Source organism: Lissotriton vulgaris, chromosome 6 (assembly GCF_964263255.1).
Source record: "Lissotriton vulgaris chromosome 6, aLisVul1.2, whole genome shotgun sequence".
Taxonomy (NCBI): domain Eukaryota; kingdom Metazoa; phylum Chordata; class Amphibia; order Caudata; family Salamandridae; genus Lissotriton; species Lissotriton vulgaris.
Genome location: NC_141694.1, coordinates 1,378,494,608 through 1,378,782,965, shown reverse-complemented (window position 1 = coordinate 1,378,782,965; position 288,358 = coordinate 1,378,494,608).

Sequence of the window (288,358 nt, the reverse complement as noted above, 5' to 3'; positions counted from 1 at the left end):
TAGAGAAGATGAAGAAGGTGAGGAACAGTCCAGTCCATAAGCCATTCAAGAGTGCCTTGCGTGAGAATTATTTTATATACCACATGGACAGATGATAGTATCTGCACAAATAGCTATGTGCAAAAAACATGGAAGGGACTTTTCAAGAGCTACTTCAAAAAAGTACTTTTTTGGACCTTCAGGTATGTAAAAACACCTGCACAATTGCCACAGCACCCAGCTTGTTGCAGTCAATTAAGAGTGAGATGAACAAGATGGAGATTCAACCTCTACAGCTCGTCATCGAACAGTCCAGGTTGTGGACCCAGGATCTTCATAGTCTACCGCTGCTTCGAGGTAAGAGAGTAATTCTCTCTATCAGCCCATTGCTCTACACTGTGTACATTGTAAATCGTTTGTTTACAGCAGAGAGCAGAGCACACAAGAAAGGGACAGATTGTTAGCTGCCAATGAGAAAGTTTGGAAAATAATATTCTTTTTTACATCTTAGTTTTGATGCTTTAATTTCTCCCTTTTTCTTTATTTCATAAAACAATTTTGGAAAAAAATGTAAAGTAAAATTTGTTTAAAAAAAGGTTCCTATTGAAACTACCTTTCCAGGTTTAAAAATATAAAAACAATATGTTGTTTGATATGTCTGACTATTAATGTTAGTATATTCGTATAGTCTGGTGTATCAGGTGAAAGATAACAATAAAAGACTAGTCTACTGTTGTAGACTGATGCTAAAGTCAAAGACATATAACGATAGATTGTTGCTTTAATAATTAAAATAGCATTCTACAGCAAAATATAAATAAAAGAACATTCTGATATAACAGTATGTACTTATATATCCTTATAGTGGCATACACGGGTCAAAAAAGGCCCACTCTAGAGCAATTTCCCCAAATGAAAAAAGAGGGCTTTGAACAAATGAGCCGACCTTTAATATCTGTTATGTGCTAATATAATAGCATATAAAACTATTAGAACATTCCACTCTATAACTGCAAAATGTTCTAATAGACAACAAAGCATACTCCAGAAACAAACAGGAGCTTTAGAGACCCTTGCACCTCTGAAGTCTGAGTAGCTCTCTAAGGTTTTGGTGTGTGTGGTAGTTTCTAGCCCACATACTGAAAGAGCTGTTAAAATGTCCAGTAGTCAAGATTGTAGGTAGTGGGTGCATTGCCTCCTAAAGGGACTTGAGTGTCTGGAGGGAGTGATTCTCCATAAGGAATTATGAACAAGGCAGACTCTGTGTGCAGATATTCTTACCCCCACATCTGTTGTGAGTTACCAACAAGATGGCAGCTACCTGCAAAACAGGTCACTACAGGGTGAAGGCTGAGTGTAGTAGGGACTTCGCCACCTAAAGGATCTATGATGTCTAGAAAAAGTGTAATCTCTCTTACGAGTTGTGCACAGTAGCTAAAACCTTTAGAAGCAGCAATGTGTCCACCCGTGTTGGGTTGGTTGCCCACAAGAGGTCAGCTAACCACAAATGTTTAAACAAACGACAATAATTGAACATAGCAGGTACTTGCACAGCAGTTTGCATTTGGTTCCCTATGAGAGGTTGGAAATTTACGAAGGGTTCAATGCAGGGTGAGGGCTGTGCATAGTAAGCGCTTAAATTGATGGCCTTGTCAGCAGTTACAGATCAGCCCATATAAGGTCTGGAGCCCACAAGCAATAAACTATCCATGTATGGTTCTCCTGTACAGGGTAAAGGCTGTGCATACTAGGAACTTCACCACCTAATTAGGCGTGCGTGTCTGGAGGAAGTGGACTCTCCGTGAAGGGTAGCACACAGGGTGAAGGCTGTGTGCAGAAGGTACTAGCCCACCCATGTGAGGTTGATTGCCCTCAAAAGGTTGTCTATCTGCAAAGGGGTTCGGGCAGAATGAAGACTGTGCACAGTAGGGGTTTGGCCTCCTATTTGGGCTTTAGTGTCTAGCGGGAGTGGGCTCTCCATGAAGAGTTGTTCACATAGCGAAGACCATGCACAGCAGGTACTAGCTCACCCGTGTGTGTGGTCGGAACCCCACAATAGGTTGCCTATCCGTGAATGATTCAGTACAGGTTGAAGGCTGTGTGTAGTAGGGGATTGGCCACCTAATGGGTATTAGGTGTCTTTCGGGTTAGGGCGCTCACTGAAGAGTTGTTTAAGGGTGAAGTCTGTGCGCAGTAGAGGCTTGGCCAAATATCGGGACTTAGGTGTCTAGAGAAAGTGTGCTCTCTGTGACAGGTGGTGCACAAGGCAAAGACAGCACCCAGCAGTTATTATGAACCACACACAGGCGGTAATGCCCATGACAGAAACACTATCTATCTAGGGTTCGATACAAGGCAAAGGCTGTGCAGAATAGCGGCTTCACCACCTATGGGGCTTGTGGCTCTGGAGGAAGTGGGCTTTCTCTGAAGGCTTGTGCACAGGGCGAATGTGGTTGATTGCCCACAAGAAGTTGGCTATCCACACAGGGCATGGTATAGGGCGAAGACATATTATTAGGGGCTTTGCAACATAAGGGAACTTGGGTGTTTAGGAGGAGTGTGCTCTCCATGATTTGTGCCCACAGGAGGTTGTTTTTTATTTACTTTTTCCAAGGTCTTGCGGTACTCCTTCGGGACCAGGTGATCTTGCTGGAGTCCCACAGGATCACATGGTAGTCTACGCTGGGTCCCGTGGTGGTACCCCAGGACCCATGAGGCAGAAAAAAGGTTTACGTTTTATAGGGGATCTAGGGGTTCCCTCTAGGACCCCCTGTAACTATTAGAGGGGCTGGGTTTGAGTGCCCTACCCCCTGAAATCATATAATTTATTTACTTCCTGGAAACAGGGACTGGGGCATCATGTCCTGTAATGGCAGCCGCAACATCTCTGGTTCTGTAGCGGACAGCAAACAAGATTTCATGGGCCCATTGAGCGTCAACAACATATATTCAGTTTACCATTGTGGCAGAGGTCAACAACATAGATTTGGTGTACCATTGTGGCTGAAATTCCTCATGGTACATTTCAAGATGCTTGTTAATTTGTAGGTAATATTTTCAGGTGAATAAATACACTGGCTTCCAATATATTATGATTATTTCATGAGCCAGCATTAGGATTTTAATGGTTGTGCATCTGATACACATTGATATATGCAGAAAAAGCTGAACTAGAAAATAAGGCATTTTTTCCCATCAAAGGAAGGGAAGAGATGACATGAGGATGGATATTTGTACTACTCTTAACGTTAATGTGAATATTATATTTAGTGCATTGTTCAGCCAATTCTCAGGAACTTTGCAACCAACACACTGTCTCTGCACTGGAATAGCCACTTTGTTCGTCCTACTTCCTTTCGTTTCGCTGGAGGAGGAAGTGGAGGACAGTGCGCGCGCTGCAGAACTAGAAAGATCCTTGCTTCAGGCTCCCAGTGACCCTCTGACTACACGACAGCCCGCGTGCCAGACTGGATACTTAATATAATATGCAGAGTTGAGGTGCAGGATATATTTCTACATTTAAGATCACAGTGGCATCCTCCTAAGGCCCAAAATTAGCATTTCCAGTTCAAAGTAAAATGTTGATGGATGGCCACTAAGTTGCAGTTCGTGTGGATAATGGGTCTTATGTAAAGAAACTTGTGTTATTAAAATATCCTTTCAGAGTTCCAACGTGTTCCTTTTTCATGAAATAATTTATCTCGCCCTAAGGACACTCTGCTTTTAGAGAGGTTTAGATGTGGTCTCAGGGGTGTTGTTATAACAGGGCTCTGCTGTCTACCAATATGGGACAGTACAAGGCAATTACATGCATCCAATTACAGTATCACAAAAAAATATGTACAAGCCTTACATGATCAATGGTTTAAGCTTTCTAGGGGAGACTTTCAGATTCCGGTTTTCATTTTTGTTGGGGAATAAGATAGTATCCAATTATTCAGTTTATTTTTTACTGACAAACAGGCTGACTGTTTTGGTTTGCATAAAATAAGGTAAAAGGTCTGATATCAAAGGTTAGTTTCAGTAGAATTTTGCTCAATTTAGCTGCAGTTTGATCTGAATGTGCACCGCGGCACGGCTTCAACTTTAACAAGTTTGACAATTTAATTTCACATTTTTTTTTGCTTTCATAAAGGCACCGCCAAGCCAGAGGAGTCGATTCCGCGAGCGTCTGGTTGTGAACTGTTATGACTAATTTATATCCCTCTGTTTTCTTTCTCACTTCCTGTGCGGGGATCTGTTTCTCGTCAGCGCAGGGAAAGCGATGGGCCTGCAGCAGAGCACCGAATTCAATTCATGCAGCGAGCGCGTTCTGGATCACCAAGGCCAAAAAACATCTATTTGACTAAAGAGCTATCAGGCAGCCATAAAAATTATGGATCGCAGAAATAAGCAATTAGTGTTATCTTCAATTGCTTTATTGGCAGTAGTCACTCGTTAGAAAGGAGGCAGCAGTAAAACAGATTGCAACATATAACAGCATATGGGATTCGACATTATGCTGTTATTCCCTGCCAAGAAGTTATATTTTCATTTCAGCGCGTGGAACAACCTATCGCAGAGCTTTCAGCATTAGCGGTGGGTGACCTCTTCTGTTTTTTTTTTTGGCTGGCTGAAAATTTGCGAGGTTGCAACTGAATCAAAATAAGTGTTATAAAATTGCAGTCATTAGCGAGGCATGACTTTGGGAATGGACTTGAGCTACAGCATCCTTGACTGACACTGTCTGTGTATGTAACAGAGTGGAAATAAGGCTAACAGACTGTAACACAGGGATGACATGGGGGACAAATTGTGCTTTTGACAGCTTGCCCACCTGCGTAGCCTTCGTGCTGGAGCACTTGATAGGTCCAATTACTACACGAAAGCATATGACAAGATGTAAAGACTCATAGGCCGATCAAATGCCAGCCCAACTTAGCTCTATTAGGCCCAGTCCCACATCTCTCTTATTAAGTACCACATGCTCTTTTATTATCAGGAAATTTAGCAATAAATAAAGACCAATAACAAGCATTACAAACTATTAATAGGTCCAGATTTAACATTATGCACACCAAGTGCCAGTGTTGTATTCGATGTTGGAATCTTTATGTTGTAGGAAATTGATTTCATTTTAAATCCAAGCAATTATGTTTAGGATATAAAGTAAAGCATTTATGCAATGCTATTTAACTTTGAGGTTAAAACAATGGTAATCTCAATTACCCTGCGTCTTAGTCTTCCTCGTCACAGTCGGGGAGAAAGGTTGATATGGTAAAAATAACCAGATTGGAAATCTCTCTTCACTTAAAATTCTAGAAAACTGTACACCTTACCCATACCACCACAACATCCTTCTTCTAGAGCTCCTATAAACACCAATATGCTTAACCTGGTTCTACAGGATGCCAAATGAGGACGGGAAGGGAATGAGTGAGAGACGAGGATGGTGACAAAGAAGCCTGGGGCTCAGGGTTAATAATTATTACTGGTAAGTACATGCAACATTTCCCCTTCAACCGTCTTCCTCTGTCCAGTCCTTTCTAGGTGAGGATATACAAAGGTTTATCAACTAAAGACACAAGACCAAATCACAGGGCCCAGGGAAAATGCAAAACCACAGAACTTTAATAAAGCAAATGTGAAGCAGCACACAATACACTAACACCAAAAGCAATCTTGTCCTTGCTCCCCAAATCTAGATGATAAAGATACAAACAATACATGAAAATTAGCCAAAGTGGCAGCCTTACAAAGATTGCATAGGAGAATCCTGCTTGCTTCTGCCTATGAAGTTGCCAGTTCTCTTGAGGAGCAACCTTGAATTTTATCTACATCATTCTTCACATATGAAATGTAGGCTTGCAATACACCCAGAAGAATTCTGTGACTTAAAGTAGCTACAAGGTGATTTTTTTCTCCCCCTTATTTGAAGATCCAAAGGAAAGAAAGACTCATCACAACAATATGTAACTTTTTTAACAAATATATTAGGAAGGCCCTTCAAACGTCAAAGGACTAGGGAATAGAATCCTTAAAATTAGAGTTAAAAACTGCGAGTAAAATCTCGTGAAAATATGAAACTGGGAAGGAATCTTAGAATCCAACCTAGACCCAAGAAAAAGAATCAATTGATCTGTAATAAATAGAGGTAGAGATATGAAATTAATAAGGAGCCCAATTAAATTTACCTCCAAGCAGAAGTTATTACCACTAAAAAGCAACCCTAGCAGGCAACTATGTTAAAGAGTGTTGTCATGAAATGAGTTTATAGTAAGTAGTAATAACATATATGTATTCCATGACACGAGCTGCACAAGCTGCTGACTTCATCCTTTCTGCTTGCGTCCTTGTATTCTATGTTCGACATGCCCTAATAGAATGTTTAAGTTTAGAGTGTCTGGCAGTTAGATACTGGTCATTGCTATGTCTGGTCACTTACCTCAGCTGCTGGGAACAGTTGTACAAATAAAGCTTCTTTCAATCGACATTAGTGTTCCTATCACTGCAGAGCAACCTCCTCATCTTTGTTCTATGGCTACCACCATCATAAAGTGCACCAGTTCTCTGCCTCAATCTTTGTTCAGGTTCTGATTTCACTCACACAATGTGTGACCAGCAGTGAACTTCTAAGCCACATATCGATTTTTGGGGGCTTCGAGGGCGATTTTCAGAGCCAGCGGGTGCTTCCAGGGTGTATGACAGTACCTGTAATTGGCGCTGCTTCCCTACACAGCTACTCCGTGTGGCAGCTTCGCATTGCAAGTCCCTGCAGCTATTCATCCTGTGCTCATGTTGGCATTCACATAGTTTATGTCCTGCCATTTTCTCAGTAAGTAGCGCTGTGCAGCAACTCTCTACTGCCAGCCAAGCAGTGCTCACGTCGCCTAGGTGCCACCATTTTGATTGTATTTCAGCTTCTGCCTTACCTACGGTACAGATTTCAGTAATAATCTTGCTGCTTTAGTGTACTTTCCGCTTTAGGGTAAAGCATCCATTTCTGACAGACACATCTGTGCCTCCTATTTTGTTCTTGCACCGCCTGTTTCTGGACAAATTATTTTAAACTCAGGTATTTATTTTCAATTTTTTTTCATCAGTATGCAGCAGTGCTGTAACCCACCACTACCGTTGCTCCAAAATCCTAGAGATTTACCCATGAAATGGGGTAAAAGGATTGGCTTATTTAATAATTTTATGATTGCCATAGATGCCAATTCATTCCCTGCCACAAGAAAGAAGTGGTTTGTTGTTAAACTCTATTGGTACAGAGGGGCAAGAACTATTTGATCACTTACCTCAACATCAGGGACCTTTTGGGGTTAGGTGTATGATGAATTTAGTGAAGCTTTGAACAAGCTAAAGTCACAATTTACAAGTGAGCCAAATGTTGTGATGAATCACTTTAACTTTTACTCATGACATCAACCAAGTGCAGAACTTGTTGTAAGCTATGTTGTCGCTCTTCGCATTTTAGCAGCAATGTGTGAATTTGGTATTATTGATGATCAACACATTTAAGATCAAGTGATCATGCATTCCTATACTAAGACAATTCAGGAGCAATTATTAATACTTAAGAACCCTACATTGACTGAAGTATTACAAGGAAAAAACGTTATTGAGAGATCACTACGATCATGCTGTAAAACAGTAGGGGCCGATTTCGACCAAGAACCCTTCAGTATTTGCCCGGCGTTAGCCGCCTCTCATACCGTACGATATTACCAAACAAAGAGGCAGGCGCTGGAGACTGGAAGGCAGGAAACAGGAGTTCATTCCGACAGAGCAGAACACGTCAAATCAGACAACAGGGTATCTCCTCGAGGTGCTCTGCACGCATCCTTTCGGCCTGGCCTCTTATACACAGGTTTATAGCTTTATTACATAAAACACATTCTTGTCAATTCTTTGATGTACGGAAAAGACATTCTCAGAACCCCCGCTTCAAACCTGTTCCCACACACATTTACAATAGAAGTCCCCACCCCAGTCGCAGCGGGTGATGACCATCCCATAGCGGGACATTCTGCCGATTCCCGGAATGGGTGTATCTGATCAGATGTCACGGGGTGGGGGGGGGCCTTGATCAATCGGATCCTTTGATGGGGAAACTTCCTACTGTATGAGGGCAATAGACAGCATCCACAGGGCCAGGTGGTGGCCTGGGTACAAGCAGGACAATCGGGCACAGAGGAAAAGGAGGGGGGTTCTTATCAAAGGACGCAGGATGATGAAAGGAATGGAGGGAGGTGTTGATCTGGGAACAGGATGGGGTTCCGAGGCAGGGTTGCGCTGGAGAGGGGTTTTTATGATCCAAGCATGTGAGGGCGGGGGCTGTCAGCACGCAGGGGACGCTTGCGAGGTTGGGAGAGGGAGAGAGATGCGTTGGCTACCGGCAGTGGGCAGGGAGACCATGGCTTTCAAAATGGCTGCCGTTTACGCGCACGAATGGGCCTAAAAAGGGACAAGATGGCGCCGATAATGTTGACGCTGCAAACTAGATTTCAACAGTCCTCCCTTTTCAACATATCTAGCCAACTTGTCTAATCGACGTCTATCTTCATCAAATTCCCAACCTCAACATCGTACAATGCTCTCATACGCTCCTTTTCGAAGTCCACAGTCTTAGGGCAGATACAATTCGCACATAGTGAACACAGAGGCGGCAGGCATTGGATTCCTAAGCAGAACCCACATATTACAACAATGGGAATCAGGATAATCGTAAACAATCTCCATCCCCAGTTCTTAACAGTACTCCAGAACCATACACCAAGGGACCATTCTTCTTGCTCCTGGTGAACTTCTGAGGAAAGTCTGTGGAGATGTTTGATGGCTTTGTACACTGAGTGAGAATTGTCCGGTATATATGTGCAGCAGCTGGACCCTATGATGTGGCATGCTCCTCCGCGATCCGCTAGAACCACATCTAGAACAAGGCGGTTCTGGAGAGCCACCAGGCGGACCGCTTGAAGCTCGGCTGTATTGTTCGCAAGGATGCCCGCTGTAATGTTCATCGTTGTTTCGACTGCCTGGGTCAAGTGTCGGATGACACGGCTGTTCGCCATCGGGCCCCAGAGTGGAACAAGTCCCTTCATTGCATCGAGGAACTGTGCTCCGGTGGAGTCGGCTATTTCAATGTCCTTGGCTCATTTTTGTCTGTTGTGATTCGCTGGAGCCACATAGGTCGGAGGAAGGATAAAGGAGATAAAACAGGAGCCCCCCCAGCCTTTGGGGAGCCAGGTATAGGCCTTTGTACCACAAACAAAGTACATGTTCGGAGAGGAGACAAAAGAGGGTGGATCGGTGGAGTCCAAAGTTCTGGTGATGTGGCAAGTGCTGCGGCCTACCAGCTGTGTCCCAAGCCCTTCGATGCACATAAGGCCTGTGACGTTGATGACGGATAGGGCCACAGTCAGGGTGGCAGCTGTTCATTTCCGGAGTTAGGAGAAGGTGGGTCTGGTTGGATTCTTAAACACCTGCATTTCAATTCGTTCTTTGACAGGGATGTCCATGTGGATAGAGTCGTTGGAGGTCTGTGGGCAGAAGTGTGCAGCAGTTTTCCTCGTTTTGTTCTGCCAGACCTCATGAAAGAAATGTGTCATAGTTTTGCTGGAGGTGGCATTATCCCTATAGCTTTCTTGCAAGAGGATCAGCCAAGCAAGGCAGGAGCCGTGAATTGAGAAGGGTGAAGGGATGAAGGGTATGGAATGTCCAGTGGCGTGGGGTAGCAAACGACAGATCCAGCAGTGGGTGGCATTGGTAGCAAGATTGTGTTGGTGCAGCAGTTGCACGAAGGAGTTGTTCCAAAACTCCTTACGTCTTTCTCGGAGTTGGGGTGAAAGAGAAATCAGATAATGTTCCTTCATGGTGGTAGGCTGTGCAGTGGTCAGGAATGTCTCAACGGCTGGCGCGTTCTCTTCCACAATCCAGAGGGGGGTCATTAGGAGGAGGCAAAAGAGGAGGGCGATAAAAAGTGCAATAGTCTTAAAACTGTGGATTTTGTCAGTCTTTTGGTTCCTGTAGCGGATCTTCCGATGTCCGGTTGCTTCCATCACCTTCTTGTCGGGCGCTTCCATCATCTTCAAGGGGCTCGGTAGCGGGCAGAACCACAAACTTCGTCTGACTTCTCTCCTGGCGACCCTAGTAGTGTTAGGCCACCGCTCTGAGAATTTCGACTTAGTCAATGGTCTGCTTAGACGAAGCTCCCTCCTTTCGTTGCAGGTTATACCCTTCTCTGGATGGCACAGTGGGATCGGGAGTTTTTGCTAATTCAAGTGTCTCTGTGTCCGGATAGCAGTTCAGTGACGGTCGGTCTTTGTTCAGGAGCTCTTCTTGGGTGGCCACGTCTTCGGTCGTCATCAGAGTCGAAGGGATTCTTTTGCAGTGGTGTGCATGCACCCAGTTGCGCTTTCCTTCCACTCGAAGTGCCGTTCGGGTGGTGATTAGAACTTGCCAGGGGCCCGTCCACCGAGGTTCCAGACTCCTTGCACGCTGGAAGTTCCGGATCAGTACAAAATCTCCAGGTTGGATGGTGTGTCCGGGACCCCTGGAAGCGTCAGGAATGGCATGCAGCATCTGTTGCTGAATAACAGACAGTGTTTTAGTCAACTGGTACAAGTAATCAGACATCAGGACGTCTGGGACGTCATGAATGGGCGTCGGTTTTGGTGCAGACCAGACATTCATGGGCCGGCCGAATACAACCTCGTAAGGTGTCAAGTGGTGCTTGGTGGGGGTGGAACGCATCGATAGCAATGCCAGTGGGAGAGCATCTGGCCATTTCAGTCCTGTGGTAGCCACTATCTTAGCCAGTTTTAGTTTCAGAGTGGCATTGTGTCGTTCAACGAGTCCCGCAGATTGGGGGTGGAAGATTGTGTGGAACTTCTGTTTTACACCCAACCCTTTTAAGATGAGTTGGATAACTTCGGCTACGAAGTGAGGGCCATTGTCGCTCCATAAAATTCAACAGAGGCCGTAACGAGGGAAGAATTCCTTTAGTATTACCCTTGCAGTGGCCATAGCGGTGTTGTCGTGGGTTGGATAGGCTTCCACCCACTTGCTAAATGCGCACACCACAACAAGTACGTACTTCAGGCCTTGGCATCTGTCTAGCTGGATGTAGTCCATCTGCAGGACGTCAAACGGGTGATTGGGAACCCCAAACCCTCCCCGGGTACTACAGTTCCTTTCCCAGGGTTATGTTGCAAACAAATCAAGCATTGTTGGACCAGACGTTTGGCGGAGTCTGTGATTTTGTCGTTGTGCCAAACTCTGGAGACAAGCTCGATCATAGGGGCTGATCCTATGTGTGCAGGGGAGTGTGCCATAGTCAGTATGGGGATCAGGTATGAGTCAGTTAGCAACCATTTGTTTGTGTCTTTTGTTCGCCAGCAGCCTTCATCGTCTTTCAGTCGCACCCATGCCCATTCAGTCAATTCGTGTTGTGTGCTGGCCATTTGGATGTCCCTAATAGTTTCCCTAGCATCTGTCCATTTCTCGGCTTGTGACCTGGTCACGTACATGCGTGTTGTCGCCCTATTCTCAGCTGTGGTTCGGGCAGTCATGTCGGCTAGTGCATTCCCTTGACCAATGATGTCTGTCACCCTTTTGTGTGCTTGGCATTTTATTACCGCAAGTTGCTTGGGAAGAAGGACTGCTTCGGTTAGGGCGGAGACTAGATCTCTGTGTAAGATGGGGGTGCCATGCGAGGTCAAGAATCCCCTCTCCTTCCAAAGGTGCCCAAAGTGGTGAACCACCCCGAAGGCATACTGGCTGACGGTGTAAATGTTTGCTGTGGTTCCTGCTGCCAGGATGCATGCTCGCGTGAGGGCAATCAGTTCTGCTGCTTGGGCAGATCGTTGTGTGATGCGGGCTGTCTCTACTACGGTTCGGGCTTTGGTAACTGCATAAGCAGCTGAGGTAGTGCCATCGGGGAGTTTGATGCAAGAACCGTCCACCCACAGCTCTCCGTCAGGGTCAGGAAAAGCCGTGTCTCTGAGGTCAACCCTACTCCTGGTCTGTTCGTCCGTGAGGGTCACACAGTCATGTACGGGGGACACATTGGGATTGTTCTCTGGTAGGGGCAACAAAGTTGCCGGGTTCAGTGTGGTGCATCTTTTCAGGGTGATGTGGGGTGCGAGCAGAGTCAATTCGTATCCAGTCAGTCGTGCGCTCGTCAGGTGTTGCGTCTTAGTTTGGTTCAGGAGGGTGTCAACCGCATGGGGTACTAACACTGTGAGGGAATTCGAGAGTACGATTCCCTCACTTTGTCGGATAGAGATAGCAGCGGCAGCTACAGCTCAAAGGCAGGCAGGCAAAGCTCTGGCTACAGGGTCAAGAGTGGCAGAGAAGTAAGTGCACGGTCGTTGCTTTGGGCCAATGGACTGGGTCAAGACAGACAAAGCACATCCCTCCCTTTCGTGAGTGTAGAGGGAGAAGGGCTTTGCGTAATCAGGGGTTCCTAGAACAGGGGCTGAAGTGAGGCCTAGTAGGGAGCGGACTTGTTTCTGAGTCTTAGGGGCTGGGGTCTCTAGAATGGTTTGGATTCGGTCAGGAGTACGTTTCCTTCCGTCTTTGGACAGGAGGTGGCCTAGGTAAGTGACCTGGGGTTGGCAGAATTGCAGCTTCTTTTTGGAGACCTTGTGGCCATTTTCCGCAAGGAAGTGCAGGAGTTGGATGGTGGCTGTGACTGCAAGTGGAGTGGTATCGGCCGCCAAAAGGATGTCATCGACGTATTGTATCAACACCACTCCATCGGGTAACTGAACTTCGTCCAGTTGTCTCTTGAGGGCCTGACTGTAGATGCTGGGGCTTTCTGTGTAGCCTTGGGGTGCTCGACAGAATCTATATGAGCGGGCTTTCAAGGTGAAGCCAAAGAGGTAGCGGCTGTCTGGATGGATGGGGATAGAGAAGAAAGCATTTTTGATGTCAATGACAGTGAAGGTGGTGGCAGTAGAAGGAATCAAAGTCAGAATAGTGGTGATGTCGGAGACCACAGGGTACTGAGGTACAACTACTTTGTTGACCTCTCGAAGGTCGATGATGAAGCGGTACGCTTTCTCATCCCCCTCTCCTTGTTTCTTTATGATGGGTAAGATAGGACTGTTGCAAACATTGCTAACCACTTCCTCTACCACTCCTGCGTCTATCAGAACTGAATAATCCTCACCAATGCCTTCTCGCCCTCAGGCGATATCCGATATTGTGGAAGTTTTGGGAGTATTGCGTCCTGTCGAACAGTTATGTGCACTGGGTCAATCATCATGCGTCCTACGTCCGAATCAGACTTGGCCCACAGATACGGAGGCAGAGTGTCAAGTAGGGACAAGTCAGTGTCAGTGATGGAAAACATGCGTCGGGAAGGGCAATGTCTGAGCAGAGCTGGGTTGTCGTACAGAAAGACTCAAACTCCATCTTGTGAACATTTAATTGTAGCTCGGAAATGTTTCAACAAGTCAAGTCCCATAATGGCGTCAGGGGTATTGAAGGAAAGCAAAAATGTTGTGTCAGTGGTGTTATTTTCCAAGTCAAAGGAGATCGGTGTGGACAAAGGGTTAGTGGAGGGCGTTCCATCGAAACCTATCGATGTTACAAGTGAGCCAGACAAGGGTGCCCTTGGAATCAGTCGTTTAGATAACGCACTACGTGTTGCGCCAGTGTCTACCAGGAACGGAGACATTGTACCCAGGACCTTAGCGGTGACGTAAGGACCTTGCTGGTCAACATAGAGCTTGACGGGATCCCTCCCTTGCCCTAGGCAGTCCTATGCGAAGTCGTGAGTGTCGTTGCAGTCAGACTGTTAGTACTGGTTCTGTCGGGGACGGTCAAACGTATTCGGTCTGCCTGATCTGTCGTTATTCGTATCATTCGTGGACCCTCGCCCCTGACCTCTATTTCTCGAACCACCCGCTACGTCTCGGGGGTCCCTATTCTTATTCATCTCCAACAAAACCAGACACTGGGACTTCCAGTGGCCGAATCCCTTGCAAAATGCGCATTGGTCTTCGCTAATGTCTTTACGTCCAACCTGGGGTGCAGGAGTACGGTCTTTAGGGGGTGGGTTCCTAGGGGCATTCGTTTGGTAATTTCCCTTGTACTGCTCTCGTCCTATAGTCACCCCTTGCAAACTGCGCAATCATCACCCTTTCCTTCAAGTCCTTTTTCTTTCTCTCCGTCGCTCTGTCATTTTCGTTTTTCTGATGCTCGTAATATTGAGCCATCTGGAGGATTGCCGCGGGTTTAGAGGCTGCCAAACTACTCTCGCTGGCTTTCAGTTTCTGAGAGACTTCCTGCGACAGAACTTTGACGTAGTTTTGGACAAATAGGTGGTGTCCGGTCGCAGAGGTCATGTCCTGGCCACTGTAATCGGAAAACACAGTCTCAAATCGGGAGAAATATTCCGACACGTCCTCCTGGGGTTTCTGGCGGTCTCCCTTATAGGCATCGTAGGCATCATGGCGCCAGGTTGTTCTATTCGTGGTTCGGTCGCTACAGAAGTAGTAGGTTTAGCTTCCAACCCTTGTTCAGTGAGGTGGCGGAGAACTTCAAGCGTATGCGCAAGGAGGTCCGTCACGTCACACTCACCCTCGTTCCCGATACCCACCTTTCTATATAGAGTCGTTAGGCTCTCGGGACCTTTGTCTTGATATCGGTCCTCATAAGCATTTAGGGCATGATAACACAATCGTACGACAAAGTGTCGTCTGTGGCTTCCCGCATATGATTTGAACATATCCATGATGTGCTCCTCACTCTCCTTTCATTCTACTTGTGTCCTGACTACCTTGTCAATCCCTGCTCGCTCATCTTTGCTCAACCTGTTCGTTCTCGTGGAATCTGTCTGTCGGGTCTCAGGGTCATCTTACATTGTTGCTTGTGCTGTAGCTAGTACAAGGGGTTCGGCCGGCGCGGAGGCCATGGGGCCGAGGCCCTGGTGCTACTCTCGTCTGTACTTGGGGGCGGTGGGTGCTGTGCTAATGGTTGGGAAGGGGCATATGGAGGAGGCATGTAGATGATCGGAGGACCTAATAAGAGATCATCGTTGGCTCGCTGTTTCGAGGGTAATTCAGGGTAGAGCGTAGAGGGCGTTCTAACAGGGCACTGACGCGATGTGTCGGACTCTCGTTTCCGCTTGGCTTCCTCTCTCTCCTTAATCTCTTCTTCCAATTTCCTAGCAGCCATATGAGCTGCTTTCCGTAGTTCTTTCTCTAATCTAATCTTGTTTCTTTTCTTACGTTGTTCTGTTTCTTTACGCCACATGCCGAAGCTGTCAAGCATAGTGGGCGTTGTCTTGCTGTTACGAAGAGCTGTTTCTAGCGCACTTATTTTATCTTCATCGAAGGATCCTATCAGTGGCCACTGACTTTTCTGATCCTTCTTCGTATATTTATGCCACAGCTTGCTATAGGCTATGGCGATCAATCCATGTTTCATGAGCATGTCCTTATTAGGGGTGCCTTCCAGTGGAGCTGGATGGTTCATTTCTAATAAGCGGTCCGGGCTGAACCAACTACCAATCAGTGGGGAGAAGATAGGCATGACGGATTACAACGGGGACAAAAGTCTGCACTACCTATCTCATCACTGCGTGTAAAGACTAGACAGAATATTTCTATTCTTCGTTATTTGCAGGCAGAGAATACCTCAAAAGAACCAATATCGAACAGTCAATGTTCGGTCAATCAAACAATCAATGGGGAGAATAAATAGGCACGACGGGTTACAACGGGGACAAAAGTCTGCGTTACCTACTCTTTCACTGCCTGCAAAGAGAGAGCCTGTTCTTCTCCGTTTGCAGACAGAGAATCTCCAGAAAGAACCAATCCTCGAACAACAATGTTCGGGCAAACAATCAATCAGTGGGGGAGAAAGATAGGCACGACGGGTTACAACGGGGACAAAAGTCTGCGTTACCTACCCTTCACTACCTGCAAAGGAAGAGAGAATCTGTTCTTCTCCGTTTGTAGACAGCGAATCTCCAAAGAGAACCAACAATTCGACGAGTAATACTAGTATTTTCCAAACAATCAAACAATCATTTCGCAATTTTGTCGTGTTACACGACCTTACCCGGACCGCATGGACAGTTTCTTTTCTTTCGAATCCAGCGCCTGATCGTCCTCTATCTTCTGTCGCGGCACTCCTGGTGGTTCCTAGTCAGGACTGTAGATCACTCGAGAGAGAGGTCTGTTCGGAACCAGTGAAGTTCGGATGATCGGCTGTCAGACGAGGGTCTATCGGACAGGAGCTCTCCCGATCGTTGCAGTTGTTCACTTTGTCGTCAGGACCTCTCCCACTGGATCCACGTGTCGCTGATGGGCCCTGCGTTTGGGACGCCAATTGTAAAACAGTAGGGGCCGATTTCGACCAAGAACCCTTCAGTATTTGCCCGGCATTAGCCGCCTCTCATACCGTACGATATTACCAAACAAAGAGGCAGGCGCTGGAGACTGGAAGGCAGGAAACAGGAGTTTATTCCGACGGAGCAGAACACGTCAAATCAGACAACAGTGTATCTCCTCGAGGTGCTCTGCACGCATCCTTTCGGCCTGGCCTCTTATACACGGGTTTATAGCTTTATTACATAAAACACATTCTTGTCAATACTTTGATGTACGGAAAAGACATCCTCAGAACCCCCACTTCAAACCTGTTCCCACACACATTTACAATAGAAGTCCCCACCCCAGTCGCAGCGGGTGATGACCATCCCACAGCGGGACATTCTGCCGATTCCCGGAATGGGTGTATCTGATCGGATCTCACGGGGTGGGGGGGCCTTGATCAATCGGATCCTTTGATGGGGAAACTTCCTACTGTATGAGGGCAATAGACAGCATCCACAGGGCCAGGTGGTGGCCTGGGAACAAGCAGGACAATCGGGCACAGAGGAAAAGGAGGGGGGTTCTTATCAAAGGACGCAGGATGATGAAAGGAATGGAGGGAGGTGTTGAGCTGGGAACAGGATGGGGTTCCGAGGCAGGGTTGCGCTGGAGAGGGGTTTTTATGATCCAAGCATGTGAGGGCGGGGGCCGTCAGCACGCAGGGGACGCTTGCGAGATTGGGAGAGGGAGAGAGATGCGTTGGCTACCGGCAGTGGGCAGGGAGGCCACGGCTTTCAAAATGGCTGCCGTTTACCCGCACGAATGGGCCTAAAAAGGGACAAGATGGCGCTGATAATGTTGACGCTGCAAACTAGATTTCAACAATGCAAGATGCTTAATAATGAAAAAGAGACCTATCTCAAAGTTTCCTTGGTGCGAATTGCTAACAAAAATAAATTCAACAAAGGAATTTATCAAAATAACAGCAATCAGGCCAAATGTGCTAGTTGTAGATCTTGCATGCACGCAACTAAGTCATCATGTCCTGCTAGGGCTAAAGAATGTTTCAACTGTGGGAGATTCGACATTTCTCTTCTGTTTGCAGGTCATGATGCGATGCTAATGCCATAGCAGAGAGTAAGACTGAGGAAGGTCAAGTCACACAAGAAAAAGAACATCTAATTTTAACAATAGGCTACGAGGAAAACAAAAAAACAACGAAAAAGTATACCCTTATGGTAAAGGAAAAAGCAAGCATGTGAAAAACCAACTGGGTTTTTTAGAAAGCCCTCACTCACCAAACTGGTTGGTGACATGCTCCATCATCGGGCCCCACCAGGAGAGGTCGAATGCCACCCTGGTGTGCTTCAACGCCAGATTTACTGCGGAGATGTTATCACATGAGTAGTGCTAAGTGAAATTGAATTTTAAAAATGTCTAGTTTGTGTCAAAAATTATTTTATTAATTTGCCAATCAGACATGGGTAAAAAAGAAGTATGGGATAAAACACAAATACATTGTTCAGTTGTATCCCTTATGGTGTGGTCAACATGTTTCTGCCTATGTGCGAATATTAATCAGGTTTTCATCAGGACCAAAGTGTGGTGTACCCCGGCGGTATGGGCACACTAAGGCCCACCCTTACCAGAGGGTATTAGTGTGAAAAAAATGTTAAAAAGGCACAGTATGCCAGAAGATCCTTGTGTTTGAGAGAAACTGAGTTAATTCTGTGGATTTGGACAAACAAAGAAAAACAAATAGAAAACATTAAAAACATGATTTTCTCTGGTTTGTCATGACGGAAAATACATGCAACAGTACTCTTCGAGGTGCACTATAAACGGTAACACTGACCATATGTGCTACTAGTGATAATCAAGTGCAATTATACAACCTACAGTCGATTTTGACGTGGAGAACAGCCATGATAAGATTCTGACCACAGCTATTGACAATGATTCCTGTAAGCTATTGAACTGTGAGATTTATATTGATGGAGTACAGACCATCGTGTTGGCGGATTTAGGATCACCCCTTTCTTTAATTTTTGATGCATTTTTCAAAACACATTAGAAAAATAGAAGCAAGAAAATAATAATGCGAAGGTTTATGTTTATGGACAAGTCATCATTAGAATCCTAGAATATGTTGTAGCTTCCATTTCCTATATGTCCTGTACTATTGTAGGAAAAGTGTACCTTGCTAAAAATGGTCAACATGTTCTAGAATGGAGGCGTCACGGGACTCATTCTGGATCCTGCTTCTGATATTCTCGTGATTTTCTTGGACATTCATCAAGGTATTGATGGTGTTATTTCCCAGTATAACGATGTATTCTGAAATGAGTTGGCAAGGCTGAAGGACTTTCTCATGAGATTAAACTTAAAGCAGGGTTCTCTTCAGTTAGACACAAACTCAGGGATGTACCCCTTAGGGTAAAAAAGGATCTTGTACCTTATTACAATAGTTGTTGGATGAAAGGGTAATTGAGCCTTTCAAGTCAACTGAATGGGTGTCTCCCATAGTGTTGGTAAAGAAAAAGTATGGTTCTGGAAGGCTGTGTGTAATTTGAGGTCTCTATACAGACAGAGCATTGCTGACTGCCTTCTTCTCCCAAAAATACAAGATTTATTTGGCACAATTGGAGAGGGAAAAATTCTTTACATCTTTGGACCCCAAATCTGCATATCAACAGATTTTACTGGAGGAGGGATGCAGACACCTTACCACATGTATCTTGGCAAGAACGGAGGGCATGGAGTTTCACTCCACTGAATTCTGTGGCGTTACCAAAAAACTCGGCGAGATTCTGCAGAGTTCCACAGGTGCAGTTCCCACCTTGGCATGTAAGTGTGCATTTTGAATGCATGCTTCAAGTATGGTATATGGGCCCCATTTAGATGCTTCTTAAAAGTGGTTGGCTGAGATATCTCAGATATGGGTGAAGTGGCTTTAAGTCATGCAATTGTTAAACATAATAAAACCTAACACGTGTAACTTAACCACAACTGGTCACCTCCCTTTCCTTACTGGTCGACTTACCTCTGTGCCTGCTTCAATTGCTTGCCACTCCCCCTCGATACCCTCTGTGGGCTGGTCTGCACCATTGTAGACCACTCAAATGGTCCTCCATGCCAGCTCAGCTGACCCAGATCTCCTCTCATCTGGAGAGACTATGGAGCTTCATTTGCTGAAATAAAGCCTCATGTGCACTTCGCCTCCTGAGCTTTACTTGGGTTTGCCATTGAGGGTGATCTGCAAAGGAAGTTGGGCAGCCAGTCACAATAACTTAAGAAGGCCGCTGTGTGACCCGAAAATCAGAATACAACCGTGAGCATCAGCTACGCCAGCTACAACACTCGAGCACCGGTAATTAAACATTGTTGAAAACAGAACACTATACGTAAAATCGACTGTGAATTACCAAGCCCAGTCAGAGCAGAACTTCTGAAGCACAGCACCATGTAAGCCTATGCAAGCACTTCCAGACAAAGCCATTGGAACACTTCTCACGTGCACCAAGTAGCACTACTCTGTATTACGCATAGTAGTGGTGGGCATCGGTAAACTCTGCAACAAACTCTGCACTGCAAGTGGAACGTAGAGAGGGAAAACTCAGTAAACTCAACGGGGGAGTGGAGTTTACCACGCATCTCTTCATTTATCACACCTGATGGAGCTTTTTGGTATGTGTATATATGCCTTATGGCCTTTCGTCTGCTGCATCAGTTTTTGGAAACTTATTTTTACACTCTTCAAAGGTATGGGTGGAGCTATGTCGTTCCAAGACAATATTCTTGTTTTGATGACACCGTAGAATAACACAATACAGTTATCTAAAGTATTACAAGTCTTAAAAATAAAAAGGCATGACGTTACAAATAGAGAAATCAAATTTCTCCCTCAGGAAGTTGATTGTTTGGGTCACACCATATCTGCCAAAGGAATATCACGAAAGTCGTGTTTGGTTCAAGCTATTGTAATTGTATGCATACCCACTGACAAAGATCAAATACGATCGTATCTTGGGTTGCGTGTGTTTTACTACAGATTTGTGTGTAAGTTTTCTCACAGAGCATTAACCTTGCGAAACTTACTCAAGAAGGCAGTGAAAATTCAGTTGGTCAAAGGAACATCAGGAAGCATTTAGTGAACTAAAAAAATCTATTGTCAATGCTCTACTTCTAAGCTCTTATAATCAAAAACTATGTTTTTATTTGTATGTAGATGGTAATTCTGAAGGTCTGAGAGACATTCTTAATCAGAGATGCCAAGGTTTGGAAAACACTGTGGCTTTTGCTTCGAGACCTCTATTTTATTCTGATGCCAGATTCTCCAGTATTGAGAGGTAAGTGTTAGCCTGCATGTGGGCAGTTGAACAGTTTGAAACTTTATTTATGGGGAAGAAAATTCATCATCAAAACAGACCATAAACCTCTTTTGGCGTTAGTAAACAGTAATGGCACTGGTAGAGTGTCTGCCCACTTGGTTAGATTTCTTTCCAAAACTTATGAATACAATTTTCATGCAGATTTCATACAAGGGTCTTGCAACAGTGTTGCAGATTGTCTCTCAAGATTACCGAATGATTCACCAGAGACTTATGCTGAGATCATCGAAGAATGTGTGGATGCGGTTGAGGACGATGTTTTGTCTGCATGTGGTGGTGAGTGAGTTATCAAGAGAAGCTAGGATAGAGAGTTGTCAGGAACATGAAGAGTTAAATTATGAAATTCACCAACAAAGTGTGGACTCATAAAAAAATTTAAGCACGTCTATGCAGATTGCGTGGAAGGTTACAGAATCTATCTCAGTTTCTGAGAACATGGTTTTAAAAGAGGATTGTGTTGTTCTTCCTATGGGTATTCACACAATATTATCAAGTTAGCACACAAGGGACATTTGGGAGAGACTGTGATAAAGAAACGGGTCAGAGAATTATTTTGGTGGCCCTACATGGACTCACAAATCTCTGGATTTGTCAGGTAATGTCTTGTATGTATCAACTCTGACAAGACACTTTGTACTAACAAAGCATTGCTGCCCCGCTCCAAAACCACGAAAGTCATAATTAGGCCCATAGTAGTTCTAATTTTAGAATTTATAATGTAAGCATTTTTCTTTTATTGCAAATTCCCTACAGCGTCCTGTATTATGTAAGAATGTGGTTTACTTGTAATTGATTCCACTGTGGACCATTTATTCTAAGGTGCACTGACCCAGAACAGCATTTATTCCAACCACAGGAACTGTTCATTTTAAATGCACAACCTCTAATACAAGGTCATTGAAGACAATTTAAAAAAAATTCCTCCTCAGAAAGGGGGCAATTCTCGTATATCTACTTAAAAGTAAGACATCTGCTCATTGTACTTTTTCCCATGAGCCAAGTAGATTCCCAACTTTTAGGGCTTTTTAATTTAGCAAGAAATAGGCATAGACACCCATGCTAGTCATAAATCTCCATACATACTCCTGCTGCCGTACACTTTCTATTGCAGACTGCCATTCAAGAGGAAATCTGCACAAGTACATTTAGTGGAAATATGAATGAGTACATTTTCTATTACTCTTTTGTGCTCCACCCAAAAAGTATTTTAATATTGTGTACCTGATATCCCATTAAATATAGCGACAGTTAGAGAACTATTCCACCTCCTAAGCTAATTTATTTGAGAATATAGTTATGTGTATGAATAGCAGCAATACATTTAAACACTATTTAAATACTCCTAATGTATGGCTTTGTGAATTTCACAACCTTTCCAGTGGCCATCCACCCTATTCTTATGAGAATGTCATGTCCCCATTCTTATCCCTATGCTTACTCCAGCAGCAAATCGGCCTTACTTGATGATTTTTAATGAAAATTAGTTTTGTCTTTGGGTGTCTCTATTTGCAGAACTTGTCACTTTTACTAATAAACGTCCTTAATCTTCCCAAGGATGATAAGTAGAGCTTTATTTACTTTCATCAGTGCATCCTTTAATTTTTATCGCAAAACAATGGTGCCATCAATATTAAGACTGATATCTAAAATCGCTTAGCTTCAGGCGCTCTACCTCATAGGATGTCTATTCTTGTAGAATGAATCCTATGAACGATAGAGTAATTTTCATTTTGTTTACTTTTTATGCTCTGCGGAGCTGAATGTCCCAATTTCTCCTTCAAATTCCTATTGCAATGGATGCGAAACTATGGCAAAATATAGACAAAATAGTTAAAACAGGCTCATTTTCACTACAAAAGAAAGAAACGTATGTTATATCCTCCTCGACAGTTAACTAAAAGGCAATAGTACATGCTAAACACCTGCTCTCTTTGACAAGCCACAAATCTTCAAGCATTTTGGGTGTACCTCATATCACTATTATTTCTGAAATATAGTTGTGCTCCCTACTAGTGTGTGAATTATGTTTAATCCCTGCGCAGTTTGAAAGCAACCATTTCCTCCAACCAATGGAGTTCAAATGTGAGAGGCGTGTTCACTGAATCAACCAGAGTTGGGCGAGAAATATGTCCCTAACCGAAAAGTTACTTGGTGGACTTAGCAATCAATAGGTTGCCTAATTATCAGCAGTCACAGGGAACAGACTTGTGTATTTAATTTTCCTCGCTGATTAATGACATGGAATGCTCCAAAAAACTAAAAACTAGAAAGGTACACACATTTACACAAATAACTCATACACCAAAATGAATAAGATGACTAGAGTGTACAGTTTGTTTGATAAAACATGTATTTTTGCCAAGAGGGAAGCTTTTCATTTCATTCTAGGGTTCTTAACATGTCTACTAAGCTACCACATGGGCAAGAGATGATACATATTACTAAAATGTATATAAAATCTCCTGACAATCAGGAAGATGGCCGCACCGTGTGAGACTCATGCCTCCTATCCCAATCACTTTACAGTTCATAGATATACAGGGATATTGCTCATTTTTGTAAAAAGTTACTTCAAATTCTGTCTCCTTCACAGAAGTGGACTATAACTGAACATCAATCTGGTTTTATACCATAGGTATATCAAGGATCCAGTTCTTTCATACTTAATTACCAACACTAATAGCTGGTGCTCCAAGTTTAGGTAGTAAATCCAATGCAGATTGAAATTATGATCAATCTCAATATTCTACCTTTATAGCATGCTGCATCCTCTCACACTTTACATACACGCTGTATAATCAGTTATTAAAGCTATATAGGAACTTGTCCAGAAAACTGTGATTACTCAAAGTCCAAATGTGAATTAAAAATTTGATTGCAATATGTTATTATTCAAAAATGGATCATGATTAAACCTCTAGGATTCTTAGATTGAACCACAACTGCCCCCAGTACTGATTTTTAGTGCATACATAGAAATGCCTTTGTAAATGTAGGGATACAAATAACCTTAAGTTGTAAGTAACACTACAAAGTGGGAAAATTATAATTTTAATTTCTATTAGCATGAATTGTGCTTTTCATGGATCACTGGGCCCTTAATCGCTCACCAGCACGAATAACAATATACAATCGCACCCATAAATAAATTCTGTGTAAATAAGAGAAACAGGGTTAAGGATTTTGAGTCTGTTCAGCCCGATTCACAAAGTAGTAAATCTGCTCTCACAGCTTTTTGTAAATCACAAACATTTCTGCTCGTACACCTGAAAAGTTGTCCTAATCACTGCTTTACATGTGTACTACTGGGAAAGGCATGACATTTCTAGGCGTTCTGGGGCACATGCATCAACATATTTAGGAAGTGCAAACGGTGCGAATCGGTAAATTCGTCCGTTTGCGCTTCCTAAATACGTTTTTGGGATGCATAAAACATTTTTTCAAAATTCGTTTTTTTTTGCATTTCGTAAAAATGCGAATGCATTTAAGGAATCGCATTTGTGCGATTCCTTAAATGCAATGCATCATTTTTTTAAAAAATACAAATTTTGAAATAGGAAGTGCAAATTAACACAAGGTTGACCTTCGTGTTAATTTGCGAAATTGTTTCAAAAAGCACAAAAATGCATTTTGAAAAGTGTCATGTTACAGACACACATGTCCTTAGGACATGTGTGTGTAAAACATGACACTTTAAAATACATTTCAGGGGTGCAGGGGGGGTCCTTTGGACCCCCCTCTGCACCCTTGCAATGCATCAACAAATTGTGATTTCCTAAAAAAAGAAATGCAAAACGGCATTGATTCCTATGGGCCTCTAGGCCCATAGGAATCAATGTAATGCCATTCCTTAATTGCGATTCGCAATTAAGGAATCGAAAATTCCGAAATTTAGGAAATCCTAAAAAAAATTAGGATTTCTTGATGCATAGGATTTAGCAATTCCTAAATAGCGATTCCTTAATTTTCGCTATTTAGGAAATGCAAAATCCTACAATGATGCATGTGCCCCTTAGATTCCTACAATGCAAAATTGTAAGCACAGTACAGGTACGCAAAGGAGAAAGCCAAAGAATATATGCTATTAATTTCTTCCATGTCTTCACTGGTAAAACATGGAAAACAATTTTGCCCATGGAGAAACCGCCTTCCATACTGCCCCAAGAGGTATGGGTCTGTTCTGTTCCCCTTCCTGGAAGGAGATTTACTCTAGATCTTTGCTGAAGAAAATCTCTGACAATGTTCAGGTTTAAAAATGGTCAGTGAAGAGTTTGTGGATGCTCATTTACTCAAAATTAGTGGGAATTAGTGAACTCACATGAAAGATGATTCCTTGGTCCTCTAACTCCCCACCCTTTGCACAGGGTTTACTCCAGCATAATTGTTTGCAATCAAGAGTGAGGACTGTTATGTCTACTAGGTACCGTTCTATGGTAATAATAGAGGCATACATCTAGCCATTTGCAGCTGTAAACATGTTTACGGCCAAAATGACTTTATGAATTGAGTACCAAAATTATGAAATCGAGGACCATGTATTTGTGTCTCATACCTAAAAACTTGGCACTCTACCTTTATGGATTTGTCTTTTTGCATGGGATTGGTATGTTTGTCTAAATTATAATGCAAAGTTCCTAGTAACGTTCTACAGGAGTGGTTTTTAAACTGGGGTCCACAGACCCAAGTGGGTCCACGATGCCTACTTATGTGGCCTGTCACAGTTAAGACAATTAAAAATATTAGCAGATTAATAAAGTATATGTTAATAAAGAAGCTAAATTGAAAACTGCAAGTTTTAAAACACTTTGTAAATGTGAAACTGGAGTTTGAAAACTAAGTCGATATCTTTAATTTGATTCATGGGAACAACACGGGTACTGCAAACAGTGCTTAGCATTGACAATTTGTGGTCTTAATTGAAGCATTAGCATACAGTGACACGAGAACATGCATTATGTGCCAAAAAGACAAACTAATATTCTAGATTCAAGCAAATTGCTTCATCTTTTAGAATCTAAACAACATTTTGAGAATCTTCCACATTCCAACTAAAATAAAAAGTTAGATTTTTGCATACTTTTACAGTACATGGTTTGTAAATTAGAAATGCATTCGGTAAAAGTCAGTGTGCAAATTGCAGAAAATTTTACCAACTCCATTTTAGTACATTCTAAATAAGAAATTGCAAATAGTGAATCATTATTAGTCGCAATTTGCGATTTCCTTTTAGATTTTTTTTTTAACATGAGGCTATTATGCAGACAAAATAAATAGCTGGCCTTTAAAGCTAGTATGTGGAAATAAGTAAAATAAAAATTTACACAATGAATCAGCTCTGCCAGTGAAAAGACTACTTTTAAGCAATGTGAACAATTGTGCACATGTTTTCTGCACTCACTCAAAGTGAAGGAAGCAGTTGGTAAAATGAGCTGACCCACTGTCCCACACTGTATGTTGTAGTTGATGGTAGTAAAATGTGAATTTCAGTTTAAAAGACCAATGCAATAAACACGATAATCAAAAGTCTCACCCTGTATGTATATAATGTATGATTTTTGGGAAAAACAAGTCTGGTGATACAGCTAGAGCTGTCTCAAAGGCCAGGAATTAGAAATTGGGTCTCTTGTTGGCAGAGGTTTGCACTCTGTAAAAGTAGGGCCCCCAATTCTATCAGGGTAAGTCAGTTACACAACCTAAATGAACCTGTGCTCACACTCTGGCAGCTTAGGACAAAGCAGTCAGGCTTAACTTAAGAGGTGTTGTGTAAAGTATGTGTGAAACACTTAAAGTAACACTGTAAAAACACCTAAAAAAGACTCCACACCAGTTTAGAAAAATAGAGAAGATGTATCTTAGTAAAACAAGAAGAAAATGACATATCCAATAAGTAGAAGTCGAGATATGGATTTTTAAAGATTAAATTAAACAACAGTGCATAGCTCTAAAAGGTTACTTGAGGTCGTGCTAGACTGGGGTAAATCCAAAGTTCAGGCTGACTGTGATGGAGGGCAGGCCGGCTGGAGGACCCATGTACGACTTGCTGAAAAAGTACTTTGGTATGGAACTAGCATTTATGTCGAAGACTTAGGGCTAGATGTAGGTCGGTCGGTAACGGCCGAAAATCGGTATTTTCGGCCGTTACCGACCGGTATACATGAATTGGCATGTAGGGGCAGTATTTTACAGATTCGGTAACTTTACCGAATCGCTAAAGTTACCGAATCTGTAAAGTACCGAGTCGGTATTTTTACCGATTCGGTAAATTTCACATGTAGGTGGGACTCTTCTGAGTCCCAAAGGACCTACAAAATCGGTATTTTACCACACAATCCTATTGTGTGGTAAAATACCGATTTCAGGTGTGCATGCACATGTGTGCATGCACACCTAGCCATGTGACAGGCAGACCTGCCCTTAGGGCATGTATGCCTGCCACATGGCACCCAAGCCTGTTTTGGGGGTGCCAGGGGGTGTCAAAGTGACACCCCCTGCACCCTTGTGAAATAGGTATTTACCGATTCGGTAAATACCGAATCTGTAATGCCCATTCATTCCTATGGGCTTCAAAGCCCATAGGAATGAATGGGCATTACCGATTCGGTATTTACCGATTCGGTAAATACCGAATTCATCCGATTCGGTATTCCAGCACATCTGGAATACCTACATATCGGACCCATAGATTTACCGAATTTAAATTACTGAATCGGTAAAATTCGGTAATTTAAATTCGGTAAATCTTTTCTACCTACATCTAGGCCTTAATGAGTTAGTTCCAATTCACACAGTCGGATCAAGGCGTCAGAGTCGAGCCTTCCAGCTGTGTCTTCAGATCAGTACTGCGTTGTCATCGAACCTTGTAGTCGGGTCCCACATCGTCATTGAACCGGCACTGTGTCAGCATCGGCGGGAACTGCGTAGGTTCTGATCGGCGGAAAGGGGTAACTGCATCAATTTTTTCAGAAAACAGCTGGAGAACCCACTTCTGAGGTCCAGGACAGGAGGGGGGCTCAGGCAAGGGTAAGACTCACAGATGGCAGAGTCCAGCAGCACCAGCAGAGTTGAAGAAGTCTTTTGTGGGCCTGACACTTCAAAGAACAGGTGGCAAGCCAGCAAGTCCTTGGAGAAACTTAGGTTCAAGGATGTAGAGAACAGGTCCAGTCCTTCTCACTACCAGGCAAGAAGCAGAAGGCAGCATGCCAACACAGCAGAGCAGATAGCAAAGTGGCAGTCCCTCCTATTGCAGAGCAATCAGCAGGCAGCAGGCCAACATGGCAATGCAATTAGCAAAGTTGCAGTCCCTCCTACAGCAGGTCTTCCTCCAGGTGGGATATCCTTGGTTCCATCACAGTTCTGATTTGGTGGTGTCAGGGGTCCAGTACTTATACCCAAATGTGCCTTAGAAGTGGGGGAGTCTTCAAAGAGGCCCATGAAGATCACAGGGTCCCTGCCATTTCTGCCCTGGCCCCAGACTCACTACAGATGGTATGTAGCTCTTTGTGTGAGAATAAGCACAACCCTTGTTGCAGACTGAGGACTGAGTCATCATATCACATCAGTACCTATGGGCCCAAATCCTGACTAGCTCATATTAATCAATCAATCAATCACAACATTTGTAAAGCGCACTACGCACCCGTGAGGGCCTCATGGTGCTTGGGGGAAAGGGGAGGGGTGCTTTTACTGCTCGAATAGCCAGGTCTGAGTAGCCTCCTGAATGTAGGTAGGTCCTGGGTCTGGAGTAGGAGGATAGGGATGATGTTCCAGGTCTCGGCGGCGAGGCGGGAGAGTGATCTGCCGCCGGTGGTTGCTCTTCAGATGAGGGGGAGCTGGCGGTTTGGGGTGTAGAAGGTGACTCATCTGTTGAGGTATGCTGGTCTGGTGTTGTGGAGTTCCTTGTGTGCTTGGGTGAGGAGCTTGAAGGTGATCCTCTTGTTGATGGGAAGCCAGTGCAGGTCTCTCAGGTGGGGTGTGATGTGGCTGCAGCGAGGGATGTCGAGGATCAAGCATGAAGAGGCGTTCTGTATGCATTGTAGTCATTTCAGGAGTTTGGCCGAGACTCGTGTGTACAAGCCGTTTCCGTAGCCTAACCTGCTGCTGACGAGGGCCTGGGTGACCTTTCTTCTTGTTTCTGTGAGAATCCACCTGTAGATCCTGCAGAGCATGCAGAGGGTGTTGACGCAGGAGGACGAAACGGTGTTGACCTGCTTAGTCATGGAGAGTGTGGAGTCGAGGATGAACCCTAGGTTGCGTGCCTGGTCGGTGGATGTTGGTGCTGCTCCCAGTGCGGTCAGCCACCAGGAGTCATCCCAGGCTGAGGAGGTGGTGCCGAGGATGAGGACTTTCGTCTTGTCCGAGTTCAACTTCAGATAGCTGTTCTTTATCCACTCGGTGACGGCTTTCATTCGTTCGTGGAGGTTGGTTTTGGCGGTGAGGGGGTCCTTGGTGAGGGATAGGATCAGCTGGGGGTCGTCAGCGTAGGATATGATGTTGATGTAGTGCAGTCGGGCGACGTGAGTGAGCGGTGCCATGTAGATGTTGAACAATGTTGGGCTGAGGGATGAACCTTGGGGTATGCCGAAGATGATCTCAGTGGCTTCGGATCGGAAAGGGGGAGGCGGACGCTCTGGTTTCTGCAGGAGAGGAAGGAGGTGGTCCAAACTAGTGCCTTGTCTCAGATCCCTGTGTTGCGGAGGCATGCGTGTAGGGTGCGGTGACAGACATTGTCGAAGGTGACTGACAGGTCCAGGAGGATGAGGGCCTCAGTTTTACCTTTGTACAGCAAGGCCCTGATGTCATCGGCGGCGGTTTTGAGGGTAGTTTCGGTGCTGTGGTTGCTGCGACACCCGGGCTGGGACGGGTCCAGGATGCTGTTCTCCTCGAGGTAGCGGGTTAGTTGTCTGTTGACGGTCTTCTCAATGACCTTTGCCGGGAACAGGAGCAGGGAGATGGGTCAGAAGTTCTTGAGGCCCTTTGGATCAGCCTTGGGTTTTTTGAGTAAGGCGTTGATCTCTGCGTGCTTCCAGCTTTCCAGGAAGGTCACGGTCTTGAAGTAGATGTTGATGGCCTTGCGGAGATGGGGTGTGATGGTGGCGCTGGCTTTGTTGAAGATGTGGTGTGGGCATGGGTCTGACGAGAGCAGAAGTGGATTGTGTTCATGATTGTGATGCTGTAGTCGTCGTTTATGTTGGTCCAGGTGAGCAGGGGATTGGTGTGGATGGTGGCCATGAGGTCGGAGGTCTCGGTGGCTGTTGTGGCGGTCAGGGTATTGAAGCTGTCATGAATGTCTGCGATCTTGTGATGGAAGAGGGTGGCAAGGGAGTCGCAGAGGTATTGCGAAGGTTGGATGTTGTTGGTGTTGGAGCTGGGGTTGGAGAGTTCCTTCATGATTTTGAAGAGCTCTTTGCTGTTGTGTGCGTTGTTGTCTAGGCGGTATTTGAAGGAAGCCCATTTGGCGGAGCTGATGAGGTGATGGTGTCTGCAGATGGTGTTTTTGTGGGCTGCGTAGCCGTCCGATGTCTGTTCTCTGTGCCATTCCTTCCCTAGTTTTCAGCAGGTTTGCTTGGAGGCCTGGAGGTCCACGGTGAACCAGCTGGCTTTCTTGTTGTTGCGACTGTTGGAGGGTGTCTTGATTGGGATGAGAGTGTAGGCGCAATCATCGATCCACTGTCTGAGGTTTCAGGCAGTGGTGTCGGGGTCGGTGGGGTCGACGGGTGGGCTTCAGGTAAAGCTAGTGTTTAGCTGGTCTCGGGTGACTTTGCTCCAGTAGCGGTGGGGATCTGTTGAGTGCAGTGGTGTGTGGTGGGATTCCGGAAGGTGAAGTGGATGCAGCGATGGTCGTCCCGTGGAGTTCCATGGTGTGGCTGAAGGAGACGTGGGAGCTTGCAGAGAAGATGGGGTCACGCGTGTGGCCGGCAGAGTGGGTGGGTGTTGTGACGAACTGTCTGAGTCCTAGGTTGGCGAGGTTGTCAATCAAGGTGGTGGAGTTGGAGGTGTTGTTGTTCTCAAGGTGGAAGTTCAGGTCCCCGAAGAGGATGTAGTCTGTGGAGGCAAGGGCGTGCGTACTGACGAAGTCGGTGATGGAGTCGCTGAACGATGGCTCATAGTGCCTTACCTGCCCTCCTAACCTTCCCAGAGTAGCAGATAAGTTGGCACCCCAGAACCCAAGACTCTAGTCCCTTCAGGGAACTGCAATAAAAGGTCAACACCTTTCCTTCTCTCACTCATACATGTCAATAATAAACAACTGAAAGGCATGAAGAAATGTTACAATATTTATTGAAACTTTTTTGCTCTATCATGTAGCAACTGCGCTGCAATTTGAAACATATTCAGCTTAGTAATGTGATTAACATTTATCAGTAGACTATACACAATAAAAAGCCCTTTCATGCTAAATAATAAATTTGGGTAAGCGTAACCTCACTACGTGAGTGCAATGATACATTACAGATCTCTGGGATTATGGCCGGGCCCCATACCTGGCACTTGCCATTTGGCTGGTCTGAATCTTAGATTGCGAAAGGCTGGCACGTTCTTTCCCGGGTCGTTCCACTGCAAGCAATTCTCCTCTCTGTTTGCAAAATGGCAAGTCTCAGGTTATATGATAAGAAAAGCCATCCTAAAAAGCAACCACTGGGTCTTTCTATTATGTCTGTGTTAGATGTGTTAATGACCGACCACAGAGAAAAACAGGGCATAGTGTTGTTCTACCTTGTACGAAATGTTGAGACTGAATCCTGCCAATGCGCTCCCACAAACAAGTAAGTTCCCTGGCGATACACTCATTCCTTTTTCTAAATGCGGCCACGGCCACATTGACTCATCCAAACCCTCCTTTAAAATTCCAGATTTACTACGCTAGCGTGGAGAAGTAATAGCTCCGCTTCCGGCACCCCCGCCGAAGGACGGCTCCATCTAAAGGTACCGTTTCACTCACCTGTAGTTCACCGCCATTCAACAAAATTCCCTTCACTGCATGACTCTCACACGGTGTGCTCTGTTGCAGCCCAAACTACACGTGGCATAGACGATCCTTCAAGTCCACCAGAACCCATGGCACCTGAATGATAAGGTAACCCGCATGTCCACCCGTGCTTTTGAATGTTTTAAATGGCTAGAGGCAACAAACCCACTAAAAACGGTCTTTCCTTTCCCCACAAATAGTTCCCCATGGACCACAATCACAGCGCCCTGATGAAAATCCTGCAAACAATCCCCAGGATTTGAAACGCGTCGGCATTTTCACTATCATTAAGAGATTTCATGACTTTTGCACAAATCAAGCTTTTTCTCGTGAATAGTCCATATTGATTATGCTTGAGATGAGTAGAGAGTAGTACTTGTGAAAAAAACTGCCTACTCTCGCTTGCTTTCCAATTGTGATCGGTTCTTGTGAACTGTTTTTTCTTCAGTTTGTGTTTATGACAATCTTTGTCCATGTTATGTTTCTGAATATTCTCCCTTAATTGTGTTTGATTGTGTTTATTAACTTTATTTTTGCACTGTACATATGCATAAACCACTGTATGTATTTTATATGGCTGGATATGAGGTTGATGGTGATCTCTGTCTGTCGTTTAAGAAACAATGAAAAGAATTGTTGCTAACTAAAGTATAAGTCAAAGACATAAATCAATGTCAAGGGTAAACTAATAAACTATTGTTTATCCACAACAAAGTGTTGTTTAACTCAGAGACTGGAGGCATAGGTGAATATTTTGTTGTATTTCAGTGAGGCCCTACCTACCCTCCCTCCCATTGGGCCCAACCACCCTTTTGTGCTTATGAGACTGAATCCCAGCAGAAAAGCTAAATAACAGGAAAACACATGCAGCCTATTTCTAAAATAATAATGTGGCAAAAAACAAACATAACTTTTTTACATTTGCAAGGCAAAGGCAGCCTACAACTGACAGTTAGGCTAACATAGGGAAGAACTAAAGTGGGCCCAATCGGGGGCTGTGCCTTTATGTGAGTAAAAGTACAGCCCTATTCAGGTGCAAGTGTCAGCTCCTCCCTCCCAATCGATCTCCGGAAGGCGCATCAGCCTGGTGAATGACCATCAGAATGCAAATGTCACACCTCAGCTCCCTTTATATGACTGTCTAGAAGGAATGAACAAAGCCCAGCTGTCACCCAACCCAAACGTGTATTCAGAAACAGACAGAGGGGGGACGTGGCTTCAACGGCAATGGTAAAACACACCTAAGATCGGAGCTCTGTCAGACCCTGGGAGAGAAATAAGAAAAATGCCAATAATACCTAACTGAATCGGAAAATTCCTACTAACGAGGACGTCTGAGATAAGCTGCTGTAAGAGAGGCAGAATCGAGGAGCCGAAAGGTCGGGACAAGAGAGTAATTTACGGAAGAAGTGCCAGAGCGAGAAGGAAAGAAGACCCCAAGATGGTGTACATCGGGAAAAGAGCCAGCCTTGGGAGACTCCCGAGCCTAGAAAAGGAAAGCAACTAACCGACAAGGTAGAAATCGCAGTGGTCATTTCCTGTCCCGTGGCCTTCTGCTTAACAATCGCAAAGATTAGAAGTCTGTGGAATCAATAGCAGATGCAGACACAGACCGGAGGACAGTGGAAAGAGGGCAGACAACGAAATTGCAACTACGTAAGGGGGCCGCCATCTTGAGGGGGATATGCAAGACGCGAGAACGGAACACTGGAGCACCGGAGGTTCCTAGAGTCCTGACTACTGCTGGGCAAGGACGTAGAGAGTTCCTGGGGAGGTACGGCCGACGATGGCACGGTGGCTGCACAAGTAAAAAAAAAGAAAATAAACAAACTGCAAATCTCGGTGTGGGCCGCCATCTTGGGACAGGCGCCGCGATACGAGCGGGACGACTTGGGAAAGGTGCCACTATAAGGACGAGACACCAACGCTGTGGGCCCAGCGGAAACAAAGGTTTCCGCTGGGGAGGCAAGAGGGCGTTGAATGCTCTGAGGCCACCGGCAAGAAGCTTCACCCTAATGCTAGATGATAACAACAAAGAACGGAGTGAAACGAAACTGCAAGTGGGAAAGGAGGCCGCCATTATGCACCCAAAAAAAAGGGTGGAAACCAAGACAACGAGGTACCGCTAACACTTCCCCGCTCCGTCGATTTCTACCAGAGGGGCCAGCACAGCCATATTGGGTGGAGCCTAACCGGGGAAGGAAAAGCCTTCCAATAATACGTACAAAAAAAGAGAGCATCAGGCCCAGAGAGAGGTGGGGGCTGAAAGGTATAAGCGCGGAACACGGAGCGAGACAACACCTGACACCGGAGAAGTGGGTCCAATTCGGGTGGAGAGTCTAGACAATCACCCTAGAGGACGAGGTACAGAGAAACCGACCAGTCCGGAACAAAAAGATCAATGCTCGAAGCCTAGAGAGTCCCTGCGGTCAAATGGTCAACCCGGGCAGGCCTGGCCCTATAATTTGCAAGCCGTTACACTCAATGCACAGGGAAGCTATATTCGGGCTGCAAGAAAGACACAGAATATGCAATGGAATAATACTCCCTCAGGACTACTCGAAGACAACGGTAGACACCAGAAGAGACTTTTTAGCGCTGAGGGAAAAACTGAGGAGGGAGAACATAAACTTTTCCTTCGTCAGACTGGCGAAATTCAAAATCACAGACAGAGGAAAGACGATCTTCTTTGATGAACCAGGTGAACTGAATAGATACTTGAAGGGGCCAACACAGCAGGAGATGGATACAGCGCTACCAGGAACAAGCAAAAGAAGAGCGTCACCAGAATTAAGAGTGGAATAAAACACAGGGATGAAACATCCGTTGAGAAGCCACCCAATAACCACAACTACCTCAGGAAAACATCAGGAGACTACCTGGGACTGAATAGAAGAAACAACACATCTACCTCAGACTGATCGAGAAATAAGAAAAAAGGGAAAAAAAACAAAAACAACTACCTCAATTTGACCACCAGAGCACAAGGAAGCCGCTGCATCGAAAAAACCAAAACCATAAAGGAGCAAACTGCGGCTCAGTCCTGAGGCGCTTATGGTCAAGACCTCTACTGAACAATGTATCCTTTACCCTCTATAGTCATGAAATCATAAGCGATAAGGGGAAACATAATGGAGGGAAGGGGGGAGAAGGGCAGAAGAGCGAGGGGAGCAGAGTTAAAGTAATATGCCCACCCGCAGATACTAATATAGACTAGCTGTGTCGTATATGTAAACTTTTCACTAATAACTCGGATGCCTAGAAAAAACCAACTGTAAAAAAGAAACAACGCACACTATTAATGGGCTGGTCCCCAAGGTAGCGCTGAAGGGGGGAAATCAACATAACCAAAGAGTTTAATCTCTCGGGGGGTCGGACCGGGATATTGCCCTTGCACGTCTCATGTACGAAGTTTTGCTAGGGGAGAGGAGGGAGAGAGGGGAGGGGGTGAGATGAGACGGGTCAGGGGGTCAGGGAAGTTTGTCCTGTCTGTTTTGTCTATATCCACATGTGTTATCCTTTGTCCTCTACTCTATTACTCTGCTATCCACTTTTCCTACAACTACAAAAAGGAGCATAGAACCGGAACCTGGGGGAGGGCGGAATGTCCCGGGTACAAGGAAGCAAAGGCCTCACGCACCTACACTAAATGCCAAACACGACCTACTCAGACTCAGACACCACAGGGGAAAGGCGAACTACCGCAACTACTGACACAACTTAACAATAGCTCAATCGTGATGAACTTAAAAATAGTGTCCCTGAATGTTAAAGGCCTCAACTATCCATTAAAAAGGAAAAAGACCCTAGACTATCTGGCAAAGACCAAAGGTGATGTTCTCCTACTGCAGGAAACCAGACTGGTGCTAGAGAACTCACAAAGATTAAGGGCGAGGTGGATTGGTCAGACGGACTGCTCCCCGGCATCTGGAAAGAAACATGGGGTGATCATGCTAGTATCTAGGAGCTCCAACATTAAGATAGTGGACCAACAAAACAACGAGTCAGGGAGGGTACTAATCATGCAGTTGAAAAGGAGGGAAGACACCATACATCTTGTTAACTTATACGGGCTGAACAAAGATGACCCATATTTTTGGGAGGGGGTCTCGAGGAGACTGGAGGCAATTCCCCAAAATGAACTACTTGTAGTGGCAGGCGATTTCAACATAGCACTAGACCATACACTAGACAGACAATCACACTGCCACTCGATACCGCCCAAGGCTCAGGGCACCTTAAGGAATATCTGCAGCAAATACAATCTCATGGACCCCCGGCGACTACAACACCCAGTCACCCATCAGAGACTACACATTCTATTCCATCCCACACAACTCTTACAGCAGGATAGATTACATTTTAATCTCAGGCTTGCACACAGACTTAGATGACCACTCAGATATCGTGGCTATGACTCTCTCGGACCACTCGTGTATCAGCCTAGTCCTGAACGGACCGCATAACGAGGACCTACCACGTAGATGAAGGTTCAACAGCGGTGTCCTGGCAGAGCAGAATAACAAGAGTAAAATAGAAGAAGACATTAGAGAATACATAAGACTTAATGACACCCAGGACATGGACCCTAGGTTCATATGGGACACTCTTAAAGCAACAATAAGGGGTACAATAATAGAGATTAAAGGAAAAATTAATAAGAGAGCAAAGGCACAACTAGAGCATCTGGAAAAATAAATAAAAGGACTAGAAATAACCCATATAGCTGACCCAAAGAGCAGGGCTACGCTAGCAACCCGAACAAAGAAGAAATATGAATACAATAAAATCCTGAGTGAAAGGGCAGGACTGTGGATAAACAAATATAAGGCAATCAACCTCTGCGAAGCTAACAAGGCAGGGAAAACCCTAGTCTCCTACCTAAAGCACAAGCAAAAGCAACACACCATATTCTCAATTACAGACTCAAAGAATAACACACATACGAGGCATAAAGAAATAATAAGAACATTCAGCGATTTTTATCAGGACTTATACAAGAAAGACCAGTCTTTGGATGAGGAGCGATGTACAGGGTACCTAGAGAGACTAAACCTACCGATGATAACAGACGACGAGGCACGCACACTAGGGAAGGAGATAAGTGAAGCAGAAATTGAAGAGGCAGTGATGTCTCTTAAAGACAACAAGGCCCTGGATCCAGATGGTATACGGCCACATTTTACAAAACTTTCCTAGGCCTCTTGACACCCACCATGTAGAAAGTTTTCAACCACCAAGATAAGCAAGGAGCGGTGACCCAGTCCATGTCGGAATCAAATATTGCAGTCATCCCGAAGGAAGGCAAAAACACACAATTACCCCAAAACTACAGACCCATATCACTAATCAATGTGGACTGTAAAATCTACCCGAAAATACTGGCCTCAATGCTTAACGCGGTCCTGCAAAAGTTAATTAGCAATGCACAGGTAGGATTCCTAAAGACGCGCATGTCGCATGACAACACTAGACTCTTGTGTCACATTTTAGAGCGGGCTGAGGCGACTGATGAACCAGCGGTGGCGATAACACTAGACACCGAGAAGGAGTTTGATAGGGTATCATGGCATTTCCTCGAGCAATGTATCAGAACATTCAACCTGGGGGAAGCATTCACAAACAAGGTAATGGCCCTATACAAAATCCCTAGTGTGAGAATAGTAATAAGCGGAGCGGTCTCAGAAACCTTCAACCTGCAGCGAGGGACTAGACATGGCTGTCTGTTGTCACCCTCACTGTTCCTGCTGGCCTTGGAGCCACTGATCAGAGATATTGGTGCCAATAACGAGATGAGGAGTGTTACCACTAATGAGGTGACGGTAAAACTAGATGCATACGCAGACAACATCCTCATAGTCACAGAGAGCCCTCAATCATCTATCAATGCCCTAATGGAGACCATAGGAAAATACTCCAACCACTCTGGTTACAAATTAAATAAGGACAAATCAGAGTGTAAGCCCCTTAACATCTATACCACCAAGGCAATACTGTGGGAGTCGGGCCTTTCCTGGCAATCGGGTTTCATTAAATACCTGGGGATACAATTTGGCAGAGACCTCAAGAGCACACTAGAGCAGAATGAAAACCAATTAGTTACCAAAATAAAGGGGCTCCTGGAAGCATGTCACCCAGATACATAACTTGGTGGGGGAGGGTTGAGACAATAAAGATGATGATCACACCAATGGTCAACTACTTAGCCAACATGCTTCCACTAACACTAACAGATGACTTACACCAAAAGATAGACAAACTGATCAACACATTTTTGTTGAAGGGATATGAGAGCGAGGATAAGCCTGAAAAAGCTAAGGCTACATAAGAAGCTAGAAGGACTTAATCTGGCAGATTTTAAAACGTTTCAAACTGCCTTCCTGGCAAAACAAGGGGCATACTGGGTTCTCCCCGAACAAGACTACACACCAGTATGGCTCAAGGTAGAGAGGAGCTTACTAGACAACCTGGAGCCAATAACCCTCCTCACAGCCAACAAGCGTGCACAACCCAAGAACCCAATGCTCAAAAACACACGTAACGCCCTTCTGAAGGTAGACCAGAAAATGGACATTAGCATAAAAAACACAAAATGGGAATCATTATAGGGGAACAGGAAGATAAAGTATAGGGGTAAACCGTTATCTATAGAGTCATGGCAAAGAATGGGCATCTCCTACCCAAGCCAGCTAGATGTGGAAGGGAACTTGTCCACCTTTAACATGTTAAGAGCAAAACTTAACCTACCTGAACTATAATTTTACAACTTCCTTAAGATTTGATCCGCCTTATCGAAAGCAAAACTTATCAAGCACAAACTCTCCATCATCCAGTACATGGCTAACATTAACAGAACAGGACACCAAGTGTCGCACCTATACCATACTCTACGATCAGGCTCCACAAAATTAAACAACCAAGCAAACACATACTGGGAGAAAGAAATGGGGAACACACTTAGCGAGAGAGACCTACAACTTTTATGGTCTTCCCCAAAACAGAACAAAATCTCCCCAGTACTAGCCCAAACAAAATTCTGGCTACTACACAAGACCTATTTGATGCCAGCTCGTCTGGCGACCTTAGGGCTCAGAGAAAACGACCTTTGCCGGAATTGCGACAAGGGGAGGGGGGATCTCGCACATATAATTTACAAATGCTCCAAGGTCAGAAAATTCTGGGATAAGATCTTCACGGTTATAAACAAAACACTAGGATGTACACTCAAACCAGAATTTGCCTCCCTCACAACTGCATTCCTAACTACAGAGCTAGTCTCACAACAAGACAGCAACTATTGGACCTGCTATTGACAGCGGCTGTAAAAATAGTCCTCACCAAATGGAATGACACCTCTAAGGCAACCTTCAAGGGCTGGCTCAACTGGGCGACTTATCTGAGGGGAGCTGACACAATCACCCTTCAGCAATCACTGTGGAAACAACCAAACAGGGCATGTGGGAGGCTCTAGACAAATATCCGGATGCATATGACCCGCCCTGGGCAATACCAGCCTGAGCACGACATAACCCCAACCAGAGGCCGAGCCAGCAGCAAGAATAGCAATCTCCTTGTAGTTTTTTTTCTCCTTTCTTTTCTTTACTTCTTTCTTCTCTCCTGATTACATCCCCCACCTACTCTCTAAGGGGGCAATTGGATAAGGGGGTCCGTCTAGCGCTGAAAATCGACAGAGTGGCGCCACAAAAAACGGCGAACCTGGGCTGAAACCCTATAACCAGATCTCCACGATGAATGTATGTGTGTGTGTAAAAAAAAAGAAAAACCTTATTGAAATAAAAAAAAAGAAACATGCAGATGCACGGAATGGTTAAAATAAGAAAATGACCACTTTCTAAAAGTGGGGTTTTCAAACTGACAATTTAAAATCCAACTTCGCCATAAGTTGTGATTTTAAATTGTGACTCCAGAGAAACCCAACTTCAAATCTCTTTTCTCAATTGAAAATTACACTTAAAAGATGTTTTAAGGAAATCCCAATGTTACCCTATGGGAGAGCTAGGCCTTGCAGTATGGAAAAATGAATTTAGCAGTTGTTCACTACCAGGCAATGGTGGCTGGGGACATTTGAAAGTTGGGGGTGTAAACTTTCTGTCAAAGTGCACTCTGGCGAGCGTGCATAGCGAGCAAGCCTGAACATCTTATGAGGGGTTCTGGAGGGTTCTACCCCCCGAGAATTTTTTTTTGAAAAGAGTGGGTAATGGTGCATTTCCAAGCAAATTTGAGAAGCAAGAAGGTTAATAAAGCAATTGTGAAAGTGCAGTTATTACATTAATAAAGGGTTGTCATATAACAATATGTAGATAGAAATTTTTCTGAAGCTAGGCCCTGCCAGTGCCACGCACCTCTGAGCAATATACGTGCTGTGTGTCAGCAGGGCTTAGCGTCCGAAACATTTCTATTGTTATGTTTTTGAAGCTAGGCCCAGTGCTGTAACCCAGTGTGTATGTTTCTCAGAGTGCATCAAGCGTGGCAGCCTAGCTTGCGACCAGTGGCTAATTTGTAAAAAAAAATAAGTGCCCTGGATCTCGTCAGGAGGCAGCTTGTACCAGCCCATTTCTCCTGTTAGTGTCACCTAACACAGAACCAACTACTAACCATGAAAGTGGGGAGAGGATGTGGCTCCTGACCAGAGCTGCTGATTTTGGAGCTGGGGAACCAGGTTCGAATCTCAGTGCCAGTCAGCTCAAGATTCTGTGATTCTGGCCAAATCATTTAATTTCCACGTTACTCCCATAAATGAATTTGTCCTTGACTGGTGCTTGTGAAAAGTGCAGGTGCTGATTTTTAAGTGCCGGTGCTGAGCACTGGAAACTACCGGCTCAAATGAAGCACTGCTTGCCGCTAGACATACAATTATCAAGGGTTTACTATGGACTCAAATTGAAGCAAACTTTACTATTTTTAGGCGGCAAGTTACCAATAGATAATAAGTGCATCGTGCATTAAATGCAGTAACCATTTAATGCCTGCCAAAACTAGTAAAGTTTGATTTAAACGAGTGTTACTCAGTTCCCTAGTAGGTGTCATTCAAGCACGCTCAGTCGGCGCATTGCCAGGCACCACACACAGACCGAGGCTGAGTGTTTTCCTCAGAGCCATTCTGCGCTCGCAGTGACCCTGAGTTGTTTTCCTCACCTGCCCAGCGTGGAACAGAAAATGTGTCAAGGGGGCGCCATAATTCTATCTGGTGTGCTGGACCTCAAACATGGGCAGTGCCTAGCACAATTTCACAGGTGCTTCACTGGGAATGTTAGTGAATTAAAACATAAAATCACAAATTTAAGCTTAGATGGAGGTTAAAACTTCTGCCGCTGCTTTGATTTTTTTTTTCATGAAAGGGGCCATTTTGCTTTAACTCGGAAACGCATCCTAAAAAACAGAACACTGGAACTTGAGTTATGTACCTGTGTAACCCAACTCGTCACTTTATGCAGAAACCAAGAAATATACTTTGTTTATCAATCAGTAGAAATCACCCGTAAATGCCTTTGTTACACGTGGTCGGCAGTAAAGACCAATATGGAAGCAGCTTGTACGGTTGTTGACCCTATCACATCTTCCCTCGCCATCTCACTCTAAGGATCAATGCTAGAGATAATATTAAATCCTTAAAACAATGATTTTGGGGCCCATTGGAAAATGAGTACAGCAGAAACACTGTTATTCCGCCAAGAGATTTCACTTGCTTCAAACAGGAGAAGGCCTTCATTATAAAATGCCCGATATTGGATGCAATAAATACTGTACGCAATCAAATCTGGGGTGTTAAGAATATATCACGAATTATTTTTATTATTTAATGAAAACAAATATATAAATTAAAGCTTACCGTCCCCCGCCATCTTCTGAATGGGTCAGACTTCCGTTCTTCTCGTCATCACGAAGGCAGCCTGAGCCTCCCTCCCTCGCCTCTGCCGATCACAACCGGTGAGGCATATCTGAGAGTGCCCCAGCCAGGCCCTTTTCTCTATGGCCGACCGAGCAGTCTGTATGCACAACAGTAGGCAAGCCACTCCCCCCTGCCCTCGAGCAGGACCGCCCACCACCAGCCAGGCACTTCTGCTTTCTCGCCGTGCGAGAAGGCAGAAACATAAATGGTAGTTATTATCATTTATGTTTCTGCCTTCTCGCACTGCGAGAAAGCAGGGGGGTGGTGCCCACACGTCCCTAGAGAGAAGCCGCCACTGCTACCAGGACATGTAAAACTCAAAAGTGCATGACCTACCTTTTAAATACACTGCACCCTGCCCATTGGGCCATCTAGGGCCTACCTTAGGGGTTACTTATATGTAATAAAAGCCCTGTCACTTGCAGGTAGTAGTGGCAGTGTAAAACTGCACACAAACAGGCTCTGCAGTGGCAGGCTTGAGCGATGTTTAAAGGGCTACTGAGTGGGTGGCACAGTAAGTGCTGCAGGCCAACTAGTAGCATTTATTTACAGGCCCTGGACACATATAGTGCTCTTTACTAGGGACAAACAAGTAATTTAAATATATCAATTGTTGATAAGCCAATGTTGCCATGTTTCGAATATAGGGCACATGCACATTAGCACTGGTTAGCAGTGGTAAAGTGCCCAGAATCCTAAAGCCAGCAAAATGAAGTCAGCAGAACAGGAGGTCAGAAGGCGAAAAGTCAGGGGAAACTACGCCAGGGATGCCGGCTCTAACAACAGGCCTAACATCATGACATCAAACTGAATGGGTGGTCTGTAGGGGTGGTGTAAGTCACAAGCAAGCTCTTTGTTGTTCACCATTGAAGGCAACCTAACCCTGAATGATTGATTTACCCTTGACACATGTAAATGGCAAGTAGATTTGGCACAGCTACCATGTGGGCCAAAAACGTGCCAGACATTTTGCTATTCAACCTTTGTCTGATAGGACCTACAAAGTGAGAAAACATTGGTTGCAACAGCTGCATTCACCTGGGGGAAAGAAAACCACTGGTTGGTTGTTGGGCAAGTTGTCTCAAAGCTGACCTATTGTTTAAAAGACACAAGCATTCCAATCAATTTTCAATTCAAGAAATATTTCGTATGCGGTTTATTTTCATGTCAGAATAGCCCTGAGCCCCCAAATGGCGAATATGCAGGGGTTAAGTGATGTCAGCAAAATGTAGTGGCCTATCACAGTAGTCTTTACTATTTAGATACAATATGCTAGCTGTTTAGTTGAGCATTCACCAGAGACGTTTTAAGGTATAGGGAAAGGGGGCAAATGCCCAGGGCTCCCATCTTTCAAGCAAACCCCTGCGGAAGTGACCATTCTCCGTTTTTCACATTGTACCCTATCTTAACATCTCTCCCTCTTCTCTGCCTACTTCTTACTCTGACTCTGTCTTTCTCTACCTGGCGTCACCTTAAGGATTTTTGAGCCCTGGGTAGGGCATATTGGTTTCTGTGAGACATTTGACATATGATTAAGCATTGTTTGGCATCATGCAGGCTTGGTTTAGCAGAAAATTCAGCAAAAAAAGGTAATACAATTCAAAGTAGTGCCAGACAGAGGCCCCTAAGTATGCCTAGCTCAGGACCCCTTAACTCTTTAATATGTCACTGCAATCAGTGCAAAGAAGTAGTGACAACATAAAATTTGTGTAGTCCTGTTAATCACAATGCTCAGAATTGTTCAGGTTCGATCAGCCCTAGTTAGACATTTCTCAGTGTTAAATATAAAGCGCTTTCATGGGCTCTGTTGGTATTCGAAGGGCAATCCCCTATTGCAGAGCCACGATGTCTTCAGTTAGAAGTTGAAAAGGCGGTTTCCTTTATACCTTGTAGAAAAGAATAATGTACACACTACCGCGGCGCCTTTCATACAACAAAATCCTGCACAATGCCAAACAGATTCCATCTCTATGTTTAGCCGCTGCTGCATCAAGGCCCTTGATATAGCAGAGCGCACATCACAAAGCGAGGCTGGATTCCAGCTGAGCCTCCCTGTGTCTGCAAGGTTCCCTGCTCAAGGGACCGCATGTTTTGAAAATGTCAGCATCCCCTTTCATTCTCCAAAGGTGGTCCTACCGAGTCAGGCTGTGAGGGCACCGATTGTTAACTCAAAGGAAATGTTCCACACATGCTTGCGCCAAGACCGACGCTTCATTTATTTAAATATCCCCTGCTGTATGGAATGGGGAGCTGGAAAAACAATAACAAATCCTTCTGCTACTACTGCTTTACCACAGTAGAAATGGATGAAAAAAACATATCGATGAAATTCAAATGGTTTGCAAGGAAGCATGGTGTTTCATCCTAGTGTGAGCACACGGCCACATACTACAGGTGCTAAGAAGATCGATTGTCAGGGCGCTTGATTTTAAAATCTGCCAGGCACAAAGCACCATTGGGGCATATTTACAAGCCCCTATCACCACCACAACGAAAGTGACGTTGTGATGGCGATAGGGACTTTGCCTTATTTAGAAGGCAGCGTTAAGCCACTTAACATGGCTTAATGCTGCCTTGTAAATAAGGCACCCTTCCACACTGTACTCCGCGTGAAAGGGAAAGGGAGTGGGTGTTGCAGTGGGCAATTCACTGCAACACCCATTAAAGCTGCCGCCTATTTACAAGGGTGGCGGAAATAGAAGGAAACGCCAATATTAAGACAACCTGGTCTTAAACAGGCAAAACGAGGAGAAATGTTTTATTTCTCCTCGTTTTTTGCTGTGCTGCAGCACACATCGAAACAGCAAATTGCCATTGATTGTTTATGTTCAGGAAGGTGTCCTTTCCTGCATAAAAACAATTAAAAAAAAGAAATTACATTTTGCAACTTCTATGTGTGCTGCATTAAGCAGCACACATAAAAGTTACAAAACGACATTTAAAGATTGTTTATGTGCAGGAAGGGAGACCTTCCTGCACATAAACAATCTTCCCCTCAATGCAAATACCCTTACAAGGGATGCCTGCATTGGCACCAGGCTGCTAAGTTAAGCACCAGCGCAAGGAGAAATGCAGGGCTGCACCATATTCATGTAAATATGCCCTTGTTTGCAGCATGGGAAATAGTGCACCAACAGACATGTTTAAATAATCTGATTGCATTCAGCTTTAGCCCTTCACCTTGTTCGCTCGGACTCGCTTCTCATAAAGTTTATGTTTAGGTGTCATTTGTGAGCATAAATGACAGAACGTTATTCCTAAAATTAAAGTTTGCAGGCATTTACCCGCATAGATGAGTCATACAGCTGAAGAAATAGTTACAGGTGAATGGAATTTCTACAGTTCAAAGTTCAGAAAAGAGAATATATGTTTGAGGGAGTGACTAGGGTGGGAGGCGATGGTAATGTTGGACACACACAAAATAGTATTTTTTTTATTATTTACAAACACCCACCGTCGCTTTCTCCAGCCTAATTGCAGATAAAAACTTTGTTAGTAAAACTGCTGTGCAAAGTGAGCAAATACAGAGAGAAGTGCCAAACAGCTGAGGTCCAGGGCCGGACTGGCTACCGGGCATTTTGGCATGCTGCCGAGCTGGTGGCTGATTTCGTTGATGGGGACCTGCGTGTGCTGAATTAAATTCATTTTGCTTTGTTTAATTCGAAGCACACGCCAGTCTCCATCAACGAAATTAGCCCCCACAGCAGTGACATCAGCCCCCAGCTCGGCAGCATGCCAAAACGCCCGGTAGCCAGTCCGGCACTGCTGAGGTCCATGCAGGTAACAGCGTTGGGGCGGTGGGGCCGTGTAAGGGGGGATTCCAAATGACGATGCAGAGGTAAAGTTAAATAAATACACACTGCCCCACCGCAGTTACCTGCACGGACCGCGGCTGCTGCCAAATATCCCCCCAAAATATTTTATTTGGGGGATAGGGAATGGAAATTATTTCTCATTCGGTAAAAGGTTTTCCATGTGGAGGAATAAATGGAAACATGTAGAATTTCAAATTCTCTTTCGATCTAAATCAGAGGATTATTTGTCTCTGGACAAAACATATGATTACACGCAAGATAGATAGGGGTAAGTCTAAAATTGTCAGGTACATCTAAGCAGACTCCTCTGGACTTTTGAAAATCACAAGCATGGATAATCTGCAAAATCAGAGACATAAGAACATTAAATGACAGGTTTACTCAATTTGTTGCAAGAGAATCAGGCATGTAAAACCCTCTATGATGTATATCTAAAGAGGGTAATTTGAGATCATAGACAGCACATGCTCAGCCATTCGGCTTATTTAAACTGATATCAATATTTATCAAAAGGTGTAAACTCAAGTTACTGCGTTCAGAAAAGACCTAAAAGAAATAATGATATTAATAAGTTAACCATTCAGTTGTGGTAGGGGAGTAAAAGAAAATGTTATATGAATGAAAATAAAACCCCAGATGATATTGATTAGTCCTTGTTAGCATCTATTATCTCTCACAGGCCACTCCTTGTCTTGGCAGCATTACCAAAGGAAGAAGAAGTCTATCACACCCCAAGGAAAAAACATTTGGGCAAAAAATCTGGGGCTAAATTTATCAACACATTCCACCAAGTTTGCATCACAAAAGATGCGCAAACTTGTGCAAAGTGTTGATTGTGTCATTTTCCTTCCTGGAAAGTCGATCCAAAGTAACAAATAAGTGTTCGGAGCTACTTTGCTTCAAGAGGGTGTACTTTGGGTGGTACATTGGTGCACTCATGCAACTACCCATGGGTTCTAACACAAATCCCTATCGACTAACTTTGGTAGACCGGGATTTGTGAAAACATGTATGCTTCCTTGAGGCTGGTGTAATATTAGAGAAAAGTTTTCTTTCCTAAAAATTCTAACTTTGCGTGTGTGTTGTACTGTGCAGCACATGCACACATTTATGACACTGTTAAACTATGTCAAAAATAGCATTTTGACCTGGAAGGATTATCTTCCAATGCAAAATCTGTGCTGGGCATCATGCCAATACCCTTGCACTATGGCACAGTTATGTTTCCAAGACATTTAGGAAGAAAAGGGTCAGCCCAGATACCTTTTTTTTATTTTGTAAAAAAAAAAACTTAAAGTAATAAAAAAAAAATGGGAAGGCAACAAATGCGGATGCAATTTACGTGGCCTCACACGTCATGCTTGATTGAGAAGAGTCCCACAGAAAACATGAATATACAGGTAGAGTCCATGAGAGTGCTAAAGAAGCCTCGTTACTTATTGTAAACGCATATTTGCATTGAAAGAACTAAGTAATAACAGTCATAGCTAGCTAGTTGTTAGAAATTTTTTATAAACTTGAGCTTGAAATATGCAATGTGCATGGAATAATAAATAGTGATTTTAATCTTAATCTCAGTGATGTTAGCAATGAGGGTAAGGCAATGGAGTGTAGTAAAGCTTACTGGAATATTCTTCAGTGTTCCCACCTTCACTAATGGTTATCTAGATGTTCACAAACCCACAAATTTGGTATATCAGACGGTTTGTGACTGATAAAGCAATTTTTGAAATGCACTAAACCCTGTTAATGATTTGAATTGTGTTTTCAAAACCTCATTATACTGGTTTAGGAAACAACTTAATTGGTTTAGGCAATAATAAGGAATAGGTATTTGGAAGGGGCGTGTTTAGGGCATTGCTTCCAAATACCCATTCACCAACAGAAAAAGTTCCTCAAGGGACCATGTGTTGACAAAACGTTTTTCAGATTAAGTCCATGGGACCACTACCTACTCCTAAAAAAGGTTTGTTTATCTTGTATTTTTTTTAAATGCATCCAGTTTTCCTTTATAGAAAATGAGCTGCTTTTATTAAAAAAAATATTTCTTTATTTTAAAGCAATCATAGTCATGGAGGCCACTAGGTTTGGCCACAATCACAGGGATGGTGGACTGCTGGGCCCAGCAGTCCACCATCCCTGTGATTGTGGCCAAACCTAGTGGCTTGCAATTTGCGACCTACCTCACAACTATTGATGTGGTATTTTGTGAGTACATAAGTCAGTTTGCAAAATCAAAAACATTTATTAAAAGTCGGTGAGCAATTTGCAACGAATTTTGCTGAATAATATCTTTGTACAAGACTCATAATATTTTGAATTCAAGGGGGCGTGTCAAAGCAAAGCAACGGCTTCAATAAGCAACTTACTGTGCCCCATGATACAGACGGTCATCAATTTGTCTCTTAAAGAGGGACAAATTCCTCTGGATTAGAAAAAGGTGGTGGTAAAGCCAATTCGCAAAAACACGGCCCTGCCGTGGACAGAAGTATCCAACTTACGCCCCATTTCCCTACTACCATTCTTGAGCAAACTGGCCGAGAAGCATGTGAACACTCATGTGTCTAAATTCATCGAGGCAACAGGGGGTCTGGACCATTCACAATCTGGGTTCAGACCCAACTACAGCACCGAATCTGCGCTCCTCTCCGTGACAGATCACATCAAGATGACACAGGATAGAGGAGGATCCATGATTCTGGTGCTGTTAGACCTGTCTGCAGCCTTTGACACTGTGTCACATGAGATTCTTCTCAGCCGGCTGCAGAAAGTAGGGATTGGAGGTGTAGCTCTGTCCTGGCTGGAGAGTTTCCTTACTGGCCGCTCACAAACTGTCAACCTGGGTTCCTATCATTCCATCTCCAGGAAACTCACCAAGGGGGTTCCACAGGGTTCATGTCTAAGCCCCACATTATTTAATGTGTATGTGGCTCCCCTTGCTGACATTGTGAGAACATATGGGTTTACCCCGGTGTCGTATGCTGACGACACCCAACTCCTGTTTCCTTTCCAGACTCTTACCCCATAAACCAAGAACCTTTTTGCTGAGGGTATGAGAGCGGTATCTAACTGGATGACCTCCAACTGTCTCCAGTGTAATGTGGGCAAGACAGAAGTTATGCTTTTTGGGAAAGCCAATCTCCTTTGGTCTCCTGATTGGTGGCCTCTGGAGTTAGGACCTATTCCCTGTCCAAAACAATCAGTCAAGAACCTGGGAGTGCGACTGGACCAGAACCTCGTTTTAAACAAGCATGTGAATCTGGTGACTGGATCCTGTTTTCGAACAATTGGGCTCCTAAGAAGGGTATTTCCCTTCTTATCAGACGGTCATAGAAAGACCTTAGTCCAAGCACTCGTAATAAGTTGATTGGATTATTGTAATGGCCTTCTTATCTCTGCGAATGAAAATGCACTTAACTGACTGCAGGTGGCCCAAAACACTGCGGCCAGATTGGTTTTCAAAGCCCCCCCGGGAACACCATCCAGGCCGCTCCTGAAATAACTCCATTGGCTGCCTGTGCGTCAGAGGATCGAGTTCAAGATCTGTTGCATCACATACAAGAGTCTCTTTGGATCTGGTCCCTTTTATCTAACTCAGAAATTTCAAATATATGCACCAGAACGCTTTTTGCGCTCTGGCAGTCAATTCTTTTTAAAAATACCTCTCATCAAGAAAGCCAGGCAGGGTGGCCGAGCACTCTCCTATGTAGGACCCTCCCTTTGGAACAAACTCCCTATTGACATGAGACATAACACCAACCTTCTTTCCTTTAGGAAAGCACTCAAAACGCATCTTTTTCGGGAGGTTTAGACTCTCACCTGCATGTCCTAAAGGCACTGTCTGAAACTTACAGCAAGCAAAGCGCGGAGATACCCCTTTGGGGGTCGAATCCTGTGCTATAGAAGAAAATAAATAAATAAATAAAGATGGCGGGTGCAGCGGACACTTCCTAAAGAGCTCCGTCGCGGACCCGCCAAATATCTTGTATTTTTCCCGCCATCGGGCGTCTAGGTGCCCATATCCTGCTTCATTAACACCCCGGGACAGCCCTGGGTCGAGTGGCCCCCTGTACAGATACCTGCGGAGACCTCCGGCAACAGGGGCCGGTGACGGGGCCTTTGGCTCTGAATGTACGGGCCGGGTTTGCGGCCGCTCACTGATGCGGAGGCCTCCTTGCGAACTGGAGATCTCTGTGGCAACCTGAGTCAGTACAGCGGAAATAAATAAATAAATAGAAAACAGAACGAAATTGTGCAGCCTGAGCTGGCAGAGTGGTTGTGGCTGCGGACTTGGGCCAGTGCCTGCGGGACAGCACGCCGTCGATCACGACATGGAGTGGTGCGGTCGGGGCTATGCCTGGTGATGGCCGGTGCTGGCTTTGGGCCTGATCGTTGCTGCGTCTGGTGCCGAAATAGAGGCTGTTGCAGCTGAGATGGTGCCCTGGGGTGCCTGGGAGGTGTAACTCGGCCCCGCGGGTATATCTGCTGTGGCAGGTGGATCGCGACCGGCGGTGCCCGAGAAAACAGCATTGCTGCGAAATTAAAGCCTGGAGTGGCCTGGCCTGAAGAGAAGAGTCCCTGAGGTGAGGAGGTCACCTGACCGGCAGAGGGGGCCTAGTGGGGGTCGGGACCTCTGCTGCTAACTCTCCCTAAGAACTTCCATGATCGCTCCCTGAGTGCTACAGACAGGGGACCATCTTAAGCTTGTAGCCCCGGGTGTGGTGCCGCTGGAAGCCCTGGGTGCTGCGTACTGGGTCGAGAGGCACTGGTAGGCCGGCCACACCTATGACCACACAAGATTGGAGCTTGGAGTAGGCGGGGGCCCTTACATCGCCTCACTCAAGGTGTCCCGTCGACACTGGCTCCTAACAATCAGAAGTAGTGAGCTCGATGGCACAGCTACGCCTGAGCAGCAGACCCCAACCTGTTTGGCACATACAGACTCTGGGCCTTGCTTTTGCTCTTGGACTCTACCCTGGGACTCCTCGGGGTCCCTGAACTTCCAGGGCTGAGCACATTGAGTCAGCTAGATCCCACCTTGTAGGAGAAGACTGTGATAGGCCAGGGGAAGCGTAGATCAGAGTGGGGCTTCCTACAACTGGAACGAGGCCCACAGAACATTGACAGAGGGCTACTATAATAGGTGAAGACAGGGCCCAAAGAGGAGACCAACAAACAAAAATTGACCTGTTCATGGCACAGGGCATGGTTGCACGCTTGGAGCCTCCGGGGGCCTCGGCGCCAGTGGGCCTCGCAGGCTAGCCCTCGGGCACTCAGATTCTTGCTGCCATGAAGGCCTCTAGTCAGCTGGTCCAGGGCAAGATCGATGCAGTTTTGTTGGATGTGGGCCTGCTGCGGGTCGATCTGCGGACAGTTGCGGAAAGATCCCTAACTACGGATCAAAAGGTAACATCGCTGGAGACAGAGGTCTCCGCCGGAAGACTACCTTAATGGATTTGACTGAAAAAACAGCTGCCCTGGAGCGCTGGGCTGAGGATACGGAGGGGTGCTCACGAAGATGTAACCTACGCTTCATGGGCTTCCTGGTGGGGACGGAGGGCCCAGAACCTGAGCTGTTCCTGGAGAAATTAATTTGGACAACTTTCCCCTTGGCCTCTTCCTCCTCCTGCTTTGTAATAGAACAGGCACACCGTGCGCTGGCGCCCTCCCTCCGGAGGAGGCTGGACCTAGCACTATCATTGCAAAGATCCTTAACTAAAGGGACCGAGATCACATCCTCCTGGAAGCCTGGTGAAGCGGCGATCCAACCATTGAGAATCACACTATCTGCATTTTCACCGCTTACACACGAATGGTCCAACAACTTAGAATGTCTTTCAGTGGTGTGAAGCAGAAGCTCAGAGCAATAAACTTAAAATATATGCTACTATACCCCGCTAAGCTCAGAGTAATCCACCAAGACAAAGCTCATTACTTCACTACCCCTGAAGCAGCCGGGGACTGGCTGGGGGTGAGAGGGGAGGAGCAGATTCCGGCCTACAGGGGCTCTGGCAGACTGCATGCAGAGCCCTGGACACTGTGCAAGACACAGAAGAGCAGCCGTCGGAACAAGCAGTCCTCCCGGTCCACACAAAGAGTAGTGGTACAACCAGAAGGCTCCCTAGATCTGCAACGCAATAGGTCGGACGGATGAGGTGGCCAGGCAACTCGTGTAAGCCAAGCACTCCTGCTGGCAGAATGCCACGAAGAAGCCAGGGTGCTTGTGGAGGTGGTGATGGCAGCTGATTTTATGGTTAGCACCAGGGACATCGTGGAGAAACCTCCTCAGACCTCTAATACCTGAGCAGGCCGAGTGGAGTTGATCCCACTGAAATCTTGACTGCAGCCATGCGGCGCCCAGAGAGGTCAGTGGACTGTGGTGCTCTGACGGATCTGTGGGTTGATCCGACGCTTCTCAACGGTCCCTTTTGACATTTGCCGAGTACACTTACTATATGCCTGAACTATTTTCTGGCACCCTGGTTGATCGGCTATACAGCCTGGATGGGTGGGCCGCCCCACCTCTTTGCACTCTTTTCCTTTCTCCATATTCTCCTTTTCTTTGTCCTTTTTCTTGATTTGCGCACTATTTTGAAGTGTTGCATGGACACTAGTTTTCCTTTTTATTTTTATGTTGGTTAATTGAGTCTTGTAGTGTGAGTGTTGGTGAGTGTGAATGATTGCGTGAGTGCAGCTGCGGTGGCGACACAAGAGTTCAGTCTACTCACCGCGGTGGGTGGACGGGATCCCCCTGCTGCCCCGCGCAAGAGTAGACATAACGTGAGTGCAGTGTGTTTGATTTTAAAAAGGTGAGGTTGGTTTATTTTTGGCATATTGAATATTTTGTAGGCTGAATGGTAGATAAGTTCTATTTTGTTCTTTAAAGTGGGTTTTTCAATGTTAGGATCAGAGTGGGAAGGCACGGTTGGTTTATTATATGTTTACCTGGTGGGTGGGGGAGAACAGTTCAGTTATGTGTTTTTTATGCGTATGCAGCTCTGGCGAGGAGGCCGTGATAGTCCCAACTTCACCACGAAACCTAGAGATGGCAGGTTTTAATAATAATTACTTGGAATGTACGAGGGCTTGGCACATTTGTTAAAAGGTATAGAACACAAACAAACAGGCAACGGACACACTTAGCCATGCAACAGTAGACACACCTAACTGATAAGGTGGCCCAAAAGCTATATAAGAAGGGAAAGAGACAGATGTTCTATGCAAATTAGTCTAACTACACTCGGGTGGCAATTTGGGTGGCCTCACTGACTCCAATCCGGGTGTTAAGCTAAACCGCAGATATGCAGTGGAAATACGTATTGGTACACTGTGTGCTGGACGGCTCTGAGGTCTGCCTCCTTAATATATATGCCCCCAACATAGATGACAGCACTTTTTACCTGGGCCTTGAAGAGCTCCTAATAACCCATGCAGGCATACCGCTCCTGTGGGCTGAGGATTTTAATGGCGTGCTAGAGGGGTCAAGCGATAGACCCCCCCCAAAATTGCACACTAAACACAATATGGTGGAGGCCCTTCGGGGGTGATGTGGAGACTGGGGTGTGTGGACTGGTGGGGGAAGGTACACTCAATGACCCACGTAGTATATAGTCACCTTGACCGCTTTTTACTCTCCTGGGATGCGGCCAAGCCACCCCAAAGCACACACATATTGGGGAGATATCTGTCGGATTACTCCCCAGTAAAACTACAGTGGGATGTGGGGAGGAACAGGCCTGCGGTCCCGCTTAGGAGACTACAGCCAAGTGCATTGAAGGATGAGATATTCCACCCAGAGCTCAGTAGCTTAATCGCCAACTTCTTCAACAGTAATTCGCTGTCTACAAATTCCAGGGGCACGGAGTGGGATACATTAAAAGTGGTGTTGCGGGGGAGTGCTTATCAAAGGTGGGTGGGATGAGACAGCGGTTGGGGGCGGACCTAGTTTTTGCCGAGGATGTCTTGAGCAGAAAGTGAATGTTAGCAAGGATGTGTTGGATAAGGATCGACTGAGAGCTCACCATCGAGTGGGAGAAATATGAGACAGGCTGGACTGTCTGGTTAGTCAAGAATATTGACAGCTCCTGCACAAAGAAGGTGATAAAACTGTTGTCCTGGCTTTCTAAGAAAGAGCGTCGATGTGGGATTCCACAGGTGGGACCTTATTGGTATATCTACGCTTGGGAACATTATGCAGTGGACCACTCTTAAATCATTTCAAAGGCTGCAGCCTGATTTTGACCTTCACAAATCGCACTTCCATCGCTATCTGCAGCTTTGTAATGCCTTGACCCTCCTGATTCGGCAGCTAGAGACTCTACCGGAGTTCCACCCGCTGGAGGGCTGCCTGCTGATGGGGAATCTTGCGGCCCACAAAATCTGGCAAATTTACCAGACGCTCAATACACATTCTAAAACCATTATTCACAAAACTCGGCAGGCATAGGCGGCCGATCTGCCGGCCCTCACTGATGACGACTGGGCCGAGGCATTGGGTAGCCCTCGGTATGCCGCCGTCTCTACCAGATATAGACTAATCGAATTTAAATACCTCCACAGGGTATATTACACTTGTCTTCGGCTTTGGAGAATGGGAGCAATCCAGTCCCCGGTCAGTCTTCGTTGCGGTGCAGACGAGGGGTCGTTCCTCCATACGGTGTAGGGCTGTGGGGCAAGGCAGCTATTCTGGTCAGGCATATTGTCTTGCTTAGGTCGTGTCCCGGTGTGAGATATCCCGTCAGACCCCAGACTGGAGCTCTTTAAGCATGGGCGAATTTTGCGGATCTCGCGTTCGCGAATTTTGCGGATTTGCGGATTCGCAATCCGCAAAATCCGCGAATTCCCGCGAATTTGCGGATTTTTTTTTTTTGTGTTCGCCCGTGTTTCTGCCAGTTCCCGAGGGTTTTTACAATTTCGCAATTTGCGAACTTACCTGTCGGGTCGCAAGTTTTGCGAACTTGTTGTTTCTACGTGTCCAGCCTGTTTGGGACACTCTTCTTCATCACTGCCACTCTCTGTCACCACTGCCACTCTCTGACTACTCATGCCACCCTCTGGCCCACCCATGCCACCCTCTGTTTCATCACCACACCCTCTGGTTGTCCAGTGTACATTATTTTCGGCAAAGCAAAGCACACCTTCCCTGCCTCAAGTGACCTGAATTAATTTGGGGCTGATTAATGTGTCACAGAATATTTTTTTAGCTGGCACCTGCTTCCTTAGTGCGCCCTGATTAGTGATCTTTTGCACTTGCTAAGTGCTTTCATTGTTGCAAAATTAGTTACAACACCTGCCCTGCCCCAACTGACAATAATGAATTAGGGGCTGATTAATGGATTTTAACTTCCAGCCTGGCTCCTGCTTGTCTCCCTTAGCTGTAATTCAGGACCTTTGTGGCATATGTGTAACTATTCTGAGGTTCAGAGCAGGGTCACATAATAGTTTCAACTGGCAACTGAACTCTGGAGGGGCCCCTCAGGAAGCACTACAGGAAATGGCTACTAATGATGAGCTTGAACTTTTGAACCTGGTAAGTAGTTACTTTCAGTTTTGCTAAGATCGTATTTCTGCAATTTTGCACTTATTCGCGGGGCGCGAACTCACGCGAACAGTGCGAGCAGTGCGAGCAAAATCCGCTGCTCGCGGATTTGCGGATTTTGCGGGAAATTCGCAAATCTCGCGGATTGCGGATTTCCCGAAAATCCGCAAAATCCGCGAGCGGAACGGATTTTCCGCCCATGCCTAGAGCTCTTACATAGCACGAAAGACATTGGGGCAACCGGTATAAGAGACACCTCTTATTTTTGGGCCTCACCTTAGCTAAGCGTGACATAGCGCAGCATTGGAAGGACGCGTCCCCACCCAGCGTAACTAACTGGAAAAAGACACTGGACAGGTTCATGTCTGTGGAGATTGTGGTATTTCAGGCGAGGGGTTGTCCTCAGAAGCATGGGAAGATTTGGTCTTGGTGGGCCACATACAGAGGTATAGCTCTGCCTCCAATGTGGCAGTCCGCCGCTCATGATCCTATTGAACGATTGGTGGTGAATAATTTACCTGTCCAATATATCTAGGTTAAAACGACGTGGCTGGGAATTTCCTAGGCTTATACATGCAAGGTTTCCTAAGTATGTACGATACACATTAGGGGACTGTGGGGGGTTACATGTTTTTTCCTGGTTTGATGTCATGCAGACTATTGGGGAGGTTATATACAATATCCAGAGACATTATTTTATGCACTTCCTCTGTACTTTGCTTGTCCCGCTCCGTCCCTCTGGTACGCTGAAAATTCAATAAAAATCTGTTGTTCAAAAAAAAAGAAAGAACGTCCACAACCTACTACATTATCAATTAGTCTGCCAGATGGGTCTCTCACACACACACACTATCTGACAGAAATCTGCAGCTGCGTGCACATCTAGCAAACACATACAGCAGGGGCCCGCAACCGGAGAGGCGGCCATAGCGCATTTCCTTGATGAAATACCTCTGTCGTGACTCACTGATGAGCAGGGTGAGATTCTAGGGGCAGAGATCGGCCTTAGAGGACCTCCAGGAGGCTGTGCGGGATATGGTGGATGGCAAAGCCCCTGGGCCAGATGGCCTCCTACTAGAATATTACTTTTGAAGACCGGCTGCTCCCAGGGCTGCTGGAGACCCAGCATAAGGCTAGGCAGACAGGGATACTCCTGAGCACTATGAGAGAAGTTCAAATAGTATTTCTGGTCAAACTGGGTAGAGACCCAACATCGCTGAGTTCTTATTGCCCCCTCTCCATGTTGGATGTGGACACGAAAGTCCTAGCTAAGGTCCTGGCATCAAGGCTAAACAGGGTTAGACTCAACTGGTGCATGAGGACCAGTGCTGGTTTATGCCAAGACACGGATATGAATCTGTGTAGGCTGGCATATGTAATGCATTTTGTGGCAGGCCTGGAGACACCAGATTCGGTGTTCTCATTAGATATCGAAAAAGCCTTCGATGCCCTACAATTGGACTATTTAGGGCAAGTTCTGCTTAGAATGGGACTGGGCCCGGATTTTGTGGCAATGGTGCGCCTCATGTACCAGAGGCCCACACCTAGAGTACGCACCGGAGGGTTGGTCTCTGCCCTGATCACCATTGAATGGGGCACAAGGCAGGGTTGCCCCCTGTCCATGCTCCTATTGCCCTCTCAATGGAGCCACTCGCAATCCGTCTCCGGAGAGACATGGAGCACTGGGCCCTGGTGGTGGCGGAGCGAACGCATGTTGTGACCCTGCAGAGGACGCGCTGATATACGTGCGTCAACCTGCAGAGGCCGCCTTCGACCCCCTGACTGTGTTGGACGACTTCTGTAAGGTGTCTGAGCTAATAATCAACCCCAAAAAAGCAGTTGTGTTTACACTAGCTGGCCTGGCGGGACGGGATGTGACTGAACTTCCACGGCTATCGCTCACTTGGAGGAGTGATCAATTCTGCTATTTGGGAATGTGGATAGCCCACTCACCTGAAGCCCAACAAACCCTGAATATGGGAAAAAACGCTTTAAAGACTGAAAGATTCAATACTATTATGGAACAGGTTACCGCTGTCAGTCATGTAATGGGCGGCGCTGGCAATGATGGTCCTACTGCCTCATTGCCTATACACTCTACAAAACTAATTCTGCCATATCCCGAACAAAACCCACACCACTCTGAACAGCTTCTTGGTTTTGCTGGTCTGGGCGGGCAAACGCAGCAGAGTTAAACTTGATCTCCTTAAGCTGGACATGGAACAGTGCAGCCTGGGGCTCCCGGATCTGTGTCTTTATTACATCGCAAGTCTCCTCTGGTGCGCTGACGGTTAGAGCACAGAGAAAGGTGTGCTCGCTGGCTGGTGCCCTAAAGCAGACCGGCCAAGATACTTGATGATGTGGGGGCAAGCACATTGTGCACCATCCTAGACCCAGGCTCCTTTCAAGGATTAATACTCCGGCTATTGAACGCCTTTAAAATGGACCGTAGACTGGACCTAACAGAAACTCGGAACAGGTGGGAGGACGACCTACCTGTCCCATTAACAGAGGGGGAATGGAAAAGCACACTTGTGCAGGTCCAGAACATCTCAAGCAATTCCCGATTCAAGCTCCCACAGTTCAACTATCTCCTCTGCACCTACCTGACTCCCTTGCATTTGTCTAAATTTGACCCATCCCACTCACCTAAGTGCCTGAGATGTGGCGCCACCCCTGACCATTTTGCTCATGTGACCTGGGATTGTCTCATGCTCTGCCCCTACTGGAGCCCAGTACTGCACTTTGCGGGGGGCAACGAAGCTCTTAATTGAGCCCTCAGTCAAACATTGTCTTCAGGGGGTGCTGCTGATTCACAGAGCCACAACCCATATGCAGCATCAATTTTCTATGCTCTGGCTGGTTTTGGCGAAACACTGCATAGCGATCCACTGGTAGTTAGCCACACCATGCCTTCCAGAGAAATGGAGGTCAGACCTCTGCAAGAGGGGGGTCGCATGGATGTGAAGGCGGATCAGGATCTAGAGACCTGGGGCAATATGTTGGGTATCACGCAGGGGACAGATCACCCAGGAGGGAGTAACACTGTTCGCTCTGGGGACAATGCCAGGACTTCTACACAGCTTAGCTCCCTGGCTGGCTCCTCCCCCCTATAGTTACGCAATGACTCCAAGGTCAGGTTCCCCCCCGTAGATAATTGGGGTAGTACCCCTGGGCCCACAACATACACCCACGTGTCGACGATCGGCTGGATCACATTCAAATCCCTCAGAGACACTGCGGAGTCCCCTTCCTGTGCCTGCAGAGTCTACACACTGGGCAATTCAAGGAGCAGCCGCGCCTGTTTCTATTTCTAGGAGGGAAGGCAGCTCTCAGCTGAGCAGGTCCTAGAAACACCAACGCACGCTCAAAAGTCCAGAAAAGCATCTTCCTTTTACTTCGTCAATGATACAATGATAGGGGACCTGCGTGTGCTGAACGAAATTCATTTTGCTTTGTTTAATTCGAAGCACACGCCAGTCTCCATCAATGAAATTAGCCCCCACAGCAGTGAAATCAGCCCCCAGCTTGGCAGCATGCCAAAACGCCCGGTAGCCAGTCCGGCACTGCTGAGGTCCGTGCAGGAAACAGCGTTGGGGCGGTGGGGCCGTGTAAGGGGGGATTCCAAAGGACGATGCAGAGGTAAAGTTAAATAAATACACACTGCCCCACCGCAGTTACCTGCACGGACCGCGGCTGCTGCCAAATATCCCCCAAAAATATTTTATTTGGGGGATGGTGGATGGAAATTATTTCTCATTCGGTAAAAGGTTTTCCATGTGGAGGAATAAATGGAAACATGTAGAATTTCAAATTCTCTTTCGATCTAAATCAGAGGATTATTTGTCTCTGGACAAAACATATGATTACACGCAAGATAGATAGGGGTAAGTCTAAAATTGTCAGGTACATCTAAGCAGACTCCTCTGGAATTTTGAAAATCACAAGCATGGATAATCTGCAAAATCAGAGACATAAGCACATTAAATGACAGGTTTACTCAATTTGTTGCAAGAGAATCAGGCATGTAAAACCCTCTATGATGTATATCTAAAGAGGGTAATTTGAGATCATAGACAGCACATGCTCAGCCATTCGGCTTATTTAAACTGATATCAATATTTATCAAAAGGTGTAAACCCAAGTTACTGCGTTCAGAAAAGACCTAAAAGAAATAATGATATTAATAAGTTAACCATTCAGTTGTGGTAGGGGAGTAAAAGAAAATGTTATATGAATGAAAATAAAACCATAGATTATATTGATTAGTCCTTGTTAGCATCTATTATCTCTCAGAGGCCACTCCTTGTCTTGGCAGCATTACCAAAGGAAGAAGAAGTCTATCACACCCCAAGGAAAAAACATTTGGGCAAAAAATCTGGGGCTAAATTTATCAACACATTCCACCAAGTTTGCATCACAAAAGATGCGCAAACTTGTGCAAAGTGTTGATTGTGTCATTTTCCTTCCTGGAAAGTCGATCCAAAGTAACAAATAAGTATTTGGAGCTACTTTGCTTCAAGAGGGTGTACTTTGGGTGATACATTGGTGCACTCATGCAACTACCCATGGGTTCTAACACAAATCCCTATCGACTAACTTTGGTAGACCGGGATTTGTGAAAACATGTATGCTTCCTTGAGGCTGGTGTAATATTAGAGAAAAGTTTTCTTTCCTAAAAATTCTAACTTTGCGTGTGTGTTGTACTGTGCAGCACATGCACACATTTATGACACTGTTAAACTATGTCAAAAATAGCATTTTGACCTGGAAGGATTATCTTCCAATGCAAAATCTGTGCTGGGCATCATGCCAATACCCTTGCACTATGGCACAGTTATGTTTCCAAGACATTTAGGAAGAAAAGGGTCAGCCCAGATACCTTTTTTTTTTATTTTGTAAAAAAAAACAACTTAAAGTAATAAAAAAAAATGGGAAGGCAACAAATGCGGATGCAATTTACGTGGCCTCACACGTCATGCTTGATTGAGAAGAGTCCCACAGAAAACATGAATATACAGGTAGAGTCCATGAGAGTGCTAAAGAAGCCTTGTTACTTATTGTGAACGCATATTTGCATTGAAAGAACTAAGTAATAACAGTCATAGCTAGCTAGTTGTTAGAAATGTTTTATAAACTTGAGCTTGAAATATGCAATGTGCATGGAATAATAAATAGTGATTTTAATCTTAATCTCAGTGATGTTAGCAATGAGGGTAAGGCAATGGAGTGTAGTAAAGCTTACTGGAATATTCTTCAGTGTTCCGACCTTCACTAATGGTTATCTAGATGTTCACAAACCCACAAATTTGGTATATCAGACGGTTTGTGACTGATAAAGCAATTTTTGAAATGCACTAAACCCTGTTAATGATTTGAATTGTGTTTTCAAAACCTCATTATACTGGTTTAGGAAACAACTTAATTGGTTTAGGCAATAATAAGGACTAGGTATTTGGAAGGGGCGTGTTTAGGGCATTGCTTCCAAATACCCATTCACCAACAGAAAAAGTTCCTCAAGGGACCATGTGTTGACCAAACGTTTTTCAGATTAAGTCCATGGGACCACTACCTACTCCTAAAAAAGGTTTGTTTATCTTGTATTTTTTTTTAAATGCATCCAGTTTTCCTTTATAGAAAATGAGCTGCTTTTATTAAAAAAAATATTTCTTTATTTTAAAGCAATCATAGTCATGGAGGCCACTAGGTTTGGCCACAATCACAGGGATGGTGGACTGCTGGGCCCAGCAGTCCACCATCCCTGTGATTGTGGCCAAACCTAGTGGCTTGCAATTTGCGACCTACCTCACAACTATTGATGTGGTATTTTGTGAGTACATAAGTCAGTTTGCAAAATCAAAAACATTTATTAAAAGTCGGTGAGCAATTTGCAACGAATTTTGCTGAATATTATCTTTGTACAAGACTCATAATATTTTTAATTCAAGGGGGCGTGTCAAAGCAAAGCAACGGCTTCAATAAGCAACTTACTGTGCCCCATGATACAGACGGTCATCAATTTGTCTCTTAAAGAGGGACAAATTCCTCTGGATTGGAAAAAGGCGGTGGTAAACCCTATTCGCAAAAACACGGCCCTGCCATGGACAGAAGTATCCAACTTACGCCCCATTTCCCTACTACCATTCTTGAGCAAACTGGCTGAGAAGCATGTGAACACTCATGTGTCTAAATTCATTGAGGCAACAGGGGGTCTGGACCATTCACAATCTGGGTTCAGACCCAACTACAGCACTGAATCTGCGCTCCTCTCCGTGACAGATCACATCAAGATGACACAGGATAGAGGAGGATCCATGATTCTGGTGCTGTTAGACCTGTCTGCAGCCTTTGACACTGTGTCACATGAACTTCTTCTCAGCCGGTTGCAGAAAGTAGGGATTGGAGGCGTAGCTCTGTCCTGGCTGGAGAGTTTCCTTACTGGCCGCTCACAAACTGTCAACCTGGGTTCCTATCATTCCATCTCCAGGCAACTCACCAAGGGGGTTCCACAGGGTTCTTGTCTAAGCCCCACATTATTCAATGTGTATGTGGCCCCCCTTGCTGACATTGTGAGAACATATGGGTTTACCCCGGTGTCGTATGCTGACGACACCAAACTCCTGTTTCCTTTCCAGACTCTTACCCCATAAACCAAGAACCTTTTTGCTGAGGGTATGAGAGCGGTATCTAACTGGATGACCTCCAACTGTCTCCAGTGTAATGTGGGCAAGACAGAAGTTATGCTTTTTGGGAAAGCCAATCTCCTTTGGTCTCCTGATTGGTGACCTCTGGAGTTAGGACCTATTCCCTGTCCAAAACAATTAGTCAAGAACCTGGGAGTGCGACTGGACCAGAACCTCGTTTTAAACAAGCATGTGAATCTGGTGACTGGATCCTGTTTTCGAACAATTGGGCTCCTAAGAAGGGTATTTCCCTTCTTATCAGACGGTCATAGAAAGACCTTAGTCCAAGCACTCGTAATAAATTGATTGGATTATTGTAATGGCCTTCTTATCTCTGCGAATGAAAATGCACTTAACTGACTGCAGGTGGCCCAAAACACTGCGGCCAGATTGGTTTTCAAAGCCCCCCAGAGAACAGCATCCAGGCCGCTCCTGAAAGAACTCCATTGGCTGCCTGTGCGGCAGAGGATCGAGTTCAAGATCTGTTGCATCATATACAAGAGTCTCTTTGGATCTGGTCCCTTTTATCTAACTCAGAAATTTCAAATATATGCACCAGAACGCTTTTTGCGCTCTGGCAGTCAATCCCTTTTAAAAATACCTCTCATCAAGAAAGCCAGGCAGGGTGGCCGAGCACTCTCCTATGTAGGACCCTCCCTTTGGAACAAACTCCCTATTGACATGCGACATAACACCAACCTTCTTTCCTTTAGGAAAGCACTCAAAACGCATCTTTTTCGGGAGATTTAGACTCTCACCTGCATGTCCTAAAGGCACTGTCTGACACTTACAGCAAGCAAAGCGCGGAGATACCCCTTCGGGGGTCGAATCCTGTGCTATAGAAGAAAACAAATAAATAAATAAAGATGGCGGGTGCAGCGGACGCTTCCTAAAGAGCTCTGTCGCGGACCCGCCAAATATCTTGTATTTTTCCCACCATCGGGCGTCTAGGTGCCCATATCCTGCTTCATCAACACCCCGGGACAGCCCTGGGTCGAGTGGCCCCCTGTACAGATACCTGCGGAGACCTCCGGCAACAGGGGCCGGTGATGGGGCCTTTGGCTCTGGATGTACGGGCCGGGTTCGCGGCCGCTCACTGATGCGGAGGCCTCCTTGCGGACTGGAGATCTCTGTGGCAACCTGAGTCAGTACAGAGGAAATAAATAAATAAATAGAAAACAGAACGAAATCGTGCAGCCTGAGCTGGCAGAGTGGTTGTGGCTGCGGACTTGGGCCAGTGCCTGCGGGACAGCACGCCGTCGATCACGACATGGAGTGGTGCGGTCGGGGCTATGCCTGGTGATGGCCGGTGCTGGCTTCGGGCCTGATCGTTGCTGCGTCTGGTGCCGAAATAGAGGCTGGTGCAGCTGAGATGGTGCCCTGGGGTGCCTGGGAGGTGTAACTCGGCCCCGCGGGTGTATCTGCTGTGGCAGGTGGATCGCGACCGGCGGTGCCCGAGAAAAGAGCATTGCTGCGAAATTAAAGCCTGGAGTGGCCTGGCCTGAAGAGAAGAGTCCCTGAGGTGAGGAGGTCACCTGACCGGCAGAGGGGGCCTAGTGGGGGCCGGGACCTCTGCTGCTAACTCTCCCTAAGAACTTCCATGATCGCTCCCTGAGTGCTACAGACAGGGGACCATCTTAAGCGTGTAGCCCCGGGGGTGGTGCCGCTGGAAGCCCTGGGTGCTGCGTACTGGGTCGAGAGGCACTGGTAGGCCGGCCACACCTATGACCACACAAGATTGGAGCTTGGAGTAGGCGGGGGCCCTTACATCGCCTCACTCAAGGTGTCCCGTCGACACTGGCTCCTAACAATCAGAAGTAGTGAGCTCGATGGCACAGCTACGCCTGAGCAGCAGACCCCCACCTGGGTGGCACATACAGACTCTGGGCCTTGCCTTTGCTCTTGTACTCTACCCTGGGACTCCTCGGGTCCCTGAAATTCCAGGGCTGAGCACATTGAGTCAGCTAGATCCCACCGTGTAGGAGAAGACTGTGATAGGCCAGGGGAAGCGTAGATCAGAGTGGGGCTTCCTACAACTGGAACGAGGCCCACAGAACATTGACAGAGGGCTACTATAATAGGTGAAGACAGGGCCCAAAGAGGAGACCAACAAACAAAAATTGACCTGTTCATGGCACAGGGCATGGTTGCACGCTTGGAGCCTCCGGGGGCCTCGGCCCCAGTGGGCCTCGCAGGCTAGCCCTCGGGCACTCAGATTCTTGCTGCCATAAAGGCCTCTAGTCAGCTGGTCCAGGGCAAGATCGATGCAGTTTTGTTGGATGTGGGCCTGCTGTGGGTCGATCTGCGGACAGTTGCGGAAAGATCCCTAACTACGAATCAAAAGGTAACATCGCTGGAGACAGAGGTCTCCGCCTGAAGACTACCTTAATGGATTTGACTGAAAAAACAGCTGCCCTGGAGCGCTGGGCTGAGGATACGGAGGGGTGCTCACGAAGATGTAACCTACGCTTCATGGGCTTCCTGGAGGGGACGGAGGGCCCAGAACCTGAGCTGTTCCTGGAGAAATGAAATTGGACAACTTTCCCCTTGGCCTGTTCCTCCTCCTGCTTTGTAATAGAACAGGCACACCGTGCACTGGCGCCCTCCCTCCGGAGGAGGCTGGACCTAGCACTATCATTGCAAAGATCCTTAACTAAAGGGACCAAGATCACATCCTCCTGGAAGCCTGGTGAAGCGGCAATCCAACCATTGAGAATCACACTATCTGCATTTTCACCGATTACACACGAATGGTCCAACAACTTAGAATTTCTTTCAGTGGTGTGAAGCAGAAGCTCAGAGCAATGAACTTAAAATATATGCTACTATACCCCGCTAAGCTCAGAGTAATCCATCAAGACAAAGCCCATTACTTCACTACCCCTGAAGCAGCCGGGGACTGGCTGGGGGTGAGAGGGGAGGAGCAGATTCCGGCCTACAGGGGCTCTGGCAGACTGCATGCAGAGCCCTGGACACTGTGCAAGACGCAGAAGAGCAGCCGTCGGAACAAGCAGTCCTCCCGGTCCACCCAAAGAGTAGTGGTACAACCAGACGGCTCCCTAGATCTGCAACGCAATAGGTCGGACGGATGAGGTGGCCAGGCAACTCGTGTAAGCCAAGCACTCCTGCTGGCAGAACGCCCCGAAGAAGCCAGGGTGCTTGTGGAGGTGGTGATGGCAGCTGATTTTATGGTTAGCACCAGGGACATAGTGGAGAATCCTCCTCAGACCTCTAATACCTGAGCAGGCTGAGTGGAGTTGATCCCACTGAAATCTTGACTGCAGCCATGCGGCGCCCAGAGAGGTCAGTGGACTGTGGTGCTCTGACGGATCTGTGGGTTGATCCGACGCTTCTCAAGGGTCCCTTTTGACATTTGCCGAGTACACTTACTATATGCCTGAACTATTTTCTGGCACCCTGGTTGATCGGCTATACAGCCTGGATGGGTGGGCCGCCCCACCTCTTTGCACTCTTTTCCTTTCTCCCTCTGACGCGCATCCCTCCATATTCTCCTTTTCTTTGTCCTTTTTCTTGATTTGCGCGCTATTTTGAAGTGTTGCATGGACACTAGTTTTCCTTTTTATTTTTATGTTGGTTAATTGAGTCTTGTAGTGTGAGTGTTGGTGAGTGTGAATGATTGCGTGAGTGCAGCTGCGGTGGCGACACAAGAGTTCAGTCTACTCACCGCGGTGGGTGGACGGGATCCCCCTGCTGCCCCGCGCAAGAGTAGACATAACGTGAGTGCAGTGTGTTTGATTTTAAAAAGGTGAGGTTGGTTTATTTTTGGCATATTGAATATTTTGTAGGCTGAATGGTAGATAAGTTCTATTTTGTTCTTTAATGTGGGTTTTTCAATGTTAGGATCAGAGTGGGAAGGCACGGTTGGTTTATTATATGTTTACCTGGTGGGTGGGGGAGAACAGTTCAGTTATGTGTTTTTTATGTGTATGCAGCTCTGGCGAGGAGGCCGTGATAGTCCCAACTTCACCACAAGACCTAGAGATGGCAGGTTTTAATAATAATTACTTGGAATGTACGAGGGCTTGGCACATTTGTTAAAAGGTATAGAACACAAACAAACAGGCAACGGACACACTTAGCCATGCAACAGTAGACACACCTAACTGATACGGTGGCCCAAAAGCTATATAAGAAGGGGAAGGGACAGATGTTCTATGCAAATTAGTCTAACTACGCTCGGGTGGCAATTTGGGTTGCCTCACTGACTCCAATCCGGGTGTTGAGCTAAACCGCAGATATACAGGGGAAATACATATTGGTACACTGTGTGCTGGACGGCTCTGAGGTCTGCCTCCTTAATATATATGCCCCCAACATAGATGACAGCACTTTTTACCTGGGCCTTGAAGAGCTCCTAATAACCCATGCAGGCATACCGCTCCTGTGGGCTGGTGATTTTAATGGCGTGCTAGAGGGGTCAAGCGATAGACTCCCCCCAAAATTGCACACTAAACACAATATGGTGGAGGCCCTTCGGGGGGTGATGTGGAGACTGGGGTGTGAGGACTGGTGGGGGAAGGTACACCCAATGACCCACGTAGTATATAGTCACCTTGACCGCTTTTTACTCTCCTGGGATGCGGCCAAGCCACCCCAAAGCACGCACATATTGGGGAGATATCTGTCGGATTACTCCCCAGTAAAACTACAGTGGTATGTGGGGAGGAACAGGCCTGCGGTCCCGCTTAGGAGACTACAGCCAAGTGCATTGAAGGATGAGATATTCCACCCAGAGCTCAGTAGCTTAATCGCCAACTTCTTCAACAGTAATTCGCTGTCTACAAATTCCAGGGGCACGGAGTGGGATACATTAAAAGTGGTGTTGCGGGGGAGTGCTTATCAAAGGTGGGTGGGATGAGACAGCGGTTGGGGGCGGACCTAGTTTTTGCCGAGAATGTCTTGAGCCGAAAGTGAATGTTAGCAAGGATGTGTTGGATAAGGATCGACTGAGAGCTCACCCTCGAGTGGGAGAAATATGAGACAGGCTGGGCTGTCTGGTTAGGCAAGAATATTGACAGCTCCTGCACAAAGAAGGTGATAAAACTGTTGTCCTGGCTTTCTAAGAAAGAGCGTCGATGTGGGATTCCACAGGTGGGACTTTATTGGTATATTTACGCTTGGGAACATTATGCAGTGGACCACTCTTAAATCCTTTCAAAGGCTGCAGTCTGATTTTGACCTTCACAAATCGCACTTCCATCGCTATCTGCAGCTTTGTAATGCCTTGACCCTCTTGATTCGGCAGCTAGAGACTCTACCGGAGTTCCACCCGCCGGAGGGCTGCCTGCTGATGGGGAATCTTGCGGCCCACAAAATCTGGCAAATTTACCAGACGCTCAATACACATTCTAAAACCATTATTCACAAAACTCGGGAGGCATAGGCGGCCGATCTGCCGGCCCTCACTGATGACGACTGGGCCGAGGCATTGGCTAGCCCTCGGTATGCCGCTGTCTCTACCAGATATAGACTAATCGAATTTAAATACCTCCACAGGGTATATTACACTCGTCTTCGGCTTTGGAGAATGGGAGCAATCCAGTCCCCGGTCAGTCTTCGTTGCGGTACAGACGAGGGGTCGTTCCTCCATACGGTGTGGGGCTGTGGGGCAAGGCAGCTATTCTGGTCAGGCATATTGTCTTGCTTAGGTCATGTTCCGGTGTGAGATATCCCGTCGGACCCCAGACTAGAGCTCTTACATAGCACGAAAGACATTGGGGCAACCGGTATAAGAGACACCTCTTATTTTTGGGCCTCACCTTAGCTAAGCGTGACATAGCGCAGCATTGGAAGAACGTGTCCCCACCCAGCGTAACTATCTGGAAAAAGACACTGGACAGGTTCATGTCTGTGGAGATTGTGGTATTTCAGGCGAGGGGTTGCCCTCAGAAGCATGGGAAGATTTGGTCTTGGTGGGCCACATACAGAGGTATAGCTCTGCCTCCAATGTCGCAGTCCGCCGCTCATGATCCTATTGAACGATTGGTGGTGAATAATTTACCTGTCCAATATATCTAGGTTAAAACGACGTGGCTGGGAATTTCCTAGGCTTATACATGCAAGGTTTCCTAAGTATGTACGATACACATTAGGGGACTGTGGGGGGTTACATGTTTTTCCTGGTTTGATATCATGCAGACTATTGGGGAGGTTATATACAATATCCAGAGACATTATTTTATGCACTTCCTCTGTACTTTGCTTGTCCCGCTCCGTCCCTCTGGTACGCTGAAAATTCAATAAAAATCTGTTGTTCAAAAAAAAAGAAAGAACGTCCACAACCTACTACATTATCAATTAGTCAGCCAGATGGGTCCCTCACACACACACTATCAGACAGAAAGCTGCAGCTGCGTGCACATCTAGCAAACACATACAGCAGGGGCCCGCACCCGGAGAGGCGGCCATAGCGCATTTCCTTGATGAAATACCTCTGTCGTGACTCACTGATGAGCAGGGTGAGATTCTAGTGGCAGAGATCGGCCTTAGAGGACCTCCAGGTGGCTGTGTGGGACATGGTGGATGGCAAAGCCCCTGGGCCAGATGGCCTCCTACTAGAATATTACTTTTGAAGACCAGCTGCTCCGAGGGCTGCTGGAGACCCAGCATAAGGCTAGGCAGACAGGAATACTCCTGAGCACTATGAGAGAAGTTCAAATAGTATTTCTGCTCAAACTGGGTACAGACCCAACATCGCTGAGTTCTTATTGCCACCTCTCCATGTAGGATGTGGACACGAAAGTCCTAGCTAAGGTCCTGGCATCAAGGATAAACAGGGTTAGACTCAACTGGTGCATGAGGACCAGTGCTGGTTTAAGCCAAGACACGGATATGAATCTGTGTAGGCTGGCATATGTAATGCATTTTGTGGCAGGCCTGGAGACACCAGATTCGGTGTTCTCATTAGATATCGAAAAAGCCTTCGATCCCCTACAATGAGACTATTTAGGGCAAGTTCTGCTTAGAATGGGACTGGGCCCGGATTTTGTGGCAATGGTGCGCCTCATGTACCAGAGGCCCACACCTAGAGTACGCACCGGAGGGTTGGTCTCTGCCCTGATCACCATTGAACGGGGCACAAGGCAGGGTTGCCCCCTGTCCATGCTCCTATTGCACTCTCAATGGAGCCACTCGCAATCCGTCTCCGGAGAGACATGGAGCACTGGGGCCTGGTGGTGGCGGAGCGAACGCATGTTGTGACCCTGCAGAGGACGCGCTGATATACGTGCGTCAACCTGCAGAGGCCGCCTTCGACCCCCTGACTGTGTTGGACGACTTCTGTAAGGTGTCTGAGCTAATAATCAACCCCAAAAAAGCAGTTGTGTTTACACTAGCTGGCCTGGCGGGACGGGATGTGACTGAACTTCCACTGCTATCGCTCACTTGGAGGAGTGATCAATTCCGCTATTTGGGGATGTGGATAGCCCACTCACCTGAAGCCCAACAAACCCTGAATATGGGAAAAAACGCTTGAAAGACTGAAAGATTCAATACTATTATGGAACAGGTTACCGCTGTCAGTCATGTAATGGGTGGCGCTGGCAATGATGGTCCTACTGCCTCATTGCCTATACACTCTACAAAACTAATTCTGCCATATCCCGAACAAAACCCACACCACTCTGAACAGCTTCTTGGTTTTGCTGTTCTGGGCGGGCAAACGCAGCAGAGTTAAACTTGATCTCCTTAAGCTGGACATGGAACAGAGCAGCCTGGGGCTCCCGGATCTGTGTCTTTATTACATCGCAAGTCTCCTCTGGTGCGCTGGCGGTTAGAGCACAGAGAAAGGTGTGCTCGCTGGCTGGTGCCCTAAAGCAGACCGGCCAAGATACTTGATGATGTGGGGGCAAGCACATTGTGCACCATCCTAGACCCAGGCTCCTTTCAAGGATTAATACTCAGGCTATCGAACGCCTTTAAAATGGACCGTAGACTGGACCTAACATAGACTCGGAACAGGTGGGAGGTTGACCTACCTGTCCCATTAACAGAGGGGGAATGGAAAAGCACACTTGTGCAGGTCCAGAACATCTCAAGCAATTCCCGATTCAAGCTCCCACAGTTCAACTATCTCCTCTGCACCTACCTGACTCCCTTGCATTTGTCTAAATTTGACCCATCCCACTCACCTAAGTGCCTGAGATGTGGCGCCACCCCTGACCATTTTGCTCATGTGACCTGGGATTGTCTCATGCTCTGCCCCTACTGGAGCCCAGTACTGCACTTTGCGGGGGGCAACGAAGCTCTTAATTGAGCCCTCAGTCAAACATTGTCTTCAGTGCCTGAGATGTGGCGCCACCCCACCCATTTTGCTCATGTGACCTGGGATTGTCTCATGCTCTACCCCTACTGGAGCCCAGTACTGCACTTTGCGGGGGGCAACGAAGCTCTCAATTGAGCCCTCAGTCAAACATTGTCTTCAGGGGGTGCTGCTAATTCACAAAGCCACAACCCATATGTAGCATCAATTTTCTATGCTCTGGCTGGTTTTGGCGAAACACTGCATAGCGATCCACTGGTAGTTAGCCACACCATGCATTCCAGAGAAATGGAGGTCAGACCTCTGCAAGAGGGGGGTCACATGGACGTGAAGGCGGATCAGGATCTAGAGACCTGGGGCAATATGTTGGGTATCACGCAGGGGACAGATCACCCAGGAGGGAGTAACACTGTTCGCTCTGGGGACAATGCCAGGACTTCTACACAGCTTAGCTCCCTGGCTGACTCCTCCCCCCCTATATTTACGCAATGACTCCAAGGTCAGGTTCCCCCCCGTAGATAATTGGGGTAGTACCCCTGGGCCCACAACATACACCCACGTGTCGACGATCGGCTGGATCACATTCAAATCCCTCAGAGACACTGCGGAGTCCCCTTCCTGTGCCTGCAGAGTCCACACACTGCGCAATTCAAGGAGCAGCCGCGCCTGTTTCTATTTCTAGGAGGGAAGGCAGCTCTCAGCTGAGCAGGTCCTAGAAACACCAACGCACGCTCAAAAGTCCAGAAAAGCATCTTCCTTTTACTTCGTCAATGATACAAAAAATCAAAACGGCCCAAGATATACCACGTGCACAATAGAAAGCGAAAAGTAACTACATCAAATCTACACACTTTCCACAAAGAACTAAGGGCCCGATGTAGGTAGGCCGTTACCGATCGGTAACGGCCGAAAATACCGATTTTTGGCCCTTACCGATCGGTAAACAGCCATCGAGATGTAGGGAACAAAAGAAAATCAAAATCGGAGTGAAAACCGATTCGGAATGAGTACCGAATGGAAAAGAATCCGATACGTACATACCGAAAATCGGATATGTAACGAATCAGTAACACACCGAATCGGATGCAAACACCGATTCGGTCAATGTACCGAATCGGTAGACACACCGAATCGGAAAATAACCGATTCGGTCCATGTACCGATTCGGTAGTGACACCGATTCGGAAAATAACCGAATCGGTCCATGTACCAATTCGGTAGTGACACCGATTCGGAAATTATCCGAATCGGCCCATGTACCGATTCGGTAGACACACCGAATCGGAATGAAGCCGATTCGGTCCATGTACCGAATCGGTAGATAGACCGAATCGGACATGAGCCGATTCGGAGAACATACCGATTCGTATGAATCACCGATCGGGAAATTCCCCGATTCCGACAGATGGGGAGATGTAGGGAGGCACAGAAACACCAAAAACGGCTCAGAATCGGTAGAATTCACTCGGTATTTACCATGGATTACAATCAGGTGGTAACCAACTCCAACCCATATAAACAGCCCCAAAATGCATTGCAACTTGCAGGATGGCAGCTTTTTATGTCATTGCGAGGCGGCTACGGCTACAGCAGGAAGGACAGAGGGAATGGCTAAGAAATGAACAGGTCTACAGACAGAGGATAACCCTGTTCATGCTCACAGAGGCAGAGATCCTACAGAGATACAGGCTGGACTCTGACACCATACTTGAGCTCATCAGGGATCTCAAACCATTCTTGGACCACCACACCCCAAGGGCACACGCCATCCCAGCACACATCCAGGTGCTAGGCAGCCTACACCTGCTAGCGTCTGGCAGCTATCAAAGTGGAGTTGTGGCGGTAGGAGGGGTGAGCCAGAGCAGCCTGTCAAGGTTCTTCCACACATTCCTTGACGCCATGATACACAGGATGGACCAATACATCTCTTTCCCTGCAACCCACGCAGAACTGCTACAAACTAAAGCTGACTTCTACCCGATGGCACAATTTCCCCAAATCATTGGTTGCATAGATGGCACGCACATTCCGATTTGCCCACCAGCGGACACAGAATACATATACCGCAATCGGAAGTCTACACACACCATCAACGTGCAGGTGATCTGCAATGCGAAGTGCACCATCACAGACCTGGTAGCAAAATTTCCAGGGAGTACCCATGACTCCTATATTTTCCAACAGAGCGGCATCTATGCACGGCTGATGGCTGGCGAATTTGGTGAAGGATACCTCCTAGGTGAGACACATCATCAGACCCCCATAACACATAGTAGCTAAGTGGAATACATGTATGCATGTGTGTAATGTTACCCCTTTCTCTTCCAGGCGACAGTGCATATGCCCTCCGCTCATTCATACTCACCCCCTACCTCAACCCCTCCACACCCAGCCAAAGGAGGTATAACCGGGCCCACATACGCACAAGGAATGTCGTCGAACGGACCTTTGGCATCTGGAAAAGTAGATTCAGATGCCTGCACAAGAGTGGAGGTGCAAGGCAGTATACCCCCATCACCTGCTGCAAGATCATAGCTGTATGTGCAATGTTACACAACCTTGCGGTGAAGAAGGGCACTGAGGTGGAGTTGTCTGACTACGAAGACCATGACGACGACGAAGCTGTGCCACTGACACAGCCAGCTGGGGTGTGTCTGCCAAGTGATGGCAGATACAGACGTGAGGAGATTACAGAAAACTATTTCTGAGTGAGTACAGATGCAAAGACAGCTAAATGGTTGTTGTGAAAAAACAATTTTAATACTGTTGCAACACAGTTACTGCACTGATGTGCAACAAAAAAAAGGTGTAATGGCAAAGAAAACAAAAGTCCAAGGTCCAGGTTGCCTCACCCACCCTTGCAAGGCTATTTCTTTGACCGCTTGGCAGCCCCACTGGGGTGTCCCTCAGCCCCCTCTGAATGACCAGCGGCATCTGCGGAGCGCCTGGTGCTCCTGCGTGGCTCTGACGCAGCGCTGGCCGGGCTGCTGCGGCTGCTGCTGTCCCCTGCATCCCCCAGGTCCAGGGCAGGATTTGCGGCAGTGTTAGAGATGATCATGGCCTCCATTGCAGTCGTGATGTGGGCCATTCCCCTTGTCAACTCTGCCGTATTTTGTGTGAGGCTGGACTCCATGTTGGCACTGCGCTGGCAGAGTTGTGCCGTTGCCGCAGCAAGGCGGCTCATGGAGCGGTTCTGCACCCGGGCATCCCGCCTGCGCACCAGCTCTTGCTCCTCCATTCTGCCACACAACTGGGTTATGGCAGTGGTTAGCCTGCCCAAACCTGCTGCTACCTCCTTGTTTGAATCCACGAAGGCCTGAAATCCTTTTACCATTTCCCCCATCTGCAGGTTGTGCTGCAGGAGCTGGCGTTGGCAGGCCATCATGGATTTCGCCTGCTGCCTTTGTATCTTTACCATCTTTCCTTCGAGGCCCAGGAAGACACTGCCCTCCGGTGCTGGTGCTGCAGTGGTGGGGATGGCACGGCGCCGGGTACTGCTGCTGCCGGCCTGCTGAGTGGGCTGGGGTGCCACTGGTGGGGGTGTGGTGCTGGCCGGGGCCTGAGCCCCTGCTCCCAGGACAGGTTGTACTGGTGCCACAGCCATGGTCGTGGCAGGAGCTGGTGTAGGTGGAAGGAGGGCCCTTGTCGGGGAGTTCTCTGGGGAGAACTGCAAGGGGGGTGTGCTTGGCATTTGTGGGGAGTGCAGTGCTTCAAAGTCTAATACCAGGTCTCCCTCCATACCAAGCCCTATGGTGTTTTCGTCCTCCTCCTCCTCGGCAGCCTGGCTGGTGCTCGGCCCTGCGAGTGCAGTGTCAGATGGTGCTGCTGCCTCTGTTGACATTGTTTGTCCGCCTGATGGTGCCCCTAGGTACAAAGAAGCATTTGTAAATTGAGTGCCGATGTATTACAGTCAGTACAATTAAAGCATTCCACATGTCCTTGCATCTCCTTAGAATGTGTTCCACTGTTTACTGTCTTGTGATTCTGCACTGCCATAGTTTGCTAACTTCTGCTGACTACATGTACCATGATGCTTGTCTCTTGTATGTTGGTTACAGTACTGTGCTGGGGTTTGCCTATGCATTGTGTCTAATGGGGAGGTGTCTGGTAGGGTGTGTCATGATGCGCATGCTTCTTACCTGTAGCTGTAGCTCTGGCTGAGCTGTCCAGGGTCCCAATTCCAGTTACGCTCTCCCTCTCAATGGTGGTGGACACCATTTCCTCGAGGTCTGTGAGGGGTGGCGCCGGGTTCCTGCCTCCACCAGTGACTCCAGCCTGCCTCTGGATGTCTGCCATCTTCCGTTTTGTGAGGCTGCGGATGTCATAGAAACGCTTCTTCAGCTCTTCCAGGGACCTGGGGGTGACACCCACAGCATTCACCTTTTGGGCGATTTCGCTCCAGATCCTCCTCTTGGTGCTGTCTGGAACATTCAGGGACAGCTTTCCAAATAGCTGCCGGTGCACCCTCACCACCTCCTCATCCAACACCTGCAGCTCTGTGGTGCTGAACTTAGGCTTCCTCTTCTGGGAGGACTTCTGGCTCTCACTCTGGTTTGCCATCTTCTTCAGTACAGTTCACAACCTCCTACTCCCACTGCTGCTAACTGTGAGTGTTCAGCTCAGGCTGGCTCTCCAGAAAGTTCTTAATTAGCTGCACCTGCCAGGGTTGCCACTCCCTGTTTGGGTGGGGGAGGGGGAGCCACCTCATTGGCTAAATCGGCTTTTGCCGAATCGGCTTTTACCGAATCGGATATTACCGATTCGGTAAAATCCGAATCGGTATTATCCGAATCGGATTTTACCGAATCGGTTTCTTCAATGCATTCCTATGGGCTTTTTGGCCATGGGTGTGTTTTCATAGCTACGATTCGTTAATTGCCGATTCGGATTTTACCGAATCGGATATTTCCGATTCGTTGGTAGCTGATTCGGCTATTTACGATTCGGTGGTAGCCGATTCGGTACTTTCCGATTCGGTCCGTGCCGATTCGGAACGTACGGATTCACATTACCGATGCCGACCGAATCGGTATTATTTCGCCGTTTGTTTGCTACATCTCGTTTTCCGATTTCAGAATACCGATTCGGCCTGCCTCGGTATTTTGAAATCGGAAAATCCCTTTTACCTACATCGGGCCCTAAGTGTACAAGGCTGAAAGGGGTGGAAAGCCGACAGTGGGTAACAACCTTCATAAATAGCGCAAATTCCACCTGAAGGTGTTGGAGAGTTTTACATGAGCACCAGTTTAATTATAAGAGGATGCATGCATTTTAATTACGGGTAGATGATTATGTGATTTGTCCAGAGTCACAAGATGTTGAACCAAAGCCGATATTTGTACCTGGATCTCCATTTCCAAAGTGGGCACTTCTGACCGTACCATCGGCATTCATAGTCCTTGAGCATGTTTAGTTTTGGCAGCAGGTAAGCGGCGTAATTTCCCTCACGTTTATAAAGAAATTGCATAAATGAAAGTGAAAGCAATTATTTGATTGCGAACTTGAAACAGCAGGGTTAGAGAGAGAGAGACTTTTTTAATCCATTTCTGATGGATGTGGAGAAGGGGCTGGTGTTGAAGATGCACTTATTCTTTTGTTATATAGCAGCAGAATGGAGTTTGCAATAATATTAAAATATTGGGATGGCGGTAGAAATGTAGAAGCGGACCCGACGTATAACTTGGTGTCCGCGGAGACAACAAGATGCGGGAGCTGCTGGTGTGCGCGCTTGGTTGCAAGCAGCAGCATATGTTTACAATTATCGTGCCCGCGTCTGGGCACGATAATTAGAAACATATGCTGCTGCTGCGTGTAACCGCCAGCATTAGGTCGTGAGCATGAACATGGGTGGGACAAAAAGAGCCTTTGGCCAATTGCGTGCTGTCTTTGTTAAAAAGACGCCCGCAAAGTCCAATAGCCTAGGAAAAAACTAAAAGCGCACACGCGAGCGTGTGCGAGTGTTTGGTGAGATTTCTGAAAGCCCTTACTTAAAGTCGAGCAGAGCAGTGCATGCGCGCTGCACTAGGCTTGACCTAAAAAAGAGTATGGTCTAATAAAACATGTTGTTTTGAGCAAGTGTGCAATAAATGCAGATTTAGTCATTTATTACTACAGGGGCTGCTTGCTGGTTTCAGACTACTGTGTGGGGACTCCACATCTCAGCTGCTATTGTTCAAGGAGGAGCGCACCTGTGGCGAGGGGGAGGAGCATATCCAGCGCTTAAGGCGCCCCGTGCATCTCCCACTGCATGGGCTGCTTGCTGGTTTCACACTACTGTTTGGGGACTCCACATCCCAGCTGCCACCGCACCAAGAAGTACACACCTGCACCTGCGGCGAGGGGAGAAGCATATTCTTGCCTTAATGCACTCCCTGATTTCCCGCAGCACGGGCTGCTTGCTGGTTTCATGCAACTGTTTTGGGGATCCACGTCCCAGATGCCATTGCACCAGGAGGCGCGGACCTGTACCTGTGGCCAGTAGAAGGAGCATATCCAGCACTTAAAGTGCTCCCTGATCTCCCACAGCGCTGGAAGTGAGTGGGCCGTGCCCTGGCCAAGGGTGGGACTGTCCTGCCCAGTCAGTGCCAGGAAGAGGTAGGCACCCTCCCCGGTCTTGTCATCATTTGTTTGATCATATTGTCACCTTTGGCGGATTATCATCTATGGGAAAGATGCGTGACCTACTATTTGACTAGGCTTCTCCATCTGTTCAATAAATACATATATAAATGCATGAGAAAATTCAGCCAATAGAAAAAGAGATACATTATTATGAAGGAAGGAATGGAAATCCATATTCCGACATAAAAAGCTACAATTAATTTTATTTGATATACTAAATTTGCAAGCAACTCATCAACTCAATCTAAACCCGTCTCGTTGTCTTTTTTCCAATTATAGATTGGCCCAAATATACACTTTTCTAATTGTTTTTGCCCTCAATTCCTTCCTTTCATAACCCCTTTTTCAAGATTAAAAATGAAGAAAAGCCGCACAAGCCATTGCTGAAAGATAGGGGAGTGGGTCCTACCAAGCAGAGGAAATACACATTCTTACCACAGCCATTAACAAAAACAAAAAATGTTGATCCCTGTCATTCCTTCGATAACTACGCCCAACAACATTAATTCAGCTGGAAGCGTTACTTTTATCCAAGAGAACGCACTGGACTGGACCACATCCTTCCTCTCTGGCAGAACACAGAGCGTCCGCCTCCCCTCTTCCGCTCCAATGCCACCGAGATCATCTGCGGCGTATCCCAGGGCTCATCCCTTTGCCGAATGCTGTTCAATATCTACATGACACCCCTCGCACACGTCGGACGACAGCACGACCTCAACATTATCTCCTACGCTGATGAAACCCTACTGATCCTCTCCCTCACCAAAGACCCTCACACCGCCAAGACCAACCTCCACGAAGAGGTGAAGACCTTCGCCGAGTGGATGAGGAACAGCCGACTGAAGCTGAACTTGGACGAGACAGAGGTCTTCATCCTCGGATCCACCCCTTCAGCCTTGGACGACTCCTGGTGGCCGGCCATACTGGGAACAGCCCTGACACCCACCGACCACGCACGCAACCTTGGGGTCATCTTCGACTCCACCCTCTCCATGACTAAGCAGGTCAATGCCGTCACCTCCTCCTGCTTCAACACCCTCTGCATGCTCCGCAGGATCTATAAGTAGATCCCCACAGAAACAAGAAGAACGGTCACCCAGGCCCTCGTAACCAGCAGGTTGGACTACGGAAACGCCCTATATTCAGGAACTTTGGCCAAACTCCTGAGACGGCTGCATCACATCAAGAGCACCTCTGCACGTCTGATCCTCGACATCCCCCGCCGCAGCCAAATCACACCCCACCTAAGAGACCTACACTGGCTCCCCGTCAACAAGAGGATAAACTTCGTAACTCCTCATCCACGCACACAAAGCACTCCACAACACCGGCCCAGCATACCTCAACAGACGACTCAGCTTCCACACCCCCACCCGCCAGCTCCGCTCCACCGGCCTCAACCGCCCCACAGTCCCTGCATCCAAAGAACGACTGCCAGCAGAAGATCTTTCTCCCACCTCGCGGCCAAGACTTGGAACATCCTCCCCACCCACCTACGGCAGACCAAAGACCTACTGCCCTTCAGAAGACTCCTCAAGACCTGGCTCTTCGAGCAGTAGCAGCAACCCCCCTCCCCCAGTGCCTTGAGACCCTCACGGATAAGTAGTGCGCTCTACAAGTGACATGATTGATTGATTGATTGATTGCTTATTTTCAGAGATTGAGCTAAAATAATTCCTATAACCTTCTTCAGGGTTTCTAAGAGTGGCCAAGTAGAAAACATAAGTATTATATTTGCTTCTGTACTACGACAACGGGGGCAGCGAATCCCAATTAGTTACCCATTGCGCTGTTTTGGCTTGTGTGTAAGAGAGAAAATAGTTTTATAATAGTCTGTAACCCGGCCGAGCACATAATAGAGTGACTTAATTTTAACGAGTCTAAAAATCTGACACTATTTGTACCTAACTTTTGTTTCCATTTCTCACACTGCTTTTCAAGGTTGTCCTGCCTCAGTTGATTCTACCCCTATTTATCTGGTTAATAGTGCAGCCCTCTTAATTTCTTATTTCCTCAATTATAGGGTCCTTACATAATCCTTTTAAACCCCCTTTCTTCTTATTTTGAAAGCTCCGTACCTGCAAATATTTCATAAAAATCTTTCAGATCAACCCCATAATTAATCTGGACTTCCTCAAATGTCATTATTTCATCTTCATAATGAGGTCTCCTATCCTCTAGACTCCTAGGTCCTCCCAGCGTGACATAACTGCATCATGAAATATTTCCGGAAGGGCTGGGTGCCTGAAAAGCGGCGTACAAAAATTCATCCTCCCAAATCCTAACTTTTTCCTTCCAGCCACCCATACACCAAATGCGGCTGAGAGGGTTTTGAATAAAACCTTCTTGAAATAACTAGGTGCATTGCATTTTAGGAGCCAGTTTTGAGCCTTGTCTCCTATTAATAACACATAAATATCAGGTGACCCACTACTACTCCTTTGATCCATCAGCTTCGCCCCTAGTAAACCACACATATACTGGAGTACTGCGGCCTAATATTAAATTCTTAGATCCCCCTCTGTCCCTGGGTAGTATCATAAATCTCAGGGCCCTCTGTGTCATCCCATGTGCTGAAATAAATCTATTGATAATATCTACCATTCCCTTAAACCAGCGTTTTTCGATCTACATTGGTATTGCTCTAAAGAAATTAAGGACTTTAGGGAGAAACATAATTTTAAAAATATTACACCGGCCAAGAATTGACAGGTGTAAATTATTCATCCTATCAAAATCCTTCTTCCCTTTCTGAATAACTGGGGTGAGATTTAGCGCCACAATTTGCTCCAGCTCAGATGTTATATTTGCCACTAGGTAAATTGCAGATTGGGTCACCCAGAGATCTCAGATTTTCTTAATGCTATATGAGGGCGAGATGTAACTACTGCGAGATCGTCGGCATAACCCAGAAGTTTGGTGTCATGTCCTTGAAACCGAATATGTTGAATTCTCTGATTAATGTTAATAGCATGCAAATAAGAGTGGGGAACAAGGGCAACCCTGTCTTGTCCTCCTTGTAATCAGAAGTGATTCTGTGTGGCCTCCTATTAAATTAAGCTGAGCAACAGGGACCCTATACATTACCTGTATAGTATTGATGAAACCCTTACCTATACCAACCTGCTCGAGGACAGCCTACAAAAAATCCCAGGTGACCCTATCAAACGCTTTTTCGGCATCAAGCAAAATCAGTGCCATAGTGTCTCCAGATATCGAGGTAGCATTAATTAATATAACCGCTCTACGGATGTGATCAGTAGATCCTCTGCATGGAATAAAGCCATGCTACCTAAGGGATATCACCTTGCTATAATGAGACTTAACCGACTGGTTTCCCCTTCTTTTATGAAAAAATAATTATACTGGCTCAAGTTCGAGACGATGATGGGACACCCCTTTTGAGCCTGGCAAAGAGTATTAACCAAATCGGGCCCTAGGATTGTAAAAAAACTTTATGAAATTCTAACAGGATCTGATCAGTTCCCACAGCCTTTCCAGAGGAAAGATCACTAAGTGCTCTATATATTTCTTCATTTGAGAATGGAGCATCTAAGGATTCCACACCTTCTTGAGAAAACGGTTCAGTTTGAATAGATTCTAAATAATCTCTTATGGATCTCTACTCGGAGCACCCCTCCTCCCCATATAATTTCTCATAAAACGTATGGCATTCCTCCCATATGTCAGCGGGACTGATAACTAGGTTTCCCTCCTCATTTTTAATCTCAAGGATCTCCTCGCTAACTGCCTTCTGCCCTGCCCTTATGACCAGCATATAACCAACACATTCACTGTATTCATAACAGCCTTGCTGCCGGGCCACTCTTGCTGTTGAAACTTCGCCTATAGCCTCTTATGCCATGACAAGCTTACGCAGAATTTCCTCTAAACACGCCCCGGTGACAATAGCCCCGGCAAGTTCCTCCTCAGTGACCACCAGCTTTTTATATAATTTATTTAACTGTCCTATTTTGTCTTGTTACGGTACTGGCAAAAACTAAGTGTCTCCCCCTTACCCCTGCCTTAAATACATACCAGAACATACCATTCCTGGTGCTACCTTTCTTACACTCCCTGCTTAAAGCGCTCCTTGATCTCCCACAGTGCAGGATGTGAGCAGGCCGTGCAAGTACAAAACCCCGGTCATGAGGCAGGGCAGGCCACCCCCTTGATCTTGTCATCGATTGTTGGACCATATCATTGCCTTTGGTGGATGATCTTCTATGGAAAGATGCGTGACCTACTATTTGATTAGGATTCTCCACAGGGTTCCTGAGACTTTTTTTGTCAGGATCCCTGCTTGAGGTTTGTCTCCCACCATATTAGACATTACTTGGCTTGGGACTTTGTCTTCACCCGTCAGGGCCTGTGCATCTCTTACTGTTTGTTGTTTTTCAGCTGTCCCGCATTCACAAAGCTGTCTCTCTCAGACGCTTGCATGGACTCATTGGACTCAAGGGGGTGCAATATTTTTCCTTTTTCCTGCGCCTCACTGAATCTCTGTTTTATTCCTTGGAGGCCTTTCCCTTCCTCTAGAGAGCTTGTTCCTCTGTATACGCCTGGTATTTGTATTTATGGGGAGAAAGAAGACAATTGGGCACACCCCAACGACACCCCAGGATACCCCCATAGGTCGACCCTGGAGGGGTTTGTGACACGATGTGAAGTTGGTGTCTAAAGAAATTGAGCTGGTAGAAAGAAGGCTATCCCAATCTAGGGGTGGCCTTGTTCCCCTCCAACCATTTACCACTAGTGTTCAGATGGGCCCTGCTACCCCCACCTGGTTGCAAACTCTTCCACTAGTATGCAATTGGGGTGTGACCAAGCAGATTCTCATGTTACTGATCTCTTGTTGCAGAGGGGTGACGATTTGTCTCAGGGTCGTGAGGGGAAGCTTTACAGCCTAGCCCTGTTGTTAGCCCAAGGCACAAGTGCAAGAAGCAAGTGGAAGTACCTCGGAAGAATATTTCCGTAGCAAATGAGGGAGTACAGACAGATCCCTCGGGACTCCCGCTTGCCCCAGAATTTGGCCTACTTTTTGAAAATTTTGATAAATTGAAAGGGTTCTTTACAAGGCCTTTTGATGATCTGATGACTGCTGTAAGCAATGTGGAGAATCTTACCTGTCAGATGGAGGGGCTTTATGTATGTGATTCGCTCATCTTTGACTGTCTCTAGTCACTCTGGGGTGTCTTTTGGTCAGAGGGCGGGAATGACAGCCTCGTGTCCGGTGCCAGTCTTAGCATGTCGGATCCCCCCACCTGGTCAGTGGGGGACAGGCCCATAATCTGCCTGCCGATTTTCCCTCCATCCTTGTCCGACACCCCCCTCTCCCCTATTTAGTCTTCATTTCTGACAAAATGACATGAGATTCTCAGCAGGGGAAGATTGATCCGGGTTCTTTCATTCCCCACACAGGTTATATCTCCAGTGAGGTTACTATGCAACTTCTCCCGGCAGCAGTTCCCTACGTAGTTGTTATAACCAATGCCCCCCATTGAAAAAACATGGCAACAGAGAGTTATCCAAAACTGAAAAACACAGTACTGCACTGACTCTCCAAGAAGACTAAGATCAACCACTTTTGAACAAGGGGCAGTATCATGGTGAAGAGATTGGGTAGTTGGGAAACTCCCTGAAATCTTTTGCAAGTGAATGTGGGGTAATCCATTTTTCAAACAACTGGCGGGCAGACGTCATCCTAGATCAATTTTTGTGTGAGACTGTGAAAGACAGGAACATTTCCCTTTTACCCCTGAGTTACTTCTATACCCCCTCTTCTCTCTCCTTTGAATGGAGGCATAGTAGGACAGGGTTGCCGAGGCTACAGGGACCCCGGGCTCTGTGTATTTCCTTGCCTCATTACTCCTCCAATCTAATCTTAAGAAATCACTTTGAGCCCCTGGCCGAGACGGATGCACAGGATTGACTGGGTGTCGGGTCATCTGATCCTTTGCCCCCTACTCCTCCTTGTTTATCCAATTTTATTACCACTGTTTCTAAGATCAAGTGCATTGACCTTTTACACCTGAATTACATCACCTGTTTACAAGAGACGTGGCACACAGAAGGTTCCCTTGCTCTAGATAGCTTTTCCTCATTTATTTCTCCTGCCTTGTCATCTCCCATGCTACAGCTAAGGGAGGGCTATCCACTTTTATTAGAGTTTTTTTTAAACTTTATTTTGCATTTAGGTATAAATAAAGCAGTACACTGGGACAAATTGAATCCTTGGATAAGTAAAGGGAGATAAAATATACATCACCTAGGCTCAATCAATGTTGCATTGCAATCACATGTTACACAAAGCATGTCCCTCGGATCCCAACATTGCTACTGTTGCAACCGTTCTATCCCTGATTCAAATAAACGGCGCATAGATTAATGGCATGGGTACATATCAACTGCATCAACAAGGAGAGAATTCAGCCTCCGATGTAAGCGATGATTGACATGAATCTTGGGACAGCTTAGCCCACCCCGGTTGGGATTATGCCCTGCTCTTTCTGTTCTTTCTGCATAGGGGGTCTTGCCGCTGCACCTGTATATTTGTTCCAAAAGATACCTAGATATGTTTGGGCCTGGAGGTAGGGGGGATTGTTGTTGCATATATGTCACTGTTTGTGGTACAGGATGCCATGCTCTTCAGCAACCCCTTCAATGATGGTGTTGTTCTGCCACCCCAATGAATGGCTACTTCCCTTCTGGCCAAGAGTAAGCTAATGGCAACAAACCTACGAGTTGCCTGTGGGAACTGTGTAACATATCCCAGCAGGGCGATCTCAGGCAAGGGGGTCATTGGAACCTTAACCATGTCACTCACTTTCTTATGTATTGCTACCCAGTATGAGTGCATGCTCGGACAGGTCCAGGCGAGATGAGCGAAGTCTGAATTTGGAGAGCAGCATCTGGTACAATGGTGTGGTCTGGCAGGGTCTATTCTATGGAGTCTTGACAGGGTAATGTATATCCTACGACGAAACTTAAAGTGGATTAATTTGTGTTGACTGTTAAGGGAAACCTTTTACGTAACTGCACAGCAGGTGGCCCACTGTTCGTCCGTGATCGGATTTCCCAAGTTAGTCTCCCAGGCTTCGCGTATTTTGTCCTTGTTAAATGGCACAATGGCGGCACATGCCTTCTAGAGCTGGGACACTAGATGTATCCCTCTCTCGCTGCCTATCACTGTGGTAAGTGGGAGGAAGGAAGGGGGTTCCAGAGGGTAGTCAGGAAAGATTGCACGCAGGGCAGAACGGATTCGTAAAAGGACAAATCTGTCCATGAATGTGGCGCCAGGGAACAAGGATTCCTCATCAGGGTCAAAAATATGCCCCTTTGGAAATAGGTCTTAGTAATGTCAAATTTAGAGCACGTCTTCTGTATTAGCTTTTCACTGGTTATGGGTATCGATTTAGAGTTTGGGTGTGGGAGATCAGAGGAGTAGAGCAATGGTGTGTGCGTAATGCAACACAATTGTTCCCATGCACAACTAGTGGTCGATGCGGGTTGGATATCTTTGGGGTCTTTGGATAAACCCTTCGGTAATATCACCGCCAAAGTGTCCGGGAGGACTAAGTCAGACTCTGGTCGGAGATATGGAATTCTGGCGTCCGAGTGGTACCATGTTTGTGCAAAACTACACTGTGCAGCTAAATAATATAGTTTTAAATCAGGGACCCCGAATCCACCTCTATCGCAGGGGAATGTCATCAACCGCCCGTTTACCCTGGTGTTTCCGACACCACATACTAATCTCATTAAGTGTGAACGGAGAGTCGAAAAGATTTTATTTGTAAGTTGGATGGGGATGTTTTGAAATAAATACAAAAATTTAGGAAGCACGACGATCTTGATGAGGGAAACTCATCCTGCCATGGATAGTGGGAGCTTTAGCCATTTCTCAATCTGCATCTCTAATTTGGAAATAGCTGTCCCGCAATTGCGGCGGATGATCTGCTCTGTTTCGAGGTAATATGTATGACCAGATATTTAACCAAATCAGTATTCCATTCCAGAGGGAATTCCAAGTCCCACTTGTCTGTACTGGCAGTGAGTGGAAAAATGACATATTCGTGCCAATTATTTCCAAGTCCGGAATGTATGCCAAAACGCAGAATTTCCCGGATATGGGAATCCAAATTAGTCTGGGGGTTACGATCATATAAAATCGTTTCATCTGCATAGAATGAGACTTATAATGGGCCGGTATTAAACTGTAATCCCCTATGGAGGTGTTTCTCTTGGAAATGCCGTATAAGTGGGTCCATGGCTAAAATGAATAACAGTGGTGACAGCGGGCAGCCCTGCCTAGTGCCGCGTGAAAGTGAGAAGGAACCGTCAAGGTACCATTTAGTCTGAGTTGGGCCAGTGGTTTACTATATAGGAGGGATAGCAGGGCACTCATGGCAATGCAACCAAACGGTATCCCCATGCGCTGCATGATGGATAAAATAAAAGGCCATTCAAGGGAGTCAAATGCCTTTTCTGTATCTAATAGGATGGCCGCCACCGGGATTTCAGGGTTAATTCTATGCAAAGTGTTAAATAATGTGCGTAGATTGAAGTCTGTCGAACAGTGAGGGATGAATCCAGATTGGGCCGGGGAAATTATAGACTCCATTAAGAGAGACAGCCGACATGCCAGAGCCTTTGCCAGTATTTTGTAGTCTAGGTTTAAAAGTGATAATGGTTGATAGGAACCGCACAACAGGGTGTCTTTTCCAGGTTTGGGGAGTAGAATGTTGACTGCCTCGCATAGGGTGGGAGGCAGTATCTGCCTCTCAAGGGCTTCTGCATACATTTCAAAGAGATGGGGTATCAATACATCTTTATGGACCTTATGTTATGTTATTAGTTTATGTTATTAGTTTTGTAAAGCGCAAACAGCTGCCCCCGCAACGGGGCGTCCCGGCGCTGGAACCATAACACAACCAACTGAAACAAAGGGAAGGGGGGGAACCTAAAGGGAAGGAAAGAGATAGGTTTTGGTCGCTCTGCGGAAAGCTAAAATATTGTCGATGCATCGGATGTGGAGGGGAAGGGAGTTCCATAATTTAGCCCCCAATAGTTTGAAAGAGCGCCCTCCGATGCGACAGAACCTAGTGTGGGGTACCATTGCCAGGTGTTGCCCCATAGACCTGAGATTACGTTTGGGATTGTAGGGGGTCAGCAGCGAACGGAGCAGCTCAGGGCCCTCGTTCTTCATAATTTTAAAGGCGAATATGAGGGCTTTGAACTGGATGCGGGCTTCCATGGGTAGCCAATGTAGTCTGTGAATGGTCGCTCTCGCCGAGCACCTTCTTGGGAGACCTACTATTGCCCTTGCCGCCGAATTTTGGATCCGTTGGAATCTCTTTACTTCAGTTTTATTTGCTCCTAATAACAAGACACTCGCGTAGTCCAATCTGGACAGGATGGTGGATTGTACGATAAGTTGTCGTGTTTTGGAGTCAAAATAGCCTAAGATGGGGTTGAGGCTTCTCAGTAAGCCAATGCAGGTTGCGGCAACTTTTTTAGTGTGCGACTGGAAGCTGAGAGCAGAGTCCAGCCACACTCCCAGGTTTTTAGCTAGAGTCTTAGGGGGGGGTGCTGGGCCCAGTGATTGGGGCCACCAGAGGTCATTCCAGTTGTCACTATTTTTCCCGGATAAAAATCCGCTGTGAAACCGTCGAGCCCCGGAGCCGAGGAACTCTTCAGGGCAGAGATGGCCTCATCTATGCTCTCCTCCGAGATAGGTTCAGCGAGGAAGTCCTGCATTAACTTGTCGAGGTACACTAAAGCGACCTCAGATAAATAACTCTCTTGCTCCGTTCTAACTTTACCCAATTTAGTGGTGTATAAAGTTTTAAAATAGAAGATAAATTCCCCCTGGATGTCCAGCGGTCCAGTGATTTGCTGTCCCGACAGGGTTTTCAACTCAGTGATGTATGCCTTACCATAGGGAGGTCTAATCATATGTGCTAGGGCTCGACCTAGCCTCTCGCCTTTGCCGTATTTCCAGGCATTGTAGTACTTCCCCATAAAAAGTATCTCTTTAAATTCTGTGGGCAGGGACAACCTACACTTGTCTAATTCGGGACACGTCGCCTGGCGCTGTTCAGTGTCTACTGCCCCTAATTCCTGTTCCAGGCGGGCAAACGTGTTGTGCAAGTCTCACAATACACCAGCATTCTTGGATATACACACTCCCCTCATGTATGCTTTAAAACCCTCCCATAGCATTGCCACGGTGTCTACTGAACCGGTGTTAAGGACGAAGTAGTCCTCTATTGCCTCTCGTAATTCCTGTCGGAAAACTTAATCATCTAGTGCGCGGCTGGGGAATCGCCACTGCCGTTCAAAACCCTCAGGGCGCTGGAACTTTAAAGTTAAAAATACTGGGGAATGGTCTGAGAATGTTTGAGGGAGTGTTCGGACCACTTGGCACCAACTGATGAGTTCTGGGGATACCAGCCAATAGTCAAGCATCGTCCACGTGCTGTGGCTGCCAGTGTAGTGAGTGTAGTCAGTGCAATGCGGATTGTGCGTCCTACCTAAGTCAATTAAGGCGAATTGATCACAAACGGAGCTCAGTGGCTTCCGCGCTCGCGGTTTGGAATCTGGTGCTCTTGAGGTGGTGTCACGCGACAGGTCCTGGACTATATTAAAATCCCCCCCACTAGTAGGGGTACGGGCCTAGCTGTGCCAGTTTAGAAAGCAGGGTATAATAAAAGCCTGGGGAGTCACTATTGGGCCATATACACAGACCAATGACACCCTGTGACCCATTAATGTGCCCAGGACAATGATGTATCTACCTTCGCTGTCGCGCATTACGGAATGCAAATGGAAGGGTAGTCGTTTATGTATGAGTATTGCAGTACCACTTGCAAAGTTGCTGTAGTTTGCAAAATATCTGTGCTTTCCCCAGTTTGGGGCAAAGCGGGCCTGATCGCTAGGAGGCAGATGAGTTTCCTGTAAGAAAGCTACATCTACCTTGTCACGTAGTAAATAATGTGTTATCTGCCTTTTCTTGCGAGTATTGTTCAGGCCGTGGACGTTCCAGGTCGCCAAGACCACCTCCGAGGGGCCCGCATTATGCCCTAACTGAGCCATGGTAGTGGTGAAAAAGAGTACTTAATGAAAATCAGCCATATGTACTTGCCATTTACCTCAAATTGTGTACCTAAAGACGTCCCAGTGTATCTAAACAATATCCCCTATTCACCCCCAACCCCCACCCAGTCTCCCCACCCAACCAGAGAGGCAAAACCATTGCTATCCAATAACAGTGCAGTACCAATATTTCCTCTGTATCGCTGAAAAACAACCATAAATGGTACTTGCTAGATAGCACAACAATTGTAAGGTGAACACCATTAGGGGTGGTGGCAGCGTCCCTACGGCTACGCGGCAACAATCATAATATACTAGAAAGTGATTGAATGAAATCCCAACATATTAAAGTCTCAATGTAAAGGAAGGCCATATAAACAGTTCAGTCATGCCCAGATCCAGAGAACAGCTCCATGCTGGCGTCAGAACCACTCTGCAGAGGGAAAAGTCTGTTGTCCTCAGTTGGGCATTTGTTATTAAGTTTGTAAGTGTGGCAGAACTCCTGCACCTCTGTGGGATTGTCAAAAACACGTGCTCTCCCATTGACCTCTCCGCGTAACCGAGCTGGATAGAGCATACCAAATTTCAGTCCTAGGTTCCTGAGCGTTGCCTTGACTCCAGTGTATTTCCGCCTGGCTTCTTGTACCGTGATTGTAAAGTCAGGGTAGAGGGACAGCTTGGAGCCCTGCCATAACATTTCGCCCCTCTCCAGTGCCAGACGCAGGGCAGTGTCTCCATCCCTGAAATCCATGACACGTGCAATGATGGGTTTGGGCGGGCATCTAGGGTTGGGCCTTGGACCCAATGATCTATGAGCGTGTTCTATCACAAAGCCCGCAGTGAAGACTTCTCTGCCAAACAGGTCTATCAGAATAGTTTCTACCAAGGTGTCCATGCAACCAGTGGCTATCGATTCTGGAAGGCCCAAAATATGCACGTTATTTTGGCAACTGCGCGCCTCCAAGTCCTCGTTCGTGATCGCGACTTCTTTGAGTATGCGTTCCATTCAGTCAAGTCTTTTCAAGGATTGCACCGTCCCATCTTCTAGATCTAATGTACACGATTCCACCACATCGAGACGTCGGTCGTGAACTTGTATCTTCGATCCCAGATCTGCCATGTGCTTATCTAGGGCATCAAAACGTACATCTAGCACTCTGAACCCCACTCTCATCTCTTGCAACAGGGAGCCTAGTTGGATGGTATCCCACTCTGGCCTTGCGTCTTTCTGGCCACCTTCCGCCATGTTGTCAGTAGCGTCTTTGGCTGCTTCAGTAACCTTTTCGAAGGGGAGAAGGTGCTGCTTGGGATCTTTAAGGCCCATGCTGTTACTCCACCCACAAAGTGGTAATTAGGCCCAATATCAGAGTCTTCTGGTTATGGCCGCAGAGTAATTGTAAAGGGTTGGCGAAGAGAGATTAGACAAGAGGGATTCACTGTTCATGAATGGGCCTCCAACTCATGGTCGCACTTTCCTGGCAACAGAGGAGACAGTGGATGTTTCTCAATTGTCTCCCTCTATGTAGCGCGTGGCGCAGCAGTGATCCAGGCACGGTGCATTCACGGAGCCTGCTATCTGGAGACCAGGCAACGTGCGGTGGGCTGTTAACTCTTTCCTGGCAACATAGGGGGTTGTGGGAATTTCACTGTTGCTTCCCCCTATGTAGCGTGTGGCGCAGCAGTGGTCCAGTCTCAATGTCTCCGCAGAGCCTATTACGTGGAGACTAGGCAATGTGTAGCAGGCTGTTAACGTCTTTGGCTTGCTGCAGCTTGAATTGATGGCAGGGGCGGAGATATTACTGAGGGTCAGATGTAGTTATTTGCTCCGGGCGCGCGCGACATGTTGAAAAGCGCAATTACGATGGAGCCTTGCAGGGGGAGGAGGGGAGAGCAACGCGGGTCGCTGCAGAGCGTGTGGTATTATCGGGGTGGGGGATCTCCAAGGGCGCTATGGCAATGCCGCGTCAGGTGCAGCTGCGGTAGCTATCACAGGTACCGTTCCTGAGCACCTCCGAGATCCGCACCGATGTGTAAGTGCGGCGCTCAGAACGCCGGAGGTCAAACGGACCTCCCGCAATTACTGAGCGCCGCTTAGCCCAGTATGCTGCTGCTCAATGCTCCAGTCCACAGACTCACCAAATCCCAATCGCAGTCTTAGGCCCTTGGACGCGTCCTCCCGGAGACTTCTCACATCGTCAACGCCGCCATCTTGGAAATCATCCGTCCGCTCTAAGCCGCCGAATTCTGCCATTTTGAAGGATTTCTCGCAGCGTTCCAGGATGCCTTTCAATCAGGATCCCATCCGCTGCATTCTGGCATCTTTTTCCTGCCCGGTGGCCTCGCTGGAGGGTGGGAAAGCACTTAGTTGCCACGTCCGCCAGCAGAGCTTCAACGCCAGGCGACCATCTTGGTCTCCATCTTGGCCACACCCACACTTTTATTAAAGTTAGTCTTAAATGTAAAATGAAGTAAGTAGTCCACCTCTACAATCCATTTTAGGCACACTTGTGACCTTTAATAATCCAGTGAGGGTCCTATTTATCAATGTCTGTCATCCACACTGGGGCGAGTACACAGTTGTAAGTGAGCTCAGTTAGCTCCTTAGCAATATTGTTGTCGGTTCTTCTAGCTTTACTGCACTCATCCTGTTGGATGACTTTAATGAATACCCTGGTTCTGACTGTTTTTTGTATGGGGGTTTGTTGCAACACGATGACCTGGTGACTTGGAACTAAGCACATCTGAAACACACTCCCTTAGGTGATAGGCTTAGTTCTCTCTTGTGAATCTTCTTAATCGGCGGGAGACCTGCAATGTATTGTAGATTGCAACTTTAAAGGTGGCTGGTACTGGCTCTTCTCTTATTGGCTATATGTTTGCTTCTAACTGTCTTTTTGCTTCTTTAATGGACATTAAGGCAGTTTGGCACCCTTTAAGTGATCAAATCCCCCTGTTGGCCTCGTTCAGATGGTTTGCGACTGAGGCCGGACCTAATGTCCTTATTCTGGAGCCAATTCTTTCTGTTGCCCAGGGACAAAGACTTAATTTGGCTAAGGTGGTTTCAGCGGACTTCCATCATTCTTTACTTTCCTCCTGCAATCAGGACTTTAGCATTTGTCTAGACGATACGATTCCTGATTTTAACATTCTGCTTGCTTCTGCCAATATACCTAGCTATATCAAGTCTGCCCTTACTGCCGCATTTGCAGTCCAACCTGTGCCACCCAGTAGATGGTTAGACAAGTCATGTTTAAACGCCCACAGAGTACTTATGGCCTCCCTGCATAGGCAGCCACACGTTGGAAAGAAGTCAAGAGAGCTAGAGGCTGATATCATGTGGCTCATCGTGAGAGCAAGAAGTCTCTCAAGAGGGAGCTTTGTGACAAGTTGCTGGGGCTTGTGCTCTGCGTGATTGTGCAGAATTCTGGAGTGTTGTGAACCATCCTATCTTTGCTTCTGATCACGTGAGTGCACAGGCTTTGACCATTCCCTCCAAGCATGGTGGGATCACTTCAGTCGATTTGCGATCGTGAATCCAGTGATGACCCTTCACCAGAGGGAGGAGGTTAAGAAAGCCATTATGTCCCTACCAGAGGTAAAGGCTCTGAGACCGATGGCATCCCAGGTGATTTATTCAAATCGGAGGTGGATCTTCTGGACCCCCTTGCTGATGCAGCACTTTTAGGCACCCTTCTAGTTGGAAACAGTGAACCATCGTCACAATTTTCAATAAGGGCAGCAGGGCCAACCCTGCTTGTTTTCGCTCCATTTCACTGGTGGACAGCAAGGTCAAGTTGTTGCGAAGGGTCCTGCTGGACCGCCTGTCTACTTAGAGGACCAATAATAACATCCTCTCAGAAGCCCAGTATGGGTTTAGGGCTGTCTGGGGCACTGTTGATCAGGCCTGAACCTCTTCATGTTGATGGTGAAGTATACCAGGGGAAAAGAGGGAGCGGTCCATTTGACCTTGATGGACCTAAGCTCAGCCTTTGACCGAGTTAACAGAGTTAAGCTCTGGGCTGTGCTTGGGTCCATGGAGGTCAAACTGGCCCTGCTCTCCTTCTTATATTTTTTGTATAAAGGGATTTCAGCTTCTGTTAGATTTGGGTAGGATGGTGATGTACACTGCCCCAGGAGTTGAAGAGAGGGGTGTGCCAGGGGTGTATCCTGGCCCACTTCCTCTTCATTCTTTATATCAATGGCCTGGACTCAGCCCTATTGGACTCAGAAGTGGACATCCTGATTGCAGTCAGTCGCCATCTGCCTGTTCTTCCATATGCAGATGACCCCATCCTCATGCTCCTTACAGCCAAGGGTCTTCAGCGTCTTTTATATCTTTTTTTTTTACGTGGATGGGCTTGACCTTACCTCCCATTCCTTCAAATCTCAGGTCGGATGTATGACGTTACAAAGCATGCTTTTACCACGCATGCCTTCACAACGCGGTTTTTACAACGCATGCCTTTACAACGCATAGTGCTTTGGGGCGCTGGATAGTGAATAGTTTAATTTACTATTCCAACTCCAGTCCCCGTGGATAGTAGGGAAGGTGTTGGATGGTACATTTAACCTATTCCCTATCATAGAGCGCCCCCCAGCGCAATGCGTTGTAATGGTTTGCGTTGTAAAAGTTGCGAAGTAAAGGCACTGCGTGGTAAAAGTTGCGTTGTAAAGGATGTTCCCCCTCAGGTCATGGTGGTGTGCCCTAGGAATACAAGATTTAAACGTTTCTCTATCAAGGGCCACTTTATCACCAGGGTTGATCACTTTTCGTATTAAGGGATCCTTTTGGATCCCCGATTGTCTTGGCATTCCTTGCTGAAGAAGAACACTATGAGATTTAAATTGGCCACCAATGAAGCTGGCCCCCTGACAATGTAGAGGCAATGCTCAAAGTTTTCAGGGTTAAGCGTGTCTCGTTGGCTTGTTATGGCTGTGAAATTTGGGGCCATGTGGCCTGCCCCACCTTCAGGTCATAAAAAATTATTTTTTGGGAAGCCTTCTCAAAGTTCAAGTCAGCAGCCCCTCTGAGATGCTCATGAGGAAGTGGGCCTAGGGTATATAACTGCCTTGATTGGCTTACATCTCCTGTTAATTTGGTTGTCCATCAGGTTGAAGGAGGATTTGTCTCTCAACAGGCTCATCATTCGAGATTACCTGGCTTTGGATGGCATATTGAGTATCCCCTGGCTTGCTTTGATTGGGCACACCATTAATTCTTTGGGTCGTCTCGAGTTATTTACTGATCCTGAAAGTTTCATAAGGAGGGATACCTCCTTGTTAAAACATTTAAATGGCGGCTGCAGAACTTGAGACCACGGCCCTTTGCAAAGGCTCAATTTTTATCATGGTAAAAAATGTTCCAGGAATGGATCCCTATTTGTTGCTTAAGCTGTCTAACCATCAACACAGTTAACAAATTTTAGCATTAACTTGTTTTATCAACTTTTGTTGCCCAAAGAGTCTTGGTGCAGAGTTTCAGACCTTCTAGCTTGTTCCTGCAATGTAAATCCTGCACGAACAATTGCATGAGGGCGTCAAGGCGCTGGGGGCCATCTGGAAGATTAAGCGAGCTATTGCCCAGAGTCAAATGGTGCTGAGCTGACTTGCCACTGGTGATCGAACTGTGAGTCCCCATGCTCCGGAGTCAGACGCCCTGCCCGCAGCACCACACCTCTTCAAGGGTGATTCTCTCCCTGACACCCTTTTCATTGTTATGACATGCCCAAGATGTAACCATCTTCATCATAAATGTATCCGCCCACTGCTTTTACCCATGAATTTCAATCAAGAGAGACCGGACTTTATCTTTCTCCATTAGTCAAAATCACCTATCGTCTGTTACTATTTGACTCATTTTTTATCTGAGGTTATGAAGGGGCGGTCAACGTTAGCATTTGTTTTTTTAAATCGGTTTTGTACCTTTTAGCTTGTTTTAATGATGCGATTTCTTAGATTGTCACAGTAGATTATTTTCCTCTTTTATATATCTATTTATAACTTGTAGAGTAGGAGTGTTAATGATTTTCTGTGGTACGTATTTTATTTGTTTACGTCTGTGATTTTTGTGAAAAACTGAACTCATTTTTTACTTACTCGAGTGTAATGTGAAACTTCCATCATTTTACTACAGTTCTGAAGAGATTACTTTCAAATTTTTTTGAATGCTTTATTTGTTGATCTTCTCTGGTTTACACTATTTGCATTCACAATGAGATCTTGATCTAGGTCAATGTAAATAACTAGTTTATAATATTCACTATTAAACATGAAAAACCAGCATGGCATAAACCATATATGCAGTTCACTTATTTCCGTTGTTGCTGGAGGTAACAGAGAGTTTGATCTACTTGTAGCTTTGCCTCTCGATTCATGACCCCTCCCCACACTCAACAATGGTAATACATTGCATATTACACTCTGTACATCTGAAATTATACTATATGTATAATTGGCTACACATAAATGCCAGCACTCCCGATATAGGTGGTAGAAATGTTTCACTGTAGTTGTCTCCAATAAAAAACACTCCACTACAATGCAAATTGACGGGGAAAACAGACTTACCTCGATTAATTGTTCGCAAATATTGGTATGCACAAATATATATTTTTTATTCTAAGCATGCTTTGTTAATGTTAAATCCCAAAATGTACACGTTTGTGGGCGCATGTATTTGCCCACATTAACTCATTGTTACCCTTCTAATTTTGTACACAGTCGCCATTTTTGGCTCCACAGCTGCTTGCGAACACAGCTTTCTCGGGAGAAATGAGAAACAGCCAGACTGCATGCATATATTACAAATGTGTGATGGTGGGATTGGCTTCGCATGAGGAGCTTCAAATTTAAATGAAATGCATATATCACGTCAGCGATGCAATGGGTGAAAAGAAATGGTCCCTGAAAATATTTGAGTCTGTCCCCCCCACCTCTCTCTTAAAGCAAAGTGTTCCTCCGTTGGCTTTATATTTCTCTGTTGTTTGCATTCCCAGTAAACTGCTGGAGAGCGAACTGCCTTTTTCAATTAAACCCACTTCAATGAAATATAAATGTTTCCATGTTTACGTTTGTTAGGCAAAAGTGACAACAGAAAAGGATTTCGGTGGAAATGAAAACGTTGTGTTTACACGGCATACAGACTTGTCTTGTTTGTCAACTGATTGTCTTTGGAAGACTATTTCTCCAGTGAAAATATCAGTTCCTGCTCACACTCTGTGAAGAAGCTTTGCGCAGGAGCTTTTCAAAAGTCGGCTCCTTTTACTGACGACTTACGTCAAGAATATCTGTATTTGACGTTTTTACAGAGCGTATGGCGCCTTAATATTAGTCTAATATTAAGGCGCCATACGCTCTGTAAAAACGTCAAATACAGAGTTTTATCAAATGGATAGATTTGAAAAGGTTGCACTGCCTCTAATTAGTAACACAAACAATACGTTGGAATGTAAATTTAACCAATTAGACTCTACATCGCTTCCTTCTCAGTGAATGGATATTTTATTTATTGATGCCACGTCGTCACTCGCCATGTGTTTTGTTAGTCCGTGTGTAACGTATGGCGCATCCCACGTAAAGAAAGGAAGGGCGTTCTGTTGAAGCAAAACGCAACCTCAACTTTGCTGGTTGAAAAAAACGTCCTCCTGCACAATTACAGTAACTGAGAAATCGTTTGCGATCGAGGTTCTATAATGCAAAGAACTCTCTGGGGCTTATTTACACGGCTTCTTGCACCACCGGTACGTCACTTTTCCCACATTAAAAGGAAATTGGAATTACGCCCCTTTGTTTTTTTCCACATATTCTGCTATAAACCCCATTTTACTCGCTGTAAATGTACATGCATTCAGCTGCTTAGTGACACCGCCGAAGATGCGTTTTTTTCGCGAGATATTTCATATTCACGTAGCATCAATGAACGCCCGTCAGGGATGGGTCGAGAGACAATGTGTGGCCGTATCTATATCCTCCACCGTGTTGCATAATTATTTATTTTACGAGTATGAATACTTCATGTGCAAAGATTGAACGCTCTTTTTTTGGAAGTATCCGTGTTTACACATGGCCTGTGTACCCTCGGGGTCACATTCCTGGGCTGTTGCTACCGTCCAGTCTTGCAGAGGAAATACAATGTTATTGATTGCAAAATATTGCAAAATGGTTTCAATTTGCTCGCCTCGCGCCAGCGATATAATTAGTTGCAGGGAGATTAGTGTCACTTTCATGACTCATTTATAAAATGTGATGGGATTCTCATATATCCCTGCTTTTTCCATTCAGACATCAGTGGCAGATGTGGATACTGTACAATGCTCCTGGGAGCCTCAATGATACCGTCACCTTGGTTGCAAATGTTTCTGTCTGGGGAAAATGCTGAAAAATACTTGGGAAAATAACAAGCGCAAGTTGAGTCGAATGTCACCACGAGAGTCGCTGACTGACTGGAAAAGATTGATTTGGGAACAGATGTGTGTGTGTGTGTGGCATCCAAGCTTCACTCCAAGCCTGCAAGGCCGCCTTATCCTCAGGCTCCGGGAGTTATCTGGCCAGTACCACCACTCTTCCAGGGACATCTTCAGCATTTTGGGGCCCCTGGGTCAAACGTATTTTGGGGGACCCCTCTTTGGAACAGCTTTGAATTTATGATCCAGTTTCAGCTCCTCTTTGGCCAGGTAGGTCACTGACAGTGCATATGTGCAGTCGTCCAAATTCTAAATGTGCTTACATCTAATATTCGTGGATAGTGACATTTGTTTTCAATATTGTAATACAAGGCCAACTCACTAATATTGCCACAAAAATCTCTGACTCCCTCACATTTCTCATATGTGAGGTTTTGATCTATAAGACACTTTATTTTTGGTGTTGCATAAAATATAAACACAACTTTCCCCTGCAAAATGTCTGTAATAGACTCTCGCACTTCACTCACATTAACAATACATTATAGGAAAAGATATTTAAAACAAACCCTTTAAGAATTAGTCAAGGTCATGGGGCAAGACTCTCTCCAGAACAGAGCTGGCTGTACCAGGGGACCCCATGAAAGGCTGGGGCCCTGGGCCAGGAGCCCACTTTGCCCAGTCCCATCTCTGCGACTCTTCTGTGCGTGGGGTGCACTTTCTGTTTTGTGCAGGCCTGCAAATGGCGCTGCAGTGCCTTCCCGCCTCCAAGCAGGCGGCACCCGTCCTCAGCCACGGTGACCTGAGCTCCTGCGGGTGACAGTTTGCCTTTCTGCTGATTTATTAAAAATCTTATTTTTTACTGCTTGAATGCGTGGCTGTGCTCTCTGGGGCCTAGTCAGGTGACCGGCATAATGACAATCTGTCTCTCTGCTAACATTTCTCTAGTTTGCTTATTTGTTTGATAAAGTGAGGACGGTCCCTTTTGTTGCCCTTCATCGGAGCTTAATGTCTTTACTTTGGGATCAATATACTTTATGAATAATTTTATTTCCTTCCTTTTTTATGGTCCTTTTGCCTCATTATCATACAGGGTTTATTAGCTGGTGCTGTCAGTATCTTTACTCTGTCATATGTTCCTGAGGTACAGTAAATATCACTTGTGTTGTAATTAATATGCACACCCTCTGCAGTAATTAAAGCACAGACCCCTTCAACCAGCTGAGCTTCCTGCACTAATTCCACCTTATCTTCATAATGAACTTATTGTAATCTAAAACTACCACTGAATATTGTTCAGCTAGGCAAGAAGAAAGAAATCTAATAAGATGCAATAATATTTGTGAGCATGCTAAAAAAAAACGAATTTAATTAGTCCAAGTCTAATTAAATTTAGCTTTTGGTTAAATTCACCCCCCCCCTTCTATTCTGCGGATTAATCTGAAGAATGCCCCTTTCTGAGCTTGGAGCCAAGTTGAAAGATTTCTTATATCTTGAGGCCTGCAAGAATATAAAAACATGGAAAAATAGGAAAGTTATTTGCTGTTTGGTGACACACCACACTTTCTTTCTTCTGTTTGATGGATTCAAACCATTTCTGCTTCAATAATGAATACATCTTAATTTACATATAAAAGATAAATGGTTTACCTTTGCTTATGCTTAAATCAGTACCTTTTTTCCCTGAAATAATCTATTTTTGTTGAGTGTTCTCAAAATTAAGATGAGGGTATTGTAAAAAAAAAAAAAAGCTGCCACAATCAAACCTGCCTATAAAGGCTTCCTATTTTGAGGTTCCAATGATGGTATTTTTCTGCCTTGGTGCTTAGTAAGTGGCAGACTTCAAAAGAATGATAGGAAGCTGTTAAAGAAACAGCACAGCAGCGCAGTGGAAACACATCAGGCAGCGAACATTAACTTTTAAAAAGTCAAACGTTCATTTCCCCCGAGCAAGTTGCACCACATTTTAGGTCAGTGTTTTTATTGAATCTGGCAACTGCTCATCTCACTCTTATGAAGTTGCTACTTAGTCTATCACAGCATCAATACTGTAGTTATTATTTTTTCTATTTCTGTTTTTATCTTACGTAAAAACACTAAGTGAAGCCAAGCTGGCTCAGTATAATAAGTGTACTATAGAGAAAGACACTCCATGAAAACAGAAAATTTAAATTAATTTCATTAGAGAATTGCATGTTTAATTTGTGATACAGACCGTGCTTAATCAGTCATGAAAAACAGTACTAAAATAATACTCCAACAACTTTCTTCAAGCCGTAGCTTATTTTAAATGAAACCAGAAAACAACTGGGCTTAGTTCTAAACGATTATTGTCAATGCTCGATTAATGATTCACTGTTCAATGATTTAACATTGACAGGAGTAGCGCAACACTACAGGCGCTGAGAAAATGCATAGTAAGTAATGGGTGAAGTTTGCTTTCGTGGATGCATGGGACAAGGAATCTTCAGCCCCTACAGCCATAACAGCTACACTGGAAGTCACATGGATTTTTATGACCTTATAGACACATACATGAAGGTCCTCAGTACCTCTGAGGTCAAAATGTTTAGAGCCCCATAGACATAGACAGAGCAGTCATAGACAGAGAGAGACAGGGAGAGAGAACCAGAGAGGTGTTTGTGTGTGATAGAGAGAGAGCCAGAGCAGGAACATAGAGAGAGAGAGAGACACAGCAGTGAGAGAGAGAGAGAGAGAGAGAGAGAGGGAGAGAGAGAGAGAGAGAGAGAGAGAGAGAGAGAGAGAGAGAGACATAGAGAGCTAGAGAAGTGAGTGAGCGAGACAGAGACCGAGGGCCATAGCAGTATGTGAGTGAGAGAGAGAGAGACAGACAGACAGACAGACAGTCAGACAGAGAGAGAGCGAGACAGAAGCCCGAGCAACAGGAGAGACAGAGACAAAGAGTCAGAGCAAAGAGAGTGAATGTGTGTGTGTTAAACCTGTCAGCCTTAGGGTGGTCTTCCCCACAACATTTTGCTTTCCTCCTTCATTTGTTCTGACCCCGTTTTTACTGGCCTTGGGAATCAGAGCACTTTTCCATTGCTGCCCTGTGCTAAAGTGCATGTGCTCTAACCTACAAACATGGTAATATTGACTCATATCCAATTAGTGAAAGTCACCCCTAGGGTAGGCCCCGGACAGCCCAGAGGGCAGGATGCAATGTATAACAAAATGTGGACATGTACTTTTAAGTTTTACATGTCCTAGTAGTGAAACACTTAAATTTGGTTTTCACTACTGCTAGGCATATCTCCCCATAGAATACTATTGAGATTTCCTTATTAGCTTTTATAAGTGTAATTTCCAAATGGGAAGGTATGACTGGTTCAAGTGTGATGTCTCTGGAATCCTCAGTTAAAACTCTAATTTATGGTGAAGTCGAATTTTAAAGTACAATTCTGAAAATTACATATTTAGAAAGTTGGCCTTATCTTGCCTTACAGTCAAAAAATGGGGGGAATTACAGGTTAACGTTAGGTTCACCCTCCTCACTGAATACAGTTGCACAACATCCAGAATACCGGAATTTGAAACCTAACCTTAGGAAGAACAGAGGTTCCACTGATCATGTGTGAAAAACCCTCTTTCTAGAAAGAAAAATTATTTTCTAGAGTCCCCTCACCCACATTGGGGCCCTCTCAATCCGCTGCAGATTGAGGCTTGCTGCGACTTGCGAACTACGTAGGAGCACTTAGTTTTTTGAAAAGTATGTGTATTGCAGTGCTGTGAGCTAATATTTTATTTCTGCTGTTTTAAAATCAGGGGTTAATATTAAGGAAAGACCTAACTGTAATGAGTATGGTGTCCCTAGTACTGTGTCGACATATTTCGAGCTTTCCCCTAAAGCTCTTCTTCAGGACCACACGAGGGCCAGCCCTGTGCGGATGTATGACGGTACAACGCGTACCGTCACAACGCATCCCTTTACCACGCATCCCTTACAATGCAAGTCGTTACCACGACTTGCGTTGGGGGTGCGGATTTCGATTAGTTTAATTTACTATTCTAACACCAGTCCCCGTGGACCCTAGGGAAGGTGTTGGGATAGTAAATTAACTATTTTTAATCCTTTAGCGCCCTCCAGCGCAAGTCGTGGTAACGACTTGCGTTGTAAGGGATGCGTGCTAAAGGTACTTCGTTGTAAAAACATCGTTGTAAACGATGTTTACCGCCCTGTGCGTACCCCTCCTAAAGAATCCTGTGAATAGGAAACAATGAGGTGCACACCTAATGTGTGTTTACCTGATATTTAACATATCCGGTTGTGCACTGACACGCTGTATTTTTGTTTAGGCAGAAATATGCCTCATGATCTGCAGGGGTAGAGGGGCTTGTAGTCACACCTTCATCAAAGCACTCCTCTCGAAAAATGACCTGATGGCACACCTGGTATTCAGGATGCTGTAGAACTGCATTTTCTTGCCTTAGTCAGTTGGTTCCAGCAGCCTTTCTCTGGTCTCTGGTCACATGGCAGTTGGGTTTTGTGGATTTCTCCCAGACAACCACACACAATGGGAGCTTAGGTGTGACTGCATGGGCCATTGCTGGCAGGATGGGAGGGAGGAGCTGGGCCCAGCTTCACTTACACCTTAAAAGGCTGTGTCCTGTCCCCACAAAAAGGGATGCATACACCCTGTAGTTAGTCTAGAGCCAGGGCAGGGACGGTAGGGCATCTGTTGCACTTCAACGGCATGCCTCTAAATGCTTCTTCTCACTTCACAGGCACAACAGTGTGTAGAAGAAGGACCTCAGACTCCACCACTTCAGGGCACTTCTGGACCACTGGATACTCCACCACGGAGAAGGACTACTATGCTGCTGGAGGACTGCCACTCTGCTGGACTGCCCTCTGCAGTGCTCCTGCTTTGCTGTGCTGATCTTCTGCCTTCTTTCCTTTCACCTGGGTGAGAAGGACTGGACCTGCTTCTCTTGGACCCAGAGTGACTCCAAGGACTAGTTGGCTGGGCTTCTAATCTGAAGTCTCAGGGACATGATATGCTTCCAACAACCTGCACCTGGAGTATGCCATCTGTGAGTCTACCCTCCAAAAGTGGTGCCACCCCAGTCCTGGATCCTTGGAAGTGGGCCTAAGATGCTTGCCAGAAGAACTGATGCATCTTCTCTATTGAATGACTCATCCCCGAGCAGAACCGACGCATCTCCTCGGCTGAGTGGAGCATCCCCAAGCAGAACTGACGCATCACTGCTGCTGCATGGAGTGGACCCATCAAAAAAAGATCCACATCGTAGCCCCACAAATACTCGGAACTGACATTGTGTCCCATGGGCACGGTGCATCCACATCCAAGATCCTCGTGTTCCTCATCGATGGCAGCTTCGACGATGGTGACGGACTCCACATTGCAGCCTCGCAGCTCCTCAGAACTGACGCATCACCAACTGCGCGCTGCATCCCTGACACCAGACTTCGCAGTGCAAGCCCAATTGATGAGACCCTTGACATCAACTCAACAGGGCCTCACAACGCAGCCTCACCGCATCTCGGAACGACGCACTTCTTTGAGGCGGATCCAAGCAGCATCGCTTCGCAACCAGGGTTTAAGGGACTTTGTTCAGTGGGCCTAACTGGATCCCTGTAGCTGGCCCGCCGCTACTAAGGGGTTGAGGACAGGTTAATTTTCTTGTGCCTTACCCTGACAACGATTGTAGTTGCTGCTTGACCAGGGCTCACACCCCAGTCAACCAACAACCGTGTGTGTTGGTGAGTTTGAGTGTGTGTGTGCAACATCCTGAAATAATGTAATAGTTTATATGCTTCATTTGAGACCTGCATTCAAAAAAATGGTTCTTCAGTCAATCTGTTTGGAAAGTTGTTCTGTAAAATATACCTTATAACACTATTTAAAACCTATGGTGGAGAATACCCACTTTAAGCCTCCCTGGAGCGGATCAGAATCACTTTCTTTGCTTGGTGTAATATTGGGCTGGGAATAAAATCTTTTTCCTGCGCAGTCCTTCCAGCCTTCAGTTGGTATCTTATTAGTCCACTAGCCAGTGCAGGATTGTATGCCCAATAAGTCCAGGGTCCTCAGAATTCCAGCCTCATCATCGTCATAGATGGGCAATTATAAGCTTTGGAAGCACCTGCCACAGCACATGCTGCCACAGTAACAGTAGTTATTTTATGTCATGTAAACTTGTACGTAGTAGCACTGCATGCACCACCAGTATCTTTATGTATTTATGTATGTCTAACAGAAGCTCTTCAGTATACTTCTTAATTTAACAAATATATTTTGATAGTATTTTCATAATTAAGCTTTATTGCTTCCACCTCAGGGTAATACCCCGGTGCACAAACAATAAAACCACCCAAAGCCAGTATTTTTAACACTTATGTGTACATACTTTAGAAAGTAAACATAAAAGGCAAGCACTTTAAAATATTTTCCAGAGCTGCATCAGCGAGCCCTGGCTAATAATTAAAGTACACAAAGGCAGAAAAATAATGCTACAAATAAATACATTCAATTTTGTTTAAAGTCCTATTTAGTATCAGGTCCGGGCCTTAGCAGCCTCTTAAAACAACAACAAATTACCAGTAAGGTTTTCTTGGAAAGGGGACACCGCTGGGGAAGTCCAATCAAACAAAAAAGTAGTAGCATGTTTGTTTGTTTAGTTATTTCGCTTTTTTTGTTGGTTGAACCTTGCCCTCTTCGAAAACAAGGGGAGGTGCCCAGACAACCAGTTGTGTCTCTTTCAGAAGAGGCTGAGGGATTGTCCAGGTATAATGAAGCCTTTTTTTATATTCTACTTTACAAGCACGAGACAGCTGTAGCTCTGTCAGGACCCACACCCCTCCAGAGGGCTGTTGGGAGCTTACAGCACTGTATGCTCCCTCTAGAGACCTGCACGGATAGTTGTATCCCACACAGGCAGCATTCTGATAGGCTGGCCAGCTCCCAACATTCCATTCAGGATGCTAAAGTTTAATACTCAAATAATAAGGTTGACAAAGGGGTTCTGTGTAGCTCATTGTCTTGTACTCAGATGATAATGGTTTTCATTTAAGGGTGAGCAATGCAAATTTGCTCTGTGTTTCTGAAGCTTATAATAATTTTAGGGCTGATTGTTGGAGCTCATTAGATTCTCCAAGCGCACTACAAATCTGAACTTTTCAAAGTCATCAAAGGGTCACAATTACTGCTAAAAAGTTGAAATATTTATACTTCAAATGATGGCAGGTAATCTGATTAAGTTATTTGTTGCTTTACAAAATAAGCATGAGTGACCACTATTTTATTTTTATTTTATTTTATTTACACTATTATGGGAGGATGGATTCGGGCTGCGTTGAAGATGGCAACATTCTAAAAAAGCTAAGAGTCGAGCTCATTCCTTGCTATGCAATCAAGAGGGTTTCCTAGTTGGAGCAATAACATGTGCTTTGAAACAGCCTGTGCTCCAGAAGAACATTCCTGAATGTACACTATAACAATAGTAAAAGCTGCGCTATCCCTATTGATGGAACCGGTAGACACAGATGGCCACATTTTGGATCCAGGCCACTCTGCAGATATAAGGACGGAGATAAGGATATACATTGGAGTCAACCACTAAGGCTACTCCTGTTGAGTTCCCCCCTGCATCCCTGCTCACAGCAAGAGGTGCTGGTGCTGCTAGGTCCACTTGGGCCTATTACAAGCTACCACCTGCCCCTGTGCACTCCAGTCCAAAGAGCCAGTGCCAAATCAGGATGAGAGTGGAGAATCCCAACCTACACTGGGTGATAGGGACACAGAGGGCAACTGTTCAAGCGGCGCAGCAATGTGATTTCGAGAACAATAGCAACTGCAGTGCCATTTTAGTCTGGGGCTGTCCCCAGCAGATGACGTAAATATGCAACTAGGGGCCTGCAATTTTGGAACTTTGACTAGCAGCTCCTGCACACATACACAGTGTAGATGAAGATTCCCATCTACACCCTTTTGGGTTACTGGCCTCTGTCACTTTGCATAAACTGGATCCTCCACTTTGTTCCCTGTCATTATACATACATTCACTTCATTATATAACTTTACATAAAATCATCCACTAGGAACTTGGGGAATGTAAATGGAAATGATTGAAATCTCCTGACCAATCAAGCAATGCATTGGCATTGAGAACTGTACTTTCCTACACTGTAGTACCACAAGTGCAGTCTCAACAACCTCACTTGTCAGCTTCTGTATTAGCCCATTCTATGTGTTGGGCTCCAAATCCAAATAAACAAGTCAATTGCTGTACTGCAGGGCTAAATTTGGAAAAAAAGCCTGCTGTACCAGAACTCGACCAAATCCCTACCATGAACACAAAACTAGACTTACTTATGATCAAATTGAAAATCGATAAAACCCCCTACAATAACAGTAGAGCAACCTGCTATAGACATCAACAATGAAGTGAAGGTACTCCAAACAGAATTAACCTCTCTAAATGTGAGATGGAAAAAAATAGACTTCCAAATAAAAAAAGGTAACTCCTTCGGTTTAAATTGTCAATACTACTGTTGTTTGCATCGGAGTGGGAATAGTAAATCTAATCATTCCAAAGTCCAACACTTTCCCTGCATTTACTTACTTCGGAATGGCAATAGTAAATTTGACCCCTTCAAAGTCCAACAGTTTCTCTACTGTTACCCAGATTGGAGTAGGAGTAGTAAATGTAATCCCTCCAAAGCACAATACTTTCAATAATGGTGCTTATGTTGGAGTGGAAATAGTATATTTGATAACTGCAAAGTTTTTTAACACGTTCCCTACTTTTTACATGAGAGTGGGAATTGTAAACCTGGCCCCTCCAAAGTACAGCACTTACCCTAATGAGGCTTACTTTGGATTGGGAAGAGTAAATCAGACTCCTTCAACATCAAACACATCCCTACTATTGTTTAGTTAGGAAAGGATGTGGCCTAAAGGCTAGAGTGGTTGATATCGAAGTTGGCAAACCGGGTTCCAGTCTTAGCAGGGACGCTCAATATACTGTGATTCTGGGCAAATCTCTTAACCTCCCTATGCCTAACAAAATGAATGTGCCTGTCTGTATCGCAACCGGTGCTCATGTAACGTGCTCTGATACAGTTGGGTTGAGTTTGAGCTATATAAACTCCCCACCCCCCCAAAAATATATATTTTTAAAAATGTTTGTAAAGCATTTTTTTTTAAATGAAATATTTTATATGTTTTTAATTCTATTTTCATGTTTTAGTTTTGCATAAATATTATTTGTTGATATAATTTGTAACATGTTTTGTTAAATATGTTTGTTAGAACTGTTATTGTTATTACATTTTAATGTAATCCATTTTTTCAAATTTATAAATATTGCTTTTTTATTTTATGTGTACCTAGATATATTATTTAACAATAATTATTTTAAAACGTTTTTATATTTATTTTTATTTATATTATTATTTTCATCTTCAATATTTAAAATAAATGTAACATTATTTTAAATATAAATATTTCAATATGCTTACCTACTTCAAGGCAATGTTCTGGTGCATGATAGTTTAAAAATATTTTTATAGTTAAATGTAAAGTATGCAAACTCGATATTTTGCTTCCTAATGTTTTTGTTTCAATATTTATATATTGTGATATCTTTGTTCCTGATATTTTGCCACACAAACGAGAAAATTGTCTTTTTTTCCCAAACACAAGAGCTAGTATAACCCTGCTTCCAAAGGAAGGAAAAATACACATAGCTATGTGCCTGCTACATGCACATTTCTCTCATCAATACAGATGTGAAAATTCTAGCTTATGTGCTAGCAATGGGCTTGTGGAAATATAAACACTCCTTTATCAACAAGAACCAAGCAATTTTTATACCAGGAAGATCTCCAGTTGATTATCTGAGAACAATAATACACCTACTCTGACAAGTGAAGAATAACCAGATGATGACCATGTCAGTATTAGTAGATGTTGAAAAGTCTTTCACCACGTTACATGCAGTTAAATGTTCAAGGACCTTGAGAAAGCAGTATTGGATCCTAAGTGTATTTATATGGTGTAGTGGCTCTATGCCTCAGCAGTGGACCACAGCAATGGGTTCATGTGAGAGACCTTTGAGATTCAGAGTGGTAACAGAAAAGTCTTCCTTTTGTCTGCTCTAATTTTTCTGTTGGCAATAGAACCATAGGCTACTGCAGTTCGGAGCAACAAATACATTAAAAAAAAGAATTAACAACAACTGGTGAATGTATATTCTTTCTGTTTGCTTCTGATGTCTTGTTGACACTGACTGGCCTCCAAAGTTCATTTCACAATTTACTGTTACTCATCTCTCAATTTGCCCGTTTTTCTGGATTTAAAATTAATTGAACTAAGAATGATGCACTACCCACAGATACACACACATCAAAACTCTTTATCTTTGTTCTCCCCTTTGCAAAAAGCAGCACAAAATGAAGCACCTGGGAATCTGAAGGAGCTGAAGCGGCATGCCTTCCATGGTTACAGAGACTATTGAGACAATTCTGGACAACACAATTCGAACATTTATCAATGTTCCTAATGAGGAAGAGTCTAAACAATAAAGATAGTCATAGCACCCCTTTTAAAATATTTATTTGGTATGCTACCCTTCTGTATCATTTTTTATAGTGATCTGTGGAATAGACAACATTATTGAAACCTTTGTCTGGGATTTCTAAAAGCCAACACAATGTCAAGCCACCACGACTTCTGGAACCCTGCGATTGCCAAATATGGAATTCTATTGAGTAGCTTATCACTCAGTTAACATAATTTATGTCCCCACCTTCTCAAGATCTGGAGTGGGTCACAATAGAATGTCGAATATTGGGATCTTCCAATAAACTCTTGTTGATCCACTATAAATCTAAAAATTCACCAGATTCAAAAAGTTTAATGCTCGTGGAAACAGAGACACTCTGACTTAGAACTCACGCATGCCTTGATAGGGATGGACATCTTCATTCTGCAGCACACTTTTTCAAGAATGCTGGCCTTCAATTCTATAAAGCCTTACTTCACAGAACAGAACGGGGCAACTTGGGCATAATGTCAATTGACCAACTCATCTCTGACAGAACCATAAAACCTTTTGCACATCTACATCAGAATATAGCCCACCTAACAGTGATATGTGGAGATATCGTAAGACGAAACACTGCTTCTCTAGTAGGGTAGGAAGCCGGTCCCTTAATTTATCAGAGTCCTGCACATCTGGAACGGATCACTGCAGAAAATTCAAAGAGCAAAGTTAAGTGACTCTTCACAATGCTGAGCGGGTGGTGATCAAGGGGCTAATATTGGTACATACACTTTGGTCACAATCTGCAGTTGATTTGACAAGATAAATGGTCAACATTAAGCTAAACAGATGGTCCTGAATACTTCCTTTACTTTTTTAGCAATACTCCTCAAGACTTCTCAACTGATAAGAGTGACAAACCACAGGAAAAAGTGGATAGATACCTCACCAGCTGTAGTCAAAGTATGCATCTTAAAAAATGGAAATCTTTCTCTACTCCGAAATATGAAGACTGCCTGATGAACTTGGCTTTGGCTACTTCATAATAAAAAGTAGTCTATAGACTGTTAGATGAACAGAAGCCTTTTGACCAACTCTGGGATCCATTTTTAAAGCCACCAGAATTCAATAGTTCTTCAACTATTTGGATACCCTTTGAACTTGAACAACATTAATTTTCGGTCCTTGACTGTAAATGTTATTGTTCAAGTTGCAGTACAGTACAACTGCTGCTAATTGTTAGCCTGTAGACTATGTCAAAAGCAAATGCTGTTTTTTTCTTCTTTTTTTTCAGTTTTTAGCTATACTTGTGAGGTAGAAATACAATGTGATGCATACTTATGATCCTAGTGTACCCTGGATACCATTGCTTATTTGGGATACCAGTATGGGTTCACAACATGGTGTTTGTTTATATATGTTCAAAAAGAGCAGTTGATGGACAGAATGCTGAACAATGTCAAACATTCAGAATGCTTGTTTCTGGTCCAGGGAGGACCTGGGTTGGCAGTTCAGGATGGACTGTTCCCATGTGGAGCAGGGTCAAGACTGATTCGATTATGGCTGGGTCTAAACTGGGGTGGCACGGTGAGCAAAAGAATGATGGATTTAACCCAGATGTCTTGGTTGGGGATGAATGTTTGATTTGTTCCGCATTTAGTCCATCATTTGTGTCTCTTTTGATATCGCGCCCTAATTGTACTTGGTATGCTCAGATATGGGTCCCAGACTCACTGTGCCACTGGATTCAAGCTAGCCTGGCTGAGGAGAAGTGATACCCCGAAACCGATCTTGGAATGCTTGTTTCTTGTCCATGGAGGACCTGGCTTGGCAGTTCAGGATGGACTGCTCCAGTGAGGTGCAGGGTCAAGGCTGATTGGCTTATGGTTAGGTCTAAATTGGGGTGGCATGGTGAGCAAAGGAACAATGGATTTAACCCAGATCTCTTGTATGGGGTGAATGATTGGTTTGTTCGGCATTCTGCCTATCATATGTGTGTCTTGTGCTTTTTCACCCTAAGTGCGCTGGGTATGCCCAGACTTGGGTCCCAGGCTCACTGTGCTACTGGATTCAAGAAAGTCTGGCCGGTGAGGGGGGATACCTCGAAAACGATCCCAGGATGCTTGCTTCTGGTCCAGGGAAAACCTGACTTGGCAGTCCAGGCTTGACTGTCCCCATGAAGATTAGGGTCAAGACTGATTTGTGTATGGCTGGGCCTAAACTGGGGTGGCATGGTGAGCAAAACAACAATGGATTTAACCCAGATTTCTTGACTGGGGGGTGAATGTTTCATCTGTTCTGCATTCCGTTCATCATTTGTGTATTTTTTGTTTATATATGTTAGCACTGCTCATATAATATTATGTATGGAATCGTGTTATCCATAACAAAAAAAAAGTCTCAAAACCAAAAACTGCACTATTATAAGGATCGTACCATGTTTGTTTAATCAAATTAGTTAATGGATTCTTTTTATAAAAGTGCTTAAATTGTACTTTAGATTTCTAGCTAGTTTGATAATAAATAGACTAAAAGAGACTAAGATTGAAAGCAATGAGAGTGTAAACATAAGTCTAGCCTGGATGTAGATGAAACAGAGTAGCAGCATTTTTGCACAGTTTCTCTTACCACATTAGTTGTTCAGAACCTGTAGCACATGCCATATTTTAGGAGGCAAAATCTATCTTGAACTGCAGCACAACAAAATTGAAGGTATACACCTCATCGACCAGAACTGTCCTCACTGAAAAAATATTGAAAAGGGTAGAACATGTGTTTTGTGAGAGCCCCTAGCTTTCTGAGTTTTAGAGGTTAGCCTTTGTAGAGATTAGCGATATTCTAGAGACTCACGGTTTCACTAACCATACTGCAGTTATTTTGGCACCAGTTGTGGCTATCAGATACATGGAGAAGCTACCCAGAAGCTTTTGTTGATTGGACTATTGGTGGTGAGCTTCTTTCTAAGACAAAAACATTTGATGTTTGGGTTGTAGTAGAACTGAAGCGTAAAATGAACATTTTTATTTTATATGCTGATATATGTATTGCAGGAATGATCTAAGAAATATATCTTTTGCTGATTTGGGATTTTAGGTAATTTTTGAGAAAATTGAAAATACCATAAACACTATTTTTATTTTGTGATTAATTGGACCTAAAGGAATCGAGTACTTGTAGTTCTCCTGCAAGAACTTTCAGAGCTCCAGATAAAATTATATCTCAACATTTAAACACTCCCTTTTGACTCACAACCAAGCCATTATATGTGGGAATATATTGCAATCTGTCACACTCCTGTTCAAAAGAACTTCTTCATACCTCAATTCAAATGTGTACTTGTGTTCCTATCATTTTCAAGTGTGGCTAGGCTTGTAAAAGCAATGAAAGATGTATTGCTAATCACATGAACAAGTTCATTACCAAAGAACATTTACTATCAGTTCATCCATTAGGTTTCCAACCAGATTTCAGTACTGAAAAGCACTCTAAGGTTTCTGAATGATGTGCATTGTATCTTGGACATTGGTGACTCCACTATGTTCATCGTTTTGGACTTATTGCCGGCTTTCAATGCACTTGACCACAGTAGACTAATTTAAACCTTGTGCTTTAGAAGTCTAGGTCTGAGTTGGCTCATTGGCTCTCATCTTTCCTCATCTACAGGCATCATGAGGTGAAATTAGAAAATCACATCTCAGGAAAGGCTGTCATGCCACGGAGCCTACAGTGGCTGTAGATCCTTTCATCACATATATTTTGTTCTCATGGGTCTAATCCCTGAGAATTCATGTCTGCTATTCCAAACATATGCAGATAACACACTTATTTACCTTAAAATATCATCTATTGAAGACATCACCACGCTAAGCTTATGTCAAAGCAAACTAAAACTGGATTTTTGGAAAATATCATGTTACTCAACCCAACTAAAATAGTTTCTCCTTATATCTCCAACCCACAAAACTTCCCCCAACAATAGAGGTTTCCCTGAAATTCAACAGCTTCTCTTCTACAATCTACAATTCCCTTTACCCAGACCCAATCCTAACATGGACACACACATACACCAATAACGTTGCTAAGTCTGCTAAACTCTTCATCTGCTCCCCGAAGAAAGTTAAGCACTCTATGCCTGAATATCACTTAAAAATAGCTACCCATTTTCTCATTGTCTCCAGTCCTGAGATATTGAGCGTTGCAGCAAAATCCCAAAATTCATCTTTTGTCTTATTTCTACTGTATTAGTTAAGCGTAATGAGTGGCGTTTAGAAGTGTACAGTTGTGTTGGGATGCTTGAGTGCTCGATTCAAGATGGCCACCGCCGATGAGCTCTCACCATGCCGGCCCTTTTACGGTGGTTTTCTACATTTAACAGTCGTTTTTTTAAAATAAAATATTGTTACCAGCAGCATCCGAAGCATTTTGCCTACCAGTGAGGAGTTTTCCTGGTCCAGCAGGCCGTTCTGAGCAGTGTTTCTTGTTTCCTGGTTCCACCTCAACCTCTTCAGTCAGGTACAGCCCAGCATTCCAGTCAGGGGGACGGAGTAATACTCTGGAAAGGGCGAGGCTTCGTCCTAGTCACTCCCACAGTCAGTTTTAGCTGCTGCACCTCTCTTATTGAAGGATTTTCTTTAATATTAATTCTCTTCTGCATACTTCTTTCCTTTTTTTGGCTGCTGTAATCTATTTTAAGAAATATGGAGACCAAAAATATGCAGGGTTAAAATAATAAAAGGAAACAAAACATTTATCCATCTCCTGTTAAACCTAAAGTGGTGGAATCTACTGAACCTTCTTTGTCTTTGCTATTTGATGAGATTCAGGCAATTTGCTCTACCACTGATTCTATTGTGTCAGAAGTTAAAAACTTACAAAAAGATATGGCTAGTATGTCAATGAAAATATCTGACAATGCAATTAAAATTCAAGACAATAAAGTAAAAATTGATTCTTTCTCACCACTTGTGGCTAAGATATCTCCTATGTCTAACCTTCTTCTCGATTTGAAAAATTGTAACGGACAATATAGCCTGCGTATTTTTATTTGCCTGCAGTGGTGGCTGGTGACATTGGAAAGTGGTGAGGCATAAAAGATCGGAATGAGTGCCCTGTAGTGAGCGAACAAGCCTGACCATCATAAGGGTGGTTCATGAAAGGTGGGTACTCCCCTCCCCGGTAAATTTTGAAAAAAGAGTTGGCAAATGGTGCATGTTCAAACAAATGTGAGAAAGGTAGAAAATTAATAAAGCAATTGTGAAAGTGTAGTTATGACATCAATAAAGAGATTTCATATGATACTTGTGTAGTTAGCTGCTTATTCAGTATAACCAGAGAACTTCATAACAGACTTTGAAACTATTAACCAAATAGAGGTTCTCATTTTATCAGTTTCAGAAGGTTGAAAAGCTGTGTTAACCTGTGGAGATTTGAGCATGCAGAGACTATGGTACGCTTGGGATCTGTTAAATGGACGCACTAGACCACTGAAATATTTTAATGGTTTGTGTGCTACAATGTCCGCCACTGTACACTTCCCTATTGTAAATCAATGTTTGCTCTATGCTTGTCTTATCTACTTCAAAGTCCAGTGTCCACTTTCATATTGTAAATCAATGTCCACTCTATGCTTGTCTTATGTACTTTACATCCTCTGAACACTTTTCTCTTGTACATCAGTGTCCACTCTGTGCTTTCCGTACATAATTCAATGCGCACTGCACACTTTGCTGTTGGCCAGTCTATGCTTATCTTTACACACCAATGTCGATTGCATTTTTTTCTCTCTTACATCACTATCCACTCTATGATTGCCTTATGCACCTCATTACCGACTCCACCTGTTACCGCTGTAACACTGTTTGCAGGTGTGTGTTGGTAGTGCCCCAGAAATGTTATCAATGTAATATAAAATGCCTGATTTATTTTTTCATTCAGACAGAACTATGGTCTTTCACAGAGAGGATATACTTCGTTCTTGTGCCAGTAACATTAAAAGACACCCGACATATGCCTTGCGGCAGGTTACTTTTCTAGGCAAAGAACGCTTTCTCACTGCTCCCATATCTGAGCATTGACTGCTGCAGACATGTCACATAGCCACTAACAGCAAAGAACCATGGGATTGTGTCACCAATCCAGTGACTGTGATAACACACACATCAAAGCACATCATTTTACCAGTGAAAACTAAAACGATGGCATTATTGTGTGAAATGGTTTTGCTTTTAATTTTCACTTGAGGCGCCGCATCACAAGCGGTTTGCTCCGACGGTATGTAAATATCTTAGGATGACTGTCATATCACATAAATAGATTTAAATCTGCAGTATCCAGATTAGTTGACACTATAATCGACTATTTCCTGTAGAATTACACACCACAGATGACTGGTTAAATGCAAACACTGCCATGAGAGATCGTCTCAGCCGCTGCCAGGGCAGGACGGGGAACTTGAGACTTCAAAAAGGAGACAGCTGGAAGAAGTAGAGGGGACAAAGCTGCTTCTCGGCTTCATGTGGAGTTATTTGCTGTGCAGTGTTCCTATCAAATAGAACTCTTCATTACCCATTAAGAGACACAAATAAAACTATTCATCAAGACACCGAACAGGAAAGATAGGTAGCACTCAGCCCGCAATGGATGTCAGTGATACGCAATGCCCATCCAGCTCCACAAACAACATAAAAATATGGCTGCTAGCGAAAAACAACCTAAACCATTAATGTGCTCTACGAACAGAAACGCATCTAGGCAAATCAGTCAATGCTGTTGCAGTAATGGATATATTATTTAGGGTGATACGATTATTTGCAAGGGGCTTTCTTACAATTTGAAGAGGGCAATTCTGAAGAAAAGTTGTTGCATTGAAGTGCAGAGTTTTCAAAGCGGGAGGAAGTAGGAATAAAGCCATGCTTTGCCTAAAAAACAAGGACGTCTTCCTCCTAAATCGAGAGTACTAGGCTAGCATGGATTTTGTTTTAGTGAAAAGTAATGGGAGCGCAGAGTTAACGCTTTTGTCTTTTCCTGTTAAACTTTTACGACACATGAGAGTGACAACTCTAGCAAAACTCTCGGCTGCCTATTCGTGCAATGAATAAATCATTCATTCGCATTTTTTGTATAGTACTAAAATGCAAACAACTGCAACAAATCGCTCAGGGGAAGACGCGGCTCGCAGGGGGGGTCACGTGGGGGGTGTGGGGGGGAGGGGGTTGGTAAAATAACATTTAAAATCTTACCTGAGGTCCTGAGCAGGTCCGGGCCGCCCGGGGTCCGTTGGCGCCTACAGCCCCTCTCAGCCAATCCTGGCACTGCCAGCAGCACCAGGATTGGCTTAGGGCACGGTTATTTTTCGCCCACCGCCTGCCCATTAGGAGTCCGAAGGGCTCCTAATGGGCATGCACAAACAAGTGAAAACAGAAGTGCGCATGACTGGACACGAGCTTCAAAAAAGTTGCCCTATGTCCCCACTAATGCGCACTTGTGTTGTACTGCTGCCTGTTGCCCCCACTGGTCTGACAATCATGTAAAACAAATCCTGGGCACACGTTTTTAAATTGTTCAGTTCTCAAGTCAGAACTCAATGCATGAAATGGAAGTTCAAAAATGAGGTCGAGATCCAGCGTCGTTGAATAAATGTTTTTGGTTCAGTCTAGATCAGTGTACAAAAACAAACAGAACGTGTAGGATTGTATAATGTTTTTTTCTGATGCAAACTGAAATTGTACTGTTTTTATACTGGTGAAGATTATAGTCTCTTAACTGTTGTGTGAATTATAGATAGGGTTCCTACACTGACTGTTGGCCTCTATTAGAGCTATGGTATGTTGACACATTTCTTGTCTCTGTAAGCGTAGATAACCCTCAAGCCTTTCAGCCAGGTTATCTCACGCCCCAGGGTATACCCCCACCAGCCAGGGACGTTCTGTTTGTTTTTGTACACTGCTTACCCGGTCCCTTAACGGTTCCAAGGGTACCTCCCTCCTTGTGTTGTCAGTCTAGATCAGTACATACGAAAAACAACTAGTCGACACGCGTTTCGTCACACCGTGTGAAGGCTGTGACTCTTCAGGGCTGTTGAAAACACAAACGATGATGTAACGGCGCGACAGTTCAAAAAGTTACGAAATCTGTCTGCGTGGTAGGTCGAGGCGAGATGTGATGGACAGTGTACCTACGTGAGGTAAAATAAGCTGATAACTGGAAGCCTCAGGACCGGTATGTCCGCGGTGGCGTCCAGAAATCTTGAGAAGTGCACGGATGAGTGCATGCGGGTTGGACTGCAATCCAGGTAGTCAGTCTCTGAAGGGGTGGGTGGTCCGACGTCATGCTGACTGACATGATTGTCAGTTCTCCCTTGTCGTCTTTGAACTTAAGTAAACAGATTCAGTTTACTTAAGTTCAAAGACGCCGAGGGAGCTGCGGGCGGGGGGGGGGGGTCTGCGCGTCTACGCCCCAATGGATGCACCACGCCTATTTGCCTGAAGATGTAGAAGGTAATGACTGCAGGATATATTTGGAGACCTAATAACTGGTATTTTTGGTATAAAATTTCCTGAGAAATTTGAAATGAATGAAGCTCACAGGATTCCTTCTCTACGTAATCCAAATCATACTAAATCGCAACAAAGAGTTTTATATAGCATGAACTAGACCAGAGACGTCGAGTATCAGAACGCTTTCCATGAGCACCAGTTTCTTTACAGATGGACGCATTCATTTTTGTAGGCACGGGTTGATTAAATGATTTGCCCAGAATTTTGCTAAAGAAACGCAAAGAATTCACTGACATTCGCCCACGGTTACGAAGTCTCGGATTTAAATAAGCTTTTTTTGATCCTTCAACAATGCGAATCTGGAAAGATGTTTTTTCAAAATCCTTTCAGCGCCCTGAAGACCTGCGGATATTTTTGGATCATCATTACCAGCTTACTATGGATACACATGAGACTGCTACTTATTAATGTATTCATTTTTCTGGCTAACCTAATTGTTTAATTCCTTACAGGGCGCCAATGGTTTGGTCATGCTTGGAAAGCGTGTGTACATTTCAACATTGTTATATATGTCATGTTTTGTCGTTCTCCTTGTTTCATACATGGCTATCTTTTTCTTTTATCCCTACTGTCCTTTTCTAGAGCTACTTCTTTTCCTCTTTTATTCTTCAAACGTTATTTCCTCTTCTTCTTTGTATTTTCCCTATCTCACTATGGCTGGCATTAATAATTCTAAAATTGTCTCATTAAATGTTAAGGGTCTAAGGCATCCCGTAAAGTGTACAACATTTTCTGATTATTTAGGTAGTCATAAAGCAGATATTTGCTTCATTCAAGAGATACATATTGAAGATAAAGTTTGGCTTCTATGAAGAAAATAAGGGTTGATTCAATTATTTCTTCTCCTGCTATGGGTAAAAAAAATGGTGTTGCAATCCTTTTCGCAAAAAGATTGCATTGTCAAATATTAAGTAAATCTTCAGACAAAGAAGGTAGATATACTATAGCGAAAGTTAAAATTCAAGATACAGTTATGTTTTTAATTATTGTATATGGACCCACAGTTGATGACCCTAATTTTTGGTCTAGTCTAACTACTGAAGTTCTCAAGTTGGGTAATGTCCCACTTATAGTTGTAGGATATGTCAACCTTGTACATGACCCTTTATTGGAGAGATCATTTCACACTACATTTTGTCCACCTAGAGCATTTTTTACTCTAAAATGTTCTTTAAAAACAATAAGTTGGTGGATATTTGCCAATTACATTATCCTACTGAAAACATGTTCACTTTTTTCTCAAATCCTCATTATTCTTATTCAAGATTAGACGATCTCTTAGTTGCTCGCCAATTAATTAATTCAATTGTTATCCCTAATATCTATAATATTGATCATGCTTTAATCTCTATGGTATTGCAATTTAGCTCAAATTTTACAGCTCAATCTAGATGGTGCATGAACAAAAGCATTATTCTGAATGAACAAAATAAACCAAAAATGTTAAATGCACTTCAAGATCACTTTCAGCTTAACCCAGCATGCTCTAAGTCTATGGAGAATTGATGGGATGCATTTAAAGCTTATGTTAGAGGGACTTCCAGTTGTCTTACGGAGCATGAAAACAAAACTTTGAATTCCAAAATTAAGGATTTGGACAAACAAATTGCAAAGTTCGAGAGACTTTATATTACTTCTAATGATCCCCAATTTAAAATAAAATCTAAAAAATTGCATTATGAATTTAATTAAATTTTAAGTAAAATGGCTGGTATACAACTTTCTAACTCTAAAGCCAAATTTTGTTTTAATGTTAACAGATCTGGTTGACTCTTGGACAACTATTTTCATATTATAAAATAAAAAGCGCAAATAAATTCAATTCATGGTCCCAGTGGAAAAATTGCACTGTCACAAGATATTATGAATGATTTTTTAAATGACTACTCTAATCTATATAATCAACCTCAATTTGATGATCCTTCCCTGATTGATCATTTTTATTTACCTGTGGTTTATTTAAAGTTCCACAGTTGACCAAAGATAAATTTGGTTTGTCTATTACTAAAGAAGAAATACAGTTGGCTAATAAATCTCTTAAATAAAATAAATCCACAGGTCCAGGTGGAATTCCAGCAGAATTTCATAAAGAATTTGATTTGCAACTTATTCCTCATTTATTTGAACTTTTTACCTTTTTTAGTGGTTCAGATTCAACTTCCGGTTCATTTGCTTAAGCTTTGATTGTAGTTATACCAAAACCTAACAAAGATCCGACACTTGTTTCAAATTATCTCCCTATTTCCTTAATAAATCAGGATTGTAAACTGTATGCTAAAATTCTTGCAACTAGACTGACCTCCATACTGGATTCCCTTATCCATCCTGACCAATCTGGTTTAATGAAAAATAGATATTCTGTTAATAACACAAGAGTTTTGTTGCATGCTGTTGAACAAGGATCTACTATGTCCCTACCGTCTGAAGTACTTGCATTCGATGCTGAAAACGCTTTTGATAAATTTAATTGGCAATTTTTATCACATACTTTAGTAGCATTTAATTTTGGTGATTTGTTATATTTGTATGATATCTGCTCTCTACTCTAGCCCTACCGCTCGCTTATTTATTAGTAGTCAAATTTCGAATCAAATTTTTCTTTTTAGAGGTAACAGACAAGGTTGTCCATTGTCTCCAATAATATTTATTTTTGTTTTCGAACCTTTACTTATTTCCATTTGAAAATGTAATGATATCCCTGGTATTATTAATAAAGAGGTCACCATTAAAACATTAGCATATGCAGATGATGTACTTTTGTTTATTAGTAATTCTGAATCCTCATTTCCTCTTTTATTAGATATTATTCCATCATATTCCCTTATTTCTGGTTATACGTTAATACTAATAAAACTGAATATTTCCCTTTAAACCCTTACTGTTCCCCAGATATGTTAACCATATAAGAAATAGTCTGGCAAAGAGTAAATTCAAATACCTTGGAATTTTGTTCTCTTCGTCTATAAAAAAAACAATTACATTAAATTGTGAGTCTATTATAAACTATAATAATGATAAATTATCTAAATGGTCTCCACTTCCCCTTTCCTGGTTGGGGAAACTGGATTCAATAAAAGTGACTGTAGCTCCTAATTTTTTTTATTTTCTAGCTATGATTCCGTATCAATTTTCTATGAAATGTTATAAAACTATTGATCAACACCTTTCTAGGTTTCTTTGGAATAATAAATTACCTCACATTGGCTATCAAAACCTAAAAATGACAAATTGGAATGGAGGATTTGGTATGCCAGATTTTTTTAACTATCATAAAGCGTTTATCTTAAAACAAAGCTCTCTTTGGTTTAGTCACTCCCACCTTAATAATCCTCCTACATGGCTTCTTATAGAAAATAATTAAGTGACTCTGTATCCACTGTCTACTTTGCTAACCATGTCCAACAATTCAATGTTATTTAACAAATCTACTATTTTGAAATCCACAAAGTTAATATTAAATGATTTAGATTCACTTTTTCAATCAACTATTTCTAATACTGTAGAGATGTAATTTGGTACAATCCATGACTAAAACTTTCTCAATCGGTTAAATTTTGCTTTCTTGGATTTACGCAGATATTTATTACCTAAAAGATATTTACCATGATACCTTTATATCGTTTGATGTATTAAAGGCAAAATTCCACTTCCCTTCTTCTGATTTCCTTAAATATTAACTTTTATGTAATTCTATACTAGATTTCTTTCCTAATAATATTTCTTCAAATATAAAATCAGATTTCACAATTTATCTTCAAACCGTATCCTCTTCGTCTTATGCTATTTCATTAATGTATAAGAAGCTGAATACATTTCAAGGTAAAAATATAGATACGATTTCAACGTTTTGGAATGATGAACTTTCAATATCTTTTTCAATGATACATGGAAAAAAAATATGGTTGAATAATATTTCAGATGGTTACCTGTATCACTTTATCAAACCAAATCTTATATTATGTTTAATTGCTTATGGACCCCCTTAAAGTTAATTCAAGCTAAGGTTCTCCTGAATTCGAATTGTTGGCATTGTAACTCACACACAGGCTCATTAAAACATATGCTTTTTGAATGTACATTTATCTTAAAATTTTGAAAAGAAGTTTGGGATGTTATACAAAAAATACTCCATATCTCGGATAGACTTTCATTTAACTTGCTGATATATAAATCTGTAGCTCTTTCTGGAGAATTGTCTGTAAACTTTAAATTTTTATGGTGTCAGCCGCACTAAAGTCTATTACAACTTGTTGGAAAGATGTATCATTATTATCCATTCATGCTTGGTGGTCATGGATTATTTTCACTAGAAGACGTGCCAATTTATCTTTGTCTGGTAAAACTCATATTTGTGACTCTTATCATTCATTTTGGAAACCGATTGATCATTATTTATCTTCCTAATTATATTCCCTTCCTATATATTACCCTTTATTATATATTACACAGGTTAAACTTATAGTAGCTCTATTCTAATTCATTTTTACGATAACTGCTTGTTTCTTCCCCTTCCTTTTTATGTTATCATCATTACATTCATAATAGATTGTACCACTTTTTATTTAAATAATGTTCTTTATAGAAAAGTTTCTTTAAGGGAACTGCATACGATGCTCTTTTTTGTAATGTTGTTGTTTATTCAAAGTGTTTAGTGTGCTATTTTGTCTTCCGCCTGTGCTGTTGGTCTAACCTGGAGCTTCACAAGAAAATATATTGACAGTCTAAATAACCCAAGGTAAGCAGAGCAAATAGCAGTCAATTACATTTAAAGGCAGCTTTAAATGACAGAGAAGGCAGTCAACCGTGACTTGGAACCAACATGCTGACCCCCGCCCTTTCAAAGCGACTCTGCTCTGTTGAACATCCAAGAAGTTTTGAGGCATTGACAGTATATCTGGTCGGCAACCAGGATCTTCCAGAACTGAAATGGGAGAGGGAGATCTGTCTAGAACCCCCAAGATGAATCAGCAGTAGTGTACCATTGGTGTAGGATTAAAAAGGACCCACACCAGTGGGACCACATATGCACTGAAAAGAGTAGGGCTGGATTACAAGTGTTGTTTAAAGCCACATAGTTGGGGCTTAAAGGAAGGGACATAGACTGCGGTGAACAGACAAAATATCGACTCCAAAATATCGACTGGACATAATATCGAGTTTTAAATATAGACTGGACAAAATATCGACTGGACATAATATCGACTACAAAAATATCGTTTTTCAGGTAAGTGAAGTAATATCGACTGTTTAAAATATAGATAGCAAAAATATCGAATTTTTAATAATATATAATATTTTATAGTGTATTTTTATGTAATAATATGTGTGAAAAGTGTGTATTAATGTTATAAAATATTTTATTAAATGGAATTTGTATTTTTTAATAATTGCGTTATGTAATTCTGTAGCGGGTTGTGGGTTTATAGGGGAATAGGGTGGGAAGTATTTTAATAATAATTAATTAATTAATATATGTTTGTAAATATTTATAATTAATAATTAATTGCTAATTAATAATAATTAGTTAATTAATTAATATAATTTTGTACATATTTTGAATTAGTAATTAATTGGTAATTGATTAATTGTAATTAGTTAATTACATTAATTAGAGTACATTTTAATATATAATTTTGTGTTATTGTTAAGTAATTAATTGGGGAAAAATAATATTAATTATTAAAATAATTACAGCTAATCTGCTAATATATTTACTTTATTGTTATTGTTAATTAATAATTAATTGGTAATTAAATAATATTGATACATTTTGGGTAAAGGAGTATTTTTAGGGTTCAGGGTCAGTTTTTAGTTTTTGGGTAAAGGGGCATTTTTAGGGTTCAGGGTCAGTTTTCAGTTTTTGGGTAAAGGGGCATTTTTAGGGTTCAGGGTCAGTTTTCAGTTTTTGGGTAAAGGGGCATTTTTAGGGTTCAGGGTCAGTTTTCAGTTTTTTGGGTAAAGGGGCATTTTTAGGGTTCAAGGTCAGTTTTTGGGTAAAGGGGCATTTTTAGGGTTCAGGGTCAGTTTTCAGTTTTTGGGTAAAGGGGCATTTTTAGGGTTCCGGGTCAGTTTTCAGTTTTTGGGTAAAGGGGCATTTTTAGGGTTCAGGGTCAGTTTTTAGTTTTTGGGTAAAGGGGTATTTTTAGGGTTCAGGGTCAGTTTTGGGTTTTTGGGTAAAGGGGTATATTTTAGGGTTCAGGGTCAACAAATAAGATTGTAAATTTTTTTTTTATTATTTTCATTTATTATTTAATTATTATAATTTAATTTAAGTATTTTTAAGTATATTTTAGTCATTAAAATTTAATATTAATTTAATTTAACACTGTTTTTAATAAAGTCGATATTTTTTACATCTATATTATTGTTAACGATATTTTGTACTCAATATTTTTGTACTTACCTGTTTGTAGATAGAAAGTCGATATTTTGTCTGTCGATATTTTGGCAACGATATTTTTGCAGGTCGATATTTTGGCAGTCTATATTATTTCAGTGATCCATAGACTGCCTGAGCCCTCTAAAGAGGAAGGAGACAGGCCACTCTGAAGCTCACAATATGGTTCTCACCCAGCAAAGCCTTTGTATCAGATTAAAGGGGATTAAGGCAGTTACAATGCCTCTTCCAGGGCTAAAGACATTTAATTAATAACAGTGGTGTGCACTTTCTTCATCTCATAAGTGGGCAGGAAATCCAACTGAGCAAGGTCCTGAGTAGCACATTTCTGTAAGAAATGACAAAGCATTCACTGATTTTTTCCAGGATTGTAGTGAGTAGAGGGTGAAAGGAATTTGCTTGTCACTTTTTAACAGCAAATGAGTAGGTTTCTTCAGCAGTGACACTGCAATCTTCTGCTTATGCGAGGAAGGAGCAAAGGCAAGGCGGGTTAAGGTTGTGACAAAGTACTGACACTACTACCTGGAGGACATTTCTGAGGTGTACAGAGCCAAAGAGAATACTGAGCTGATAATATTGACTGTTCATCACTTCCTCAATTAAAAGAGGCTGGGATTAGTTGAGGCAGTCTTCAGAATCCACAGGGACAGAAAAGAGGATTTGGTGATAGAATTAAAATTTAGCAAGGTTGATGTAACTGCTAAAAGTTGCAGTAGAAAAGGATGATAGTCCAGGACAGCTTCTCATACTTTAGATATGATTTTCACTCACAACACTGAGTCTGAGGCACTAAATGGGCAACCCCAAGTAACGTCTGATCACTTTTAATCATCCTTCTTCTCCTCTCCAACCTCTCGTTCATGTGGCATACCAGACCTGAGCAGTATTCCAACCAGTCAACTGAACAACTTAAGTGAAGAGAAAGTTAATGTACTTTAAAGATCCCACAAAAGTCCATTAAATCAGACTCATTCATAGAGTATTATAGCCTCCCGCTGGTATAAAATGACTAATTTACTGGACAGGCTGGCTCCATCACATTTGAAGAGGAACAAACCTTGGAATATATCTTCCATCAAGTGAGACAATAGTGAGTCGGCCATAATGAAAAGGAAAGGTTGAAACATGGAATGGAATGACATCTCTTTATGAAAAACAGAAAAATACAACTGTAGGAATCACAGGAGGATATATCAAAATGCAACGAAGTGCACAAAATATACTTTTTGTTAAACAGATGCTTGAAGCCCAGATTCTAACATAGAAAATCTTACAAGAAATGATGAAACATTTAATGCTGAAAATATCACCAAGAACATGTAACATTACAAAGATGCTAACTGTCCAGGAAACCTTTACTAACAATATAGTACATCTTCTTGGGGTATTATCTTGTTTATGTCTCTCTTTTATTGTCTGCATGTTTACATCCTATTCATAAGTATGGGCCAAAGGGTGGGGCATGGCTACCCTTCAAACATTGTGGACACGAACAAAAAAAAAATCTCTTGCCACTCACCCACAATTTCAGCCGACATCAGCTCTGGGAGCCCCATATTGCCTGGATATTTAACCGTAAATAGTTACTACTAAACTGGGAACTAACTAAAGCCTGGTGTAGCAGCACAGTGGTTCCAGAAGTGGTTTCAGCTGCATGCTGAGCACCACATAGCAGTCGGAGAGACTTGCGACCCGAGCCACAGCATTCTTCAGTGGAGTTGGCGTAACGGCTCGGTGGTCAACATGGAATCTCGGGAATCGGGATTGAGTCTCGGCAATGTCGCTGAACATCCTGTCATTATGGACAAATCTCCCCGTGCCTAACAAAAAAAGTGAATGTGTCCTCATGTAAAGCGCTCTGATACCCAATATCTTCGGGTCAAGTTGACGCTATATAAAACTCTGTAAAAAAAATAATTCTGGAGCAAATGACAGAGAAAGCCTCTACCTGAAACTCAGTACAACACAGGAGAGGAGCTGCCAAGATTACTGATGGGTGTGGAGATGACTTCACTAGCATATGGAGTCCCTTTCCTCCTGGTGCCTAGTTGGAAGCTGGAGGTAAGCTGCGGCGTGGTGCGACAGACAGGGCTGAGTCCCCAATGCGGGTGAGAGAAGCTGACATTGGACCCCCACAAGGGATACTGAGAGTGAGTATCGGCACACGATGGACAACAGAGGTGTGTAACGGACCCACAGCACATCAGTCTTGGAGGTCCATAAACTGGTGAGCATAGGGCCCTGCAGTCCCAGAGGCTGTGATGTGCGTCAGATCAACATAGAAGGCCCAAGCTGGAGCACACTCATTACCTCTATGGAATTTGAGAGGATGTCCTAAGTCAACCCCCTCCATAGTCCTCGCAGCAAGCTGAGATGCCAATAAAGGGGAACTGGGGCTGTGCAGCTGCATGTGCTGGTCCAGTACAGAGGTTGGCAAGCTTTTTGGTTGTTCTCTCCACTTCCTCCTGGGTGCCAGGTGGGAGGAGGACCATGCAGTCCACTACACAGTATACCAGCAGCTCTTCCCAAACAGTGAGACTCAAGGTAGTACTCAACTGTACTTCAGCTAAGGGGCAGGCAGTAAACCAACAGATCCTGGGGGGAGGCGGTGGATGGAGAGAAGCAACGAAGACCAGTAATAGGCCACTGGGTCAAAAAGATGGTGAGCAAAGAGTCTAGAGACATGCCAGTCAAACTCAACCAAATTATTAAAGCTATAAGTGACACTGGAGGATAAAAAAAGATGCAGTGACGTCTAACCTCAACCTGTTGAGGGATGATTATTGGAAATTGAGTGACTACGTTTGACAATCTGAAACCTCCATGGAGGATTTCCTTAGAATTAACCAAGCGAATAAAGGAACTCCAAGACAGAGTGTGAACATTAAAAAAAGGACAGAAAATGCAGAAGATCGGAGGCGTCACAACAATCATCTAATAATAGGACTGCCAGAGAGTTTCAAAGGGGAAAAAACAATGAAATACATTGTAACATAGCTGCAAAAAGAAATTGCCCCGCAGGGGTTGTTTGCTCTGTTCACAGTGGTGCAAGTGCACCGCATCCTAGACAGGAGACTGCAACCTGGCTCTACACCCTGCCCTATTGTAGCATGAATACTGAACTATCAGAACAGAGATACTATATTGCAGAAAGCTAGAACAGTCGCCCAGTCATCATAAAGAATTCCAAATGTATAATCTTCCCAGACTTCTTATTGAAAGTACAGAGTTGCCGAGCTTCCTTCTGTCAGTAAAAATGAATGCGAGATTTGGGCCTCAAATATGCCATGCTATACCCAGCTTGATTGAATTTAATGACGAAACAAACAGCACACTTCTTCATAGTGCCGGAGGATGCTTGGCTCAGGGATGACCTATATCATCTTGGAGGTTCAACTGGCAAGAACAAACCAGGTGTGACCCGGAACCACACAGTGCCACCTGCCACACTGTGCCTCAACCCCCTCAAGTGGGACACAAGGTACAATATGCTCTCTCCAGAGAAAACACAAGAGAACCTTGAGGTGCTGACTCATCATCACAGGACTGTGGCAGCTTAGAGGACTGAGGTAGAGAAAAATAATAATGCTCTCATGCATAGGTTGAAAATTACCTGCACATCAAGGGCACAGATTTTTTGTTTATTCTCAAAGAAATTTCCACTTTTTATGAGTTTGTTAGAGAAAAACTAAAAAAGTCTACTCAGCCAAAAAGGCATGGTGGCCACTCAGCATTCTGCATTACTCATAGAATAACCACTGCATCTGTGGATGCTCTGTAGGCACAGAGATTTTTGCCAGGCAGGCAGGGATTCACGGTAGGTGTTCCACCATGGGGGTGGGACAGCCACTGACCTACCTGCCAATTTTAGGTAAGACCCTGTAATGTGTTTTCAATAGTACCAGTAGAACACTGCAGATGTAGAACCTCTTTCCAATTCATCCCACACATGGCAAGAGAATGTAAAATAAAGAAAGGGAGCCCATCTTAACAAAGAACCGCAGCTAGCAAGCACTGTTGCTTCTGATTCGTAATCGGAGAAGCAGGACTTCTAGGTGAAAAATTATTCATTTGTGTACGCTGGGTAAGTAGGAAGGATAATGTTTAGTTGCACTTAAAGTTTTATCTGTTTTTCAGAGATGGCTAACCTTTATTAGTTAGGGCTTTGTGAGGAAGATGAACTAAGTGGCAATGTGGGAAAATCCATTTTGCCTTCAGAAAAGTGTTCTCAGAAAGGTCAACATTTATGATTTTCCATCTAACAATATGTGAAGGAATATTTATTTTTATTACAGGTAAGAATTTAAAAAAGTTAATTTTTATAGCTTATTCACTGCTTTTTGCAGATTTTTCGGTGCACTACTGTATTGTTGAAACTTTTTTTAAGACACTTGTGCATTATGAACAATGTTTCAACATGTTTGCTCAGCTCTACTACAAAGTCATCCTTACTAGATTATTAGGCTTTTCAGCATGAAACTGAGCTTTAAATTGACAACACTTTTCCTTTCTAAGCAAGAAACAATACAATATAGCACACAATCAAATCATTTAGATTCCTGCATTTAAATAGCAGTCATTTACATAGTTAGGCGTGAGCTAAAAAACGTGCGTGCCTCTAACCCTCCTGGACCAACATTTGACACACCTGAATATGGCAGTGCCTTGGAGATTTTATTAGGAATCAATAAATAATAAGGGGTAGATTTACAATAACTGGTGCATCCCTGCATATCAGCAGGGATGCACCAGTTATTGTGCGTCACGGCTCCGCCACCATAGATACGCCTCATTCATAAGGCAGCGCACCATGGGGCAAAAATGGACAGATGCGTGATGCATCTGCTGCCTTAAAGGTGGCGCATTGCTGGAGTTGCGTAGCAAGCGAGATGCAGCTCTAGCAAGGCTCGGGGTGCCCTATCCTTACAATGCTGCATCAATCCTTACGCCTGCTTCAAGCAGGCGCAGTGTTTTGACGCAGCATGGCCTTAAACGTGGCTGAGTGAAATCTTGTAGATTTCACTCAGACACTTTTAGGAGGTGTTCCTGCGCCGGAACGCCCCTCCTGCGCAGGAACGCCTTCATGTGGGGCAGGGCTTTGCAACGGGACACATCTCCCAGATGCGTCACGTTGTAAGTACCCCGCACCATGGCACGGATTTGCGCCGCCGCTGCGTCACAAAAGTGACGCAACAGCAGCGTAAAAGAGGCGCAAGGGGCTTGTGAGTCTGCCCCTTAGCTTATATTAGGGGTTTTGTAATGTATAGAGTGCATTTTTCCAAAGGAGGTCGAAGAGGATGTGATTCTGATCAGTTTTTCAGAATAACCAGGGACAATGTACATGACTCATGCAGGTGTGTTACATGCTGATGTATTATATATTTATAGCTTGAAATTCTGTCATGTATCCAGCTCAGTTCAGTCCAGTGGCAGTTTCTTCATGAGGGCTGGGGAGTGTTTCCCCGCTGTGAACCGTGCGAAATGTGTAAAACAAAACGGCAATGAAATGATTTCATTGCCATTTTATTTTTCACCAAAGACCATCGCAACCGCAGCCTGCCCCAATGCCCGAAGAAATGGGGCGTGTCCTCTGCTGCGACTGGAGCAGTGGCTTGACTGTACGCTTCAATCTGCGCATGTCACTTTGGCTGGCTGTCTTGCACGGGCCAAAGTGAAATGCGCAGGATGAAGCAAAGGCCTCCAGGGCCTGATGAGTGGTCAGCCAACCTGCTCCATCCAATCCTGGTGCTTCTCTCATGCTGGTTAGCAGCATGAGAGCACCAACTGGATCGGTTAGGGGTTCATCCTTCGTGCAGACTGCAGAGGAACACAGAGGAGGACGTGGAGCCCATGGGTTAGTACCATTATGTTTTATGTATTAGAAATGTGTACGGCATGTAAGTGTGGTGATTAAGTTAGTGGGTATGTTTTTACTTGGGCTTTTGGAGGAAGGGGTCGATTTGATTTTTATTTTTGGAGGGAGGATTGTTTATTTTATCGTTCTGAGAAGTGGTGGGGCACTCCGCCAGCCCACCACTTTCTAAGGCTACCATCCACCACTGCCTCAGTCAGAGAACACCGCAACTTGCTTGACACCACATGAAAGCAAAATATGTTTGTGTTTAAGCATTAGTAAATCTGTTTAATTATAGATTGTGTGAATTTGAAAATAGAAGTGAGATAGAGGGTTCTGGTAGTTCTTTCAGGAAGAATACTGCTCTTCTGACCTACATTAAAAGTGTTAACTGCATCCTTTTTAATAAGCGAAAATTGGATTCCACCACTTGACAACTTTAGAGAGAGTTCCCTGGATTTAATGCCGGGCCACTGCCTTTTTGTCAAACCATGTTACAGATGAGTAGTGTAATTCCAACAGCAATTTAATTAGAGTGAAAACTTGCAGCTAATTTGTACAGAAATAATAAGTAACAATATATTAAGTTAAATCTCTCAGACCTGCACAACAAGACTTAGGGATCGCAGCAGCATTTATTTGCCTTCTTATGCCAAAACCATCAGAACGATGTAACCCGAAAATGAGCAAGAAGAACCTTTCATGAGGACAGTTTAAGGCAAAAGTATTTTGTTTACCACATATCTTATTACCTCCCACCACAACCCAACTCTTCAGTTCTAACTGTCTTTGTTCACTTTCCTGCTTTGTCTTACTTAGTATTAGGCAGCCTCAATCTTTTCACCATTTGAGCAAAAAATCGCTTTTTAAAATTATTTTAAAATGTTGAAAGTTATCAGAAATCTAGCACCCACTGTAAAACTGTGCCATGTAACCAGGGCCACTGGAATTATACCACAGGAAAGGACCGAAGTATGTTTCAAGGTTCACTAAACAATGCCGCACGAAAAAGCAACATATGCGGTCTAATCCGCACATTTTGAAGCAGTACTACTCTCCTGTTTTGTTATTTTTACACGTTATCACTGTATGGTCAAAGATTTTAGCAGTTTAACTTCTAAATACAGCTATCAGCAGCTGAAAGGTGACCTGCTTCTGCGCCACCAAAGATGTTCTACTGCGCAGCAAACGTGTGGTAGCGTTTTCAGTAACTTTTGATCAGTTTGAGCTAGACACATTTTTGGGGTTAAAATCTGCAAATTATACAGGAAAAGATCGATTAGATGACTGGTGCTGCAAATCCATACTTATGCAAAAAGCGCAGTGGCTGCAGAATCACATGATTCTAGTGGCTCTGCATAAACATTAGGCTTGCTTGTCAGCCTGGAGGCCTCCTCCCCGCTACAGACAGGGCTACACTATGCTATTTTTACCAACGGAGCTTAAACAGGAAAAGAGTGATCTGTATTGTGGAAAAAGACATTTTGTTTCAACAGGCCTACTTTTACTCCTAGTAGTAGGCCAGGGAAACATTATCTATCCCTGCCCAGCAGCGTCGATCTGTGAAAATGTAGCAACTGGGCCAACAATAGCCTTCTTTTTCTCTTCCTTGTTTTTTCAATGTCGCTTCTCTGTTCCTTGCTGCCTCACTCTGGTACTTTTAATCTGATTAAACCTGGCTCTTTATGCCTCCTCCAAGTCCCTTCACCAAGTTTTTGCTAGTTTCTTTGTATTCAGCCTTATTCTTCACTCTCCCTTCTCTGCCTCCATAGTACTCATTGGTATATCAGGTGCAGTGACATCCGGGTCCATGATTCTTAGGGCAAAGGCCTGGGTGCCCATGTTCATTTCTTGCATCAGGGCACTTGAGACTATTGCTACAGTACTGCACATGTGTACCGTCTTTACACACACTTCCCACTGCACCCTACATTAACTAATAGTACAATTCCCATTATTACTCCCTCTACTAGTGTTAACTCCTCCTTCCTCAAAGCAGTCTATCACAGGAGTCATTCTGCATTCAAACTGGAAAGAGAGCATTGGAACAGTTGGTACAGCTCTCCTCCCGCTTGTACAGGCACCCGCCAGGGCACATACTAAATATAAGGAGCACTGTCCTTTTAACCAGTGTGGCAGTGTGCGCGCTGCATCGCATTTTGCGATGCAGGGTGCACTACGAAATTCGTTTTATTTATTAAATTGTTTACTTACCTGCAATTATCCATATTCTGTTGTTTACCACCCCCCACCCTGCCCCTCTCCCGCACCGCCTCCCTGCCCCACCGAACTCCCTCCACGGGCCGCGGCTGGTCCCAGGACAGCGATTCCGGGAAATATGGAGCTGCTGTTTCAAAGCTGCTCTATGTTTCTCTGTGCAGGGGCAACTCCCCAGCACTTTAAAGAGAGGTTAGAGATCCAGCTACAGGGGAGGGCAGTGAGTGACTGCACCCACCTGCAGGGGGATGTCTAGGGGATCCATGGGACTCCCTTTGACCCTTCAAGAGGGTGAGGTTAGGTGGCACACTGACATTGTGCCACCGTTTTCTGGCATACTTTAGTGCACTGCCTTTTTGTGGCACACTGTCAGTGCGCCTCCTAAGGGAATGTATGCCTCTGCGCCAGTGTCAGTAATGCGACGTGAGTTAACAGGCAAATGTAATCCCAATTTGCATGGGGGCATGCCTGGTAGTGAACAAGGGAACACTCTCCCAGGATTGTGCTGTCACTACATGTGCACCAGCACTAACAGTATTACAGAAGAGGCCACACAGGAGTCAGTGGACCCTTCTGTTATGTCATAGTGCCCCAGGGGCACAAAAAGCATTTCATGTGCAATAGGCGAAATAGTTGCAGAAGTCTTTTTCTTTTTACAATGTGAATCACCATATTGCCTCTGGCCAGCTGTCCAGGACGTATGTCGGCAAACTATTTATATGTTTTACTATGTTACATGTGTCACATGTTAACAAAGCCTGGGTTATGTACTAAAAGGACTTGCGTGCAGGGACAGACAAACTGACCATTTGCTGGGAAGAGTTGCTGTCATTTGGGACTCCGATTTGAGGCCTACTGTAATACAGGTGCACAGATGAAATTGCATAATTCAGCAAACACTATACTAATTAAAAAAAAGTCAAGCCATATGTTGTAGTTAAGGAAGTATACGAATAGGTTAGGGATGTATGATGGACAAAGTTTGAGGTGTATCTAGCTTTGATCTTTATTTCATTGTTCATTGCTGGGATATTAATAACCATGATAGTAGTTCTTGTTCACATAATGTATAAAATAATAGCATGTAAAACATTAAAAAAATATTAAAATATCATCTGTATATGTTTGTCAATGTTACATGTCTCACATGTTTTGGCACATCAATATAATACATTTTGTGTGCTGGAAGGATCTGAATTTGGGATGTGGTAAGTATGAATCTGTTAGTTCTTATTCTGGCATGTACTAATGCATGCGTCTTAGCTTTACTTCTGATGCAGGCTAACATGGTTTGCATGACCTAAATTCTCATGGATTATTTCACACAGTTACAGCTATTTTCCATGCCCTGTGACATGCTGGCTTAAATCGGTTTGAAGGTTGATCTTGCACGAGTTCTTTGCAGGAGGAACTAGAAGGTAGCATACTACAGCTTCCATGTGCTTCCCAAAACTAGAAGCCTTGTTTTCTATCCTGGTAAATAGGGCAGGATCTGAGCGTGAGGAGCCTTCCCTTGTTCTCTATCATTTTTTTTGTAGCCATTTCTTTTTGCTTTCATCATAGTACATAGATCATAAATCTGTATCAGTTTAGATCAGTTACACATTGTAGACAGCATTTCAGAAACAGCATTTTGGCAAGGAGTAGGTGGTTTGACACACAATAGTAAGAACTTTAATAAACCAGATCACAACAGTAAAATTCACCCCATATCTGCCCATGTCGGCGGGTATCGTTCGCTTTGATACCAGTGCCTCCGCAGTACGTATGCATAGATGGGATAATGGATATTGTGCTGTTTTACCCCATTCTCCCTCCCAACAACCTCAAGCGCTTGGTAACCACTGAAGAGAAAGAACCAGAGCCCATGAGAGGGAGATCAGCGGAGGACCGGTGAGAAGAACAAGGGAGGCGACTGATAGATCGGTACTTGGTGTCACTCTTGTGTGAATGTAAGAAGTTCTTGGTCTAAACCACAAGGTCATCCGTGCTCTATATGACTTAGTGCATGAAAGCGTAATAAAAAACGTTAGCAAACGGGACAGGATAAGCCACTTGAGTGATTACTGGGGGGATATGCTGACAATATGGGGTCTGACTTGACGTCTATTGGCATGCGGGTATGATTGAGGCATTAAATGACTCTGCAAACACTATGCTAAATTTAAAAAAATCAAGCACTGAGAAAGAATAATAAGTTGTAGTTAGGTAATTATACCAATAGTTTAGGAATGTGATGAGCAAGATTTCGGGATTCTCTAGCTTTGACCCTTATTTCATTGTTCACAGCTTGGATATTTAAAATTGTGATAATTCTTATTCATGTGATTTATACAAGAACATCAATTTAAAAAAATCTAAATTATAGTATCATACCATTATTTATTTGAGTACTAATTTCGGGGTTTGGCATGGGACTCTGCTATTTCACCTGCCCGTGTACATGTCTCCGACAGGTTTATCTGACTCCTAACACTCTTCACATGTGCATAAAGAAAGGTTCTTTAATCTTTTTACTTTTGGGGCTTAAGGAAGCTACTCAGTGTGACCCCAGAAATCTCAGGGTACATGACTTCAAGGAATTGACGTCAACTAGTGGTAGTCAGGCGTAGCAACTGCTACCCTTGCTTGCCCTTTTGTTTACCTGGCACTGTCTCTCCTTGCTGTTAACCCCTTCGCTGCGGGGGTTATTTTCCCGCTGTGCTGGGGGGGAGAGGGGGCGCGCACGGCGCCCGCATGCTCATGACGAGCTGAGCTGGTCATGAGGCACGGCGCTCCTGTGCTCATGACGAGCTCAGCTCGTCATGGCCATACCCGTTCCCGTGGAACGCTCAGCACAGCAGGAGAATTATCCCTGCATGCGAGCGTTCCACGGCTCATGACGAGCTGAGCTCGTCATGAGCACAGGAGCGCCGTGGCTCATGACGAGCTCAGCTCGTCATGAGCATGGAAGGAGTTAAAGTCTTGTTTACCTTCTATTATTTACACACTGTGGGGCATATTATCAAGGGCAGAATCGCTGCTTTAGCCGCAGTTTTTGCCACTAAAGCCGCGATATTCTTATCGCCCAATTATCAAGGCGAGGTTAACATGCATTAGCACATGTTAGCAGCCGATTTCGTAACGCATCTCATGACAGCGATAGATATCGCTAATGAGATGCAAAGTAGGCAAAACGCTCGCTAAGCCCCCATTATCGCATGGTTCCAACGCCTGAAAAAAACCTGACTTAGCATTATTGCCTATGGGAGGTGGATTGTGTGGTTAGGTACACAGTCCCCTATTAACAAGCATTTCATTAGCACTGTGAAATCATTGCAGGATTTCAAATGCTAATGATGATTATCTCAGTCTATCGCTGGATTGTACTTCGCATGTTAGCAAAGCGTTGCTAATACACTGCTAACACGGCGATGTAATTCAGCTATAGAGGGCGATAATGAAAAACGCGCTGAGAGCGTTTTGCAATATTTATCACAGTTAGTAGATTTTTTGCCCGGTGTTCTTACTTTTACAGTGGCTAGTTCGAATGCTAACCCATGAGCAATAAATAGGAAGTATGTTGAGAGGATAAAAGTGTTTCACGGTTTAAACCTGCAATATTACGAGAGAGTCAAAGGGTGTCCGATGCCACATATACTACCCCTGCCATTTTGTTGAAATGATGTCCATGGTTAAGGGGTCTTTGATTACTTATATTGCCCTGAGGAGTGGAGTTCAGTAAAATAATAACAATTATGTAATGTATGGCAATTTAAGTGTAATGATAGCAACTGAGCACAGATTAATGGGAGAAAGGATAACTTATGCATACCTTTATTCAGTGTTATAAAAACAAGGGTTCATGATAAAAATAATATACGTTGAATATTCAAGCATATAAAAATATTACTTTTACATTCTGTGGGGGTTTAGGTATACTTTTAGCTAACTGCACAATAATGTGACTTAAGAGAGGCTGATTAGGACAGTGTCCAGGTACTTCAAGCCATACACAGATTTGGTGTTGAAATTGGCGAGGCTCCTCAAGCAGAAATTCCCAATTTCAAAAGTATATCGACTCTACTGGTCACCTGAAAGTACTCAATTGAATCACCACCTCCTTGAAAAAAAAAGTGCATACACTCTAAAATATTTGACCAACAATGAGTCAATTTTCCATTTAATAATTAGATAGTATTGTAAAGAGCACACACATTTCAATACAATGCACACAACTTAAATATACAAATAAATGCCTTATGTTGCTCATTGGAATGCTAAAAAAGCACATTCCAGACTCAAAGAATGCAATCATCTGGTTAGGTCCTACTTGCAAAGGTGCACATGAATAACAAGCAGGACCAATGTCGTTGTTAGGAGTGATGCTCTTAATGTGATGAAGTTACTGTCAATTCAGGAGTTGAAGAGTAGATAGGTGTTTAGCTAGTCAGAGCTCTAACACCCGAATCTAGCCATTCGCATAGTAGAACGAGTCCAAGGCCCTCTAAGTACATTTGGCTCTCCCTTTGGTAGCTTTTTATTGAGCTAGTGGCATTATCCTGCAAGAGATCCAGAACTCGCAGAAAATAAGCATAATGCAAAATGATTAAAAATATATATTTAAGGTCCAAACAAAGAGAAAGCTGTAGATATCTATTAAGGGTATTCTGCTAAATGGTATCTGATGCATAAAAGAGCAACAGAGATGCAAATCAGAGAATCATTAAAGGTTTGGTTTAGGTACCAATCATTCTCCATAGTAGTGCAGCAGTGCTTAGACATTAATCTGCTGGCTCAGGTTAAAGTTAATGGGGGCTTGTCTCAGGAAATCCGGCTCCAGAGGTGTACCAGGCAGGGATGCACACTGTTACCCAAATTTTTTGCCCTGGCCTTTGAACCCTTGACAGCCTGGATCCGACGAAACCCATAGTTCAAGGCTTATGCTGGGATGAGCAGAGAGAGGATCAAATCTCCCTTTATCCAGGCGACGTGCTGCTATACACAAAAGACCCAGAAAACACAATGAACATACTGATGCAGATTTTCACCATCTTCTGGTTAAACCTACAATTGGCACAAGTCCTTGACATACCCACTCCTGTGACTGGTCTTGCGGCTTCTGCGTGACTGTGAGGCAACGGTTGCCACCACGGGGTTCCGCTACCTGGGGATTTATATCACACCAGACTCAGATCTCTTCTTCAACAGTAACTTAGCCCCGTTGCTAGAGAGGCTGAAAAGAGAAGTGCAACATTGGAGGTCCCTTCCGGCGTCAATCCTGGGGAGGGCTTCATTATGTATAATGATGCACCTGCCCTGTATCTTACATGCCCTTCGAAATACATCAGTTGCAATACACAGATCATACTTTAAAGCAATTGAGGAAACGTTCAGAATGCTGCTCTGGGATGGAAACCCAGTGCGCATAGTACTACACAAACTCACACAGGGATTGTATGATGGAGGGCTGACTCTGCCTGATGTGCAAAAATATTACTGGGCACCACAACTAAGCATCATTAAAATGAGGAAAAGGGTCCTTCTTGTCTGCATTTATTTTGTGTCAGGACTCCATTATTTTTGCATTTCCATTTTGTTGTTATTGTTATTGTTATTGTTACTTTAGTTTGTATAGCGCCAGCTCACCCACCGGTCTCAAGACGCTTTCAGGCCAAGAAACACAACAAATTTTCCAGGCTAGCACAGAAATAAGGTATCTTATAATTAAAAAAGTCCAAAAGCTTCCCTGAATAATGTTGTTTTCAGTTGTTTTCTGAACTGTTGAAGATTGGCCTCCTTACGAAGCAAATCTGGCAACTTATTCCACAGCTGTGGGATTTGTGTAGAAAAGGATCTTCCACCCTTTGTTGCCAATAGTTGAGCATCTGAGGATCTGAGTGATCGTTTCGGATTGTAACGCGTCAGACGATCCTTGATGTAGACCGGTGCTTGTCCGTATATTGCCTTATGTGCAACGCACAGGCTCTTGAATTCCACCCTCTGCTTCACCGGAAGCCAGTGAAGTGTATGTAATAGGGGGGAGGCATGAGCTTTCCTGGGAAGCTTAAAAATCAGGCGAGCCACATCGTTCATAACCACTTGTAGTTTCTTGATCAGACTATTTGGCAGGCCTAAATAAAGGACATTGCCATAGTCCAATCGTGATATAATCGTGGCTGACACTACCGTGCGGAGCATCGACTGAGAAAGGAGAGGGACAAGTTTGCGGAATTGCCTAATAAGACCGATACACACGCCAACTACAGTAGAAATCTGGGCAGACATTGACAGATCACTGTCAATTTTTATGCCGAGACTTTTTACATTTGCTGCTGGTATTGGAGTGGGACCAAGTTCTTGTGGCCAGTATCCATCACCCCAGGGTGATGTTCCTGTAGATATCACCAGGACTTCTGTCTTTTCAGGGTTGATTTTCAGTAGGTTGGCAGTCATCCAACTGACTGTATACCTAAGAACCTCTAGCATATGCGCCTGGGCTTCAGTAGTGTTCTCAATGCTAAAAAGCAATTGAGTGTCGTCAGCGTAATTAAACACTCGACAGCCCATGTGCACTAACGACTCAATCAGGGGTTTTAGGTAAAGATTGAAAAGTAGTGGAGATAGTGCTGAGCCCTGCGGGACTCCACACTCCACCATACCTACATTAGAGAGATCATCTCCCTGTTGAATCCTCTGTTGTCTCCCAGTTAGGAAGGATTCTAGCCACTTGTAGGCTACACCTTTTATTCCCAAACTGGCCATTCTATCCAGGAGCAGGTCATGGCTGACAGTGTCAAACGCCGCTGACAGGTCTAAAAGTATCAGGGCGCTTGGTTTCCTACTGTCAGCCATGCCTCTAAGCTCATCCAGCACCGAGAGCATCACTAACTCGGTGCTGTGATGTGCCCTAAAGCCCGCCTGACGTCCATGGAGCAGATTGTGAGACTCCAGAAGAGAGGATAGATCTTGCAGCACGTGGTGCTCCAAGATTTTTGATAGAAATGGTAGTTGGGAGATCGGTCGATAATTTTTTAGGTTGGCTGAATCTGCTCCTGGTTTTTTTAACAAAGGTCTAACCCGAGCCTCCTTAAGGCTAGGTGGAAGGTATCCCTTCTGCAGTGAACTATTGAGGAACGAGAGGATATGTTCCTCCAAGATAGGACGTGCCGCCCGGAAAATCCTAGGGGGGACAGGGGTCGGCAGGCGAACCAGATTTGATATTATTCATCAATTGTTCAAGCTTGGTAGGATTTATTTCAGGAAAGCGTGAGATAATACATTCTTGAGAGACAGCAATATTCTGCAATGGATTAAAACCACTAACTGTATTATTTTTAATCTCAGAGAGAATCGTTTGCACTTTTTCTGAGAAATACTGTTGAAAGGTGTTGCTGTCAAATTTTGTTTCGATTTTGACCGGTATCTTTGTCAGTTCATTCAAAATAGTAAACGTTTCCTTCTGAACATTTTGCGCCTGTTTGATGCGAGTATCAAGGTATTCTGCTTTGACTGTCAGAATTAGTTTCTTATAGGCGTTTAATTTGGTTTTGTAGTGTTCACGATCTATTTCCTCCTTTGTTTTCCTCCAATGCCTTTCCACACGGCGGAGCTCTTTCTTTTGTCTTTTCTTTATTTTGTGTCCAACACCTCTGCACGACCCTCCTGGTCGTTTCTGCTGATGTCTGATGAAACTCTAACTGTCACGACCACCCTGACCTTCCTGCTCCTTGTGGTTGAGCCAATTTTGAAAAAGGGAACAAAGAATTGGCCTCACCACCCTCAGACTGAACTCCTGCACATACCCACCCTGTTTTGCAAGACTTGGTCACACCACCGTCCCAGAACTTGTGTCTTTTACATATCCTGCTGTTCAAGATCTGTCTGTTTTCTCACGTATATATCCTGTTTTGCAAGACCTGTCTGTAATCTTTTGTACCATCTGTTGCAGCACCGTCCTGCCTGAACAAAGAATGGCGTAACTGCATTCTGATTTGGGGGCGCCAGGCCCCCATCCGAACTGGTTTCTTAAGGTGGGAAATGTGTATATAAGGCCTGTAAGCTGCGGAGTGAAGCAGCAACCTCCTCTGTCTTGTCTCCGACGAGCTTGGGACTCTCTTCCATAGCCCGGGCTATTCGAATAAAACTTAGTTCCTCCTGCAGACGAAGGCTCCTGTGTCTCCTTTTTTCTATATAAGGAGGGTATGGAAGACTTGGGCAGTTCCCCCGCCGCCGAGACCCAGTAAGTGGGTATAGACGGTTCTTCAAATGGCACCCGAACAGGGACCCCACGAGCATGATGGTCAGGCCCGCTGGATGTGAGGAGGTGCACGGAGAAACCTACACAAGGGATTCTTGCAGTCCGGTAGCCGAGCAACTCACCCGCTGTTCCTCCCCGCCCGGTCTGGGCCACATGAACGCGTTCTTGCTGGGGTCCTCTAACAAAGTGATTTCTGGAACAGGACACAGCCCTACGTCTGCAGAAGAGAACTACCCCTGTCAGGTAAGGGTGGGCTGATCACCCACCAAGTCTGTATGATTCTGCTGTTATTGACTTTTGCAAAAGCCAAGCCAGCGAGGTGAGTTTTTTAAACCCGCTGTTGTCTGTTATCTGTTTACAAGCATGCCGGCCAGTAGTAAGTTTAAGAACTTATGCTGTTCTATGTGTGCGCAGGACTCTCAGGTGGAGGCTGCCTGTCCGCTTCCTCCAGAGGGGACCCTTGGTCACACCATGTATACTAAACATGGTCCTTCTGCTATAATGTTTTAAACAAAGTAACTCAGAATTACGATGGCCGCCTTATTGGTCTTTTGACCCGCAAGTTCTGGCAAATCTAGAGGAACATCTATTAAAACGGAAGATTCGTCCCTCGATGTTTGAGTCTGTCAGGTTGTGGAGGAAGGGAATTGAGGAGAGAGCAAAGAAGGAAAAGGCACTAGAAAGGAAGCGGGAGCGGATGTCAATGGCTGACCATGCTAGGGAGCACTTACAGGACTGAATGGAAACATCTGTAGAGATAGCTGACAGGGAACATGGTACACAGTCAAAATATTGAGTTTTTAATGTCGACTTGCACTAATATCGAGTATAAAAAATCGAAGGTAAGAAATGTCGTTGTTTGAAATATCAAAGTACTAAATATCGTTTTTTGTGTTTATAAATAATATCGGGTTCAGTAATGTCGAGATAACAAATATCGATGTTAAAAAATATCAAAAAGTCAAAATATCGACATGACAAAAAGTGTTTGTTAAATGTTTGTAAAATACTAAATGTGTACAATTTTAGCTATAATAGTTTATAGTAGTAATAAATAGTTTTATAAAGTATTATATATTTTTAGGAGCGGGATGTTGGGTTTATAGGGGATATGGGTGGGGAGTGTTTTAAAATGTTGTATTTATAATGTAAAAAAATTTGAAATAATGAAATAGAAATAAGATTTAGAAATTAGAAATTAAAAAAATATATAAATTTTTAGGAGCGGGATGTAAGGTCTATAGGGGATCAGGGTGGGGAGTGTTTTAAAAATATATACTGAGTTTTTAAAATTGTTATAAAATAATTAATTAGATAATAGAATTTAAAATTAGAAATTTGAAATTATTTCAAAATTCGAAATTAGAATTAAAATTTAAATTACAAATTTAATTTAATTATTTTGAAGCGGGATGTAGGGTTTATAGGGGATAAGGGTGGGGAGTGTTTTAAGAATATATACAGAATTTTTTACAATTTAAATTTTTTTTTAAATACAAATTGGATTTCAAAATTAGAAAATCGACATTATTTAAAAAATAGAAATTAGATTAAAAATATTTATTACAAATTTAATTTTATTTTTTGTTGCGGGGTGTAGGGTTTATAGGGGATAAGGGTGGGGAGTGTTTTAAAAACATATACTGAGTTTTTAAAAATTTAAAAATTATTTAAATACAAATTTGAATTGAAATTTTGAAATTCGAAATTATTTTTAAATTGTAAATTAGATTATAAATTTAAATTACAATTCTTATTTAATTTTTAGTACCGGGATGTAGGGTTTATAGGGGATAAGGGTGGGGAGTGTTATAAAAATATATACTGAGTTAGAAATTTGAATTGAAAATTAGAAATTAGAATTTATTTAGAAATTATAAAAAATATAAAATAGAAATTTAATTTAATTGTTAGTAGTGGGATGTAGGGTTTATAGGGGATAAGGGTGGGGGTGTATTTTATATATATATATATATAGAGTATATTATATGTTTGAAAAGAAATATAGAAATGTGAAATGCAAATTTGAAATTCCCAAAAATGTAGAAAATTGAGATTTTATATTATTTTTGGAAAAAAAACTATTGGTGATTTATTTTTATTATTATAATTTTTGCAAGTGGGATGTAGGGTTTACATTTGAGGTTGAATATAATTTAAATAGGTTCAGTGTGAAATTTTTCAGTGTCCAGCACCTACCCTAATTAAATGTAGATTGGAGTTGGAATAGTAAATTAATTAGGTTCAGTGTCCAGCACCAACCCTAATTAAATGTACTTTGGAGTTGGAATAGTAAATAATTAGGTTTATTGTCCAGCACCTACTCTAATTAAATGTAGATTGGAGTTGGAATAGTAAATTAATTAGGTTTAGTGTCCAGCACCTACCCTAATTAAATGTACATTGGAGTTGGAATAGTAAATTAAATAGGTTCAGTGTCCAGCACCTACCTTAATTAAATGTAATTTGAGTAGGAATAGTAAATTAAATAGGTTAAGTGTGTAGTATCTACCTAAATTAAATTTAGTTATATATGTGAATATTAAAAGGGTCACAATATTGTAATTAATTTATTTGTAATCTTTATATATATATCTATATAAAGTTTATTAAAAAAATTATTACATTTTTAGTCATGATTTTATAATAGGTAGTAGACACAAATAACACAGTTGTTTTTCAATTTTTTTTATTTGTTCATATAGTACATAAATTAAATTATAAATGTATTACAAATCAATGTATAATATTTCAACAAATAAGTATAAGTAAAATTTAAGTTGAAACTATACATTTTTGGATAGTTGTTCAGTAAAGTACATTTTAGGTATATACAAATAATGTAGGAAATGAAAATAGATTGAGGAATACAATACATAGAGTACATACATTTTGATACAAATTAAAATATATATACATTGATATTAAATGGACATTTATTACATTTTTAACATATTAATGTGCTGTACAAATGATGTTATACATGTTTTTATATTTGTAAATTGAAATTGAAACATTGATATTAGAAATATTTAATATCATACAATAAACATAATTTCAATAATATTTCTAAATTATAATATCATTTATATATTTTAAATGTATTCGTATTAATTTTATATTATTAATAATAATCATTTTAAATTATTAGTGAAATAGGAAAAATAAATAAAGAAACATTATACATTTATTTTGACCATTTTTAAGAGAAGATTTTTTAATTATTATTTCATTAAATATTAAACAGTAATAATATTTAATGTAATAAATATTGAAAATATGATTATAATAATATAGTAATGGAACAAATATAAATAAATTGGTAACATGTTGTTAAACAATTTGTAACATTTAAAAAAAAAATCCTAGTAAAATACATTTATTTGACATTTATTTCACTATTTTCTTGATAATACTATTATTTGGGTCTTTTATTTTGTAAACGCTCATAGTCTTTTTGGGTCATTTTTGAAGATTGAAGCTCGCAGTTGGAAGCTACTCTCTGCTAATGAGGTTCAGGTTTAATATTTTTCATCACCTTTTAATTAGACCGAAGTCGGACATTTTTAATGTAGCACCTACTCTAATTAAATGTAGATTTGAGTTGGAATAGTAAATTAATTAGGTTCAGTGTCCATCACCTACCCTAATTAAATGTAGATTGGAGTTGGAATAGTAAATAAACACATTTCTGTGTCCAGCACTTACCCTAATTAAATGTAGATTGTAGTTGGAATAGTAAATTATTTAGGTTCAGTGTCCAGCACCTATCCTAATTAAATGTAGATTGGAGTTGGAATAGTAAAATAAATAGGTTCAGTGTCCAGCACCTACCCTAATTAAATGTAGATTGGTGTTGGAATAGTAAATTAATTAGATTCAGTGTACAGCACCTACCCTAATTAAATGTAGATTGGAATTGGAATCGTAAATTAAATAGGTTCAGTGTCCAGCACATACCCTAATTAAAAGTAGATTGGAGTTGGAATAGTACATTAATTAGGTTCAGTGTCCAGCACCTACCCTAATTAAATGTAGATTGGAGTTGGAATAGTAAATAAAAAAAATTCTGTGTCCAGCACTTACCCTAATTAAATGTAGATTGGAGTTGGAATAGTAAATTAATTAGGTTCAGTGTCCAGCACCTACCCTAATTAAATGTAGATTGGAGTTGGAATAGTAAATTAAATAGGCTCAGTGTCCAGCACCTACCCTAATTAAATGTAGATTTGTGTTGGAATAGTAAATTACATAGGTTCAGTGTCCAGCACCTACCCTAATTAAATGTAGATTGGAGTTAGAATAGTTATTTAATTAGGTTCAGTGTCCAGCACCTACCCTAATTAAATGTAGATTGGAGTTGGAATAGTAAATTATTTATGTTCAGTGTGCAGCACCTACCCTAATTAAATGTAGATTGGACTTGGACTAGTAAATTAAATATGTTCAGTGTCCAGCACCTATCCTAATTAAATGTAGATGGGAGTTGGAATAGTAAATTAAATAGGTTCAGTGTCCAGCACCTACCCTAATTAAATGTATATTGGTGTTGGAATAGTAAATTAATTAGGTTCAGTGTCCAGCACCTACCCTAATTAAATGTAGATTGGAGTTGGAATAGTAAATTAAATAGGTTCAATGTCCAGCGCCTAACCTAATTAAATGTAGATTGGAGTTGGAATAGTAAATTATTAGGTTCAGTGTCCAGCACCTACCCTAATTAAATGTAGATTGGAGTTGGAATAGTAAATAAAAAATGTTCTGTGTCCAGCACTTACCCTAATTAAATGTAGATTGGAGTTGGCATAGTAAATTATTTAGGTTCAGTGTCCAGCACCTACCCTAATTAAATGTACATTGGAGTTGGAAGAGTAAATTAATTAGGTTCAGTGTCCAGCACCTATCCTAATTAAATGTAGATTGGAGTTGGAATAGTAAAGTAAATATGTTCAGTGTCCAGCACCTACCCTAATTAAATGTAGATTGGTGTTGGAATAGTAAATTAATTAGATTCAGTGTCCAGCACCTACCCTAATTAAATGTAGATTGGAATTGGAATCGTAAATTAAATAGGTTCAGTGTCCAGCACATACCCTAATTAAATGTAGATTGGAGTTGGAATAGTACATTAATTAGGTTCAGTGTCCAGCACCTACCCTAATTAAATGTAGATTGGAGTTGGAATAGTAAATAAAAAAATTCTGTGTCCAGCACTTACCCTAATTAAATGTAGATTGCAGTTGGAATAGTAAATTAATTAGGTTCAGTGTCCAGCACCTACCCTAATTAAATGTAAATTGGAGTTGGAATAGTAAATTAAATAGGCTCAGTGTCCAGCACCTACCCTAATTAAATGTAGATTCGTGTTGGAATAGTAAATTACATAGGTTCAGTGTCCAGCACCTACCCTAATTAAATGTAGATTGGAGTTAGAATAGTTATTTAATTAGGTTCAGTGTCCAGCACCTACCCTAATTAAATGTAGATTGGAGTTGGAATAGTAAATTAAATAGGTTCAGTGTCCAGCACCTACCTTAATTAAATGTAATTTGAGTAGTAATAATAAATTAAATAGGTTAAGTGTGTAGTATCTACCTAAATTAAATTTAGTTATATGTGTGACTATTAAAAGGGTGACAATATTGTAATTAATTTATTTGTAATCTTTATATATATATATATATCTATATAAAGTTTATTTAAAAAAATTATTACATTTTTAGTCATGATTTTGTAATAGGTAGTAGACACAAATAACACAGTTGTTTTTCAATTCTTTTTTATTTATTTGTTCATATAGTACATAAATTAAATTATAAATGTATTACAAATCAATGTATAATATTTCAACAAATAAGTATAACAAAAATTTAATTTGAAATTATACATTTTTGGATAGTTGTTCTGTAAAGTACATTTTAGGTATATACAAATAATGTAGTAAATGAAAATAGATTGAGGAATACAATACATAGAGTACATACATTTTGATACAAATTAAAATATATATACATTGATATTAAATGAACATTTATTACATTTTTAACATATTATTGTGCTGTACAAATGATGTTATACATGTTTTTATATTTGTAAATTGAAACATTGATATTAGAAATATTTAATATCATACAATAAACATAATTTCAATAATATTTCTAAATTATAATATCATTTTTATATTTTAAATTCATTCGTATTAATTTTATATTATTAATAATAATCATTTTAAATTATTAGTGAAATAGGAAAAATAAATAAAGAAACATTATACAATTATTTTGAAAATTTTTAACAGAAGATTTTTTAATCATTATTTCATTAAATATTGAACAGTAATAATATTTTATGTAATAAATATTAAAAATATGATTATAATAATATAGTAATGGAACAAATATAAATAAATTGGTAACATGTTGTTAAACAATTTGTAACATTTAAAAAAAATCCTAGTAAAATACATTTATTTGACATTTATTTCACTATTTCCTTGATAATACTATTATTTGGGTCTTTTATTTTGTAACCGCTCATAGTCTTTTTGGGTCATTTTTGAAGATTGAAGCTCGCGGTTGAAAGCTACTTCACGTCTGAGCAGGTAAGAGTGCTTTTCGTTATATTTTAACTATTTTCACTAACTTTTGAAGGTAGTAGTTTGTTATTTAGGGTTTGTGGATTAGTATATTAGTATTTAAATATTATGGATTTGAGTAGTTACGTTTTTCCGTTTTCGAGGTGTTTTGTTGTTTCCTGAACTTGGAGTTAGTGTGTTTGTGGCTGTTTATTTATATTTTGTTAAAAATATGTATGTTATGTTTATTATTAATGTATCATTCTAAGTTTTATGTGGGAGGGAATGTTTTTTTTTCTTCTAGGTGTTTGGATACAGCCTTTTCCGTTTCCGAGCTGTGACGTTTTTTTTTTTATCAAAGGAAGTGTGTTTCAGTTGTTTTAACTGAGATGTATTTTACACTTCCTTTATTTATTGGGTTTCCTGGAGCGTTTAGTACATTTTTAAACTATTTTCGGGTTTTTGATGGATTTGGAACTATCGATTTATTTGGATGTTGGATGGATTCAGCACAGTTGAATCCATCCAACATCTTGATAGTTTGGGTTTTAGTTGTAAGACAGATTGCTCCATTCTTAATTCTTGAAAACTTTGCTCTTTTTGGATTGCTGTTAGGAGTTTGTGTAGTGTGGGAGTTATTCGTCCAGTTGAAGATAGGAAGGCATTATTCCAGCCCTCAACTGCGTTGTTTGTCTTGGCTTCTTGGTTTAGGGTTGGTAGATATACATTCCACCAAGGTATTAGGAATTTAGGTTGGCATCTGTGGCCTGACCTGTGTAGTTTCCCCACCCAGGTGTCCTCAAAGTAATCCAAAAGTGGAGCTAGTTTTTGTTCATTTTGTGTGTAAAAAGGACTTTCTATTAAAAGGTTATAGTGTTCAGCCACATCGGTTATTGGCACGTATGCTAGGGCTATTAGGTGTTTGATTTGGTATGCAAAGGTAATATTGGTTGCATACTCAACACTAAGGGGGTTATTAGGAACGCGGACGGACTTGAGTCCGTCCGCGACCCCTGAGTAGGAGGGAATGTCCGCATGGGCTGCGGCGTTCCCTCCGTGCAGATTAGGATGTGACCGCCAGGGTGGCGGTCACATCCTCTATTTTTAACATTGCGGCGGGTGGAGCTTCAAGCTGCACCCGCAGCAATGTTAAAAATGCACACATTGCATTTGTATGTAGAAAGTGGCAGGCACAGCGCGGTGCCTGCCGCTTACTGCATACAAATACAAACACATGGGGAGTACCATAGGTACCCCCCATTGTGCACCCCCACCCCCCTTTCACCTAGGGGGCCCGCAACGGGCCCCCGCAGTAAAGTTACACATGCTTTTCCACGGCTGAGAGACACCGTCACCATATTAGTGCTTTTCCGCCGCGGTTGTAAGCCAACCACGGCGGAAAAGCTGCGGACGGAAACCAGGACCCACCAGCCATCCTAATGTGGCGATGGGTCTTGGTCGGTACGCAGAGGATTTTTCGCATCCTCCGGGCCGGCGGTGGGTTCCGCCGGCCCGGAGGATGCGGAAAATCCTCCATCCTAATCAGCCCCTAAGTGTTGATTTTTGCAAATGTCTCCATAGACATTGGTTAAAATGGAAGTAACATCCTCGTATGGATGTGTGTGGATATGTTTTAAGAATGGAATTGATCATTGCTTGTTCGAAGTCTATTATAATTTTTAGTGGAAAGAAGTCTGATGTTTCTTCTTTTATTTAGTTCAATATTTCTGTGTAAGTAGATGTTTGTTTGTTTGGTAAAAAACAATAGATGAATGGGATACAGGTATTATGGTATTGCCCATGTATGGTATATAATTGATAGAATGGTTTAGGGCATATTGTAAAAGTGCCATCCATCATCCATGTTTGACTTTCTTTTAATTTTTTAAGGTTGTTGTTTGTAGCAAACATTATTATCCTTTTATCTTTGTTGTTATTATCGTAGAAGATAAAAGGTTCATCATTATGTGTTATGGTAAGCTCAGGTGGAATTATGATCTCTTCAAAAGTTTTAGGTATTGGTATTGTTGGTCTACTAGATTTTTTGGTCCTAGCTATGGTTCTTTATATAGAAGCTATTGATGGTAACTGACCTCTTGCTTCTCTAGGTAATCTAGGTAGTAATTCTTTAAGAATTACACTTGTTGGTAGGTCAGATGTGCTAATTAATTCTTCAATATTTTCTAGAGGAGATCTAACCTCTATTTCTGAGATGTTAGGTGGATGATTATGTTCAGTAGTATTAATGACATTTGTTTCTCTGCTTGTTGCACGCCCATAGCATTTGTTAGAGTAATACTTAGTACATTTCCAGTTAACTTTAAGGTCTTTTTGTTTTTTCTGAGTATAAGTATACCCCATATAGCATAATAAAAATTTTCCTTTCTGAGATGTTATAAATCTTGCTTCTTCTGTCATTGTTGTTTTCTTAAATCTAGAAAGGGTGTATTAAATAATATTAGGAAAAGTTTTTACTTTAAAAGAGTATTTAATTATTTATGTACAATTTGTAGCTACTTACTTACCAACAATAAAATTGTAGATTTTGAAAGTAGATGTCTTTTTAGCTTGATGCTTTTATAGTTTTTACTGGTCTGTTGAAAGAAAGTAAACAATATTTTAGGCAATGTTTATATGTGTATTTTGGTTACTGATTTGTTAGGGTGTTACCTTTTATAATGAAAAAGTTCAGTTTATTTTTTTTTAAATAGATAACATTTTCTGAAAACACATTTATAAATTATAATAAAGTTAAGTACTAACATTGTCGATTTTTTAAAGCTAAATATTAGTATATGTGTTTGCATTCTATACTTACCAAGTGTTAATTCTTAGCTGTTGAATGTAGATTTTTGGATGATAAATTGTAGATTTTCGTTTTTCAGTTATCTGTTGGAAAATAAAAATGTATGAGTAATACTTAGTTCAGTATTTATAATAGAGGTTTAATTTTAAAAAAAAAGATTTTCACTTGTTTTGTATTTTAAACCTGTTTACTAATTTTGAAACATTAGAAAGTGAAGTCTGATTTATTACATGTTTTTATCATTTTACCTATTTATTTAGGTTTTTTAGTGTAAATAAACGAATTTTAATATACTTACGCTATAAGTAGGTTGTAGTACTTTTGTAGAAAATGTTCATCTGTTTTTTTAGTATAATCTGTTGTGGAAAAAAGTAGAGATAGAAAGAAATAATCAGTTATAAACTTTTGACTATGAGTAGTAGGTTACATTAGATAAATCATTTCATTCAGAGCTATACGATTACTTACTTTTTGTAGTTTCTAGTATTTTCCTTCACAGAAGAATCTTTAAGGTAGTCGAAAATTTGGCAGTATATCTTGAAGCTGAATATTTTCTGCTGGTTTTAGGGTATTATTTTAACTTCTTTATATAGGGTATGTTTAATTAGTGTTTGTTTGTGATTGGTCACATACCTTGAGATGTGTTTGTATTGGTTAGTTTGAATTTTTTTAAGTTGATGAATTAAGTTAGTTGTCTGTTAAAAGTTGATACAGAGGAATAGTGTATTAGTAAGTGTTTTACTAATACTTTATAGAATTTGTATAGGTTGTAAAATAAGATTAATATTTGTTTAAAAAAGTCTATATATTAAATGTGTGTGTATAAATTGTATTTATTGATGTTGTAATTTTTAATAATTTATTTGGAGAGATATATTCATATAAATGTCTTTTGTATGTTGAAATATACGTCTATGGGTGTGTTTTTAATAGTGTTTCATGTGTAGTGTTTAGAAAAAATGTATGTATTTATTTAGTGCTGTCGATATTTAGAGATAGTCGAAATATGTGCTGTCGATATTAGTGTAATCGATATAATTTTTATGTTCTATATTTAATTATAAATGTCAATATTTTATATTTCGATAAAAGTGCTTTCAAAATTTGTGTAGTCAATGTTTTTGTATATCGATATTGTGTGATCGATGTTTTAGTATTTTTTAAAATAAGTATAGGGTGTCGATGGAATTGTAATCGATGTTTGAGACTCGATATTTGTGTAGGTCGATTTTAGTGAAATCGATAATTTGTCAGTGATTCAGGGAACATAGGGCGCGGGTGCAGAAGTGCTACCCGGACCGTGAAGAGAAAGGAAAAAGCTTTATGGAAGGGGGAGAAGAGGGGATTCCCTGCTCGATACCATGTTGGAAAGTCCTCCTGCTTATGCCCCCATGTACCCTGCGCTGACACCCCCTGCCCCGCATGCAGCTGCACCAGCCGTGCTGCACACTCCTGCCCCCACTGCCCTTCCTACTGTTCCCCCTGTCACACCGACCCCCCCTATTTTGGCGCCTATGACACAGACTGCGCACACTACCCCTGTCCTCGCCACGGGATTGACGAGTCCCCATCCACCCAATCCCTTCAGCTTTACCCCTGCCCGCCCCTTCCCTTCTTCCCCGTGTTCTACGGTTAAGCAGGATTTATATAGATTTTTAAATTCCCCCTGACTGGCATCCTTGCGCTCTACAGTCAGCTTTTCGTCCCTTCGAGAAGAGGACCTGCAAAAGCAACAGTGTGAATGTTGGATAAATAGTGGGAATGTTTATCCATTTAAAGAAATATGATCCACCTTTTCCCAATGGACGATTATGGAACAGACCACCTGGGCTGAATACATATGTACCTTGGTTATGCAGAGATTCGAGAATTCATTTATGCAGATACCCGCCGGATTAGTGGACCTCAGGTCACAAATAAAAAGAGGTGATGTGCAGGGAGAGGGGATGTTTGGCGCTATGTCTGCTTTGATAGCTTACCCTGATATGACCGCCTTCCCCAAACCCCCTCTAGAGACAGCTATGCCAATGAGAGAGGCGGCCCCTGTCTTTCTTAACGCACTCACGATGCCCAAAATAATGGCCGAGGGCCTGTTGAAGCCCACTGGCGTAGGCTATGGGTTCATGTCCCTTGGAAAAGGTCAGAGGTAATGCAGTTGAAAGGGCAGTTACCAGATCCTCGAAAAAAGCTGCCTTTTACAAATAATTAGGCCAGATAATATCTGCTGGTATACCTATTCTTGACGACATCGACTTGCTCTTTGGTACAGTTGTTCCTACTGAACTTTGGGATAAAATTTGACATACTGACCATGAAGTAGAGCTGGGAAGTAAATAGGCAAATCTGGAAGCTATGGAAGACGCAAGGGCAGGAGGGACTAAGCCAGAAGCTGCCATCCTGACTTTACCCAGTAAAATAATGAAAAGCTTATGAAAACATTTTTGCCAGAAACAGTCATTAACTGGGATAAGATAAATGCCTGTAGGCAGCGAAAAGATGAAAGTGTGGCTGACTAATTTACCAGTTTTGAAACAGAATACAAGGGACATAGTTTTTTGGACCCGCGGATCCCAGGCTCTAGCCCAGTATTTGTCGATAAGTTTGTCAGCAACTTGCTTCCTGAGATTTCCGCCAGGCTCAAGAAGGTTGAGAGTACATGGTCTGCCCAGACTAGGACTGGTATCTGGGCTATGGCACAGTATCACGAGAATAGGGAGAATGAAGATAGAGAAAAGGAAAGTAAGAGGGCTAGGGATCTTAAGACTAAGGTACTTCTACAGCAGGCTTACCCTCCCCGGGGTCCCGATGCCCGTGGGAATTTCAGACCACAGCCCCAACCCCCTCCGAAGGCCCGCCAGTCTACCCCCTCAGGCCCTCAATGCACGGGAGCCCTCCAAACAGATCAGTGTGCTTATTGTAAAGGGTACGGCCGTTGGATAGATGAATGTCCAGTATTAGCTGAAAACATTCGAACAGGGAAGACTCAGCCTCGTGCTCCTAGGGAGGGGAGGCCAACTAGGGACCATGGCCCGCCCGTCCGCAGGACAAAGAGCATAGATCCAGGGATGACGCCCCTGTCCGGCAACACCCGGCCAATAGGTTTGATGGATACGAAGCAACACACACTTATTACAATGATGATTATGATGAAGTTGATGAGACAGGGTTCTGTCAAGCATAGGACAGCCAGGAAAGGGGTATTACTAGAATACAAATTCCAGTGGATCAAAGGGGCCCGTATGTTCAAATGTCAGTTGTGGGGAACGATGGGAATTTTCTTCTAGATACTGGGGCCACCAGGACTTCTATTGCACCTCTGTCAGTCCCGGAGGCATCCCTTTCTGGCACCATGAATGTCTCCGTGGGTTTTGCAGGAATACCCGTAACCTGCCCTGTCTCTGAACCCCTCCCTCTCGATATTGGCCCCGCACATGTTGACGCTCCCGTGGTCCTCACTACAGGTTGCAGTGAAAACTTATTAGTCTTGGATTTACTGAAAGCTCTGTATGCGACCATATCATGTAGTCCCCAAGGTATATCTCTAACAATTTCCCCCTCCACAGCCTCCTATAAGTATCTGTCTGGTCCCCTCCCACCAGAGTTGCAGCCTTTACCTTCCTCCCTCTGGGCATCATCAGACACTGAAGTCGGCTGTCTCAATATACCCCCTCATGTGGTACGTATTCAGCCCGGCACCATCCTTCCCCGCCTTCAACAGTATCGACTGCCCGACATTACAGCCGTCTTGACGATGGTCCCTTCTGATGCCACACACTTTTCTGTCATAGCCCTGAATAATGCCTTTTTCAGTATTCCTATACATCCTGACAGCAGACATTTTTTGGTTTCTCCCTTGGTGGGCGGAGCTTTAGATTTTGCTGCGGCCCTCAAGGCTTCACCGAGAGCCCCAGTATCTATAGTCAAGCTCTCAAAAGTCAACTAGATTCCTTGGAACTCCCTGGTAATTCCACACTGCTGCAGTATGTTGATGACCTCCTCATTACTGAAACTTCCGCCCCGACATGTAAAGAGGCTACTCTCTGTTTGTTACGCCACCTTGCCCTCCATAACCACAAGGTATCTTTAAAAAGCTTCAGTTTTGTCAAGAGAAGGTGACCAATTTAGGTCATCTTCTCTCGAAGGAGGGAAGGCAGCTCACTGCTGATCATATAGCCGTTATCAATGCTATGGCGGTACCACGGACACAAAAGCAGGTGCAAGCCTTCATAGGTGTAACCTCATACTGCAGACAGTGGATTTCCAATTATTCGGCCATGGTCAAACCTCTTCTTGCCCTCACCACTAAAGACATATCAGACAGTTCCTTACCATGGACTAGAGAACATATGCAGGCCTTCCAGGATTTAAAAATGAGCTCTGTGTACTGCTCCAGTCCTCGGTACTCGTGATTATAACAAAAAAAATATTTTTGTACATGAGACAGACGGCTGTGCATGCGCTGAATTGACCCAGATATTTGGAGGTCACCATCGGCCATGTGCCTATTTTTCAGCTACCTTAGATCCTGTTGCGAGGGCTCTCCCAAGATGCCTATGGGCAACAACTGCGGCCGCACTCATGGTCCGTCAGAGTGCAGGGATCGTCATGAACTCCCCCTTGACTCTGATGGTTCCCCATTCTGTGGATACCCTCCTTTATAACACCAAGACACATTAAATCCATAGCACACGTCTCACAGGATATGAATTGACACTCTTTTTCAGCCACATTAACATCAAGACATGCACTGTACTGAATCCCACCACCTTACTCCCAATGGATACTCAGGATGCCTGTTTAGATCCACATGACTGTATATTGAGGACAGAGGAGGAGATGAAGGGACGGGTTGACTTACATGATACAAGTCAAAGAATAATTCCCTTTGGGCGAATTAGCATAAGTACATAAGCACTCACAAACATACAGTGAACTGACCAATACCCCACATATAACAAGGAAGCAATGACAATAGGTGATAATTTCAATATACGTGAAAACACTCTGAAAAAATAAGGTATTAAAACAATTTATTAACATACATTACATTGATTAAAAACTAAAAATTGGGAAACATATATAGGACGAAACAATACTCAATAAAATCAACATTCCAATAAAAAAGGAGTTACAGGGAAAAAGGACTAAATTCAAAACATAAAACAGTAATTTTGAATTTTCTTATAGTTAATAATCCCGGATTTACTCCTTAGGCATCGACGCGTTTCGGCGGTGTAATTAATTTGAAGCCGCCTTCATCAGGACAGTGTGTATAAAATGTTTCCCAATACTTCTCAAGCAAGCAAAGGGTCTAGCAGTGCATCATAAGGGGTATTCTGCCTCCTTATTGTTTGGTAGAGATATTCGTCCAGCGAATTATCTTCTTTATCTACTCAGACTTCTAATTATAGATAATGGCGAAGGTATTAGTATAGATTTCAATATCATTCACGCATCCAGCATCATGACTGGGGGAAAAAGTTAAAAAACGCTGCGTCCAAAGCACGCGGTAACTCTGTTATCACTTTCGGCTTCCACCTATTGATAGGGCAGTTTGCGAAATTAATAGAGTTCAGGGTTCCGGGTTTCCAATAAAATACCCACGACACGGGCAATTCCCTCTGTGTTGACCCTCTTATCTTGAGAACTCGTACGTCCCGCGTGGATGTCTGCTCATTTTACCGGCTAGCAGACCCAGAAGGTACACTGTATGTGGACGGATCATATCTCAGAGGGTCAGATAGTAACACATCAGCCGCCTACACCCTTGCGACATTGGAGCAAGTAGTAGAAACAGCTCAGATTTCGCAGTGCTCTGCTCAGGCTGCAGAATTAGTGGCCCTCACTAGAGCCTGTGAGTTAAGCAAAGGAATAACAGTTAATATCTACACTGACAGTCAGTATGCCTTTGGGATGGCTCACAACTTTGGGAGACTGTGGAAAGAAAGGAATTTCCTTACTTCACATGGGACGAAAATTCAACATGGCCCCCTAATTCACCGATTAGTAGACTCCCTGATATTTCCCAGAAAGGTAGCTACTATAAAATGTAAAGCGCATAAGAAAGTGACGGATATGATGTTGGAAAAGGCAATGCCCTTGCTGACCAGACAGCCAGACAGACAGCTCTTAAGAAAAAGGAAGGAATGTATGTGGGAGGTCCCGCCAGGTGGGTGGCAGAGGGGGCATGGTTGAAGATACAGTACAGAGTGTGATTGATATTCAGTCCCATGCTACCTCTGAGGAGCTGAGGATGTGGACGGTGCATTTAGTTGTAAAGGAAAAACATGGTTGTTGGGCCCGTATCACTATGGAGAGACAATGGATGTTGCCCGACAGTCATGTGCTACCGGTAGTAACGATGGCCCATGGCCCTGCTCACATTAGTGCAAAAGGGATATGTAAGTTGCTGGAACCCACCTGGTATAACTCAAAGAAAACATGCATGATTTGTCTTATGTACAACCCGGGAAAAGGTACAGTAATTCCTGGAGGAGGATTCTCCACCCCTACCTTTCCTTTCGAAGCCTCCAGATGGATTATATCCAGATGGACAGTGGTGGTGGTCTGTGACTTCAGCCTATGGGTGGAGGCCTACCCTGTCAAAGACTGCACCACTATCACTACCTCCAAAATACTATTGAAAGAATACTTCCCACAATTTGGTTTGCCCCGTTTGGTCTGGAGTGGCAACGGGACACACTTTACGGCTCAAATAATGGAGTATGTCTGTTTAGCACTGGGTATGAAACAAAAATTTCATGCAGCTAACCACCCCCAGTCAGCAGGTCTAGTGGAGGTGTACAATGGCATCCTAAAGACTAAAATGGCCAAGATTGTAGCCGAGACAGGTGTCACTTGGGTTGGTGCTCTGCCCCTGGCTCTGCTGTCTGTCAGGACAACAGCCCATACCAGGATAGGACTATTTCCTCCTGAAATTGTGTTCGGGAGACCGGCCAATGTGTGGGGTGTTCCACGGCCCCAGAAACTGTCTGATGTTGAATACCCTGTGTTGACTGATTATCTGTACAGTTTGACTAACACCTTTCGTACTCTTTACCACCAGGTGCATGAGGCCACACCTGATAAAAGCGAGGGCCCAGGACACATTATCCAACCTGGCGACTGGGTTCTGATTCACAACTTTCAAAGTACTAAGAGCCTCGAGCACCGCTGGACACAGCCCCGTCAGGTGTTACTGGCCACCCGCACTGCCGTGAAAGTTGAAGGTCGGAAGAACTGGTTCCACACCACACACTGTAGACGAGTGCCTCTGCCTCTCCCCTATGATCAGTGGGTAAGAGAAGGACGAGGAGACTCAGAGACAGAAATAGTTCCGACGTTTGTTCCATTCAGCAACGCAAGATTACATTTTACATCTTCGGAAGCAGAGAGTGACAGTATACTAAAGGAAACGGTGGAACACTCCCCTCACTCTGCTCAGCATCAGGGACAATTATTCCCAGACCATACTGCTCCTACTTCTACCCGATATAATTTGCGTTCCAGAAGGAAGGCTTACCTTTGACTTCGCCCAAGTGCCTATATGCTGTAGGGCTGTGATCTCCCGGCTAATACCGGTGCTGGTGTGTTAGACTAAGGTACGCCCCAAGGGCTCTTGGCACCTGCATCCAGTGACGCAACCACCAATAACAGACAGCTGCTAGTGGTCTCTGGCTTAGTACAATGGCAGCCGTCATTAGATGACACCAAAGGGAAACCTTTTTCTTTTACTACATAGCCGACAATACCCCTAAGTCCAGAAACGACATGTCAGTCTCCTACATAGCAAGTGCTTTGTGGCCCCTCTGGTGACGTTGTTTGTCTCAATCATCTTGTCTATCATCAGTTGGATGGTACTGATCTACTATACTCTTACCCCACCAACTCCTACCCCGATTCCTGCAGAGCATCAGTATTTCACGTTACCCGCCCACGAATTGCCCCGCTATGCAGAATGTTTCAATAACACCTTTATCCAGATGTTACATCATCACCAGCTAATCATAAATACTTCCAACTGTTGGGTATATGGACTGATGCTGCATGCTATGACACAACCTGTCCCATTCTTTCCTTATCCTTTTTCTATTTCTGGGTCCTGTCTTGCATGGTGGATGTTGATGCAGGAGGCCTATACTATAAATGGTACTGCCAATTCTGTCCTTGGAACATTTCGAGATGACTTCTGGCGAAACAGGTCTGGAAATACCAACACCCCTTTTTGCCCGACCAGCTCATCAACATTGCTATTACCAACGGATGAACTAGATGAGATGGTGGTATTTAACTCAGCTTCTCAACAAACATTTACCAAATTTCTCGCTAGAAGGCTACTACCTGATGTACAAAACACTCTGTATGTTATAAATGTGCGGGGCTGTGTCTGCATTCATGGCTTGGGAACTTAGAAAGTTGTTACTAGTATCTGTGACATCATTAAAACTTTAAACTCTACGTCTCCTCCAAAGTTGGTGGCGTCCAACACTTATTTTATCTGTGGCACAGCAGCCTACACTTGGCTCCCCCATAACTGGTCTGGTACCTGCTATCTGGCCTTCCTCCTTCCACCATGTATTCTACCCATGGAGATTACCACCTGTTGATGAAGGGCGCTTTCCGCCGCTCACGTAGGGGTGTCACATCGGCTGAGGATACAGTAGGCCGGGAAGCCGGGGACTTCTTTAAGGGTTTCCTCCCATTCTGGGGCCCATGGCAAACAGTCGGGCTATACGAGGAGTGACCAGGGTCCTTGAGGCCACCATTACAGAAACAGCTGGTGCCCTCTCCAACATCACAGCAGAGCTAAAGTCGAACCGCCTTGTTAAACTTCAAAATCGTATGGTCCTTGACATCATCCTTGTCGATCGTGGTGGTGTGAGTAAATTGATTGGCTCCAGCTGCTGTGTGTATATTCCAGATCACGCACCCACAGTGTATGATGCCATCCAACGTCTGCATCACCTTTCCTCTGAAATTCATCAGGATGAAGGCAACTGGTCCCTCACAGGCTCGATCTGGGGCCTCCTTTCCCAATGGGGATGGAGTGTCCTCATCTTCCTTGCATTGGGAGTAGCTGTCCTAGTCTCCGGCTGTTTGTGCATTCAGTGCCTGCCAATGCTCTGTGCAACGTGTGTTCAGACCCTCAAGCCTCAACCTTCTAACATTCACGACATCAATATGAAGATGATGCTCCAACAAGAAACATATTATCTCATGAATATTGACGTTTCCTAGGGTATTTGCCACTCAATGGCAAAAGGAGGGTCTGAGGAAAAGGGTCCTTCTTGTCTGCATTTATTTTGTGTCAGGACTCCATTATTTTTGCATTGCCATTTCATGTCAAACACCTCTGCATGACCCTCCTGGTCGTTTCTGCTGATGTCTGATGAAACTCTAACTGTCACGACCACCCTGACCTTCCTGCTCCTTGTGGTTGAGCCAATTTTAAAAAAGGGAACAAAGAATTGGCCTCACCACCCTCGGACTGAACTCCTGCACACACCCACCCTGTTTCGCAAGACTTGGTCACACCACCGTCCCAGAACTTGTTTCTTTCACATATCCTGCTGTTCAAGATCTGCCTTTTCTCTCATGTACATATCCTGTTTTGCAAGACCTGTCCGTATTCTTTTGTACCATCTATTGCAGCACCGTCCTGCCTGAACAAAGAATGGCGTAACTGCATTCTGACTCGGGGCGCCAGGCCCCCATCCAAACTGGTTTCTTAAGGTGGGAAATGTGTACATACGGCCTGTAAGCTGCGGAGTGAAGCAGCAGCCTCCTCTGTCTTGTCTCCGACGAGCTTGGGACTCTGTTCCATAGCCCGGGCTATTCGAATAAAACTTGGTTCCTCCTGCAGACGAAGGCTCCTGTGTCTCCTTTTTTCTATATAAGGAGGGTATGGAAGACTTGGGCGGTTCCCCCGCCGCCGAGATCCAGTAAGTGGGTATAGAGCGTTCTTCAAATAGTTGGGTTTTCCTCCCCCAAACAGAGCCTGCCTGCTGGATGGATGGATTGGCTCTGTACCCAGGGGGGAACGCAGGTCCCTTTATAGTAGAACTTGTTCCCCAACTAACCCCACCCCATGTGGACTATGGTGGCCATCGGGCACTCATCGAAGCTGGCCCTGGAATGGAAAATAAGATCATGCAAGCTACATCACTTTGGGACACTGACATTCTGTCTACACTAAAGAAACAACCAGGGTTTGACAAATGGGACATCATAGGACTTTTTGCCAGGTGAGGATGTCTGGACCCAAGGGAATGTTATCCACTTATCCGATCTTCAAAGTCGACTATCAGCTAGCGTCCACTGAAACCTATTATAACATACAACTCCGCCAATCGACTTCAGGCGGTGTTGCCCAGAGGAAGGGATCTTCTGGAATCCTTGCCCATAGAAGATTGGCTCCTAGATGAGTGTGTAGCCATAAGGCCATCTCATTGACATACAAAAAGTTGCTGAACAACATACCTAACATACCACAGACCCTGCTTGAGCAATGGCCCAGGGCCTAGTGGGCCTGGAGGACAATGAATAGGCCGAGGCCCTTGCTTCGCCAAGGGAGGTGGCCATAAGGACAGATTTCCACTTGGTCAAATTGAAGGTCCTCTATCGGTCGTACTATGCCCAAACAATGGTGGTAAAGATGGCGATGATGACAGATGGGCATTGTTTGTGAAGTGTGGGCTGATAGGGACGTTTTTCCACATCCTCTGAAAGTGCCCAAAGGTACAAGGATACTGGACTGCAGTAGTTGAATGCATGGGGGCTGTGAGTGGAGGACGTATGGAGGTCTACGCCAGGTGGTGTGTGCTAAATGGGGAGAAACAGATGTAGGTCGCATTCAACAAATATGGGTGACACAGGCTTTTGCAGTGGCTAAGAGGATTATAATGTGAGTATGGGGAGCTGATCAGACCCTGCTGCTTGAAGAGTGGACTGGTGCATGCTGGTAGAGAAGGTGGTTTACAAGGGTAGAAGATGCCCTCAAAAGTTGGGTAAAATTTGAAACCAATGGAACGCCTACCGGGGCAATATATGAAGCGGGCCCAACGTACTCTATGTTGATGAGACTTTATCAGGAATTATATCCCATGTTGCCCATGTATGGAGGGAAGAGGAAAGGAATGAAGGGGAGCTGCGAGTGTCACATTATAAGCAATCAAGCTGTGTGGCAGTCCAAAGTTACAAAATCTATGTGTTATCTAAAATGCCAATAAAAAGATATATTAATAAATCAATGCTCGGACATTTCTAGTGGTCGTTCTGCCTAACAGAATCAGTAAAAGATTGAGCTGGCTGCAGGTTAAATGTCTTATGATTGAGGATAGACTACAAAAGACAATTGCCTTCACAATAAGAAGATTTACTGAAACACAGTTCATTCAAAATGGAGTACATTACAGGTGATGACTAAAGTGGCTTCTACCACCTCTGATTAGTTTAGCAGGTTCTTGTATAGAGAACCTTAAGTAATGGAAAGTTAGTCATGAGAGGCGACCGTCATAATTAAAAGCAGGGAGCACGTTCCTCCAATCTGTGAGAGCTCGACCAGATTCCCAAAGCCAATCACACTAGAAAATGTAACTTTCAAGCACAAATGTCTAGAACATACATTTTTGCTTGATTGCCAATGATGTTTCTCCTTTTTACGGGCTGTATTGTTGTTGGTATTATAACTTTGTCCACTATGAGACTGTCAATCAGTGCCATAGCATGTTTACTTCCCCCGTAAAGCTATACTGTTAAATTAGTTCATGCAGTTGGTCTATTCAACTCTAGTAAAGCCATTGTAAGTTAACATACACAATGGACCAGTGGCATGGAAGTTAAACATTATCTGTGGATGTCAGTGCGTTTTTACACCATCCTTATACTAGACACAGATGTATACCTTCAGAGAACCCAGCTGGACTTTTTTTTTTTACAGCGTTTTATATAGCGCAAACTTGGCCCGAAGGAATCGGGTATCAGAGCGCTTTACAAGACACCTGTTGCATTACATTAGGACACATTCATTTTTATTAGGCACGGGGAGATTAAGTGATTTGCCCAGAATCACAGGATTTTGCACGTCCTTGCAGAGACTCAAACTGGTTCCCCAGATTAGAGGTCGACCGCCCTTGCCATTAGGCCAACTCCTCTCTCAACTGACTGCAGTTTTAAAGTGCAGCAGTAATACAAGGCAGGGAAAAGTGCCTTTGCCATGTAATTTAACTAACTTAAGTATATTAACTTAAGACAACTCTTAAGTATGTCTTGTAAGCCGATAGGGCTGGTTGCTTAATATATAAAAATGGGGCATTCTGAATAGTGAGAAAATTATGTCCCCACAGTGGACAGTTACAAAATCTACGTCAATTGTGTAGGTAAACTGTTTTTTTTCCATGAGCAGGACTAGCTAGCTATAAAATCACTTTGTTCCTATTTTGGCAAGGGAAAGCAAGTGTTATTAAAACTATTCTCCACTTAGTTTTAAATTTAAAAAAAAAATAATTAAATGGTATAAGTAGATTTCTAAGAAGTTATGTTATTTTTTTTACTTCAAATTTTTTCATACTGCTTGAACTTAACATGCATTTCTTTGCTTAAGTCATTGCATGTGTTCTCTTAGACGTGTGTTGTGACCTAAACAGATTGTGTTTTTTAAGTTGGCAGGAGTAGGACTGGGTGAAAAACTAAGCTACGCTCGCGTAGTTTGCGTAACTACACGCTACGCGAATCGCACGTAGCACAGTGCAAAAACACGTAGCGGGAATTTTTTGCTTGCTCATGGTCTTCATCATCAAGTTGGCAACCGCGAGCGAGCAAAATGACATCCCGGCGAGACTTTTTCCTTGTTCATGATCAGCAACTTCAAGTTGGCGATCGCGAGCGTGGAAAAAAACCTCCCGGCAAGATTCTCAACACGGGGAGATCAGGTTTCTCATTGCGAGTGGTCACGTATGCTCGCTACCGCTCGTGATGAGAAACTACTAGTCCGCGTTGAGAAAACTGCTGCTCGAGTACAAATCTACTCGAGCCACAGAAAACGACCGCTTGCACTGTGCAAGATGCCATTTGCAATGATTGCACAGTGCCGACAAGCATCCGGCACTATGCAATCACTGCGAACAGCATTTCTTAGCGCACTACGCAGTTCGCGTAGTGCTACGTGTAGCTCACGTAGTGCCAAGTGCACTTTGCGCAGCTATGCATAGCGATACTATGCAAACTACGCCCAATGTTAGTCAGGAGTACCTCCCTCTTAAAAAGAACAATTTCTGACAGTGACAAATTCATAGAAAGTTACATTGTATTTGTAGATGCTTTTACTCCAATGTAATATTACACCATGTTTAATGAGGCATTTCATGACTGATACCCCAGCTACTATGCACATTCCAATGGGAAACAGTGTTTACAATGCAGGTAATACCACGCGGGTAGATAACAACGCGGACGTTACATCACCCGCCTTGTTACCTCGCATGGCATTACAACGCAAGCCGTTTCAACGACTTGCGCTAGATTGCGCGCAACACCAGGGAATGTTTTGGATTTTAAATCCAACACATTCCCTGCTGTTGCGCTAACTGGAGTAGGAATAGTAATTTATACTATTCCTAAGTCCAGGACGCCATCTAGCGCAAGTCATAAAAATGACTTGACATGTATAGCCATGCGTGGTAATAACGCGGACGATGTAACGTCTGCGTTGTAACCTACTGCAGGGTAATAGATGGCGTAGCAACGTCATACATTCCTTTTTAATAGGGCTTACAAACGCATGACTTCCAACAAACACAGTTTCTTGAATCCAATGATGAGGCAAAAGGAGAAATATGTTTATGGGCAGAATTGAGCAAAGTTATTCTTGTCTTTTAGATCTTTCTAAACTAATATGGTCAAAGACTCTTTAGAAGCTATCACACTCTCCAAACAGCAATGGGCCTTGGGTACTCCAAGACATGTTCAAAAAAGGTGACTGGTTGCTGACTGCTGTATTATAGTTCCTCGCCTTGAATGGTGGATGTTTTGCCTCTAAAGCATGCAAGCAAAATCTTTTTAGGTCTTGGCCTGGCGAAAGCAGCGCATGAGTTGCTCACGTCATACGAGGTCTTCTTGGATTCGATACGATTCCAGAAGTTGTGTCGCGTCTCTGCCTCCATTTTTGATTTGTGGGCGTCGTTTTGTGTCATAGATTAGGAAAAACACAGTGTAATTATTGCACCGGAGGCAATCATTACACTGAGGGTTGCCACCCTGTCCTCTTTTGGGATTTGATCTTTTACTTGCGGCGGGAGACAGTGTCTCTCAATTAGCCACTAGCCACTTTTTTTCGTAATACGCTTTTGCCTTCAACAATGACTGACGCACTTTTTTATTTCTCCCCTTATTACCCCCCGTTGTCCTCCCAGCCACTACCCGCCCTCTGTGTCGTCCGCCACCCGCGCCATATGCTTTTTATGGAAATGCGTATTCCACCGAAAGCCGCCGAGATAGACCGTGTTGGTCTGGGAGACAGGCTGCACACAAACAAAAATCCTGCTTCATAAGCCTAAAAGATTGTGGCAATTGTGTGTCACAAGTATGTGGGTCCTCACTCGATGCACTGGGGTGTAATCTCAGAGCGGCAAGGCTCGAAAGTTAAAATGAACGTTAATTTTGTTGTGGGCAGCCTCACTTATTTACTAAGTGGCAGTGACCAGCTCAGTTTTCATCTATCAATGCTTATGAGCTTTATTACTTCCAAGCTTCTACACTTCCTTACCTGCCTGTTGCTTTTCTGTCTGTTTCTTTTCCTGTTCTTGCTGCTTTTCTGCCATCTCTGACTGTCTCCGTTCCTTTTTTGGCTACCTCACTCCACCAACTGTCCCTCTCCTTTTTCTGATACTTTTGTCTGTATCATTCTCTTCGCTGACTCTTTCTCTGCTCTGACTGATTTGTCAGTCCTATGTCTCATTGCCTCACTCAGTTCTCCATTAAGCTTTCTCCCATCTCTCCCTGACAGCTGCGGTCCCTTATTTCATTGACTTTGCTGTCTCTTCTCTGCCTGTTTTATCAGTCTTGTGTCTGCCTTACTTCATGGACTGCCTGTATGCGTGCCCGACTGCTGTGCTCCCTTGTGCTTTTCTGCCGTCGCTGACTGAGGTAATCCCTTGTCTGACTGCAGACTGCCTCGTACTTTTCATCAATTATATCGCTCCGTTCTGACTGCTGCTATTCTGTGTCTGGCTGTCTCACTTAGAAGTGGACAAGCCAAATAATAAGGATCCCGCTTGGCTCTTAGAGCTGCAGCACAAGCCGAGCCTGGGAGAACTGTGACAGGCGGTGGCATGAAGGAGTGAGAGGGGTACACAGGGCAAAGTGACAGAGTGGTCTGTGGCTGGATGTGGACATGCTGTACAGGCTGGTTCCCCTGAAAGACTGTAGTGCAAGCAGTCACACCTTACACTAGTGACTGCCAGGTTTGCTCCAGAGGGTCCCCTGGGAAATGGGGAATTACCACTGGAATCTGCAATGCGGTGTCCAAATCCAGGTATCTCTCCATTTTTAGACCCGTTTTCATCGACAATATTCACCATTTCATAGCTGCTAAAATCAGTGAAATGCAGTGGGGGGAGGGGTGGGGAAGCTAATTCTGAGGCAACATTGATGTATTCCCTTCTGATTTGGCTGGAAACCCTGTTTGTTGTTGAGTTATCAAATACACTGACTTCATAATGGGGCATGCATCTTAGGGGTCGTGAACAAGTGGCATGGTTCTGGCCCTCATGGACATGTGTTGGGCACCCGTGTCCTAGAGGGTCATTATCTCGTACCCTACTGACTATCCCTACTTCTCTGCCTACTGACGGCCTCTCTATATGCCCTTGCAGATGGCCTTTGTCCATTCTTTCTCGGTCGCTTTCTACCTTTCTCCATGGCGAAGGTCCCTTCCCTCACAGCTACCAGTGCTCCCTGGCTGTCACTCAGAACGTCGCCTTTCACTCTCTGTCTCATCTTTCTAGGCCTCCTGTCTCTGACTCTGCTTCCAGCGCCATCTTTGAATGAGGTTGCCGCTGGACCCGCTTCCGATATGTCACCTTTGAACTGAGCTGATCCAAGGGAAAGGGCTGCATCGGGGAGGGCAAGCTAATGCTATTCTGTAAAAGACATTTTTTGTATACCACAAACTTTTTGTATATTTTTAATTTTGTTGCTACATGAAAATATTAAAATTTATTTCAGCAGAGCCCAGCTGCAGGCTGATTCCAGTGTGTGTGTTTATCTGTCAGGCCTCGCTTTTCTCGTCTGTCTCCTTGCTGCATTTTTTCTTTCATCGCCCACCCGAAATCACACACAACTGTTGTTCTGCCATTTTGAGAGAACGCCCGGAATGAAGAGCGCTCAAAATATAAAAACACGCATTGAAAATGCAATAGCCCTTGCCTTTTATTAAGTTAAAGCCATTTGCTTTGCTATACAATATCATCAGCAAAGAAAATGGCTTTAACTTAATCAAAGGTGGGACCTATTGCATTTTCAATGCTTGTTTTTTAAAATGACCACTGTCCCACTTTCACTTCAGGGAAAAATCCCCAAAAGGTGCCTTCTCAGTATTTGGTTGAAATTTATGATTCCTTTTCTATCGGGAAGATATATTTATCTACAAAACTTGCTGCGAAAAAATTGTCAACTTTTTCTCATGTGTATGTCAAGAACCAAAAGCAATGTATATCTGTGCATTAGGGCTGAATTAAGGGACCATTTATTTCCCTTCCATGCTTTAATGCAGTTACTGCCGAAATATCTGCACACTCCCGCACCTTAAATTTTTTCCAGTGTTTCCACTTATTGTGTACCTACATTGGCAGAGCACTAATATTGACATTTATGTTTACTGCTCAATAGATAGGGGTATGTATACAGAGACCATCTACATGTGATGTAGTCCAGGGACTATTGTTTCTTATTGGTGAGGCTTTCCAATAAAAAGAAATCAGGGGCGGCTCCTCTGTTAAGGCAGAGTAGCATCGCCCCACTTAAAAAATGCCCCCAGGGATAAAAAAATTGAATGATAATAATTTACTATTTCGTTTTTCAAAACCATGTCCCAAGCCTAGCGTCAGGACGGGGACGGGGCTTTCTGCTGCCGCCAGTCAGGCAGCAGCAGAAACCAGTGATGAGCAGGCGGGACCTTAGCTTTACAGAGCACATGTTTTTTTGCCCGGACGGCTGGACGGCCCTCTTGCGGACATGTGCTGTATAAACGTCTCTAACTCAGCTGTCTTAGACAGCTGGGAAGCAGAGGACTCCAGTGCCCTCAGGAGTGGCGAGAGAGGCTGCTCCCTCCAAAACTGGCACTTATTTCATACTGAATGAAAGCTGCACCAGAATTGGTTACTGCAGCTTCCTGGTCCCGCGATGAAGCCTGCCTGACTGGAGAACAGACCTGAGCAAGGAGGACTTCGCTCCAGGATTGAAGGTAAGTGTAAATCTTTATTTTTATTTATTTATATATTTTATTTTTTTCCCTCCCACTTCACTACCCTCTTTACATGTCAGCTGCCACTGAAAGAAATATTCTACTTTTGATATAAATGTAAGTTTAAATTTGCATACTGGAAGCAAGAGAAGATTTTATCTGGAAAATTCCAGGGCTATAACCCTACAGAGAGAAATCCCAGTCAAGTCAATGCCAAAACATTGCTGGTTGACTGGATAAGATAAATTAACTTTAAACCATCACAAATTTGCATTTGAACTATGTATTTGGAAGCCTCCAATTGCAATGATTAGTTTTATATATAATAATTATTGAGTACGTTCTGTTTACCTTACCATGCACCATCAACGATTTTAAGAGAGACAAAACGCATGGAAACAGAAAACGGAGTGAAACAATTTTCAATCAGTTCAGGAATGGTACTTAAAAGAGAAGTGACTGCTAGACGACACCTAAGGACCACAAAAGACAAACATGATACTCTTGACATATAAAGAGGAAGCCAAAAGTTCAAATAAGAACTGAGATTGCACAAAAAGAGTGCGTGGCAAAAGCACTGTGGAAGCATAGAGAAAGGCAGGCCGGCATTGGCCATGCCAAAAGTATGGTGGGCGTGCCGGTCCCTCACGACCAGAGAGGCAAGCCTGTCGCGCATGGTGATGACGCGACAGGCGCACCTCGACCATAGTTGGTCCCGGGTCCTGGGAGTGACCCAGAAGTGATGTGAATCACTTCCGGGTCACGCGATGGGCTAATGCCAGTGAGTAGTTTAAAAGGCTGGGGAGCGCAGGAGTCTGTCTCTTGGCTCCTCGCTTCCCAGCCTGCGGCACCAGCCTCGCTAAGAGGCTGTAATTGTTTTCCCCACCCACCATCCCCTAAAGCAAAATATTGGTGTTGTGATTTAATTGTGTTTTATTTCACAGGTTTGCATATGTACTAGTGGTATGGTGTATATCATTTGGTCTGTTTTTTTCCTTAGAAGTTTGTCCCGTTTGCAGGTCATCAATCATCAAATTTAGTGCTATTCCTTGGTCAGGCGGGAAGGTTATGATTGGTGAGCAGTAAATTTAAGGTCCTTAGACGGCGGTGCCATTCTTGAATGGGGTCGCCCAAGGGGAGGGACAAGTGGTCTCTCCTAGAACTCCAGGGGCAGTTACAGCCGGTTGGCTGGATGGGTGCAGAGTAGGGGGAGTCACGCTTTTCCTAGGCTGGTTGGCCACCCGGCACGTGTACAATGACGCCAGTAAACGGGGCAGAACTGCAAGGGCCCCCTTTATGGAGATAGTAGAGAGCGTTGGGGTAACCCTCACTGTAAACAGGCCCTCTGCGCATGAGCACTCCGGCTGGAGGGCTTGGTAATTGATAAGGATCTGACACCAGTTAGTGACCTTGCCGTAGGCCCAAATAGGATATGCAGAAAAGTAAATGCTGTGATGATTATTGATGATATGTTAGATTCGAATAGGAAATACCTTTGTACTAGAGTTATGTTAAGGTTAGCCATCTGACATCTGTACTTATCAATTGTAATCAATGTAATGCAATGTTTTCTGCGTAGTTTTTTAAATATTGTTTATTATAAATTGTGTTTATTTTCATGTTTAATAAATGCGGTTCGGGGTTTTATGACCCCATATCCAAAAAAACTCTTCTCATGTCATTAACCAGGGCTTGATAAGGGATGAGGGGGCATAGGTAGTCCCTCGCCATATTAGGTGTGAGATTTGAGGGCTGAGAAGGGGTGATCTGTCTGAAAGAAAGTGAGGTTGTTCAGTAGGCTAATGCATCTGCTGCAGGGGTCTCAATTAAATGCATAGTCACAGGTCTGAACTCCAGCAGGTTCATTCAGGTTTTGGTCCAAATAAATTCATTAAAATAAGCTGCATTCTGCTGCGCAACAATATGGGTCTGTTATTATCTACCAAAGAAAACGTCATCATGGTCAAAGCACACTTTACAAATAGACTGTTAACCCCTTCGCTGCGGCGGCTATTCTGCCGCAGCGCTAAGGGGGTGGGGCGGCCGCGAGGCGGTTCCGTGCTTGTGATGGAACCGCTCCGTCACGGCTCGCAGGTGAGCTGTGCTTGTGACGGAACGATTCCGTCACGGCCCCGCCGTTCTTTAGAACGTCAGCGCAGGTGCGGAATTCGTGCCGCGCAGGCGCGGCGGCAGGGCCGTGACGGAACCGTTCCGTCACCAGCACAGCCCACCCGTGGCTCTTGACGGAACGGTTCCGTCACGATCATGGAAGAGGTTAAGTTATGAAGGAGTACATAAAGAAGAAAAAAGACTAGGGAGAAAGTGCGGAAGAAAAATAAGGAAAGCCATAACTATCCAGACAAAAAGACAGGAAAATAAAGGAACAATTGAAGTGATAGGGGCCTAAAATGGATTGATGGATGTAAACCCATTAAACTAAGAATAAAATAAACTTCTTTTAGGAAGAAAATATACAAGATTACATGGCTGAATTGAATATTTGTAATTCCTTGCTAGTGGTTCAAAATCAGGAAAAATAATAATGTGGTTACAGTAAATAGCCCTAGGGGCCACAATCTAAAATGTTTCTTATATTTCTAGTGCAGGGATGAAAGCAAGAATTACTTTTCCATTTGCTGCATGGGTGGTCCGTGCAGCATGAAGAACTGTGAAGGGAAGAGAAGAAAACACGTTGGGAATAGGAGGAGCAGAACGTACATTAAAAAGCGAAATGAAAAGGACTGCGGTATAATATAAAGTACGGGCATTGAGGGTGTGTGGGTGGGGGAGGGGATGAGGTGTTGGATGGCATGATTAAAGTGTCGAGCAAAGGAAAAGAGAAATAATGAGGATTAGGGTCAGTAAAAAAAGACAGCACACCACAAAAAAGAAATGTGGGCAGCTAAAGTTATCTACACAACAGGCATAAATCGAAAGTGTGCGGGTTCTTGTCAGTGCGCGTGCCTGTTAAACACAATCCTCCGTGGAGTGCAAGGTGACACTAATGCAATTACCTTTGTGGGGCGCATACTAGCAGTAAAATGAGGAAGGCTCTGTGTGTTTATGTTTTTTAAAAAGGATCACTGCCCCGCTTTGCTTACCTGCCCATCTAGTATTAGCCTTTTATTTATAACGGCGACCAGAAAGGAGGCACGTTTTTGACAGCGATATAGAGTCGTTCTGGCAATTACACGCTTTGTCATCTAAAGATGCTTTACCTGTGTCCCAGCGGGCTCTCATTTGCATTGCGATACGTAAGCGTGTTCTAATTGTAGCTTTAAACCTTTGAAAGGTCGAAAGCTTGTGTACAACGTGAAATCTCTTTTCGGTTTCATTTTCTGCCTGTGTCCGCTAGTCTATGCTGTTGCACTAGGTTGGGAATTCTCTACGCGCCCAACAGTCTCCATATGTTGTTTCCTTCGCCTGTGTGATCAGTAGCTCTGCTGAAAAATGTCTGTACTTAACTTCAATAAAACATGGATAATGCTTTATGAACCTCGCTAAAACCTCGTACCTGGTCTTTATAATGTACCTCACTTTTCCATAGATTCATTAAATAATTTACCACACCGATGCAAGTTCTTTAAACTGAACCCCACTTAACTTTGGACACATTTTCTTTGTAACGTACCTCACTTTAACATAGTTTTAATTATGTATAGATTCAAACACATGTACACACCTTTAACGCACTTAAATAGATACATTCAATGTACTTTACAAAAAGGAATAATCATTTTCTTTAATTTGCAATTGCACCTCTTTAAATTACAGATGCATTGTTTTTATACTACACATCACTGAAACACCGATTATTTTCAGCAATGCTTAGTAAGCATGAACGTATTTTCTTTTTAATGTACGTCAATGAAACAGACGTGCATTTATTAAAACTGTAGCTCATCGAATCAGATTAATTTTCTTCGTACTGTAACTCGATAAAACATACATGGATTTTAATGTACCTCACTTATACACAGATTCATTTTCTGTATTTTGCACCACAGCTATCTATAAATGTATTTTCTGTTTGTTGTACCTGACTAACACGTACATTTGTAGATAAATGCAATTGCAATACAGTGCAATGTTCTTTATGTTACCTGAGTAAACTACAGGTTTACTTTTGTTAGTATTCGTGAGAGTAATTATACAATAGTTATCACAGTGGAGGACTGCTTCGTTGGCAGGCGTTTTGTGTCGCACTCAGGTGCAGTTGGTTCTCATGTGTGACACAGTCAATCTCAGGAACTACCATCTGAGACAACATACTGTAACAATTCCTGCAGCTGTAGTTTTTGTTTAATATCTCTGTTTGTAACTGCACCACAAGAATAAAACCGGCGTGGCAAAAACTAGACACGCCGGTATGCTATGGTATTTAATACCAATGTTCAAAGGAGGGCATGGCATCATGCTGACCGACTGGAGACGTCACCTCCTGGTCCTCCCATTTTAGCCAATAGGAGGCCTACTTTCAATATGATTCCATTTCCTCTAGCTAAGCAGGCACTGTGCATTGCAATACATTTAAATCATAAAAGTTCCAAACTACTCTACAGAGATTTCAATCAACACATTCTTTATGTAATATACCCAGGGCCACTAGAATTATGCGGCAGCGGAGAACAAAATTATGCAGTAGGGCTGATGCAGCAAGAAAATGGCAAATTATGCGGCCTAACCTGGCACATTTTTTTATAGTATTGATTCATTATTTTCTCATTTTTATACATGGTAATACCATCTGGGCAAATATTTCACCTCATTAGTGTCAATTTAACAACTAAATATAGCAATAAGCAAGTGAAAGATTACCAGTTAATTTTTGCGGAGGGCTTTCCACTAGGAGTGAACACCACTGCATTTTTAGTATATTTTGATACATTTGAGCTAGAAAATATTATTTTTGTTAAAATCTGCAGAATATGCGGTAGGTGATGAATTATGTGGCAACTGCGGCAAATCCATAATTATATTTAAAAAGGTATGGTCGCTGATCACATAATGCCAATTTCCCTGAATATACATAAACCTGAGCGTTCTAATTGAAATTAAGATCCAACCTTGGCTGTTGCAGCATGAAATTCCTTTCACTTCTTAATACCCAACTTTAAAACGCTGGTTTCTCTTTTTTTAACACATGCAATCAAACTGTATATTCAATTATTTAATTCGTTTTTTCAATAAAAATTTAGCTTGAACAATACACTTCTTTTCATGCTAATGAATGGTCTCATATGAAACAGGTGATTAATGTGTGTTATGGCCCATTTTGGAGTTCAGATGGCTTTTGCAAGCCAGAATGCCTTGGGTCTTATGAGCTTTAGTCATCAGAAACCCTCAATAAATAAATGGTCTTTGTATGTGTTTGTGGATGTTTGGGTGCGTGCAGTGTGACGTCGGTCTTCAACATCCTCTTGCAATTTTTTTCAGCTTTGCATTAGCAAGACCTTTTAATTAAAAACACTATACATGTATAATATATGTATTTAAAGAGGCTTTCAGTCAGCTGCAATTATCTATTGGTCTGTTAATGTGTCTTTCACACTTTGCTCCCGCCCACGACAGCATAGAATATGGAGAAGGGAGTCATCCCACTTTAGCCACTGGGTAACTTCACTTTGAGTGACTGCATTGTGCTCTTTCACACATTGCACATCCACTCTCAAGGTAGTTTTCTCCAGGGCCAGTGTTTTTGTTTTTACTCTATTGTTGAAGTGGAGAAGTGTGGCTCAATGGTTAGAGCGGCAGACCCTGATGCAGAGGTCTAGCCCGGGACCAGGGTTCAATTCCCTGCCTCGGTGGGTCTTGGGCTCAAAATTCCACGGACCTGATAGTTCTCGCCTCGGTGCCTATTCCAATCATGGAGTCCCACTCTGCAAATCTGGGCAATAGCTTGCTTAATCTCCACAACGGCCCCCACAACGCTAAGGATGCCTGGCCTCCACCTTGGGGTTACCCAGGAGTGGACGCCTCACAGGGAAAGCCAGGTTGGGTTCCACAGTGGTATTCGTACAAGTGCCTTGAGACCCTTGCTGGTGAGTAGTGCGCTATACAAGTATCAATTTACATATTTACATATATTGTTCTGGTGTTGCCTTTGTGTTTAGAGTCTGATATGACAGCAGGATCTTTCTACCAGCTCTTCCATTGTGGAACACAGGGCACCTTTCTGCTTTGTCAGTTCCCATCTCCTGCTAATGGTGTAAATTCGTTTTGGAGTGACCTGTGATTCTCTTCTTTTCTGACTGCTTCTATTTCTCAGCATACCAAATTCCATTTGAAACTGTTTTCATGAAGTTGTCAGTTTTTTTAGACTTTGCACAATGAAGTGCGTTTCCACCTGCACTCCTGTAAGGTATCTTGGTATGTGTTTTAATTGAGGGCTGCAATTATATCTGTAAACCTCTTTAGTCCATATGTCCTGTTTGAATGGCTTTCAAGTGTGTTTTCAGAGCTCTTGTATGTCCTGCTTATAAAGACATTTAACTATCATATTACTCATTTCAATTCTGGTCACTTTTTCTTGTGGCCTTCCTGTCTGTCTACCTTTGCTAATTTGTCTATTTGTCTGTCCATCTGCCTTTGCATCTCTTTCTGTCTGTCTGTCCATCTACCATTGCATCCCTATCCATCTATTTTATCAACTCTATCTTTGCAATTCTGTCTTTGCGCTGCAAGCCTCTCTGTGTACGCCTTTGTCTGTCTACCTGTCTGTTTATCTGTGCAAGCCTTTCTGTCTGTCTGTCTGTCTAAGCATTTCTCTCTGCGCAAACCTGTCTGTCTGGAGAAGCTTCGCTGCACATCTGCCTGTGCAAACCTGTCTTTCTGTGCAAGCTTCTTTGTCTGCTATGCAAGTCTCTCTGTATGTCTGTCTCTCTATGCAAGCCTCTCTCTGTCTGCTAAATCTCTCTTTCTGTCTGCTTGTCTGTGGAAGCCTCTCTTTCTGTCTGTGCAAGCCTTCCTGTATGTCTGTGCAAGCCTCTGTTTGTCTGTTTGTGCAAGCACTATATCTTTCTGTTTGTATGAAGGTTTTACAAAAATATGACAGAAAAAGCATTAGCAAAGGCAAGCGGCTTACACCCAATGGCAAACCAATTTGCTTTTTTAGATCTGTTGTTAGACAAAGCCTTTTCCTTTTTCTACAGCTAAGTGTATGACCTAGTTACTCTTAGGGGTTTTCGTCCAGACTTCATCCATTAGTCTGTTGTTGTGTCAGTCACATTTTCTTCCATCCACTACAGCATGCATCATGGGGCAGTGGGTTAGGGCACTTCAGACACTGGCAGATTTCACTTTGAGTTAAGCAGACTGCCCTTTTACAAAGGAGCACACAAAAAAGTGATGGATGAAATTCTTGAATTAATCTCAGCCACTGGTAATTTCAGGGGCCTCATCCCAGTCCATCATTATTCTGTACAACGTGTCACCTCAGTTTGGACCCAGCTATATATAAATCAGTCAATAAATCAGTTTTGTAGATCACAGCTCCTCACCTCTGATGTTATCTGGGCACTGACGTATTGTTGGTCTCAGTCGAACAGCCAGGTCTTGAGGTCTCTTCTGAATTCCACCAGGGAAGGTGATGTTCATAGGTGGAGGGACAGGTCGTTCCAAGCCTTTGCTGTGAGGTAGGAGAAGGTGCGACCTCCGCTGTGGATGCAGTCGATGTGGGGGGTGCGAGCGAAGGCCAGAGATGTGGAGCAACAGTCTCCGCGGGATGGGGGAAGTTCACATGCTGGTTGATGTATGCTGGCCCCTAGTCATGTAGGACTCTGTAGGCATGTGTCAGAAGTTTGAGCTGGTATCTCTTCTTGACAGGGAGCCAGTGGAGGTTCTTGAGATGGGGGGTGATGTGGGCATGTTTGGGGAGGTTGAGGATGAGTCTGGCTGCTGAGTTTTGTATGGTCTAGAGACTCTTCACCCTACTCCAATTGGAACAGTTCAGCCCAAACTGCCAGGCACATCATCCCTGAAACACAACACAAGCAACCCAGGGTTGGTTTTGCAGTGATTAGGATTAATCAGTCAGGTACAGCTTTCACAAGGAGTACATACACACACAATGTATTTCTCTTCAATGTAAGGGACTACTTTGGTAATGAAACCCAAAAATATTTTTGGGCTTTAGCTAATGATGTTTTCTTTTAAATTAAGTCTTGGTTGCTTCCCCAACAATAAGATTTTGCAATAACTATGACAGAACAAAACAAGAATTGCCAAAGCCAAAATGGTGTCAGCCAACACCAGATCTATTGGCTTTGCCAGTGTTTGTTGCTGGTGTGGTTTTACCAGTTGCACCAAACAATACTTCTCATTGTTTTTCTGTGATGATAAAGGGTTGAAGGATTCACGTCTCTTTTCTTCCCAAAAAAACGATTGTTTCTCTCTGGTAGGTCAAGTTAGTTCTGGTTATGTGCACTCTGTAATATAAGTCTCAATAGGTAAGCTTCTTGATTTCCCTTTGGTACCTGCTGTTTGGAGTAGCGTTCCCTATGGATTTTTTCTTAAAGCCCCTTAATGACCTGGGCATTATGGTCTCCTGGGTATTCCTAGTTCCCTGAGTATACCATTCCAAGGACTTGGGAGAAGCATAGTCTTTCTTCTGTGTTAAGTCTTTGAATCTTGGGCTATGACTGCTCCTGTCTATTGACTGTGGAAAAAATCACATTCAGAGGTTCTAACAATAATTTTTGTTTCAGGGGTTCCATATTTTCCAGCGTTCCTCTGGTCAGGTGATTGTGCTTTAGGACAACCTCATTATGTTATAACTGGGATGAGGAAGATGGACAAGGAGATAATGCCCAGATTAGTTCCTGATAATCTTTTTTATTCCGAGTCCTAGTCTTCCTCATTACAGTGCTAGATATTCTCACTCCCTGTCAGGTTGAGTTTGTTCACAGGGCAGCTGTGGTATGTGGTAGTTCAGGAAGTATGATAGGTGAAGCTCCTTTTTGTGAGCTCTTTATAGAGAAGTTGGAGCCCAGTTTATGTGCTAGGTATAAGTATTTGTTTTTAGGTTTATTTTATAGCTAAGGTAGATAAATCCTTTCTGTGTAACAAGGTACCACATGATGTAAGGACAGTGGTGAGGTAGACCTGAATTAAAAGAAATGAAGATTACTTAATTAAGAGGCATCAACACTTTCTCCAGTAGCGGCTGGCGTGAATCAGGGGTGGTGGGCGGGGGGAGGGAGAAAAGGAAACCTACCTCCTCGCATCTCTCCGCTTCGTTCCTCATCGCCGTCCCTCGTCGTCGTCCCTCCACTCTAGCCGGAAGAGGATGCAGCCAGGTTCCCCAGACCAATCACAATGCTGCAATGCAAAGTTATAAATAGTCTGAGAACCGTTGTTCAGAACTCAGATGGAGATTGGGGGCATGTGCATGTTCTCTTTGCAGGCTGGTATAAAGGCTGCATGGAGAACATGCGAAGTGCGCATGACTGTTTGGCCAGCTCGAGAGGGCCAGCCAAACATTCATGCACATTTTAAAGATTGCCACCACTCCTTCCCTCCTCTGAGGGCAGAGCAGCCCCACTTCACCAGGCTCCGCAAAGACGCAGGAACAAATAAAAAGATAATAACGTCCAGGTACTATCATTTAATTTTTCCTTCATTTCCACAGCAAAAGATATATGGGGCAACGCTCCTCTGCCTCAGGAGACGAGCCGCCACTGACTCTCTAAAATACCAACGCTAAAACACCATCACAGAGGCGCCCAATGAGGCATTTGTATTGACTCTAGAAAACATGCATCATGTCACTGACTCTAATGAAATGGACATAGAGGAACCAAAACTGTGGTAGACGGTGAAGCATATCTTCCTTGCATTCCAGAGGAGGTAAGATTGTACTCCTAAAATTGTTTCCACACTCCTGCTCATGTTTCGGCAAGTGTAAATTTGCATTGACATGTTATTTTGCTCTTAAATGTGATACCATAATGATGCTTCCATTTGCACCCAAAAGTAATTGTGTACCTAAAATAAAGTTGTTCTTACAAAAAGGGTTCAATGTTGCACCAATGGTGATTTTGCACATAAATGTGATTTTACATGTAGAAGTGATTTTGCATTTAAATATCATTTTTTCCAACATGTATTTTCACAATCCTGTTGATGTTGCACGAAAGCTGGCATTGCTCCTAAATGTAATTATGCCCTTACATATGACTGATTCGCCGAAACTTGTTTCTGAACTACTTATGATGCTGCACATAAGTGTTGTTATGCACAAAAATGTGTTACCACAATGCTGCTTACTTTCCACCAAGAATGATTTTACTCATAAGTGTTCCTCTGAGAATTCTAAACTCATGTGGATGTTGGAGCTGGTGTAAGTTTGCAACTCAATATGCTGCCCACCTTACGTGGTGTCATAAGGATACACGACTTACTACTGTTTTTACTCTCTGTGCCAAATTATTTGTTGTTCCTACAGGTGTATTCAAACTTCGTTTGGTGTTGCATGAAGGGTGATTTTGCACTTACATGTGATTAATGCTCCTTTTTTTCCACCTCCATGTTGCTGTTGCACCACGGTTGAATTTGAAGCTTATTGTGCAGTCCATCCATTGTACGGTAATACTAATGAGCACTTTTTATTTTATGACACCTATCTCGCTAGCACATTTTCTTGCTGTTTTTGTGATACTTCTCAGTTGCATATTGATGCTGTCAAATAACTACCCAGCTCCTCAGTTGTACATTGTTGCCTTTCAAGAACAATAGCCTAAATGTTTTTGTGTGCTCTTATTCTGGCAACCAAACCTAACCTACAACAAAGTAAGTTTCATTTCAGAGCATATTCTAGGGTGCCTTAAGTAATACTGCAGAGAGCCTAGTCCACATGGCCTAACCAACACATTTGTAGTGTCACACTGGGCTCTATTAAAACTTGAGTACTATTTTTCATTGAGGACATACCCTCCGGCATTCACATACAAATGGTGTTTACTTTGTCTCAAAGAATACCAACATCTCTTTCACAATTGAACGACCTCAGGTTACCATAACCAGAAATGTGACTTGCATTACCCTGACTGAAATGTGGAAGGTTGTGATCAAATCCTTGGATATCAAACTCCAAATGTTCACCAGATTGTTTAATATCCCAAGGCACTTCAAAGCTTCTGACACAGCTAGGGCTGTAACATTGATACCAGGCCTACCATCTGTACTGACTACAACACCTCTGGCTCTCCTTCCTCCACTTCTCTATCTCGCCATCATCACCCACGCACCCTATGAAAATGAAAGCACACAGCATATACCACCATAAATGTGATGGAACCTGCTTAAAATGATTTGTGAGTTATAAGCATTATTATAAAAAGTATGTTCTAAGTATTTAGAAAAAATGTGGTTATAGGGCAGAAGTAAATAATAAATGCAAGTTGTAATAGCACAGTAATCTGAGGGACATCTAAGCGGATGCAAATTAGAGATAAAAGAACCCAGCTAAATGGTCTTAGTGTCAGAATCATCTCTTTTGATTAGGAATAATTTAAAATGTGATAGTGGTTGAATCTTCCTTTGATGTAGTTAACTCAGCATGTCCTGTTCTAGGATGAACGTGTCTTCACTTGCCTGTAATTAATTTAGAGGGGTTTTGATGATGACCACAAAGTTCAAGGTTTCAGGGAGGCAGATGGGTTGACATGCAGGAACGATCTGGTGATCTAGCAGTATATTCTGGTGAGGGTGCGAGTGAGTTACCTTAGGGCACAAGATATAGTTACTATAGATAACTATAACTGGTGAATTTCAGATTTTTTTGTTTTAGTTTAAAATGCTACGTTATCACTGAAATTTCACCTAAATAAAACATATGTGAAGCCAATCCCTGTGACGCACATTGTTTGACTAAGCATGGCGATGGTGGTTGTAGGGCTTAGCCTGTGGCCAGGCCCTTCAGCCAACCCTTTGCCATGCTGTGGCCAGGATCTGAAACCAACCCCCAGCAGGCATCCGACTCTCTGCAGGGGAGGGGGTTGCTCAGTTCCCCTCTCCAAGCCACTGTTGGCCCTGGGGACTTTCATCATCTCAGGGGTGTTTGTTTTTAAATAAAAGGTGTGCGCATGCACTATTGGCCGCGAGGACCCCATCGCTCTGGGCCTTTTTTATTTATTTAAAAGGTGGAGTCAGTGCACAGCCTCTCTCCCAAGACACTCTTGGCCCTGTGTAAACACATCCTTTGGGGACAAAAGTATATTATTAGGGAAGGGGACATGAGGCTTCTCCTCCCTGATCCTTAAGGGGCCCTGCCAAGCCCATCCCCAAAGCTAAAAATATTTATTTTTGGAGAGGGAGCGTAAGGCCCTCCTCCCTAAGCCCAAATGGCTCCTCGAGACCCCATTTCTGGGCCCAAACAGTAATAATAGAGGAGGGAGGGTGCATGACCCCCCTACCTGAGCTTTAAGAGGCTGAGTGCCCCCATCCCTGGAGCTAAACACTAATAATGGGGAAGAGGATGCATCACCCCCTCTCCAAAGCCTTAACAGGCCCCATAGACCCCACCTTCCTGGCATTTTCCAATCTAAGTAGGTGCCCTGGTGCCCACCCGGGCCACCCATAAAACATTTCATTGGGGATGCGGGGAAAGCCCCAGGGCCCCTGTGACCCCAACCGGCCCCCCACATACCGCAGGAGGTGGCATTTCTCATACCTGGAGGGAACAGCTGTTTTTGCTTGATTCCTCCAGCTGGGAGCAATCACAGTTTCCCTGCCTGTAAGAGTGCAGGCAGAGAAACAGAAGTGGGATCCCACCCGGCAGCCCCGTACCAACTTCAGGCAAGGGTGGGCTGGGTCACCCTCCCCTTTAAAAAAAAAGTTGGCCCCAGGGGATGGGGTCCTTGGATCCTACGCTGTTTTTGGGGGGCGGGGCACAGGGCCACTGCGGCGGCATCATGCCAAAACTCCCCTTTTTTTTCTTTTCTCTTTGTGACCCGGGCTGGGGGTACGGTATCCCTACCCTGCCCCTTATATCTTTTTTTTTTTTTTTTGCATGACACTGTCAGTGACATCACTGATGGCATCTCAAATGACTTCACTAATGAATCACTGATTACATCATCTAATGAGTATAAGTATTATCTAAGAGTTTATAATTATTAAACATAAACTAACCTACTACAAAAGTTACATTAGTATATTAGGTGCACTACTACTGAGTGTGTGACTTTATGTATCCTTGTATGCATTGGTGTATGAGTGGCTGTATGGGTATATATGAGGGTGTGTGAGTAGCTGTGTGGGTGAGTGAGTTGCTGTGTGAATGGCTGCATAGGTGAGTGGGTGGGTGTGTCAGTTGCTCTGTGGGTGAGTGAGTGGCTGTGTGTGGTTCTATGGGTGGTTTAGTGGTTGTGTAGTGACTGTATGGGTGAATGAGTGGGTGTCTGAATTGCTGTGTGAGTGAGTGACTGGGTTCGTAAGTGGATGTATGGGTGAGTGATCGGCTGTTTGAGTGGGTGTTTGGTTAAGTGAGTTGGTGTGTGAGTGGTTGTATTGGAGAGTGAGTTAATTTTACATTAAGATCTTAGCACCAGCCAAGACTACTGCTACTAGCACAAGGAGTTGATAGGCTTACCTGCTGTCTACGGCAGAGCATTATTTCATGGTAAGTCAGAGCGGTGGTGAGCTCCAGGCATATCTTCAGCTTGTAGTGGCTTTTAAGCCTCCAGCATAATGTAACCTGGAACTTGTAATTTTTTTTTATATATGGGCTGTTTGCCTTAGCAGCCCATATGCTCGCTGAAACTTGCTGAAAGTGTTTCACACTTCTCACAACCTACATAATATGAATTAGTTCTATTTTTTTTAAAACAGCCCATGTCTGTATCTTAGTCTCAAAGTAACTTCAAGTTACCCTATGCAAGGGGTGATGTTAAAAAATGCTGGCAGCACCAGGGCCAGATAGGTAATGTAGACACTCTGGCAATGGGCGATGGGCCGGTATCTGAGTCGCAATTGTGGGATGCTTTTTTGGGAAGCTTGACAGCCAATTGGGCTGTGTCTTGGCTGTTCAGGTGCCGCCAGTGGCATAATGGGGGCCTAAGCAGCCCTTCCGGAGGCAGATGGGCCTCTATTACCTCACTTTTACTAAGGGTGCAGAGGTGTAATTCCCAGTCTCTTCTGGGCCAGCCCATTCATGTTTGCAGACTGAGCATCGGCAGGGGGGTGTGCATAAGTGACCACACTTATATTCAGGCGTGGTTCACCATTGTGAACTGACATGTGCACAAAGAGTCTTGGCAACATTTGCATATTTTTAAATCTCAGTGAAGTTAACAAAACCTGCTTCTTTTGGAGAACCCCTCACCCTCCTTCTTTTCATAAAACGTAAAACACTGAAGCAGTGTTTTGTGAAAAGGTGCAATCTGCAAAGGTGGGCCACTTTTGTTTAGGGTACCCAAGCCTATTTATTATCACATTGCAACACTGGGCAGCATTACAGAGAGCAGGAGGCCCCATAGTGCCGGCTTTTACCTGCAGTGAGAACACTACCGCAAAACATGAGCTATCCTTGTAGGGCGGCAGCTTTAGCCAGTTGGCAAGTTGTGCAGGTCTCCATGCCAGTACCAAGCCAATGTGACTTCCTAATAAACATCTAGCATCTAAGGCCCATTTGATGCAGCCTCTTGTCCCCTCATCAACATGACTTGGAGAGCCACTGACTGACACCACGTTCTCTGCAGCAGCGATGTAAATTGGAAAAAGTCCAGTCTGTGTATTGCTTATGCAGAGGGCCATGCAGTTTCAAGTCTTGTGGTGGGTGGGCTTGGCATGCAATGGCATCTTGACTGTGCATCTGTGGTGAAGCTGTTTCACCCAGTGTTTTAAGTGGGAAGGAGAAGGTGGTGGTGGGGAGTCTCAACAGGGGTATGACAATGAAACAACTGGGGCTCATGTAAAGGGGCGTGGCCTCTGTCATCGAAAAGTGTTGCATAATAGAGGAGACTGGAATCCTGTGTTGCACAAGTTCATAAACAGTTATTTTCACAAAATCATAAGCAACAATATATTTAAATTTATGTAGAAACATTTTTCTGTGCAATTAGCAATAGTAAGTCAGAAACTGATTTTTTAAGGAAAAATACTGGTATTTTTAACAACTGGCACATTTTTTAAAGAACGAATTACTACTGGCTTTATATTTTCATACTCTGCATACAAAAGCCTACCGGATATTTTGTGGGTTACTTTTAGTGAATGGGGGGTACATTTTCACTTTTGGTTTGAAAACAGTATGCAGAAGTGTGATGCCTAATAGTTATCCTAAAGATTGTATTTCATTCTGACAGTTCTGTCAGCCATGGGAAAGTGAGAAACCAGTGGTACTGAATGAAAGGCTAAAACAACTCCATGAGGGATCAACAGCATTGGCAGTGAGCCCCCAGGGTGCAAGTCAGCCAAAGAGAACAAAGGCGGCTAAGTGGTAGCGGAGTGTGAGAGGGTAAGAATAAATGTTTATGCATTTGTACCGACAAAGTCCCATTGCCCTGTGTTTCACTAAAGCCAGACATTAGAGCCATGAGTTTATCCCAGTGACATGAGTGCCATGAACTAGAAATAGAAAAAAACCACTCAACAGAACTTTGCCTCAGTTGCAGTGCCGCTCCATCCCAGTAACTGCGGAGAAAGAAGGTTGTTCATGGAATGCTTTATTCCCCTTTAGTCTGATAAGCTGAAAATGTGCTATCATCCATCAGCAGCGAATCATTGCCTTGGGGTTACATTTAGAGCTCGCGCTCTGCCCACCACCCTTCTAGCCCCCTGTGGATTCTGCGGTGTGCACTTTCAGAGCGCTCTCAGTGATTATAGCTCGTGACCGTGGCTTCAGACATTTCAAAGCAACCTCCTTGAAGCTCCATCAAAGGCTAGGGAATGGGGGTACCTCACTGAGGTCATATATGTTTCATGCTGAGGTTGAGAGCAAAAATGGAGACCCTGATACGGAGCCGTCTCAGCACCTGGTTTTGAGAACTGTCGGTACTGAGCACCAACAGGACCCGGCCCACTTAAAGCCCAGGTTTCACCATATTCTCTTCAGACCTTCTTCGTATACAGCAGTTCATTACCAACTAAATGTTATTATAACACAGCTAAATAAAAGCTATATAAAAACTGATGCTTTCCCACACAGACTTTTAATTTGGATATTTTACTAATCCTCAAGAAAAATATTTATGAGCAGTTCTTTTTGATGTCAATTGAGAAGTTCGTAAATCACGAGGCATGACTCTGTAGCTCAACTCTGACCTGAACGTGTAACCTTTGCCAATGGGGGGGGATCACCCTTTTTTAGGTCTTACATTAGCCAAGACCTTTGATTTTACTAAACCTGTACTATAGTATATAACTTAAAGAGTCTTTTAGTCACCTCTCTTCATCCATTGGTCTATTGTTGTGTTATTCACATTTTGCTCCCACCCACTACAGAATACAGCATGGGACACTGGGTCAGACTACTTAAGCCACTGGTAAGCTTCACTTTCAGCAACTTCATTTAGCTCTTTCACAAGGAGCACAGCCACACACAAAGTAGTTCCCTTCAGTACCTATGTTTTTGTTTTTACTGTTTTATAATTACTTTAACTTTGTGTAGACCCTGACCTGATGACAGGACATTTTTGAAATGAGCACAGGGCACATTACAGCTTTATCAGGTCCCATCTCCTGCTAATCCAGTTGTAAATTCCTTTTAGATTGACCTTTTTATCTGACTGCTGCTATTTCATATGAGCTCAAATAAAGTCTGAACATTAGCTAATCAGTGTGCTCTATCAATCATGCCAACCCTGTCGGTCATTCTTTTCATATGTTTCTTTCTTTTGTTCTTTCTATCTTTCTTTATTTTTATGTATTTCTTGCTTTCTTTTTTACCTTCTCTTTTCCCTTCTTTCCAACCTTTTTCTTTCTTTCTTTTTCTTCATTACCATCATCTTCCTTCCTTCCTTCCTCCCTCCCTCCGTCTTACTTATTGAGGGTTTCCTCCATTAGGCTATGGTTTTATCATTCACATTTTCTTCCACCCACTCCAGCATGCATCAATGTGCCAGCCTACTTCAACCATTGGCTGACTTCACTATGACTTATGGCATGCCTCCATTTCACAAGGAATATATCCAAACACAAAGCAGTTCTCTTCAGTGCCAAGGAGGTTATATGGTAATGTCTGCTTTATTTTTTTAAGAGCAAAAAAACATTTTGCTTTCATCCAATTTCTTTTTTTTTAGATTGATCTGGGCCTGGTAGCTTCTTAAACTATAAACTTTCACAAAAACCTCGACAAAACAAACTAAGAATTGTCAAAAAGCTTGGGGCCAACCCAGACCTATTTGCTTTGCCAGTACATATTTTGCAGTTTGACAAACTCAACCCGAAAATATTGGAGAGTTTTACATTAGCACCAGCTACATTACCCAAGGTCACGTTTATTTTTAGGCACGAGCAGATAAAGTGATTTGCGCAGAAGCACACGATGTTCAAACGGCGCCAAGACACTAACCTGTTTTTTCAGTCAGCTGCTCTGGACTTAACCCGACATCTTCTTTCCGAATACCCCTTTTAAGAGAAACATCACCAAATTTAAGTTTTTCGTTGACCAGACCAGTGTATGGTGATTTGCTTTCTGTCTGGTTGTCTGTTACATATTGCACAGGAAACATATATGTTTTTTTTTGTTTTTTTCAAAAACAGACCCCGTGCAGTAATTTTGAGATTGGAGTTAGAAGAAATGCGCGCAGACCTTGCTGCACGTGCTCTCTAAAGGTCGTTATAATTACAGCCTCAACAACAGATGCATATGTTCATTAACTCACGTGTAATTTGCCTGATGGTCTGTGCTGCATGCTAAGTGGAAAAGATTCTTTATATCAAGCGAGGACAGGAAACACGACTCCGAGTCAAACGTACGGTTATTAAAAATGTCATCCCATATGAATTTCAGAAACACGGAAGCTGAGATCAGAAGAGCCATTTTAAAAAGTCCACTGGGAATTTAATAACAGCACTTAAATGCATTAGTGCTCAAACAATCTGACTGAATTATAAAATATTTAAGACTATAGCTGTATTTGTATTATTTAATTTTGACTGTTTTGATCTTTGGAACGACTTCAAGCCTTAGGGAAATGAGTTTCCAAAACAACAAGTGTACATATTGAGCATATTAAAAATTGCCATAATGATTTTGCACAATTTATTTGATGATGATGCTTCTAAGACTGGACGCTGAAGCTCACTTGGTTGTATGTCAGATGATGAATGAGTTGGTTCTGTAAAGAAACAAAAGATCAATAAAGAATATTAGCCGAGGGTGATGATACTTCAGAGTATTCATTGCATAAGTGTTAGAAGAGCCAAAGATCACAAACTGTGGTACATATTTATAAGCCCCTACCACCACCACTGAGTCACTTTTCAGGACGTTGTAGGGGCGATAGGTGCTTCGCCTTATTTACAAGGCAATTTTAAGCCACTTAACGTGGCTTAACGTTGCCTTGTAAATAAGGCCCCCTTTCACGCTATAGCGGAAAGGAGTGGGCAATGGGTGTTGCGGTGGACATTTCACCGCAACACCCTCATCTTGTTTCTGGAAACATTACATAATGGAGACAACTGGCTTAACTTAGCCTTGGCACTAAAGTTTCATATCATTTTGTTTTTAAAACAGGGCAAAGCAAGGTTAGTGCAACTGTTTGTGAGCATGCATTCCAGGTTAACATAATTTCCCATGAGGGAGGGCCACCTGCTAGGGTTGCCACCTTTTTCAAAGAAAAATGATTGCCATTTTTGCATGTTTTGAGATTCTAGAGGAGCCAAGAGATGTATAATCCTCTCTATTCTTTTTTTTAAAACTCAATTCTGCTCTGTTTCCCTTGAAAATCCTTAAGATGCACTGTGTTGTTTTGAAGGCTACATATCTCGCCAATAGGGATAGAAATATTCCTTTATTGCCAAATGTTGAGTACCCTCACTGAATAAAACTATGGATCAAAATCCTTTGTCAGCTGAACATTTACCCTACCCTACAACACGTTTCAAGCATTGCCTCTCCTTGAAATAAGGAGCACTGCCCAGGGATAAAAGGAAGGTTTAAGCTCATGCTTAAAGTTCATCATTAGAGTAGTCGGAATGTCTTGCCTGATGAAAGTTTTCAAGAGCAGTGCCTGGTGACTATGATGCCCCAGCCTTTATATACGACAAAACTAAAAAGTTTCAGATGCACACTGATAGGTCCCAAAGAGCTAGAGATCAACAGGAGGGCTCCAAGAAAGTCCTAGTAATTACCATAATGTGTTGTGCCAAAACACTGTTTAAGTTGCAAGATGAAACCAACTTTGTTGGCAGAAAAGCAAGTACTATGCAAAATTGCCATGAAATGTTGCACTGCACTTGGTGAACTCTGCATTGTCCCTCTGAGGCTCAGTGGTAGCAAGGGGTACATCCCCACACAAAGGGCTTCATCCCTGGCTCACTTAAGAATGGACCCCAACATCACGGCATGGGTTGCAGCTTCTTCCCTCATCCCAATGTCCTAATCTCAATGGCTGATGGCATTTAAACTCATGTTTCCCATTCCGCCACTGCTGCCTCCAGATTACTTTTCTTAACAACAAAGTGGTCCCTAAGGGGGAAGTGTAGCCTTTGACGCCCATGGCAATAGTAACATAAATAACTCTTCTGTAGGTTCAATTCAGTTCTGTGATTAATGCAGTTAATTAGTAACTTATTTACATGAATGACAGAGCATTCAAACCTTCCAGAAATTATGTATATACAAGGTGCTCTTATAAAGTGAATAAAGTGATTAGAGGTGCGCTTATGTTATGTACAAAATATATATGTGACTGATTGTGACTGTATGTTCTTACAAATGCCACTCACAATATGAGTGTCAAAAGACACAATCAAAAATTTAAATCAGTCCACATCAGTTTTTGTCGACGTGTCAACCCCTTGGCACAATTAATTAGAATGGGGTCATCCTCAGGCCAGAATAAGAACATGAGGCATCAGTTGATTGGGGCAAATAAACCCACAACTGTAAATATGACACATGCAGTCTCAGAGAGAAATCTCAGTGAACTGCATCAAAATACCCAGGGACTGTGACAATAATACCTTATCTGCCATTCTTAAAGGGTGGGGCTCTTCTGATCTCCTTTGGGACTTATCTATTATCTGGCAATCAATTTTCCTTAAAACATCATATTCCTAATAATGTCCTATCTCCAAAGCTTGCAACAAATTCTATGCTAGGTGTATTTTCCATTTCCAGACAGCGGGCTTGACACAGTTTGAAGAAAATCTATTTTCAAAAAGGAGCATGGTCCACAAAAAAACTGTTTCCTGGTTTCCTCAGTCTGCCTTAAGTACAATTGTACTTATGTAGCATCAGATAACATTTTACTCAAATACTTGATCCTTTGCTGACTACATCATTTATGTACTCCAAACATATTTTTCAAATCCGTTTTGATAAGTTTCAATAACAATATTTATTTTTTCAGATAAATGTTGCCTATTTCCTAGTGGTTAAGCCCCTTTAAAATATTAAAAATAGAACATGAAAAGCCAACAACACGATTATTCAGGTTAGTTTAAACAAACATAACAGTATTAAGTCTTCGCTGAACTCCATAATGGTATCCTCATAAAATGATACTGATGGAGCAAGGTTTCGCACATTTAGGCACTTGCTTGTATTCATGAACATAATAACTTTAACTATGTAATCAATCTATTTGTCTTACTAATATTGCACATTTTACATTACACAGGGTGTCCCAGAGAAGCTTGCTTATGTGTTTATTAATCATAATACGCTTGCCATCTGAAAATGGTCGCTGCTACGCAGGAATTTAGTCTGCGCATGTGTCGGTCATACCCATGTGATGTGACGCACTCGCAGTTCTGGTGGGAATTTGTTGCTCATGCGCAATACAGCTAAAGATGGCTGCTTTGTGTTCTCACATGCTCTGAGCTTGCATTGCCGCTTTTGCAAAGCCGTTTGTTCTGCACTTACCCTAATGCAATAGTTATTATAAAGTAAGGGATATAGTATAGCCGTTTCATGGTATACAGTGTAATCTTTTATTCTGTGTTTCTAAATTGTTTTCGCTTGTTTTTCATGTATCCTATTCTTTGGGCCTGGGAGGTGCTTACTACTCCATCTTTGAAGCCCGGTTGGTACCAGTCACGTGACGGGGGGAAAGAAAGCCATGCAGCAGTGGAACCCAGCCAGCTGGCAGCCTCGCCCAAGATGCTCTATTGTTCTCTGTAAAGCATATGCCATGGGAAACTAGAATGTAAGGGGAGGGTACGAAAATTGAATATTAAGCCCGAGAAAGTCCAAAATGTAGGTGGTGTGATGACTTAACCTCCTCCTTTGTCCAATCAGAATTTGTGGATCCTTACACTTGCAACATTGGGGGGTGGTACACTGACCCGAAAAACAGTATAACTAGCCTAGGTTTAGCTAGAGAAATTGTCCGACTTGTCCGAATAGCTGACCTGTCACTGACCGAACGCACTCTATAGGTGACTGATACAGAGAGCTGCGGAGCACTCTGTCTGTATTTTCCACAGACCCAGTCGGGGTTTTGGGAACCTTAAGTGCTGGCGAAGCACTTTGTTGGGAGATTCGAGAACCCAATTGGGGTTACTGGCAGATTCCTTGCAGAGAGGGAGTAGCGCAGGCGTTGCAACCGAAGCTGCGGGTGTTGGTCGTACCCTTTGGTGAACCCGGTCCTGATCCAAATTCTGGGGTTATCCTGTCCTGACTGTCCATGAGCTGTTCCTGCTCGCCTACTGGCAACCTAAGTCCTTGAGGGTCCTTTCCCGTCTTTCCAAACTGACCCGTGGCCAGGGTCAGTCTTTATACTATCCTAGGTAAATATAAGTCTGTGTGGGTGTTTGTTTATCTGAACTTTCTTTCCTCTCATCTCGAATAAAGCATAAATGCATTCCTTTTCTTCCCTGTCTCTCTATAACTGAGATTTTCATGTATTATTTGTCTATTAGCATGTTCCACTTTTCTACCTACCTTTAGTCAAATATTAAATTGTTTTGCATATATAGTTTGTTCCAATCTTACCCTCCCTATAGAAAATAAGCAAATCTGGATAAATCAAATTGCATGAGTTTCATTTTCTTCGAACGGTTAGTGAATTTCGAAAGTCTACTTTGATTAGCATGTTCCCTTTCTTTACCCGCCTTTAATGAAGTTGTGAAAGTCTGTTGATCCAAAATAGCGTGTTCCTTATTTTTCCTTCCCTTAATTTCGATTTCTAAATGATTCTTACCCTCATTCATAGTCCTAATTCTAGTTATAGACAGTTTGATCTGTGTTAACCATTGGCTCATGGCATATGATGATAATGATGATTAGATAAATGTTTTCAAAAACTTCCTGAGTTTGTGGTTATTATAAAGAGTACAAACATTATTCAATTTGTATATGGTATTGTGTTGTCTACTTATCCCTCAGCTAGCTCCTTGATCCATTGTGATCTAAGGTACCTGTGACAAGGATTGGTAAGTCAGGTACACGGATATAAACAGAAAGGAACTGAATTGCTGGTAGTAGTGTGTAGGTTACTTGATTAAAGTGTAATGAAAATATTTTTATGGGCCCAAGTGTGCATTATTTGGTAACAAAATTAGTCGGGTGACCGGCGCGCTCTATCAGTAATTTTCTGGTAGCAGTAGAATGGTTAAGGACTAGTTAAGATAGGTAGATAGGTTTCTTACTGATAACAGTGTAAAATATAATTGCTGATAAAAAATGTATTTCTGCTAAAAGTATCGATCGATCGAATGATAAATTGCTTTGAAATGTTATGAAATGTTTTGAAATAATTTTTTGGATGAAATACTGTGATATCGATTCATGTATTAACACAACTCGTTAGTGATTGTTATATGTTTGTCTGGAATCCCCGGGGGCAGAATAGCGGGTGGTGAGGAGAATCCACCTCGCAGAGAGGTCACTTACATCGAGGAAAATTAGTGCATGGTTAGGCAGAACTGGAAGTGCTAATTAGGGTTTTCTGTATGAATAGTTGAATAAATGATAGCAACGAGTTCGCTAACGAAACTTCAATTGTGATATAACCTAGTAAGGGTCACACGGAAGGAGTAGTAGGTTCGTCGGAGTTTGAGTGATAGCAAAAGAGTTCGCTAGTGAAACTTTAGGCTTAGTATATATCCCGAAAAGAGTGGATGAGTCAAAGAAGTAGCAGGTTCTCTAATGCTTGTGTGAAGGGTAGACAGAAGGGAGCTATCCGCAGTATATGAAAAGTAGACAGAAGAGGTTTACTTGCAGTGAAACAAATCTTTCCTTTCTAGACACTCGAGTACAGTGGCAAATGTTATACGTTGTAAATTAAATAAAGCACTTGCACTTTAAGAAAGAAAGAGAGTGTCCGTTACCTTGTGAAGGAGGGAGTCAGTCGCGGAGCTGCGCTGACGTCACTCTGTGCCGCGCTGGTATTGGTCGAAACAGCGGGTGTGTAACGGAGCTGGTATTGTAAAGAAGGGTTGAGCGCAGGAGCGTGAGAACGCGTCTCACGGAAAGGCCGCGCTCCCATTGGTTGAAACCATTTGCAACTACAGTGTTGATTGGTTGTCGAAAATTGAAAAACGCGCTAGCATTGGAAGAATATAGTAAACAGAAGTACGTATTTTTACACAATTTGAGTTTTTGTGAAATATATGTGGTATCCAACTCATCCTGATATTCGACCTGATCCTAGATACCTAGGGTTTGCAAAAGATCAGAGGAAATGTCGTAGACTAAACGGAATGTATGGAGGCAAGAGAAAAAAAAATCTGGTAGACAAAGTCAAGAATTATTTTAAGAGAGACAAGCCGATCAGAACTAGAGAAGGAGTTATCATTCCACCACCAAACACTCCTGCATCATTTATGATGTTTGATAGAGGGTATCATGCTTGTGTATGGTTGGAAAATTGGGTGGAATACACTAAAGATGACGGAATTTTAGCATTTCCCTTAGAAGGTACCTTTAATGGTAGGATTTTGTTTAATTTGAGGACTCAAATGAATGATTTGCATCCCAGACCCAGACTAACGCAATATGAGGCCCTAGAAGAAGGGGAAATAGAGGCTTTTGAGCGAGACAGACCCAGAATGGATAAAGGGTTAGCAAAATTTTATCCAGAAGCACAGAGGGAGACCCGAGAGAAAAGAATGAAACAGTGGAGACAGAATATGATGACAGAAGGACAGTTTCCAGTATTAACTGTAGACAAACCCGTGGGAGGTAAAAGGACAGAGAAAACTAGACACTTAATGACTACTGGTGATTCTGAGGATGAATACCTGGAAGATTTATTAATGAAAAATCCACCACCATATAATGAGGAACCTATGTCCCTGAGTACGAAAAATCCATTCTTTAGGCCTCCCTGTAATGAGGGATCGAGCAAGCCGAAATTACTGTTCCATATGATAGGCCTTCATGTAATGAGGGACCAAGTATGGCAAATCCAAGTGCACCAAATCTTTACCCTCCCTTGATCCCACAGATTGTGCATGAAACTACCATGGAAAAGGTATTACAGGAACGAGAAATAGAGGCTTTGATTAAACAGAGAACTGAACTTATCCAGAAAATTTCCCAGTTAAATACAAGTCCTGAAGCTTTGACAATTCCAGTAACTATTGGTCCAGTTGTTCCTCTTAGGACTAGCCTAAACAGGCTAGTCCTAAGACTCCAGTTATAACTTCATCTGTAGTGCAGCCAAGAAAAGAGCCCTTAATAGTTGATGATCAGGCAAGTGAATGCAAATCTGTAATTTCCCTGATGGAACCACCCATAAGGGAACCAGAAGGCAATTCACAGAGAAAGAACACTCATGTTAGTGCAAGAGAAGTCCAGAATGAGTCCTCGTCTGGTACTAGAAGTGCCACAGAAAATAAATCCTCAGCTAAAACCATTAGATATTAACAAATTAAGAATAGAATTGGAAGAATTAATGGCTGGGAACGTGGGATTGGAAAGGCTGAACACCATTAGTGAGGAGGAATTACTATTCATTTGTAAAAGTACTACTCGAAACACCAGAGTGTTCCATAAGAAATTAATGGACACAGCAGCTAGCATGGGAATAGACGTTAGCAGATCCAAAGTATTGCAAAAACCCTACAGAGCAGAATTTTCTGACAAAGATTTAGAAAACATGAGCGTGTCAGGGAAAAAGGTGCAGATAAGAGAATTGCTGAACCTGTTACAGAAATGGGGAGACTGAGAAAAATGGAAAGCCAGGTGGGCAAAGAAAAAGGAAGACAGTAGATCTAGACAAGTGACTTCTGAATATGTCCTAAAAGAAGTTGACAAGACAGAAACATTGTATCCTATGAGAGAAGTGCCAGGTGGAGGATTTGTACATGTTCCATGGTCCAGACAAGATATTGTGTCATTTACATATGATTTCCCAAAATTACGAGAGAAACCTGTAGAATTGTACAGCCAGGCTGAGAGGTTTGTTAAGGTTCAAAAATGCCTCCTGAAAGATCTAGATAGGTTCATTGACATTGTAGTTCCCGTAGATTTGTGAAGAATATGCCAGAGACCCAAAGATAGGAGCTCCTTCAGGGGAGCTGATGAGGAAGTATGACCAGGTCATATTGTACCTGAAAGGAAAGGTGCCTGCAAAAGAGACAGATTGGACTCGAATAGATAGAACTACCCAGAATCGAGATGAAACTGTGCATTCATACTATGAACGACTGTTACAGGTGTTCAAAACGTACAGCGGGCTGGATAACATTGAGATGAAGGACATGACTCATTTCAGTTATCGATTTGTGTTGGGATTAAAACCTGAAATTTCACAATGGAATAAAGATAATAAAATCTGCTGGCAAGCAAAACCAATTGATGAGGTCCTGAAATATGTCAAATACTGCGAAGATGAGCTAGAAAATAAGAAAAAGGAATTAAAAGAAAAAGTTATGTGGGCACAAGTAAAATCAGCAGAGCACCAAGAACAGCAGTTAAATAAAATGACAAATACTCAGAATCAGAACCCTGGGGGTGGTGGAAAACCAAGAGTAAAAATGAGTCGAGAGGAGGCCAGGAAGAAGTTCCCATGCCATGGGTACGGAAAGATGGGGCACTGGAGGGACGAGTGTAAGGCTATGCAGAACGATAACGTGCAAATTGATGATTTAAATCTGCAGGCGTAGAATGAGGGACCACGGAAGACACAGCTACAGGTAAAATAGAATCAGTTGCCTCGTGCACCTAGGCCAAACTATAGGAGCAAAGCACAACAGAGGGAGGAAGCAGAGGTTAGGGAAGGAAAGGAGAATAGAAATGTAGCAACTTCGCAATTTTTGTTGAATGATACATTCCTCTGTGACAAACTTTTCTGACGGTGCCTGAGGGGGGAGGACGAGGAGTGCGTGCTTGGCGCCTCCTTGCCGGTAGACCAGTCAGGGCCATACATTGAAGGAAAGGTTGAAGGAAATGACGTCACCTTTCTGTTGGACACTGGTGCTAACCGTTCTACTGTGAGAAAAGCAGACGTTCCAAACCTACCCCTCTCGGAAGAAGCGATCCAAGTAGTGGGCGTTTCTAATCAATTAATTAGTACCCCAGTGACAGAGCTCATGGAAATTAAAATAGGGAATTTCAAAGAGATGCATGGATTCGTTGTTTGCGATTCAAGTCCTGTGAACTTACTAGGACCAGATTTGCTGTGCAAAATAAACTGCACCATTTTTTGCACACCAAAAGGCGTTGAGATTCAGACCCCAGGTTAAGACAGAATTTACAAATTAATGTTAATAATTAATTAATTAATTAATTGTGGGTTTGTAATGCGCTAGAATCGACTCCCGAAGGAGTATCTCTGCGCAGTAGACCGGTGGGGAACCCGTCCTGGCTTTCCCTGTGAGATGGTCCCTACTGGGTATCTCCAAGGTGAAACCAGGCATTCCCGGCGTATGTGGGGGGCCGTTGTGGAGATTAGGCTAGCTAATGCCCAGAGTTGTTGAGTATAATCCCTGGTCAGAGTAGGCACCGAGGTGAGAATTATCGAGTCCGCTGACCCTGGTCCACGACCCTGCCGCTTCGGAAATTGAACCCTGGTCCCGGGCCGTCCTCTGCTCTCAGGTCTGCCGCCTCTAACCAGTGAGCCACACCACTCCAGACCTGACTCAGAAATTAAAAGACTGACAATACAAGACTTACCTGAAGAACTCTAACAGACGGTGAAACCAGAGGTGTGGGATTTCACTGGGAAAGATGTAGGACTAATGGCAAATGTTGACCCAATTAAAATTTCAATAAAAGAAGATGCAGTTTACCCGAATACTAAACAGTATAAAATGAGTGCAGAAGTGAAAGCAGGAGTTGCTATTGAAATAAAAAGGTTGGTGGAAGCAGGCATCATACAGGAGGTAATGAGCAGTCCTTGTAATTCGCCCATAATTGGAATCAAGAAACCAAGGGGTAAGTACAGGGTAGTGTAGGACCTGCGCAAGGTAAATAAAATTGTTCTTCCTTGCTGTCCTATTTTGCCAAACCATGCAGTGATCTTGTACCAAATACCATGGAATGCTGGATGGTTCACTGTCATCGACCTGTGCCATGCATTCTTTTCAATTCCATTGCATCCAGACAGCAAATTTATTTTCTCATTTGAATTCGACAGTCATGTTTACGTCTGGAATCGTGTCCCTCAGGGGTACACGGAAAGTCCTTTGATTTTCAATCAAATTCTGAAAAAATGCCTTGAATCCTTGGTATTGCCTAGAGAATCAGTCCTGGTGCAATGCATAGACGACCTCTTGGTGGCGTCTAAAAGCAGGAAAGACTGTGTCGTTGATACCATTGCCTTACTGAACCATTTAGGTGAAGGGGGACATAAAGTGTCACCAGACAAACTACAGTTCTGTACCACTTCAGTGAAATATCTGGGGCACCAGATAGAGAAGGGTATCAGGGAAGTTACTACAGAAAGAATTAGGATAATTCGAAACATGCATTTACCAAATACCCAGAAAGAAATCAGAAGGTTTCTTGGAGTTGTAGGATACTGTAGGCAGTGGATTGTGGGATTTGCAGTCCTAGCAAGACCATTGATAAAATGACAAAGATAGGAGCAAAAGACCCAGTTGAGTGGGAGGATGAAAGCATGACAGCTTTTGTAAAATTGCGAGACTGTCTGTGTACAGCTCCTGCACTGGGAATGCCTGATTACACAAAAGAGTTTGCATTGTTCTGTGACACACGAGACAATTGTGCACTTTCAGTCCTGACTTAAAGTCATGGGTTAACCAGACGACCTGTAGCATATTTTTCCTCTACTTTGGATCCAGTGGCTGCTGGATTACCTGGATGTCTGAAAGCAGTAGCTGCAACTTGCATGAGTCTTGAACAAAGTGAACCTATCATTATGGGACATCCTGTAACTGTGTATGTTCCACATGCAGTTGTAATTTTGTTGACCAGAACGAAAACTCAGTACCTCACACCTAGTCGGCTGACTAAGTATGAGAGGATTCTTGTAGGTGCAAGCAATGTAACCATTACTCAATGTAATATCTTGAATCCAGCCACTCTCCTACCAGACTCACTCACAGCAGGAGTGAAGGGAGAAGTTGAGCATGACTGCCTTGACCTGACGGATTTCAGCACAAAACCACGCCCTGACATAAGAACAGTACCCTTAACTGATGAAGATTATGAGCTGTTTGTAGATGGCTCATGCATAAGACATGAGAGCGGAGGCTTAAGTGCGGCCTATGCGGTGTGCACTTTAGGAGGTCCAGTAGTAGCATCCTATTTGTATGGAGTAAAGTCTGCACAAGTAGCTGAATTGTTTGCATTGGCAAAAACCTGTAAATTTGGGAAAAACATGAAAATAACCATATACACAGTATGGTTATGGGGTTGTGCATGACTTTGGCCAATTGTGGCTGCAAAGAGAGTTCCTGACTTCTTCAGGTACTCCCATCAGAAATGGAAATTTTGTGCAAGGATTACTGGAAGCAATCCAGTTACCAAAAGCATTGGCAATGGTCAAGTGTGCTGCTCACAAATCTGGCGATGACAAAGTGACAGCAGGTAATTGATATGCTGACCAACTGGCCCAACATTGTGCGAAATACAAAATATCAATAAATACAAATTTGGGGGTAAGCGGAAACAGCTGCCAACTTATGGTGTTTGAAGACATAAAAACATGGGAAGAACGGAGAAATTTACAGGATGCAGCTGAACCAAAAGAAAAAGAAAGGTGGAGAAAATGTGGTTGTGGCAGGAGGAATGAGGATGGTATTATTGTTTACCTTGATGATACGCCTGTGTTGCCAGACTGCATGCTTGCTCCTATGGCTAGATTGATACATGGAGATACCCATATAGGAAGAGATGCCAAGATCCGTGTTTTCAGACAGACATGGTTCAATTCGAAATTCAGAAACATAGCAGAGGCACTCTGCCAGAGGTGTTTGATATGTCAACAATTTAATCCCAGAAAGAAAACAGTAGTTTTACCAGGTACAATTGGGAAAGCAGAAGGTCCTTTCATAAGATTACAAATTGATTTTATTCAGTTACCACCCTGTCGAGGAATGAAGTACGTCCTTGTCATTGTCTGCCTATTTTCAAAATGGATAGAAGCTTATCCTGCACGCAGAAACAACAGCATCACTGTAGCCAAATTGTTACTGAGGGAACTGATACCTAGGTACGGTTTTCCAGTCACAATTGAATCAGACAGAGGTGGGCATTTTCAGAACGAGATAATAGGACAGATCTGTGAAGCATTCAAAATCACGCAAAAACTGCACTGTGCATATCGCCCAGAGGCTTCTGGAGTGGTAGAACAACTGAATGGCACAATCAAATCAAGATTGGGAAAAATGTGTGAGTCGACTAAAATGGAGTGGATAGATGCCTTGCCCCTTGTCTTGATGGGTCTTAGAAGTTTTCCAGACCGGAAGTCAGGCTTGAGTCCCCATGAGATACTGATGGGAAGAGCAATGCGGCAAGCATGGGTACCAGGACACAAACTGATAAACATATCTGATGATTTGGTGCTAGAGTACTGCAAGCAACTGGGTGACCAAATGCGTTCTATCTCTCCTCTCACCAGATTGGAGAAGACGCCGTCGCCAGACCAGCAACTCCAGCCCATGACTTGAACCCTGGTGATTGGGTTGTAATTAAGAAACATACTCGGAAGAGTTGCCTTACACCGAAGTGGGGAAAACGAAGACAGGTGATTCTCATTACTACAACAGCGGTGAAGTGTGCAGGTGTGCCAAGGTGGATCCATGTCAGCCATACAAAGAATGTGACAGAAGACGAAGAAGAAACTGAGGCTGAAGGTTGTGCAGCTGAGGGGTCTCCTGAATATGGTCCTGAAGTAGCTGAAGAGGAACAACCAAGCTCCAGTCAAGATGATTGGGTCCCAGTAGTCGACCTAACACTCGACCCAATAAGAACCAGAAGACAAACCTACTTAGATAGAGAGTGGGATAGTGAGGGATAGAGGACGAGACAGGAATAGAAGGAGATAATCAGATCATCGAAATCCATATAAAATCTGATGACGAGGATGGTCAGGTAGGGACATAACAAGTTATCGACACACCTCCAAAAACTCCTGAGCCTGGAAAGGGACAGTTAGAAATGAGAGCAGAAGTCCAAGCGGAAGAAAATCAAAGGTTCGAAGTGCTTGAAGAGGATCAGATAGAAATAGATAAATGTGTTCAGGAAGAAGAAATTGAAACAAAACAAAGCCAAATCGAGAATATACCTGAACAAGTTCTATCAATCATGTGGGGGAGAAGGAAGCTCTGATCCAGTTCAGTTTCCTTATTAGTATATATCAATTAATCACAGGGAACGGATCACTTGTCCTGCATAACCAGGGTATAATAGAAACAGACGTAGGGTATCTCAAGGTAAAAGACCCTCATGATCGTGGTAGCGGTATATGTTGGTTCTCCGCTCTTCATTCACATGTGTGCATAATCATTGGGTCAGTTTGGTTATGCAGCCTCCACCTGAAGGTTCTTACCCATGGTTAAAAACAGTAGTGATCAGGTGATGTGGACAGTGCTACGGTTTGACATTAAAATACCCGGACAGCTAGATGTCGCACTTTATTAGGTCTGGGTTCGGGTAGCCCGTCGGGGAGTAGTTAAAATTGTGCGTTTCTGTGAATGTATTAGGGGTTCGCAACGCACTCCAAATAATAGTGATTTAAAATATGGCCGACATGTTTCAGCCCAATTTGCCTGGTTAGGTCTTATGGGCTTTCTTCAGGACCAAAAGGTGCAATGGTGATAGTGAGTGTTTATAAAGAAAATTGCTTCATTATAAACGATATAAGAAAAAGGAAAAATTCAACCTGTTTCTTTTGTCTATAGGAGGTCACACTGTACCTCAAGTGTATAATTGAAACACTTCATCGGGTATTGCTGGAGTAGAGGAGGCTTTAACTTCAGCTCCTGGCCTCTTGTGCTACTTTACTGACGTGGAAGCGTCAGCACAATAGATTTAGGTGAAGCACAAAGAGATAACTTAACATGTTCATTACAAGAACAAGAGAAAATGTTTCTAAATATGGCAGAGAAAAGAAGACAAAGTTTCCAAATAAAAGCAAATGATAAAAGACAAAAAACTCCTAAGTGGGCTAAAAACATGGGGAGCACCTCAAATGGTGGAGCTAATCCTGCGTTGTTGTTGGATTTCGAAAAGAAAGGGAAACTTTGTCCTCACAGAGAAAAGACTAGTTATTATAATAATATATTCATTGGTTCCAGTGAATGCGAACACAATTACAAGGTAATTGGATGTTGGGGTTTCAAAAATGGGTCAGAACCTGTGTTTCCCGGAATTTATTATATATGTGGAAACAAGGCTTATTTCAAATTGCCAGATCACTGGTATGGAAGCTGCTATTTTGGAATTGTCTTCCCAAAAATATACCATGTGAATGAAGTCGCTGGAAGCAATGAGAACACTAATGGAATAGTGCGGTGTAAAAGAGAAAGTGTAGGAGAAATATTAGGTGATATATTTAGTGCATTGATACCTGCAGTGGGGAGTAACTCTGAATACACACAGAATTTGCAAATTGTCTACAGTGGTAGATCGGTTATCAACTGACACTGCTGCAGGTTTCCTGCTGGTCAATACCGAAATGGTTGCGATCAGATCTATGGTTTTACAAAATCGACCTGCTCTTGACACTCTATTGGCAAAAGAGGGCGGAGTCTGTAGAATGTTGAAAGCGCAACATTGTTGCACTTACATTCCTGACAAAAGTGTTGAAATTATGAAATATGTGAGAAACATAACTAATTTGGAAAAAGAGCTCAAACCACTGGAGGTTGATAGTGCCTGGAAGAGATTAACTGATGGTCTCTCCTCTGTAGGTAATTGGTTTTCTAACCTAGGTAAAAGTCTTGTGAGTAAAATACTGATGCCAATAGCGGGAATAGGCTTATTTGTGCTCATCATAATAATTTACTGCAAATGTCGAAAACACAAAAAGAAGTATGCTGTGAATAAGAGAGGTATGAAACGAAATGTTGATGAACTTGAATTAGAAGAGCTGAACAATCATATATATAAAAGGGTGAAAAATTCTCATTCTAATAAAGATGCAGAGAAAAGGCTGAATAAAAAGTTTGAAGAAATTGAATTGGGTGAAATGTGAAAAGTTGGCATCTGGTTCCATTAATAGTGATGATAGTAAATATCATCAAAGAGGGGATTGATGGAGCAAGGTTTCGCACATTTAGCGACTTGCTTGTATTCATGAACCTCGAATAACTTTAACTATGTAATCAATCTGTTTGTCTTACTAATATTGCACATTTTACATTACACGGGGTGTCCCAGAGAAGCTTGCTTATGTGTTTATTAATCATAATACGCTTGCCATCTAAAATGGTCGCTGCTATGCGGGAATTTAGTCTGAACATGCGTCGGTCATACCCATGTGATGTGACGCACTCGCAGTTCTGGTGGGAATTTGTTGCTCATGCGCAATACAGCTAAATATGGCTGCTTTGTGTTCTCACATGCTCTGTGCTTGCATTGCCGCTTTTGAAAAGCTGTTTGTTCTGCACTTACCCTAATGCAATAGTTATTATAAAGTAAGGGATATAGTATAGCCATTTCATGGTATACAGTGTAATCTTTTATTCTGTGTTTCTAAATTGTTTTCGCTTGTTTTTCATGTATCGTATTCTTTGGGCCTGGGAGGTGCTTACTACTCCATCTTTGAAGCCCGGTTGGTACCAGTCACGTGACGGGGGAAAAGAAAGCCATGCAGCAGTGGAACCCAGCCAGCTGGCAGCCTCGCCCAAGATGCTCCTGGGAACCGACCTGTAACTCAGCAGGACGAAGCTGAACTGTACCTAAAATTGCTACATTTGTATTAAACTGCTGTGTACTCTATTGTTCTCTGTAAAGCATATGCCATGGGAAACTAGAATGTAAGGGGAGGGTACAAAAATTGAATATTAAGCCTGAGAAAGTCCAAAATGTAGGTGGTGTGATGACTTGACCTCCTCCTTTGTCCAATCAGAATTTGTGGATCCTTACACTTGCAACATTGGGGGGTGGTACACTGACCCGAAAAACAGTATAACTAGCCTAGGTTAAGCTAGAGAAATTGTCCGAATAGCTGACCTGTCACTGACCGAACGCACTCTATAGGTGACTGATACAGAGAGCTGCAGAGCACTCTGTCCGTATTTTCCACAGACCCAGTCGGGGTTTTGGGAACCTTAAGTGCTGGCGAAGCACTTTGTTGGGAGATTCGAGAACCCAATCGGGGTTACTGGCAGATTCCTTGCAGAGAGGGAGTAGCGCAGGCGTTGCAACCGAAGCTGCGGGTGTTGGTCGTACCCTTTGGTGAACCCGGTCATGATCCAAATTCTGGGGTTATCCTTTCCTGACTGTCCATGAGCTGTACCTGCTCGCCTACTGGCAACCTAAGTCCTTGAGGTTTGTTTCCCGTCTTTCCAAACTGTCCTGTGGACAGGGTCAGTCTTCATACTATCCTAGGTAAATATAAGTTTGTGTGGGTGTTTGTTTATCTGAACTTTCTTTCTTCTCATCTCGAATAAAGCATAATTGCATACGTTCCTTTTCTTCCCTGTCTCTCTATAACTGAGATTTTCATGTATTATTTGTCTATTTGCATGTTCCACTTTTCTACCTACCTTTAGTGAAATATTAAATTGTTTTGCATATATAGTTTGTTCCAATCTTACCCTCCCTATAGAAAATAAGCACATCTAGATAAATCAAATTGCATAAGTTTCATTTCCTTTAAACCGTTAGTGAATTTCGAAAGTCTACTTTGATTAGCATGTTCCCTTTCTTTACCCGCCTTTAGTGAAGTTGTGAGTCTGTTGATCTAAAATAGCGTGTTCCTTATTTTTCCTTCCCTTAATTTCGATTTCTAAATGATTCTTACCCTCATTCATAGTTATACGATATTCCTAATTCTAGTTATAGACAGTTTGATCTGTATTAACCTTTGGCTCACGGCATATGATGATGATGATTAGATAAAGGTTTTCAAAAACTTCCTGAGTTTGTGGTTATTATAAAGAGTACAAACATTATTCAATTTGTATATGGTATTGTGGCCTACATGTAGGTAATTTATTTTACCACTTCTTAAATACCGAATTTTACTGATTCTGTATTTAAGAAGTGGTAAAATAGAGGGGGGGATGTAGGTATTACAGAATCGGTAAATACTGAATCGTTAAGATTCGGTATTTACCGATTCTGTAAATACCGATTTGGTAATGCCCATTCATTCCTATGGGCATTGAAGCCCATAGGAATCAATGGGCATTACCGAATCGGCATTTACCGATTCGGTAAATACCGATTCCAGCAAGGGTGCAGGGGGTGTCACTTTGACACCCTCTAGCACCCCAAATACAGGCATGTGTGCCATGTGGCACACAGACATGCCCTAAGGGCATGTCTGTCTGTCACATGGCATAGGTGTGCATGCACACATGTGCATGCACACCTGGATTCGGTATTTTACCACCCAATTGGATTGGGTGGTAAAATACCGAATCTGAAAGGCCTTTGGGACTCAGAAGAGTCCCACCTACATATAGAAGTTACCAAATCGGTAAAAATACCGATTCAGTATTTTACCGATTCGGTAAAATTTTCTGAATCGGTAAAATTGGCCCCCTACATCCCAAACACCCATTTACCGGTCGTAACGGCCGAAATCGGCCGTTACCGGCCGGTAAATGGCCACCTACATCTGGCCCTGTGTTGTCTACTTATCCCACAGCTAGCTCCTTGATCCATTGTGATCTTAGGTACCTGTGACGAGGATTGGTAAGTCAGGTACACGGAAATAAACAGAAAGGAACTGAATTGCTGGTAGTAGTGTGTAGATTACCTGATTAAAGTGTAATGAAAATATTTTTATGGGCCCAAGTGTGCATTATTTGGTAACAAAATTAGTCGGGTGACCTGCGCGCTCTATCAGTACCGGTTTAAGGGTGTAGAAATAAGTGTTAAGTCATATTCTTCTTGACTTAAAATATTCAATGCCCATCTGCATCTAACGTTTGTCCTACTCTGCAGTATGTTTCTCCTCTCAAAAGGTGAAACCAAGAGTACATCCACACACCCATGACACCCAGATCTTTCTCAATTGGAGGATGTCTGATGGAATCCCCATCTGGGCTATATTCAAGCTTATTATTCCCTGTAGATTATTACTGTCAAGTCCATTCATGTAGCCTAAAAATATAAATAATTTTAAAATCTACTTCACAAGTTCCTAGTGAGAATACCTGACTCTGAATAAGTACATAATCCCTAATGTTGAGTTTCATGTAAATATACTCCTATGTTAATTTTAGCTAAATATTTGATTACTTTTGCATACCAAGACTCTTGTGAAGAAGTTTTGTTGATACACTGAAACACAGCTTGTGATCTCCTAGCTTTCTTTCAGGAAACGCCTGAAAAGTCCATGGGCAACTCTCTAAATTAACATTAACCTAATGGCTACCGTGTGAAGGCTTTCTCAGGGTAAATGTCATGAAGACTGCAGCGCCTGGCCTCCCCCTTCCGTCTTCAGCTCCTAATGTCAACCCTTCTTTTTCCAAATCTTAACTAGCTCACCTACTTCCTCTTCACCCCCGCACAAGACAAGCTCTAACATTCCAATGTTGACTTTGTGGTGTTGTGAGATTGTGTGCTAGGACCCTTGCAGTTACAGGCAGATTCAGTTGAGGACGTATGTAACTGGTTGGGAGGTGTTGATGTGTGCTTATTAACTGTTGTGATGTAGTCAGAGAACAGAGTGAGATTGTATGTCGAGGAATAACGATGTACAAATCCAGAGCTCAGTTTGTGGTGTATTGATTTGCATGAACCTGGGCTGGAAACGCTACAACTGGCGGCGAGTGCTTATTTCTGATACTACCACCGCCATTCTACACCACAAAGAAATAGGATCAAGACATTTGATGATTTCATAGATGCCCTATAAGAGGCAGATGATACAAAAATCAATAAGTTCCTAAAAAACCTTGCTGGTGACAGAGTAAAAGAAGTGCTGAATAAAATATCACAACTTGACGAAATATCATACTGTCAAGTCAAGGACGCATTGGAAACCAAGTTCAATCCAATGCTGAACGTCAACTATGAAGGGTACATTTTCAATCAAGCATGACAGCTGGTAAAATGATGGACGAGTCTGTTGAAAGACTTGATGTGCTTATCAAACATTGCAAATTTAGTGAATTTAATGATGAAGAAGCCGTACGTCTCCGAGTTATCGATAGCTGTCTTTCAGACTCCTTCAGAAGATGCGTGTTAAGAGAGATGCTCAACTTTGAGAAAGTGTTAATGGCTGCCAGGGCTGAAGAAAGACTGAATTGACAAGCCACTGACATGGAAGCTGGAATGGCAAAAAATGAATCAGCGTTGGCCATGAAGAATGAGAACCAGAGTAGACGCATGCAAGTCACTGTCTACAAAGAAAAAAAGGTTGCATTTTCATTGTGGATTTTCATATCCACATGAAGACAAATGTACAGCCATAGGCTAAACTTGCAAAAGCTGTGTTAAGGAGAACAACTTCATAATGGCTTGCAAATCAAAAGAGAAACTATGTCACAGCGAGAAGAGAAAATGGATGCCAGAAAGTTCCAGAACCCTTCTCGACACGCCCACAAAAAGAAAAGGTGCTTTCAGTTACAAGAAGTAAAAACCAGACAAAGTCAATCATCATCAAATTCATCCTACAGAGACTAGTCAACATCATCATCAAGCTCCACTGAGAAAGATGGATGTGCACTGATAGTATCGACCCATGAACAATAGGCAGATATAGGTCTGGCTGCTTGCAAGGAAGAGCCAATGACAAAAGGAAACCACTATACAAAACAAACAAACTAATTTGGACATTGCCCCAAGATTACAATAAAGATCAATGGTTGCCCCATAACTTTCGTTATAGACAGTGGTGCATCAATTAACATCATGCTAGTTGAAATGTTCAACAACTTATCAACGGTGCCACATTTCAATCTGTCAAACACAGAAGTATATACATGGTCCGCTTCTAAACCATTGCAGAGTCAAGGGTCATTCACAGCGATTTTGAAACATGAAGGGATATCAGTGCAAGTGCCAAGTCATGTTCTTCAAGGAAATATGGCCAGTGCTTGCCTACTCAGCTTTACCTCTGCTGCTGACATGTAACTGATATCTATCAATTACAACATTTACACTCAGTCCAAAGTTGTGAGCCACTTCCAGTCATTATTTCACGGCCTGGGGAAGCTCAAGACAATGAAAATGTGACTTGACATGAATAAGGATGTTTGTCCTGATGCCCAGTGGCACTGCAGAGTCACTTTCCATTTGCAAGAAGCCTTTGAGAAAAAATTAGAAACACTGTTAAAGCATGAAATCATTGAGCGCTCCAGAGGTCTACGTCGTGGGTGTCACCAGTGGTGGTGGTGCCGCCAAAAAATGGAAAGTGAGGGTGCACTGTACATCTGTGTTAATATGTGTCAGGCTAAGAAAGCAATCGAGAGAGAAAGATATCCTGGTCCACACATAGCAGACATGATCATGCAACTGCATGGTGCCAAAGTTTTCTCCTGAACAAGGGATATCATCAACTCAAGTTGGAAGAGAATTGCATGTACATCGCTACTTTTCTGACTTATGTTGGTTTGTTCAGATAAAAAAGGTTGAGTTTTGGAGTGTCGTCAGCTGCAGAAATATATTAGGATGTTATATGTCGAATAATACAACCTGTCATAAATGCTTTTAATTACAGGGATGACATACTGTTATTTGGAGCTACATGAAAGGAGCACGACCAGACTCTTACAAAAGTGTGCCAAATAATTACAGATGCAGGTCTCACTCTGAATGAAGCAAAGTGTGAGTTTCACAAGACTAAACTCAAGTTGTCTGGATACATATTTTTTGATGGGGGAATGACTCCTAACCCTGATAAAGTAAAAGCACTGTGAACCACTTGCCCCCCTCAAGATATCAACATGCTGTGATCCTTTCTAGGTATGGCCAGTTATTGCTCAAGGTATATTTGTGACTTTGCTACTGTAAGTGCTCCATTGAGAGAGTTGACAACATGGCATGTCCCATTCAAATAGTCTGTTGAAAGTGATCAAAGTTGTAAAGGAATAAAATATACAAATGGGAATTCAACCAAGATGGCCTACTTTGACCCCAAACTACACACTAGGATCACAGTGGATGTGAGCCCGGTGGAGCTGGGCACCATCCTTTCTCAACATCCAAATGCTCAGAGACGCATTGTGGTCTATGCCAGTCAGAGTCTGACACAGAATGTGCCTCTTCTCATCCGGAGAAGGAGAGTCTTGACGGTAGTGTGGGCCTGTGAACATTTTCATGTGTTTCTTTACAGAAAATGCTTCACTCTCATCACAGAACACCAAGAGCTACTCACTATCTTCGGAAATCTCAAAGCCAAGATGCCCTCTTGCATTGACAGGCGGAATCTGAGACTGTTAGAGTATGATAATGCAATTATACACAAGCCAGGTAAAGACCAGAACCCTGCTGATTATTTTACACAAGCACCACTACATCATCACAGTTTGACATGCAAGACAGCTGAGGAATACATCAACTTCATTGTGAAGTCCAGTACACCAGCGGCCCATTCAATCAAACAAATTATCGAACAACAAACAAAGGGGTAGTAGTGGGAGGAAAAGTCACACCTTGTAAAACAAACAGATTTAGTGGGCAAGTAATAATACTAGATCAAGTATATATTCACGATAATCAGTAATGGTACCACTCAGGGTAATAACAAACCCTACTACCTTAGGTGTGAGTATACAACGAACAATGCCCTTGTGTTACAATGTAATTAAAGAAGTACCCCCGGCAATCAAATCATTAAGTTATGCTTATTAATATGTATTTAAATGGTTTACTAGATTAACGCTGTTTCTTTTTCACCGGACTTAAAAATACAAAAGAAAATAATTATTTCAATGGTTTAATAGTCCCACTGAAAATATAAATTCCATTTCAATTTTTACAGAGAGAAAACGTTTTTTATACAGGGACCAGACATGTTGATGATGGTGTTTCCATGTCCAAGATTAAGACATATGCCGATCGGTGTTGGATAGCCCAAGAGACAGACTTTAATGAAGGTTACTTAGTCCTGGTTAGGCAGAAGCGAAAACAGAAAACAGACACTCCATTTGCTATCGATCTCCTGAAGGTTGTGATGCAAAACGTACACATGGTGACAGGGCATCATCCACAACAGTCCATCACACTGGGACTCATCACATTTCAAACACCTACCCCTGCAATCGTCAGCTCCTAAACATACCGATCAGGCCGTCCCGTCTGACAGTCCTGATGAACCATCAGAACCTGAACCATCGTTACCAAAGCAGAGTGCATATCAACCACTCCGTGTCACTCGATCTGGTCGACTAGTGATATGGCCGAGATACCCGCCACCCCCTCGCAACACAATCCCCAAGGATGGGAAACCGGAAACAGTTCTGAACTTTTGGAAGACGGGAGGGAGTGACCCTCCCGGCCGTATTTATTAAAATATGAAACAAAATTAAAAACATGAAAATAACAGTTTCATATTATGTACAATTTCATTTCCACATTTGCGATGTTTGGCTAACCTTAACATATGCTCTAATACAAAGGTTCTCCTAGCCGAACTAACATCCTACAAAATATTAACTTGTAATTTGAAATTGTACATCCTAACGTTTAAGGGCCAACGGCAAGGTCGTCACCGGTGTCAAGATCCCTAAACCAGAAATGACCCCCTCACTTGTGAGGGGCGACCGCACAGCGGCGTACCTCAAGTGCCACTACCAATTTCCCTTGACTTGACGGGGGCCCCATTAAACTCGACGCCACTTAAAGGTCGTTCGAGGACTCGTGTGAGGTATCTAGAAGGTAGCGTAGACCCCCCTCCCAAACCCCACACAACTTACCACATCTGCCGTCGCAGATGACCTGGCCCCGGGAAATTCTCCAGGAGGGGGCTGTAACCCCTCCTACCCAGGAAGGGGCCTTGACCGCCTTTCCTTTCCTTTCGGCGGCCCATCCTTAGAAGGAACCGCCTCCCCGTTGAGGGGCCAATGGCCACCTCCCTCGAGCGCTCCCATCCGTAATGGGTGACGCCCACTCATAGGGATCTACCAATTAGTGCTCACCGATCATGACCTTACCGCCCGACAATAAATACGACAAACTATCTAAAACTAACTTACTAAAGAATTATATATTATAAGCATGATTATTGATCAACACTAGTGCAAATACTTTATTTGAAAATATCCAATACATGACCATCTTTATTGCAGATTCAAAATATCACGACAGTCGTCACAACCTGAAAGAAAATAGAGTCACCACATCAAAACTTTATTCACAACAAGTAGCTGTCCTCAGGGGCTGGTGGGTGGGTCAAAATTGGCTCTTCGTTCCGTCTCGAGCTCACGTGCAGCGAGGAGGTGCAGCTTCAGAGCACAGGAACAAGAGGATGCTTCCTTGGCTTGTTGCTCCTTTTATCCGTCTTCAGGGCGGGCGTACACCCGCCCCTGCCTGCCCCAAAGGGCGTGGCCGGCCGCGTCAGTGTCTAGGCCAGCCCACTCCAGGGCGGGAAAAAGGCGCGCCCCGGCTACGCCGCTTCGGGCATACCAGCCGAGGCTCGCCTCCCGCCCAAGATGGCTTCCCGGGGGGATCGTGGTACTCCACCATACGTTCGGGGGGACCGAATGGTCGCCCCTTTCCATATGGCCGAGATACCCGCCACCCCCTCGCAACACAATCCCCAAGGATGGGAAACCGGAAACAGTTCTGAACTTTTGGAAGACGGGAGGGAGTGACCCTCCCGGCCGTATTTATTAAAATATGAAACAAAATTAAAAACATGAAAATAACAGTTTCATATTATGTACAATTTCATTTCCACATTTGCGATGTTTGGCTAACCTTAACATATGCTCTAATACAAAGGTTCTCCTAGCCGAACTAACATCCTACAAAATATTAACTAGTAATTTGAAATTGTACATCCTAACGTTTAAGGGCCAACGGCAAGGTCGTCACCGGTGTCAAGATCCCTAAACCAGAAATGACCCCCTCACTTGTGAGGGGCGACCGCACAGAGGCGTACCTCAAGTGCCACTACCAATTTCCCTTGACTTGACGGGGGCCCCATTAAACTCGATGCCACTTAAAGGTCGTTCGAGGACTCGTGTGAGGTATCTAGAAGGTAGCGTAGACCCCCCTCCCAAACCCCACACAACTTACCACATCTGCCGTCGCAGATGACCTGGCCCCGGGAAATTCTCCAGGAGGGGGCTGTAACCCCTCCTACCCAGGAAGGGGCCTTGACCGCCTTTCCTTTCCTTTCGGCGGCCCATCCTTAGAAGGAACCGCCTCCCCGTTGAGGGGCCAATGGCCACCTCCCTCGAGCGCTCCCATCCGTAATGGGTGACGCCCACTCATAGGGATCTACCAATTAGTGCTCACCGATCATGACCTTACCGCCACAGGCCGGATAGTTGACCGGCTATCCGGACCCCCCACAAAACTCCTACCTAAAGGTCATGTCTTAAAGTCTTTAGCCAAGCTACCAGGTCTCCTATGAGTAACTCGTTCCCCACCCGGGACAAGTGGACACCATCCCCCAAATACATACTGTCACCAGTAATACAACCATGCGAAATCGAATGCAGTGTATTGGAACGGAACAATCTACTCACTTTGTTATTGATTTTTCTTACTGAATGATTCAGAGCAGAAACAGAAATAGCCCCCCGCCATACTTTTCGTGGGATCATATGGGACCATGCAATCGTGCACCCTGGAACTCTCCTCGCCAACCAACTTACAGTGGAAAGCATCGCCTCAAGAAGGAGTCGTCTACCAGTGGTGACCAAATCATTACCCCCAAGATGTACTATGATTATAGACGGCGGTGACCTCGTCCGCCCTAGCAAACCCTCGAAAAATGATTGAAACTGGTCAATACAGAGTCCGCCCCTTCCGTAGAAGGACACCCTGTACCCGTATTCCCCAGCCACGTGAATCATATCACCTGCTTTGAATACGTCCGCGGCACGCCTCACGTATGAGTGGCCCACGACCCACACCTCCTCTTTCACAGCCGGTGATGTCTGACCGCTGGCCCGGTGTTGGGTCGACTGCATAGTCGGCCCCGCCTCGTAGGCTTGCGCAACTGAAACCAAACAAAAACAAGAAGCGTGAGTACATCATTACAGCTTCACAACATGTGCAACCGCACATACCTCTTATAACAATTGGAGGACCAACGCCCCACACGTTTAACTTGTTCGACATTCAGACCCCTGGCTGTAGCCTCTGTAGCAGCCCCTATCCGAAAGGAATGGGTCCCAAACTCGCCCGGGTTCAAGCCCGCAGCAGTAATCGACATCGCAAGCACCCGCTGAAACTGAAACCTCGTCAGTGGGGTGGTGTCAGCGTGTCTCAACAAGGTCCCCCCCCATGATGCCACTCTGTGTGCCAAATATTCCTCTACACAACTCACCGGGCACATGGAGGACCCAGGTATCCTTTGTATGATTATGCAATCACCCTTTGCACCCCGATCGGTCTTGGACCTGACGAACGAGAGAGTCATCGTCCCCCCTCCGATCTGAACGTGCTCTCGGCACAGTCCCCCCATCACATCCTGCTTGTTCCTCGCCACTAGCTCGCTTACTCGCATAGCCCCATGGAATGCCAGCGTAAAAGCGGCTCGAAATAGCACCGTTTCATACTGGGATGAACATGTTGCAGGGAGTTTAGATATTAACAGGGCCAACCTATCCAAACCTATCAGGCGCCTTTCATCTACTCTGCGACCCTCAAGGCGTTGCCACCCACGTAGCGCTTTTCGTACAACGAAAGACGCTGTCGGGTCCTGGATCCCATGAGCCCTAGCCACAAAGGAAATGGCGGCCCGATGCCTCTGGGCCGTAGCCACTGATTTGCCTGCGTGACGTAACGACAGCAGGAATTTCACTACCAACTCCTCCTGACCCCAAAGCTCCCCTCTAGCCGCCCCCAAAAAGGCCCAATAGGAACGGAACGCCCCTTCATATGCCTTCCTCGTCCTGGGTGCTAAACTCTCTCCCACGAGGTCCTGTAGTTCTGGGCACCGAGAGACCAGAGAGCTTCGGGAAAGGGTGCTGCCACCGGGTCCGCTGCGGGCAGAAAACCCCAGAAGGCCTGCATATGAAAACGAGAAAGCGCATCAGCCGCTCGGTTCATCACCCCCGGGACATGTCGTGCCCTAAATAGTACATTCAATTGCATACACAATAACACAATTTCTTTGAGCAATCTCAGTATCCATTTGCATCGTGCTGCCTGGCTATTGATACACTCAACAACGGTCATGTTATCAGACCAGAATAGCACCGAGTGATCTCTGAACCCCTCAGGCCAAGTTCTCAGGGCCACCAGTATGGGAAAAAGTTCTAGGAAAGCAATATTGCTCGTCAGACCACTATCATGCCACCATGACGGCCATTTTTGTGCCGACCACTGTGTGCCGAATATGGCACCAAAACCAATGCTCCCTGCCGAATCCGTCCACAGCCCTAGCTCCTCAGAGGACACGGCCGTTTTGTTCCAGACAATTCGACCATTGAAATCCGCCAGAAATGCCAGCCAAATGCGCATGTCCTGGTGAACCTCTGCCGAGAGCCTTGTGCGATGATGACCCTCCCTCAAGCCGACCATGGCTTGAGCGATCGAGCGAGAAAAGGGGCGGGCCATCGGTATAACTCTCAGGGCAAAATTCAACTGTCCCACCAATTGCTGTAATTGATGTAGCTTCACCTTAGACTCACTTATACACATCTGCAAGGATGCCCTGAATCTTAACACTTTGTCATCTGGTAAACGAAAACAACCTTCTTTGGAATCGAGCTCGATCCCCAGAAACTCAAGGCAAGTCGAGGGACCCACAGTCTTACCTGGTGCCAATGGCACGCCAAATTGATTCATCAAGACACTAAATGCAGTCAAAGCCTGTCCACATTCTGGATCACCGGCTGCCCCCAGAAACAAAAAGTCATCGAGATAATGCATAACATGTTTAAACCCCGTCTTCCTTGTGAAGACCCATTGCAGGAAGCAACTGAACTTTTCGAAATAGGCACACGATATAGAGCACCCCATCGGCATGCACCTATCCATGTAGTAGTGACCCTGAAACATGAAACCAAGGAGACGCTGATCGTCTGGATGTACCGGGAGCAACCGGAACGCTGACTCGATATCACATTTTGCCATCAGCGCTCCGGGCCCCAGGCGATTCAATATGGCTACGGCCTCATCGAAGGATGCGTACCGCACCAAACACACTTCCGGGTCTATTGCCTCGTTTACGGAAAGACCACGTGGGGCTGATAAGTTATGTATCAGCCGGAACTCACCCGGGTCCTTCTTGGGGACCACCCCTAAAGGGGAACAAACAAAGTTAGCAACTGGTGGCACATTAAATGGACCGGCGACTCGACCTCGAGCCACCTCTTTCCCGATCTTTTCCTGTACCACGGTCGTATGCTGTAAGACCGATATCTGGTTTTTACATTTTGCTATACCCCGGAACTCCCTCACTGGGATGCGGAAACCATACGAAAATCCGTCCCGTAACACCCCAGCGGAAGCGTGATCCGGGTATTCACTGAGCCAGGGAATCATTGCCATGGTATCAATCGGGGTAGGTAAAGGCGCCCCTCGGACTATGTCAGACCTGTTTGGCGCCTCCTCTACCCCCGTTATCACCCGTTTTGGCTCTGCACATGGACTCAGGATGGGATGATTGCCCGCACCCCCCACATTCGTGCCTAAATTTGCATGACCCCTGGGGCCTAGTACATTTCCCCCTGTTAAAGTTCCAACAAACCCCCCTTTTACCTGCGTTGCCGGTCGGCCTCGAGTGATTGTCGTTACTCGCACCCGATCGAAAGGGCGTCCCCGCATATTGGCGGGGGGATTCACCCACGTAACTCCCTACCAATGGCACCTTCAACATACCAGAATCCTCCATTTTGGACCAGGACACAGAATCATAACAATCCCAAGTTAAGTTTTTATCGTGCTCTTTTGCTTTTCTGAAAACATTGTCGTAACAAAACCAATGGTTGCCCTCATGAGACACTGAATACCCCATGATCCGTGACTGATAAATCGGCAATTCGGGCAGCAATTCGGGCCTACGTTCACCTAAGATGGATGTAAAAACCCCCCATGCCTTGCCCCAATTACCAATGTTTTCCTTTACCTTAAAGGCGGCCATCTTTGCGCGCCAAACACTCGGATGCATGAGCTCCTTTTGACTCTTAACATGCTCCATCTCATAATGATCGGTAAGCAACGAGAAAATGTTTATATATTCCCCTGCCCATATCTTCTCCTTGATAGCCAAAGGGACATGTTGACCCAACCTTTCCCTTCGAGAGGGTGCCGACTCATCCCTCGCAATCGGCAATGGCCGCTTACCTGAACCGGAAGCTGTATCTGCGACTGGACCTGATCCAGATGGTTTCTCAACTGCCGCAGCCGGCGATGGTGCCTTCGTCGCTTCCCTTGTTTCCCGCAGCTGTTTCATCAATACCTGCGCGTCATCAGCCGTGGCGCCCTTGCTACCTTCACCCAACCACGCTGCTAATTGTGCCGCCAGCTCGGGCGGCATATCCTCCCCGGACACGGGGGTGACCACTACGGGAATCGGATTTCCTTCCCCCGGGACCGGAGTGGGTGCTTCGAGCGGAGTACAGGGAACTGGGACGTCTCCCCCCGCTGTTCCCCTCCTGGGCCTCTTGCCTTTTCCCCCTGGAGCTGTTCCTGCCAGAGGACGTTTCGGCCCCCCTTCCTCGTCTTTCTCCGCCATTCGCTTCTTTAGGTCAGTTACCTCTTTCATGAGAACTCGCAGCATCTGTTCGGTAGTCAATCGTTTCCCCACCTTCTTAGGCATTCTCCGACAGAGTATCTGCAAAACAAACAAGAAGATTATAACGCTCAAAATTGGCTCTTCGTTCCGTCTCGAGCTCACGTGCAGCGAGGAGGTGCAGCTTCAGAGCACAGGAACAAGAGGATGCTTCCTTGGCTTGTTGCTCCTTTTATCCGTCTTCAGGGTGGGCGTACACCCGCCCCTGCCTGCCCCAAAGGGCGTGGCCGGCCGCGTCAGTGTCTAGGCCAGCCCACTCCAGGGCGGGAAAAAGGCGCGCCCCGGCTACGCCGCTTCGGGCATACCAGCCGAGGCTCGCCTCCCGCCCAAGATGGCTTCCCGGGGGGATCGTGGTACTCCACCATACGTTCGGGGGGACCGAATGGTCGCCCCTTTCCAGAGTGTCTTGACGACTAATCAAAGAAACATAGTACAACTGTTGTTTGTACTTCTTATATAATAAAGTCAGAGATGTAGTGTTGTGAGACTACGTGTGCTAGGACCTTTGCAGTTCAGGGCGGACTTAGTAAAGGAAGTACGTAACTGGGTGGGAGGTTTTAGGGTGTGGTTATTCATGGTTATGACATAATAACAGAAGAGAGTGCGATTGTATGCACCTGTATAATTTACCTAATAGGGCCAGGGAGCATGTTGGTAATTCTCAGTGAGCGCTAATGTATTGGTAGCATGTCACATGACCTGAAAAGATACATATTATCCCGGTTGATTTATAGATTAATTGAACTGCATCCGGGACACTCAGAAACACTACATTTTACAAAATGTAAGAGAAGCTGCAAACGCTTCCAAAACAACCTCAGGAGCTGGTTGTGTAGGTTGTACAGTTTTTGATATGACATAACAGCAAACTGTTTTGGGTGAATTTTCTAAGGTCCTTATAAAAGAAGACCACGCTGTTCTGTAAAAATCAGTTACATGCCTTTATATTAGGAGCTCGCCTAGTAGCTCTGTTATTACAAAGTGTCCTTTTTTTTCTCGACTTAACATATAGGCAAATATGCGTTAACTTCTGCTCACAGGAGAAGCAGGGACATCACTCAGTGAGGTGATGTATATTTTTAATTTTCTGCTCTGCGAGGCGAGCAATATACATGACTGTGAGCAGTTGGATATTACTTTGATCTTGGCTTTATTTGTGAGAGGTGGCATGCGCAACTCACACAGGGCTGTGTCTCTTGGGAGTTATGGCCTATCAGCTCAGCCATAAACCATGGAGATGAAAACCGCATCCAACAGCTAGATGTTGTGAATAGTTTATGTTTGCATATTTATAAAATAATCATAAGAATTTGTTCCATTAAATTCTCATTGGTATTTTATCATGTACACATATAGAGAAATATCTATGCTAGCTGAATAGACCTTTCATTAGTTTCCCTTTTATATATAAACACAATCAAACGAGCTAGCGTGGTACTTGAAATTAGCGTAATTTGTTTCATCAATTACTTTATTATGTATTATATAAACGCACCTATTTCGTTGAATACATGGGGTTGTGCTATGCAGGCTCTCGATTCCCTGCTTCTGGAAATTAATTCACAACAGGCACACAAAGGCAAATGTAATGCAATGAACAAAGTCCAAATACACTGTGAAAAGCCGCAACAATGCCAGGATTCACTCGGATTTGGATTCAGTCTTATTGCCAACTCCCTTTAAATGTTTAGTCTCTCTTCTTGTGATTTCTTATATTTCAATAATGTTTTTTTGCAAAAAATGGCTACAGTCATTGTTCATGTGTACCAAAAAAAGAAACATCAATATTCGAAATACCCCGAGAAAATAAAGCTGTACATAAAGTTAAATAGTTTTGTTAAAAATGGCGAGAAATAAAAAACAGAAATAGGACTAGAGACACAAGACATAACAAAGAACCTTCCAAAAGATAAACACAAGTAGAACATTGACATACGGATGTACGGAGAGGAAAATAACATCCCAAACTGGGAGTTAAAATGTGCAGCCAAATGTGAAATTATAAAAATGACTGGGGAGCCCTTCACCCTTTGTCTGGCTTTGTGGATCCCCCTTCCCTTAGGTTACTGCTTTGGACTGTTCACTCATCCCAACCATATAAATGAGGATCCTGGGCATCATGCTATCATTATTATTATTTACGTATTTGTAAAGCGCAACACTTATAGCCATCCACTAAGAGAACTGTGCAGAGCTAGCACCAATATGGAGAAGCATTATCCTGGAGACAGCCAGGTATTTAATTTTGTTCTGAACCTAGCATGATCTTCAATGAGGTGAATATCCAGCAGTAAGGAGTTCCACTGGAGAGCAGCCAAATAAGAAATTGATCGGCCATCTGTTCCAATTTTCCTAATGCATTTGGTTTCAGCAAGGGCTAGATTACAGGATCTCACATTGTGAGTGGGCCTTTAAAATTCCACTCAATCCTGTAAAATCTTGTTTCTTGTTTTCTGCAGGGTTTTGTGAGTGTGGCATAAAAGTTTTAAATAGGCTCTTTTCCATATAGGAAGACAATGTAAAGAAGCCAGGAAAGCCGATGCAGAAATAAATCTGTCCATGTCGCAGATTAGCTTGGCTGCAGAGTTTTGGATTACCTGTGATCTTGAAAACAGGTAGTCTGCCATGCCTACAAAAAGGGCATTATTATAATCCAGTCTACGTGTTATAAGATCCTGGACTATGGTTTTGCTCCAAGCTATCGGAATCCAAGTAAATAGTCTTCTCAAAAACTTGAGAAGGACAAATCATTAACCACAGGTGATCCTAACATGTTTTTGCATGGAAAGACGATCATCGATAATGATCCCCAGGTTTTTGGCTGATTTCTTGGGAGTGGGCATATTCCCCAAAGAAACTGGCCACCCAGAGGCATCCCAAATCAAAAGGGCCCCACCGAATAGCAGGAATTCTGATTTTTCTAGATTTGGGCTTCACCATCTTACTTTGGATCAACTCAGTGCTAAAGTCTTTTTTCCACTTGCTCAGGCACTTAAGCCAAGTATTTCGTTTGCTGGGATTCCAACACCAAGTGTATTATACATGTGGGCTCTACTGGCATGCTCTACCTGGGGGCATCCATATTCTACCCGAACAGTTGAATCTCCTTCTACCAACCACCCAGACACCTCTGCTCTGCAGGACTCCTACTCATATCAAAAACACAAGAGGGAGGTAGAGCAGATAGTTGGATTCACGCTCCACAATGATACTTAAGTAAACAAAAGAAATCCAACATTCAAAAGTGAAGGGGAGAGAGTGATCAATAAATGTTGAAGCACTCAGTGTTTTGTAAAATACCCCTCACACACCAAAAGGCCCCTTGGTGTCATGCTTCATCATCGGGGTCTTCGCACCCCTCTATCGGAATGCGGCGTGCTGCGACCTACGGCTACGCGGGAGCATTTATAGTGTTGACTATGTGTGGTGTACAGTGTGTGGGGTATGTTTTTAAGTGAGTAGGGGGGATGTGTAGTGAAAAAATTAAAAAGTACCTGGCACTAGAGTATAAAAAGAAAAACAATTTTATTCTGAACTCTGGCTGGTACTGTTAAAAGAAGTGCAGGACGAGGTCTAGGCTGTTGTATTAATGAACAGGACCTCTGGTGTGCGTTGTTGTCGACATGTTTCGGAGACAAGCTCCTTCCTCAGGACGGGGGCACAACCTCCCCTCCCTACTCACTTCTTAGTTTATAAAAAATGTGTATTTACAGAAAAGTGAATTTTTATAATTATAGGCAAAGTGTGCCTACAGCGGTCTGCTACAAGCTCCACTGGTGTGTGAGGGGTAAGGCGGCGATCAGAGCGTCCTGTCCTTATAGCCATTGGAGCAACACCCCGACGTTCCTATTTTGCTCATGAAGCCTACAAAGAAGCTTCACAAGTCATTGTGCTTGTAGCAGACCGCTGTAGGCACACTTAGCCTATAATTATAAAAACATACCCCACACACTGTACACCACACATAGTCAACACTATAAGTGCTCCCGCGTAGCCGTAGGTCGCAGCACGCCGCATTCCGATAGAGGGGTGCGAAGACCCCGATGATGAAGCATGACACCAAGGGGCCTTTTGGTGTGTGAGGGGTATTTTACAAAACACTGAGTGCTTCAACATTTATTGATCACTCTCTCCCCTTCACTTTTGAATGTTGGATTTCTTTTGTTTACTTAGGACTCCTACTCATACACATCCCACCCATACACAGAACCAGATCAACAGGATGGGTGTTCTCTTACAACACTCCTAGAGTATGGAATGACATTCCACCCTGCATAAGTGCTCCCCCCCTCTTCTTGAATTCCAGAGGAAGTTAAAGACCTGTTTTTTTCAATTTATCCAACCTACCACTGCCAGGGCTAGACACACACACCCCTGCTCAGCACCAGGATATCATTGTGGGTGTTATTGCACTTTAAAAATACACATAACAGAACATACTCACTCTTCAATACCAGCAGCATTGAATCCCATTTACAGGACTCTTTCTATATCTTCATCAAGAGTAGCTCAACATTCTGGCCTTCCATGCACTCCTGCGACTTCTAGTCACTGCATAGTTCACTCAAGACCTTCTTCATTACATACCAAGAGCTCCAAAGAAGTTGAGCAGTGTTCCTACAACAGAGGTTGTGTAGCTACCTGCCCGGCTAAAGTCTATGCTCAAAGACAAAACTTTGGAATGTGCATCCTCAATACTCCAAATCATGCCTGGGACATAACTCCTTCTTAGCCCCGACGGCAAAACTGTTGAAATCATTACCAATTTTCATTGAAAAAAGACACCACCAATCGAACTTTGGACAATACAGAAATTATCCTTAATTATATAATCCACTCAGTTCGCAGCACTAAATCCAGCTTGCAACAGTGTCTTTCAGTCTCAGTGAGGGCATGCGTAAAATGCATACACGGTATAGCAATCAAAAATATATCTCTGTAACACGGGCATGCCTTGTCCTCAGTAACAAACAACAAGGTGATTTATAGAATGCTTGAATTAACCTCAGCCTATGTTGATCGCTCAGGTCACATTTCAATCCATCATTTTTCACCCTTCATACCATTATTAAAGAGAACAATGTTTCCCACTGGTATCATTCATAAGTTTATTCCGATAGACAATAAATCACTGTCTGCAATCAATGTTTATACAAGTAATGCAATACCAACAACACATATGCTTAGAAGAGATCTTTTTATTATACTTAAATTATCCTTTACATATATAACTGTCTAAAAACGTCACAGTACCTGCATGCAATGTGTCCCTAGTGCACAACCACAGCAACAAACCAATAGTGAGAACAAGAAAGTGCCAATGTTGTGAATTCTTGTGTGCTTTTTAACAACAAACACATGAATACATTTTGTTCAATTCCAACAAATCCAATATAGTTTGTTGTTTGATAGTCAACGACCTGAGGAGTGGATATAGGATCACAGTACTAGTGAAAGGAAACAGACTTATCAGTTCACTTCCTTAGGTTTGATTTGTCTATAGTGTGAAGTAATGTCAAAGCAGGTTGGTCTTACTTAATTATTGTGAAAAGTATGTGTGAAAGGCAAACAGCCCTTAAATGCAGATTGTTTTTACACTGTAGTAAAGACTGTAGGCAGGCATTTTGTCACATGGAATCCCACAGATTAGTGTAGGATACAAGGGTTTTGGTACCGGTGACTCAACTAAACAGATCATGGAGATAAACGATTTGCACTATAGCAAATCCATTAGCAGGGATTTTGTATTGTTTTGGCAACTGAATTGTGCACATGTAATTTTATCACAACATGCCTGATGGTTGCCTTGTGAAAATGTATATGAACCAACACAGTATGACTCATATGCTTAGAGAGACAAGCCAATGATAAAGGTTATAGGATTCATTATTTTTAATAAAAAGGCATTAGGTCTGGCATATTGATTATGAAAAGCATATTGTTAAGTCAACAGGCATTTAAGAGTAGATTGTTATTGTTCTGTGTTAAAGTCTACAGATAGGTGATTTGTTACGTGGAATTTTACAAATGACCATAGTAGACACAAATGTTGGTGATGCTTACCCCCTTTGACAAAGCGTGGGTATAGAAGATTTGTACTGTCAGAATCCTTGTTAGCCGTCTTAAGAGAAATAGTAGTTTGCTTTGCCAGCTGTAAGCTTGTATACTCCATAATTTTCTGAACATATGCCTGATGGTTGCCTTGATAGGACGCTTATGCTCAGCACAGGAGACTTCCGGTGATTATGGTGATAAGTCATTGATAACAGCTACTGGCCTGATTGGTTCACTAGGAAAAATATTTCTTTTGAAATAGGTGTCATTTGTTCATTACAAAAAGTTATGGTAAAAACATTAGGCTTGTGAAAAGGGTATGTCAAAATCAACGGACATTTATTGGTGGAATATTATTTCTCTGTATTAAATGTAATATGAAATGCCAGATTATTATTTTGGTTATTGTCTACTGACAAACCCTAGGTGGAAACAATTTGCACTGTAATTTTCCTTGCTAGAATCATTTCTTAGATGTCTGCTGGGGATGTGTTAACACAAGTCATCAAATAATACATATATCAATTTATAGACATATATATCCATATTGATACATAGAGGGTCCTTGGGTCCACTCTATTCTACCATTGGCCTGTCTGAGTGTCATGTACACTCTGCTTCCATCCAGGACAGCACACTGCATGCAGTAATGGTTCAGTCTTCATCAGTCATTTGCTCTTTTGTCCTGTTAATGATGGCATTTTCTGATCACCTGTGTACATCCACCTGATAATGAGTGTGCTTCAGTATCAGGGCTGGTTGACCAGTCCTTCAGTTTAGATTTTTGTTCTTTTATTTCCTTAAGCGTGTCGCAAATTCCGCCAAGGTGTGGGAGTTTTAATGAGTGGGCAGGGCCGCGTCGGCCATTGTACGTGCGCAGCACTAGCCAGGTAGGGTTCGCGACAGCCATTGGCCGACGCACACACGGAAAGGGATATAGTTCCTGCTTCATTTCTTTGCTTCTCCTCTTTTTATTTTAATTTGGCTTCTGAAGTTACCACAGCACTCCAGGCAGTGCTACGGGATTGTTGGCTTGCCGCACGTCAGTACACCGCATTGCACTTAGCCACTTTCGCTAAACCAGGAGATAATTATGGAATGCTGTTTTTCATAGTTTTAAATGTGGTGGCCATGCTTTAGCTTTAAAACAAGGATAGACTATTCACAAAAGCTTTGCAAGACGGACACCCACTGCTAATTTTAGTATTGTTTTTGCAAACATACACCTGCTATGATTAGAAGACAGCATGATTTTCTCTACTTGTGTTCTTTTAATTTATTTAGCATGTTATTGAGTTTGTGTGTATTCTATTGCGGTTGTGTCAGAAGGTGAATGGAAGGCTGAGTCAGTGGATTGATGAATGGGTGCAATAATGATTGATGCAAAGCTTGTATAATGACTTGTTTAGAGGTTACACCCATCAGTAACACAAAAACACTTTCAGTCATACCCCATTCCTACTGGCATTGGCAATGCTTGTTGGTGATCTTTGCACCCCATTGTACCACCAGATAACTCACAGATTTATAGAGGTAGTGCAGAAGGTTTATAAAGCACAATTTCTTCAGAAACGAATATCCTGCTATGTGCTGCCAGTGTGGCAGACCCAGAATAAATTAATGTTACTATTCTTATTGCTAAATTGTATCACTAAACCTTACGTCGATTGTGTTTTTTTCATTGATCTGTGATTTAAGTCTAAAAAAAAGGGAGCAAAAAACGCTTGCAATTTACCTGCTTTAACTTCTATCTAAAAAGACCATTGATGAACAGCTACAATTCAACAAAGATATTATGTGCAAGCTAATGCAAAGGTAGATGTGCTGAGAAATAATGTAAAACATCAGTCACATTAGACATAATCCAGATCTAAAACACCAGTACATTTAGTTTAATGTAGAAATTCATCAATACGCTCCACAAACATGCGACAGTCGAGCATGGGGAATCTGTTGAATTATAAAAAGGACAGTTTCAAAGACGGAACCTGCCATCATCAGCCAGCCCTTTACATTAAAATTTGAGAGCCACAAATGGTGAAAATCAGCAATCAGTAATTAGGTGAATATCCCTTAGTAACATAAGTATGTCTTCGTAAGGGCTTTCAGTGTAGGGAGAAGGCAGAAAGGCCATCAAGTTTCATCAGTCTATGTGCTTACACACTTTCGAACATATCAGAGGCTAGTGTAATTTTAAAATAGTCAGGAAAATGAATTGAAGGGTATCTGGGTTTGGTATTTCATGACTAGTTCATTGTGAGTAGCATTGGTTTAACAAGTTGATATAATGCCTTTCACAGGTTTATAGCAAACCTTCACTGGCACAAGGAAATGTTGTCTTATTCAGACTAATGAAGGCAGATGTGTAGGAGCATACGGACAGGCTAAATACAGAATTCTCTTAACTTGTCAACACATGCCACTATGCTGATCTAAATTTATTAACTTTTTAACACAAGAGAAAGTATTTAGTCTCAAATATCTTGTCTTAACTTAAATATCTTCCCATAATAATTGATTTTAAGTTATTCACTGCAAGTATTATCTGTATCAATGAAGTAGGTATGCCCCCAGAGGGGAACATCCATTACGACGCAACTATTACCCCGCATTACCATTACAACGCAGGGATTACAACGCAAGTCATTACAACGACTTTCGCTGGAGGGCGCTGTTGGATGGGGAATAGTTTAATATTCTATCCAACACCTTCCCTACTATCCACGGGGACTGGAGTTGGAATGGAAAATTAAACTATTCCACTATCCAGCGCCCTCCAACGCAAGTCGTTATAACCCCAGTGTTGTAAAAGCATGCGTTGTACTGACATACAACCGTTTCCAGACTGCAGAATTAAGACCTTCAAATCTCATTGCACTTTAGTTCTTTCTAAACCCTCCCAGATCTACTCACCAGTTCCAGTTTACATTATGTTATTCCAATAGCTGTAGCTCTATTTCTTTGAAGCCCAGTCATGCATGGATCTCATTAATAGGGAATGCTATTCAACCTATATCTTGTGATCAGGCAGGATGAAGTGAAAGACTTGGCTAGGTGCAGAAAGGTGGCATGAACTAAGGTTCTCCAGTATGCTACTGCTTTGTGGTAAAGATGGTGGCAGGTCGTAGTAACATCCAAGTATTTTCCACCCATATAGTATGCAGTTATGCAGACCCATGCTGGGGAACAAAAGGGAAAGATTTTAAGGTCTATTGAAGGCTCTTTGGAGCTGTGAACCATACACTACACTTTTCCTTGTGAGACCGTAAGCAGCCGTGTAGGGAAACTATTAAAGTTCAAGGTCAACAAACTTCTATCCTACATGCTGTAGCCCTTGAATAATCCTCATGTTGGGATAAGAAATGAGTGCAATCAACTTTTCCTATCTATGTGCTTTGTTGCACTAGTTGGTGGTGGGTCTAGAGAGATGTTTCATAAAGCAGTTTGGGCTGATTAGGAGTGCTCATTGGTTTCAAGACTCTGATGTGCATTTATTACTGAAATAGACACTGAAAATGGCCAGTCAATGGTGGATGCTTCTTTCTTCAATTATACACGAAAAGTGAGTTTACTGTTGCTACATTCTATTTTTCACATGCACAGTTGCCTTTTACCTGTCATGCACTCCATCCCGCACACCTCAGCCTTTCTGTTTGTAAGTTTTCTTCGTAGAAAGTTGCTAAATTCTTTGGATTTAAAGTCATAACTGTACTTACATCCTGGGAATCCTTTTATCAGTTCACTACTTTTTCTTTATGTGTAGTTTCACATGTATCTGTGAGCATTGTACATCTGAATTTCCACTGCAGGTATCCAGCGAATACGCTGGATATTTATGCTTTTGAGCCTCTTTTCGAGCAATATGGCACAATTTGTCATAGCCTTTTAATTCCTGGGTTTTGATGATGGGACTATTATTTTATTCGCTTCCCACAGAATTTGCATTTATTGCATGCAAATCCTGTTACATGTACATAGTTGCACTATTTAATTATAACTATTGATTGGGAAGTGGTGATGTGGGTATTCTGTATCGACTTGAATGTTTCTGATTACATTAATTAAAAGAGTAGGTCATGGGATGAAAATGGACCACTCTTGTTTACGTTACACCCAGACAGGTGGCATCATTGTCCTGATGAGATCAGCAGAGTAACTAAAGTGATGTCACTGACCATGTCATGAATGATGTAATATGTGACATCATCAGCAGTGGATTGCGGGTGCGCGATATATAGTTAGTGCAACTAACTATATATGGAATTTCATTGGTTTTATATCAATAAAATGTCCAGCTAACTATATATGGTCTCTAACCTATAGTTTTTTCAGTGAATATATATATATATATATATATATATATATATATATATATATATATATATATATATATATATATATATATTTATATATATATATATATTCAATGAAAAAACCATTGGTTTTAGGCCATATATAGTTAGGGATTTGCATTTACAAAACCTTATTTTACTCGCATAAAACCATTGAAATTCCATATATAGTTATAAGCGCTAACTATATATCGCGCACCCGCAATCCACTGCTGATGATGTCACATATTACATCATTCATGACATGGTTAGTGACATCACTGATGACATCACTGATGACATCTCAAATGACATCACTGATGACAACACTGATGACATCATCCAGTGACTGTATGTTTCTGTAAAGTTAAAATATCTCTTACATATTGAAGAATGAGTGGATATATAAGTGTCTGGATGAAGGATTTAGTAGGTGCATGACTGACTGTATGAGTGAGTGATTAAATGTGTCTCACTGAGTGCATGGGTTAATGACTAAACTGTCTTAATTTGTGCATCATTATGTCTGTTGTTCTGTAAACTGTTCCATGTGTTGATAAGTAGCTATATGAGTAACTATATGCGTTATTGATTGGTTGCCCAAGTATTTGTATGGGAGACTGAGTGTGTGTGTGGGTAGCTGGGAGGTGTGTGACTCTGTGCATAGATGTGTGAGCAGTTGATTCACTAGATGTATGGTTTCAAAAGTGCATGTGGAAACAGCTGTATGGGCGGTTGACTGTGTGCATGAGTGTATTGGTGAGTGAATGGATATCTCAGTGCTACATGTCAAAGTAAGTACATATGTAAAACACAGTACATGTGAGAGTTGACATATATAAATAACTGTGCATAAGAGCCAGTGAATGTGTGAGTGGCTGTATGGATCATTGTGAACTTGTATCAGGGATTGTATAAGAGAGTAAATATGTGTTAGTATATGTTTGAATAAGTAAAGTTTGTATAACTGTATATTTGAGGAAATGGAGGTGTGATTGATTCTTTGCATGACTGACTAGGTGTGTGAGTAACTCCATGGATGAGTGACAGTCTGTGAGTGTCTGTTTACACTGATTGTATCTAAGGTTATATTAGAGTCTGAAGAGGTTCATCGTATTATCACATGAATGATATCATCAGTGATGTTATCAGTCATGTCAAATGAGATGTTTTCAGTGATGTCATCAGTGATGTCATTTGAGATGTCATCAGTGATGTCATCAGTGATGTCACTAACCATGTCATGAATGATGTAATATGTGACATCATCAGCAGTGGATTGCGGGTGCGCGATATATAGTTAGCGCTTATAACTATATATGGAATTTCAATGGTTTTATGCGAGTAAAATAAGGTTTTGTAAATGCAAATCCCTAACTATATATGGCCTAAAACCAATGGTTTTTTCATTGAATTTTCAAGGTTTTGTAAATGCAAATTCCTAACTATATATCCACTATAACCTATGGTTTTTTCTGTGAATTTCATTGGTTTTTTAATAGCAAATATGAAAAGCTTAAAAATGTCAAGTACGTGATAAATAAAAACATTTTCGTATTTATGCACGCTGATGTGCTTTGAACGCTGCACCCCCCCCCCCCTCCCCTCTTTTGTCTTAGTAGTACTCTCTCTTTGCAGATACTGAAGGGTAGTTAACGCAGGCCTTTACCCCCGTTGTAATCCGTCGTGGCTGCTTGTCTCTCCATTTGATTGATTGTTGTCCAAGCATTTACTGTTTTAGAATTGGTTCTCTTTGGATCATTCTCTATTTACAAACAAGCACAAAGTCGCAATACTCTGTTTAGTCTTTGCAGATAGTGAAAAATCGTGTAAAAAAAATAAAAGTAATCGAGCAAAATCAGTAGGCCACTAATTGGATCTCTTTTTGACCTCGCTAAAATAGAAATATTAGGAACAACCCTTCATGAGAAATACGAAAATAGTGAGATGAACTGAGCTCCACACCATGAGGGCTGCAAGACAGCTCGGCTCCATCACCCATCCCGCACAAAATAACGACAAACCCTATGCAAATATTAAAAATATAGACAACACACCAGCAAAGAAACAGGGTAAAACATTTTATTAAAAAACTATTTACATAACGTTGGTTTATAAGATGATGTCAGTAGTGGACCGATGTGTGAATAGATCGAAAGCAGCACAAGGCTCCAAGATCCGGATGGCAAGCTCCTGGATGTTGGGTGCCATAGTTTAGAGTTCTGAATTTGAGCCTTTTTCAATGTCTGTGCTTTGTTGAATCAAATTTGCGGCTTGACACAAAGCTGACTCAAGCGTTGCTACTGATGCTATGCAGACCAAAACTGGTTTGCAGTTTGTACATTTTTCTAGATTTTTAATCCAAGTTTGGTTGACTTTGTAGAACGATGGCTTCAAATTTTCAACATACGGTGTGGTGGCGCTGACTGGGAGGGGGCGCTTCGCTCCTGCCCCCTCCCCAAGTAAGATTTTCATACGTGAAAGTACGTTAATGGTTTTGGTCCCTGAGATGCTTCGATGTCACTGCCATTCTCAAATAGCATAAGTTCTGGATGTTGGGTGCCATAGTTAAGAGTTCTGAGCAGCGCTTGTAACACTGTCTGAAGCTTATTTCCACCTACTGCAGCTTCACTATTCTCAAAGTAAGTGAGTGTCGTTTGTGGACCTGACTGCATTAGAAAACAATGTGATATGTTACCTTCCTAAACAGCTTGACGGAGGCCCCTGAGGGGCGGTGTGATGGCCATGGACTCGGAGAAGACGCTTGGCTCCGACACCCTCCCCAAGTCTTATAGCACTGGTGTAGCCTGAGATCGCCCCCGACATAGGCGGCCGGCTCCCGGGATCCGGCGGAACTTTTTGCATTTTGATGACTCTTCAATTCTGAACCTTGTCCCATCTAGCTGAGTTGCGCCCACTCTTGCGGCTACAGCGTCTTGCCCACCATCCAGCTGAATTGCGCCCACTCTTGCGGTGCAGCGATAGGCGGCTGCCACAGGACTCTCAAAATGGCGGCCGGCTCTTCGGTTTTGGGCCTGGTCCACTAAAATGGCCCTGGGACACCTTTGAACTCGGACGCTTCCCTGATAGGGCTTGGGTCCCATTCTCGAAAAGCGTCCCCTCAGCCGTGAAGATTCTACAAAAGTCTTGGGGGCCTCCGACTCCCGCAGGCTTCTGGTGGGGAGCGGCTGCCATGATTGCTCGTGGAATGGCCACGACAGAGCTACGAGATGGTAGTGGTCTCATGCTGACGCCAGCTTTAGTCTGAAACATCCTGAAACACTGTAGACTACCAATTCGATCAGTTCCGGTAGCGCCCCAACATGACCCGGAAGAGAAGAACTTGCCCTCCCCTCTTTGACTGATGGTTCTTGTTGCCTGTGCCCTCTGTTGTCATTTAACAGAACTTTTTGGACTGCTGAAAGGAGTTGTGTTCCGAACGCTGGTTGGTGGAGACATTTTGACTATATTCTTGACCTACGTTGTCGCGTAATGCGTTATATGACACGCCGCGTTACCGCACCCGGAAGTGATCCGAGGCGCGGCCCGCAGCGCGTAACGTAAGCATAACAGGACATGTGACTTGTTAATAAAACTTTTCATTGATTCATTTTACTTTTGTTAATTTAATGATGAAAAGCTTGGTCATATGACCTAAAAATTACGCTTTTTATTGTTTTCGAACAATATTTTTTTTTTCAAACATATGTTATAATATTCCAGGCTAATGTACTTTCCCGGAAAATTTACAACTGTCTTGTAAGTAAAATATATTCCTTTTTCGAGAAAAAGGGCGTTTCTTCCTTCCATGACGGAGCCGTTGAGTAAAAGAGATTCGGCCTGCTATCTTAGTCGCCGATACGCCTGATTATCAGATTCTTATCGATCACTTTATATTGCAGACATGAAAAACACAACTGCTATTAAGCATTTATCTTTACTGCGTTCCTACATATTATACCTTTTATCCGTCATGTAATTGGACTGCTTTATTTCACTTGCCTTTACTGATTCGAAAACAGTGACTAAAAGTAAAAACTTTACCAATGTAAATACTACTACCGTGTTTTGTTTTAAAAACCTTTATTGTGAAAATGTCAGTATACAAATACGGGCCTATAACCACGTGGGCCGGCCACGGAGCAAACTGAAATCGTATATGATGAGGAGACATTTACACTGTAGAAGAACGTAACGAGCGGGCCATTAGGTTGCAAGAACAAAGGTGTCTAACAGTTGCGGAATCGGTGGACGTACATTTTGTAATTAAAATACGACACGGCCACTTACAATAACATTTTCTAGATATACATTTGCGGGCAAGGAGTTACGAGTCCCATTTATACCGGCGCCATTTTGGGCGAGGCCGGGCAGGTCCAAGATATAGTCAAAATGTCTCCACCAACCATCGGCCAGACCAGAACCCCTTTCGTCCCTTTATGCTACAAGATGGTGTCTTCCATTCAGAAAATATTGTTGGCAGCATTTTGAAAGGAAACAGAAACAGCCATTCTCCTAGTGAGTTTCACATTGTTACATTTAGGAAGAATGTTGAAGAGTAGTATGTGGAAAATCTGAAGCCATTTTTCTACAAACTCTCAATCAGACTTGGATGGAAAAAAAAAACCTGAAGAATGTACAAACTGAAAACCAATTTTTGTCTGTATAGCATCAACAGTAACGCTTGAGTCAGCTTTGTGTCAAGCCGCCATTTTCATTCAATCAATAGCGTCCCGCTGCACACATTCAGGGACCTGGTCGTGTCTTCAGATGAAACGGATTGTAGGAAAAGAAGCAGAAAGGAAAAGGAAAAAAGTTCCGCCGGACCTCGGGAGCCGGCCGCCTATGTCATGTGCCACCTTTGGCCACACCAGGGCAATAGTGAAGCTGCAGCAGGTGCAAATAAGCTTCAGACAGTCTTACAAGCACTGCTCAGAACTCTCAACTGAGGCACTCAACATCCAGGACTTGCCATTCGGATCTTGGCGCCTTGTGCTGGTTCCGACCTATTCACACATCAGTCCACTACTGACATCACCTCATAAGCCAACGGGGCACCCCACGCCGACTTTCGGCGCAGCATTGTAGGATGGCCACACCAGTGCGGCAACTTGCTGGACACAACATTGGGGCCATCCAGATCTCGGCGCGTTCGACTCACTGTACCGCAAGAGTGACCGCAACTCAGCTGGACACGCCATCTTTCGGCGCAGCATTGTAGGATGGCCACACCAGTGCGGCAATTTGCTGGACACCACCTCGGTGCCATCCGGATCTCGGCGCGTTCGAGTCACTGTACCGCAACAGTGACCGCAACTCAGCTGGACACGCCGTCTTTCGGCGCAGCATTGTAGGATGGCCACACCAGTGCGGCAATTTGCTGGACACCACCTCGGTGCCATCCGAATCTCGGCGCGTTCGAGTCACTGTACCGCAACAGTGACCGCAACTCAGCTGGACACGCCGTCTTTCGGCGCAGCATTGTAGGATGGCCACACCAGTGCGGCAATTTGCTGGACACCACCTCGGTGCCATCCGAATCTCGGCGCGTTGTGCTGCCTTCGGCCTATTCGCACATCGGTCCGCTACTGACGCCGCCTCACGTGCCAACGGATTTTCTACGCTTTTTGTAGCCCTATGCCGCATAACAGGTCATGTGACTTGTTTATAAAACTTTTCATTGGTTCATTTTACTTTTGGTTTCCTAAAGATGGAAGGCTTGGTCATATGACCTAAAAATAACACTTTTCATTGGTTTAGAACATTTTTTTTTCCCAAACGATGAAAGCCCCACCTTGTTTCTGGATCATTCAGACTGAAGCTGGCGTCAGCATGAGAGCACCACCATCTCGTGGCTCCGTCGTGGTCATTCCGCGAGCAATCATGGCAGCCGCTCCCCACCGGAAGCCTGCGGGAGTCGGGGGCCCCCAAGACTTTTGTAGAATCTTCACGGCTGAGGGGACGCTTTTCGAGAATGGAGCCCAAGCCCTAGCAGGCAAGCGTCCGAGTTCCAAGGTGTCCCAGGGCCATTTCAGTGGACCAGGCCCAAAACCGAGGAGCTGTCCGCCATTTTAAGAGCCATGTGGCAGCCGCCTATCGCTGCACTGCAAGAGTGGGAGCAACTCAACAACATGGTGAGCGAGACGCTGTAGCCGCAAGAGCGGGCGCAACTCAGCTAGATGGCCGCCACCTGGGGAGGCCCGTTCACGCCGCCTCCCCCACCCCCGGGCCGCCGCACGCCAATTTTCGGAGCAGCATTGTAGGATACCAAAACCAGTGCGGCAGTTTACTGGACATCACATGGGTGCCTGTCGTACATGTTGTGTCAGCCATGTGACACTGGACACAGTCCCATCAACATCTCAACGCGTTCTGCTGCCTTGGGACTATTCGCACAACAGACCGCTACTGACGAGGCCTCCCCCCGCACCACCCGGGACGCCCCACGCTGTTTTTCTGTGCTGCATTGTAGGATCCCAAAACCAGTGCGGCACCCAGGCGACATCACCTGGGTGCCGTCCAGAACTCTGCACGTTGTGCTGCCTTGGGACTATTCGCACAAAAGACAGCTTCTAACCATTGTTGCTTTTTGTGTTGAAAAATGTTTAAATGTTTTTAGTTTTTGTTCCGTTCGTTATAGTTAATAGTTAATAAAGTTTTATAATCTTACTTTGTTGGAGTGTTATCTATTTTTTTAAAAACGGGTGAATGGGGCCTTGAATCGGGTTATTGTCATGTGTTGGCTTTGGAAGTGTGCTGCTGCAGGATCGGACATTTCAAACTCAAATGCACGTTCTTTTTCTTACCTTTCCGAAGCATGGAGCGCAATAGCAGGCAGAGAAAGGGTGATGCACGTGTTGAACACTACCTGACCTGGCAAGTTGCTGGCAGTGCCCCCCCGCCCGCTCCTAAAAGAGGGCACACACACACCGCCGCCCCGAGTACTTCACAAATCTTTAAAAGACCATGCGCTTGTTCATGAGGCTTAAATGGTTTATCACCTCTTCTAGAACCCCTGCATCGACCCTCTGACGTTTCCTGGAAAAATTACCATGTAACACAATACCAAGCCCTGTCAGCTGAAACCCCCAAGGAATCGTGGGGCATATTATCAAGGGGGTTTATCTCCGCTTTTTTGGCTTTAAAAGCCATGAAAGCGGAGATAAAATTATCTCCCTATTACCAAGCTGTCGCTAACACCAGTTAGTGACAGCTAAAAGGAGATAGCGACCATCTTGGGCCCCGCTTTGCATGTCAGTGATACTTATCACTAATGACATGCAAAGTGGCGTACCAAGATGTTAGCGACTGGAAACAGTCCCTAACATCGCTATCTTCTATTACCAACTTTTGGAGATATTCGCGCTAAGCGCGAATATCTCCAAAATCTAACACCTGCCCTGAGCAGTTCTTAGCAATGTTATCCAATGGGAGGTGGATAACATGGCTAAGAGCATTTGCTCGATAATACATGAATATCGCTGACTTTTCTGCGATAATAGCAAGGTTTATCTGCGATAAAAATCGCCGATGTGCGGCGATAATTTTTGTCTCTAAACAAGTTAGAGACAAAAATTATCGCTAGTTGTTCGTAATATGCCCCCGGGTTTTTGCTTACAGAAATCGAGAGGCGGGAGACTAGCACTGAAATCAGTAGTCACACGCCTGAATCAGGAGGGTTGGCATGTCTGAATTCTCTACAGCTGGGGCCATAAACTACATCCGCAGGGGTAGGTGATAGCCTGGGACCAGCCTGGCATCTAAAATGGCTGCCGTGCACGACAAAATTGTGGCATTGGAAAAAAGGCAAGATGGCGCAGCCGCTGGAAGAGATGTATCAACATATATGAGCCTCCTCAGCCACCCTCAGGAAACATAGGGGATTAGGATACGTCTCCCGCACCCCCTTATACCTAGTAATTTAATTAACGAAGCACAAAATGGCGAATTCCCGTTTCGCTACCAGTTTGCGGCCCAGTTCGCGGCCCATGAAGCGCTTCTACAGTGAAAAATCTTTTTTTTTTTCTTTTCCCCACGGGACCCTTTAATAACCCCAACAACATTCCTAGGGGGTCAAGAGGGGGATACCTTGCCCCCTTTCATTAAATTCCCCCTTAGTTTTTCACCTCTTCTTCTCTCTCGATCCTACCGAGAGACAAGATGGCGGCCGCTCCGGACTGTCACGCAGCAAAATAAAAAAAAGCTCACGCACAGCCGCTGGAAGAGATGTATCAACATATATCAGCCTCCTCAGCCACCCTCAGGAAACATAGGGGATTAGGATACGTCTCCCGCACCCCCTTATACCTAGTAATTTAATTAACGAAGCACAAAATGGCGAATTCCCGTTTCGCTACCAGTTTGCGGCCCAGTTCGCGGCCCGTGAAGCGCTTCTACCGTGAAAAATCATTTTTTTTTCCTTTTCCCCACGGGACCCTTTAACAACCCCAACAACATTCCTAGGGGGTCAAGAGGGGGATACCTTGCCCCCTTTCATTAAATTCCCCTTTCGTTTTTCACCTCTTCTTCTCTCTCGATCCTACCGAGAGACAAGATGGCGGCCGCTCCGGACTGTTTAGAATGTTGACAGACACCGGAGAGCCAATCAGCTTTCTGCGCGCAAAGTTCCGAAACGCGAAAAGTAAGCGGACCGGATCGCTGCCCGGAGCGCTGTTACAGATATATATCTTGATTTAAACGTTAATTTCTCAAAATCCACTGAAGCACATATATTGAGACCTAGCAAAGGCACATCGGGCTACCAGTCCCTACAATTTTGCCAAGTTTCGTGCAAATCCATTCAGCCGTTCGAGCTAAAAGTGAGGCCAACCGCCCTATGGAAAACTCAATGTAAAAAACGCGTTTTGGGACCCCCCTTTTTTCTCAGCCCCCCCTTGACGAAACCCCACCAAATTTTCAGGGGCTGCTCAGAAACAAAATGTGCCATTTTCCTGAAAATTTCAGCCGATTCCGTCCACAAACGCCAAAGTTATTAGACATAGAATTTTCAGAAATCCCATAGGGAATTAATCCTAACTATATATACCTACTGGCGATAGCCAGTAGGTAATATATATATATATATATATATATTCACTAAAAAAAACATAAGTTTCACATCAGTTATAGTTAGCTGGAAATTTTACTGTCATAAAACCATTGAAATTCCACGTTATAGTTAGTTGGACTCACTATAAGTTGCGCGTGTAATGCACTGCTGATGACGTCACATATTACATCACTCATGACATGGTCAGTGACATCACTCATGACATCACTGATGACACCATCCAGTGAATGTGTGTTTTTCTGAAAAATAAATATGTTTTATATATGTATTTGTAAAGGACGATGGAAGAATAAATGGTTAAATAAGTGTGTAAATGGATGTTTTTTTTTAATAAGAATTGATTGGTTAACTGCCTTATTAAGTGTATCTTAGTGAATACATATATTAGCGAGTAACTTTTAAATATTGTAATATATGTATCAGTGTTTCACTTTGTGTATAAGTGGCTGCATGGGTTGGTGACTGACTCACTGTTTGTATGTGTTTTGAAGACAGCATATGTGCAGGACTGTATGGGTGGATGAGTGTGTATATGTGTGTGTTAGTGAGTGAATGACTGTCTCACTAGTGTCTTTATCAGTAACAAGATATGTTTTTATCTAGTATATGTGAGTATTGATGTATATAAGTGAGTATATGAGAGAGTGAGAGATTTTAAGAGTTCCTGTTTAAATAAGTATGTGTTTCTATAAGTGATTGTTTAAGAGAGTAAGTATGTGTAAGTTTCCTTAGAAGTAAGGTGGTAGTGTGTGTATAGCTGTATATGCAAATAAATGGATGTTCAATAGTTTATTTGCATGTGTGAGTATGTGTGTGAGTAACTTTTGGATGACTGTCGGTGTGTAACAGGATGTATAGATGTATCACTACATATGATGAGTGAGTATATGTATGAGTGACTATATGGAACTGTTGATGAATGTGTAAATGTGTATATAGATGGTGGAATTATTGAATTGGTTGTTGTAACTGGTATGGGTATCTCCATTTTTTTAAATGTTTTAATTTATATTTTTCAATATGTGTTTCATGGGTTACATTACAGTGAAAGGAGGTCTGTCACTCTGTCACAAGGATGATGTCATCAGTGATGTCATGAGTGATGTCACTGACCATGTCATGAGTGATGTAATATGTGACGTCATCAGCAGTGCATTACACGCGCAAGTTATAGTGAGTCCAACTAACTATAATGTGGAATTTCAATGGTTTTATGACAGTCAAATTTCCAGCTACATATAACTGATGTGAAACCTATGGTTTTTTTAGTGAATTTAATAGGTTTTTTAAATGCTAATTCCTAACTATAACTGGTGTGAAACCTATGTTTTTTTCAGTGAATTTCATAGGTTTTTTAAATGCTAATTCCTAAATTTAACTGGTGTGAAACCTATGTTTTTTTCAGTGAATTTTATAGGTTTTTTTAATGCTAATTCCTAACTATAAGTCTCACTTTATAAGTAAGACTGTTAGTGCTCTAGTTGTTTACAACACTCTGGTACATTCTGTCAATGGGCTACAGTTTGGCTACATCTGGCTGATATTTGGGCAATATTTTTTTTTTGTCTCTGGTGGCCATCTTTGGGCTACATTGGGCTACATTTGGGCTACATTTGGGCTCTAACATATATTAAGCCCAATGTAGCACAATGCATATTTTTCAAAAGTTAATTTTTTTAAAAGCCACTTCAGAATAGGGCTACCTGTCCCTACAATTATCCCTTTTTTTTTTTTTTTTTGGGAGCGCTCCCGGAGCGCGCCCCGGGGAGCGCCCTGGAGAGCGTAGTCATTTGAAGCGCCCCGGTGCGCGAACCGGGAAGCGTCCCGTTAGCGCCAATGTCGCGAACGAAAACATGATCGTGACGTATCGCGTAGCCGCGTCCGCGTGATACGCACGGCGTAAGCGCACCCGGAAGTACTCGAGCGAATACGATCGCGCAACGTAAACATCCGACGCGCTTACGCTACGCGACCCGGGGCGCGCGCCCCGGGGCGCGTAGCGTAAGCGCGTCGGGTCTTGTGACCTGTAAATAACTCTTTTCATTGGTTCATAACAGTTTTGGTTTCATAATGATGAAGCCCCTGGTCTTGTGACCTGAAAATAACACTTCTCATTGGTTCAGGACAGTTTTTTTTCCAAATGATGAAAGACCCCACCTTTTTTCCTTATTCTGACTTTGTCCTTTGACTGAGGAAGACCTGTTTGTACATCTCTGTACCTTTTTGATCTTAATAATGGCTTCAGTAGCAGCAGCAGCTGGTGCATCTGCCCCCCCACCACCACCACCACCACCAACAGGACCAGCTCCAGATTATATTGGTGGTCAAGAAGAGGAGGAGGAGGAAGAGGAAGAGGAGGAGGGGAGGAGAAGATGGCTGCCTGAAGAAAATACCCCATACAAGCCCAAGCCACACATTGTATGGGAGTTTTTTTCACTCCCAGAGGGCAAGAAAAAAGTGAATGCGGCCAAGGTAACTTGCCTAATCTGCAATGAAGAACTCTCAAGGGGCAACCCAAACAAAAAAAATTCATTTGTTAATTATACCATGATTCGTCATATGACCAGAAAGCACCCTAACAACTATTCTCGTGCAGAGCTCAGGGAACTGGCCAGTAACCTTCCCCATTCTTCAAGGACCACCTCCCAAAGAAACGAACCCTCTTCATCGGGACCAGAAACATCAGAGATGATGCCTTGTATTCAGCCAAGATTTTCTGATTTTAAAATCACTTGTACTGCATGTGGCAAGCTTATCGCCTATTGTGAACAGAGCATAAAGCTAATCGTCCTTGCAGGTGACAATCACAAGTGCCCCAAAAAGAAGTACATTTAAAAAAAAAAATGTTTGCTCCAGTTGAGCCAGTTTCAATTCCCTTTTTTTGTTTCTCCCCCTTAAAAAATACAAAACAAATATAAAACTGTTTTGAAAAGCCAAAAAAAGTACAAAATGTTCAAAAAACACCAAAAAAAATATAAAACAACAAAAAGAAGAAAAAAAAAGTTCTTTTTAGAACTACCTCCAATTTCTAAAAAAAGGATTCCTTTTTTAAAAACTCTGTCATTCTTTTTTCCTCATAGTACGCTCCCCGGTACGCGCACCGGGGAGCGCACCGAGCGCTCCCCCCGCGCAAAACGAAAAAAAATATATATTTAAATGGCCAGCGGGGCCCTTTTAGAGCCCCCACATCAAACCTAGGGGGTCAAAGGAGGTCTATCCCTGACGCCTTATGGTCATTTCCCCTTTTGTTTTAGCCACCTCTTGTGTCTCGATTTGACCGAGACACAAGATGGCGGCCGCTCCGGACTGTTTCGAATGTTTACAGACACCCGAGAGCCAATCAGCTTTCCGTGCGCACCTCGCGTGTCGCTCCCGGAGCTCTCCCCAGGGCGCGTACCGGGGTGCGGCTATAGATATATATATTTTTTTGAACCTAAATTACTCAAAATCCACTGGAGCACATATCTTGAGACATAGCAAAGGCACATCGGGCTACCAGTCCCTACAATTTTGCCAAGTTTGGTGTAAATCCATTCAGCCGTTCGGGCTAAAAGTGAAATCGACCGCCCTATGGAAATTAACATGGGGAGAACGCGTTTTGGTACCCCCCTTTTATCTCGGCCCCCGCTTGACATATCCCCCCCAAACTTTCAAGAAAGGACCAGGGCGCCGCGAGGCCATTTTGATGACATTTTCAGGCAGATTCGTCAACCGGCACCAAAGTTATTCCAAATAGAATTTTGAGAGTTTGCATTGAAAAAAATCCTAACTATAACTACCTACTGGCGACCGCCAGTAGGTAATATATATACATATATATATTACCTACTGGCGGTCGCCAGTAGGTATATATAGTTAGGATTTTTTTTAATAGGGATTTCTGAAAATTCTATGTTGAATAACTTTGGCGTTGATGGACGGAATTGGCTGAAATTTGGGGGGGTTTCGTCAAGCGGGGGCCGAGAAAAAATGGGGTCCAAAAACGTGTTTTTATCATTGAGTTTTCCATAGGACTCACTTTCAGCTCGAACGGCTGAATGGATTTCTATGAAACTTGGCAAAATTGTAGAGACTGTTTGCCCGATGTGCCTTTGCTAGGTCTCAAGATATGTGCTCCAGTGGATTTTGAGAAATTAACTTTCAAAAAAAAATATATATCTGTGACAGCGTCCCGGTTAGCGCCCCAGTTCGCGTACCAGACGCGTAACGGAACTTCGCGAGGAGAAGCGGATTGGCTCTCCGGTGACTCTCAACATTCTAAACAGTCCAGAGCGGCCGCCATCTTGTCTCTCGGTAGGATCGAGAGACAAGAGGTGGAAATAAACGAAGGGGGAAATGAATAAAAGGGGCAAGGTAGACCCCTCCTGACCCCCTAGGATTGATGTGGGGGCTATTAAAGGGCCCCGCGGGGCAAAAAAATAAAATACATTTTTTTTCGATTTTTCGCGGTGGAAGCGCTACCCGGTACGCGAACCAGGTAGCTCACCAGTAGCGTAACGGGAGTCTGCCATCTTGTGTTTCGGACGAATTTAGTCACAGGATGGAGGATAAACAATGTTGGGAATGGGTATAAGGGGGCACGGGAGACATATCCTGACCCCCTAGGTTTTCTATGGGTGGCTGAGGAGGCCCATATATGTAAAAAAAAAACACCTTTTTTTTTCAAATTTTCGCACGGTTAGCGCCGGGTCCACGCACCGGGTAGCGTTCCGGAAAGCGTAACAAGGGGAAAACCAAGGGAAATAGTAAAATAATATTTTAGAGTGCTTTGAGGTAGGGTAGCTCTGAATAGAGCTGTTGTGTTGTGTGGGTGATGTAAGTACCAGCATGTAGGTACCAATGAAGAGTCTAAAATTCAATGTACACCGTCTCCTCTGTAGATATTTTGTATGTTCTAATATGGGTAATTTAAATGTAAATCTGTGGAAAAGCACTTCATGCTTTAAAGCAATTGTATTTTTGAACTGATTATTCTTTCCTCTTAGTCCTCCTCTTTGTTTTTTTTTCCCCACACTCTTCTTCAGCATAATAGTTGATAAATTCGTACCCTCAAAACATTTATATACATACATTTTTTTATTAAATACATATAAAATATATTTTTCCTTTAAAAGAAGAATACATTTTACAGCTTTTGATATTTGCTATTAAAAAACCATTGAAATTCACTGAAAAACCATAGGTTATAGACCATATATAGTTAGGAATTAGCATTTACAAAACCTTGAAAATTCACTGAAAAAACCATAGTTTATAGACCATATATAGTTAGGAATTAGCATTTACAAAACCTTATTTTACTCACACAAAACCATTGAAATTCGCATATATAGTTAGTTGCACTAACTATATATCGCGCACCCGCAATCCACTGCTGATCATGTCACATATTACATCATTCATGACATGGTCAGTGACATCACTGATGACATCACTGATGACATCTCAAATGACATCACTGATGACAACATCCAGTGACTGTATGTTTCTGTAAAGTTAAAATATGTCTTACATATTGAAGAATGAGTGGATGTATAAGTGTCTGGATGAAGGATTTAGTAGGTGCATGACTGACTGTATGAGTGAGTGATTAAATGTGTCTCACTGAGTGCATGGGTTAGTGACTAAACTGTCTTAATTTGTGCATCATTATGTCTGTTGTTCTGTAAACTGCTGCATGTGTTGATCAGTAGCTATATGAGTAACTATATGGGTTATTGATTGGTTGCCCAAGTATTTGTATGGGAGACTGAGTGTGTGTGTGGGTGGCTGGGAGGTGTATGACTCTGTGCATAGATGTGTGAGCAGTTGATTCACTAGATGTATGGGTTCAAAAGTGCATGTGGAAACAGCTGTATGGGCGGTTGACTGTGTGCATGAGTGTATTGGTGAGTGAATGGATATCTCAGTGCTACATGTCAAAGTAAGTACATATGTAAAACACAGTACATGTGAGAGATGACATATATAAATAACTGTGCATAAGAGCCAGTGAATGTGTGAGTGGCTGTATGGATCATTGTGAACTTTAATCAGGGATTGTATAAGAGAGTAAATATGTGTTAGTATATGTTTGAATAAGTAAGGTGTGTATAACTGTATAGTTGAGGAAATGGAGGTGTGATTGATTGTTTGCATGACTGACTAGGTGTGTGAGTAACTCCATGGATGAGTGACAGTCTGTGAGTGTCTGTTTACACTGAGTGTATCTAAGGTTATATTAGAGTCTGAAGAGGTTCATCGTATTATCACATGAATGATGTCATCAGTGATGTGATCAGTAATGTCAAATGAGATGTCATCAGTGATGTCATCAGTGATGTCATTTGAGATGTCATCAGTGATGTCATCAGTGATGTCATTTGAGATGTCATCAGTAATGTCATCAGTGATGTCACTGACCATGTCATGAATGATGTAATATGTGACATGATCAGCAGTGGATTGCGGGTGCGCGATATATAGTTAGTGCAACTAACTATATATGCGAATTTCAATGGTTTTGTGTGAGTAAAATAAGGTTTTGTAAATGCTAATTCCTAACTATATATGGTCTATAACCTATGGTTTTTTTCAGTGAATATATATATATATATATATATATAAATATATGTATATTTAAGGCAGTCCAGCAAAAAGAGAAAAATGATCGAGGGTCATCAGGAGGAGTGGGGAGGGAAGAAAAACGGAACAAAGGTCAAACAAAATGGCGGGTCCAGGTCGTGGGTATAGATGTAGACCATCTCCAAAAATGGCGGGATGCACAAAAGTCCCCAAAGTCAAGACTGCAGTAGAGGAACCCAGAGAGTAGGATTCCGTTGAGTAGAGTCAGTGGGGATGCAGCAACAAAACCAAAGGTGAACGGAAGGTTGTAAGATGCGTGCACGGGCTCTGGACCACAGGGGTATCGGCGGCAACGATCCGCAAGAAGAAGGTCCGGGGAAGTGAGCATGGGAGTTAAGGAGTAGTCTTGGCGAAGAGGGAGTCAGCAGTGAGGTTGGGGGGGGAGGGGGCGGGTGCGCCTCCCAGGCTCAGAATGGTATGGAAAGCCCGGGATCGTCGTACCACAGGCAGCACCAAATGGATTTACCACCACTGCACCCCAATGCCAGCAGAGGACTCACGGGTCCCAGAGGTCCGATCAAGGTTGCTAACAATAAACATGGTGGCTCTGGAAGAGTTGCGCGAAATGGAGTGCTCGGTGCTTGGGCGTCTACTGCAGCGGGAGGAGCCTCGCTCTTGCCCGGCAGTGCTGCTGCTCGATTGCAACAGCATTTTGTTAGATTGCAACAGAAGTTGTTGGAGAGGGGGCACACAGGGGTTGAAGGGTTGAAAGACTGAAAGAAGGCCGGGCTCAGCTGTCCTCGCGCCTCCAGTCACGGACGATGGGGCTGTGTGCTCGTATTCTCGGTGGGGGCACTTCCGCGAGACGTCTGTGCCCCCGATTCGTGGCGGGACAGGCCGCCTCGATGAAGAGTGTTCTCTGGGGTCCTGGGGTGCGTGGGGGGCCTCCATCCGCTGCCAGTGCACCTCCAGCATGCTAACTACAGAAGTCCCCCCAATGCTGGTATATACTAACCTTAACAGTGACTCATTTCTTTAGCATGAGTTACAGTAAGTACTTAACCAAAAATGATAGTGTTCTACCTTGTTCTCAGCTCATGTTTCCGCAGCTCATCTACAGTACATCAGTTACTCAATACATTTACTTGCCCTCACTTCTTTTTTCCTCTTAAGCCCTCATCAAGTTAAGGGCTGAATTCTGATCACTATCGAAACAGGACTTTGCGGAATCGGAATTACAACTTGTGTGCTAATTATCACCCTATAACTATTTTCCACTGGTAGATTCCGGCAGGTCAAACCTCAGAAATTATGGTGGTAAAATATGAGAAATAAAGCAAAAACAATCTGTATTTGGTGTGTCCATATTTCCACATGATATGACTAATTTTCAAGATGAAAACTTTGAATAGGAAGTATTTACCATGTGTTGAACTCCCCATCCTGGGATAACGGTTTTGTGGTAAATAACCTCCGTTTTCACTAAACTTGCAATATGGGTCTAATTCTCAGTTTCTCCTGTTTTAACATGGGCCATTTAGATCCCACTTTGCCAAAATGGCCTGGCTTTAAAGCAGCCCAGGTCTAGCACGTTCTTCCATCATGGAATGTTCAACAACCGTATTGACTGTTATAGGGAAGCCCTTCCTCGTTTACCCTGAACCTGCACCAAGTTAAATCCAACCATGGTAATATTATGGAAAGCAGTAGTTCCAATGGCATGGTAAGCATTTGTACATCAAAGAAGCTACATCTGGAGCACAAAGTGCCAGGATAGTTCTGACACATGTTGAGGAACCGGAGCTACATAAAAAATAGAACGAATTTAATGTATTTGAAAATGTAAATATGTAGCTACATTTTAACTAATGCTTTGCATACAATGAGGATACTGATTTTAATTGTTTGCATTTTTAAATCTCTCACTCAAGAAACAATTGATTCAAGATAGTTTTTAAAAATGTCAACATGGAGGTCCTCCAGTCAATGTTGGCTTGCTAGGCACACCAAACATAACTCAAATGGAATCGCTCCTTTTGTAGATTATGCTGTACTCTAATTACAGCTCCCTGGCATTAACAACCTATGGAATCTCAAGGGGCGTAGCCTGCTACTAGCCATTCTCTTCATATAACCTACCATATTGAAAAAATCTTTTACGACCCCAGACTCCTAACCTAATCTTGTGCATGTGGCATTTACACATATTTTAAATTAATGGTATGTTCCACGTCAGATACCAACATCATGAACTGGTAATTTAGTCCCATAAAGAAATGAACATACATTGTGTAGCTTAGCATTGATACTCGAAAACAAAACTGCTCAGGGCATTACTAATTGCCAATCTAAGGCTACTCCCTAATTATTTCAAACAATACAATCAGAGGTGCACCACATTCAAAATATTTACAATGGTTATATGAAATAATTATCCAAGCATAGTTTTGAAAATCCGAAAGTAATCTTGATTTATGGGGGCGTGGCCATGCAAGATGGCCAACAGGACGTGCCTCTGAAAGGCTTCCAACTGATCATGCTTAATCTTTCACAATCCTGCTTTCTTGAACCCCAATACTTGCCCTGGGAAGGGATTACCCACAGCGTTGTGGCATACCTTGGTCGGAGGCTGCGGCAGAGCATAGGAGACATGAAGCCAGGACTGCACATGATGGACCTGGGGGATGACAAGTGGTATGCTGCAGCCTGCTGGGCTTTGCCTAGTAGGAGCCCTCCCCTGCCTCCAATGTGTCCGTTCCCCAGCTGGGGGAAATGCTGAGTGGCCGGGTCAGCTGCTCGCTCGACTGCGGCACCTCCAGGTACACCGAGTATGTGGCAAGGTCCAGGGAGGGGCCCTGTACCAGCTGAGTGCATGTAACGAGCTTCCACGGCTCGGCCTGTGCCGATGCTGCCCTTGGCCCGATCACAGGTCTGGGTGCAGTCGCCTGGCCTCTCTGCAGCAGGACTGTTGAGGGAAACTGCAGGAGTGACGTGCCTCGGAGATACTGCCTGATCGCGGCCGACTGCCATCTGGGAGCGGTCTGGCTGATGGTGTAGTGTGGCCCTGTTCAGCAGCACAAAAGTATTTGTGACACTGCAGCGGCACAGGATCATTTCATCAGCCTGTGGGTGGTGCTGCTGACTCTGCTTGTATACTAGCTATTGTGATTCTGCTAGGTGCTTGGGTGGTGCACAATGCCTTGTGATCCTGGACAGAGGACAGTGGAGGGAGCAGGTGTGGTCTGGGCCCTGCGGTTTTTCCCTGTGATCTCGTGTGGATTTGCGCTCTATGGCCCCTCATCCCCGGGACTGGATGAATACTTACATCGCTGGGACACCACAGCATTGTACTGTGAGCCGGTGGGGGGTCATGCTGCATTGTCCCCTTGCGGGAGGTGAGCTGTGGACTTGCCTGTTACTCCTTGCAGCCAGAGCATGGGAGAAACGTTTGCTCTCTGGGGCGCACAAGCAACAGAATACACAGACGGGGTCTCGCCAGGGAAACACTATGTATCACTATACAAGCCCGTCTCTACTTCGCAGAGCTCCATATGGGCAGGGACGAGCAGATTCAAGGGAGGTGCTGAACAGCAGGTGGGGGAGCCTACGACGGCGGAACTGTTGGAGGCTATACAGTGTTCCCACCAAGCTCTTGAGAATACAATTGAGACTGTGGCTCTGGAGGTCAATCTCCTTAGCACGACCTACGAAAGGTGTCTGATAAGGTACAGCTGGTGGAGGGCCCCATAAAGGAATTGCAGACAGAGTTGGCCTCCATGAGGAGACAGGTTGCTGAGGTCACGTCTAGGTCTGTAGTCCTAGAGGCGAGGGCGGAGGACACGGAGGGCCGTTCCCATCGCAACAATGTGGGCGTCCTGGGATTCCCAGAACGAGCAGAGGGAGCGCACCCTGAGCAGTTCATCAAGACATGGATCAAAACCACATTGATCCTCCATCGATTGTCTCCCATGTTCATTTTTTAATCGGCGCATCGTGCTTTGGTGGCTGTGCTGCTGCCTGGGGCCCCTATAGGCTCTCATTGTGCGCATACTGAGTTACAAAGACTGAGACAGTATCTTAAGGGCAGCCAAAGACACTGATAATGCCAAGTTCGAAAACCACAAGGTTTCTATATATGCAGATTGCATGAACAAAGTACAGGGAGCCCTTAAAAGAATCTTCAAAATCAAGGCCAAGTTGTGCTCCATGGGACATTGCTATATGTTATTACACTCAGCGCGCCTGCAGGTTCTCTCTGGGGGCAACTCCTATTTATTTGACTCACCTGATGAAGTTTGGTGCTGGCTGGATGTGTAGGATAAGGTGCCAGAGAACATACTGGCTCCTGGGGATCAGGGACACGCCGAATGCTACGGTCTAGGGGCTCCAATGGGAAGGAGGGCGTAGCTCTGGCGGCCGACTCTTCGAAGTCCGTAGAGATCAGTAACCGCCAGAGTGGAGATACAGGAGGGTGGTACCATGGCTCTGGCTCCCACTGGAGAGATCTTGGAGGAGGGAGGAGATGTGGTGCAGTGAGAAGATGATGATCAAGACACAGCCCCTGAAGAAATATGCTTAAAACTTCACATACAGTTGTCCGATTTGTTGTTTTCATATTTACAGGGGATTGCTGCCACTGTGTGTGGGTCTGACTTTTTGTTTTTCTCTCTCTCTCTCTGTCTTGTGTTCGCTAGTTGATGACTTCTGAAGGAGAGGTGGGAGGATGTGTGTCCACTGTATAAGCGGGGTTGCTGCTCCTAAAAAGGCATAAAATACACACACAAAAAACGGGGTTAAGCATGTCGTTTTGGCCTGCTACAAGAATTTCCTGGCTTAGTTCTTTATACTGCATGATCAGATTTATTGGGTTGCCTCCTCATAGCTGTGGTAGGTGAAACAGCATGCGGGGAAGATTAGGCTGTAGGTCCTCACAGCTTGGATTTGCAGTAGGTAGAAATGTTGTTGCACTGTATATCCGGTAAGGGGGGAAGTTTCATGCATCCCACAGTTGGGGATTTCTCATAATTGTTTATTGTTCAGTTATATGTTCTATTACAGTGCGAAATTTGACTGGCACTCCGGACCTTCTGTTGACCGCTCCGAGTGAAGAGGGAGGAGGCGAGCTGGAACATTCATTTAAAGTATGGTTGCCTGACTTAACAATTATCACATGGAATTTCCCGGGGCTCCGAGACTATGCCAAGCTCTATGGAGTCCATTCCTTCCTTAGACGCCATAAGATCCACATTGTATTGCTTACAGGAGACGCATCTAGGGAATGCGTAGGTGCCAAAAATGCCCCAAAAAATGGGGGGAGTCCGGTGGCCCCAGGGTTCCCCTTTCAGGTCACTTATAGCGAGGCAGATGTGAAAGGGCAATATGTAATAATCCAGGGGTTTCTAGAGGGGAGGGAGCTCACATTACTCAATCCATATGCCTCCAACATAGATGACGGGTTCTTTGAGGGAATGAGGGATCTCCTGTCGGATAGTATGGGATCCCTAATCATTTGTGCTGGAGATTTTAATTGTGTTTTGAATGGCGAGGAGACCACCATTCCCCTAGGGTAGGGACCAAACCATTGATGACATGCACTTTGACAAGTGCAGTGCAAAAAATGGGGCTGTGGGATTACGGGCGTCTTTTGCACCTGGATGGATACGAATATACATGTCACTCTTTAATGCATGTCACTTATAGTTGGCTGGACCGGTTTCTTGTGGGTGGCCTGGACCACTCCAAGATCTCTGCTGTGAAGTATAAGGACCGGTTTCTGTCTGATCAATCACCAGCTCTACTGGTGTTGGTCTGGAATGGGGGATCAGATGGTTGTAGAATGTGGCGTATTCCCTCTGACCTGCTGGAGGACCGCATGTGTAGGAAGGACCGGCAAACTGCTCTGAACAAATATCTTTATAACGATTGGGGTATGATGAACAACAGCGCTACTGAATGGGAGGCTGTAAAAGGCTGTTGTGCAGGATGCATGTATTGGTACTGTTTATGGGGTGTGTAGAAAACTTACAGCGAACCTAAAAAGTCAGGAGGACCAATTGGCCACTCTTCAGAAATAGGCGGCCTTTGTGGTTGGGGAATTTTACAAACTAGAGAGACAAATAAACACTGATAGTCCATGCCTTTGAGACCACCTCTGACTGCAATTGTAAACTTTCCATTGTTGGTAATGTAGGTTTTTGAATTTCACTTCCTGGTAAACAACTTGGATGTATGTATAGCTCTTGTTCTTTGGTACACAAATGTTACTGTTAAATTCGTTTTAAAATCATGTTTGTCACTATGTATTTTTTTCTGTCATCTTTTTAGTAGGAAAAAAATAATTTTTATTGTATGTTATTGTGTGTTTATAAATGTTATGTAGTTATCACATTTCAGCCCTGAAGAAGTCCATTTTCTTTTGGACAAAATGCGGTGGCTGGATTTTGCAATGTATTTAAGAAGCATCAATAAATGAATATCACTTATGGATTTACAAAACTCTGCTTGGATAATTGTTATTTCATATAACCATTGGAAATATTTTGAATGTGGTACACCTCTGATTGTATTGTTTGAAAGAATTGTTTCCCTATGATAGTTTAGCACCCTTTGGGCAGAGGGTGCTTACAGGGAGTGCACACTACTTGATACACATCTTTTAAGATAAAGGTTGGGTACATAAAGGTGTGGAGCTGCAAGTTTTTAAGGTCCACTGCCGCCATTCTTTTGTTTTTTACTCCCTGATTATATTAGAGTTATAATCCCCACAAATTCCCAACTGAGGCACATTTTATTTTTGTAGTACATCAAGGTAACTGTAGGGTTGTCACAAACATAGGGCAGGGTATGAAGGTGCATGACCAGCTGTTAGCCACTAGTTGTATTAGTTGTATTACAGCCTTTATGTGGTTTCACAGTCTGTTGTCAGTGATGACTTGTGGATATTTAACACTCTGTCCATAAATTCTTTCCTGAGACTACTCTGTCAGCCATACATAATCTAGGTAAACAACAGCTGTTGACAAGAATCAAAAGATAGGCCACACAACAGATTTCTTGCATATGATAATAATTACTGTGGACAAAGTCTCAAGGGACTCCATTGCCCTAGGGGAGTAAATGTCACTGGCTGTGTGAGATCTCCTTGGACAGTGGTCATCTGAAAATTTGTCTGCAGCACCATGTGTCACAATGAGTCATGATTAAGCACAGAGTGGGTGAGGATTGGCATTGTGTACATGATGGAATGTTACAAGTTTATGTGAAATAGATGAGCTTACTAATATAGATAAGAGGTGTAATGTTTTGAATTTTGGTTTCCACATACTACAAACCATCATGCCTACCCTCATGGTTTACATGGCCGTGCTGAGTGTCATACTGTACCTTTTACAATAGCCGTTACTAACATATGTTATAAGGGGGTAACAGGCAGTGATGGCAACTTGTTAGTCGTCTCTCTGTACATTTTAGGGACAACTAATTACCGAATTTTACAAACTACATACTGTTAATTAAATGTTGAACTTAATGTCAGTGTTGAAGACACAGTTGTCCATGGTGCAGACCTAGTGAGGCTAGGAATGTTAAAAGATTTAGTGGGCATGATCTGTTGTTTACCAACATTCTATCATGGCGGGTAGCATGATGATATAGTGACTTAATACATGGATCACTGAAATAATATTGAGGGACAAAATATCGACTTGCAAAAATATCGTGGACAAAATATCGACAGTTAAAATATCGAGTTTGTATCTACAAACAGGTAAGTACAAAAATATCGAGTACAAAATATCGTTTACAATAATATAGTTGTAAAAAATATCGACTTTATTAAAAACAGTGTTAAATTAAATTAATATTAAAATTTAATTACTAAAATATACTTAAAAATACTTACATTAACTTATAATAATTAAATAATAAATGAAAATAATAAAAAAAAATTACAATCTTATTTGTTAAAACATATATATATAGTAACATACTATAATTAAATAAGATACTGAAAACTGACCCTGAACCCTAAAAATACCCCTTCACCCAAAAACCCAAAACTGACCCTGAACCCTAAAAATACCCCTTTACCCAAAAACTGAAAACTGACCCTGAACCCTAAAAATACCCCTTTACCCAAAAACTGAAAACTGACCCTGAACCCTAAAATTACCCCTTTACCCAAAAACTGAAAACTGACCCTGAACCCTAAAAATACCCATTTACCCAAAAACTGAAAACTGACCCTGAACCCTAAAAATACCCCTTTACCCAAAAACTGAAAACTGACCCTGAACCCTAAAAATACCCCTTTACCCAAAAACTGAAAACTGACCCTGAACCCTAAAAATACCCCTTTACCCAAAAACTGAAAACTGACCCTGAACCCTAAAAATACTCCTTTACCCAAAAACTGAAAACTGACCCTGAACCCTAAAAATACCCCTTTACCCAAAAACTGAAAACTGACCCTGAACCCTAAAAATACTCCTTTACCCAAAATTAATTAATATTATTTAATTACCAATTAATTATTAATTAACAATAGCAATAAAGTAAATATATTAGCACATTAGCGGTAATTAATTTAATTTAATAATTAATATTATTTTTCCCAAATAATTAATTAACAATAACTAAAAATGATATATATAAATAAATTACTCTAATTAATGTAATTAACTAATTAATATTATTTAATTACCAATTAATTACTAATTATAAATATGTACAAAATTATATTAATTAATTAACTAATTAATATTAATTAATTACCAATTAATTATTAAATAAAATATTTACAAACATATATTAATTAATTAATTATTATTAAATTACTCCCCACCCTTATCCCCTATTAACCCAACATCCCGCTCCTAAACATTAACTACAATTTATATTACTATTAATACATTTTTAAAAAAAATTTAACCTTTTTTCTACATATTATTGAAATTTTTTACTTTGACTATTTATATATATTTTGTCGATATTTTTGTACTCAATATTTTTTTTAAATTATTTTAATCGATATTTTGACCAACGATATTTTTGTTATCGATATTTTATTATTATCGATATTTTTAACTCGATATTTTGTCCATTCGATATTTTGGAGTCGATATTTTGTCTGTGCACCTTAATACATACTCATTAAATCTCTGAATTGCATATGTGATGCACTCAGACAGATCTGAATTTGTTATGGTATGCATCTGTGTAAAGTGGTGTTTAGGAATCATAACATTAAACACATGTATGTATAGGTAGGGAAATATATATTGTATCTATGTGTGCTGCTACTCATGTGGCAGTGTGGCTATATTTCTTTTATACATACAGTGTACCTGTGTAATGACCAGGATTGTATCTGCTCAGAAAAGGACTCCTTCATGCGCCCAACTAAAAAGTAGGAGATTGATTGCATTTGTGTGTTTGGTGCTGAAAGCATCACACATACTAATAAAGGCATATGTGCATTTATTATTACATGTAGGGGTGGGCAGAATATTCAATTCCACCCATGAAATTGGTGGAATTTTGATGACTCTGCGTTACTTTGATAGCACAGAGTTCCAGCCAAATTCCGCCAATTGCAGTGTGGAAGACTTCGTTTTTGCATGCAGCTCCAGAACGGTAAGTTGGCGAGTGTGAATGAGATTTGGCGTCCCCAAGTGCAATTTCCCATCGCTTGGAGGACATCCAATGAGATTTTTCTCATGAGGGTGGGCGCAGGCGGTCGCGACCATTCGTGGTCATAACGCTGACACTCAAGTAGAAAATCTACTCAAGCTGCAGCAAAATCAACTTGAGTAGCTGAGCCCTCTAGTGCACTGTGTTGTGCCATTCAGGCTGATTTATCAGCTCGGGACACGCTACTAGTGTTAAATCTCAGCACGAGCAGCACAACTTGGCTATTTCTGCCTGTTGGCGGAACTCAGCAGAATCTTAGAGTTTTTATGTAACTCTGCTGAGTTCCTGGAAGTCCAATTACACAAGTTCCGCCCACCCCTATTTATAAGTAACTGTCATATAGACTCTTCCAGGAGGCCTGAAAAATAATTGACAAGGAGTAAATGGCACTGTTTGAGATGTAAATGGTGAATTACTCATACTTTATGCAATTTCCTGTATATCACTTCCTGTGTTATTGTCATTGATCTCTGGCCTAATTGTGGAGTTGGTGTCCCATGTGCAGTGATCCTGCTCTACACTACGGGGGGAGGATCTGCACTTGGGCTGCGGTTCCATACTCAAGTCACATTCTGTGCTATCCCCCGCTCAGAGCAACATCCTAAGCTATCCTGCCGCTCTGTACATCTATCCTGCCCCAAACATGGGTTAGGAGCATGATGACAATGCAACCCCCTTCAGTGAGCCTGAGTTGAACATCCATACTGCTTAATAAGTACCTTCAGCTTTATGGGGGCCCAGCTAGCCAGTTGAGTAATGCAGCACATATGCAAATCTAGTGTGATATTGCTACGCGATGCAGTGCAGTGGATGTGTACCAACTGTTGGGAAATATCATTATTATTATTATTATTATTATTATTATTATTATTATTATTAAGATTGTAGAGCACCTGGTTACTCCAATGGATTGACCCCGCTCTAGGACACATAAGCCACAGCAACTAGCCCGGAACCCCCCTACCCCTAAGCCACCTGGCCCTAGGTTACCAGAAGGCCAGCTATCGCCCCCAGGGAGAGATAGAAAGAGACAGGTTTTCATTTTTTTCTGAAACATTTCTCAGAGGGACAGGTCCTCAGTTTCGCAGGTAAGTCATTCCAGGCCTTACCCATGAGAAAGCTAAAGGAACTACCTCCAAACTGTACCATACGAATCTTAGGCACGGTCAACTTCGCCGTGCCCAGCGACCTCAAATTCCGAGCAGGCCTATAGGCTGTAAGCAGGGGGCGCTGATATCTTGGTCCTTTCTCGTTGAGGATCCTATAGCAAAAACACAAGGCCTTAAAGGTGACTTTAGCCTGTATAAGGAGCCAGTGCAATTCCCTCAAGGCAGACCCCACTGATGTCCGCCTAGGGATATTCAGTATCAGCCGGGCCTCCATCATTATGTGCTGCATGTGCTGGGAGGACCTGCAAGGCTTGGCCATCATCAAGGCCCAGGACATCATGGGTGTGTCCTCCCAACCTCATTGACAATGGCCCCACACAAGGCCACTGTACACAAGTGTCTTGAAGACAGCCTGGCCGACCCTCCAAGTTCAGCTGGAGGACTTTGAGCAGCATAGATCTGGTAAGCGCATGAACTGCATTATGTGTCTTGAAGTATGATGTAAGTGGTCAGAGAGATGTACTATCATGTGTTATTTGTCATTTTTCACCTTATCTGAGTAATGGCTACAATAATTATAAGGTGAATGCATCAATGAAGCTATTTGAATGCTGTTTTCTGAAGGAATTCTGGGGTAGTTTTCAGAACACAAATGGGTAGATTTTCATTACAATTGCATTTTTTAAAATAAAATTAGGGGTGGGTGGAAAGTTTCGTTCCACCAGCAGAATTGTCAGAATTTTGGTCACTCTGTGTTGCTCTTTAACGTAGAGATCCAGCCAAATTCTGTCAATCCCCCCATGGCAGAATTGTTCTCCAACGAGGCTTCAGAAAATCGTGAGCAAGATTTGGCATCCCCTAACGTGATTCGGTAATGTGGGCAGTTGCGGGCAGTTGCGAGCAGTCACGGTAAGATTTGGTGTAGATGGAGTAGATTTTCTAATTGAGAGGCAGCAAGTTAACTCAAATGGCTGCATGCTCTTGCGCAACGCATGGTGCTATTAGTGCTGATTTTTCTGCGCTTTTTGTGCTACCGGCACGAAATTGCAGAGTGAGCAATGCATATTTATATCATTAACTATGAAGAATCTTGCAGAGTTTTTTTGTAACTTGACAGAATTCCACGGAGTGAAACTTTGTGAGGTCCGCACACCCCTAGATAAAATGCACTTGCATAATCATGACTAGTCACTAACCACCTTATAACTGTTGTATGCTATGATGAATGAATGGTTTTGACAAAGGCCATTGTTGGTATCTTAGTATTTGTGTGATGTATGTTGTTTCAAGCATCCTTTTTGTGTATGTCATAACTACTAATATTTGTTGTAAAATAAAGTAAAGGCGGACATGGTGTCACTTGTCTCATTCAAAATGAGACATATATCTCCAATGTGCTATAAGTGCACACATGTTCCCAACAGAGGCATGTATGTCATTTCTAATTTACATGTGGTTGTATTGAGTATGCACATATGATTTGCAGTATCCAGCATGAATGTAGCTGTCTTATAATGTAAAATGTGGCTCTTGCCATGTACTGTGTCTGATTTTTCCAAGGAATATACAAAAAAGTTGGATCTCATCTTTGCAAAGGTTATCTCCAAGGCCCTGTTTGCGTAGGTACAAAACAATTAGCATGTATGGTGTGTTTTGCATGATACACAACGGACGACATTTGATAGTAAGTGTAGAGTAGACTGTTGAGACTGTGCATTTGGGGCTGAGAACTCAACACATAAAAGGATAAACCTGGATCCACTTTTAGGTTTGGACTACTCCATCCTGACTGTGTACTATCTGCACTTGTAAAATAACATTGGAAGATTTCTATGTGAAAATATTTTAAAAAAAAACAGAAGGTGAGGTAGGTAACTACTGAAAATCATACTGACCAAATTTGAGTCCTTTAGAAAAAAAAAAATTTCTTTACATTGAAGAGGCATCACACCTACTTTTCTACTTTTTACTTCAAATCCTATAGTATTGGTTAGTGAGATCAAGAAACTTCAATGTCAGAACTTGGTTTATGTTGTCTCTACCTTTATTAGAAATTGTACAGCACTTACATAATTGTTCTTTTACATTTGCAGTGGGCCAGGCTGGCCAAGGGCCATCTGGACAGGAATAGGTGCAGACCAGGACATCCTCGGCGGGCACGTCCTCTGGATACCCCCTGCAAGGAGTAGGAGAAGAGAGACCAAGCAGGGGTAGTGCGCCCACCTGGACATTACCATCTACTTCAAAAGCTCGGGTGGAGGTTGAAGAGTCTAACAGGAGGAACATTAGGAGGAACACCGCAAGCCAGAGGGATGACGAATGTGGGTCTCCCCCTGGCCCAAGAGATGGAGGTGATTGGGAAACAATGGTTTACAACACTGTATGGCACACTTACCTGATGGACGGATGGTAGTGGATCTGACTGCTGCAGCCAGAAGGTTTCCAGCTTCCCTGGATGACAACTCCTGACAGTAGCTGTAATGAAACAAGCATATCATGTTACAATACAAAGGAAGATGTATATTATTTTACATGTATGTGTCATTAGAATACCCTTTAAACACAGTTAGTGCTACTCCTCTTCAGATGAGACAATATGAGCAATTAGGAACATACTTTATTATTTACATTTAAATGTTGAGTGATACTTTCAATAGCCAACATTTGATAAAGTAATATACTCTTAAGAACCATATCAGAGCAAATGGAGTAGAGTGAAATTGACAACAGGGATTATTTGACACACACCACATACTGCTGACATGCATTCAGTATATTGAACTATGAGTGTTATATAAAGTTAAATGTAAGTAAACAGTTTATGCAGGTGGTAATGGTTGATCTGCCCCATGACATTGACTTCCTGCAAGTGCAGGCACCCCTGCTCTAGTGGGTGGATTTACTCTGGCTGTATGTGGAAATTAAAAGAAGTTAACAGACAGTTACAACAAATGATGATTGTGTACATCTTTGAACATAGCTACTTTTAAATACATTTACAATGCACATGCACAGTTTTATATGCCAGTTAAGAAACTTAATTGAAATCATCAGAGGAAATGGTACTCTGTTTCTGAAGAAGAAATTCGAAGCAGAAATTTGCAATACTTAGGATTCTGGGACTTGTAGTGTGATAGACAAAATGAAACACATGAGAGTAGAAACCACCATGAATACTTGACACACTTTATAGGCAAAGATGTCGGGAGACTGACTGCGGCCATTCCCACCATCTCCCTCGATGGATCTACAACTCAGTGAGCAACTGCACAGCCTGGGGGTGAACCCTATGGATGGTTCAGAGTGCAGCTGGTGGCAGGAAGTGCTGGAGGTCTCGCTACGGCTCATCGCTACTTCGCTTGTGTGCTACCTGAGTCTGCCTGAGCCGATTTTTCAGCCGCCGCGGTCACAAAGGAACACATCCAGCCTCTGGATGGAATATAGAGGCGGGAAAGCCACTTGAGGACAGATTACTGCAGGTTCTGGCAACAGTCGAGTGAATGCAGGCAGCAGCCAGCTGCCAGCTGCCAGAGAGCAGCGAATCCATACCCAACTCAAGACAGAACAGCAGCGGCAGCAAAACAAAGCGGGAAACCAGAGCGAAGAAACCAGCTGTCACCAGACCTATTTCACAGGTAGAAGAGGGACCTGCACAACCTGATGTTGCCTCAATGTTTGCAAGTATGGCAGGGGAAATAAAGAAAATAATTTTACCACATGAGGAAGGGGGGTTAATAACATAATAGAAGAGGCTGGGAGAACAACAAGGATGGGAAGGGGGAGGAAGAAGGGAGCCCTATGACTGGTGCAAATGAGGTTCTAATCCCCCCAGACACTGCAATGGATATATTTCTAGAAAAGGAAGCAAGATGTGAAGATCTGATCCAGTCAACGCCTAAGGCGCAGGGGACATACACTAAGGAAAATGACCAGGGGGAGAAAGTTGTGAGGGAGAAAAACTGGGCGATGCCCATAGGCTCAGGCTTGTCCAGAAGTACACATATGCAGGCATGCGCTCTTTCACCGGAGCTGCTTGGAGAGATATTTTACTCGCTGACGGATGAGTCCGAGGTATCTGACCAAGAGGACACTCTATCAAGTGGTGAGGCTCTATCTGATGATAGTACGAGCACCTCAACCGAAGATAAACAGTAAACACAAAGAAAAAAAACAGCAACTAAAAATAAAAATAAAAAGGAAAGATTAAAAAAAGCCCCAGCAAACAACTTCAGCGGGACTACTCAGATACGCATATATGGCCCCAGAAGGAGGTAGGGACCGGGTCAGTAATGAATGACGAGCCCTCCCTGACAACTGTCTTAACGTCAATTAAACAGGTACAAGGACAAAACAGGAATGAAGGATGTAAAGCGAGGGTTGCCGCAAAAGAAAGTCCAAACAGGGGTCCGCAAGTTAAATAAAACCTGTGTGGAAATAGTGAAACGCCTAGCCACTGTGGAGACAGGGACAGAAGCACTGGAAGTAGAGGTAGAATCTCTGAAACCGCAAGGTACGGGACAAAGTGCAGCAATGATAGACTTTATGACAACATTTGTAGACCATGAGAATCATGAGGGAAGAAATAATCTGTGCTTCCTAGGGATTCCAGAAGGCCTAGAAGGCAATAACCCTAAAAGCTATATGATGAATCTGTTAAAAAGTGCATGGAGAAGGTTGTGAATAAGCAACTTATGAAATTTATTGAAGAGAACTCCCGTCTTCACCCAACCCAGTCAGGATTCAGAGCAGGATATTCAACTGAATCTGCGGCCCTCTTTTCCATAGAACGCCTGAGACAACTGGTTGATGGAGGGCAGACAGCAGCGTTGGTACTTTTAGACCTTAGTGCAGCATTTGACACCGTGCTGCACCCCACGCTGCTGTCACGCCTCTCCGATATGGGAATAGAGGGTCCAGCCCTGGAGTGGATGAAATCCTTTCTGGAAAATAGGAATTTTCAGGTGCATTGCCCTCCTTACAAATCATCTCTTTGTAAGTTGAGGCATGGAGTTCCACAAGGCTCAAGTTTGAGCCCCACGCTGTTCAATATTTATATGGAGCCTTTGGCACATATTGTGGAATCCTATGGTGTTGATATCGTCACATACGCTGACGATACCCAATTAATAATCCAACTTGCCAACAACCAGCCTGAGGAAGCCGCTAACTTTTCCAATTGTATGCGTGCTGTGGCAGGATGGATGAATAGCAACTGCCTCCGCCTAAATGGCGATAAAACGGAGTTGTTGGTGGTCGGTAAGTCCCCCTCCACCTGGTCGCAGGACTGGTGGCCAACGGAATTGGGGCCAATCCCCCGCCCAGCAGAGGTTGTCAAAAATTTGGGAATTATGATCGATGCGGAGCTTTCCTTCAAGCAACAGATTAATAAAATCACTGGAAAAGGCTTCGGAATATTGAAAACTCTCCGCAAAGTTCTCGATTTGCTCCCCTTCGGTGCCAGGAAGAAACTCATCCACGCCCTGGTCACGCCACATTTGGATTATGGTAATGCCCTTCTTCTTGGCCTGAGCAAAAAAGGCATTCAACAGCTACAGGGTGTCCAAAATGCCGCGGCCCGCTTGGTACTTAATCTTCCACGCAGGGCATCCGGCAAGACAGCATTGCGTAAACTTCATTGGCTCCCTATTGTGGAGCGCATTAAGTTTAAGGCACTATGTATGGCTCATCGTATTGCCCAGGGAAAAGGCCCCAACTATCTGCAAAGACTCCTCACTATCCATCGCCCCACCCGAAATCTCAGATCCGCCGGAGTGATGTTATTCCAACTTCCCCGTGTTCACAAGACCAGAATGGGAGGTAGCTCTTTCCGTTTCTTGGCGTGCAAACACTGGAATAGCCTCCCCCTAAACCTTCGTATGGAGCCCTCCGAAACAAGATTCAGACAATATTTAAAAACTTATCTCTTCCCCAAATAAATAGTACTCTGGTACTTTCTGTCTCATCTGGGAGTAGTAGCATTTCAGCGCGGGGACACACCGTCATAGGTGTAACCAGGCGCTTTAAAAATGGCTTTATTATTATTATTATTATTCCATGAGCAAACAAACTGGGAATGGGATACAGAAATACAGAGCACCCACCGTTTTCCCCTATTCATGAAAAAACATCGCCACGGTTCAAGCGAAAAACCTAGAGCAATGCTGGTCTTTTTCAGATACTTTTTACTGAGGTAATTAGTATTCTAGAAGGCCCATCCTAATTCTCCAAAACCCAGCAATTTTGTCTCATTCTTTGTAAGACTGGATTTTGCGCATGCTACAGTTCAAAGCCAGTAACACTTAAGGCAACTGTTCTCCCATTCCAAAAGCTCAGGCTGAGGTCTTCCTCCATAATCTGAACATATTTAAAATTATGTTTAGAGGATCAACACAAACTTTTACATCCAAGATGCAAGCATAGGAATACCTGGAAGAAATCAAGAGAAAAGAAGAAGGGAATGACGCTCCATATAAAAGGTTGGCATGCCTTAATCTTTGATTAGATTGGTATTAAAAAGAGCTGAGCAGTCAGAAAAAGAACTTAGGGTGCTCGATTATGTCCAGGGGGATTGGGATTGGGGCAGAGAGTCAGTCTGCACTGAGATAGGAATAATCACAGCCTGTGTGGACCTGCCACACAAAATTGACCATGCATTGCCATGTGGACACATACACTTGCGATGTGCATCAGACAGGCAGATTGAAGTTCATCCCTCCAATTCTATGCACTCATTGTGTTTTGTGACACGTCCTTTATACCACCATGCCATTATAGCAATTGCTGCTCTGTCATCCTATCTAACATGTCACCAATATACAGTCACAAATTGATATGTAGGTTCTATGTTCACTTGGGACACTATGTACTTGATTTCTGAACAAATGTGGAGACTCATATAAACGTTTGAATTTACAAGTATCTCGCAGTATATGGTGTTATCTCTCTCAGACATCCACTTTGCCCTTGTTTATTGCCATTGGGCTTCATATGATTGTTTATAAGATGCATTTGTCCACATGAACCACTGTTTCTGCTTTCACAAAATAAAAAGATGGCACTTTGCTCTTTGAAAACTGAACTTGTACATTGTGTACATATGAAGCACAGTACATTGACTTCACAAACGCCTTGTATTGTCTGTGTGTTGTACTTGTATCATTAGGCAAAGTAGGAATGCCCTAATGTTGGACATATGTAAGCCATGTTGCAGTGTTTTCAGATAATACCAGGTACATCAAGTACCAGGTGCACAGAGTGCAGACAAGATACAAGACCGGCCTAGCTTGCTACATGGTGCAAGGGTGCCTGGCATTGATGGCTATGTTAACAGTCCACTTTGACTGACCACATCACATAGTTCTTTACAAAGCTACACACATCAAACAGTAGCAGTGCTTCTGTGTCTTCTTCACTTAGCTCCTTATATGTGACCAGTGCACTGTATATGAACAATGATCATTCAAAACCTGTACAGGTTCATAAAGGAATTATGAACTTTTTTGTAATATACATGTATGTGTGACAATTTTGGGGGTAAACCAAACACCCTGTTCAACCTGTGGCCTGATGACATGTGAGTGTGCTCCCCTGCAGCATACATGGTGAGCAGCCCGACAGTTTGGAGTCAGTAATGACCTAGCAGGCCTGGTGACAAAATACCCTGCACAGTGCCAGAAGTGTCCCACAGCACCTAAAGACCTCCCCTGCACTGTATGGTATGTTTTCGCTATTGTAATGCCCCTGTGACAGGCCCCTATGGCACATTCTGTTTATTTAACTGAGTTAGCACATTATAATGCCTTTAAAACTTTTATACATATCTGGTCCTTCCTGAAGAAAAAAATTTAAAGATGTGTGCTAAAGCCACACAGCTAAAAGCTCATGGAATATAGGGACTTACCGACAGTCCCACCAACTTCAATACCCAGCTGATAGAAAAGATCTGTTTCCCAGTCTGCATCATCTGCCCATGGATGCTTCTGTCGGTGGGAGTTCCGCTGGACAGTAAATAGCGGACTCATTTGGAAGTACACCTTCTCCCAATGCTCTTGTCTCTCAAATGTAGAGTAGCCTAGGCTCACCTAACCTCCACTGCCGATCATGTTTGGCAGGTATCAGACCAACAGCCACAGCAAGCCACCAGACTCCTCCTATGACAGGTTCTTTGATCTGCCCCTGCCTGACATTTCCCTACCCACACAAGCCAGCCTAAACACAAAACACACAAAAACTATACCTTTCCACCTACCCTTAAAACTACTAACACGTTTTCTACTAAAGTGACACCTTTCCTACTAAAGTATCAAGGGGTAGATCTACGAGGAAGTGCCGCAGCATGGCACCGCAAGCCCTTTGGCTGCGCCACGCTGCTGCACTTCCAAAACACAGGGATGCTACATATTTACAAGAATATGTTGCATCTCTGTGCCTCCCCCTGCGCTGGCGCACAAACTGCAGCCATGCACTGGCGCAGGCACCCTTACACCATGGTGCAAAGATGCCTGTGTCGTGGGGAATTGTTTTTGTGCAGGAAGCGGCACCTTCGTGCACAAAAACAATCACTACAGGCATTTTCCTCCTTCAATGTGTGCTGTAGAATACAGCAAGCATTGAAAGAGGAAAAAACAAGGAGAAATGAAAAATGTCTCCTCGTTGCGCTTCACTATGCCACCTCTAGGGTGGCTTAGCATTCACACACATCTGCAGATTAACGATTTCTCGTAAATCTGGAGATGTGTCTTGTTCCATGGGTGCTGCGTGGGAATTACAGTTTGTCTTATGCCTGCCTTTATGTAGGTATCTGCGTAGTAAGCATTTTGTGTTCACAGATATTGCACTCCTATGCAAATGATATCCACATTGTCTTATATGAATGAGGCCATACTTAAAGATTGTACTATCTGTCCACATTACTGACAAAGGATGTGTTATGGGTGCACTCAGCAAATGACATGCGCCTGCTAGTTCAGCCTGTCTACAGTGTATGTGGCAACCAGCTCACAGATAGATGGTCTAGATGTTAAAGGTAATTTGCTAGGCCAATAGGTCACTTGCTCATGTGCAGTGTCGGGCGACAGAGACAAAGACCGGTGGGGTAGGTGGAGAGGCGGTGCCTGGGGTAGAGGTGGCCGGCAGGAGGCACACGGGGAGAGTGCACCCAGGTATGGGTTAATAATAATAAAGAGCAAGACTTGCGTGGTGCTGCAGGCCACCTTGCACCCCTATGTTTCTTCTCCCAACAGTCCCTGCTGGAGCATCAAATTCCCCATCCAATTCCTGTGCTGCTCTCAGGCATGACAGCAGCCCTGGGATTGGCCTGAGCCGGCTGGATCAATGCTCTCTCAGGCACAGAGAGTCTGTGCTGTTTCTCCAACCCGGCTGTACAATACGGCGGGTTGGAGAAACCTAAATGCGCATGTCAGCTTGGCCAGCCTGAAATGGCTGCCAAATTGACATGCGCACTTAAAAGTGCACATTTACCACTCCTCCCCCCCCATGGCCCCAATAGTAACATATCGTTTTATTTTACAGATGTTGGCTCAGAGCCAGTGGCTCAGCGCTTCCCCACCATTGCCATGGAGCCTCTGCTGCTCATATGTGCATGACATCATGTAGCAGACTCTAAAGGCCCACAAACACCATATGATGGAGTGGTACACACACATCTGCTGTCTGGCCTTAGCGCCTGGCACTATATGGGTGGCACATGCACATCACACCTGCAGAAAAGAGTCAGCCAAAACAGTTACCTATTATCTTGTTCCTCATGAGGCCTGCTTGAGTAGGCCTAACAAGTGTGATGAACTCCAAATAGGAATATGTTTAGCATTTCCATGCATCACGGCATTTGGCAACAGAGGGCTTAACTGAACTTAGAATGTGGTTACGCTTTCACACCAGATGGTCATATGTGCATTTATTAACAGATTACACCACTCTGACCTGGGATGCGTTAGTGAATGCTACCTTGCCTGGGGTGACATTACATGTAGGTATACCTTGACATCTATTGGACTGTTAGATTTGCAGTGTGTCCTAAACAAATTAGCACACTTGTAGGGAGCTGTAGGAGTCATAGCATTGTTTGTTTCAGAGTAAGACAGAGCAACACTGTCACATCCATTCCTGTTTGACACATTTGCATCCTTGCTTAGTGGGTCAATTGTAGCTGCTTTGTGGCTAGGTAGCCAATCAGCACCGGCACAGGTTCGAACTCTACATTCATACGTGTTATGTGAGATGCCACGCTCATGTAGCTATGTGCCTGCAAACACAGACTAACTGGGTAGCTCTACGTGCCCATGCACAACATATGGACCTCTGTTCACAGTCATAGGACAATAAGGTCACTATACTGACTTCCAGGTGTGTAAAGCATTAACAAATAGCCATGACTTACAACACACACACTCCCTCATTGCACACTGTTTACATTTACATTCCATGTGGATTGTGGTAGGATGTCTGACAGTCAGTGCATTTTTGCATTGCACATACTCACAACATGTGCACATTGATCCACATTGCTACCTTTGTTTGGTATGAGTCTTCAACACATGCATGCTTTTGGCACATGTTCTCGTTATGCACACATGTTTTGGACCACACGGTTGTGTCCTGGGGTAGAAATAACACCTAGCTACAGACCTTTGAGATGTGCCAAATTCAATTAGGTGAGATGTCAGTGTTTAGATGTTTACAGTGATAATCAAATGAAATTCCTAACACAAAGTAGGTGTTCATTCATTTAGTTCCATTTGTAAACACTCTATAATTAAAAACGTTTTTTAATTTGTTCATCCAACTGATTAAGGCTTTACTAAAAAGAGTTCTGCAAAATGATTCTCCTTTGCCGACAATCAGCAATTAGGCCTACATTTCCCCTCTGTCCCCATCTTCATCCTCATCCGCTGCTTCCTGGAAATCATGTCACTGGTCAAAGGGGACATTTTTCTGCACACAGATGTTGTGAAATATACAATATATCAGGGTCACTTTGCTAACCAGAGAGGTGAGTATAGCAATCGGCCCATGGACATATCCAAACAGCAAAAGCCAGACTTCAGTACCCTGAAAGCCTGCTCCGCGATACACCTGGTCTTGCACAGTACATTGTTGTAGGTGCACTCTGCCTCTGTCTGGAGATGTGCAAATGGGGTCTTGAGCCAGGACTGCGGACCATATCCTTGGTTAGCTGAAAAGAAAAAGAGAGAAAAGTCACTTAAATGCTCATGGTGATTGATAAGCCAACATTCAAGGACATGTCGGTTCTTTGTACTGAATGACTCATACACATTCCTACCACAATTGTACACTATGGTTAACATTAGGGTTAGCACATTTAAATCCACACGTCTAGTTCTGTTCTGTGTGTGAGATTGAAACCTGTGCACGGCCTGCTACTTTTGACACTGCCATAAAGGGACAAACACATTTGGGCTGTAGCTTAGTGTGATTGGTGTTTTGTAGTTCCATTGCCACTGTAAGTGACAGTATAATGATCTCAAATTGGGGTTTGCATCATCCAAAAGTAGGCTGTACCAGTACGAATCTGTTTCACACGGACACATATATGTGTCCCTGTGGAATCACTGATGTTGTAGCTGCACTGCCTACCAATTATGGAGACTTCGAATTGTTTCCTTCCTTTAGGATGTGTAATCTAGTGAGTACATGTGTTGTATTCTACACAGGCTCCCTGGTTTGGGATACATGACATACCTCACATACTATGGGAGTTACATTTGGATACACAGACAACAGCCATGGCAGCCCTTCCTTCTGCTCAATGTTTCAATATGGCATTTGCCCAAGGATTGCAATGCTCAGGTTCGTTCCACTATTGATAGACACACCCAGTTGCTTAGCATGTCTTGACATGTGTGACTTGTAGGTTTGCATTACACATGTGCCCTGATTAATGGTGGAAGTATGAGGTCCACCCCTCCTACATATGCACTTTCTCAGGTAGCATTCACAGATCTGTCCATTAAGTAATTCATTATTTACAGTTATTATGTTTGTCATGTACATCAGATGTACTTACCAACCAATAGGCCATTCCCATCTCTCCCATTCTGGAAGTGCTCATTGAGGATGGAGTGCCTGAAGTTGTATGTGTCATGCACACTCCCGGAGTATTTGGCCAACACATTGATGAGCATGCCCCAATGGCCCATGATGGCCTGGAAATTCATTGAGTATGTGTGTTTCTGGTTCCTGTAGAGATGAGATGTAGCTGCAAGGTGGAACAGTTGCGATGGCATAGAAGCCTTGCTTGATCTCCAGCTGCCGTTGTTGTATGTTGGGGAAGTGGAGGTACTGTGGTGTTAGGTGAATGATGGCATCCAGGGTGAAGGTAGAAAAGCTGAGAAAGATGGCTGGGAGATTACTGCCACTCTGGCTGTTGTAATCTGTAATGACCCAGATGCCAACATGTTGAGGACAGCAATGAGCTTGCCCTGCGAAGGGATGTTGGTGGAGTTGATGCCTGGACACTTGGTGCTGTCTGGTGTAGCAGTTCAATGATGGATTCCCTCCTGAGCCGGTAGTAGGTGATGACCTCATCCTCTCTGAGATCAATGAGGGAAGTCTGCTACCAATAAATGTGCTCCCTTCTCCTGACCTGCCTTTGTATGGGAGGGGTGGGTGGTTGCAGTGGTGGTGGTTGTCATTACCTTGTGACTTCCAGCAGCAAAATTAGCACCTCCATGGTATAGTTGTGCTTGCCACACTGTTCTGTTGGGCTTCTTTTTATATGCCAATGTGTCATTTCCTATGCCTGGGTTAACAAGGTGCAGGAATTTAGACACATTTGGGCATCTGTGCATAAGTTTCTGGTGATATATCACTTTTACAATACTCATAAATATCAATGCGTTGGTTTTACGCTGGACATTACGATGCAACACTCACCTTATAAATATTAATACTTATGCGACTCAAGCCAGTTCAGAAGCAGGTACATTTTGACACACTAATCCAAAAAGTGACACATCAACCTACCTTCGTCACCTTGTAAATGTGGAGTAACGACTATGCAACCAATGCGTCAAAAAATATAACGCATTGACGGTGCATGCTCCTTGTAAAAAAGCCCCTCAGATTGTAATACAGGCACAAACAAAGTCAGACATTAAACAGGGCTACACACAGATATAAGCAGATACTGATTGGATGTTGGGATGGATTCAGGGCTGTGTGCTTGAATACATCACACAGAGACAATCTGTGAAATCCCACGTGCCCCTGAGTCCTGCTGAGGGAAACAACTTTTGCAACAGAGTCATTACATCACAGCTGCCTTTACATTGCATGCCATTACAACGCAGTCATTACAACACATGTCACTACAACGTATGCCATTAGAAGGAATACCATTACAACGCATGCCATTACAATGCAATTATAAGGTAAGTAATGTGGATTTTTTGTTTTAGGGTGGGTATGGGTTTTGGGGTACATGGGGATAATATTTTTACCCCTACAATATCCAACACTTACTCTACTGTTGCACTCACTGGAGTGGGAATAGTATTTTTTACCCCTACACTATCCAACACTTACCCTACTTTTGCCCTAAAAGTATTATGCATTGTAATAGTATGGGTTGTAATGGTACGCGTTGTAATGGAATGTGTTGTAAATGTAGTTTCTAAAAATGCATTTTGATGGCATACATTGTAAAATAATGTATTGTAATGGATGCTGCATTGTAAAAACCACATTGTAAAGGCATGTGTTCTAATTGTGTTGTAACATTATGTATTCCCTGCTGAAGAGAGCACACCCGACCATTGTATCATCTGTACTTGGGGTTGCACGAGCAATTCTGACGTGACCCTCTTGGGAGTTCCGCAGCGACCCCTTTGCACTGCCTAAGTGAGGCCCCACGCACCCCACACTGTCCCTTGGATACGATGGGCTAGGGCCTCAAGGCAATTCCTATGTGAGGGATCCTAGCATGAGAGATGAGGCTTGAGCTGTTCCACCAGTAGGTACTGGGAGGCACCGGAAGACATCTGAACACTGTCAGTGTTGCCCCAGCCTTTGCTGGCTTTCCTTTCACGGAGCTAGGAAACCTCTGCAGCAGACTCCATCAGCGCTCCTTTGGCACCCCCAAAGTGAACTATGTAATAGACTCTTACACCGCGAGACCAGGTGGGACCAAACAACATCACCCAGTTTGACTGAAACCCTTCAGAATGGTTAAACTATGGATGTGTTGGGTCCAAACTGGAATGGCATGGTGAGCAAAAAAACTATGGATACCAGATCTCTGTACTGGGGTGAATGTATGACATTGTTCTGTATTATGTCCATCAATTGTTTTTTTGCATTTTTCACCCCAAGTGGGACGGGTATGCCCAGACGTGGGTGCCATGCTCTTCATGCCACTGAAGTCATGGTCTTTTCTTCTGCATACCCAACTTCATACAAAGTGAATTAACATGCCCAAACTAGGGAATTCTTTTGAACTCATCCAGATAGACAATCATTAATCAAGTTCTGATTTATTTCAGATTTGGGTTTTGACTAAACTGCATGTCATAATAGAAGGGGTGAAATTGACATAGAATCCTGAAGAAATAACATACCTAGCTCCTTATGGCAAATATAGTATGCACTACTAGGCTGGATAGCTATAAGCTTCTTTAAATATTTATTTGTCACAACCTGAAGCACAGCTGTACAGGTATGGCACCAAAACCCTCACCCCATAGCAAACACCTGAAGCTGCTTTACTTTTAAGAATAGTTATAATTTCCTTAACCAGCTTCCTTCCTAGTCCAGTAGCAAATCTATACACAGCATTTAAAGTTCTCTCAAAATACAACTTCTTGTTAATCACATGCCTGGACCAGGAGTTAGGACTCTATTTGTGCTCCACATGAATTGACCAGCTCACTTAAAAATGTCTCTCTATTGGTTGAACCCCATTTCAATGCGTACAGATTCCTTCTGCTAACTTTTAGATCCTTTCCTGGAGTAGTTTTCCCATATTTTGCAAAAGAGATATCAAACATTACAATTAAGCGATTATGATCACTAAAACAAGGAGGAGTGTAGAAATCCATCAAAAGGAGGCTGATACTACTCAAAACTAGTATAAATTCAGAATCACTGACAAAATTTCGCCCTCCAAAATATCGACCTACAGAAATATCGAGTCTAAAATATCGAGGGCAAGAATATCGACATCCTATCTACAACACGGTAAGTACAAAAATATGGAAAAAATAATATAGATGTTAAAAATATCGATGTTAAAAATATCGTTTTTTTTTTCTTTTAAAATATAATTGTAAAATAAATTAAATAACACTAATAAATATAATATACATAGTCATAAGTATCTAATAATGTTTAAAATTAATAAATAATACATATATAATAATATATTAATTAAATATATACTTTAAATATATAATATATATGTTCTGAACAATATGTTGTAATAATTATTTTACTAACTTATAAATTATTAAAATATATTCTAATTTACTAATACATTTACAAACATAAAATAATAACATAAATAAAATGTACAAAACATAAAAAAATAAATATACTTCTAATATTTTTACAATTAATTATATAAAATGTTGGATAGCGTAGGGGTAAAAATTACTATTCCCACTCCAGAGAGTGCCACAGTAGGGAAAGCTTTGGATAGCGTAGAGGTAAAAAGTTCTATTCCCACTACAGGGAATGCAACAGTAGGGAAAGCGTTGGATAGCATAGGAATATAAATTACTATTCCCACTCCACAGAGTGCAACAGTATGGAAAGCGTTGGATAGCGTAGGAGTAAAAATTACTATTCCCATCCAGAGAGTGCAAAAGTAGGGAAAGCATTGGATAGCGTGGGGGTAAAAACTTACTATTCCCACTCCAGAGAGTGCAACAGTAGGGAAAGCGTTGGATAGCGTAGGGGTAAAAATTACTATTCCCACTCCAGAGAGTGCAAAAGTAGGGAAAGCATTGGATAGCGTAGGGGTAAAAATTACTATTCCAACTCCAGAGAGTGCAACAGTAGGGAAAGCATTGGATAGCGTAGGAGTAAAACTTACTATTCCCACTCCAGACAGTGCATCAGTAGGGAAAGAGTTGGATAGCGTAGGAGTAAAAAATACTATTCCCACTCCAGAGAGTGCAACAGTAGGGAAAGCATTGGAGAGCGTAGGGGTTAAAATTACTATTCCCACTCCAGAGAGTGCAACAGTAGGGAAAGCATTGGATAGCGTAGGGGTAAAAATTACTATTCCAACTGCAGAGAGTGCAACAGTGGGGAAAGCATTGGATAGCGTAGGATTAAAAATTACTATTCCCACTCCAGAGAGTGCAAAAGTAGGGAAAGCATTGGATAGCATAAGGGTAAAAATTACTATTCCCATTCCAGAGAGTGCAAGAGTAGGGAAAGCGTTGGATAGCGTAGAGGTAAAAATTACTATTCCCACTCCAGAGAGTACAACAGTAGGGAAAGTGTTGGATAGCGTAGAGGTAACAATTACTATTCCAACTCCAGAGAGTGCAACAGTACGGAAAGCATTGGATAGCGTAGGGGTAAAAATTACTATTCCCACTCCAGAGAGTGCAACAGTAGGGAAAGCGTTTGATAGCATAGGGGTAAAAAGTACTATTCCCACTCCAGAGAGTGCAACAGTAGGGAAAGCGTTGGATAGCGTAGAGGTAAAAATTACTATTCCCACTCCAGAGAGTGCAACAGTAGGGAAAGTGTTGGATAGCGTAGGAGTAAAAATTACTATTCTCACTCCAGAGAGTGCATCAGTAGGGAAAGCGTTGGATAGCGTAGGAGTAAAAATTACTATTCCCACTCCAGAGAATGCACAGTAGGGAAAGCGTTGGATAGCGTAGGGTAAAAATTACTATTCCCACTCCAGAGAGTGTAACAGTAGGGAAAGTGTTGGATAGCGTAGGGGTAACAATTACTATTCCAACTCCAGAGAATGCAACAGTAGGGAAAAGGTTTGGTAGCGTAGAGGTTAAAATAACATACTTATAAATAAATGCTTTTTATTTAAATAATGATATAAAGTATTAAACATTTTTAAACCATATACAATACCTATACATAATTATAAAAAACAAGATTACCTAAATAGATTTAAGCAAAAATAAATATTAAAAAATACCATTTTATAATATTTAATTACCAATTAATAATTATTTAACAATTATAATATTTACAAAACAATCATTTAAATAAAATGATTACTTAATTACATTTACATTACTTCCCACCATATTCCCCTATAAACCCACTACCCACAACAGAACACATTTATCTATTTATGAATTAATTAAAATTATTTGCCAATCAATTAAAATGAATTACCAATTAATAAAAAATAATTACCAATTATTTAAATTAAATTTATAATTCCTACTAATTAATAATTAATTATACATAATTAAATAACTTCCCACCCTATTCCCCTATAAACCCACAACCCGCTATAAAACATATTTATCAATTAATCAATTAATTAAAATGATTGACCAATTAGTTAAATTTAATTACCAATGATTTATAATTAAATAATATTAACTACTAATTAATAATTAATTTAACATATTTATATTACTTCCCACCCTATTTCCCTATAAACCCATAACCCGCTACAGAACATATTTATCAATTAATCAATTAATTAAAATTATCTTCCAATTATTTAAAAATAATTACCAATTAATTACAATTTATTAATAAATCCTACTAATTATCAATCAATTTAACATAATTAAATTACTTCCCACCCTATTCCCCTATAAACGCACCACCCGCTCCGGTACTAAAACATATAATTAACTTATAAATAAATGTATTAATATATATATGTAATACACATATAATATTACTTATTTTAATTACTTAAGTAAAACATATAACACATACATAATAAAAAACAACAGAAATAACACAAATATCGATATTAGTGTAATCAAAATTAGTAACATCGATATATATGCTATCGATATTACTAACTTCGATATTACTTACATCGATATTAAGTACTTCGATATTACTTACCTTAGGGTCGATATTCTGTCCAACTATATTCTTGTCTTCGATATTCTGCACCTTCGCAATTATTGACACGATAGTTTGGCACATCGATATTTCAAACTCGATATTTTGACTGTGTACCATAAATTCAATAATGCTGGGAGTAACATGGCCTACATGAGATGGCCATCTCGTCATGTGTGAGCTTGCAAAATCTGAAAAAACTATAATTTATCCCTAATTCAAATATTATTTAGGGCCTCCCAATATCTAGAATGTACAACGTGTGTACTTCTCTCATCCTCATCACCAAAAAGACCACAAGACCTGTCAGAAGTAAGACTGCAACATTCAATATTAAAATCTCCCACCCAAACAATATGCAACTCACCCCTGCATTAATTCAAAAACGCTTCCAGTTCATTTTCAAAAGCAGAAACGTGGTCCATCTTAGAGTTATCAAAGATTTTAATACAAACATTGATTCACAGAAGTTTCCTCCATCCCTTCCATTTGTAACACACCATCTGATAATAGGAAGATTTCGAACATCTGTGTCCCCCACAACCTCGCATCTTGCTGGCTAGGAGAATGGCCAAACCTCCTTTCGGCCTTCCCTTATGTGATGGCAGGACAGGAGTAGAGCGTGTACTAAAGCCTTCAACAAAAAGTACAGTTGCTTGCCAGGTTTCTTGTAGGCAGATAATCAGAGAGCTTTGAATAAGTGTGCACCATTCATTATTCTCAAGTTTGCTCCTAACCACTGCCACATTCCAGCTCAGGATAATAAGATTACCCTTGAATGATGCAAGCTACTTATCTGAGACTCTAGCTCCTGCTTGGAAGTAGTATCCCTGAGTATGTCATCAGGAACCTCAGAGCTGCCACCCCCATGGATATCCTCTCTCACTAGCAGCTGGGAGGGTCCATTGGAATCACTAACTGGTACTGGAAGGAGCCAGTAGCACAGAAGTGTAACAGTACCACAATCTTCACAATAGGTGTGATGTCTGCCTGAATTCTTATGTCTGGTAAAAGTTCAGATTGAAATTGTTGAGCCAAAGCATCTGTTGTGTTACGGTTCAGCCTGTACTTGTTAAGGATATGTCTTTTCTGCATTATCTCTAGATCCAAACATGGTTTGTACACACATTCCTTACTTTCACGTACCCTTCTCTGTCTTGCCAGGGTTGGTTGATGGACATATCTGCAAAATATAAGTACAATGTGCAAATGTCATAGGTATATACATGTTTAATGGGAATATTTAAGTAATGAAAAATTTGCCACATGTGCAAATACAGACACATAGCTTGCCAATAACCTGAATAATGTAGGTGTTGGATGTATGATGGTACAACGTGTACCGTCACAACGCATACCTTTACCACGCCGCCGTGACAACGCAAGTCGTTACCACGACTTGCGTTGGGGGCGCGGATTTCGAATAGTATAATTTACTATTCTAACACCAGTCCCCGTGGACCCTAGGGAAGGTGTTGGGATAGTAAATTAACTATTTTTAATCCTTTAGCGCCCTCCAGCGCAAGTCGTGGTAATGACTTGCGTTGTCACGGCCGCGTGGTAAAAGTACTGCGTTGTAAAAACTTTGTGGTAAACGATGTTTACCGTAGGTGTTTGTTACATACACCAAAACATCAGTTGTCACATACATAAATGTAGTTTATTTAATAAATTATCTCAAAACTTAATAAGAAAAGGCACACACAAATTATTTGTAGTTATTTTTAACTTTTTAAATAGAAATAATTAAATCAGACTCTTTTTTTTTAAGCATTCATTGCCAAATATTTAATTTTAGGATTTTGGAGAAATTTGTTAATGTTTGATGCATGGTGAACAGTGTAAATGTATTCTTTGGAATGGGGTGTTCTTGTTGGTATTGATGGAAGCAACATCACGGATGATGGTTGCTTCTATCAATAAAGTACTACCAGTCTGCTATATTGTCAGGCATGCTCTCTTCTGATAATGTTGGTTTTTGATGGTAGATCAAACATAGCAGTTGCCTAACATATCTTTCATAGATGACAGACTAGTAAGTGAAGTCTGTACATATGTTTTCCACTGCCTGTGGTCCCGCATTGGTCAAAATGGTCAGAGATTGATGATATCTGTCATCCGCCATGGAGGCATCATTTGATGAAAAATTTATGAGGTTGACCTACACCTTCTTTAGGCCCATGAGGTCACTTGCCTAGCCACCATCTGTAGCATACATCCACCACTGTTGCTGCACAAAATTCTGCTGGGACTCACTGTGGGTGAATATACAGGAGACACAGCCCCCTATTTCACTCCAGAGGAATTTTACCCCTCTGTAGAGGGGGCCTAGCTTTATGGTAGAGAAAGAGTAACACATTTATTTCACTTAAAGATTTATTTAATTTGTTATTAATAATATTATGAGTGACCAGACACTTAGGGCCCGATGTAGGTAATCCCAGATTACCGATTCTTAAATACCGAATCATACCGATTCGGTATTTAAGAACTGGCAATCGGGATGTAGGTAATTTTACCAAATTAATTACCAAATCGGTATGATTCAGTAATTAATGAATCGATATTCACTGATTCTGTAATTGCCATTGATTCCTATGGGCCTTGAGGCCGATTGGAATCAATGTCAATTACCGAATCGGTAAATACCGATTGGGTAAAATTACCGAATTTGCACAGGGGACCCTGTTGCACCCCTGATTCTGGCTTGTGTGCCATGTGGCACACATACATGCCCTTAGGCCATGTATGTGTGCCACATGGCACAGGTGTACATGCACAGATGTGCATGTACACAGGAATTCGTTTTTTACCATGACATAGTATGTCATGGTAAATAACGAATTCTTAAGGGCCGGTGACACTGTTTTCAGTGCCACCTACATCACAAATTTGAGATTCAGTGAATTTACCGATTCAGTAATTTACAGAATCGGTAAATTTACCGATTCTGTAAATATACCGAATCTGTAAATTTAAGGCCCCCTGCAACTCAATCATCAAATACCGGTCGGTAACGGCCCAAATCGGCCGTTACCGACAGGTATTTGGTGACCTACATCTGGCCCTTAGACCCCTAAATTATTAGATGTCACTTCCTCAATATTTAAAGTTTTGCATACCATATGATCGACCGATTTGTGCTTTATACACTCGATACTGCAAAATAATGCATTGCTGTTCCTTATGTGTCTAAAATGTGTTTTGTCACTTTATTTCACTTTTACTTTACCTTGGAATATTTCAAATGAAGCTCACTGGGTGAAAGCCCTGCATTCATAAGTAAAAGGCAATGCCTGAACAAAGACGTACACATTAATGTTTTTTATGTAAAACATATCTGCCTGGGACACTTCTCAGGTCCTGGGATATATTTTTGAGACATTAGTATGCCAGGATTTCTTACATAATGTAGTGTACAACCATTCTTATTAAAAAGCAGCCACAGAACAAAAAATCAGGCCCTTAGTATTTAATCAGCCAGGTATTATCATATGCCTCCTACGAATCAAGTAGGACTGTCTATCCGGACAACCTAACTGTCCGAATATGAGGACTGAGTTGACACATATTGTCAGAGTGTGTAGCCCAAATTCCTAGCTAGCTCACAGTGCACTATCTGAACCCCTAACCTTCCAGGGTACCAGATGGCATCAGCAACCTCTGAACATGGCCACTCTAATTCCCTGAGGAAATTGTGGAAAAAGATCTACCCTTTCGGTGTTACTAGGGCATACCCAAGGAAGACACAATATCAAATAGCACTGTACAAAATGCACTGTGTCAAAAGGGCAAAGCTGATGTGATTGTTTGCTTTGAGACTCAGAGCTGTAACCAACTAGATAACCAAATGCAAAGACATTGGGGTCGATTCCGATCCTGGTAAAAAAACGTCCGTACGATTCGTATCCGGAGCCCACTCCGTATGAATCGTACCCGTCCGTCTGAGTCGCGTAGTACAATCCGAATTTCGGGAATCCGTCCGAATCGTCACGATCCGTACGTATTGCAAGGCTGAAACCGTGAACCGTACGACTCGTACACATGCCGTACGACCCGACGAGTACGATCCGGAACGGGGTATGAGGACTCGATTCGTACGGCTCACGTCAGGTAAGGGCGATTCGTACGGAAAAGCACACTATCACACACACACCATACTGTCCGTACCCCCCATGATCGCGGGGTACAGTGAGTACCCCTGCGATCATGGGGGGTACGCACCGTACACCCTGCGAACATGGGGTATGGTCCGTACAACCCATGATCGCAGGGTACGGTGCATACCGTACCCCGGCGATCATGGGGGGTACGCACCATACCCGAGGGGGGCCGTTCCGTCCCTGTTTCGAGGCGAACTCTGCTTTTATGGCTGTTTTCGGCTCTCACAGGAAAAGGGTTGTACGGTGCGTACCCGACACAAATCGTACTTGCTGGGTCGGAAAAACCAGCCGCGAACCATACGGATGTCGCGTACAGCGGGTTCCGAGGGAGAATCGTATGGGGATTTCATTTGTACGGTCTCTGTACGATTCGTACAGAGTCCATCTCCTAGTACGAATCATACGGAGTCGTACTTACGGGGGACGTTGCAGGGTATGACTCGTACGGGAAAAACGCTCCGAATGGCTATTCGGAGCGGTGTTTCCCGAATCGGAATCGACCCCATTGTGTTCACTGTTCCTTAGCCTTCAACAGTGTATGAACAACACGATAAAATACTTACTAAGTAATGTGCTGCAAGCAAAATAATTTCGAAGTATATTATTGTGTAAGTACAAGGTATGTTAAAGACACAGTTTAGATGTAACCAACATTACAAGAATGGTGAAAAAGAGATACAGTTCAACATTACAGTGTGACTACAATTATATTTATAATTATACCTCTATCTAATACTACTTACACTAGCGAGAGCACAGTGGGAATCCCTCTGACAGATCTCTTGGGACAACCCAACCCCGATACCCGTGTATGATGTATCAGGAAGCTGATCTGATGTGGAGCAGGCTACCGTCCTTTACAGGATGAAGATTAGAGTCAAAAGAGCTGCATCTCAGTCACAGCTCACAGTGTTTCAAGATAATCATCAAGATTGCTCCTCTGCCGAATTTGGCTCAGAGGCTGTTTATATATGAAAAGCACTGTACAAAATGCACTGTGTCAAACGTGCAACACTGATGTGATTGTTTGCTTTAAGACTCAGAGCTGTCTGCAACCAGATAACCAAATGCAAAGACATTGTGGTCAATGTTCCTTAGCCTTGAACAGTGTATGAACAACATAATAAAATACTTACTAAGTAATGTGCTACAAGCAAAATAATTTCGAAGTATATTATTGTGTAAGTACAAGGCATGTTAAAAGACACAGTTTAGATGTCACCGTTAAAAGTGTAGCTAAAATGGTGACTTATGCACGGGCCCTGTTGAACCTTACTAATCTGTTAGACATTTGTCAGGGAATCCAAGGTCTCCCATAGGCATGCAAGAGCTGTCTCAGGGACAAATTGAGTAACATAAATGGTGTCACAAAGCATGTCTTTTATGCATGGGATGGTGTAGGAATGCCATGCTTGGTTTAAGACAAAAAACTATCTGAGCCAAGGGCAGCCCTGACTGTGGAAGTAGGCTTTTCAACAGTCAGCCAAAGGGGACACTGCCATTGAAACATGACAGTGCTCTTGACTCTAAAGAGAATGTTGATACTGTTATGTCTGCAGTCAGGGTTAGTCCATCACAATGTGACAATAATCCCGTACACGTGATTACAAGTCACATCCTACATAATGCACATGTAAAATGGTGAGCATTCTATCAGTCACCTTGTGCTGGAGTAATGTGTCCAAAAGCTACAAAATCAGCCTCAGCCTATGGTACTTAATGGCATCACACAACATTAAGTGATGGCCACCTTAAAATGTTGCAACTCATTTGACAACAATCTTAAATTACATCAATGGGCCTGATTAAAAGCTTGACTGACCTATTACTTCATCACAACGGGATTGATATCCCGTCCACCTCATTACAAGTGACATATATAGTATTAGTATATAATGCACTTGTAATAAGGCAGACAGTATATCTGTCACATTAGTGATGGTATAACATGTCACCAAGCTCTAACTCAGGTTCAATATATGTTATGTCAAATTCTTTTTTAATAGCACATTTTGTTTTCTTATCTTCCTCTGTTTACCTCAGACCGCAACAAAAGAAAAAGGTCTAGTTTGGCTTTGCCAGAAGAGAACACCAACCGGGAATCATCAGATGTCGCAGTATCTACTGCCACAAATGTTGGAGGACCTTCAGCAGTGGACCCCCTTTAACACATTAAATCAGCATGGAAGCTTTCCTCCTCCCCAGGAGAAAAAAAGCAGTGCAGTTATTCCTATCTCTCAAGATGCTGCTCTTTCTGCTAGTGGACTACCCAACTTGAATGAGAAGCTATAGGTCTTGGAGCTGCGACAAGAGGGAAAACCTAAACCTGTGAAAAAATATTTACGTTGCTGATAACCTTTTTTTACAATTAAAGACTCAAATGGTACATCACAACCTTGATTCCTGTCCCTAAAACAAGTACAGTAGGATATAATAGACTTTTAATACAGTGGATGGTGTATCTGTCACTTTATTTACTGAGCAACCCAATTAACCACCAGCCAATCAAGCCCTGTGTGTCTCAGTAATGGTTTCTGTGTCAATACTAACAACAGTTTACTACATTTCTGCCTGCAGCTTTGCATAGTATATGTCTGGAGATGTACATGTATAATAGCATATGTATATGTAGGTTAACTAGCAAGCATGATTGAAAACAATTAAGTCATTTGCTATATTTTTGTGGATGTGATTCTCCATTGCAAACATGGATGATATTCAATCTGCTGCATTACAATTAGGATAGGCAATAATGCACCTCGTGTAACAGAGAGTATAGATGTCACATCATTGATAGATTATCCACCAAACTTGAAATCAAACCCTTAAACAAGTTGTTCATAAGGCACACACACCTGTAGTGCAGTTAAAATGTACAACAATAAATGGCACTGAAAGTGAGGGGCTGGCCAGGAGGCTACTTCACCATCTGATTTTTAGGCCCTCGTGCTGGTGGCCAAAACACCACAGTTCACTACATCTGATCCTATGACTATTATCAACACTACACCCAGTACCAACCTCACTATTAAGTCCATACATGGACTTGGGGCCCCAGACACCTTTCCTCCTATTCCCATCCTGCAAAAACTGGTGTCAGAGAAGGTACTCAAAGAATCTCTCTGTATGGCTGGCGGCATTGTTGCATACTATGCAGAATGCTAGTCAGCAACTGGCTCAAGTTATTGACATCATAGATGACATGCCCTATGTGCCACATAGAGACGTCTTGACTCTGCTAGTGGCTACTTTGACAACTATTTTTCCATCTACCTCCACAACAACCCCTGCCCCCCATTACACCACATAACACCATCCTAACACCCAACCCCATTCCTATACCAACTCCAATTTCTTCTGCTTACCTAATTCCTCTACCTCTGTCAACTATTTCACCTGGTCCTAAGACACCCCATACCCAGAAACAATCCCATTCCCATTAACCTCACCATTCCCTTAAATTTTCCTTCCCAGAATCCCCAGGCACTGTAACACTATAAAAATCCTTAAATCCCCACTCCATCTCAAAAGGTATATGCCTGGACTTTCATCTGCTCCAGGAGCATGGAGAGCCCCGAAATGAGGACATTGGTGCTAAGGTGTAGAGGTAAACTCAAGGCCTGGAGCCCATTTGAGAAACTGTAATAAGGCACTATCTCTGCCCCACCTATGGACTTGTATTTGTATTTTTTGTTGAAATACCTTTATTCATTCAGGGGATTAAGTTTTTGTTGTCCTGTTTTATTTAAAATTTCTAAAATGTTTAAGTTGAACCTTTAATGTGTGTTGTTATAATGTTTTCCATATGTGTTTCCTTAGTTTATGTTGACCATTTACTTCCATTTCCAAGACTTGTGATTTCCTATGTGTTATATCGAAGGACACTTTCCTATGAGTGAGGAGCTACTGTGTGTGGCATATTCAGAGTGAAAGTTTGTGCAACTATATTTTACTTTTTTTTAGTTTTTGGTTAAAAGTAGGAATACCTTTGGATATTGAGGCTTACACTGAGTATGACACACATTTCTTTTGACTACATCTCAGTTGAGTATATGAGGACAATATCTGGCATGTGAGTGTTTGTCTGCTCTTCATATTATGTGGAAGATGTATAGGCGTAACATAATAGTGATTAGGTTGTGGAAATATCTACTTGGAGTACATGGTTGCATCATATAATTGTGGAGTGTGTGTTAAGTGAGCAAACTGGGATCAAGGGTAGCCTCAGAGTATTTGTGTGATTTAAGTACTTCCGTTTAGAGTTATTACTAGTATACATATATGAAAAACAAAATGCTTAGTTATAGAGTGTTACCCTTATATGTTTCTCTGAAAATGAAGAAAAAAAAATGATATCCATACACCTACTGATTTGGGATGTGGGCGGTAGTAAAATTGTGTCAGGTGAGGTCTTTGTGTGGGTATGTAGTGTGAGGCATACTGCCAGACAGGAAAATTTGATTTTGGATATGGTTTGGTGTACATAAAGATATGGTTAGTGCCATTGGAGGTCAACATAGTGTGTTTAAAATATTTTAAACAATTGTACTTAGTTTGCATGTTGTTGTCCATTGAGCTGTTGTTCATCCACCACTGCCAGATAGAGTGCCAGAGCGTTGAGCAGCCGAGACATGTTGACTGAGTAGAGTATGTGGTTATTGTGGGCAGGAGTTGGCAATTTATGCTCTTTTTCCTCCAACACAGGTGGGAAGGATGAACCACCTCGTTTCCTTCGATGAAAAGAAAACTCTAAATATGACAGACAAAGAAGTGATTTTCCATCAAACTCTTTGTCGTGTTTAGGGTATAACGCAATTGACAAAGTAAGGAAAACGGGACGGAGGTGACAGGCAGATGGCACTTTCATCCAGCAAACTGCCATACTCTAAATAGGACCGACAGACAGACCTCCATTGCAGCAGAAGGCTAATCAGACGGCTTCGAGGGCCTTTGTGCATTCAACAAACTCTAAATCAATCCCTTGGATATTATGCTTCCAAAACTGCCTTGCACTTTAAATCTAGTTAGATCAAGGCAATACGCTAACTTCACAGTTTACTGGAGACAACTACAGTTGTGCAGTATTTAACTGTGGACAATACCTGGGTAGGCCCCTTATAAGGCCAGGATAGGTTATAGTCTTCTTTTTGTAGTTAATCTTTGGTCAACAACAAAGATAGGTTGCACTAACGGAGACTATGTACCATGGCAAATAGGTCTGAAAAGCAATAAAGATACAATATTTAGAACAAATAAAGTGCCATGCTTAGAAATGCATCAATGCAAGTAAGCAAGAACATACAGAATTTCTATGAAACTATTCCATTGCAGCAAATCGCTAATCCAACATCTCGCCATTTCCATTCATTAAGTTCTATTTGGTATTTATTAACCCTTGCAGGTGTTTATTTCCAAGGAATTATTGTTTTTTAATGTACAGATCATTTAATTTCACTGCTGCATTAGGCTAAATTCCCATTGTAGCTGATGCCCCATATCTACACAAGGCATACTGTGTAACCTTCTTGCCACCAATAAACTGATGCACTCTGTGACTTCATAGAAACTCCATTCCTTTTGTAAGCGTTCTGTCTAAGGGTGATATGGCAAGAGACTGGTTTAGAAATAACAATAGACATTACTTTTCAGTTGCTACAGTTTAAGAACAATCATCACACTGATGTCTGAAGCACCCACTTACAGAAGAAAAGCACAGGAAGAAGTCTTCTCAATGTTGTGACAATCATGCATGACTTTAACGTTAAAGAAATAGTGGTTCAGAAAATGTCGACCCCTAGTCGAAATTCCAGTTGACCACTTCCTACGGTTTTAGTTGATCCAATTAGTGGTATATGGGGCCTTGGATATATGGGACCTTATTTACAAAACATGCCTCAGTCTATGCATCTTAGACCGACGTACACATAGAGATTCAAAGAGGATGACACACGCATATATATGTCAAGCATAGATTTCTGTGTGGATGTCCTTGTATTTTCAACATGGAGCATCTGCAGCATGGAGGACATGCTCGAATGACAACCATATGGTGATTAATGACATTTTAGTTGCAAACGTGATCAATATAGTTGCCTCTGGCTTTCCTATTTATGTCCACGCATACATACATTCTAGATCTCACCGTGTAACAAAATGAAGCACAATATACACAAAGTGCTAAGTGCAAAACTGTGTGTGCAGTAATGACATGCAGGATTTCATTATTCCTGTAAATATAAAAGGGATGCACATTCCAGAGTGAAAAGCATAATCATTGTGTCAGTCAACTAGGAGAAAATGTAAGACCGCATGGGGGATTAGTGACCTTATTTTTTTGGTTTTAGTTTATAAATGCAATGCACTAATCCATTAATCAATTTAAAATAACTGTGCAATAGAAAAACTCCGGTCTCTTTTAGAAACAGGATCACATGCATTTTAAAAAGGAGCCATTATCTCCATGGGTTTCTCAGCTGAACTTAAAACTCTAAAAATGGTTTTCATTCATTCCTCATTAATATGCAAAATTATTCAAATTAGATTGTAATTAACCATCTACTCAGTAGAAAACCTTTTCATGATAATTTATGATAAACTCGGTTACAGCTTTGATTGAGATTGATTTTTTTTTTGTGGTGTTGAATAGCTGTCATGAATACAGAAATGCACCTGAAACATATTTTTAAACACCTAACTTATTGCTCACCTAATTATATGGTAAACATGTTCACAGCATTTCTAAAAGGAAGGCCTTCAGGCTATCTTCCAACATAGGCTGTAAAGGGCATGACATCATTGTGTGGTGCCTTTCATGATGAAGTTCAAATTTCTTTACATTTCCCTGCGATTTAGTTCACATATGATGAGAAATGTTTACCTGGATTTTTAATTCAGGAAATGGAGACCAATGAGGCTTACAATGTTTTTCTGAAACGTTTTCCCAAAATCCTATGTCATTCTGCATTGTTAAATCAAAACATGGCAGGGAGCTAACACTTGTAAATTATGTAGGCTGAACTCCCTGATTGGTAGACACGCTTTTCAAATCTGTTTTCTAGCTATAACTCTGCTGTTACCCATGAACTAGCAGATGTGCAATCCATATCGAAGCAAACATGGGGAGCCTGAAGTACAAAACCAGGGACGGACTGGGAACACAAACCAGCCCTGGCAATTACGTGGGACGAAGGGGGCGGCGGGTGTTTTGGGGGTGCTGGTGGGAAACACTGCTGCAGTGCTTTTTATTATGGGGCCTATATTGCAGCACTGCTGGAAAACTGGCCCCCAGTAACAAAAACATCCCCACCCCTTTCCTGCCTACTTGAAAAAGCACAGTGCCTGCTACGTCTAGTCTGGCCCTGTGCAAAATGTTTCATGGTCACGAGCGGTATTATTTATTTAAATCAGTGGTGTAATGAACCTTGAGGGGCCCCCCTGCAGGGTGCGTGAAGCGGCCCCCTCCGTACTAAATCTAGAGCTCCCCAGCAGAAGTGCGGTGCTGACGGGGCCCCCTGGAGGGGGAGGGCCCCCCGCACCGCGTAGGCTGCAGGGGCCTGTGTTACGCCCCTGATTTAAAGGCAATCACAGTCATGGTAGTCTGCTGACCAGGCAGGCCTCTACGCCTGTGATGGCAGCCAATCCAAGTGATCCTCAGTTTATGATCCACCACATTCCTATTCATCAGATAGTTCTCACTACTAATGCAAATTTTGCAAGCGACCTATTAGTGCATATGTTGGTTCGCAAAATTCTTTGTCACAAAAATATTGATCACATTTTGCGAGTAATTTGCGACCAGTGTTGTGTACATCAGACCTTATTTTTTAATCCATGGACAATCTGGTGTCTGCCATCAATTTCAATATAGTTGGCATGTAGAAACTCTTATAGAACTATGGACTGTTTTATAAATACTGGTCAGTTCAAATATAGCATTTATTGTGAATATTTCTGGTGCGCTGTGCATGAGAGAGGTCAGATTTTTAATGTGAGCTGTGAGTTAGCTCCCACTTTGCACAAACAGTATGACCCAAAAGGGTAAGCCTGTTTTCCCTAAGAGTATAGTTTGTTCTCATTAGTAGGGCAAACCTCCAAAGGAATGAATGTGAGGTATTATGTATAATGCTGGCTTTAATGGGCTCTTGTGTATGTATCCTGGCTTCCACAGTCCTGAAACAAATGAACATATGTCAGGCAACTCTAATGGTATTCCCTTTTCTCTTCTAAGAAAGCATAAGAGTTTTTGGTCTTCATTTCATTTCCAGGCTTGAATTGAGTAGCAATGAGCTTAACCTGGGTTTGTCAAATTGCCAGATAAGCTAGGTGTTCCTTATGTGTTCATACTTCTCACTTTCACATCAATGCCATGGAATCACTGCTCAGTAAACTCTGAACTTCTGATGTGGACATCCCAGAAAGCTTCCTGAAAAATTCAAGATCCTACATGCATCTCTTATCAAAGGTCTGCACAAGAAGGATGAGCCATCACCCTGCAACTAGTCCAGTGCCACTGCACTCTAAAGGCATTATTCACCCATGTGAGAGGACAACAGGCAGAGGGCTCTACCCAACTGTGTATCAGCAGTATCACAGAAGAATCCGATTGGAAGGCAATTCACAAAGGAGCAGTCCGTGTTTTGCACAGTATTATAACCATGCCAGTCAAGCTTATGACCATGATGCTAATTTGTTGGACAAGCTAACACAACGCCACAATAATATGCCATACGCGGGGGGGGGGGTCACTTAACATGTGCAGTTGGTACACTGCACAGTGGTTCTAATGGATCAAGATTAATGGGACTTAGAAAAAGGTTTGCTTGTGTACTGAGTAAAGGACATGTTCCACAGGCATTGGAGGGCGGCTGGAGGACTGGGCCTGCTCATGTGTTCGGAGGAAGCGCTATATATGGTGAACTGGGACAGTTTTAATGTGTCCTTATTTTATATATATTCATAGACCACGTAGCAATGGATTCCGAGCGGTTCTTCTAGCCATAATTCTGACTTCGCATTGAAGCAATGAATTTGCTCAAACTGGCTTACTTTCTTTATAGTAAACTCCATGAAGGCCCGCTGACTATCTCTCTCAGTCAATGAATCTCAGGAGTGTAATGGCAACTGAGAGCTGCAACCCTCCTTCTCTTCGAAGGAAGAATTTTGAAAGACTATAACAGTCCTTCTCTGGAAATGCATCCAAAATGTGGAATTCCATCTTTGGCTATGTCATGGACTTAGCATTTTCTGAAACATTTAGTGGCATATTTACCAAATAATCACGCAGCGCAGCAAGTCACCTTGCTGCGTTGAGCTGCGTGATAGTGAAAGGGCACGAATTTGCCATACTTAACAATAAATGGCGCATTTTTGTCATTTCCTAGGATGTGCTGCCTAGCACCAACACAGGCACCCTTGCACCATAGTGCAAGGATGACTGCATTGTAAGCAGGATATGGTTTGTGCAGGAAGGAACACCTTCCTGCACAAAAACAATCCCTTGAGGCTTTTTCCTCTTTCCGTGTCTGCAGCACACATGTAAAAGAGAGTAAGTAACAAGGAGAAATAAATATATTTCTAATTGTTACCCCTCATCTGGGTGAGCGTAGCTTTTTAACACATTTCGAGGTCTACCTATAATGGTAAATCTGGGAATACGGCAAAATCCATGGGTGGAAGCTTGGGAACACCCTCACTCCATCCATGGAATGCCTCCCTGGGGCAGAGTAACGCAACACAGGGATTTGCGCTCCCTTGCGTTGCTCTAGATTTATCAGGCCATGCAAGTTGGCCTTACATGCCTTGATTCAAACTTAAGAGTTGCGTTGCTCATGCGTCACGTTGAGTAACGCAAGGGCGACACAACTCTTTCCTAAATATGCCCCTTAGAAAGGAACTGAAAAAACATAATATTCAAATGTCACCGACATGTTGAACTGCCGTAGGTCTTCCTTGGAATATTCTCCACTTCAACTATACCTGTGATGCTTCTGATAACGGATCTTGATCCTGAGAATTTTGACCCTGAAACATTCTAATATGGATTCATGTACTTTGCATCCACAACTACAGTCAGTTTTGTAGTCTGGATGCTTGTGCCTACTAATTATATCTTTATCTGTAACGTATTCACACCTATAATGCACTACATGTGAACTGTGTATGTGTTTGTGGCTCTACACAAGTGACCGTGATAAAAGCTCTTAAGCAGGATAAGATGAAAGAGCAGATTTATTGGTACAACCATCAACAGCAGATTACAGCAACTAACTCTCTCATAGAAAACATAACATTCTAACAATGATGTAAGGAAGACAGTGTTCCATTAAAGAGATAGTAACCATAACAGACCCTCATGGTGATATTGTTTTATAGAATGGATGTTCATGCCTCCGACCTGTTTTTTTTGGTTATATAATATAGCTCCCATATATTACACTACACTTCAACATCTCACTGTATGTGTGGTTTTAAATCACTGACCGAACCAGTAGAGTTGCTTTACAAATTCATGAAGTATTTGTTGACCTCCTAATAATATAGAGGTGCTATTTCACCCTTGGGTTTATTCCGCACTGTGCGAAACTGCTAAATAAATTGATATAAATAAATATATTGACTAGGTAATAAAATGTTTCCATACTTTTATAGCGAATGGGGCTGAAGTACAAAAGACAGGTACCAAACCAGCTGGTGTTTTTTGCGCACCGGCTTTTTTGTGACCTGTACTTCATTTTGAGATGTGATTAATGTATTAGTCAGTCACATCATAAAATGCACATTTGCAGGAGATCAAAAAACCTCCTCCTTCATTAATATGTATGAGGCAGGATTCATTTGGAACCGATTGTGTATGTTACATAAATGCAAGGATGGAGGACTGCGTAGAATTTCCTGCAAACAGAATCCCTGCATGGTGATTTTTTTTTTTAAAAGAACCCCTGTCTCTAAAAAGGACAGGGGTATTTAAAACCAAACATTTCTATGAAAGGGATGATATTTGAGGAAGCATGCAGCAGCCACCCACCATCATTCACCAAGTGAAAGCTTCCCACGTCAAGTAACTTGTCAACAACCTGTCAATGAGTTGCAACTACCATCCCGGGCACAAAACATTTCTACATAGCAATGTGCTCGTAATGAGGAGGGCAGTGCCCCTTTCACACACCCCTCCATTTTGCCATTCAGAATAGTTCAAGAAAGGCACATTGAAAGTTGAAAACCCTTTCTAAGCTGCAAAGTACCCTTGGCACAGGGATTAGGGGGCATATGTTTGAAAACCCTGTTTTGTGTGTCCCTAATAGCGATTTTTTGCGAATCGCTATTAAGGACTCGCAAAATGGAATGTATGTAGGAGTCGCAATATTAAATGCGATTCCTTACTATTCCTTAATTGTGAATCATAAAGTGTAATTCACAATTAAGGAATACTTGCCCATTCATTCCCATGGGCCTACAAGCCCATAGGAATGAATGGGAAGACTGTCGCAATTTGCGAGTACCCATTAGGTACTTGCAAATTGCGAATGCAATTTCAAGGGTGCAAGGGTGTCAAAAGGACACCCTGTTGCACCCCTGAAATATGTATGTGTGCAAATGTGGCGCACATACATGCCCTAAAGGCATGTATGTGCCCCACATGGCACTTTGAAAATGGCAAAAAAGTGAATTTTTCAAAGAAATCGCAAATTACCACCAACTTGACGTTGACGTTAAGCCAAAATTGCACAAATTGGGTGCTTCCTGCATCGCATTTAAGGAATCGCAATTTGCGATACCTTAAATGCAATCGCAAAATAGGGAATCGCAACTTTTGAGATTCCCTATTTTGCGATGGCCTTTTGGGATGATACATCCCAAAAGGCCTTTTCCCGTTCGTAAACGGGCCGATTCTGAGAATCAGCCCATTCGTGAACGGATAAAGGGCTTGATACATATGCCCTATATGCTTTGTTCCCCAAGAGCTTCCGGTATGCTGGGGAAATGGGGGCGGTCAGGACAGCGAGGGGAAGGGAAACAAGGGTTTGTGGGGGAATAAAAAAAAGGTGCCTGCTGCCGTCCCCATAACGCTCTTCTTCATCTCTTCAGAAAGGCACAGGCTCCACTCAGTGCAACAGTATGGAAAGTGTTAGACTTCAGAGGTGGTAAATTTACTACTCCTACTCCAGTCTGTGTTACAATAGAGAAAGCGTTGGACTTCAGAGGGATTACATTTACTATTCCCTCTACCGTCTGTGCAACAGTATTGAAACAATTGGATTTTGGAGGGGTTACATGTACTAATTCCACTCCAGTCTGTGCAACAGTAGGGAAAGTACTTCACATCAAAAAAATTACATATATGTAATAACCCTATCAAAACAGAACACATATAAAACTCTTAATGTGAACATTATTAATTGACCAAAAACAATTACATCTATAAAAACAAAAAAACTATTAAACAATTTGCATTATTATTACACATGTAATAATGATCAATTAATTGTTTTAATGTATTTATTACTTAATTAACTTCCCACAATATACCACCATAAACCTATATATATATATATATATATCCACAGCTTTGGCTCCAAACTCGTAGTCCAATGGCGCTCTTATCACCGGTGCCGACAACAAAGCAGAGCCCCGCTTTCATTAAATTTCCAAAAGCTATCAGCCGATAGCGCAAGTCAGCACTCAACAAAGGATGCGTTTTCCCAACTATCACGGTTTATTTCCAGAAAGCAGCATTCATCGCACAACACCAACGCGTTTCGCAACCCACTGTTGCTTGATCACGGTAGGGATACAATGTTGCAGTTCTCTTTTGTATTTTTAGAAAAAACCGCCTCAAACACATAATGCTGATCTCACTTCCTGTCCCACGACAGGAAGTAACCTGGGAATTGTAGTTTTTGTTAAAAAAGTGTCTTGGTTGGGAACAGCGGTATTATTATTTAACAATTGCATTGTTACAACGTGTATAACATTTCAAATGTGTAATCATAATCTGGCGATCCATATGTACAACTCAAGTATTGTAAACATTAAGGGGTAATGCCTATGCTCTAAGCGTGTTTGTCAATTAAACACACAAAGGACAAACGGAAGGGGGGTTAAAGCCCTCTGGTGGGCAAAGTGATTTTAACATGTTATGTGAAATAAAGCTCTCTGGTGAGCATATATGCTAATTTGCACACTGATCAAAGCCCTCTAGTGGGCTGATGGTCATCATGTACATACCCCTTCAGTTGTATACATTGTTACCTCATTTGGTTATTGACTGTTTTGTTACCCCAACATTAATCCATATGTTCTCATATTCTCTACCAGTTGTTATCTCATTATTAATTCATAATGCACACAAGAGGGTACGCTGTTCCTTGATGTTTTAACCCATTCCCACTCACACACATATTTTCGTTAAACTTGTATGTCTATTAGTCTCTGTTTCTCATTGCAAAGAAATTATTCCGGTACACAAACAGTTCTCAAAATTGTCCTCTTAATCATAAATGTACATAGAGTTCCTCACTCTGATTTAAACCCCAGGGGCTCATAGTTCGGAAGTTTAAAATTTGTCTAGATTCTCTACATCTGAGTTGTTTCTCTTGATCTCCGCCCCTTTCGTGTGGCAAGACACATTCCAGTGCATATGTTTTCAAGAGTTTCCAATCACTATTGTGCATCAACTCCATATGTTTCGCGACAGCATTGTTTTTGTCTTTATTTACTGTGGCTCTAATATGCTACAGGATACGTAATTTGAATTGTTTCTTCGTACTCCCAATATATTTCAGTGCGCATGGGCATTCGATTACATATACCACGTGTGTGCTTGTACAGTCTATCAATTGGTTGATCTTCCACAATTTTTTGTTGGGTAACATCACTTCTTTTTTATTGATGGCAATTTGGCAGACCTTACACCGTTGGCATTTGATGAATCCTTTCGTATTCATCCATTGGATTCCCTTTTTCTTTTTGGTTCTGTCTTGGAAGTGGCTCTGTATCAATCTGTCTCTAAGGTTTTTAGCTCGGCGATATGTGACTAGCGGATGATTGCCCATTATCTTACCCACTGTTTGATCTAATTGCAATAATTTCCAATTCTTTCTCAGAGTATTAACAATTTGTTTAGATTCTCTCGTATAGTCCAGTATAAGTCTCACTTTTCTTTCATTAGGCACTTTGTTTTGGGTGCTGTTCAATGCTGTTTTTTTAGTTATCAAGGCATCTTTTCGTTCTTTTTGGTTTGCTCTTTGCCATCCTTTTTTGATAATGGCTTTGTGGTATCCTCTGGTTTTGAACCTTTGAGCCATGTTCTTACTTTTTGATTCCCATTCTTTTTCTTCTGAGCATATTCTTCTTACCCTCAAAAACTCCCCATACGGTATATTCTCCTTGACAGAGGGTTTATGGAAGCTGTCAAAGTGTAAAATTGAGTTGGTTGCTGTATCTTTTCTATGGAGTGTTGTCTCCACCTTGTTGTTTTGAATATAGATTTCTGTGTCAAGAAAAATTGCTCTGTCTTTACTGATGTGATATGTAAAGCGAATGTTTGAAGTAGAGGAATTAAGGATCTGGAAATAATTCTCAAATTCCAAGGCTGTTCCTTCCCAAATTATCAGAAGATCGTCTATGTATCTGATCTATTTGGCTATTTTTTCCACATAAACATCATTATCAGCATTCCAAGCAATCTGTTGTTCCCACCACCCCATTGTGAGACATGCATAGGCTGGGCTGAATGAGAAACCCATGGCGCAGCCATGGATTTGTTGGTAGATTTCATCTCCGAATAGAAATACATTTTGGGTTAGGCACATCTCCACCATGTCAATCAGCATCTGATTATGTTGATTAAATTGAATATTCCGTTCTTTCAAAAAGAAAGCACAGGCCTGTAAACCAATGTTGTTGTCAATATTTGTGTACAGAGACACAACATCCATTGTGACCAATAGATAGTTAGTTTGCCATGGTAGGTCATCCAGATGTTTCAGGGGGTCTGTTGTGTCACGTAAGTAAGAGCTTAAGCTGGTAACAAACGGCATAAGGAAAAAATCAATATAGTTTGCAATTGGCTCCATTAGGGACCCTTTCGATGACACAATGGGTCTCCCTGGTGGTTTTAGTGGGTTCTTGTGCACTTTCGGCTACAATTTACTTTCTACCGAAAGTGCACAAGAACCCACTAAAACCACCAGGGAGACCCATTGTGTCATCGAAAGGGTCCCTAATGGAGCCAATTGCAAACTATATTGATTTTTTCCTTATGCCGTTTGTTACCAGCTTAAGCTCTTACTTACGTGACACAACAGACCTCCTGAAACATCTGGATGACCTACCATGGCAAACTAACTATCTATTGGTCACAATGGATGTTGTGTCTCTGTACACAAATATTGACAACAACATTGGTTTACAGGCCTGTGCTTTCTTTTTGAAAGAACGGAATATTCAATTTAATCAACATAATCAGATGCTGATTGACATGGTGGAGATGTGCCTAACCCAAAATGTATTTCTATTCGGAGATGAAATCTACCAACAAATCCATGGCTGCGCCATGGGTTTCTCATTCAGCCCAGCCTATGCATGTCTCACAATGGGGTGGTGGGAACAACAGATTGCTTGGAATGCTGATAATGATGTTTATGTGGAAAAAATAGCCAAATGGATCAGATACATAGACGATCTTCTGATAATTTGGGAAGGAACAGCCTTGGAATTTGAGAATTATTTCCAGATCCTTAATTCCTCTACTTCAAACATTCGCCTTACATATCACATCAGTAAAAACAGAGCAATTTTTCTTGACACAGAAATCTATATTCAAAACAACAAGGTGGAGACAACACTCCATAGAAAATATACAGCAACCAACTCAATTTTACACTTTGACAGCTTCCATAAACCCTCTGTCAAGGAGAATATACCGTATGGGGAGTTTTTGAGGGTAAGAAGAATATGCTCAGAAGAAAAAGAATGGGAATCAAAAAGTAAGAACATGGCTCAAAGGTTCAAAACCAGAGGATACCACAAAGCCATTATCGAAAAAGGATGGCAAAGAGCAAACCAAAAAGAACGAAAAGATGCCTTGATAACTAAAAAAACAGCATTGAACAGCACCCAAAACAAAGTGCCTAATGAAAGAAAAGTAAGACTGATACTGGACTATACGAGAGAATCTAAACAAATTGTTAATACTCTGAGAAAGAATTGGAAATTATTGCAATTAGATCAAACAGTGGGTAAGATAATGGGCAATCATCCGCTAGTCACATATCGCCGAGCTAAAAACCTTAGAGACAGATTGATACAGAGCCACTTCCAAGACAGAACCAAAAGGGAATCCAATGGATGAATACGAAAGGATTCATCAAATGCCAACGGTGGAAGGTCTGCCAAATTGCCATCAATAAAAAAGAAGTGATGTTACCCAACAAAAAATTGTGGAAGATCAACCAATTGATAGACTGTACAAGCACACACGTGGTATATGTAATCGAATGCCCATGCGCACTGAAATATATTGGGAGTACGAAGAAACAATTCAAATTACGTATCCTGGAGCATATTAGAGCCACAGTAAATAAAGACAAAAACAATGCTGTCGCAAAACATATGGAGTTGATGCACAATAGTGATTGGAAACTCTTGAAAACATATGCACTGGAATGTGTCTTGCCACACGAAAGGGGCGGAGATCAAGAGAAACAACTCAGATGTAGAGAATCTAGACAAATTTTAAACTTCCGAACTATGAGCCCCTGGGGTTTAAATCAGAGTGAGGAACTCTATGTACATTTATGATTAAGAGGACAATTTTGGGAACTGTTTGTGTACCGGAATAATTTCTTTGCAATGAGAAACAGAGACTAATAGACATACAAGTTTAACGAAAATATGTGTGTGAGTGGGAATGGGTTAAAACATCAAGGAACAGCGTACCCTCTTGTGTGCATTATGAATTATTAATGAGATAACAGCTGGTAGAGAATATGAGAACATATGGATTAATGTTGGGGTAACAAAACAGTCAATAACCAAATGAGGTAACAATGTATACAACTGAAGGGGTATGTACATGATGACCATCAGCCCACTAGAGGGCTTTGATCAGTGTGCAAATTAGCATATATGCTCACCAGAGAGCTTTATTTCACATAACATGTTAAAATCACTTTGCCCACCAGAGGGCTTTAACCCCCCTTCCGTTTGTCCTTTGTGTGTTTAATTGACAAACACGCTTAGAGCATAGGCATTACCCCTTAATGTTTACAATACTTGAGTTGTACATATGGATCGCCAGATTATGATTACACATTTGAAATGTTATACACGTTGTAACAATGCAATTGTTAAATAATAATACCGCTGTTCCCAACCAAGACACTTTTTTAACAAAAACTACAATTCCCAGGTTACTTCCTGTCGTGGGACAGGAAGTGAGATCAGCATTATGTGTTTGAGGCGTTTTTTTCTAAAAATACAAAAGAGAACTGCAACATTGTATCCCTACCGTGATCAAGCAACAGTGGGTTGCGAAACGCGTTGGTGTTGTGCGATGAATGCTGCTTTCTGGAAATAAACCGTGATATTTGGGAAAACGCATCCTTTGTTGAGTGCTGACTTGCGCTATCGGCTGATAGCTTTTGGAAACATATATATATATATATATATATATATATATATATATATATATATATATATATATATATATATATATATATATATATATATATATATATATATATGCATAAAACAATTTACATAATTACTCATCAATTACTAAATAAATTAACAATTAATACTTACATTTTAATAAATTATTTCTTAATTTATGTCCCACCCTATACCACTACAAAACTAGCAACCCACTACAAATATATAACTAAGAGAAGTCGATATTAGATAATGTACATAATTAATTATCAATAAAATATTTAAAAATAAATAAGAATAGATAATTAATTATTACTTAATTAACTTCCCTTCCTATATCCCTACACACCTAACAACCCACACCTTAAAATATAACTGAAATATACATGTATTACACAATTTACATAATTAATTAATGATAAATTCATAATTAATTAATTATTACTTAAATAACTTCCCACCCTATAAACCTACAAACCCAGCATCCCA